The 268,722-nt window shown below is 42.9% G+C and overlaps 5 protein-coding genes and 1 long non-coding RNA gene across 10 annotated transcripts in view; 5 read left to right on the top strand and 1 right to left on the bottom strand.

Moving 5' to 3' along the window:
• Nucleotides 1–10,162: 10,162 nt before the first annotated feature.
• On the bottom strand, nucleotides 10,163–40,397 carry pkib (protein kinase (cAMP-dependent, catalytic) inhibitor beta). Of its 3 annotated transcripts, none has more exons than XM_034161257.1 (3): nucleotides 40,237–40,397; nucleotides 12,738–12,891; nucleotides 10,163–10,808 (listed from the first exon to the last, which is right to left on the bottom strand). In XM_034161257.1, exons 2-3 carry the CDS (start codon nucleotides 12,877–12,879, stop codon nucleotides 10,726–10,728), a joined length of 225 nt encoding a protein of 74 aa, XP_034017148.1. In that variant the 5' UTR covers nucleotides 12,880–12,891; nucleotides 40,237–40,397; the 3' UTR covers nucleotides 10,163–10,725. The 3 variants fall into 3 exon arrangements, with proteins under 3 accessions (XP_034017148.1, XP_034017149.1, XP_034017150.1); XM_034161258.1 differs by having other exon boundaries at nucleotides 40,290–40,397; XM_034161259.1 differs by lacking the exon at nucleotides 40,237–40,397 and adding an exon at nucleotides 12,950–12,970.
• A 22,343-nt stretch (nucleotides 40,398–62,740) lies between these two features.
• serinc2 (serine incorporator 2) lies at nucleotides 62,741–77,732 on the top strand. 2 transcript variants are annotated; one of them, XM_034160934.1, is made up of 10 exons: nucleotides 62,741–62,894; nucleotides 68,386–68,547; nucleotides 68,930–69,117; nucleotides 69,264–69,343; nucleotides 71,664–71,796; nucleotides 73,805–73,979; nucleotides 74,392–74,482; nucleotides 74,611–74,770; nucleotides 75,793–76,008; nucleotides 76,101–77,732. In XM_034160934.1, the coding sequence occupies exons 1-10, from the start codon at nucleotides 62,856–62,858 to the stop codon at nucleotides 76,237–76,239; spliced, it is 1,383 nt and encodes a 460-aa protein (XP_034016825.1). In that variant the 5' UTR covers nucleotides 62,741–62,855; the 3' UTR covers nucleotides 76,240–77,732. The 2 variants fall into 2 exon arrangements, with proteins under 2 accessions (XP_034016825.1, XP_034016824.1); XM_034160933.1 differs by having other exon boundaries at nucleotides 71,664–71,801; nucleotides 73,810–73,979.
• Nucleotides 77,733–84,005: 6,273 nt separating this feature from the next.
• Nucleotides 84,006–192,767, top strand: hivep3a (HIVEP zinc finger 3a). Its single transcript, XM_034160425.1, has 9 exons — nucleotides 84,006–84,072; nucleotides 153,763–153,974; nucleotides 154,006–157,974; nucleotides 163,951–164,150; nucleotides 165,232–165,316; nucleotides 179,194–179,421; nucleotides 187,407–187,677; nucleotides 190,146–190,720; nucleotides 192,257–192,767. Exons 3-9 carry the CDS (start codon nucleotides 154,135–154,137, stop codon nucleotides 192,725–192,727), a joined length of 5,670 nt encoding a protein of 1,889 aa, XP_034016316.1. The 5' UTR covers nucleotides 84,006–84,072; nucleotides 153,763–153,974; nucleotides 154,006–154,134; the 3' UTR covers nucleotides 192,728–192,767.
• An 8,894-nt stretch (nucleotides 192,768–201,661) lies between these two features.
• edn2 (endothelin 2) lies at nucleotides 201,662–206,912 on the top strand. Its single transcript, XM_034160332.1, has 5 exons — nucleotides 201,662–201,808; nucleotides 202,853–203,006; nucleotides 203,084–203,197; nucleotides 203,653–203,745; nucleotides 204,992–206,912. The coding sequence occupies exons 1-5, from the start codon at nucleotides 201,727–201,729 to the stop codon at nucleotides 205,143–205,145; spliced, it is 597 nt and encodes a 198-aa protein (XP_034016223.1). The 5' UTR covers nucleotides 201,662–201,726; the 3' UTR covers nucleotides 205,146–206,912.
• Nucleotides 206,913–242,459: 35,547 nt separating this feature from the next.
• Nucleotides 242,460–263,833, top strand: LOC117502479. 2 transcript variants are annotated; one of them, XR_004558309.1, is made up of 4 exons: nucleotides 242,460–242,757; nucleotides 243,079–243,285; nucleotides 253,623–253,733; nucleotides 263,658–263,833. It is a non-coding gene; the product is annotated as an uncharacterized LOC117502479 (long non-coding RNA). The 2 variants fall into 2 exon arrangements; XR_004558310.1 differs by lacking the exon at nucleotides 263,658–263,833 and adding an exon at nucleotides 254,531–254,762.
• A 4,468-nt stretch (nucleotides 263,834–268,301) lies between these two features.
• The window catches only part of phactr4a (phosphatase and actin regulator 4a), a 22,851-nt gene continuing 22,430 nt past the window's right edge, over nucleotides 268,302–268,722 (top strand). Inside the window, 1 exon segment of the mRNA XM_034160424.1 lies at nucleotides 268,302–268,343. Coding sequence (XP_034016315.1) covers nucleotides 268,302–268,343 — 42 coding nt within the window.

The raw sequence follows: 268,722 nt of genomic DNA, 5'->3' as shown, positions 1-268,722 counted from the left end.
TCTGTTGGTGTCTGTGTTGTACCTATTCACTGCTCTGTTGGTGTTTCTTTGCAGTTGTACCTATTCACCGCCTGTTGGTGTTTCTTTGCAGTTGTACCTATCACCGCCCTGCTGGTGTTTCTTTGCCAGTTGTACCTATTCACCGCCCTGTTGGTGTTTCTTTGTGTTTGTTACCTATTCACCGCTCTGTTGGTGTTTCTTTGCAGTTGTACCTATTCACCGCTCTGTTTGGTGTTTCTTTGCAGTTGTACCTATTCACAGCTCTGTTGATGTTTTCTTTGCAGTTTGTACCTATTCACCGCCCTGTTGGTGTTTCTTTGCAGTTGTACCTATTCACCGCTCTGTTTGTGTTTGTGTTTGTACCTATTCACTGCTCTGCTGGTGTTTCTTTGCAGTTGTACCTATTCACCGCCCTGTTGGTGTTTCTTTGTGTTTGTACCTATTCACCGCTCTGTTGGTGTTTCTTTGCAGTTGTACCTATTCACCGCTCTGTTGGTGTTTCTTTGCAGTTGTACCTATTCACAGCTCTGTTGGTGTTTCTTTGCAGTTGTACCTATTCACCGCCCTGTTGGTGTTTCTTTGCAGTTGTACCTATTCACCGCTCTGTTTGTGTTTGTGTTTGTACCTATTCACTGCTCTGTTGGTGTTTCTTTGCAATTGTACCTATTCACTGCTCTGTTGGTGTTTCTTTGCAGTTGTACCTATTCACCGCCCTGTTGGTGTTTCTTTGCAGTTGTACCTATTCACCGCTCTGTTGGTGTTTCTTTGCAGTTGTACCTATTCACCGCTCTGTTGATGTTTCTTTGCAGTTGTACCTATTCACCGCCCTGTTGGTGTTTCTTTGCAGTTGTACATATTCACCGCTCTTTTGGTGTTTGTGTTTGTACCTATTCACTGCTCTGTTGGTGTTTCTTTGCAGTTGTACCTATTCACCGCTCTGTTGGTGTTTCTTTGCAGTTGTACCTATTCACCATCCTGTTGGTGTTTCTTTGCAGTTGTACCTATTCACCGCTCTGTTGGTGTTTGTGTTTGTACCTATTCACTGCTCTGTTGGTGTTTCTTTGCAGTTGTACCTATTCACCGCCCTGTTGGTGTTTGTGTTTGTACCTATTCACTGCTCTGTTGGTGTTTCTTTGCAGTTGTACCTATTCACTGCTCTGTTGGTGTTTCTTTGCAGTTGTACCTATTCACCGCCCTGTTGGTGTTTCTTTGCAGTTGTACCTATTCACCGCCCTGTTGGTGTTTCTTTGCCATTGTACCTATTCACAGCTCTGTTGGTGTTTCTTTGCAGTTGTACCTATTCACCGCCCTGTTGGTGTTTTATTGCAGTTGTACCTATTCTCCGCCCTGTTGGTGTTTCTTTGCAGTTGTACCTATTCACCGCCCTGTTGGTGTTTCTTTGTGTTTGTACCTATTCACCGCTCTGTTGGTGTTTCTTTGCAGTTGCACCTTTTCACAGCTCTGTTGGTGTTTCTTTGCAGTTGTACCTATTCACCGCTCTGTTGGTGTTTGTGTTTGTACCTATTCACTGCTCTGTTGGTGTTTCTTTGCAGTTGTACCTATTCACCGCCCTGTTGGTGTTTCTTTGCAGTTGTACCTATTCACCGCCCTGCTGGTGTTTCTTTGCAGTTGTACCTATTCACCGCCCTGTTGGTGTTTCTTTGTGTTTGTACCTATTCACCGCTCTGTTGGTGTTTCTTTGCAGTTGTACCTATTCACGGGCCTGTTGGTGTTTCTTTGCAGTTGTACCTATTCACCGCTCTGTTGGTGTTTCTTTGCAGTTGTACCTATTCACCGCCCTGTTGGTGTTTCTTTGTGTTTGTACCTATTCACCGCTCTGTTGGTGTTTCTTTGCAGTTGTACCTATTCACAGCTCTGTTGGTGTTTCTTTGCAGTTGTACCTATTCACCGCTCTGTTGGTGTCTGTGTTTGTACGTATTCACTGCTCTGTTGGTGTTTCTTTGCAGTTGTACCTATTCACCGCCCTGTTGGTGTTTCTTTGCAGTTGTACCTATTCACCGCCCTGCTGGTGTTTCTTTGCAGTTGTACCTATTCACCGCCCTGTTGGTGTTTCTTTGTGTTTGTACCTATTCACCGCTCTGTTGGTGTTTCTTTGCAGTTGTACCTATTCACCGCTCTGTTGGTGTTTCTTTGCAGTTGTACCTATTCACAGCTCTGTTGATGTTTCTTTGCAGTTGTACCTATTCACCGCCCTGTTGGTGTTTCTTTGCAGTTGTACCTATTCACCGCTCTGTTTGTGTTTGTGTTTGTACCTATTCACTGCTCTGCTGGTGTTTCTTTGCAGTTGTACCTATTCACCGCCCTGTTGGTGTTTCTTTGTGTTTGTACCTATTCACCGCTCTGTTGGTGTTTCTTTGCAGTTGTACCTATTCACCGCTCTGTTGGTGTTTCTTTGCAGTTGTACCTATTCACAGCTCTGTTGATGTTTCTTTGCAGTTGTACCTATTCACCGCCCTGTTGGTGTTTCTTTGCAGTTGTACCTATTCACCGCTCTGTTTGTGTTTGTGTTTGTACCTATTCACTGCTCTGTTGGTGTTTCTTTGCAATTGTACCTATTCACTGCTCTGTTGGTGTTTCTTTGCAGTTGTACCTATTCACCGCCCTGTTGGTGTTTCTTTGCAGTTGTACCTATTCACCGCTCTGTTGGTGTTTCTTTGCAGTTGTACCTATTCACCGCTCTGTTGATGTTTCTTTGCAGTTGTACCTATTCACCGCCCTGTTGGTGTTTCTTTGCAGTTGTACATATTCACCGCTCTTTTGGTGTTTGTGTTTGTACCTATTCACTGCTCTGTTGGTGTTTCTTTGCAGTTGTACCTATTCACCGCTCTGTTGGTGTTTCTTTGCAGTTGTACCTATTCACCATCCTGTTGGTGTTTCTTTGCAGTTGTACCTATTCACCGCTCTGTTGGTGTTTGTGTTTGTACCTATTCACCGCTCTGTTGGTGTTTCTTTGCAGTTGTACCTATTCACCGCTCTGTTGGTGTTTCTTTGCAGTTGTACCTATTCACCACTCTGTTGATGTTTCTTTGCAGTTGTACCTATTCACCGCCCTGTTGGTGTTTCTTTGCAGTTGTACCTATTCACCGCTCTGTTGGTGTTTGTGTTTGTATCTATTCACTGCTCTGTTGGTGTTTCTTTGCAATTGTACCTATTCACTGCTCTGTTGGTGTTTCTTTGCAGTTGTACCTATTCACCGCCCTGTTGGTGTTTCTTTGCAGTTGTACCTATTCACCGCTCTGTTGGTGTTTGTGTTTGTACCTATTCACCGCTCTGTTGGTGTTTCTTTGCAGTTGTACCTATTCACCGCTCTGTTGGTGTTTCTTTGCAGTTGTACCTATTCACCGCTCTGTTGATGTTTCTTTGCAGTTGTACCTATTCACCGCCCTGTTGGTGTTTCTTTGCAGTTGTACATATTCACCGCTCTTTTGGTGTTTGTGTTTGTACCTATTCACCGCTCTGTTGGTGTTTCTTTGCAGTTGTACCTATTCACCGCCCTGTTGGTGTTTCTTTGCAGTTGTACCTATTCACAGCTCTGTTGGTGTTTGTGTTTGTACCTATTCACTGCTCTGTTGGTGTTTCTTTGCAGTTGTACCTATTCACCGCCCTGTTGGTGTTTCTTTGCAGTTGTACCTATTCACTGCTCTGTTGGTGTTTGTGTTTGTACCTATTCACTGCTTTGTTGGTGTTTCTTTGCAGTTGTACCTATTCACCGCCCTGTTGGTGTTTCTTTGCAGTTGTACCTATTCACCGCCCTGTTGGTGTTTCTTTGTGTTTGTACCTATTCACCGCTCTGTTGGTGTTTCTTTGCAGTTGTACCTATTCACCGCCCTGTTGGTGTTTCTTTGCAGTTGTACCTATTCACAGCTCTGTTGGTGTTTGTGTTTGTACCTATTCACTGCTCTGTTGGTGTTTCTTTGCAGTTGTACCTATTCACCGCCCTGTTGGTGTTTCTTTGCAGTTGTACCTATTCACGGCCCTGTTGGTGTTTCTTTGCAGTTGTACCTATTCACCGCCCTGTTGGTGTTTCTTTGTGTTTGTACCTATTCACCGCTCTGTTGGTGTTTCTTTGCAGTTGTACCTATTCACCGCCCTGTTGGTGTTTCTTTGCAGTTGTACCTATTCACAGCTCTGTTGGTGTTTGTGTTTGTACCTATTCACTGCTCTGTTGGTGTTTCTTTGCAGTTGTACCTATTCACCGCCCTGTTGGTGTTTCTTTGCAGTTGTACCTATTCATTGCTCTGTTGGTGTTTGTGTTTGTACCTATTCACTGCTTTGTTGGTGTTTCTTTGCAGTTGTACCTATTCACTGCCCTGTTGGTGTTTCTTTGCAGTTGTACCTATTCACCGCCCTGTTGGTGTTTCTTTGTGTTTGTACCTATTCACCGCTCTGTTGGTGTTTCTTTGCAGTTGTACCTATTCACCGCCCTGTTGGTGTTTCTTTGCAGTTGTACCTATTCACAGCTCTGTTGGTGTTTGTGTTTGTACCTATTCACTGCTCTGTTGGTGTTTCTTTGCAGTTGTACCTATTCACCGCCCTGTTGGTGTTTCTTTGCAGTTGTACCTATTCACCGCCCTGTTGGTGTTTCTTTGCAGTTGTACCTATTCACCGCCCTGTTGGTGTTTCTTTGTGTTTGTACCTATTCACCGCTCTGTTGGTGTTTCTTTGCAGTTGTACCTATTCACAGCTCTGTTGGTGTTTCTTTGCAGTTGTACCTATTCACTGCTCTGTTGGTGTTTTTTTGCAGTTGTACCTATTCACCGCCCTGTTGGTGTTTCTTTGCAGTTGTACCTATTCACCGCCCTGTTGGTGTTTCTTTGCAGTTGTACCTATTCACCGCCCTCTTGGTGTTTCTTTGCAGTTGTACCTATTCACCGCCCTGTTGGTGTTTCTTTGCAGTTGTACCTATTCACCGCTCTGTTGGTGTTTGTGTTTGTACCTATTCACTGCTCTGTTGGTGTTTCTTTGCAGTTGTACCTATTCACCGCTCTGTTGGTGTTTGTGTTTGTACCTATTCACCGCTCTGTTGGTGTTTCTTTGCAGTTGTACCTATTCACCGCTCTGTTGGTGTTTCTTTGCAGTTGTACCTATTCACCGCTCTGTTGATGTTTCTTTGCAGTTGTACCTATTCACCGCCCTGTTGGTGTTTCTTTGCAGTTGTACATATTCACCGCTCTTTTGGTGTTTGTGTTTGTACCTATTCACTGCTCTGTTGGTGTTTCTTTGCAATTGTACCTATTCACTGCTCTGTTGGTGTTTCTTTGCAGTTGTACCTATTCACCGCCCTGTTGGTGTTTCTTTGCAGTTGTACCTATTCACCGCTCTGTTGGTGTTTGTGTTTGTACCTATTCACCGCTCTGTTGGTGTTTCTTTGCAGTTGTACCTATTCACCGCTCTGTTGATGTTTCTTTGCAGTTGTACCTATTCACCGCCCTGTTGGTGTTTCTTTGCAGTTGTACATATTCACCGCTCTTTTGGTGTTTGTGTTTGTACCTATTCACCGCTCTGTTGGTGTTTCTTTGCAGTTGTACCTATTCACCGCCCTGTTGGTGTTTCTTTGCAGTTGTACCTATTCACAGCTCTGTTGGTGTTTGTGTTTGTACCTATTCACTGCTCTGTTGGTGTTTCTTTGCAGTTGTACATATTCACCGCCCTGTTGGTGTTTCTTTGCAGTTGTACCTATTCATTGCTCTGTTGGTGTTTGTGTTTGTACCTATTCACTGCTTTGTTGGTGTTTCTTGCAGTTGTACCTATTCACCGCCCTGTTGGTGTTTCTTTGCAGTTGTACCTATTCACCGCCCTGTTGGTGTTTCTTTGTGTTTGTACCTATTCACCGCTCTGTTGGTGTTTCTTTGCAGTTGTACCTATTCACCGCCCTGTTGGTGTTTCTTTGCAGTTGTACCTATTCACAGCTCTGTTGGTGTTTGTGTTTGTACCTATTCACTGCTCTGTTGGTGTTTCTTTGCAGTTGTACCTATTCACCGCCCTGTTGGTGTTTCTTTGCAGTTGTACCTATTCATTGCTCTGTTGGTGTTTGTGTTTGTACCTATTCACTGCTTTGTTGGTGTTTCTTTGCAGTTGTACCTATTCACCGCCCTGTTGGTGTTTCTTTGCAGTTGTACCTATTCACCGCCCTGTTGGTGTTTCTTTGTGTTTGTACCTATTCACCGCTCTGTTGGTGTTTCTTTGCAGTTGTACCTATTCACCGCCCTGTTGGTGTTTCTTTGCAGTTGTACCTATTCACAGCTCTGTTGGTGTTTGTGTTTGTACCTATCCACTGCTCTGTTGGTGTTTCTTTGCAGTTGTACCTATTCACCGCCCTGTTGGTGTTTCTTTGCAGTTGTACCTATTCACGGCCCTGTTGGTGTTTCTTTGCAGTTGTACCTATTCACCGCCCTGTTGGTGTTTCTTTGCAGTTGTACCTATTCACCGCTCTGTTGGTGTTTGTGTTTGTACCTATTCACTGCTCTGTTGGTGTTTCTTTGCAATTGTACCTATTCACTGCTCTGTTGGTGTTTCTTTGCAGTTGTACCTATTCACCGCCCTGTTGGTGTTTCTTTGCAGTTGTACCTATTCACCGCTCTGTTGGTGTTTGTGTTTGTACCTATTCACTGCTCTGTTGGTGTTTCTTTGCAGTTGTACCTATTCACCGCTCTGTTGGTGTTTCTTTGCAGTTGTACCTATTCACCGCTCTGTTGGTGTTTCTTTGCAGTTGTACCTATTCACCGCCCTGTTGGTGTTTGTGTTTGTACCTATACACTGCTCTGTTGGTGTTTCTTTGCAGTTGTACCTATTCACCGCCCTGTTGGTGTTTCTTTGCAGTTGTACCTATTCACCGCTCTGTTGGTGTTTGTGTTTGTACCTATTCACTGCTCTGTTGGTGTTTCTTTGCAGTTGTACCTATTCATCGCTCTGTTGGTGTTTCTTTGCAGTTGTACCTATTCACCGCCCTGTTGGTGTTTCTGTTTGTACCTATTCACCGCCCTGTTGGTGTTTGTGTTTGTACCTATTCACTGCTCTGTTGGTGTTTCTTTGCAGTTGTACCTATTCACCGCTCTCTTGGTGTTTCTTTGCAGTTGTACCTATTCACCGCCCTGTTGGTGTTTCTTTGCAGTTGTACCTATTCACAGCTCTGTTGGTGTTTGTGTTTGTACCTATTCACTGCTCTGTTGGTGTTTCTTTGAAGTTGTACCTATTCACCGCCCTGTTGGTGTTTCTTTGCAGTTGTACCTATTCACCGCCCTGTTGGTGTTTCTTTGCAGTTGTACCTATTCACTGCTCTGTTGGTGTTTCTTTGCAGTTGTACCTATTCACCGCTCTGTTGGTGTTTCTTTGCAGTTGTACCTATTCACCGCTCTGTTGGTGTTTCTTTGTAGTTGTACCTATTCACCGCCCTGTTGGTGCTTCTTTGCAGTTGTACCTATTCACAGCTCTGTTGGTGTTTCTTTGTAGTTGTACCTATTCACCGCCCTGTTGGTGTTTCTTTGCAGTTGTACCTATTCACCGCTCTGTTGGTGTTTGTGTTTGTACCTATTCACTGCTCTGTTGGTGTTTCTTTGCAGTTGTACCTATTCACCGCCCTGTTGGTGTTTCTTTGCAGTTGTACCTATTCACTGCTCTGTTGGTGTTTCTTTGCAGTTGTACCTATTCACTGCTCTGTTGGTGTTTCTTTGCAGTTGTACCTATTCACTGCTCTGTTAGTGTTTCTTTGCAGTTGTACCTATTCACCGCCCTGTTGGTGTTTCTTTGCAGTTGTACCTATTCACCGCCCTGTTAGTGTTTCTTTGCCGTTGTACCTATTCACCGCCCTGTTGGTGTTTCTTTGCAGTTGTACCTATTCACCGCCCTGTTGGTGTTTCTTTGTGTTTGTACCTATTCACCGCTCTGTTGGTGTTTCTTTGCAGTTGTACCTATTCACAGCTCTGTTGGTGTTTCTTTGCAGTTGTACCTATTCACCGCTCTGTTGGTGTTTGTGTTTGTACCTATTCACTGCTCTGTTGGTGTTTCTTTGCAGTTGTACCTATTCACCGCTCTGTTGGTGTTTCTTTGCAGTTGTACCTATTCACCGCTCTGTTGGTGTTTCTTTGCAGTTGTACCTATTCACCGCTCTGTTGTTTCTTTGCAGTTGTACCTATTCACCGCTCTGTTGGTGTTTGTGTTTGTACCTATTCACTGCTCTGTTGGTGTTTCTTTGCAGTTGTACCTATTCACCGCCCTGTTGTTGTTTCTTTGCAGTTGTACCTATTCACCGCCCTGTTGGTGTTTCTTTGCAGTTGTACCTATTCACCGCCCTGTTGGTGTTTCTTTGTGTTTGTACCTATTCACCGCCCTGTTGGTGTTTGTGTTTGTACCTATTCACTGCTCTGTTGGTGTTTGTGTTTGTACCTATTCACCGCTCTGTTGGTGTTTCTTTGCAGTTGTACCTATTCACCGCTCTGTTGGTGTTTCTTTGCAGTTGTACCTATTCACAGCTCTGTTGGTGTTTCTTTGCAGTTGTACCTATTCACCGCTCTGTCGGTGTTTCTTTGCAGTTGTACCTATTCACCGCCCTGTCAGTGTTTCTTTGCAGTTGTACCTATTCACCGCCTTGTCGGTGTTTCTTTGCAGTTGTACCTATTCACCGCCCTGTTGGTGTTTCTTTGCAGTTGTACCTATTCACCGCTCTGTTGGTGTTTCTTTGCAGTTGTACCTATACACCGCTCTGTTGGTGTTTCTTTGCAGTTGTACCTATTCACCGCTCTGTCGGTGTTTCTTTGCAGTTGTACCTATTCACCGCTCTGTCGGTGTTTCTTTGCAGTTGTACCTATTCACCGCCCTGTTGGTGTTTCTTTGCATTTGTACCTATTCTGGTTTCCGTGTGTATAACTACACCTGGGTTTAATTCTTCACTCTCCTGTGTGTTGGTACTTCTGCCATTGATTATTGGGGGACTTTTATAGGCACACATGTCGTTGGTTTCAGTGTCCCCAATGAGGATTACTATTCATATGCTACATCAGCCAGGTGGACTGATAATGTTCAAAGGTCAAGTGGTCACTATAAATTTCAACAAATTTCTGACCATAACGTGAGCGATATTAGCTTTTTGAGTACACTGAAGTAATCTTAGATCCTTTATGTCAATGCATGAATAATGGCAAGAAAAATAAAAGTACATCAGTTCAGCAGGGATTTTAAAACTTGACCATAATTTTGCAGCATTTTTTACTTTAGAAATCAAAGTGGCTGGTGCTTTAAATGGATCAAACTGTACAGAAGAGAGAAAGAAATGAATCCATTTTAAGTTATAAAGCTTGTGGATTTAATATGGCAAATTTCACCAGCAGATAGAATCAACAGGTGGGATTCAGTCCAGCTCGGTAAAATACAGACATCACAAAACATACGTCTGGAAAGTGTCAAACGCACAGCTTCAGAGAGACGCTCAGCAACAGCGCTAAAGTACGGCATCAAAAAAAAATAAATAAAACAGAGGCTGGGCAGCGACACAAACACGTCCACATGAAGACACCGAGAGACAGAACGTTACTGCGTTATGGGCAAGGTACGTGGCCGCGTGTACGATGCACACGGGTAATACTACAGTATATACACAGCAGTGGAGGCTGACAGGACGCAGGCTCCCACCGCGGCCCTCGCCTGGCATCACGTGTCCTATTCACAGCTCCGCCGACATGTCGATGAGCGTGAACAGACTTTTCTTCCAAGAGCCAGAAGGCGAGCTGCCATTTGTTCTTCAAACACATTGTGATGGCGTCGTTTCGATCCTTAACCCCCCTGCATACAGGCCGCATCCATATGCTGCTTGTTGGTTAATAAAAAAGCAACATGGAGGCAGGATCCTGATGCCGCAAAAGTCCTGGTGAGAGATTCAAGTGTTGCATGAGAGCAAGCACTTTTTGGAATTGTAGAAACTGCAAGTTGCAAATTGGCGATAGTGATGCAACACGTGCTGTTCAACGGGATGAAGCAGCCCCCCCCCCCCCCCCCCCGTAAACTACCACCAGGCACATTTTCAAAGGTTTTAAACCAAACAGCAGCTTTATGATGAAGCCGTCTGTGTGTTGCTGGCAGTGCGACACTGTTTTAACCCGGAATGTTTCAACATATGGATGGATATATTTTGCAACACATGGAAACTTAATTTTTTTTAAGTATCGATTCCTTCGACATGGCTACAAACTGGACATTTACAAAGTGGATTTTTCTGTAAAATAACTTTTCTCCAACCTCAGTTCTAATTTTCCTGATGGTTACCGTGATCATTTTGCATTCAGCTGAATGAAAACTCTCCGACTGTTTCCAGATTAAACTCAAACACAAAAGCAGCCGCAATTGTTTGCATTCTGAGATTCTCTTGCACTTTAAATTTTTATATAATTTATACAAAAATAGAAGTTTATACTGTATAATCTGCCAGTGTCCTTGTGAGTCTCAGTGTAGAGTCTCTCCAAGTGACTAAGACACTTATATACACACACACACGGTGCCACTTGAGACTCTTTTCACATCCTGCTGTGAGCTATATAGTCTGAAGCCTCCAGACCTTCGAAGTGGCTCCATCGTGGTCCGTCTGTAATTCAGCTGCTCCATAAACAGGCCGACTCTTCAGAGACAAGCGCACGTTCTCCTGAAGGTTGCCGTTCATCTACATCGCTTGTCTCAGGTTATCTCTGCAGGACTCCTGGGAGGTAAATGAACAAGTCCCTAGGATCCGTCTTTGCCCTCTGAGGTCTCCTCTGGCGCTGGAGGCTCCTCCGCCATAGGTGACTGAGCACCTCCTGGCCCATCTGTGCACAGACACAAAAATACTCAGTTATAATCGTAACGTGCATGAATATATATATATATATAAGTATTAGGGTATAAAAGGGCCACTACTCCTCCACACCAGTGTGTGGTGCTGTACGCATGTCACTGGCTGTCCAGGTGTGCTACAATTAAACCAGTTGCACCATACCTCTGCTCCTCCGTCTGGCTCCTTCAACCGTTTGCATAATTGATGTCATGTATGTGAGTAATTCTTCTGTTGCAAGACTAATGAGTCACAAAGTATTCACAGCGCTGCCACATTTTATGAAATGAAGTAAATTTATTTTTTCCCCTCAAAATTCTACACACAACACCCCATAATGACAGCACAAGAAAGTTTTTTTTTGTATTTTTGCAGATTTATTTATAATAAAAATAAAAACTAAGAAATCACTTGTACATAAGTGTTCACAGCCTTTGCTCAATACCTTTGGCAGCAATTACAGCCTCAAGTCTTCTTGAATATGATGCCACAAATGCAAATCCCTTCCAAGCACTGTTTTTAAACATTTGAATAATTTTCTCACGCATTTCTTGACAAGACTGATGGGACAGGCTCCAGGACCCCCGTGACCCTTAATTGAAGAAAGCTGGAGATCCCCTGTCCACCTTTGCTCCTCAAAGACTCAGTCTTTTGTGGATGCTGCTTTTGTACCAAATCGTGATGAAAATCACCTGTTTGAAATAACTGCCCTGTTCCAATGTGTTTTTTTTTATCTGTTGCAGGACTTAAATGCAGAATTGATGCACATTAACAAATGAAATAAAGCTGACCACACAAAATATGAAATATCTTGGGTTCATTCTAGGAATGGGGCCGATCTGATCCAATATTTGTATCAGCTTCCGGTACAAACGTAATTCACGGATCAGAAATTTCTGATCCAGGAAAAGTCTGTGAAACATCTCCACAAGTTCTGCTTTGCTGCTCTGTTTGCTACTTTGCTCGCTGCAAAGTGCGGGGAGGGGAGGGGGGTTTTTGAACTGAGGCGTGTCTCTCACTGAGGACTACTATAATGTGAGACACCTGCATTTGAGAGGTCTCTTAAGCAGTTAGCAGCCAGCTAACAGGCAAGCATTGAGGAGTACTGTCCCTGACATGTCCACTGTCCGCTGAACACCACAAAGCAATGATTGTAAAGCCATTGCACTGAGAGGCGGACGCTCTGTCACGACAGGAATCAAACATTTGAAAAAGTGCCACATTAAATAGCACAAGAATTTTTTTAACCGGTATTAGAAAGACAAAATGAGCCAGGGTGGGACAATTTACACAGACTGACTCCAAATATGAGTAAATTAAGTACTTTTATTTATTTTTTGTGGTTTCTTGTTGCATTTTGGAAATGAGGAAATGTGCGCCGTCCTGAAAAACGGTTCATGTACTCGGAGCAAGTCTGCCATCTGGTGTTCAAGAGATGAAACTTCAGCCACTGACTCCCACAACGAATCAGACAGTAAATAAAAGTACTTCTATTCTTTCACCATAACATCAAATCTAGGGTTTGGGTTAGGATACAAAATATCCTCACAGAAAATCAACAATAATGATAGTAATAATAATATTAAAGCAAACAGAGCTCTGGTATCGGAATGATATGATATCAGCAGTTATCCAAATTCAGGAATTGGTATCAGATTGGAAGTGAAAAAATGTGGATTGGTACATCCCTATTTGATTCTGTCTGCAATGAAATGGAAGTCCAAATAAATGTAAGAATCGCTTCATTGTTATTTCCATTTTCCATACTGTCCCAAGTCTTTCAGATTTTGAGTTTTACATTAAAGAATATTATAATAAATCTGTCCTTGTGCTCACATCTTACATTTCTGCTCTCTAAAAGGTTTTACTATCAGTCCCAGGCTGATTGTAATCAGACTGTAAGTGAATGAGGAGCACGCTGTACCTTTGAGGGACAGCTCGGCCAGTTTTAGAGGCAGGTCGCCGGGGTTCACGCCTGCCGGAGAGCCCAGGATGTCTGGCAAGGCGTTTCTTCTCCCCGAACGGCCCGAGGAGGCAAAGTCCAGCACTGGCTCCACTTCCGTCATCTCAGGAACCCTCTGCAGTAAAACAGACAGACAGTCAGGGATGGATAACACACTAAAAAAAACTACAGGCCTGTGATCAGAGCTCACAAAATTTCCTTGTTCATTGACTCACTTTATTATTTATAATAAAGTTCTTGTTTAAGCTGTAAAACATCAAGCCCAAGTGTCATTTCATTACCATTTGTTATGTGTCTATAGATCATCAGATATATATAACTTCCAGAAGAGACGACAAATGAGGTCTCAGCATGTCGACTTCAGAAGTCATAAGAAAGAAAGGTTCTGTTTCTGTGAAACAATATGAGATATTACAGACTGAAGGTCACAGACTCTGTAAATCATTTACCATTATTAAAGGGGAACTCCTTCACACACCTCCCCCCCATTTGAGTCTCCATTGAGTCATTAAAAGTCGACTGTCCATGAGGAGGCTCAGTGTTCCTCGTACAACAGTAAGATGAGTCCCTCAACTAATAACTCAGTAGGGATGGGTTCCGCTGAACGGGCAGCAGCGTAAGTTAAATGGCTCACTGTGCACAGTGTAATGGTTCAGCTTAAAAACTGGCATTTTGTTTAATGAGGTAAACACGTGCAGGCTCACCTCCACAGGGCCCATCCATCTCTGTGCTACCAGATACAGCTAAAGACATTTTCACCTGTTCAGTGAAACTTTGTGGTTAATCGCAGGGTTGTGGTGGCCACTGGAGGTCACTGTCGCTTATTCTTAAAGTGTTCTGTAGCCTCACAACATGAAGGTCCTGGTGGTTGCGTTCCAGCTGGCGTGTACATGTTTGCCCCATGTCTGAGTGCTCTAGTTTCCTCCCACAGTCCAAAACATAGAGATTTCTTTCACTCTCACTCCCTCGACACGCGGCCACACACAGGTGGCTTTCTCACTACCGCTTATTTGCTGAGTCGTCACTAAACATTCGTTGATAAAATAATAAAACATACCATGTTAACATAAATACAGACAAAACAAAACACCTCATTGGCTGCATGCTTTGAAAGAAAAAACAAACAAACAGGCGTAAGCATCATGGAGTCCATCGTTTCATTCACGTCCACTGTGACGTGTGTTCACCTGGAGCACGTGCGCTAATTCAGCACCAAACCAACATGAAAGCAGATGAACGAGACATCCAGTAATGTAGACTTCAAAATAAAAGCACTGCAAGATTTTCAACATAAAATCAATGTCATTTTTAAAGCAAAGTCTACATAAACTAAAATGAAATGAACTCTTAATTAAGACCACCTTTGGTGAACAACGTGTTAACAATTACACAAACAGTGACTGTAAATTGACTGAAAGCGTGAATGAGCCTATGAGCCCAGTTACGGAGTGGAAATCTGTCCAGCGTGTCGCCCAGTGTACCCTGAAGTCAGCTTGTGAACCCCAAACGAGACAGTGGAGATGGACTTTTTACAAGATGTTTCATTTTATCTTCAACAGATGTTTCCGCTCTTATTGGATAAAACTCAAAACTTTTGAAATGATTGTTGAATTACATTTGAACTAATGTGGAGCCCTGCAGTGGTCCATCTTTTTGAGACATCACAGACAGAAACATGGACCTAATCTGTTTAGAGATTTGAGTATCAAGAGAAACAGTTTCTCACTGAAGCGGAAGATATGTCTCTCTGGTCTCATGGCAACCAGCAGCTGGGGACTCAGCTCTCGGCTACACTGGTGACAGGCAGAATTACATCCTCTGTCACACACACACACACACACACACACACACACACACACACACACACACACACACACACACACACACACACACACACACACACACACATACCCGGCACCACTGTTGCTATGGTAACAACACAGAAAAAGCACCACCCCCGGGTAAACATATGACTACGGCCCATTGTGTCACTATCTCACGTTCTCCTTCTTTTGTTAGGATGTGTCGTGTGTTTAATACCCAGACCGTGCCGGAGCGAGATCCCATTTCCCATCTCTGCAGCACAACAAAAGAATAACAGGTGAATTAATGCACACACACAATCTAGATCATCTGCAAAATCCACAGGTTGACCGTTTGTCAGACTGCAGTTCACAGTGTCACAGTGGTGCACCGCATCTTGATTTTCTTTTTTTATTGATAACTAGGGCAGGGCAATAAAATAATCACACTAAGAGACAGATTATAGAATTAATGTTAATATCAGTGATGATCTTTGGACATTTTTTACTCTAGATGGATTAATCTAACAGCCAATTACACAGCAGCACTGTAGGAACAACCAGCCAGGCTTCAGGTTTTTGGCTTACATGTACTTTGTCACTGTGTAGTGTATTCATGTATTCATGTGTTGCATACAACAACTACAACACAGGAAAGATGGATACTGGTCACCACCACTACAAGGTAACAGAACTGTCTCTCAGCCCACCTGCCCCTCTTGACCGCTTATTTGAAATGATGAAGAGTTTATATGTGAATTATTTCTCTTAATAGATATTTAACATCCATTTTTGTGCACATGTGTGTGAGTGATAAGCTCCTGGTACTGGAACCACCCAGGCAGGCAACTGGTCCATCCCCACCTCTCACAAGTAGACATTTGTCTGTCAAAGCCGGGTGACATGTGGGCGTCATTTTGGCTTTTTCCAGTTGCTGGGGTTCTCAGCAATGAGGCCGCTGCTTGCTGGATCGTGTCCATAAAAACACACCACATGACCAAAATGTCCCAGCTACTGTTTCTTCACTATGCAAGTGATGTTCCTCATCTGAGGCTTGCTAAGTAACCACTTATGGCACAAAGTCATTCCAGAGTTACCCAAGGATCCTCAGAAAAGACTTCATGCTAAAGTCATCCAGAAACCTTAGGGGAGGTGATGGTCTAGCGGCTAAGCATTGGGCTTGAGACCAGAAGATCCTCAGTTCAAATCCCAGCCTGACCGGAAAATCACTAAGGCCCCTTGGGCAAGGTGCTTAATCCCCTAGTTGCTCCCAGTGTGTAGTGAGCACCTTGTATGACAGCAGCCTCACATCGAATATGAGGCATTAGTATGTAAAGCGCTTTGAGCTTCTGATACAGATGGAAAAGCGCTATACAAATGCAGTCCATTTACCATTTAAACCTGCAAACAGTTGGATGACCAAAATATGTCTTAAAGATGTCAGATTTTCATCTGAAAGACATCAGGTTGGACTTTGAAAATACATCTTAAATATGTAATTGTGTATGGCCCCAAAGTGATAAAAAAAGACAAGTTTCTGACCAATTTTGGACCAAAATGTGAGCTTTCAATATATTCATTTTTCAAACATGTCGATCAGGGCATGCTGTGGCTACACTAGTAGCTTACCACCACCAATGTGTGTGAATGTGCGATTAAATGAATAATGCAACTTGTAAAGCACTTTGGGTGTCTTGAAAAGTGCTCTATAAAGCCAAGTCATTAATATTTTTATTATTATTATTAGTGTTACCAGTGGCCAAATGATGCCTTCAAATGCCTTGTTTTATCTACAGCCCAAAGATGTTAAGTTTGCTGCCAGATACAAGCAGCTAGTAAAATAAACCAGAACATATTCACATTTAAGAAGCTAAAATCAAAGAATTTGGATAGGTTTTTTTCAGTGACTCAACATAAAAAATAACTATCAATAAATATCTTAATCTTAATCATTGGTTAATCACTGCAGCTCTGCTATAAATATCTGCATGACTTTAGTGTGAAATAAGCAATGTAAACAACAGCTCTGGAAGATGGCCATCATTTCAGACTACACTGGAACACATGTGCTTGGTAACTTTCTTTAAACAATATAATTAAAGTGGCCTTTAGATTAAAGAGGGCTGCAGGGACCCATCAGATGAACAAGTTTATTTTAGCAGTTAATCCAACAACCATTTAGATGGGATTACCTTGTCAGGAAAGTGACCTAGATCCTAGATCCTATGACAGCTGTTTTAATTCACACACTAGAAGAAGTGGCAGGTATGTTATGCAATGCAATGTGAGAGTGTTAAAAGCCTTTGGATCAAAGTGTCAGAGGTCAAGGGTTGTGTTCAGAGAGGATGAAAATACACTGAATAAACAGAAGATAATCTTTGGTTTGTATAACAACAAGCCTGTGGCTGCTCTGCTGAAATAAAAAACGCATCTTTCTTAATACACAATAATTTCTAATGTATAATCATACCACAGTACTTATATACATGTGATTTCTTTTTTATTTATAATAAATTTGCAAAACTCCCTAAAAAACATTTTCACATTGTCATTATGGGGTATTGTGTGTAGAATTTTGAGGAAAAAATTATTTTGTAATGAGGCTGTAGCATAACAAAATGTGGAAAAAGTGAATTGCTGTGAATACTGTCCGGGTGCATTGCATATAATGCATATTTTAAATACCAGTCTGGAACAACGGTTTTAAATCATGCTGCAAAACTTGTTCCCATGTATCCTGTTAGTTGTGCACATGTTTATTTCAGCAGTCAGTTCCCTCACTGAACCCTCACACACAGCATTCAAGAGCATCAGGTATGTGTGTTTGACAGCTCTGGAAATTAGCCCTCACATGGCTCACACCACCAGTCACAGCAGCTCCACAAAGAAGAGGCTTTGCTGGTTTTCTGGAGTGGCTGCTTTTTGAAATGGAAAACAAACAAAACGACCCTGGTTAAGCCAACAAGCAGCAGCACATTTCAGAGGCGAAGGCAGGCTTTCAGCACCATGGACAGAGGAGCACATGAATAACAGAGCCAGACTATTAGGTGCATCCAGGCAACCAGCCCCACTTATTCTCTGTTCTCCTGTTTGTACAATTAGAACATCAAGGCTGTTTTCAAGAGCATGGAATGTTACCATTAGCCCTTTAACAAAATGTCACACATCTCAAAGAACTTGAGATGACATGAATGTTATAACGGGAGGGAATTGCAAATATCAAAAACTGTCCAATTACATATGGCCTTGACTGTCTTCTATAAAGTAGGATAAATTACACTGTTTAATTACTTGGGTGATTTCATGTGAATATCAGATTATGATTCTCATTTGAGATCAGATCATTAGTAATTAAACTATCAAATTCCAATTTACATGCAATCACAAATCAAGGATGTGTGTTATATGAACAAAATATTAATTATTAGCTGACAACGTTAGTTTGGCTACTTAGAGCAGCTGAATAAAGCTGATCCTCCAACTGGAATGTTTGACATTTCAGGTACCAATAGCTGATTCCCCAGTCGACTGTGAACTCAAATCTTGGTAAGACTGCAAAGGCTGTGAAACCAGTGAGGGCATGGAAAGCTCCAGGGATCAGTGGCACTGGAGCTGAGCTCCTCCAGGCGGGTGGAGATGCTGGCATTGCAAACAGTCTCTGTTTCAGTTTGGGAGACAGGTGTCAGTCCTACAAGTTGGAAGAAAGAACTTGTTGTCCCAATCTAGAAAGGAAAGGGTGATCTTATGGACTAGGACAACTATAGGGGTATTACACAGCTCTCTGTGCTGGGGAAGGTACTTGCAATGTTTATTCTTAAAGAGATTCATTTCCTGCTCCTTGCTGCTCAGTGACCAGAACAGTCTTCCTTTTGATTTGAATTAACTGCATTCTAGCCCTGCAAGTACTCATAGCATGCTAGCGTGAGTATTGGCAGTGCTTCTTCAAAGCCTATGATGATATCTCTAAAATTAGAAAGGTCTTGTCTCAGAGTGATGCTGAAAAGCTAATTCATGCATTTATTAAAACTTTCCTTTTCACTAAGGCTTATAGTTAGGGCTGGATCGGGTGACCCTGGACCATCCCTTGGTTATGTTGCTTTAGACGTAGACTGTGGGGGGGTTCCCATGATGCACTGTTTCTTTCTTTTTTTTGCTCCGTATGCATCACTCTGCATTTAATCATTAGTGATCGATCTCTGCCCCCCTTCTCGGCATGTCTTTTTCCTGGTTCTTTCCCTCAGCCCCAACCAGTCTCAGCAGAAGACTGCCCCTCCCTGAGCCTGGTTCTGCTGGAGGTTTCTTCCTGTTAAAAGGGAGTTTTTCCTTCCCACTGTGGCCAAGTGCTTGCTCATAGGGGGTCGTTTTGACCGTTGGGGTTTTTCATGGTTATTGTATGGCCTTGCCTTGCAATATGGAGCGCCTTGGGGCAACTGTTTGTTGTGATCTGGCGCTATATAAGAAAAAAGTTGATTGATTGATTGATTGATTTCTTCTAGGCTGGACTAGTGTAATTCATTATTATCAGGTTGTCCTAAAAGTTCCCTGAAAAGCCTTCAGTTAATTCAAAATGCTGCAGCTAGAGTACTGACGGGGACTAGAAGGAGAGAGCATATTTCAACCATATTGGCCTCTCTTCATTGGCTTCCTGTTAATTCCAGAATATAATTTAAAATTCTTCTTCTTCTTACTTATAAGGTTTTGAATAATCAGGTCCCATCTTATCTTAGGGACCACTTAGTACCATATCACCCCAATAGAGCGCTTCGCTCTCAGACTGCAGGCTTACCTGTAGTTCCTAGGGTTTGTAAGAGTAGAATGGGAGGCAGAGCCTTCAGCTTTCAGGCTCCTCTCCTGTGGAACCAGCTCCCAATTCAGATCAGGGAGACAGACACCCTCTCTACTTTTAAGATTAGGCTTAAAACTTTCCTTTTTGCTAAAGCTTATAGTTAGGGCTGGATCGGGTGACCCTGGACCATCCCTTGGTTATGTTGCTTTAGACGTAGACTGTGGGGGGTTCCCATGATGCACTGTTTCTTTCTCTTTTTGCTCTGTATGCACCACTCTGCATTTAATCATTAGTGATCGATCTCTGCTCCCCTCCACAGCATGTCTTTTTCCTGGTTCTCTCCCTCAGCCCCAACCAGTCCCAGCAGAAGACTGCCCCTCCCTGAGCCTGGTTCTGCTGGAGGTTTCTTCCTGTTAAAAGGGAGTTTTTCCTTCCCACTGTCGCCAAGTGCTTGCTCATAGGGGGTCGTTTTGACCGTTGGGGTTTTTCCATAATTATTGTATGGCCTTGGGGCAACTGTTTGTTGTGATTTGGCGCTATATAAATAAAATTGATTTGATTTGATTTTCACAAAGCATTTTACTCAGTTGATTGGGCTGGTCTTTGGAGCACCCTGAGAATTTGTGGGATCCCAAGATGTTACTGTGAGCGCAGCACTGAGTGGAGGCAGAGACTATACGAGTCTTTCCTAGTGAAACCTGGTGTTCATCAGGGATGTGTTCTGGCTCTGACTCTGTTCAGTGCTTGCATGGACTGGGTGTTGGGAAGCGTTGTTGAAACCAATGATTTTGGTGCTTTAATTGGCAAGGAAAGCTTGTGACTGTACTGAATGAAGACTAAAATCCAAGCTTAAATGACTTCCTGGACTCAGCCATCAGAACTGGATCTGTATGACTGTATGTGGTGAAAATATTGAACTTGTAGAAACATTCACTGACCTCATCAGTGACATTGATGTCTCTGGGTCATTGGCCTGTGAGATCAAGGGATGCCTAGGAGAAGATTATGGAGTAATGATGACCTAAGGCCAGGACTGGATGTGTTTGGTACCAGGTCTGTTTGGAGGATCCTTGGGTACCACTGCAATGAGGTTGTGTCAAACAAGCAGTTACTAAGGGAGACTACGAAGAGGAGTATCACTGGCATTGTGACGGAGCGTCAACTAGAAGATTTTGTCCATGTGGAGTGTTTCACTGTGCACAATCCAGTGCCCAGCTGAGTGTTGAGGACCCCAGTTGGCGGAGGAGGCCAAGAGGTCACCTACGCCTCACTTGGTTGCGTCAGAGTGATGGTTATTTTAGAGATGTGGGAATGGACTGGTTGTCTGCCTGAGTGGTTCACATCCCAAGTCAGTTCCATGGTGTTGTGAATGCAGTGAAAAGCAGCACCAGCACTTGCACTCCTAAAGGTGTGTTGGTCTAAACATGAGGTGCGGTGGGGTGCAGTGCTGGTGCTTTGATATCGTTTGTTAACAAAAAGTGTTTGCATCTTAGACCCCGTAAAAGCAGGTCTGAAGTGCAGTGTTTCTAGTGCTGCCCAAAAATTGCAAAAACCTTATGGAGCCATGTCACAGCACGTGTACATTCTGCTTGCCTGCACATATCGTCAACATTCACCTCTTAGACACAGGCAATAATATGAGTAAAATACACAAGGGAAGTGAATTGAGAACAATTATTCTATGATGTAAGTACAAACACTTATTGCAAACAAAAAACCTTCATCTTGTACTGCTTCACCACAGGAAGCCTTGGAATTCACTGTCTTCTGTCTGTGCTGACAGATTGCACACTCCACTTTAAAGTGGAGGTTGCCTCCAACTGTTGCCATCCTGATTGGTTGATACCATGCTCTGACTACAAAATGCCCGTGAATAATGAGCACAGTAAATTCAGTCCTTTTTGTGAATGACCTTACACTTGACATTTTCTAGTCAATTCCTTTATTACTTTTGCTATTTCTTTTACTTTTGTTTTTGTGCAACAAATTAGTGGCCACCTCATGTTGGTTAAGAGTTGTTGATCAAATTTTTAAACAACTCTGATGGCAACTGAATACAACTTAAAACCACGTCAGTCATTTTGTAAACTGTTTATATTTTGCAGATTTGCACATCTGATTTAAATCTGTTCCAAATTCTGTTATTGTTTTTTCTTTGAATTTTTATTACTTTATCGGGCTCTATTTTAAACTGAGAAAATAATTTGGTTTTAATTATTGCTCAGTAATTTGCAAAATAGTCTTAAAAATCCAACATAAAAAAGAATCATATGAAGACTGTGGATCATAATCCTGTCTGAAAAGAAAGAAATCACAATATGATATTTTGCTTCTTGAGAGAAGTAAATTTGAAACCAGCTTCCAATTGACAGGATTCCAGCAATAAATATCACTTCCTTTAAACTGTGGCAACTGAAGATCCATGCATTTGAAAAACAGCAATGATCCCAAAGCGTGTAGTTTTAGTCGTACTGACACTTTTATCCCTCCTTCTAGTTGTATATTTGTCACTGTGCAGGTTTACGTCATGAAACCACACAAGAAATGTCGACACAGTCGGTGCACTCTTCAGACATTTTCGATGAATAAATAATGCCTGGGATTAGACCCTTGCTATTTTTAGTCCCTCATACACAGTGATTATTCCCCGTCATTCTTCCTACTTTTTTCGGTTATCCTAAAGCTTAGCATGTTCCAGCTGCCATGGAAACTGCACCTTTGTTATACAGCAGCTATAATGTGGAGGAAGGGAGCCAGAAAACAAGCCTTGCTGACTTTATACTCCATCGGTATCAGTTCACCTCAGGAAGATCTTATTCTTACATTCCCATCAGACAAAAGAGTTTTTTGAAAACTGAAGATGGACAACTGCAGAAAGGCCAATGGAAAGTGTAACCTGCATGATGCCATGATGAGAAAATGAATATGTACAGCCTAAAATATTAAACTACACATATAAAAGGGTTTTAAACACCTAAAGTGTCCTGTCTCAGTGCTCTAAAATACATGGTCAATAAAGCATGATGGAAATGCGTTTGGGGTGTATCAAAGTCCTGTCTGTTTTTAAAGCAGCAAGAAATCTCACTGTGGTACCCTGTGACAGACTGGTGTCCTGTCCGGGGTGAACTCGCCTCACGCAATGTGACAGACTGGCGTCCTGTCCGGGGTGAACTCGCCTCACGCAATGTGACAGACTGGCGTCCTGTCCGGGGTGAACTCGCCTCACGCAATGTGACAGACTGGCGTCCTGTCCGGGGCGAACTCGCCTCACGCAATGTGACAGACTGGCGTCCTGTCCGGGGTGAACCCACCTCACGCCCAGTGACAGACTGGCGTCCTGTCCAGGGTGAACCCGCTTCTACCCTGTGACAGACTGGCATCCTGTCCAGGGTGAACCCACCTCATGCCCTGTGACAGACTGGCGTCCTGTCCGGGGTGAACTCGCCTCACGCAATGTGACAGACTGGCGTCCTGTCCGGGGTGAACTCGCCTCACGCAATGTGACAGACTGGCGTCCTGTCCGGGGTGAACCCACCTCACGCCCAGTGACAGACTGGCGTCCTGTCCAGGGTGAACCCGCTTCTACCCTGTGACAGACTGGCATCCTGTCCAGGGTGAACCCACCTCACGCCCAGTGACAGACTGGCGTCCTGTCCAGGGTGAACCCGCTTCTACCCTGTGACAGACTGGCATCCTGTCCAGGGTGAACCCACCTCACGCAATGTGACAGACTGGCGTCCTGTCCGGGGTGAACTCGCCTCACGCAATGTGACAGACTGGCGTCCTGTCCGGGGCGAACTCGCCTCACGCAATGTGACAGACTGGCGTCCTGTCCGGGGTGAACTCGCCTCACGCAATGTGACAGACTGGCGTCCTGTCCGGGGCGAACTCGCCTCACGCAATGTGACAGACTGGCGTCCTGTCCGGGGTGAACTCGCCTCACGCAATGTGACAGACTGGCGTCCTGTCCGGGGTGAACTCGCCTCATGCAATGTGACAGACTGGCGTCCTGTCCGGGGTGAACCCACCTCACGCCCAGTGACAGACTGGTGTCCTGTCCGGGGTGAACTTGCCTCACGCAATGTGACAGACTGGCGTCCTGTCCGGGGTGAACTCGCCTCACGCAATGTGACAGACTGGCGTCCTGTCCGGGGTGAACCCACCTCACGCCCAGTGACAGACTGGCGTCCTGTCCGGGGTGAACTCGCCTCATGCAATGTGACAGACTGGCGTCCTGTCCGGGGTGAACTCGCCTCATGCAATGTGACAGACTGGCGTCCTGTCCGGGGTGAACCCACCTCACGCCCAGTGACAGACTGGCGTCCTGTCCAGGGTGAACCCGCTTCTACCCTGTGACAGACTGGCATCCTGTCCAGGGTGAACCCACCTCATGCCCTGTGACAGACTGGCGTCCTGTCCGGGGTGAACTCGCCTCACGCAATGTGACAGACTGGCGTCCTGTCCGGGGTGAACTCGCCTCATGCAATGTGACAGACTGGCGTCCTGTCCGGGGTGAACCCACCTCACGCCCAGTGACAGACTGGCGTCCTGTCCAGGGTGAACCCGCTTCTACCCTGTGACAGACTGGCATCCTGTCCAGGGTGAACCCACCTCACGCCCAGTGACAGACTGGCGTCCTGTCCAGGGTGAACCCGCTTCTACCCTGTGACAGACTGGCATCCTGTCCAGGGTGAACCCACCTCACGCAATGTGACAGACTGGCGTCCTGTCCGGGGTGAACTCGCCTCACGCAATGTGACAGACTGGCGTCCTGTCCGGGGCGAACTCGCCTCACGCAATGTGACAGACTGGCGTCCTGTCCGGGGTGAACTCGCCTCACGCAATGTGACAGACTGGCGTCCTGTCCGGGGCGAACTCGCCTCACGCAATGTGACAGACTGGCGTCCTGTCCGGGGTGAACTCGCCTCACGCAATGTGACAGACTGGCGTCCTGTCCGGGGTGAACTCGCCTCATGCAATGTGACAGACTGGCGTCCTGTCCGGGGTGAACCCACCTCACGCCCAGTGACAGACTGGTGTCCTGTCCGGGGTGAACTTGCCTCACGCAATGTGACAGACTGGCGTCCTGTCCGGGGTGAACTCGCCTCACGCAATGTGACAGACTGGCGTCCTGTCCGGGGTGAACTCGCCTCACGCAATGTGACAGACTGGCGTCCTGTCCGGGGTGAACTCGCCTCATGCAATGTGACAGACTGGCGTCCTGTCCGGGGTGAACCCACCTCACGCCCAGTGACAGACTGGTGTCCTGTCCGGGGTGAACTTGCCTCACGCAATGTGACAGACTGGCGTCTTGTCCGGGGTGAACCCACCTCACGCCCAGTGACAGACTGGTGTCCTGTCCAGGGTGAACTTGCTTCACGCAATGTGACAGACTGGCGTCCTGTCCAGGGTGAACCCACCTCATGCCCTGTGACAGACTGGCGTCCTGTCCAGGGTGAACCCACCTCACGCCCTGTGACAGACTGGTGCCCTGTCTGGGGTGAACCCACTTCTACCCTGTGACAGACTGGCGTCCAGTCCGGGGTGAACCCGCCTCACGCACTGTGACTGTTGAGATAGACTCCAACCCCCTGTGACTCTTAAATGGAGTAAGCAGGTACAGAAAATTAATGAATGAATGAATGAATGAGTGTGAAACTATGTGCTCCCACAGTGTCCAGGTCTTAGCAGCTGGTACAATCCGCACCAAAACAAAGCTGATGGCTGCTACTTTTAGTGGTGCCACTAAAAGTAGCAGCATTCACTGATGCATTCACTGTCACTCATAAATAACCTCTCTCTCCCTCACACATACACACACACACACACACACACACACACACACATAAAGAAAAGTGGTGGGCTTCCACCTAATAAAAAATAAGGTCTCTATTGCAACACGGAACAAGAAGGCTTTAAAAAAAACTTCAAGTTAAAACTGAATATTTATCCCGTTTCAAATAAAGTATTGATAAATACACTACATGTATCCTAAAAATACTGGGATATATGTTTTGGTCTATATTGTGCTCAGCTTGATCTCCAGGGAAACTCCAGGCAAGAACAAATAAATATCTATTTACTTTATAGCAGGGAGAATATAATTAATGTGTGTGTATCAGGTTTGGGGTGTGTGTCATCACGACGGCGGCTCCATTTCATGATGTCAGTCAGTCATCACCGGTAGACGATGGAATCATCCAACTGTGCAAACACCTTCAGCCATTCACCTCTGAGGCCGTCGGCTCAGAGACATGAATGTCACTGAGGAGGCACCTAAATGAATCTCTGAACAAGTATGATACTTTCACCACGTACAGACACGATGATGATGACAACTGACGCCACTGACAGATTTAGTCCATGAGCCAGTCACAAATTTTGACCTAATCGGTACAACTTAAGGGGAAAAAAACGACACTTAGAATCCAGCCTCAGTGTATCATGGCCAACACAAAAATGTATGATAGTCTGGAGTTATGGGGTAAAAACAGCAAAAATGGTGTCAAAAGCCAATTTCAGTTTGTACAGGGGTCAAAAGTTAAAGTTGCTCCAGTTTCAGCAAAAAAATGATGCAAATTATTGGTTGAAATAAACGGATCAATAAATGGAATAGTTTTGACTGTGTCGAATGCTTTGCTTTGTCTCCAAAGTAAAAGGTCAAACAAGGTCAACATCCATTGGATTCTATGACATGTGACATATGTTGCCCTGTAACATGATAACTAAGCATGACAGATGGTGCAAACTATTCCTTATTAGAACCCCATTAACCCAAACAATAATCTGCATCATTTTTACTGGAATTCTTTGTCACCATTTTTGCTGTTTTGACCCCATAACTCCAGAACATTCCATCATAGATAAGCCAAACTATCAGACAAGTAATGTGATATAGTTTTCAACATGATTGGAGCATTTTTAAAGTTTGACCTCTGTGTAATTCTTCATTGACCCCTACCTGGCTGCAGCTACCACCCTGGGATGGCTATCATATACTTTTGTGTAGGCCATGATACACTGAGGCTGGATTCCAAGTGTCGTTTTTATTCACCCTGGCCCCTGGACTAATTGGAGCTTCCTTTTGATGGTGGACAATCACAAAAACCCGGACACCCCGACTCCTCCCACAAACACAATCAACTCAGCTCCGTCCACTACAGCACATCTGAGAGAGAACTACAGTTACAGTCACTCACATATTTGCACAGAAGCGTGTCAGGTGAGGCACGACTCCTGACTGAGCTCAGCACGAGGCTTTTCACCTTTTTTTCCTTCCTTCAGGTGTTTTTTCTTCTGTGTTCTGAGCAGCAGCGGGAGAGAGACTGAAGCGGCGAGATGACACAGATCTAATGAGATGTGTGATCACAGCCTTTCTTCACATCTCTCAGACATCCCAGAAGATTCCTCTGCTGCCCGTTCCCTGAACATGTTTGAAAGGTTGTCATGTTTCAGCAGCGAGGACTCAGACGTGTGCTCCAGCACAGGCTTTTACTTTAGAAATTATTTGCTTCTAGGAGGGGAAACCATCAGTGCTGGACAACTACAAATGTCAATATCCCCGAGCGCCCGCTCCACTGCATGCAGTCTGAAACAGGTCATTTTACTTTCATTAATAAATCTGATTGGGCAGAAATATGTTTCCATCATTACTTTCATTAGTGTTAATCAGACGTTATCAGACTGTCCCTGTTTGTCTGCAGACACGAGACGTCTGAACGTGGTGGACAGATTGTGCTGGAAACGATCTGGTGTTTCCTGCTTCATGAAAGACTGGAACAAACTTAATAAGGTTGAGCCATTAAAAAAGAAGATGATGATAATTTAAACTCCACACGGATGAATCAGTCTGTTACACTGCAAAATACATGTGACCACAGCGTTTGCTGTTTTTAGTACCAGTACTGATGAAAACACTGGAAACTGGCAACAAAAAAGAAAAGAGAGGAAGAGTGGAGCCGGCGAGGGTGTGAAGTGCAACTGTGAAAGTGAACTTGTGTTGTCCTCAAAAGCTGAGGAAAGCGTTGCTCCAAAAGGGAATTTAGCCAGCGCTTATAGCTGCACTGATGCTAACAGAATGATAAATAAAAAAGAGCAACACAGACGTGTCATGTGTTTAGTGTCATAGTAGGTGGTGATGAAGTCTGGAAATTATATCTATTGCAAAAGAGTGGTGCTCTAAAGATGGTATATGGTGCACTAGCCGTGTAAGTGGAAGCCAGCTCACTTTGAAAATCAATAACTGAAGATGTCAACCAATACCTGATGCTGATGTTGAAGACCAGAGAATATTCACAATTGGATCTGAACAGTTAAAGAGAGGCCATATTGGAACTCTGTGCTTCTCTGCCTAACCCAAACATGGCAGCCTTATCAGCTACCGAAGGTTAAAATGCCCCGTTTGTTTTCCTTCAGAAGGATTTCAACGGCCTTGGTGAAGCATCTGGCTCCTTTTCATTTGCCCTCCCCTAGAGTCTGCGGTCATCAAGGCCACTCCAGACTCGACACCAGGGGTGGCCAAGTTTGGTCCTCGAGAGCCACATTCCTGACACTCTTAGTTGTCTCCCTGCTCCAACACACCTGAATCCAATGAAAGGCTCCTTTCATTGGATTCAGGTGTGTTGGAGCAGGGAGACAACTAAGAGTGTCAGGAATGTGGCTCTCGAGGACCAAACTTGGCCACCCCTGCTCTACAAATACACGGACAGAGACTGACACGAACTCATCTGCACACATGACACACGCCCCCCCACCCCTACCCCTTCCCTTGTGTTTCTGTCCCAACACTACCCCCACCCCCACCCCAGCCTCCGCTCTGCCACTCCCCCTGAGATTGGCCGTGCAGCAGAAATGCTGCTGCAGCCCCAACACACTCATTGCCTCAATTCAGATGACAGACTGTTTCAGAGTTTAGCGTACATAAACAAATCAAATGTATATGTGCGGTTGTTTTAATTCTGATGTGTGCCATTATTACATTCGACTAGTAATAATTGTGGATTAATTGCTGTATTTTTGTTTGAGGTAATTGGTTGTGAAGATGAATTGCCCTTTTAGGGATCAATAAAGTTGTTTGAATTTTGAATCTTGAACCTATATTGATCAAAAGGCAATCACATCATCTCTTACATACCAGCATGTAGCATGGTAAACAATAAGACGCTGGCATTCCTAGTTTTAGAGTTATCATGTCTTAAAGAATGCAGATACAGACAAAGATACATGTCCCACTGACTGACCTGCTGCATATATGGAAAAAATAAATAAATAAATACAGGCTAAGAAGGTGAGTTGTGGTCTTCAACAGCTTGCCTCCAGAAAAGATCACACACTCCTGCTCCACCTAGAAGTACTGCAGTTACTGTGAGGGCTGTAGAGCAGGTAGCTGAGTGGATCAGGAGCTAGTCTGCCAACATGTAGATGTGGGTTTGAATCCTGCTCATGCTACTTGTTTCCTTGGACTACTTGGTCTCAGTCCACCAGCTGGAAGTGGGCACCAACCTGGTTTGGACTGGCGTCCCATCCATGAGGAATCATAGACTTTCATCCACTTGACACCAGAGGATCTGCAAATCAGGTCTGGCACAAACAGGCCTCAGGGTTTATATAAGATTAGACAAGCATTAGGCGGAGTCAGGCCAAGATGGAGACATGTGGCGCCGCCCTGCTGGAGCTTCAGTGCAGCACTTCAGAAACCCTACAGGTGACGTGACAGAGGGTTTATCTGGTGAGTTACAGTCTGTGGAAAACACCCACAGCAGGGCACACGAAGCGTCCGTCCTCTCGTCCCGTCAATTATCACATAAAAACCCTCTCTGTTTGTTTCAATTAACTGTGTTTCAATATGCAACAAAAACCAGCTCGTTACCCCGAACGAGGCCGACAAAGAGCTGTCTGCATCGCCAAACACCAGACGCGCTGAGTGGACGTTCACCAGGGTCACTTACAACAACACGGCACTCAGCAATTAGCGCACTCCTCAGAGAGCTGTGAAGGACGAGTGGCAGAGGCCTCTTGGAAAAAAATATTTAAATTACAAACACACACACAAAACAGAGTCAAACCGCTCAAGAGTCAGACTTTACCTTCAAAACAGATGAGGAGTGATAAGTGGTTCTCAAAAAGCCATTTGCTAACATGACATCAAGCACTTCAAAGCAAAGGAGACCTCAACCTCACTTCATGTTGTCCTGACGGCCATGTGGGCTAAAGGAATCGAACCACATCTGGGCCTGTCACAGCAACGCATTCTGCCGAATGATATACTGTCGAAGAAAATATTGTGACAACCAACAATACTGTAATATTGTGACACAATGAAGGTTTTTCATGGACATACATACAGCTGCCTTTGTATATATGATTATTATTATCAGTGTAATCATCATTAGTGTAGCACATTTTAACCTTATACAGAAAGTATTTTCCAAAATAAAATACATTAAAAGACAATAGTTTAATGAACCCTCTCATTTCTTCGGGCATCATGATGGTTTTGAATCTGGCACAATTACGAAATTACATATTGTCATCAATGTCGCCATCACTTTTTGTTCTTCTTTCAGCTGCCCCCATAGAAGTACAGGGTCACCATAATGGACCCAATCCGGATCCACATTGGGATTTACACCAGATACCGTTCCTGATGCAACTCCAGTTCTTCCCTGAGAAACACACACAACTCCTGGTCTTCCTCAGTGGTCTCCCAGCCAAGTACTACTCCATACTGACCCTGCTTAACTTCTGAGATCTGATGGGATCAGACCTACACTGAGCGCAATGGATGTTAAATATTGATCTATATTAATATAAAAAAAATACTGTGATAATATTTTTACTAATTATTTTTAGTACGTGTAAATGTGTCGAAAAGTGACGCACTGCCATAATCACAGTCAGCAGGTCCGTCTCATGCCCCGTACGCTGCAGGAGCCCAGCCTCCTTTGGACAAATCAAATATTTTTATGCCATTTAAGGCCACATGTCAACACATAAAAATGTAATGCCTTGTACTTGTAAAGTGTTTTCCAAAGAAGCGTTAAACATCCAAATGTTCTCACATCATTGGATGGGTGGACTTGGTGTTGATGGTTAAATGTGATAACTGGTACAATGGAGTGGAAATGTCTTGAACGAGGACAGAGACGGGTCATCAAATCAATCAAACTCAATGGGAGCCCAAACTCTATCCCAGTGGGCTACCTGCTCTCCACATTATGACATCACGGACTGTGAAAAAGAAATCAGAACAAGACTAAAACTAACCCTGGTGATAATCCTTATGGTAACACCCCCCCCCCCCTCCCCCCAACCCCCATGGCCTATCAAAAGCTGCTGCCGGGTTATTTTTGGGTCTGACCCCATGCAGAGCTCAGACAGGGTACAACACCTACTCTGGCGGGTATTCTGTCTCTGAACATGTGGCTGTACTCGGACCTTAGTGTCAGTAGTAACTGACTCCTCCGATTGATTAAATGACCCCGAACACATGTTGATGCACTGAACGATATCAAAGGACCGTCTCTGCTGATGTGTCCAAACCACGTCGTCCACCTAAAGCCAACACACAACTTGGAAATGTGCTCTCCACCTGCATCACAACACGGGTCAGGAAGTGCAACCGATCCGACCTGAAAGACCAAATGCCGTGAGGACCGCTCAGGATGCTCTCGCCTCATGACTGCCAGACATCAGCTCTGTACGACGTCACGCTTGCAGCAGTGTCACCGTCTGCAGCGACTGCTGTTTGGTTGCTAAAAATGGTGCACAGAAGGCATCCTCAAGCTGCCAGTCACCCACGTTTTCCTTTACGCCAAGAAAAAAGAAACACTTCATCTTACGCAATATTCCATCAGACGACTGATGTTACTGCAGTATTCAACATTTACAACATTACAACAGCAACTCCTGCCACATAACAGGCAGCATTTGGAAAAAAAAAAAAAACAATACCGCTAACTTTATTTTACTGACCTTTAACTTTATTATGCCTGATCTGGAGAACCGGTGTGTTTGTAAAGAACAGGCGCAGAAAAAGTTCCTGTTTGAGCGAGTGAACTGGGTGAGTGTGTGTGTGTGTGTGTGTATTTTTGTACTAGGTTGCCTGGCAAATCTTTTTAAAAAGCTTGTAGAGATGACAAGAGACTCCCACAAAGTCAGATGTATGTATGTGGTTTGTGTACTTGTTTCTCGAGCAGAAGGTTCTCGGTTCAAAACCCACCTCCCTGTTCACCACGTCATTCGGAGTTGCGTCGGGAAGAGCATCATGGAGACGGATCTGCTGTGACCCCGAGTGGAAAAAAGGAGAATCCAAAGGAACTTTACAGATCAATGTACCACATTAAGTTTCAGGGTCTTTTTTACTACTTTGGGAGGTTTTGTGTCTTATATACTCAAAAATCACAAGTTTGTTATTAGAAATAAAAAATTACAATGAATATTTATATAGTGTTTTCCAAGGAATCAAATCACTCAACAAAATAAACAGCAATAATAAATGAATAAAACAACAGTAATTAAAAAGAATATACTGCAATAGTGCACAAAAATCCCAAAGTAAAGAGCTGAAAATACAGAAGAAAATGGTGAATTATTCCTCTTCAAGAGCCAAAAAAAAAAAAAAACACAACTACAGGTGTGACTTATACAGTATACTCCAAAAAATACAATATGTATGTGTGTGGTATGCCTGGCAACCCCCCACATATACACACACACACACACACACACACACACACACACACACACACACACACACACACACACACACACACACACAGCCCACCTCTACACTAATTCCTGTAATTTGTTGTGTTTTGAGGAGGTTTTCCAAAAAGCTTCGGCAGTGACGGTGGGATGGAACCGATGCACTCGTTCAAACGTAACAATGAACAATATTTTAGTGTTTTGACAGAATTCTGGTCGTTGTGACAACGTAAGCTTTCGAAGGTTTTCCACCTGATGACCAACAGGAGAGTCCACCTCCATGTAGACGCTTCTGCAAAGACATTTACCACCCTGAAGACTCTGAAGGTCAAGAACACGGTGCGCAGGAAGAATGTTTTAAATGTTTATGTTCGTCCATGTGTCATGAAGAAAGCTCAGAGAGAGACTTTTATCTTTTTTGAAAATTACTGTTGAATTGATAAACATTGTTTTAACTTATACAAGTCAAAGTGATTATTGTGGAAAACGTTCTTCACCTTTCTGCGGCTCGGCTCAGGCAGCTGTCAGGAAGATGTTGCAAACTTTGTTTTCAATGTTTTAATGTGCATCTTAAAAAAAAAAGCAGAAGCTCCAGTTGATGTGCAGACTGTGACTCCTTCAGAATTCACTCTTCACTGGAAAAATGAGTAAATATACTGTAGTTTTTTTCTGGATTTCCCATAAATATGCAGCAGCAGGAGAACTGTGTGTCAGCTGTGAACACACATCTCTGTTTTAGAGCACAAACTGTCCTTCAGACGAGTCTAACTGACGCCGTCTTCCTCCTCGGAGCCCTTTAAGAACTATGTGACCACGTGGACAGTGATGCACGCTGACTGGAACCTGCGGGGTTCTGGCACTGTCTAATAACAGCCCCGCCATAACGGGACAACGAGAAGCAGACAACAACGCACTGCTGCCTCCATCTGCAGGCTTGAGCACTTTTGTTCGTGGTTAAAGCTGCACTCAGCAGTGAGAATAAGAGTGGAACTGCATTAGAGAACTTCATCAAGACCAGAAGAGTTCCACCCGTGCCTCCATCAATCCCATCATTCTGTGACACTCATCCAGAGTAATCCACACCTCTTTTCCTGACGACACGTCGTCCAGCTCCTCTCAGACAGCAGACGTCACCTCCCTACACCTGACATAATCTGAGGTACAGACACCCGTGTGCTTTAAGCACAACTCAATATTCTAAGCGACAGGTGGTCACATCGGAAGGCTGATTCTTAGACATGTTTAAGGACAAATAAATGTCCCTGGACACTCTGCAGGACAAGTGAGGCCCTGCAGAGTGTCCAATACATGGGCGTGACACATGAAGTCCTTCTTGTCTGAATGAGTCTAAAAAATTGATCCTACAGAGACGCCCTGGTGCCCGAGCTCATCCCTGAACTCCGTCTATGCCTGAAAAGGCAAGAATGACACAAACAGCAAAAACAAGACTTAGTAAACCGTTCGTACGCACACCTGCAATAAAATCCTAATTAGAATTTACACACTACTTTGAACTGTGTACAGATGGTTCTGCCTCAGGTTCCACCCTCTACATGCCCACATTCAACCACAAACGGTCAATGCAAAAAACACCTCATTAATATTCAGCATGACGATTGAAACATGTATGTCTCATGGCATCCAAGAGGAAGAACAGGAAAAGAAAAGTACCTGAAACTGAAATCAAGGTGCCTGAGTGAGATTACAGCAGAGGAATTCCAAAAAAACAACAAAAAATGAATAAAGTGAGCGATAAACACTATAAAACATTTTACCACAAGAACCAGCATGAAACATTACAAATAACAGAATAACTGGACAATTATGTAGTGTTACAGTTGTCTCAGAATCCTCTTCTGTAATGTCACTCTTAAGATGAAATCTCTCCTAATAAAATTTGAGGAGTGAAACGAACTTGGGCCTATTTTTAATATAAAATTGCGGGAGGAAAACGATTTGTTTCACACCTGTACATAGTCGTGCCCAACAATATATTTATATTATTAAATGTGAGGTTTAGATCTGTTGAACATTCACTCTAAAACAATTATGGCTAATGTTCACACCCAACAGTATTTCTTAAAATGTCTGATAACACAGGTGAATAAGACACGATTACACTGAAAACTTCCTCTTTAGAAATGCAAATGTACAAAGTTGCAGCTACAAAGACTTAAATTTTTAAAAGCATTCGATGGAACGCGAACATCAACTGCAGTTCTCGTCATCGTCTCTCTGTCAGCCCATTGACTCAGCGACCCCTTCAGGCGTGAATGTGCGTTGAATCACACAGAATCCCACAGCGGTGATTACGAGGGAAAACTGTCCCACTGTGTGGACGGTTCCCGTAAGAAGGTGAGCGGTCTGTGGACAGAATGGACGTTTTTGTCTCTGCATGGACCCACGCCGTCTCACCTTCCTCAATCAATCAATCAATCAATTTTTTTATATAGCGCCAAATCACAACAAACAGTTGCCCCAAGGCGCTTTATATTGTAAGGCAAGGCCATACAATAATTATGTAAAACCCCAACGGTCAAAACGACCCCCTGTGAGCAAGCACTTGGCTACAGTGGGAAGGAAAAACTCCCTTTTAACAGGAAGAAACCTCCAGCAGAACCAGGCTCAGGGAGGGGCAGTCTTCTGCTGGGACTGGTTGGGGCTGAGGTAGAGAACCAGGAAAAAGACATGCTGTGGAGGGGAGCAGAGATCGATCACTAATGATTAAATGCAGAGTGGTGCATACAGAGCAAAAAGAGAAAGAAACACTCAGTGCATCATGGGAACCCCCCAGCAGTCTAAGTCTATAGCAGCATAACTAAGGGATGGTTCAGGGTCACCTGATCCAGCCCTAACTATAAGCTTTAGCAAAAAGGAAAGTTTTAAGCCTAATCTTAAAAGTAGAGAGGGTGTCTGTCTCCCTGATCTGAATTGGGAGCTGGTTCCACAGGAGAGGAGCCTGAAAGCTGAAGGCTCTGCCTCCCATTCTACTCTTACAAACCCTAGGAACTACAAGTAAGCCTGCAGTCTGAGAGTGAAGCGCTCTATTGGGGTGATATGGTACTACGAGGTCCCTAAGATAAGATGGGACCTGATTATTCAAAACCTTATAAGTAAGAAGAAGAATTTTAAATTCTATTCTAGAATTAACAGGAAGCCAATGAAGAGAGGCCAATATGGTTGAAATATGCTCTCTCCTTCTAGTCCCTGTCATTACTCTAGCTGCAGCATTTTGAATTAACTGAAGGCTTTTTAGGGAACTTTTAGGACAACCTGATAATAATGAATTACAATAGTCCAGCCTAGAGGAAATAAATGCATGAATTAGTTTTTCAGCATCACTCTGAGACAAGACCTTTCTAATTTTAGAGATATTGCGTAAATGCAAAAAAGCAGTCCTACATATTTGTTTAATATGTGCTTTGAATGACATATCCTGATCAAAAATGACTCCGAGATTTCTCACAGTATTACTAGAGGTCAGGGTAATGCCATCCAGAGTAAGGATCTGGTTAGACACCATGTTTCTAAGATTTGTGGGGCCAAGTACAATAACTTCAGTTTTATCTGAGTTTAAAAGCAGGAAATTAGAGGTCATCCATGTCTTTATGTCTGTAAGACAATCCTGCAGTTTAGCTAATTGGTGTGTGTCCTCTGGCTTCATGGATAGATAAAGCTGGGTATCATCTGCGTAACAATGAAAATTTAAGCAATACCGTCTAATAATACTGCCTAAGGGAAGCATGTATAAAGTGAATAAAATTGGTCCTAGCACAGAACCTTGTGGAACTCCATAATTAACTTTAGTCTGTCCGCCTTGATCCTGATCAAGGCGGCAGCATGTGCTTGAAATTCCATGTTTGGGGGAGGGGGGGGGGGTGCAGCCTACCTTCTATTGAGTTAGGCCGCCCCCCACTCCCCACCCCCCCGGCTCGGCTGGGTTGCTGGGAAAGCGTCCACAAGGAGGCTGAGGTCACAACAGCCTAACGCAGCCGTCTCCATCTTAAAGGAACTGACACTGCTCTCGTCCCCTTACGAGTGTCTGTCCTCTACATGTCCTGAAGACAGTCACAGGACGTCCTCCAGGACCCGGCGGGTTGACGCACTTCAGCAGCAGCAGAAAGATAAAAGCAGCACATGGCAGCCAGCCATAGGTCACCAGAAAGGTCAACAGGCTGCACAGACGCAGCAGGTCAATACTCAGGAATAATGAATGACGAGCGTTTAGCCTGAAAAACGACTGCTACTGCCTTCAGCGTGGTGACGCCGCCAGTCAACAATCACATCAAGGAAAGTGAGGGACTTCATCAACAAATACAGTTCACGTCAGAATTATCAGCAGTCGTGAATCTTCGAGGCTGATTTTAGAATATTCAGGACTATGGTGACAATCTGTGTGGAACAACCTGAACACCTGATGTGCAGGGAAGGGATGAGTGAGGGAAGCCACCAAGACACATGTGACTGCTCATAGGCTTCTGTGCATGAGACTGTAGTCAGTGATACAGAGGAGGATTTTAGGCCTTATACTCTTATCGCCGGGTTTATATTTGTTTTTCATTTTATACTGGTGTGAAATATTACCAAATAAGTTCAACCAACCTACCAACTGATGATGCAACACAGAGAAGTCGCAGCATGCTGGTTTCTCCTGTCACAGAAACCTGTTGTGTCTTGGTGGCTTCCCTCACTCAATTTTTTTGAGAACTGCCTTCTTCAGGCAGATTTGCAACCGCATGCCAGACTGTTTGTATTCTGTAATAAATTTCCAAATTACAAAGGTATATAAAAAAAAGGATAATATGATTAAACTTTCAACTTTGATGCATGAGATTAAAAAAACTGGATTTATTCTGCTTATTTAATAGCAGCCATTCTGCAGCAAAGACCTGAACAACTCAAAGGACAAACAGTTTAATTTATCTGTCTCTCGACCGGGCTCCATGTAAAGAATCATCTTATCATCACATGCGTCGTGGAAACTAGGAGCAGGTGTGGTTGAAGGCACATGTAGTTTGAAATAAGCTTATTTGTCTGTTTGCCTCTTTTCCACAGCGTACGTCTGCCGGACGTCAAGACCGCGAATAACAAAACTGTGAAACTGATCATTTACTTTAAAGTCATCAAAGGGTACCACTAATTGTTTTATTTCACTTCATGCAATCATTTATTGTTGTTGTTCATTAATATTGGACATTTTATTAATTTTTTAACATAACTAAAATATTTTTTATATATATGACTATTAAACAAAATGTTCTGGACACTGTATTGGACCGTTGAGACTCTCAGGTTACCAGCTGATTTATGCTTCTGTCCTCACTGATGGTCATGAACTTTGGGTTGTGACTGAAACAATAAGATCACGGGTATACAGGCAGCCACTGCTTCTTCACGTCAAAACCAGCCAGCTGAGGTGGTTCAGGCATCTAGTGAGGATGCCCCCTGGTGGTCTCCCTGGGAAGGTCTTCCAGGCACATCTGACTGGGAGGAGGCCCCCAAGAAGACCCAGGACACACTGGAGGGATTTTATCTCACAGCTGGCTTGGGAACACCACAGGATCCCCCAGGATTTGGGCCAGAATAAGGAAGTGTGGGACTGCTGGTCTACTGGCATCGTGACCTGGACCCAGATGTGATCGTGATTCTTTAATGGAGAAAAACCTTTGATGCAGGATGAAGATAAGCGGCTCAGACGATAAAGCATTTACCTTACAGCATGCAACCTGTGTTCCTCTGTATGACATCATCACACAGCCTGATTTACAACGCAGCTCAGGACGGGTGAGACCCAAAGGACCTTTACTTCAGATGATGAAGTATTAGGTGATACATACACGTCATCTTCCCACCATGCAGCGACACGGACATACGGCAGATATTTTATGTCTCCACACTGCAAACCTGAGAGCAATTTAAGTTACTGTTTAACTCTAAACACTTTGTTTATTGCTCTTCATGATGTCATAATCCAAAGTCCAATTAAAGCTTCTCTTTGTTCAAAAAAAGAGAACTTGCCACAGTCTGGTGGAACATTGGCGTCCCCTTGGCTTTGTCCATTCACTGGGGGTCCTCAACACTCAGGCACCAGTGTGCTGGCTCACACCCAGAAAAACGCACCTCATGGCCAAAATATCACAGCTTGTGTTTCCTCACAATACAAGTGAAATTTCTCAACTTCATCCCCTGAAGCAACCATTTGTTTGAGAGAAAGTCATTCCGGCAGTACCCAAGGATCCACTGAAGAAACTTAGTACCAGATCACTGGTTAGTCTCCAAGTCTCACAACCAGACAGGAAACAGGGGACCATTCAGACTTGGACCTTTGTTCTTCTGCAAAGACACTGGCATCAATAAGCACCTCTGTCCAGTGAGCACACAACTCCATAAACTGTTCCCAGGTGTCACCAAGTCACAAAGGCCGAGGACCCCAAGACATGAAGGTCACTTTCACCACATACAGATCTGATGGCCAAGTCCAGGAAGTCACTGAAGGCCTCGCCTGAAATCAAGTCTTGATCCAGGACGACTGCAAAACCACATGCCAAGATGATGGCATCGTATAAACATACTGTAGATCAAAGTCAAGCCAAACTTTAAAAACACTCTGAAGTTATTCTGAAGCCCAAAATATTTCACCAAGTCCAGTGAAAATCAGTTCAGCAGAATTTTTAATAACAAACAAAGGATATTCCAAAGAGGCCACGTACCAATAAGTGTGTACTGTGTGTGTATACACACACACAGTACACACTTTCCTGCCCTGCCTACCTCCACCAAAAAAAAACTAGAGCACCGCACTCTTAGAGCGCAAACCTCCACCAGCACCAGTTTCCAATTCCACAAAAATTTACCTTGGAAATCATTTTCAAGGTCAAAGTCCTAGATGTGATCAAATGTCAGCAGGATGCATTTAGTTCATGCACTTGAATCAAAGCTTTTTTTTCTTTGTGGTTTTGTCAGGGTTTCTCTTTTTTTTCAGTTTTCAGATTTTTCAGTTTCTGAATTCTTTTTCATATAATTTTCACAGAACATTAGTTTTGTGCACAGTGTGTCGTTGCTTTTTGTCACTTGGTTTCTGACTGATAACTGGAAGACAAACAGGCTTAAAATTGGAACCTCCATCCAGTTTTAGTGGTGAAGGTAAATCCAGAAGAGAAAAATGAGAGTGACTGAGGCACTTCTGACTGAGATATAATGCAAAATGTACATCAAATGGGCTTTTCAATATTATATTCAAATGTCCACAAAATGCACAATCTAGATCAGATCCAGATCAAACTTTGTCAGTTGATAAAGGATACCATCCTACATAACACTCTCAAATATGAAAGAAATCTGATGTTCTTTGACAAAGTTATACATTTTTGAATATGCGATCAATGTTAAAGGATAGGGATTTTCAAGTATTCCAAGATTTTTCCTGAGTTTGACCTTTGACCTATGACCTTGAAAATTTAATCAGATCTTGCCTATCGGGATATGAATCCTCTGTTAAAAAATATAATAATAATAATTATATATGAAAATTTGTGGGTTACAGTCTGTTCACAAACAAACAGGGGTGATCTATGACCTCTGCCAAATAAATCTATCAACCAAAAAGCAAACACAACTGTCCAGCCTGCAAGAGAAAAGGATGTAGTTCAGCTTCCCACCTTATGCAAATTCCATGTGATTACGTCATCAGGTGACATTTCAAAGCCAAAAGCAACTTTAGCTCAGATTTTCTTGGCAGCACTGAACCCCTGAGAGTCTCATGCGACCTATGAATGTTTTTATGACTGTTTCCTTCACTCCACCGATTCTTAACATTAACGTCAGACCATGGACCGGGTCACAGTGAGATCGGTCCAGGGTTTCTCGATTCACTGTCATGGAATCTTTGACTTTAAAACCGATTTCCGCTTCATATCGGTGAATAAAACCCTGTTGCTCATTTTTTTATTTAACTTCGTGGATTCTGACTGTTTCTGGTTGGTTTTCCGATCAACAGATGGTCAGAGTTTTGCGCACATCACCTTTAATCTGAAGCCCTTAATCCAGATCATGACCAGGATTTCCATTTGCTGTCCACCTCAACATAAAACTGTGCCATTCCAACATCCTCCACTTATTCTGAGCACATCACGGTGGGACTGTCTGCTCCACAGTGAGGTCCTCCTACCTGTGGAGCAGCAGAACAGGTGGCAGCGCGTGCGCCCAAACTCGGACACTCACCGCCACGATCAGCGCGCTCGACGCGGAAAAACCGAGGTGTCCGAAGTTGGAACTAACCGCCGACCACCATCTTCTGCGCCGACCAAGGAGAGAGAGAGAGAGAGAAGGTGCAGAACGTCAGGGAGCCTGTCTATGCAGCTCCTCACACGGCCGCAGGTTCCGCCGCACGCTGGACTAAACAGGACTCGGATCAGCGGCGCCCCGCGGCGCGCTCGCAGCGGCGGCGGAGAGGAGCGTCAAGCTGCACGCACTTACACAAGCGACGCAGGAGAGGCAGGGGATGTTGACTTCAAAATAAAAGTACACCAGTTGTGAACATAGGTTCTTGGTCAACGTCGCCAGGTCTTGCCTTGGCTCGGACTTGATATCGGGGGTCTTGTCCTCACCCCTACCGCTTTCATTTTGTTCTCCAAGAACATATTTACTGATTATTGTTTCTGATGTTCTTCTCCCTCAACTCTTTATGGAATCTGCTGCTAAAATCTGTACTCGAGTGTTGTGGGAGGTGTGTGCTGTCATTGTGGTGGACAAGTGGTTAGTTTCAGTGCAGAAAGTTCGTAGTTCAAACCCCTCACCACCTAACCCATTTCTCCATTCGCCCTATTGAGGTTTCAAATCCGGCAAAATTTCAGAAAGTTCACTGCTCTGCGAGATGTCATTAATAGTCCTTAATAATAATTAATTAATTAATAGGCCAAGCAGGTTTTCTGTATCACTTAAGGTGACGAAACTGTACCACTTAGTTTCCCTCTGGCAGATCCCAAGCAGCCGGGAAAGCAGGCCGACTGGGTGACTGTGAGGAGGAAGCGTAGCCCTAAACAGAAGCCCCGTGTACACCGCCAACCCGTTCACATTTCTAACCGTTTTTCCCCACTCGGCGACACACCCGCCAAGGAACAAACTCTGGTTATTGGCAACTCTGTTTTGAGAAATGTGAAGTTAGCGACACCAGCAACCATAGTCAATTGTCTTCCGGGGGCCAGAGCAGGCAACATTGAAGAAATTTGAAACTGCTGGCTAAGGCTAAGCGTAAATTTGGTAAGATTGTAATTCACGTCGGCAGTAATGACACCCGGTTACGCCAATCGGAGGTCACTAAAATTAACATTGAATCGGTGTGTAACTTTGCAAAAACAATGTCGGACTCTGTAGTTTTCTCTGGGCCCCTCCCCAGGCGGACAGGGAGTGACATGTTTAGCCGCATGTTCTCCTTGAATTGCTGGCTGTCTGAGTGGTGTCCAAAAAATGAGGTGGGCTTCATAGATAATTGGCAAAGCTTCTGGGGAAAACCTGGTCTTGTTAGGAGAGACGGCATCCGTCCCACTTTGGATGGAGCAGCTCTCATTTCTAGAAATCTGGCCAATTTTCTTAAATCCTCCAAACCGTGACTATCCAGGGTTGGGACCAGGAAGCAGAGTTGTAGTCTTACACACCTCTCTGCAGCTTCTCTCCCCCTGCCATCCCCCCAATACCCCATCCCCGTAGAGACGGTGCCTGCTCCCAGACCACCAATAACCAGCAAAAATCTATTTAAGCATAAAAATTCAAAAAGAAAAAATAATATAGCACCTTCAACTGCACCACAGACTAAAACAGTTAAATGTGGTCTATTAAACATTAGGTCTCTCTCTTCTAAGTCCCTGTTAGCAAATGATATAATAATTGATCAACATATTGATTTATTCTGCCTTACAGAAACCTGGTTACAGCAGGATGAATATGTTAGTTTAAATGAGTCAACACCCCCGAGTCACACTAACTGTCAGAACGCTCATAGCACGGGCCGAGGGGGATTTTAACATCCACACAGATGCTGAGAATGACAGCCTCAACACTGCATTTAATCTATTATTAGACTCTATTGGCTTTGCTCAAAATGTAAATGAGTCCACCCACCACTTTAATCATATCTTAGATCTTGTTCTGACTTATGGTATGGAAATTGAAGACTTAACAGTATTCCCTGAAAACTCCCTTCTGTCTGATCATTTCTTAATAACATTTACATTTACTCTGATGGACTACCCAGCAGTGGGGAATAAGTTTCATTACACTAGAAGTCTTTCAGAAAGCGCTGTAACTAGGTTTAAGGGTATGTTTCCTTCTTTATGTTCTCTAATGCCATATACCAACACAGTGCAGAGTAGCTACCTAAACTCTGTAAGTGAGATAGAGTATCTTGTCAATAGTTTTACATCCTCATTGAAGACAACTTTGGATGCTGTAGCTCCTCTGAAAAAGAGAGCTTTAAATCAGAAGTGCCTGACTCTGTGGTATAACTCACAAACTCGCAGCTTAAAGCAGATAACCCGTAAGTTGGAGAGGAAATGGCGTCTCACTAATTTAGAAGATCTACACTTAGCCTGGAAAAAGAGTCTGTTGCTCTATAAAAAAGCCCTCCGTAAAGCTAGGACATCTTACTACTCATCACTAATTGAAGAAAATAAGAACCACTCCAGGTTTCTTTTCAGCACTGTAGCCAGGCTGACAAAGAGTCAGAGCTCTATTGAGCCGAGTATTCCTTTAACTTTAACTAGTAATGACTTCATGACTTTCTTTGCTAATAAAATTTTAACTATTAGAGAAAAAATTACTCATAACCATCCCAAAGACGTATCGTTATCTTTGGCTGCTTTCAGTGATGCCGGTACTTGGTTAGACTCTTTCTCTCAGATTGTTCTGTCTGAGTTATTTTCATTAGTTACTTCATCCAAACCATTAACATGTCTATTAGACCCCATTCCTACCAGGCTGCTCAAGGAAGCCCTACTGTTGTGAAAGTGTAGTGACACGGACCCACAACAGGGGGCGCAAATGAACGGTCAATAGATGAGCCAAAATATAACAATTTAATGTTGTGAAGGTGCACAACGAATACACAGACAATCTCAGAATATGATTACAGTCAATCCACAAAGGTGACGTGTGGGCAGGCTCGAGGATAGAAGACATCTGTCCTGAGAAGAGCCGGAACCACACGATTTCCGCCGCCACCGAACCTGGTGAATACTGGAGCCGCCAAGTCCCGAATTCCCAGGTGATCACCGTCCCCGACTGTCGGATCTGGTACTGCTGGCGAAGAACAAAGACAGTCAAGTGTGGGTGTGTGTACACCCAGTAACAATAACGGTGGGAATGCCACCTCCACCTCTCAGTCAATATGCTGATGAATTTACAGTGATCCCTCAGAGGAAAAGAGTGCCGTCCTGCACTCACTCAGCCTCCACAGGAAGAGGGACCGGTACTCCTGAAAACACTCACAATATACAGCTTATAAGTAAACACAAATGGCTGAGGAAATTACCTCCATTGAAGTACGATATCTCGGCGATGAGGTGGAGATGACATCTGGGTTTTATGGAGTGGGTTGATGAAGAATGAGTGACAGCTGTCAGGACATAATGAGTAACAGCTGTCACTCCCGGCTGTGTCCGTGGCGGCAGCGCCCTCTCGTGCCTGAAGCCCGCACTTCAGGCAGGGCGCCCCTCTGGTGGTGGGCCAGCAGTACCTCCTCTTCTGGCGGCCCACACAACACCTACCATTATTTAATTCTTCGATCTTAAATATGATCAATCTGTCTTTATTAGTTGGCTATGTACCACAGGCTTTTAAGGTGGCAGTAATTAAACCATTACTTAAAAAGCCATCACTTGACCCAGCTATCTTAGCTAATTATAGGCCAATCTCCAACCTTCCTTTTCTCTCAAAAATTCTTGAAAGGGTAGTTGTAAAACAGCTAACTGATCATCTGCAGAGGAATGGTCTATTTGAAGAGTTTCAGTCAGGTTTTAGAATTCATCATAGTACAGAAACAGCATTAGTGAAGGTTACAAATGATCTTCTTATGGCCTCGGACAGTGGACTCATCTCTGTGCTTGTTCTGTTAGACCTCAGTGCTGCTTTTGATACTGTTGACCATAAAATTTTATTACAGAGATTAGAGCATGCCATAGGTATTAAAGGCACTGCGCTGCGGTGGTTTGAATCATATTTATCTAATAGATTACAATTTGTTCATATAAATGGGGAATCTTCTTCACAGACTAAAGTTAATTATGGAGTTCCACAAGGTTCTGTGCTAGGACCAATTTTATTCACTTTATACATGCTTCCCTTAGGCAGTATTATTAGATGGCATTGCTTAAATTTTCATTGTTACGCAGATGATACCCAGCTTTATCTATCCATGAAGCCAGAGGACACACACCAATTAGCTAAACTGCAGGATTGTCTTACAGAAATAAAGACATGGATGACCTCTAATTTCCTGCTTTTAAACTCAGATAAAACTGAAGTTATTGTACTTGGCCCCACAAATCTTAGAAACATGGTGTCTAACCAGATCCTTACTCTGGATGGCATTACCCTGACCTCTAGTAATACTGTGAGAAATCTTGGAGTCATTTTTGATCAGGATATGTCATTCAAAGCGCATATTAAACAAATATGTAAGACTGCTTTTTTGCATTTACGCAATATCTCTAAAATTAGAAAGGTCTTGTCTCAGAGTGATGCTGAAAAACTAATTCATGCATTTATTTCCTCTAGGCTGGACTATTGTAATTCATTATTATCAGGTTCTCCTAAAAGTTCCCTGAAAAGCCTTCAGTTAATTCAAAATGCTGCAGCTAGAGTACTGACAGGGACTAGAAGGAGAGAGCATATCTCACCCATATTGGCCTCTCTTCATTGGCTTCCTGTTAATTCTAGAATAGAATTTAAAATTCTTCTTCTTACTTATAAGGTTTTGAATAATCAGGTCCCTTCTTATCTTAGGGACCTCATAGTACCATATCACCCCAATAGAGCGCTTCGCTCTCAGACTGCAGGCTTCGCTCTCAGACTGCAGGCTTACTTGTAGGGTTTGTAAGAGTAGAATGGGAGGCAGAGCCTTCAGCTTTCAGGCTCCTCTCCTGTGGAACCAGCTCCCAATTCGGATCAGGGAGACAGACAAGATTAGGCTTAAAACTTTCCTTTTTGCTAAAGCTTATAGTTAGGGCTGGATCAGGTGACCCTGAACTATCCCTTAGTTATGCTGCTATAGACTTAGACTGCTGGGGGGTTCCCATGATGCACTGAGTGTTTCTTTCTCTTTTTGCTCTGTATGCACCACTCTGCATTTAATCATTAGTGATTGATCTCTGCTCCCCTCCACAGCATGTCTTTTTCCTGGTTCTCTCCCTCAGCCCCAACCAGTCCCAGCAGAAGACTGCCCCTCCCTGAGCCTGGTTCTGCTGGAGGTTTCTTCCTGTTAAAAGGGAGTTTTTCCTTCCCACTGTCGCCAAGTGCTTGCTCACAGGGGGTCGTTTTGACCATTGGGGTTTTTACGTAATTATTGTATGGCCTTGCCTCACAATATAAAGCGCCTTGGGGCAACTGTTGTGATTTGGCGCTATATAAATAAAATTGAATTGAATTGAATTGAATTGAAACAACATGCATGCAAATTATTGTTTGGGTTAATAGGGTTCTAAAAAGGAACAGTTTGCACCATGTGTCGTGTATTTCAACCAATAACTTGCATAATTTATTTTTACTGAAATGGGAGCAACTTTAACTTTTGATCCCTACACAAACTGAAACTGACCTTTGTCACCATTTTTGCTGTTTTTAGCCCATAACTCTATAACATTCAGTCATAGATAGTCCAAACTATACCTTTTTGGAATCGTTATGATCAGACAAATCATGTAGTGTAGTTTTCAACATGATTGAAGCATTTTTACATTTTGACCTCTGTGTAATTCTTCATTGGTTACAGCTGCCACCCTGGGATGGTTATCATACATTTTTGTGTAGGCCGTGGTGCACTGAGGCTGGATTCTAAGCGCCGTTTTGTCCCCTTAAGTGGTCAAAATTCATGACTGGCACTTTAACTGCTGTGTTGTGAAAGTGTAGGAACACGGACCCACAACAGGGGGCGCAAATGAACAGACAATGGAGGAAGTCAAATAGCACTTTTACTGTTGTGAAATAAGCACAACAAACACGACAGATTACAATAGTTGACAATGAAGTCAAATCACAAAAGGTGTCAAGTGGGCAGGCTCGAAGATAGAAGACGTCTGTCCAAAGCAGAACCGGAACCACACGATTTCCTCCGCCACCGAACCCCGGGAATACTGGAGCCGCCAAGTCCCGAACTCCCAGGTGGCCACTGCCTCTGCTTGTCGGATCTGGTACTGCTGGCGAGGAACAAAAACAGTTAGATGTGGGTGCGTTATCACCCACCAACACGTATGGTGGAAAAACCACCTCCACCTCTCGTCAGGGAAATGCTGGTAAGTGCAGGAGTGTGAGTACTTATCCAAAAAAGTCCAATACAGTCTCCAGCTGTCCTACACACAAGCAACAAAGTATTATTGTCAAGACGACAACACAATTGGCTGAGTACGTTACCTCCTCGGTAGAGCGATATCTCGGCAAAGAGGTGGAGATGATGTCTTGCTAATATACCGATGCAGATCAGATGATTGGTGACAGCTGTCGTAGGTGATAAGTGACAGCTGTCACCCCGGCTGCTCCTGTGAGGCGGCAGCGCCCTCTGGTGCCTGGAGCCCGCACTCCAGGCAGGGTGCCCTCTGGTGGTGGTGGGCCAGCAGTACCTCCTCTTCAGCGGCCCACACAACAGGACCCCCCCCCTCAACGGGCGCCTCCTGGCGCCCGACCAGGCTTGTCCGGGTGGCGGCGGTACAAATCGGCCAGGAGGGCCGGGTCCAGGATGTAGCTCCTCTTCACCCAGGAGCGTTCTTCGGGTCCGTACCCCTCCCAGTCCACCAAATACTGGAAGCCCCGGCCCATCCTACGGACATCCAAGAGCCGGCGCACAGTCCAAGCCGGCTCGCCATCGATGATCCAGGCAGGAGGTGGTGCCGGACCCGGAGTACAGAGGGGTGAGGTGTGATGCGGCTTTATCTGGGACACATGGAAAACGGGATGGATCCGCAGTGAGGCCGGAAGCTGAAGCCTCCCTGCGGCTGGACTGATGACCTTGAGGATCTTGAATGGACCGATGTTCCGATCCTGCAGTTTAGGTGAGTCCACTTTGAGGGGAATGTCCTTGGTTGACAACTACACTTCCTGCCCTGGCCGATACACAGGGGCCGGGGTCCGCCGACGGTCTGCATGGGCTTTCGTCCTCATCCGGGCCCTTAGCAAAGCAGAACGGGCGGCACGCCACACCCGACGGCACTTCCGCAGGTGGGCCTGGACCGAGGGCACACCGACCTCTCCCTCAACCACCGGAAACAAAGGGGGCTGGTACCCCAGACACACCTCAAAAGGGGAGACGCCGGTGGCTGACGACACCTGGCTGTTATGGGCATACTCGATCCAGGCCAAATGGGTGCTCCAGGCCGCCGGGTGCGCGGCCGTCACGCAACGCAGGGCCTGTTCCACCTCCTGATTGGCCCGTTCTGCTTGCCCGTTGGTCTGGGGATGATACCCGGATGAGACACTCACCGTGGCCCCCAGTTCCCGGCAGAAGCTCCTCCAGACTTGCGAGGAGAACTGGGGACCGCGATCGGAGACGATGTCTGTTGGAATCCCATGCAGCCGGACGACGTGGTGGACCAGGAGGTCCGCTGTCTCCTGGGCAGACGGGAGCTTCGGTAGGGCCACGAAGTGGGCCGCCTTGGAGAATCGGTCCACTATCGTGAGGATGGTGGTGTTACCCTGGGACGGCGGGAGGCCCGTGACAAAATCTAGGCCGATGTGAGACCAGGGGCGATGAGGCACGGGCAGCGGCTGGAGCAGTCCCGATGCCCTGCGGTGGTCAGCCTTGCCCCTGGCGCAGGTGGTGCAGGCCTGGATATAATCCCGGACGTCGGCCTCTAGGGACGCCCACCAGAAGCGCTGCCGGACAACTGCCATGGTTCTTCGCACCCCTGGATGTCTCCACTCTTCAAGAGCCTCTTTCACCGCAAGGAGTTCTCGATTGCCGACGTCATAGTTCCGTTCGGCCGGGGTCAACCTGCGGTAAAAATAGGCACACGGGTGAAGGACCTTATCGGTCTCTCCGCTCTGGGAAAGCACAGCTCCTATCCCTGAGTCCAAGGCGTCCACTTCAACCACAAACTGGCGACTAGGATCGGGCTGCACCAGAACGGGTGCAGACGAGAAGCGCCGTTTCAACTCCTTGAACGCGGCATCGCAACGATCCGACCAGGTGAAGGGGACTTTTGGAGAGGTCAGGGCTGTCAGGGGGTTAACAACCTGACTGTAGCCCTTAATGAACCTCCTGTAGAAATTTGCAAAGCCGAGGAACTGTTGCAGTTTCCTACGGCTGGTAGGTTGGGGCCAGTCTCTCACCGCCGCGACCTTGGCCGGATCAGGAGCGACGGAGTTAGGGGAGATGATAAACCCCAGGAAGGACAAAGAAGTGCGGTGGAACTCACACTTCTCACCCTTCACAAACAGCCGGTTCTCTAACAACCGCTGCAGGACCTGACATACATGCCGGACATGGGTCTCAGGATCCGGAGAAAAGATGAGTATATCGTCCAGATATACGAAGACGAATCGGTGCAGGAAATCCCGCAAGACATCATTAACCAATGCTTGGAACGTCGCGGGGGCGTTTGTAAGACCGAACGGCATGACCAGGTACTCAAAGTGACCTAAGGGGGTGTTAAATGCCGTCTTCCACTCGTCTCCCTTCCGGATCCGAACCAGGTGATACGCATTTCTAAGATCTAGCTTAGTGAACATTCGGGCTCCATGCAGGGGCGTGAACACTGAATCCAACAAGGGCAATGGGTATCGGTTACGAACCGTGATTTCATTCAGCCCCCTGTAATCAATGCATGGACGTAGTCCGCCATCCTTTTTCCCTACAAAAAAGAAACCTGCACCCATCGGGGAGGTGGAATTCTGGATCAACCCGGCAGCTAAAGAGTCCCGGATGTAGGTCTCCATTGATTCGCGCTCAGGTCATGAGAGGTTGTACAGCCTGCTGGACGGGAACTCAACGCCTGGGACCAAATCAATGGCACAATCGTACGGACGGTGCGGGGGAAGGGTGAGCGCCAGATCCTTACTGAACACGTCCACAAGGTCATGGTACTCCACCGGCACCGTCCCGAGATTGGGCAGGACTCTGACCTCCTCCCTAGCCTGGGAACCGGGATGAACCGAGGAACCTAAACATACCCGATGGCAGGTCTCGCTCCACTGAACCACTACCCCGGACGGCCAATCGATCTGGGGATTGTGTTTTAACATCCAGGGGAACCCGAGAATCACACGGGAGGTGGCAGGAGTCACAAAAAACTCGATCTCCTCCCGGTGGTTCCCTGACACCACCAGAGTTACTGGTTGTGTCTTATGTGTGATTAAAGGGAGTAGGGAGCCATCTAGTGCCCGTACTTGCACAGGTGAAGTAAGTGCCACCAGAGGGAGCCCTGCCTCCGTGGCCCATTTGCTGTCCAGCAAATTCCCTTCAGAGCCCGTGTCCACCAGTGCTGGGGCCTGAAGGGTTAAATCCTCATAAAGGATTGTAACTGGGAGTCGTGTGGCAATATGGGTGTGTCCCACGTGAATGTCTTGGCCCACCCCTAACCCAGTTTCTAGGGGCGGGCGTTGGTGTTTAACCGCTCGGGGCAGTCCCTCACTTGATGCTCTATCGAGCCACAAACAAAGCACGCTCCGCGGACCAGCCTCCTCTGTCTAACCGGTGGTCTAAATGTGGCCCTGCTCGTGTCCATAGCTTCATCAGCAGGGGGAGCTGTAACCACACGGAGCGTGGAGGCCGTGGAGCGTGGGGAGGGCGGAGCTCGGTCGGAGCTGGAAGGGAGAGGGACGGCGCGTGCCCGGCCACGCCCTTCGTCTCGTTCCCGACGGTGTTCTTCTAACCGATTGTCTAATCGTATAACGAGATCAATAAGCCCGTCTAAATCCCGCGGTTCGTCCTTAGCCACCAGGTGCTCCTTCAGGACCAACGACAGTCCGTTTACGAAGGCGGCACGGAGGGCAGTGCTATTCCAGCCGGACCTCGCAGCCGCGATGCGGAAGTCGACTGCATAAGCAGCTGCGCTCCGGCGCCCCGTCTCATTGACAGCAGCACGGCTGAAGCGGTCTCTCTGTTATGTGTCGGACGCAGCTCGGAGAACCGACCAGCGTTTGAAGGACCCAGTATGAAATAAGCAGAGCACGGTACAAAGGCTAACTGAATTTAATACATAACAGTGATACAAAATAACAGAAAGTGCGGTCTGGCGTGGTGCGCTCCCAGCAGCGCTAACGGTCCGGAGCCAGAAGCTGTTCGGACTCAAGGACCCCGCCGACACCCCCCAGGTGGCCGTAACAAACCGAGTCTGTGAAAGAAGGAACCATTATGTGAATCCACACTCTACACACAGAGAGAACACTTAAAGGTGTACAAACAGCAAACACTTCCTGGCTTGATTACTAATCAGCTTCCCAACCTGCAGGCATGGAACATCCAGTTCACAAAACTCCACTGCAGTGGAAGCCGATACATGACTAACATACAGCTCAATATAAAAAGGTGTGAGGGACACCACATTTACTGACTGTATAAATGTTAGTCACAAAATCTAACGTACCTCAAGAAGTGTGCTGACGAGCGTGAGACCTCACCCCCTCCTCTTTCACAGGCCGTGCATCAAACCCTGGACGTTCTCTGCATCCACTGATGATGAGATGGCTCCCGAGACGACGATCTCACCCGTCTGGTCACAAGGTCGAGTCTCTGGCAAATACACACTGTATACTCCAGTCTTAAATGCCACCATGTTCCAATCCATATAGATGCACCACAGCTGTGAGTCCTGATGAGCCGCAGGTGATCAGGGTGAGGTCCTGATAACCTCAGCAACACAGCCACTCAGTCCCAAATGCAAACCACCTGGAAGGAGAAACAAAGGACAGAAACAAAAAGGCAGCCAGGCCCCCCCAGCCATATAACACTCTCCTCTATTTGGGTGATCGAACACTGTTCTGAACTCCCTCACAAACCCATCATATGTCAGAAGGAGCCGTGAATTTTGCTCCCAGAACGCTGTAGCCCAAGCGCGTGCCTCACCGCGAAGCAGATTTATCACATAAGCTATTTTGCTAGCATCAGTCGTGTACTTGACGGGACGTTGTGCGAAGACGAGCGAACACTGCATAAGAAAGTCCGCGCACGTCTCCACACAACCCCCGTACGGCTCTGGAGGGCTTATGTATGCTTCCGGGGAAGGTGGGGGGGGGGTTGTTGAACGACCTGTGGAACGTCACTGTTACGCACAGGGTCGACAGGAGGGAGAGCCGCAGCAGCGCCCTGAGGGCGCGCTTCCACCTGAGCGGCGAGAGCCTCCACCCTGCGGTTAAGGAGGACGTTCTGCTCGGTCATTAGATCCAACCGAGCCATGAAGGCGGTGAGGATTCGCTGCAACTCACCGATCGTTCCTCCTGCGGACGCCTGTGCGCCCTGTTCTTCCATTGGCCGTTCAACAGCCGGTTGACGCCCCTCGGGGTCCATGACGTTGACCGAGATATCCTGTTGTGAAAGTGTCGGAACACGGACCCACAACAGGGGGCGCAAATGAACGGACAATGGAGGAAGTCAAATAGCACTTTTACTGTTGTGAAATCAATCAATCAATCAATTTTTTTATATAGCGCCAAATCACAACAAACAGTTGCCCCAAGGCGCTTTATATTGTAAGGCAAGGCCATACAATAATTATGTAAAACCCCAACGGTCAAAACGACCCCCTGTGGAGTCCGCACTCCAGGCAGGGTGCCCTCTGGTGGTGGTGGGCCAGCAGTACCTCCTCTTCAGCGGCCCACACAACATGCTGCACACTGACAACAGCATTAACATCGCAACATACAACTCTTTGTATACTGTGCCTCAGACTCTTGTGAATATATGATCTGGGTTTTTAGATGTTGTTATTGTGTTTGTTTTGTGTAAACATGCGAGAAGCTCAGGTTGTTATTTTCAGCAGGAATCGCTGTGAGCGGCGTTTGCTTCCTGTTCATGTCGTTCTGGGGGAAAGTGAAGTTTGCTCTTTAGCGTCCTGCTTATTGTCCTTTACAGCACTGTTTGTCCTGTTTGTTAATAGATAGATTAATAGATATATAAAATGTTTGAAATACATTTTGCATTTATTATATTCCATGCAGGTTAAATTCAGCAGACACAGATTATTTGGAATATGTGTTTTAGCAAGTGTTCAGTGTCTCACACAGCAGTCTCTTATTAACATGATGGAAAGCATAAAAAATTACATTTTGGTAGCATAATGTTCATTTGTAATTGTTGTCCTGTGGTTTTTCTATGTTGTTTAGACTGTAACGTCTCTCTGGCGTGCAAGGGATTATGGGATATTAGGAATAAGAGGAAAAGCTAAATAATTTTGAGTGAGAATCCTTTCATTTGATCATAAGGCAGGAAACTTAAAAACCACAGACACTGAATGTCTGAAGGGACAGACAGAATGTGTGGCTGGGGATGATGCAGTTATCAGTAAAAGTGTTATTAAGTCAGGTAACCTGGTTATATATATAAGTGAGTGACTTGGAGTAACTATGGGACTTATGAATGAATATTTTTATAATCTCTCCCATTTATTTCCCTGTTATTTGTAATTTGACAAAATAACTGCACTTCAATGCAATTAAATACAAATAAATAGATTGCTAAACTTTTACAGAGCTCAATCAATCAATCAATCAATTTTTTTTATATAGCGCCAAATCACAACAAACAGTTGCCCCAAGGCGCTTTATATTGTAAGGCAAGGCCATACAATAATTATGTAAAACCCCAACGGTCAAAACGACCCCCTGTGAGCAAGCACTTGGCTACAGTGGGAAGGAAAGAAACCTGGAAGAAACCTCCAGCAGAACCAGGCTCAGGGAGGGGCAGTCTTCTGCTGGGACTGGTTGGGGCTGAGGGAGAGAATCAGGAAAAAGACATGCTGTGGAGGGGAGCAGAGATCGATCACTAATGATTAAATGCAGAGTGGTGCATACAGAGCAAAAAGAGAAAGAAACAGTGCATCATGGGAACCCCCCAGCAGTCTACGTCTATAGCAGCATAACTAAGGGATGGTTCAGGGTCACCTGATCCAGCCCTAACTATAAGCTTTAGCAAAAAGGAAAGTTTTAAGCCTAATCTTAAAAGTAGAGAGGGTGTCTGTCTCCCTGATCTGAATTGGGAGCTGGTTCCACAGGAGAGGAGCCTGAAAGCTGAAGGCTCTGCCTCCCATTCTACTCTTACAAACCCTAGGAACTACAAGTAAGCCTGCAGTCTGAGAGCGAAGCGCTCTATTGGGGTGATATGGTACTACGAGGTCCCTAAGATAAGATGGGACCTGATTATTCAAAACCTTATAAGTAAGAAGAAGAATTTTAAATTCTATTCTAGAATTAACAGGAAGCCAATGAAGAGAGGCCAATATGGGTGAGATATGCTCTCTCCTTCTAGTCCCCGTCAGTACTCTAGCTGCAGCATTTTGAATTAACTGAAGGCTTTTTAGGGAACTTTTAGGACAACCTGATAATAATGAATTACAATAGTCCAGCCTAGAGGAAATAAATGCATGAATTAGTTTTTCAGCATCACTCTGAGACAAGACCTTTCTAATTTTAGAGATATTGCGTAAATGCAAAAAAAATGTTTCATTATTATTATTATCATCCTCATTATACTCGTATTATTATTATTATTATTATTATTATTATGCCATTTTAGTCTGTGTATTATTTGTAATGTTTGAATTTTACAAACAGAACAGAGGTTTCATTGTCATTGTACATATACATACAACTGAATGTCATCTGCATTTATCCTAATTGTAGTTAGACACAATCCAACCACTAGTGGGCAGTGGGCAGCCACAGTCCAGCATCCAGGGACCAACTCCAGATGTACACGCTGCCTTGCTCAGAGGCAGACCCTAAATAAGCATGTTTTTGATTGTGGGAGGAAACAGGAGGAAATCCACACAGACATGTGAAGAACATGTAAACGCCACACAGAAAGGACGGGAATCAATCCCACAACCTTCTTGCTGTGAGGCACCAGTGCCAACCACTAACCCACCGTGCCGCCATGTTTTAAAGCTTTTATTGATATGATTTTTACATATGTGAATGTCTTCTTTTGAAGACAAAATGAAGTAAATTATCATCATCATCATCATTATTATTATTATTATTGCTACTATTATGATCATCATCATTATTAGTAGTAGTAGTATTATTATCATCAGCATTATTATTATTAATATTATTATTATTATTGTTATTATTATTACTTTTATTATGATCATCATCAGTAGTAGTAGTAGTATTATTATTATCATCTGCATTATTATTATTATTATTATTATTATTACTTTTATTATGATCATCATCATTATTAGTAGTAGTAGTATTATTATTATTATCATCAGCATTATTATTATTAGTATTATTATTATTATTATTATCATCATCATCATTAGTAGTAGTATTATTATTATCATCAGCATTATTATTATTATTAGTATTGTTATTATTATTATTATTACTATTATTCTGATCATCATCATTAGCAGTAGTAGTAGTATTATTATCATCAGCATTATTGTTATTAGTATTGTTATTATTATTATTATTATTATTATTATGATCATCATCCTTAGTAGTAGTAGTAGTATTATTATTATCATCAGCATGATCATTATTATTATTATTATTATTATTATTACTATTATTATGATCATCATCATTAGTAGTAGTAGTAGTATTATCATCAGAATTATCATTATTAGTATTGTTGTTGTTATTATTATTATTATTATTATTATTATTATCATCATCATCATTAGTAGTAGTATTATTATCATCAGCATTATTATTATTACTATTATTATTATGGTCATCATCAGCATTATTAGTAGTAGTATTGTTGTTATTATTATTATTATGATCATCATCATTAGCAGTAGTAGTATTATTATTATCATCAGCATTATTGTTATTAGTATTGTTATTATTATTAGTAGTAGTATTATTATTATTATTATGATCATCATCATTAGTAGTAGTAGTAGTATTATTATTATCATCAGCATGATCATTATTATTATTATTATTATTATTATTATTACTATTATTATGATCATCATCATTAGTAGTAGTAGTAGTATTATCATCAGAATTATCATTATTAGTATTGTTGTTGTTATTATTATTATTATTATTATTATCATCATCATCATTAGTAGTAGTATTATCATCAGCATTATTATTATTACTATTATTATTATGGTCATCATCAGCATTATTAGTAGTAGTATTGTTGTTATTATTATTATTATGATCATCATCATTAGCAGTAGTAGTATTATTATTATCATCAGCATTATTGTTATTAGTATTGTTATTATTATTATTATTATGATCATCATCATTAGTAGTAGTAGTATTATTATTATCAGCATTATTATTATTATTATTATTATTATTATTATTATTATTATTATTGTTATTATTATTACTATTATTATGATCATCATCATCATTGGTAGTAGTAGTAGTATCATCAGCATTATTATTAGTAGTATTGTTATTATCATCATCATCATTAGTAGTCGTAGTATTATTACTATTATTATTATGGTCATCATCATGATTATTATTATCATCATTTCCGTAGTTGAATGGTAGCGATGGCGTCTGCACCGTTTCTGCTTATAATTATTTTACTTTGACAGTTATACCACATGAATTTCCGGTGTGATGTTGGCTAACTTACGTTAACTCTCGTTCTGGTGCTGCTGTGAGGTTTGTACCATTGTCCGTTTATAGGGGTGCACCTTCACACTCAAATGACATGAAACTGGATCTAAATGCTGTCTGTCATTCAGCGTCGCTCTTTTTTAAGTAAATAATTTTTAAATGTATTTTTGTACTTTTACTCCTTATACAGCAATGGGAATTTGTGTCTCCTTGTGTCAATCTTATGGAATTGTTTATTGTCCATAACCTTAAAACAGTAAAGGGTTGTGTTGGTTCAGAGGGTAAAGTCAATGGCAAAGATGGATCGCTTAAAATTCTGTCGTATTTATTAATTTATGTGCATGTCTTTTGGCTTATTATTACTTGGTCTGGAAAATGACACATATGGCTCATTTATTTTGTGGAGACACACAATACTATAATAATAATAATAATAATAATAATAATAATAAGTAATTTGTCTTACTTGGGGTTCGATTATGGATCTGCATGTTGATTTGGCAGATTTTGCATGTAACTTCACAAGTATAAGAAGAATGCTGCAAATGTGGCTTTAAACCAGCAACCTTTTTGTTGGGAAGTAAACATACTAACCCTTACAAAAAAAAAAAAAAAAAAAACAGCACAGTGAAAGCTCTCACTCATCACTCATTTTCAACTGCTTATCCAGGATCAGGTTGCGACTCTAACAGCTCTAACCCCAGACTTCCCTTTCCTGTGCTGTTTCCAGTGAAAGCTTATTTTATGAAATAAACTTAAATAAACATCACGTTTACTTCCTAAGTACACTTTATAGTATACTTGTGAGTGAATTACTTCAAAACTTCAGAGGACCTAATGTGGAAAAAAAGGTTAGTTTATAAAACTATACCTGTAAGTGTCCTAAAGTTTGAGTAGACAACTAGTTATATTTTACAGTGCACGTGAGCTTGTCTGTAGTAGTTATAGTTATCGTGGTTTTCAGTGTGTGAAAATACACTTCCAGGAAAGCATAAGGAGAAAGAGGTTGGCGAAAAAGTTTTGGGATAGTCGGAGAGATGAAGAAAGTAGACAGGAGTACAAGGAGATGCGGCGTAAGGTGAGAAGAGAAGTGGCAAAAGCAAAGGAAAAGGTATATTGCGAGCTGTACAAGAAGTTGAATAATAAAGAAGGAGAAAAGGACTTGTACCGATTGGCCAGACAAAGGGACAGAGCTGGAAAGGATGTGCAGCAGGTTAGGGTGGTAAAAGATGCACATGGTAATGTGCTGACAAGTGAGGAGTGTGTGCTGAGAAGGTGGAGGGAATATTTTGAAGAGCTGATGAATAAAGAAAATGAGCGAGAGAAAAGGCTGGATGATGTGGTGAGAGTAAATCAGGAAGTACAAGAGATTAGCAAGGAAGAAGTGAGGGCTTCTATGAAGAGGATGAAGAGTGGAAAGGCAGTTGGTCCAGATGACATCCCAGTGGAGGCATGGAAATGTCTAGGAGAGATGGCAGTAGAGTTTCTAACCAGATTGTTTAATAAAATCTTGGAAAGAGAGAGGATGCCTGAGGAGTGGAGACGAAGTGTGCTGGTTCCTATTTTCAAGAACAAGGGTGATGTGCAGAGCTGCAGTAACTACAGAGGCAAAGCTGATCAGCCACAGCATGAAGTTATGGGAAAGAGTAGTAGAAGCTAGGCTTAGAAAACAGGTGAAGATCTGTGAGCAGCAATATGGTTTCATGCAGAGAAAGAGCACTACAGATGCAATGTTTGCTCTGAGAATACTGTTGGAAAAGTACAGAGAAGGACAGAAAGAGCTACACTGTGTGTTTGTGGGCTTAGAAAAAGCTTATGATAGGGTGCCAAGAGAAGAGTTGTGGTATTGTACGAGGAAGTCTGGAGTGGCAGAGAAGCATGTTAGGGTAATGCAGGACATGTACAAGAATAGTGTGACAGCGGTGAGATGCGCAGTTGGAACGACAGACTAATTGAAGGTGGAGTTGGGATTACACCAAGGATCAGCTCTGAGTCCTTTCTTGTTTGCAGTGGTGATGGACAGGTTGACAGATGAGATCAGACAGGAGTCCCCATGGACTATGATGTTTGCAGATGACATTGTGATCTGTAGTGAGAGTAGAGAGCAAGTTGAGTCTAGTCTGGAGAAGTGGAGATATGCTTTGGAGAGAAGGGGAATGAAAGTCAGTAGAAGCAAGACTGAGTACATGTGTGTGAATGAGAGGGAGCCCAGTGGAATAGTGCAGTTACAAGGAGTAGAAGTGGTGAAAGTAGATGAGTTTAAATATTTGGGGTCAACTGTTCAAAGTAATGGAGAGTGTGGTAGAGAGGTGAAGAAGAGAGTGCAGGCAGGGTGGAGTGGGTGGAGAAAGGTGGCAGGAGTGATTTGTGACCAAAGAATATCAATCAATCAATCAATCAACTTTATTTTTATATAGCGCCAAATCACAACAAACAGTTGCCCCAAGGCGCTTTATATTGTAAGGCAAGGCCATACAATAATTATGAAAAACCCCAACGGTCAAAACGACCCCCTGTGAGCAAGCACTTGGCTACAGTGGGAAGGAAAAACTCCCTTTTAACAGGAAGAAACCTCCAGCAGAACCAGGCTCAGGGAGGGGCAGTCTTCTGCTGAGACTGGTTGGGGCTGAGGGAAAGAACCAGGAAAAAGACATGCTGTGGAGGGGGGCAGAGATCGATCACTAATGATTAAATGCGGAGTGATGCATACAGAGCAAAAACAGAAAGAAACAGTGCATCATGGGAACCCCCCCCACAGTCTACGTCTAAAGCAGCATAACCAAGGGATAGTCCAGGGTCACCTGATCCAGCCCTAACTATAAGCCTTAGCGAAAAGGAAAGTTTTAAGCCTAATCTTAAAGGTAGAGAGGGTATCTGTCTCCCTGATCTGAATTGGGAGCTGGTTCCACAGGAGAGGAGCCTGAAAGCTGAAGGCTCTGCCTCCCATTCTACTCTTACAAACCCTAGGAACTACAAGTAAGCCTGCAGTCTGAGAGCGAAGCGCTCTATTGGGGTGATATGGTACTACGAGGTCCCTAAGATAAGATGGGACCTGATTATTCAAAACCTTATAAGTAAGAAGAAGAATTTTAAATTCTATTCTAGAATTAACAGGAAGCCAATGAAGAGAGGCCAACACGGGTGAGATATGCTCTCTCCTGCTAGTCCCCGTCAGTACTCTAGCTGCAGCATTTTGAATTAACTGAAGGCTTTTTAGGGAACTTTTAGGACAACCTGATAATAATGAATTACAATAGTCCAGCCTAGAGGAAATAAATGCATGAATTAGTTTTTCAGCATCACTCTGAGACAAGACCTTTCTGATTTTAGAGATATTGCGTAAATGCAAAAAGGCAGTCCTACATATTTGTTTAATATGCGCTTTGAATGACATATCCTGATCAAAAATGACTCCAAGATTTCTCACAGTATTACTAGAGGTCAGGGAAATGCCATCCAGAGTAAAGATCTGGTTAGACACCATGCTTCTAAGATTTGTGGGGCCAAGTACAATAACTTCAGTTTTATCTGAGTTTAAAAGCAGGAAATTAGAGGTCATCCATGTCTTTATGTCTGTAAGACAATCCTGCAGTTTAGCTAATTGGTGTGTGTCCTCTGGCTTCATGGATAGATAAAGCTGGGTATCATCTGCGTAACAATGAAAATTTAAGCAATACCGTCTAATAATACTGCCTAAGGGAAGCATGTATAAAGTGAATAAAATTGGTCCTAGCACAGAACCTTGTGGAACCCCATAATTAACTTTAGTCTGTGAAGAAGATTCCCCATTTACATGAACAAACTGCAAGAGTGAAGGGGAAAGTTTACAAGACAGTAGTGAGACCAGCTATGTTGTATGGTTTAGAGACAGTGGCACTAACAAAAAGACAGGAGGTGGAGCTGAAGATGTTGAGATTCTCTTTGGGAGTGACAAGAATGGACAAGATTAGGAATGAACATATCAGAGGGACAGCTCAGGTGGGACGGTTTGGAGACTAAGTCAGAGAGGCGAGATTGAGATGGTTTGGACATGTGCAGAGGAGGGACCCAGGGTATATAGGGAGAAGGATGCTGAGGATGGAGCCACCAGGCAGGAGGAGAAGAGGGAGACCAAAGAGGAGGTTCATGGATGTGCTGAGAGAGGACATGCAGGTGGTTGGTGTGACAGAGGAAGATACAGAGGACAGGGTGAGATGGAAACGATTGATCTGCTGTGGCGACCCCTAACGGGAACAGCCGAAAGACAAAGAAGAAGACTACATTCTGTTGACCAAGATTAGGATATTAAAGGATTAAACATGAAGGGAAACAGTCAAGACGCTGACTACATGCGGTTTGCATCTTCACCACTAGATGTCACTAAATCCTGCACAATGTAGCTTTAAAAGAAAACATAAAATAATTTGTATAGCCATTAAGAAAGAAAGAAAGAAAGAAAGAAAGAAAGAAAGAAAGAAAGAAAGAAAGAAAGAAAGAAAGAAAGAAAGACTGCACTAATGGGCTTCTTTTTAAAAGTTTCAACAACATCCACAGATCTCAAATCCAATGAGAACACATTCCAGTTTGGGAGCCACAACCTGGACAACATCAACTCCTTTGGTTTTCAGCCTAGACCAAGGAACCACTACCAGGCTGTGGTCTTCGGACCTGAGAGACCTGCTCCTGACACATGGATGCAGAAGTTTACAGATGCAGGGCGATATCTGTCCATGCAGACCGTGACAGTGATCGCCAGATTCTTACACTGAAGTCTCAACTTGATGGAGAGCCAGTGTGAAGATGACAAAACTGCAAACTCTTGGAAGACCCAGTAAGGAGCTTCACAGCAGCATCTTGAACCACGGAACAGAAGCAGAAGAACAGTGAATTCTAATGATCTCATCATGATGATACAAAGATAGGAATTATCTGTGGACAGGCCTTTTTTCTTTGTGATCGGACTGTTTGTCTGGCTATAGAAGCACATGATGGCACTGCTGCGCTCTGCACGACTTAATTTGGTCATAAGAGCTTTTAAATTTATACATCCTTGAAGACCTCAAGTGCAACCTTTTCATATCCAAATACACACCAGCACTGGTTCAGGTGTAACCTCTCTGCCCTAGTAACTGTTGGGATTGGACAGCAAAAACGTTGATGAGTGGATGAGTGAGTAAGATCATTTATGAGACTGCCACCTGCTGGCTGGTTCGTGGATGCTGAAAGCATTTTGGAAGTTTACAAATAGATGTTTTTCAATTTGTAAGTAGTTTGGCTGCAACCTGCAGAGAACTGGGAACACCATCTGCTCACTGGTGCACGCCACCCGTCGGTGCTCACCGTCAGTTAGCATTTTAAGCTAACAGCTGTGCAGAGAAACATGATGGCCGCCATAGAAGCACATACGGAACATGTCGTACAACAGAAAGCAAAATGAATCGGTGTGTGGCTGGAGAAGGTGTCAAGCTTTGTTTCTGCACTGCAAATTTGTGATGGCAAACCCGGAACACCATTAAGGGATGTGTGGAAACCAGTTATGGAACATTGCTTTGAAGTCCACAGTAAAGGGAAGACATGCTGAACACTGCCACCTACTGGGCAGTTCATGAATGTGCAGCTATATTAAGGTCTGCACTGCAGTGTTGCCACAGTTACTTTGAAGTTACTTTTCTACTTACTTTTTTCTTTCCTTTATACAGTTACTTCATTAGCAGCTTTATGCAGTTACTTTATTAGGAGCTGGAGGTAACGTGTAACTAATAAATAATAAGGTAACTAATAATCTAACTTGGTTACTCTTAAGATTGAGTAATAGTAACTAATCAGCAAAGTAACTAATATTTACTTTTCCGAGTACTCATTGTTTAAAAAATAACGTAGTTAGATTACTAGTTATTAGTTACATTCAGCAGCTGCTAACAAGTTGTCTGCAGCTGATAATGCTGCTATAAATTAACTGTAAAATGTAACGGTATAAAGTAACTAATAAAGTAACTTTTCAAAGTTACTGTGGCAGCACTGCTGCACTGTGCACATTTTATTCATATTTTATAGTTTTTAAAAAGTAACATACAATCCCAACTTACGACAGCGTTTTAGGGCCACATAGTTTTTTTGTTTTTTTTAGACTTAGAGAATAAAGTCGTGATATTATGAAAATAAAGTCGTAATTGTAATATTACGAGAATAATGTCGTAATATTATGAGAATAAAGTTGTAATTTTACGAGAATAAAGTCGTAATATTACGAGAATAAATTCGTAATTTTACGAGAATAAAGTCATAATATAATATTTCGACTTTTTTTCTTGTAATATGATTACTTTTTTCTCGTAAAATTACGACTTTATTCTCGTAATATTATTACTTTTTTCCTCGTAATATTACTTTATTCTCGAAGTCCAAAAAAAAGAAAAAGAAAGAAATTTAATGTGTACCAAATTCGGTCGTAACTTATGAACACTTTTAGCAGAATTATTTTTGCAAAAATCGGATTGAATAAAAGTCCCCCCCCCCACACACACACACACACACACGCACGCACGCACACACATAGGCTTCAATATCTTTTTTTCTATTTTTCTCTTTCATAGCTTAGTTTAATTTGTGTTTTGTGTGTTTTTACAACTTGACATAATAAAGCCGCAGAATGGGTGTAAATGCGCGCAGTGCTGCGTTTCCGGTATTTCATTTTGAAGGAGCAAGCGCGAATATCTTGTCTGTGCTTTTTTTCGTCTAATTGATGGTGGTGTGTTTCTTCCCGAAGTTTTGAGGCGTTTTTTTTTGTGTGTGTGTGTGTGTGTGTTTGGTTTTTCACCGTTTCTTGCTGTCGGGAATTGAACCGACATGGGAGCTTGTTTGGCTATAAGTTCTCTTGCCAGCTGTGTGAGTAAATGTTTACCAGTAATGTTCAACGCTCACATTTGTGACTTTAGAGCCTTTTTATTTCGGCTTTAGTGTCGCTGTTTTTGTGTTTTCAGCCCGTCACATGATCATATCTGTAAAATGCTAAACTTTTTTAACATCCGTTGATAAAAGTAGGTAGAACTTTGACAGGTTGTGAAATTTGTTTTCCTCAGCATTATTGAACACTAACACTTAATTCGGCGCCCACTCTGTCACGTAATTATTTCAGTAATTTTGTTAAATGTGAACTTTGTCCGCCGCTCTTTAGAGTGTTAGCAGAAGCTTTCTGTCTGATCCACAGACACTGAATTGTTAGATTTCTGAGTTCGTTTTGGCGTGACGTTTTGACCTTTTAAATTCGGTTTAGCGATAATCGGGGCGGATAAAATCATCTTATAATTTCATCAAAAGTCTTGTCTGTTAGCCTCTTTTAGCTTTGTATCACATATAAATCAGGGTATTTGTAAACTGTTTGGGGAAAGGTGTGGCTTCCTGGTTTTGTCCGTGAAGGTGTTTTTACGTGTTCAAGTTCATTACTTTGTTCTCACGTGACCCCTTTTTAACGTTTCGACGGCTTTTACACATTTATTGACACAAAGAAGCTCCTGGCTGTGTTCTGCTTTCCAACCAGGAAATACCAAAATTACACAACTCATAGCGCCTCTTATTCATGTTTTGTAGCATTCTTCAGTAAATATGAAGGTATTTTGTGTTTTTTCACACTTACAAAGTAGAATTAAGTTCATTTGTGGTCAAACATCCTCCACAGACTTTGAAAAGCACCTGCAAGGATCTCGACCCCCAACACTCCACACACATATGATATAGTCTGATAAACACCAACATTAAACTGCTGCTTCGCCTCCAATATACAGTATAAAACTGCATCGTATTATTAACTGGGTAAGGCACTGATTGTTTGGGAGGTGTTATTACTGTAATGTTTTTTAGAATGTATAATATACACTCACTGGCCACTTTATTAGGTACACCTTGTTGGTACCAGGTTGGACCCACTCTTGCCTTCAGAACCGCCTTAATTCTTCATTGAACAAGGTGTTGGAAACATTCCTCTGAGATGTTGGTCCACAATGACATGATGATATGACACAATCTGTCCATTCAATCAGTCTGTCCATCCTCCTCTGACATCAACAAGGCATTTTCACCCACACAACTGCTGCTCACTGGATATCTTCTCTGTTTTGGACCATTCTCTGTAAACCCTAGAGATGGTTGTGGATGAAAATCCCAGTAGATCAGCAGTTTCTGAAGTACTCAGACCAGCCCGCCTGGCACCAACAACCATGCCATGTTCAAAGTCACTTAAATCACCATTCTGATGCTCTGTTTGAAATTTAGCAAGTGGTCTTCACTACATCTAGATGTTTAAATGCATTGAATTGCTGCCTTGTGATTGGCTGATTAGCTATATGTTTTAATAAGCAATTGGACAGGCGTACGAGGTCTGTCCAAAAAGTATCGGACCTTTTTATTTTTTGCAAAAACCATATGGATTTGAATCACGTGTGATTGCATCAGCCAAGCTTGAACCTTCATGCGCATGCATGAGTTTTTTCACGCCTGTCGGTTGCATCATTCGCCTGTGAGCAGGCTTTGTGTGAGCAGTGGTCCACCCCTCTCGTCGGATTTTTATTGCGAATAAATGTCTGAATGATTTGGAGCTTTGCTGCATCAAATTTTTCCAGAAATTGTGAGACCTCCAGCTGGACACCATTCGGAAAATTTAGATGGCTTTCAGCAACAATTTTATGGGGATTACACAGATTAAGGAGTGTTCCAGCCGGTTTAAAGACCGCCCACAACGCGCTCAGAGCGCCGATCGACAGGCTCAAACCCCGCTGAAACTACCAGATCATTTCTAACGTGAAGGCTTTGTTGATCCGGGACGTCGTCTGACTTTCACAAAAAAGGCAGAAGGCATGGACATCAGCACTTTTTCTGCACATTCTACTGTTACAGGAGTTTTTTTCATGGAAAGAGAAGCGGAGGATTGCGCCACCGTGCCGCTCATGGCGCGGGACAAAACCACCTCTGTGTTGGTCTCACAGGACGGCTTTCAGGTGGCTTTCAGACGGCTGTCGGTTGCTTTTCAGTCGTGTGAGTATCCGAGAAATTGTGCATGAGCTGGACATGCCCCAACATGTCTTGTGAGGCTTCATCACGGCGTTGCTTTGTGCCATGTGGCTCCGCCGCGATGCGCGGAATTCCTCCGCACGTCTGTCTCAATGTCCCGAAAAAGTGCTGATGTCCACGTCTTCCGCAATTCCTGTGCTAGTCAGACGACATACCGGATCAAGACAGCGTCCAGTTTAGAAATGAACGGCACATTCCACTGTTAGAGGAGTTTTTGTCATGGAAAGAGGAGCAGAGGAATTCCGCGCGTTGCGGCAGAGCCGCATGGTGCAAAGCAACACCGTGATGAAGCCTCACAGGACGTGTTGGGGCATGTCCAGCTCATGCACAATTTATCGGATACGCACACGACTGAAAAGCAACCGGAAGCTGTCTGAAATCCACCTGAAAGCCGTCCTGAGAGACCAACATGGAGGTGGTTTTGTCCCGCGCCATGAGCGGCACGGTGGCACATCCCTCCATGAAAAAAAACTCCTGTAACAGTAGAATGTGCCAAAAAAGTGCTGATGTCCATGCCTTCTGCCTGTTTTGTGAAAGTCAGACGTCCCGGATCAACAAAGCCTTTACGTTGGAAATGATCTGGTTGTTTCAGAGGGGTTTGAGCCTGTCGATCGGCGCTTGGAGCGCGGTGCGCTCTCAGACGCTGTGGGCGGTCTTTAAACCGGCTGGAGCACTCCTTAATCTGTGTAATCCCCATAAAATCGTCCCTGAAAGCCATCTAAATTTTCTGAATGGTGTCCAGCTGGAGGTATCTCACAGTTTCTGGAAAAATTGATGCAGCAAAGCTCCAAATCGTTCAGACATTTATTCGCAATAAAACTCCAACGAGAGGGGTGGACCACTGCTCACACAAAGTCTGCTCACAGGCGAATGACGCAACCGACAGGCGTGAAAAAACTCACGCATGTGCACGAAGGTTCAAGCTTGGCTGATGCAATCACACATGATTCAAATCCATATGGTTTTTGCAAAAAAATAAAAAGGTCTGATACTTTTTGGACAGACCTCGTACTTAATAAAGTGGCCAGTGAGTGTAGACCATAGGGTGGAGTGGGTAAGGTTAGACCTCACTCGTGTTTATCATCTTTTTGGATGACTTGCGTTGTGATTTGGGGCTGTATAAATGAATTGAATAGTATATACACTACTCGTCTATCATCAACTAAAATTTCACAAATTTGCCCAATTTTGAGTGACTTTACATTAAACATATTGTCGTTTTTGTGATACCTGAACATTTGTTGTTGAGTGATCCACTTGCCATAAGTGTACTCACGTTAATTATCTGAAATATCCTTTGAATGTTCATGGTATTTTCCTGTAAGTCCTTCATACTGTACATTGTGAGCTCTTCTGTCTTTTACTGTGCAGTGTGAATTGATAGCTCAGTGGTAGTGAGTTTGTCTCATTGCACATGAATCACTCCCTGCTGGGAGTTCTCTGTACCACTATAGAGGAAAAATCGATTTCTCACTGTGTTGACAGTGTTGTGTCATCAATACCATGAAACACTATGAGAGCAGTGATGATGATGATGATTCCAGTGTATCGCCCACCTCCAGATAGCAATTTGTTAATTTCATGCCTTGGGTTTTCACACAGCACACAGTAAACTCCTGTTCTCACTGTTATGGTCACTGTTTACAACCTTATCAGTACCTTGGACTAATTTAGAGGGTATTTGTGATGAACCTGGTTATTCTGTTACTGCGCCATGGCTGGATTTTTCAAGATGTTGGAAAGTGTTCTTTTTCCGGTGTGACTTCTTGACATATTGTTTTAAGGTCATGGCCTTGTGGTTTGCTTCTGCCTTTGATTATTTGTGTCCATGCACCGCGAGGACAGATCTGAGTGGAGGTGCCTGATCCTGTTGCTTCTGCAGAAAAGGATCAGTTATGCCTGAATCAAGCTGGACTACAAACTACAGTGCTGTAGTTGGTTTGACTTTATATTTTAGTTACTTATGAATATTTTTAAATGCTCCATCATGTTTTTTTATTTTCTCATTTGCTGTCAAGCCAGACTAAACAAAGAACAAATGGTCTGTTAGTATGATTCCCACTTGGGGTGTGGGGGATACTGGGTACGGCTCCCGGACAAGCCCCATATTTGTTTACGTCTAGATTAACATGTAACACATGAATGGGGGACATGGGGGATATATGATTAAGCGTTTCAAAACATTTCTTAGGAACTACAATATGGAATGAAACCAGATGTGAATGATGGAGCGTCCCAGCTTGAATCAGACCCAGGACTTCCTTTTATGCAGAAGCAATGGGCCCAGGTGCCTCCACTCAGCCAATCAGCAGATCTCTCCTGGCAGCACCTGGATAGGCAGACGCAAACTATGGAGCAATGACAGTAATCCTTTAATTTTTTCCTGTCTGTACATGTCATGACATCACAGGTAGTTTTTTCTGGAAGTATCAAGGTGGAGGCACAGTTAGACTACAGTTAGGCTTTAGGTGTGTTTATGCATCACATTGTACAAGTCTCGCCTGTTGTGTCATCAACTCTAGAGTGTTTCCTCCTGGGATTTGTGTTGATGGATGCGAGTGTGGTTTATGCCTGGCAGGCGAGTGCAGCAGCCGCTAATTGTCACAATACTTATTCCCTGTTAAAAGTGGGTGACGACACACAAAATGTGCTTCCTGGTCTATTCAGCGGCTTTAGTTGTGACGTGGTCTGCAGGAGAAGCTCACCTTCAGTCCTTTCACCTCTGATAGCTATAATAAGAAAACTGTCTGTGCTGTGATATGTGGTCCTCACTGTTTGTGTACTTCATCACGTTTCGCAGCTACTATCACTGGCTGCAGTTTTTTAGCACTGAGATTTGTGTGTTCACTTTTCCTCCACAGTCCAGTGGATTAGTTATTTATTACTCTTTTCTTGTTGCCAAGGCAGATGGCATAAGGTTTTTCAGGGGATAAATATGGCCCAACGATCCTCCTAACCATGGAAACGGTGATCCTCTCATCACTAACGCAGTCTTTTAAATCCGAGTGGCGTGCGCTGTGAAGGTTGTCTGATCTGGCTCAGTGCAGCAGCGGTTTGCTCACCTCTCTGTGGAATCCTTTATGATCCTGTTCACAGCAGATTTGTCACGATGGCGAGTCTGATTGCTGCTTTTTCGAAATGATCATTTGTCTCTGCTGAAGGATTATGACAGCCGTCCTCCTGACAGCAGGCATCGTGTTAATTTCACTTGTTGCCAGATGTGTGCAGCAACCGTGATCATTCCACACCCCAGAGCCCAGAAATGTCGCTCCCTGTTATTTCCTTGCTAATTTTCCCCTCGTGTCCTCTTCAGGCATCGTGTTTGTGTGGCTCGGCCCCTTGTCTCCTGTCATCATGCTGCCCGTCGACGTACAACTCCACCATGACCCGCCTGGCCTTCTCCTTCCTCCTGCTGCTCGGAACCATGGTGTCTGTCATCATGATTCTTCCAGGCATGGAGGAACACCTTAAAAAGGTGAGTTAGATGCGAGTTAATCGTCTACTCGAGGACGATGGTGTGCCACGTCAGCCGGCGTTACTCTGTGAGATCATGCAGTGGTGTTTCTGTGGTTCACATGTGGTTAAATTTTTCCGGCCTACACGTCCTTTACAGCTGGATGGAAGAAAAAATAAAAGCTTGGAATAATTAAAATTTGTTCACAAAGCTGTAACCCAGCAACTGAGGTTTTTTCGGCCCACTAGAGGAGACACTTGGTGTTTCATTGTTCTTTAACCTTTTCCTTTTAAAAAAATACACCCCCCCCCCCCCTCCAAAAAAAAAAAATAATGAAAGGCTTTAGAGTTGACCCAGTTTAATGCCCCCATGTTTCCCACCAAGTCTGTGCTTTTTACACCAGATTCCAGGTTTTTGTGTGGGCGGGACCACCATTCCCTTCTCAGAGAACAAAGTGAACTGTGACATCATTGTTGGCTACAAGTCGGTGTACCGTATGTGCTTCGCCATGGCCTGCTTCTTCTTCCTCTTCGCCGTCATCATGATCCGAGTGCGCAGCAGCAAGGACCCTCGAGCCGCCATCCAAAACGGGTCGGTACTGTACTGCAGCTTCCAGCGCCACCGGTGTGTGATGAGTCAATGTCGCACTCTGGTGGGCGTTATTGGAACTACACCCTTAAGTCAGGGTGTGTTTGTTCTGTACATAATTTGAATGTTTTCGCCTTTTGTGTTTTCAGTTTCTGGTTTTTCAAGTTCCTGGTGCTGGTTGGCATCACTGTCGGTGCGTTCTTCATTCCAGATGGGACCTTTAATTCAGGTATGAATTAAAGAGGAAAATGAGGTCAGACTCAGTTTTATGATGTTTAGTTCTGTTCAAATCTGCATTTGTGAAGAAATGCACACGAGGTGCATGAAGGGCCTGTTTGTGAAAGCAGGTTTACATAAAACTGACTTTCTTGTCTTGGTTGGGCTATTATTATGGATCGATTACTGTGACCACTCTGAGTCGTGTGGTTCTGTCAGATACATGTGTAAATGTTGTACTAGAAATTTTCAGGTGTGCACCATCTTTTTTTTTTTTTTTTTTTTGTAACAGCTTGTAACAGCTACAGTTTATGTGCACTTGCACACACTCGTAGGGTTGCAGCTTGACCGATAGAAAATTATTTTAGATGAAGTTCATATATTCAAGCTGTATGAAGGGAGGATTAAAGGGGACACATTATCTTTTTTTTGTAAGCTAATATACATCATCAGGTGTTCAAACAGAGATCTCAACATATGTAGCCAAAAATGACCCATAGACACAGATGTGATGCACCTCCAAACTTATCCCACTGTGAGGTGTCTAAGGTTACATCTGTGTACTCATACTAGTATATAGTACATCCAGAAAGTATTCACAGCGCTTCCCTTCGTCCACATTTTGTTATGTTAGTCTTATTCCAAAATGGATTAATTCATTTTTTTTTTCTCCTCAAAATTCTTAACACAAGTTTGAGATTTTTGCAATTTTATATATATATAAAACCAACTATGAAATCACATGTACATAAGTATTTACAGTCTTTGCCATGAAGCTCAAAATTGAGCTCAGGTGCCTCCTGTTTCCACTGATCATCCTTGAGATGTTTCTACAGCTTAATTGGAGCCAACCTGGGGTAAATTCAGTTGATTGGACATGATTTGGAAAGACACACACCTGTCTACATATAAGGTCCCACAGTTGACAGTCAGAGCACAAACCAAGCATGAAGTCAAAGGAATTGTCTGTAGACCTCCGAGACAGGATTGTCATTTCAAATTTGTGTCCGAGACACAAATTTGGGGAAGGGAACAGAAACATTTCTGCTGCTTTGAAGGTCCCAATGAGCACAGTGACCTCCATCATCTGTAAATGGAAGAAGTTCAGATCCACCAGGACTCTTCCTAGAGCTGGACACCTGTCTAAACTGAGCGATCGGGGGAGAAGGACCTTAGTCAGGAAGCTGACCAAGAACCCGATGGTCACTTTGTCAGAGCTCCAGCATTCCTCTGTGGAGAGAGGAGAACCTTCCAGAAGGACAACCATCTCTGCAGCAAACCACCAATCAGGCCTGTATGGTAGAGTGGCCAGACAGAAGCCACTCCTTAGTAAAAGGCACATGGCAGCCCACCTGGAGTTTGACAAAAGGCACCTGAAGGACTCTCAGACCAGGAGAAACAAAATTCTCTGACTGAGGCGATGGTTCATATTTCAGCAGCACACAGCCAAAATATCATAGCAGTGACTTCAGGACAACTCTGTGAATGTCCTTGAGTGGCCCAGATCTGAATCCAACTGAACATCTCTGGAGTGATCTAAAATGGCTGTGCACTAATGCTCCCTATCCAACCTGATGGAGCTTGAGAGGTGCTGCAAAGAGGAATGGACCATACTGCCCAAAGATAACTGCACCAACCTTGTGGCATCATATTCAAGAAGACTTGAGGCTGCAATTGCTGCCAAAAGGTGCATTAACAACGTATTGAGTGATGGGTGTGAATACTTACGTGTACATGAGTTGTTTTTTTTTTTTTAAATAAATTTGCAAAAAATTTAAAAACACTTTGTTCATGTTGTCATGGTGTGGTGTATAGAATTTTGAGGTGAAAAATTATTTCCTCCGTTTTGGAATAAGGTTGTAACATAAAACGTGGAAAATGTGTAGTGCTGTGAATACTTTCTGGATGCTCTCTATGTCATAATTGGTCGGGTATCTGAACACTCTGTAGGCATTTAGTAGATGTCAAACTTTGCTACTACCTTCATAGTGAACAGACTGTGCTATCCCATGTTGCAGCTGGAGCCTGGTAACAGAAGAAGGAAAATTTGTGATTGGATACTGGCCCCACTGTTCGGTTTTCACAGTCCATAACGTGTCATTCCATTCCCATAGTTCGTACCAGTTTTTGCTGTGATTACTGCAGGTGCTGTTGAACCTTCTTTCTGTCTGTGCTGGTGGTTGTTGTGTTCGTACAAGTTCCTCACATCTAACATCCAGAACTGAGAGACTGTGGTTCCTGTCCATAAAGGCACACTATACTAAGACTTCACTGCGTTAAGGTTCATGTCAAACCCGTGTAACCTTCTGACCCCTTTTCCTGTCTTGTCCCAGTGTGGTATTACTTTGGTATGGTGGGTTCTTTCATCTTCATTGTCATCCAGCTCATCCTGCTGGTGGACTTTGCCCATTCCTGGAACCAGTCCTGGCTGGAGAAGGCAGAGGATGGAAACCCAAAGTGCTGGTATGCAGGTAAGTGGGCTGTGAACTAACAGTCGTTTGGAGATGACAATAACAGCTCACTCATCTCCGTCCTGATGTGAAGTTATCAGCATACCTGCATTCAGCAGCTATAATTGTTGTGAGTTCAGCAAAACTGGTTTTGTTTTCATAAAAATGCTTATAAATATTTACTTGTATTTTCATTTTATTACATAATTTTTATTTGTGATGTAATGACAAACACACTGTTAAAAGACTAAGGAACAGAAGAAACTATTAAAAGGTGCATAAGAAAAATAACATAATATGTAAGTCACATGTATAGTTCATCAGTTCTGCCAGGTCTTCAAACACAAATAAGGTGATGACTTTGGTCACTTTTAAGTCATTTAGAACAAAACCAAGACAAAATGATGAATGCTGATGGAGGATTATCCTCAGTTTCCCTGGTGGAAATCACTGATGTAGTCAAACAACTGCACAGTGGCAAGGCCCCGGGGGTTGATGAGAGCCGTCCAGAAATGCTGAAGGCTCCGAGGGTGGAGGAACCGTCTTGGATGAGATGTGTCTTCAACAAGGTCTGGGACAATACCTAAGGAGTGGCAAACTGGGGTGGTGGTCCCCATATTTAAAAAGGGGAACCAGAGAGTGTGTGCCAACTACAGGGGCATCACACTACTCAGCCTCCCCGCTGATAGTCCAACCTCTGATTGAAGAGGAACAATGTGGGTTTCATCCTGGTCATGGAACAACCGACCAGCTCTTCACTCTCACAAGGATCCTGGAGGGGGCCTGGGAGTATACCCATCCAGTCTACATGTGTTTTGTGGTCTTGGAGAAGACATATGATCGGGTACCCCGGGAGATACTGTGGGAGGTGCTGTGGGAGTATGGAGTGAGGGGGTCCCTTCTTAGGACCGTCCAATCTCTGTACTCACAAAGCGAGAGCTGTGTTCGGGTGCTCAGCAGTATGTCAGACTCATTTCCGGTGGAGGTTGGCCTCCGCCAGGGCTGTGCCTTGTCACCAATCCTGTTTGTGATATTCATGGACAGGATATTGAGGCGTAGTCAGGGGGAGGAGGGTTTCCAGTTTGGTGGGCTCAGGGTCTCATCACTGCTTTCTGCAGATTATGTGGTCCTGTTGGTTTCATTGGCCTGTGGCCTCCAACACTCACTGGATCAGTTCACAGACAAGTATGAAGCGGTTGGGATGAGGATCAGCGCCTCTAAATCTGAGGCCATGGTTCTCAGCAGGAAACTGATGGATTGCCTCCTCCGGGTGAGATTGGCCGGAGAATCAGTGCAGCAGAGGCGGTGTTACATTCGCTCTACCGTACTGTTGTGGCGAAAAGGGAGCTGACCCAAAAGGCGAAGCTCTCCATCTACTGGTCAGTCTTCATTAATACTCTCACCTACGGTCATCAGTGTTGGGTCATGACCGAAAGAACTAGATCGCTTGTACAACCGGCTGAAATGAGCTTCCTTAGGAGGGTGGCTGATGTTTCCCTTAGAGACGGGGTGAGAAGTTCAGTCATCTGTGGGGAGCTCGGAGTAGAGCTGCTGATCTTTCGCGTTGAAACGAGCCAGCTGAGGTGGTTCGGGCATCTGGTAAGGATGCCCCCTGGGCGCCTCCCTAGGGAGGTGTTCCAGGCACGTCCATCTGGGAGGAGACCCCGGGGAAGACCCAGGACTAGTTGGAGAGATTATATCTCTACACTGGCCTCGGGATCCCCCAGTCAGAGGTGGTCAATGTGGCCCGGGAAAGGGAAGTCTGGGGTCCCCTGCTAGAGCTGTTTCCCTTGGGACCCAATCCTGGATAAGTAGTTGAAGATGAGATGAGATGAAAATTATAAATTCCATCAAGTTTTATTACTATTATTATTTAAGTTTCAGCTGCAGTAACAATTGTGTAACTTTTGCCTCAATTCCATTTGAAATTCTTTTTATATGAGACCTCGGTTCTTGTTCCAGTGTGGTCCTGTTACAACCGTTTCCTGACCTGAGTCGTTGTAATCAGTTGCTCTTCTTTATCTCACAGCTCTACTCTTCTTCACCATTATCCACTACGCTTTGGCCATTGCCGGTGTCGTGCTTTTGTATGTATTTTACACTCTGCCTGATGACTGCACAGAGCACAAGGTCTTCATCAGCCTCAACCTCATATTCTGTATCATTGTGTCCATTGTGTCCATCCTGCCTAAAGTCCAGGTAATACAGATCTTGGCTTTTCTCACTGTTATAATACACTCACTGGCCACTTTATTGGGTACATCTTGCTACTACCAGGTTGCACCCCTTTTGCCTTCAAAACTGCCATTGAATGTCATTGAATATGTCCTGAACTTTATTTACATCATAAAGAAATACAAACACTATGCTAAGTTTTCTGGAGTCGGCAGAGCTTAAATAACTGAGTGATGCTGCAAGAAAGAGACTTGTGAGGGAAGCCACCAAGACACTCAGACAATGCTGAAAAACATATGGGCTTCTGTGACTGTGTTTAGAGAAACTGTCTATCCCATAATGCCCTGCAACATCCCATAATGCTCTGCAGATGCAGTAGTTCTGGTCCAGCAGATGACATTTTTTTTTAATCAATATCCATTTCATTTGTCCACAGGAGGCTCAGCCAACCTCAGGTCTGCTCCAAGCTTCCCTCATCTCCCTCTACACTATGTACGTCACCTGGTCAGCCATAACCAACAACGCCAGTAAGTCACATGACCCTGGAGTCGCAGCAGAAGTCTGTTTAATTCCAGTGCTTTTCTAGGAGACGTAGGGACGTTTTTGTGGACCTGACTGCGATACATGTGTATTTTTTTGTTCTGTGATATTTCAGATCGTAAGTGTAACCCCAGCCTGTTGAGTCTGGTGAGTGGTACCACTCCAGTTCCACCTTTAGGACCAGTTCCCAGTCAACCTACAACAACCACCCAATGGTGGGATGCACAGGGCATCGTGGGACTGCTCATATTCCTCTTCTGCACTCTTTATGCCAGGTACGTCTGGAAATCCTGGTTGGTTTGTTTTTCCATTATGCAGGAAACTTATTTGTTTACATTTCTGTTCTTGGTTTCCTGATTCCAAGGCAGCTCTAATTTCAAACTCTGTGTTTGTGAGAGCGCATCATAATTCATTTTTAATCTCAGCCAGTTTGAAGCTTCACACATTTATATCAGTTTTTAAGCGGATAGTGAGACTGTTGCCTTCAGTGTGTTTTCTCAGGTCTGGTTGAGGTCATGGTGGTGTTGGTGCATCGTGAGCTCCAGTTTGTGTCAGTTTGGCTTATAGTTCATGACAATTCCTGAAAGTGGAAACTTAACTTTCAGAGTTGTGAAATATCCATAGAATCGTCATGTTATGGATTAGTTGATCCACGCTGCCTTGCTCAGAGACAGAGAATAGAACAGACCCTAAATAAGCATGTTTTTGATTGTGGGAGGAAACCTGCAGACATGGGGACAACATGCAAACTCCACACAGAAAGGGCGGGAAGTGATCCCACAACCTTCTTGCTGTGAGGCATCAGTGCTAACTAATCCACCGTGTCTGTAAGCCACATCTTTATAAAAATTATATCTTATCTGAACTGTGGTCTCTGAGATCCATCAGATCCGTTGAGATCAGAAATTCACAAATATCAGGGGGTTTAGTCACCAAACTCTGCTGATATGTGACTACTTCTGAAGCCCAAATGCTCCATTCCAGATGGTAAGATGGTCATTGTTGGACTGAATATTGAAGAAGCTTAAGTACAGCTCAGATATTTTTACTGCTGGGGGCAGATTCATGATTTGTGTGTTAGAGAAGACCGTCTGCACCTTCTGCTTGGTAGTCGGTGTGGCTTCAGCTGCTCCTGGAGCCCAAAACAGTTAGTGTCCAGATATTTCTGGACTGAGCATATGTGACTCGTAAACATTCGCAGGTCTCCAGATGTGGCCAACAAACGCGTATACGTGCAGTTTGAATCCTTCATTTTGAAAAGTGGTGACTGAGTTGTCTGGTTTCTGACACACCGCAGCATCCGCTCCTCCAACAACACGCAGGTCAACAGGCTGATGCAGACGGAGGAGGGGCGGGGTCTGACCATCGCAGAGGAGGCTGAACCCGGAGAGGATGGTGTCCGACGTGCTGTGGACAACGAGGAGGACGGAGTGACTTACAGCTACTGCTTCTTCCACCTCTGCCTCTGCCTGGCCTCCGTCTACATCATGATGACTCTCACCAACTGGTACCAGTAAGTGCCTGTGCTCCCTGGCAGTGCCCGCCCTCTGCAAGCTGCCCTGCTTTACTTGCTGTTCCAACACTTGAACTTCCTTCTCCTCACAGACCTGACAGCAACTATGAGGCCATGCAGACCTCCATGCCGGCCGTCTGGGTGAAGATCTGCTCCAGCTGGCTCGGCTTGCTCATCTACCTTTGGACCCTGGTCGCCCCGCTGATCTTCCCCGACAGAGACTTCAGCTGAGCAGTGTCTCTGTCGGTGACCGCTCACCTTTTCCTGTTTCTGCATCGCTTCAACAAGATCGCAACATTTGATTCAGATTTAAAATCAGATATTGAGAGAGTTCAAATGCTTCATTTAGTATCGCCTGGTGTTACTGACTTTATAATGTATTTATATGTTTGCCTGGTTTGGATTTTGCAGTAGTGGGGGATTGTGGTTGGAATGTACTTTAATCCTGTGTTCCCGGTTTAAAGCTACCGTATGTAAGATTTAGTGTCATCTAGAATTGAGTTTGCAGAATGCATTATGCCATTACTTATATTGTTCCTCCTCACGTTTTCACTCCTTTGCCGATTGTGATTCGAGCTCTTGTGATAAACAGGATGTGAGATCCTCCGTTTCACAAAGGTGAGGGTTCTCGGACTCGTTAGCTAACAGCCAGTCGACTGTGTGCAGGGGAACAATCACTGGTTTCTCCTTTGTTCTTCACTCTTCCAGCTGCAGTTTCAAATGCAAATGATGGAGTAAGTTTGTCTGTTTTGGGCTGCTGTAGCATTATAGGTCTGCAGTACACCAGTCTCCAGGAGGGGGCGCACTGCCATGCAGATACATCGGGGCTCAAGCTGAACTCATGAAAATGCAGGGGTGCGTTGTTGTAGGTAGTTATCCACTAATGAGCAGATGGTTATGAATGTGGTACTCTGATGGTTCTCGAGGACCAGGTTGAGCGCCACTGTGATAATAAAGGCCTGTAAATCCTCCAGCCTGTAACTTTAACTGATGTCTTCTGTTTAATTTGAGGACTTACACTAGAACAGGAAAAGACACTTTGGTGAAATTGATGTTTGCTTTTCTGTCACTACGTTCACATTCTGTGTGGAGAATCAGTAAAATGTTTTCTGTATCTCAGATGACATACATTCCTTTTTTTTAAATTGTGCGTGTTTGTAGTCAAAGTGCCTTATTATAGTCTGCCTGAGTTATTGCTGAGGACAGTTTGTATTTTTGATTTCATTAATATCTTACTGATTTTTAGAGCTGCAATGACATTTTGATAATCAGTGAATTGTTTTGCGTTATTAAAAAATATGCAACTGCTCTGATTTTAGCTTTTTCAATGTGAATATTTTCAGGTTTCAGTTTTGTTTTGTTTTTTAATCTGTCTGACAGTAAATTGAATATATTTGGGCTGCAGACAAAAAAAAACTACACACACCAAACATTTGAAGACCTTATCTGCAGTTCTTGATAACGTCTTTTAATGTTTTATGGACTTAACAGCTCATCATTTAGTTGACAATCTAATCGATCATTTATGAAAGTAAATACTTGCAGTTCTGACTTGAGTGCAGCCAGTAAAACTGGCAGTGCAGAGAAGAGCTCTGCCTGTAGGTGGCACTGTTGGGTTTCAGCTTGGGTTTACACACACACACACACACACAGTGTATTATGGGACACAGTTTATTTCTGCAGTTATTTTATGTATATTGTACAAAATAAATAAAAATGTCATCCACAAATGTTTTTCTTTCCGTTTTGTGTCACAGAAGTCCAACTTTGACAAAGAGCTTGTTTATCAAAACTAACAGGCACTTTTAATGTTGAGACAAATTCAGGAGCTTCTAACAAAAGTTTTTGAGGAATGTTGCGAAATGCTTTGTTCAAAAGTGTAGATAGGTTCTGAAAACAAGGTGAAGGCTCATCAGGCAGAACATGAAGCGTTTTTAGTTTTAATCCTCCGCTGACTGAAGGCCCAAAGCGGGGTTAGGTCACATGCCTGTCTATCCGTCCCAAAAAAGGTTATAAACATACTGAAATCAACTCTTCTGACATTTTAACGAACAATTTCATGTAACTTAGTACAAATCCTTCTTATAAGTTGGTAATACACATTATCATATAGTTCCATTTGGGCCCATTTGACCGGAGTTACGACTCTCGATTAACAAACCTTAGAGTCCGTGTTCTGGAATCAGCTCACATTTTTAGGGTTTATGATTAATAATGTATGTGTAATTGTTCAGTATATAAGTCACACCAGAGTATAAGTCACAGGACCTCCCAAACTAGTAAAAAAAAAAAGGCTTAAAAGTCAGGAAGATACAGTATTTTAAAAAGTTTAAATATCATGCTAAGCTCTTTATCTTTAAAATCAGTGTAATTGTATTGGAATGGACTCTGCATGTAAGAAAACAGAAAATGATATACGTATATATTTTTTTAACCAAGCTTTCTGTCCCAAAAAAAAAAGCCCTGATTTTTTTTTTTTTACCAAAAGCTTTATTTAAAAAATGCATGAAATTCTTCTATTAATATATATATATATGTGTGTGTGTGTGTGTATGTGTGTCAATGTTTTGTGCAAAATTTGGTGATTTTTGTCATAAAATGCACAATCATATCTTCCTTGCTGATGTACATTTTGAATTTGAAGTCTAACAGAATTTTCTGACTAAAGACTGTTGGAACCAGTTATGTCAATTTCCACCTTAATTAGCATGTTTACATATATAATGTTTTTGCCATCATAATAACTATATAAACTCTACCACAACACATGTATCTGTAATAGCTGTTAGATCATTCTTCTGTTGACAAGAAAAGACAAAAATTGGTTTCTCTTCATTTCTACTCAAATAAATGCACCAAATGACTCCAAAATGTATTCAGCTGATGTGCTTCCTCCAAGGTATCTATGATACTGGTATCAAGTGCCTGTCATGTAGTTGTTGAGTTACTGTGTTCAGAACAATGTGTCCAAACATGGGTCGTGCGTCCTCCAGTATGCAGTTTAAAGGGGACAACTTCAGAAAATATACACACTGATGTCTTTGGTCCAGTTTTCCACTTTCCTCAAACTGTGTGTGTGTGCGCGGACGCACGTGAGTGTGTGGTTCTCCGTGCTCGGCTGTGAGCAGCAGGCCGACCTAATGCTGTTATATAACAGAAAATGAGCCACTGCTCTGGGACCTGATTGGTTGCATAAGCCAGTTAAAGGATCACACTCTCACTGGAGGATCACTGCTGCTTCAGTTTGGTCAGAAAGGCCCTGTCTTCATCATCTTCATCATCATCATCATCATCATCTAGGCCCACCACAGGAACCCACACTCTGCCTCCTTGGAGGTTTAAAGCATCTGGCAACCCAGGTGGAAAACAAGCTAAATGGAGATGCAGCTGAAATCCCCAGTAGTCTTCATTAGACTGCTCAAGTTTGAGGACAAACTCATGCCCGGGCGCCCAACACCTTCATGGAGTTTAGCGGTATTATGGTTGCAGCCCGATAATACATTTCTGTCTTAAATAAAATTAATTAAAATATGTTTTACTATAAAAATCAATAATAAAATCTGGATTTATTTTAAATGTGAATATATATATATATATATATATATATATATATATATATATATATATATATATATATATATAAACTGTTGACTTTTGTTCTGTGCTCATTTTTTTAAAAAGATGACAAAGTACCAGAACGTCAAACTCAGGTTACCCATTTTGATCCAGAGTATTTTAGTGCACCATCAGGAAGTCCAGAGCACTCAGTTTATTTCTAATCATCATTTAAATAACAACAGAACTCATCTCAAAGTGTGACACATGAGTGAGGTCTGGACTTTAACCCAGCCCATGAGCAAACACATTCACAGCAGAGGTGAGGGTGAAACTCCATCTCTGTTTTTAGGAAGAAACCTCCAGCAGGCCAGATTCACTGAGGCGACCATCTTCTTTGGCTGTGGTGACAAATTAAAACAAAAAGCACAAACACAGGCTTGTCAGAAGACGCAGGCTTTGAAATGTTGCAATTGAACAGCCAAAAACAGTCCAGGGTTCAAAAATGACGACTGGTTGAAAAGACAAACAGGAGGTGAGGCTTATAGTCAGACTGTAGCCTGAAGTCCGTGACGGTACTGATACCACATCAGTCATTCATCCCTATAAAATTACACAGTTACACATCGGTGGCTTTTTGGTGTAAAAGATAGAAATTAAAACCAGTAGGTAACTGATGTGGATGACACGATTTTGTAGGCTTCATCAGACGGTGACATCCTACGTGCACTGGACAAGTTTCAGACTGAGTGTGTAGCAACTGGGATGATGTTCAGCGCCTCCAAATCTGACACCAGGGTCCTCTGTGGGAAAAGTGTGGATTGTCCTCTCTGGGACACGGAAGAGTTTTACTGCCCCAAGTGGAGGAGTTCAAGTATCTCAGGCTGTTGTTGGTAAGTGGGGGTAAGATGGAGAGGGAGATGGACAAATAGATTGGGGCTACATCTCAGGTCCTACAGACACTGATCCAGACTGTTGTCATGATGAAAGAGCTGTTTCCAGTCAGTTTACCTTCCTGTCTTCACCTGTGCTCATGCACTTTGGGTAATGACCGAAAGAACAGGTTTGCGGATCCATGTGACTTTGTTTGAGTATCTGGGAGGGACTCAGAGTAGAGCCGCTGCTTCTTCACATCAGAAGGAGCCAGTTGAGATGGTTCGGGCACCCGTTGAGGATGTCCCCTGGTTGTCTCCCGAGGAAAGTCCTCCAGGTACGTCCAAATGTGTGGAGACCCAGGACATGCCGAAAGGATTATATTTCCCAGATGACTTGGGAATGTCTTGCATCCCGCGTGAAGAGTTTGAGGAAGTGTGGGATGAGCTGCCTGGTTTGCTGCCACCACAACTCTGATAAGCAGCAGAAAATGAATGAATGAGTCAATTACTGTGTAGTACCCAGGTCATTTCTGAAATCCACCTAAGTGAGGAGCCCAAAGTGACTGTGGCTCCAATGACTGACCTTTGGCCTATGTGACCTTGTTGAGCAGTTCCAGACTGAATAGAATGGAATTTCTATTTTTAACCTCAATAACCTCAACCGCTGCCAAACCAAGCTCTTTAAGAGCAGTTCTGGGGTCAACTGTCACCCACGTCTCAGGGCCGATGGAAACGACCTTGGAGGACTCGAGGAACAAATACACACATTGATCAGGTTACATGTCTAATGATTTTTGGGTTTTCTCAAATCAGCATTACATCAAGAAACATCAGAGGTTTCACTCAGTGAAACAGCGGCACCTTAAAGCTGTGGCGCCGTGTGACCTTTGGCATTTTACCAGCTTGGTCTAAAACTGAACCACTGTTTTCATATCAACTCCACACTGTTTGAGTTTATTACGTCGAATTTGACCTTTCAAGGTCACCTGAGGTCAAAAGGGCAGTTTGATACTAATTGTAGGTGTATCTGTATTCTTGTCCATGGCTGATTCTCAACAACCACTCCACAAGGTTTGGTACAGAGCACATCAAAACCTTGACCCAATTCTTGTGGAAGTTATCACCAAGCTTCTGGCACAGTTGTGGTGGGACATATGACCACTCTTCTGAGCAGAACTGCTAGAGTTCAAATAAATGTGTTTATTTCCTGCCACAGACCCAACTTTCACAGGTCAGATACTTTGAAGAGGGCTGAGGTCACAACTTTGGGAAGATCCCTCCAAAAGCTTAATGTTGGTCTTCTTTAACCACAGCCAGCTTTGATGTGTGTTTGGGAACATGGCCATTTTGGAACACTGAGTTCTGTCCAAGTTTCAGCAGTCTATCTGACTAATCCATGAGTCCAAAGCCAACTATAATCAAACTGGTACCATTTCAGGGGAATAAACAACACTTAAAGTCCAGGCTGAGGGAAACATGGCCAACACAAAAGTGTATGATCGTCATCCCAGAGTGGTAGCTGTAGCCAGTTAGGAGTCAATGAAGAGTTACACAGGGGTCAATTAAAAATGCTTGAATCATATTGAAACATATACTATATTATTTGTCTGATCATGTGAATTCCAAAAAGGTATAGTTTAGACTATCTATGACTGAATGAACAGGGAGTTAAACGGGGTAAAACAGCAAAAATTGTGACAAACCTTTGTACAGGGGTCAAAAGTTAAAGTTGCTCCAATTTTGTTAAGAAGTGATGCAAATTACTGGTTGAGTTAATGAGGTTTTATAAAGGAAGAGTTTTCACTGGCTGTTATGCATCATTATCGAAATCCAACTTCGACCTTTACTTTGGAGTCCAAACATTCCACAAGGTCAGACTACTGACATTATTAATCCTGTTAGCCCAAACAATAATTTGCATAACATTTTTTAAATCTGAAATGGAGCAACTTTAACTTTTAAGATGGTAGATGGTAAATAAACAGACACTTTGGAACTTTCAGCTCCACAGATGATTAAACCCTGTCTTTGGACTGACTCTGTGACTGCATGGAAAGGCCAAACTAGGATCCTGTCTGGGCCACGGAACATCACCAAGATAAATATGAGCTTGGCCAGTGACTGGGGTGGAGTCTCTCCTGCTTACCTAGCTTTGTTTCCCAGTAGCTATGTCCCTTGTCCACTGAGTTGGAGGCACTGTGTGTGTCTACACCCTTGAAATACATGTGGGCCCCTAGGAGCAGTGCAGGGCTGCTGAGGTTGGTGGACTTGGTGAATACTCTGGGTCCCACTGCACTGCAAAGTGAATTTGAAGATTATAAACAAGAGCAATCCGAAATTTCTAACAAACTGCCAACAAGGGTTGATGAGGGCTCAAAATAAAAGATATGTGATTCACATCATGACCTGGACTTCACCTTGATCCCGATTCCACAACGTGATGCAGTAACTGCATGCTGATCCAGAATGGTCCAACTGATCAAGATGTTACAATCTAATATTTAATTCACAAAATGGTAAACCATGAGTTTTGCATGGACTAATATCTATCTGTGGTGCAAATTTGATGAGAATCCGTGAAGCAGCTTTGACATAATCCTTAAAAACATATAAAGTGAAATCCTGAGCCAGAATCTGGATCCGGGTCACCTCCAAAATTGAATGGATTTTTCAATGGACTAATATCTATCTGTGGTAAAAATTTAATCAAAATCCGTGTGGTAGTTTTGATGTAATCCTGCTAACAGACAGACAAATAAATAAGTTAAATGCAGATGATTTTACTACGTCCTTGGCGGACATAATAATCTGTAGCTGGATGTGTAATTTTGACCCTTTGTTGACCCCTCCCTTCCTCCAATAAATTCAAACCTGTGCAGCAAACTCTTGGGGTTTGTTTCATTCCACCTCAGAAAAAGAACAATTAAATAATCAGACTACCAACATCAAGACCTGGGTTTGATTCCAGGTCACATGAACTTCTGTGTCCTTGAACAAGACACTTTATCTGCATTGTCCCATTCCACCCAGCTGTTTATGGGTATCGGATGCAGTTGGCTCCTGGACAGGCAGTTCATCCAGGGCCAGGTTACTTCCCCTTCGGAATCCGTGGATAAGGTCTGGTACCGATGGGCCTTGGGGTCTACATACAATGACCTTTTCCAATTTTGCCGTTGTATTAATGTTTGTCATGAGTGTGAACTCCTGACCTCAACTATACAGATTTCTAACCTTGCTGGGAGCCTTGGGACTCATACCTATAACCAGCTGTCTCAAACTGCTGTACAAATTACTTTTGGAGATCCCAGTGTCAAGATAGCCAAAATCAATTGAAGAACATCCTGTCTTAAATTATATTTTCTGCATATTTTCACTTCATTAACCTTCTACAAAACCGTATTTGGAATTGGTTTATTTAGAAATTTGACTGTAAAGTGCAAACAGTAATTGCTTCAGCCTGATGAGATTTCTACTGAACTTCTGCAGAGCAGACGTCATCATCCTCGGGTCGCTGTTTTATTTTGAAAACAAATCCCGTCCGTTTTCCGGTCGTGTCTTGCCTCGGGTCGTCAGACTTGACGCGCTGGTGAAGCCGTGGCCGCGCCGCAGAGAAGTGAAGTTGAGCATCCTGCAGGTAATGTACGCTCCTTTATGACGTCAACGACGCCTGCTTTTAAATACGATTTGACCTGCAGTTGCTTTGTTCTTCAACATTTCTCACAGCGTTTGTTTGAACATCCGCCACATTTGTCACGTCGCTGTTTGAGCAGAATGACACGAGAAAAGGTTTCTGACGCAGAACCGAGCCGACGCTGTTTTTGTTTGCGCAAGGTTTTTTTGGGCTGGAATGCCAGGCGGGTGTTCGTCTCCCTGAACCGGTTCTGGGTTTGTGCCCCCCCAAAAAAACCTGGCTTCATTCATTGTCTGTGTGAGGTAGGAGGAGGAGGCGAGCTGCGGCAAGTTAGCGCCGCTTAAACCAACCGAGACAGGAAGTGTTGATGTCAATCAAATTAAAACTTTTTGATTTCTCTCACGTGCGGAAAATATGGGCATGCGCTCAGTATAAAATCCGATTCTAATATAGTTGTGGAGAAGCGGGATGGCGAGTAGCTCAGGGCTGGCAGAATTGCTTTTGAGCAACGTGGAGCATTTTGAGCTTTTACTTTGAAAGCACCGTTTGCGAGGCGGTTGTGGTTGCTGCTAACTTGTCGACTGTGTGACTGGGGTCTGTTTTAGTTCGTGCAGCGCTGCAGGTGACTTCCGGAATAACGGCGCCGTTAACCGCAGTTAGACAGTTAAAAAAAAAATCATAAAGTAAAAACAAAAAATGTGGCCGATAACGGCTGTTATTTGGGTTGAGCTCGTCGTCACTGTGATTGGGGCGGTTTTGTTGCAAAACAACCTTCATTCAATCAATCAATCAATAAATAAATAAATAAATACACAAATAAATTACTAAAATAAATGAAAATCCAAAAGTGTCAAACACAAAAAGCATATTTTATATATTTTTCTGTTCTCCCCTCCCATCCAACTATTTATTTTTGAAATCAATATTCCACTAATTTATGAGAACATCTGGATTTCAGGAATAAAGAAACATGATTATTTTGTAAAAAAAAAAAATAAAAATAAAAATAACGTGCTTTGTGCAGTAAGATATCTGCTCTCTTGATTGCAAATCTGCACTGTGCATGAGAACAATGAGTTGTATTTGCACATCCGCAGGATCAAATCACACTGATAATATTACATCATCATCATCTCATCATCGCTGGGCTTCATGTGGATGAGCTTCCAGTGGATTTCCAGCTCGCCGTTGGTTTGGTGTTTGTTTCTGTGCGGTGCAGGACGCGCCTGCAAAGTGCAAGAAAATGAGCTCATGCACAAATCAATTGTTCAGCTTTTCATTACGGTGACTCCCGCCTGAGCAAAGGCCACGCCGGGACAGCAACATGTGGACTGCAAATACACACGCGTGGACATGTACGTAAGGAAGGGGGGGAACCCCCCCCCCACACACACACACAGAAAAAACAGATAAACAGGGTGACATTGTGTTGCATCAGTTTTACTGCTGTGACACTTTTTTTTTAAAGGAGTTCAAACTGTTCTACAAAACAGATGTAGAAAATAATATTTTTAAACACTGACCACACAGGCCAACAAACCCCTGAATTTGTCAGCCAGAGTACATTTGTGGTGGCCCAAATGTAAACCTATTTAAAAACAATTCAGAAAAAGACAATTTTATACAAGTTCTTACTTTTGCCAACTGTGATGGTTCACTCATCACTCACTTACTCATCTTCAACCGCTTATCCAGGATCAGGGTTGTGGGGGCAACAGCTCCAACAGGGGACCCCAGACTTCCCTTTCTCAGGACACATTGACCGCCTCCGACTGGGGGATCTGGAGGCGTTCCCAGGCCAGTGTGGAGATATAATCTCTCCACCTAGTCCTGGGTCTCCTCCCGGATGGACGTGCCTGTGTGGATGGGGCCTCGGTATCTGTGTTTGCAGTCATCCTGGATCAAGACTAATGTCCAGTCTTTCAAGGACTGCCTGGACTCAACTGTGTACCTGTATATGCTGAAAGTGTTGGAGACATCCTCTGATCTCAGGAGTGACCTTGATGAATCCACAGTTTGGTAAGACCTCATGGAGTCATGAAGTCACTGAGCAGGAGGTGTTTGCTGATGCTGATACCTTTGCATCCGAACAAAGGTCCAAGTCTTTGGGCTCCTAAGGCGATGACTGGGTGTCTTTGGTACATGGTCTCTTCAGAGCATCCTTAAGTACTGTTGGAATGACTTTGTACTAAAATAAACACCATGACTTCAGGAGAGTCAGATGAGGACTATCACTTACATTAAGAAGGACCATCAGCTACAACATCTGGACCATGTGCCACATTTCTATGGGTGTGATCCAGCACAGAGGTGCCGCAGTGTTGAAGACCCCAGCAGCCGAAGAAGACCAAGTGCCTATAATGTCTCACTTGGCTGTGACAGACAGCTGGTTACTTTTGAGAGGCGGAGTCGACCAGTTGTCATCCAGGGCTCAGAATGGTTTGGTAGACTCAGCAAAGCGTGGCACCAGCACATGCTCCTAGACCCAACCTGATATTATGGGCTAGTACAAATCCAATGATCCATGTGTGTGTAGGTCTCAGGCCGTGTGTTTTAATAAGTATTACGTGTCGTTTCCATCCAAAAATATGAGTTATGTAACAGTGAAATAACTTACAACAAACATCTAATGAGTACGATCAGTTAAGTGGCCCTTTGGGGCCGCTGAGCAAGTATTTCTGGTAATAAGATTTACAATGAGCTGATTCCCTGCAGACATTTTTGTGCACAAGTGATGATGGCTGGACTTCCAGGCTTTATTGATCAGGATAATAAATTGTTTTTTCATCACTTTGGAGGGAGAACAGGTTCTGAGCATTCTGATGAAACACCCATAGATTAGTCGTGCATCATATGTACGGACGCTGAAGATGACTCAAACGATTTCTCTCTGATCCTTGAAGGATCACTGATCACAAAACACTCTGTGGCATTTAAGCATTAATGTAACCCTGAAATAACAATGTTTAAATCACGTTCCTATCTTGTCTCTAAGTTACCTGTACTGCGGTGGTATTTATAAAATACAATGATCATTCGAGTGCTTATCTGCCAACAAGGTTGGGTAGGATTACTTTGAAAGAATACATGTGGTTTAAATGTATGTATGTACATACATTTGGATTACTTGTAATCTGATTACTTTTGGATTGCATTTCACAGTAATCCTACCCAACCTTGTCTGCCAATGACCGACAGCTATTGGTAGGTGCTACAGGGTAGAGCCCGACCAATGTATCAATCAGCCAATGTATCGATCCACCAATGTATCGGCTAATATGAGCCTTTAATGAACATGTCTGTATTGGTGTTAATGTTGCCAGCATGAAACCTTTTATGGAATAAATAACACATAAAAACACTTTGTTGAAAATGGTGTTAATACCTCCTTACAATGCTGTCAAGCATGGTGGGACCCCCATCACCCCTTGGTCACATTAGCTACAGAGGCAAAGCAACCAGCTAGTGTTCATTTTCAATCAGAGTGGACGTTTAACAACCACAAGAGACACAAGCGGTCACTATGTTGGCAGCTAGGTAGAGCCAAAACAGACAATAAATCTTTTTTATGTAAATGCTGAGTGGTGCGACATGGCGACTGCCAATCCAAGCAAAGACGGGTGGCATGATGACAGCGTGATGTATGTTGGTTGTTTGCTCTCACAAAATAAAGATGGTGAGACACACTCTCAAACAGTTGTGTTTCTGTGTAAGTCTGTTTGACATGTTTCATATTTTGTAAAAGTTAGCAAGAAATAATTTATTGGGAACATAATTTTTTTCCCTAATGTCTGTATCGTATATCACCCCCCCCCCACGAAAAAAATCCATAAATACCAGATCAAAGAACGTGATGAGAAAGAAAGAAACAGTCTGCATCCTGCTCGGGTTCATGAAATTCACTTCCTTTTATGTTTGTCAAGTTTTTTTTAGAATTTTTCTTTATTGAGGAGCAAACTGAAGCCTGAGTTGACTAATCACCCCCAGAACACCCCCCTCCCACACACACACACAGAACCTAGACTGTTTATCAACATGAAAACAAACAAACAAACAATAATCATGCTGTATTAAAAAATTCTCATCCATTTGGGGGCAGTCTGGAGCTCTATAAACAGGGATTTAAATGACTTGGTAATAGCACCCCTGGGCATGAAGACACTATGGGCTACAACAATCTGACATTTGACCCCAGTGTCCTTGACCTTCACTCAAACTGTTGATCTCTGGCTGAACATGTCAGGACAGATCTGGACTCTGCGTGTGTACAGTTTGACCCACACGGGATTGAAAATCAAATTCCTTGACCTTGACTTTGCCAAAAGGAATTATTTAAGAACTTTGGGGTCAACTTTAATTCACATAACAAATTTGGCAGAAATCAGCAAAGGACCTGGGAGGAGTCAGCCAATAAACAGGCAGGAAGACATGACCTTAGCCCCAATGATTGACCTTTGGGAAATTTGACGTTGCTGAGCAATTCCAGAACTCACCACCATGTGTGTGCCAACTCTGGTCCAGATTGAAGTTTTATACTTCAATTTGGACCTTTGATGCCAACAAGTGACTTCAGTGGTTGATCGTTGACAAAATTGACCTCACCTGGGCAATTCCAGAACCCACCTTTGACATTGACAAAGGAAGTCCATAAGTGTACCAAGTTTGTGTGCAAATCAGACTAAAAAACTTACATTTTTGGCCTTTGACACTAATGAACCTGACCCCCCCAAGTGACTGACCTTTGGTAAATTTGATCTCACTGGGTAATTCCACAACCCTCCTACATATGTGTGCCAAATTTGGTGGATATTGGAGTGAAAAATACAAATCTTCACCTTTGACCCCTTTGGCATTGATCTTTCTTCAACACGCCAAGATGGGCAGAAATTGGGAATAAGACTTGGTGGGGGGGGCATGGCTGAAATTGTACTATGAAGTCTCATTTAAAAGTGAGAAAACCTTCAAAAAATTTGTCAAAATGAGAGAACAACATAAAGTTGATCCAAACACAGTAGATGTGGTGAAATCTGAAATCTCCACTGATTATCAAATTGATGACATTTAATATTCTTTTTTTCTTTTTGGAGTTTAAAAAAAAGAAACTCTGTCCGTGGTGCTGATGTTTACAAAATTACCAAAGACAAAATAATGACCATGAAAGTGCTTTTTAATTTAGACTAAAATTTTTTTTTTTTTACACTCCGTAGTTGCTGTAATTAATTAATAATCTAAATGAATGTGTTATTTCGACAGCCATATATATATATGTATGTATATATATATATTTGGGGGGGGGGGGGGGTTAAGTGGTCCTTGGTGTGGAGGCGTTTCGATGTTGATCTAATGTCACCTTTGTGTCCCTCAGTCAGTCTTTTGTTTGTCACACTGCAGTGCTGCCGGACAGCCTGAGTTCACTGATGACTCGGTGTTCCCTGCAGGTGGCGCTCTCAGGATCATTAATGGGCACATGTCACTTATTGCTTTACATCTCAAGCACTTGTCAAAATATTTTGGCTGCCTGTAGCAACACGAGCGTCTCTCTGTTCGACTCTATAGATTCCTGGACAGATGGGTTCTGTGGCTCAGCGCCGCGTCCCCGTGACTGACTGGAGGTGAAACCAGAGAACATACGGCTGCTCTCTCTCTCTCTCTCTCTCTCTCTCTCTCTCTCTCTCTCTCTCTCTCTCTCTCTCTCTCTCTCTCGCTCGCTCTCTCTCTCTCGCTGCATGACATCACCTTCCTGCTCAAAGAAAAAAAGCTTGTTTCATGTGGTCCAGGCTCTGTTTTTGACCCTTGGCATTAACGGGGTCTTAATGCAGATGATGCTGACTTGTTGTGTCTGTGGGAATAATGCATGCTGGGACGTTCTCTTTTGTGCTCGTCAGCCTGTTTAAACCAGCACGCGGCCCGGCCAGATGCATCAGGCTCAACCATGTTAGTATCGATCTGAGGTATATGGCACGGTGCAGCGGTGCTGCCCGCTGCATACGCGCTGGCTTCAGTGGAGACTTTACATGCGGTTGTTATCAGCTCTTTGATGGTTTCCATTAGCCTTTCTCTTTGGTCCTTCTCATGCACTGACACTCATGTGTCATCCTGCAGTATTCTGTTGTGATGTTACGTGTGAGGAGGAGACGTTCTGCACATATAAAAGGCTTCTTCTGGATGGATTCTGTGCGGTGTGACGTTGTCATGGAGTTGCTGTGTAGAACGTGTCGCTGTTGTAATGTCAGTGTAAGTCAGGTCTGTGAGCATGTGCCACACGGGGCCATAACCATCTTTGTCTGGCTATTTAACGTTTGGCCGTCTGTCTTCTTTTTACGCTGACAATTGTTAAATAGATTATTTCCACTTTATGTCTTTGGACTGACTCTGAGGAACGTTCCAGTGGCTGCAGGTAAAGATCACAAGTTGGGATTTCTTTAGGAGCACATGCAGCCAAAAGGCCAGTCATGAGCTGGGCCCGTGTCTAGGTGCCATCTGTCAAGCTCACCTGAGTTTGTTTCTCAGTGCCCTGTGTGTCTGCACCAGTGTAAACATATCAGGGCCCCCAAGGGTGGTGCAGGGGTGCTGAGGTTGGTGGTGAGCTGAGATGGTACTCCTCTGGTACTCCTCTGGGTCCCACTGCACTGCAAGGTGCATTTAAAGAAACATTTAATGTCAACAGACACCGTGTGCTCTCACCAGACTGATACGGGTCAGGAGCCTGTATTCAGTTGACTTTATTTATACAACACCAAATCACAACACAGCTGCCTCAAGGGGCTTCACTAGGGTAAGATCTAACCTTCCCAACCCTCCTGAGTAAGCACATGGTGACCATGGTTACAAAAAACTCCCTCTAACATTTTTGAGGAAGAAACCTCAAGTAGACCAGACTCAGAGGGGTGACCCACTGCTTAGATCAAACAAACAGTTTCAAAGTTACAAAAATCTACATAGTGGTATAAGGTCCAAAGCTGAGCCCACTCACTCATGTTAAGTCCTGGTCCCACTGAATAATGAAGGATGACTAATGAGCCATGTAGCATTTTTTTTTTTTTTTTTTTTTGGTACTAGTCCAGTTATTCACCAATCATGGGAGAATAGAGGCTCTGAGAGAATCTTAGATGCAGAATATTCAGCTAATGAGGCTCATCTCTGAGCATGGCATTAATTTCAACAAGTTCAAAATTTAGCAACAACAGCATGGGGGAGATTGTGTACGAGGTGCTACGACGACTAATGAGGATTACAGAGGCATGTTGTGGGTGAGGGCGAGGCTGTTAAAAGCCCATTATCCGAGCACCTGGCAGCTACAAGGACAGGACAGGCTATTTTGGACATGCTCCGCCCTCTTGTGCACTACAATCCCATGTGCTTTGTGTGACGGATGCTGTATATAAAATAATTACTTTGTAGCGGATTAATCATTTTCTGTCAGAGCTTGGATATTGAAAACACCTCTAATCACTTTTAGAATCACAGAGGACATTTGGAGTTTTCTCCCTCTCTCTGTCTCGTGTGCTGAGGTGGAGAATGTATTTGAAACAGCTTAAAAGGTAATTATTTGTAATGTTTTAATACAGTAGCTTGGTAAAACAGTTGCATGTTCATTCCTAGCTGTAAAAGTATGTTGATGATAAATTTAACATTTTGTTAATGGATCAGATGAGCTCTGCTGTGTGTGTACACAAACGCAATGACTCGCACTCAAGATGAGCATTTACGCAAAACGCCAGCTCGCAAAAGAATGATTTTGCAGACGTTTTTTTTTTATTTTTATTTAATATTTATTTCATTCATTTAAAAGAAAAAACAGAATAGCAGAAATAACAAAACTTTACAAAACCTTGAATGAAAAGGAGCAGATTGGAAGAACAAGTCTTACATTTTCTGCCCCTTTTTTACAATACAATCTTACAATATCAAGCATCATTAATCAACATAATTTAACAGATTACATTTATATGACTTTGTCATATGCCACCGACTTATTTCATAATTTTAACCATTATTTATAAGATTACATCCCTAACAGATTACATTTTAAACTTCAAACATTCTAAACATTATTAACAGATTACATTTTTGGCTTTGTCACAGCCCACTGACTTATTTCATAGTTTCATACTTACGAAATACATCTAGTTTAATACGTTTTTTAAATAATTTAAAGCGACCCTGATTCTTTGATTTCTTTGTTAAGGTTGTTCCATAATTTTACACCATTCACTGCAATACTCCGTTCCTTTATCTTGGTTCTGAATCTTGTTTTTTTTTAAAGATTTCTATGCCTTTCAAATTATAACTACTTACTCTTTTTTCAAACATATTTTGAATGTTTATTGGTAAGGTATTGTTATTCGCTTGGTACATTGTTTGTAATAATTTCAAATCAACTAAATCATGAAATTTAAGTACCCTATACTTAATGAACAATGGACTAGATGGGTCTCTAAAACGACTGTTGCTAATCACTTTTAAAGCTCTTTTCTGCAAAATAAATAAAAGTTGCGTATAAGTTGTACATGTTGATCCCCAGATTTCTACACAATAAGTCAAATATGGAACAATCAATGAATTGTACAATGTTAATAATCCATAACTGTTTGAGTATTTAACTTTATGCAAAACAGCAATAGCTTTCGCTATTTTTCCTTTTATGTAATTTATGTGTGACTTCCATGTAAAATCTTCATCAATCATAACTCCTAAAAATTTCGTTTCTTTTACCCTTTGAATGTCCATTCCATCTATTTTTAATGACAACATTTTTTTTTTACTCTGTCATTAAACAATATGAAATTTGTTTTATTAAGATTAAGTGACAATCTGTTTATATCAAACCAATATTTAACTTTTTCCAACTCTGTATTTATCACTTGTGCTACTTCCTGTATATCTGATCCAGAGTAAAATAATGTATTGTCAGCAAATAAAATGCTACCAAGTACATTAGATACATTCACAAAATCATTGATATACAAAATAAACAGTTTGGGTCCAAGTACCAACCCTTGTGGTACTCCACACATAATGTTACACAATTCTGATTTAGTATTATTTATCTGAACAAGCTGTTTTCTGTTTTCTAAGTAGCTTTTTACCCACTGATGTGCAGTCCCTCTTATTCCATATTGGTGTAACTTGTGAAGCAATCTTGAATGATCGATAACATCAAAAGCTTTTTTCAGGTCAATAAAAACACTGTTACTTTCGTTAACAGATGAACACAAAGTTAAAAGTTGGATCACCGGTGAGCTGCAGAAGAAATAAAGTCAGTGAGAAGAAGCACATTTAAAGACTCTGGAACATAGGTGAACAGCAGCCTGACGCACAGCGCACACCCACTGTACTGGAGCATCTATTTTTGGACTGTGCTTAAAAAATGTGACAACATCTTAAATGCTGCTGTGAATTGAAACCCACACTTAAAAGGGACCAAGTGTGGGAGGGCTGGAGGTTTGGACTAAACCCATGCCTAAACCTACACCAACGTCGCGTTATCATGGCACTACATGGATCATATGTGGCTTGACGTGGATCACATGCGGCAACACAAACCACTTGAAGCTGGACGGGGCTCACTAGAGGCTGATACGTGGCACATGTGAGGTACAGAGGTACATAGAGGCACCTAAAACGTGATCACTTAAAATGTGGATCATTCTTCAAATCGCTGACACACCCATGTGTGGCTCATTATTGATGGCTTATTATTCAGTGGGAGCGCAGCTTCAGGCTCAAGAGTGTAACACAATTTACAGTCTTGATTACAGTATTATTCTGATACAGTTGATGCTTTCTGTCTTTTTTTCAGGAGATGATTTGAGGTATGAAGGAAACTTATCAAAGAAAAAAACAGCAATTTTATTCTGATGCAATATCAGGAGTCTGACGCCCTCAACCCTGTAAGTGTTACACTCCTGACAATTTTGGCCATTTATTTTGTAAAAACTTTTTTAAAGCCTTGAGATAGATACAGTTATTTACCATAATTCTGGACCTCCTTTTTGCACATAATTTGAAAGTAGTTCTCTCCTCATTATGTAAGTGAACACTAAAATATGAAGAGAAAAAAATTAGTCATTTAACAAAATAACCCTTATACTAAACAAAAAGTACCTTTTAAAAGGGGAATAACTGAAAGTGTGAAAAAATAAAAAATAAAATACCCCCCGGACCCAGAGGGTTAAATCCAGCCAAACACAGTCACGTAATTAAAAAAAAAAAAGAAAGAAAAAAAAAGGTAAAACTGAAATTAAATAAATAAAAAATAATGTCTTGATTCATGAAATTTTCCTTCCTGATCTGAACTGTGAAGGAACAGATTTGGAAATGGAAATAGTCAATATTAAACCTTTGCTCAAACAGGATAATTCTGAAATGGGTCATATTGTGCAAAACCAATAATACTGTCACATCAAAAATGTGAAAAATATTGTGACATTAATTTTAGGTCATATCACCCACCCTTAATTTGAAGGAATCATCTTGGGCTCTGAAGAACACTGATTGACATTTTATGAGCCTAATAACTCATCGATTAATCAATTGAAAATTGGAACAATTGGAAAAATTGAGCAGATACTTTAAAAAACAAAAAAGCTTTGCATATTACAGTTTTGTCTCAAGCACTGGGTTGTTTAATATTTTTAAATAGATTTTTTTTTTTTTACCAACGAGTTATATATTTTGCCCGTTTTAAAATTTCATTTTGACATTTTTTAACAGAAATTGAAATCAAGTTCTGTCTCCCCATTGATTTCAAGAAAACGTTCAAATGATTAATTGATAATGAAAATAATCATTTCTTGCAGTCTGTTTCTTAAATGTCATAATTTTCTGCTTTTTGTGGAAGATTTTGTTCATAGTGACAGGATTCACACTGAACAAGATATCCTGATCCCAAAGACCATATAACTGATATTATTGATTAGATTTATTTTAACTTTTTTTTTTGTAATTGATGAAAGTGTTTGTAACTGCAGCCATCTATGACTTGCAGCTTCAGTATGTGAATGAAAACTTAAATATCCTGTGAATGGTGTAGACGTTTGGTGGATGGTCGCGTGTGTTTGGATTTGACAGAATTACAAAGAAACATGTAAGAAATTATTGTAACGTACAGGAAATTGATTTTACAAACAGATGATGGGGTTTTTTTTTTTGTATTCTCTGCAGTATTCCTTCAGTGTCTTCAGCACATGTTGAAATTCTATATTCATGATGTCATGACAAGGAACACACACACACACACACACACACACACACACACACACACACACACACACACACACACACACACACACACACACACACAAACGTTAAGTGGGAATTGATCCACTGACAGTGGTCACTCCCTCTTACCAACACGTATCTGACACCAAAAACAAAAAACCAAGCAGCAGGTCAGTTGGTTCAGACACAACAACCACATGAAGTAAGAAGAAGTAAGAAGAAAACAGCAAAAATGTTTTTCAGTGCAGTTTTCTGGACAAATGGAACAAACGAGCTCCGTGCACATGCATGTGTTATTTATTCACAGACAGACAGACTGACAGGACAAAGAGCCCCCCCCGGCTTAGGGTTAGGCGACTGGGTTTTTGAGCTCTGAGCCTCCTCCAGACAGATTTTCCACAGAGAGCCGCGCAGTTTGTCTTCATTTCCAAAAGGTTAAAGTGATATATTCATTAAAACCCTTTGAATTAAAGCTTCATTTGGTACATCTAAAAGCGTTTCAGTCCCATGTAGTCTGTGAACGCCACCAGCTGGACATGTCTGGACTTGTTGCAGGGAACAAGCCCATTCTCACATGATAGAAATTAGGAGCAAGTGTGGCTGCAGTTAGATGTAATAGTTTTTTTTATATATACATTGGACGGTGTCCATGTGTGTGCAGACGGTGACACGGTTTAAAGCCCCACACACACCCTGAGACCACAAACACTAAGAAACACTCAAACACATGCACAAATATAGCCAGCATCTATATTTAGTCGTTCCTCTGAACATTTTCACCATGTTTTTTTTCTTTGCACAATGTCTCCATTGTATGTCCTTTCTGCCTGTTTCCTTTTTCCATATTTAGCTAGCTGCTTTTCTAAATTTACACGTTTACCAGTTTTCTGTAAATGAAGTGGCTTTTAGTGTGTGTGTGTGTGTGTGTGTGTGCGTGCGTGCATATGCGTCCACGTCTCTAAATATCTATTTGTGGAGTGGTCCAGCGACAGGCTTTACATTGAAGAGCAGAAGTGGGATCTCTGCTGTAAAAACAGAATCCGCGGTGGCAGATTGCTGCTCATCTGATCTGGCCCACCTGGAGTTTGACAAAAGGTACTTGAAGGACTCTCAAGTGAACTCTTTGGTGTAATGTTTGGTGTGTGTCAGTATGTGGAGTTAAATTATGGAATCATTTGGATAACCACATTAAATTGTGTGGAAACATTTATAAGTTCAAAAAGAAATATAAAGAAATTATGTTAGCACAGTACACAAACAAGTAAAAATGTTAATAGAGTTAGTAAGAAGTGTAGACGATTGCATAGACATTGAACAGTACTTGGTGTATGACATTATGTCAGTAATGATCAGGGTGCAAGACTATTTGTAATTGCTTAGAAGGTAAAAATGTGTTAAACTTTAAATGAATTGAAAATAATGGAATGCCATTGATGCAATTGTTAGTACCTAACTATATTCTAATGTAGATATAAAATGTAAATGTAAAATGTAAATATGAAATTGTTCTATTCTGTTTAGTTATGTTATTTTCTGATTTCTATCTTATTTGAGTGTATTTAACTGTGGATGGTAACGGGTGTACGGTGTACGGTGTGGGCGTTTACAAGCTTTTGCTTCAGCCCATGCCCTTTCAGCTGCACCTAATTTGAGAAACTGAGTTATTGTTGTATTTTTCTTTTGTTTGTTTTTTATGTATGTTAGTAAGAGTTTATGTTGGTATTTTGTTTTGTTTATGTGCGTGCTGAATAAATTCATTCATTCATTCATTCATTCATTCATTAGAAACCAGGCACCATCCCTACAGTGAAGCATGGTGGTGGCAGCATCATGCTGTGGGGATGTTTTTCAGAAGCAGGAACTGGGAGACTAGTCAGGATTGAGGGAAAGATGAATGCAGCAATGTACAGAGACATCCTGGATGAAAACCTGCTCCAGAGCGCTCTGGACCTCTGACTGTTCATCTTTCAGCAGGACAATGACCCTAAACACACAGCCAAGATATCAAAGGAGTGGCTTCAGGACAACTCTGTGGATGTCCTTGAGTGGCCCAGCCAGAGTCCAGACCTGAATCTGACTGAACATCTCTGGAGAGATCTGAAAATGTCTGTGCACCGACTCTCCCCATCCAACCTGATGGAGCTTGAGAGGTGCTGCAAAGAGGAATGAACCAATTGTAGTTATAGTAAAAGTTATAGTTGCCAAATATTTTAATAGTTGATTCATAATAATTGAATAATCAACTGATTGTTGTAGCTCTGTGCGTGATTTAAAAACATATATTTCTCTCATGACGGGGTTCTCTTTTGCCTGATCTCTCACGATGTGACGGTGCAGTGACAGTCCATACTGTGGTGCACCGTCACACCGACAGTGATTATGACAGCAGCGTGCCACCGTCCTGTACGCTGACTTGACTGCCAGTTGATGGAATGAATTTGAATGTGATCTGATATGATCCAATAAGCAATTTCTGAGAAGATCTGAAATCTCTAATTCTGGAGAAAATTCTAAAAATGTTTGGGACTGAGCTTGACCTTAACAATGTGTAAGTGAGAGTCTGTGTTTTGAAAATCTTATTCACATCAGCGACTAGTTAGTCACCAAATAAAATCAAAAATTCCAACGGTGCAGGGACCAACACTAGAGCCGACCGATATATTGGTTGGCTGATATCACCGTCAGATATCAGCTTTTGACAAACATATCAGTATCTGTGTCGTTTTTGCAAATATGGAAACTATTAGTATATCAAATAAACAATGCAGACGAACACTGTGTCTGTTCGAAATCTGCCATTACATACATAGTTTGTCCAGGAGAGGGTGCTCTGACAGAATGCATGACTGAGACCCCCATCGCCCCTTTTGTCACATTAGCAAAGCGACCAGCTGTCTTTAATTTTCAATCAGAGTGTGCGCTTTACAGTGACTGACACGTAGTTGTAGTGCCGCCAGCTAGGCGGAGCTAAAATCAACATGAAATCTATTTTATGTTAATGCTGAGTGATGTGACAGCAAAGTCAAGTGTGCCGTACATTAGTTGGTTGTTGGTTATATTTAGTTATTGATAATAAAGTTTATGTTTAAAGTGTAAATCAAACATTTCTTTGTCATAAGGGTTTGATGATGAAATGTTTGGAGCCTGTCAGAGATGGGTCCTGATTGGTGCATAACAGTCAGTGTAAAATCCTTAATTATTGCCCCTGGAGCACACAGGCAGGCCTCTGTGGAATAGAAGGGCACATTTGTACACACATGGGATTGGTATGTTATTGGAACATTTGGAAGCAGCATTCAGAAACGCCACAGCTGAGTTCTTTCAGCATCTGTCAACATGCTCCGCTCTTTGGAAGTCTGGTCTTGTCGCACGCTGAACCTTTTTTAGGGCGCACGTGGCTTTTCCGCTGCGTGCACTCTTTAAGCCGTGGCTCGGTAGCCGAGCGTGTGCCGCTCACACGGCTGTTTTCTGTGGCTGTAGGTTCAGGTTGAGGTTGAGAGGGGCGTCTGTTCCATTCTGGATGGCAGTGAGTCCAGAGAGTCTCTGGTCTGTGGACGTCTGGAGGGAATGCAAAGGGACCTGTGGTTCATACGTTGGCTTTAATTGGCTGCCTGTTAGACACATGCATGTGCAAAGAGCTCCACATCACCAGCTCCACCTTATTGATCCAGACAAGCACTTATTTTTACAGCAAGGTCCAGTAAGCTGTTTGCAAGGAACTAAGGAGCTCCTGTTCACATTCTGCTCTTTTGGTGGAGTTTTTGGGGACACGTGTAAAACTGGACTGACGGCAGGCTGAAGAGGACACGGCCTGTGTCTGCTCTCCTCTGACAAGTGGCACCATGCCCAGAAACTCCTGTGGTGCTGCAGGATGGAGCCAATGCCGTCCTTTCACTTGGAATCTGCTGCTGACACTCACCTCAGACCAGGAGCGGACTGATCTGGATTAACAAAACCAGCCTGAGCCACGGCAGGACAGTGAGCAGTTCATTTTTTAGAGGATCATGAATTTAGTCAGTGCAGTGGTCCTTGTATGTCTTCTAGAATGTAGTCAGGGTGGACTGTAAGGGTTGGATATACAACCCCAATTCCAATGAAGTTGGGACGTTGTGTAAAATGTAAATAAAAACAGAATACGATTTTCAAATCCTCTTCAACCTATATTCAATTGAATACACCACAAAGACAAGATATTTAATGTTCAAACTGATAAACTTTTTGTGCAAATATTTGCTCATTTTTAAATGGATGCAACACATTTCCAAAAAGCTGGGACAGTGGTATGTTTACCACTGTGTTACATCACCTTTCCTTCTAACCCCCAGAAGATAGAAATTATGTTTTCAGATGGTGGTGTGTGATGGTTAACAAGCCCGTTTGATATTATATTGTTGGGTGGAGAAAAAAAAACAATACTCACAATATCATGCTATTTATTTATAATCATTATATTTGGAAAAGGTCAAGATATTTGATTTTCAGCCTAGTTTGGACCAAATGTGGCATACATGTAGGTGGTTTCTAGAATTGACCTGGCAAGGTCAGCCAGAGGTCAATCATTTGGGTGAAGGTTGAGGTCATTGAGGTCACGCCCGCTGTTATTGGCAGCTAGTATCACATTCAGACGTTCTCTGTTCAGTTCAGCTCATTTATACGGTGTCCAATCACAACATAAGTCACCCTGATGTCCTTCACAGGGGTACGGTACGGTCTAAGCAGACCCGCCCACCCTGCCAGGCTCAGGACCGCCCCCCTCAGTTTGCTATGAGCAAATAATGTCCATTCAGAGGCAAAAAATAACTTAATTTTAATCAGTAGCCATTCCTGCCGTCATCAATCTGCTGAATGTCTTGATAATCGTTGATCTCTCACCACATTTCAGACCCCCCCCCCATGGTATGTCGTTGTAACTCTGTGGTAGAATCTGCTTCTGGGTTGAAGTCTTTCGCAGACGCGTCCTTGCCAGAATAAAGTGAAACACTTCAGACTCACATTTCCCGTCACAGAGTTTTCACCATCACAGATTTATATTTTACTTTCCTTTTTTCTCCACTTCACATTTCCCATCTTTAATTCTTTCTTTTCAGTGTCACTCACTTTCCAAGGCCTCGCTTTCATCTGTTTTTTGGTCAACAACTCTTCCTGTTGTCTGATTGGCCGTCTCCTGTCTCCCTGTGACACAGTTCAGTCTTTTCTTGAATGTGAGACTGCAGACGTGGGCTGCATCGTACTGCTTGGTATTGTCTTTGTAAGCACAGCTGGGAAAGTGTGTCCAAACCTTTGACTGGTTGTATATTTACCTCAGATTTTCCAAACTGGACAGATCCTGTTGTCTCAAATAGTATGTGTGTTATGTCAATTATAATGTACACTTTATTTCCATATAAAGTGAGCTTATTTAAAACTTTAGTCAGATTTTCTGTCAGTTTATAGCCATACAGAAGACTCCATAGACTGTGTCTATCCTGGACAAACCCTGCATGACGTTACTTGTAGGTTTTCCATCAAGACCCGGAACAGCCAATATGAAGCCAATATGAAGCCTGTATCTGAGAGTCACTATGTTGGCAGCAGCGGGCGGCAGTGCTAACTCTGGCTACATCACCATGAACCCATAATTGCACAAAGAGGTGGCGTGTGGGCAACTCAATCATTTCATGAAAGAAGCCTGAATGTGCCCTTTGCTTTGTTTCCAAGCCAGCTAAGCTACCAGGTTAGCCTGCATTTTGGTGTTTTATTAAATCACATTGTTGGAACTGTGTGTTGGTTCTCATAATAGTTTGCTTTGAGCGTTAAATATTATGAGCCACTTATTTTCTCAGTAATTATGTGTTGAAGGAACCTAAAAGATCGGGCTACTAAAAGTGCTAACGCCGTTAACATACACCATTAAATGAGACAAGAATTTAAAGTTAAGCAGCATGGAGCATTACAGAAATGAATCAAATTGCTTGTAAAAGCTTCTGAATGACAAATTGGCATAATTTGGGTTAGACTGAAGAACTTATGCATTTTTGGGTTTAAAGGTAAAGTGCCACTACGTTTTTTTTTTAATCTCCTGCTGGCCAAATGGCTGAAAGGGGATGACGTGGTGATTTCTGTCCGTTTGTCCGTCCGTCCATCCATCTGTCCATCTGTCCATCCATACATCCCAGAATGGGTATAAGTGTTCTGAAATCAACTCCTCTCACATTTTTAGTAGGAATTTCATGCAACATGTTTCAAACCCTTGTTATAGGTTAGTAATATGCATATTTTCATATCGTCCCAGTTACCTCTTGATTTACCAGAGTCGATTATCAAAGTCAAATTCCATCAGTTTCATGAGTTGGTGTCTGCATTCTGAAATCAACTCTTTTAAGAGGAATTTTGGGAAACTTGGTACAAGACCTTGATGTTATCAGAATGTATTAAGCACATGTATCAAAGCAACATTTGCCAGCAGAGATATTGTGCTGTCAGAGCACTCTTGTTAAGATTTAAGTCATGAAAATAATTTTTTTTTTGGCACCACTACGATTTTATTCCTTAGCATTTAGAAAAGGGATTTGTAATATGATAGATATTGCCATTATGATCAAAATTCATGCTGTCTGGAAACTATTTAGAATTTCAACCCCTGAGGGGAAAAATTCAAGGGATCAGATGCTCTGACCAACATTTGGTAAATTTGGAAGTGATTTACAAGAAATCTTATGGATGTTAATGTAAGATGGGTCAGAGGTGATCTCAAAACCTCACACATACACACACGCGCTTCCTCCTGTAGTTCTTCTGCATGCCGGCGATGAAGGAAAAGACAATATTCACTATGGAATTTCCCCTCAGATAAATATGTCCTCTTCATTAAAATGAGCTATGATTTTGCAGCATGTTAAAAAAATAAACCTACATTATAATGCTTGGATTTTGGTAGAAACTAAATTTTCTCAGTTTTGTGAAATTTGAAAGGCCCTAGAGCTTTATGAGCAGGAAAGGAAAAAAAAAACATCTAGAGAATGAAGTCATGGCATCTGCTGAAAAACGTTGCATATCTATGAGTTAGGTTCCTCTTCTGGGGCCGTCTGTAAAATATTCATGGTACCACAAGCCATGTTATCATCTATTGTTCAAAAATATATTACGTTTTAGACTTACAGATTTTATGTAACAAATTAACAGGCAAGAATTAGTGAACTTTTTTCTAAGGGTTCAACACTACAACAGGCACAAAACTCAGGAACTGATGGAGTTGGAGGCATCAGACAGAAATGTGACATTATCCACTTTTAAGAGACCTCTTCGTCTCCTACATGACCTCAAAGACTGGTGACCGCAGAGGATCATTAATCCAAAACTCACAGAAAGTTAAAATTTGCAACTGTCTGTGCACATCTGTCACCATGGTGCCAACAACCTGCAGCAGCGAAGTAGTAAAGACCAATTCAACACAATGGCAGAGATGAGAAGAAATTAAATTTATATCAAGTTTTATCTGGAATGGGTTTCTCCAATTGATAGTAACACTAAACAATTTCCAATATTCATCCAATGAGGAAGAAGTGGATTATTTTATCCGAGGTGGGTGGATATTAATCATAACAATAATTTTATCAGGAGCGGTTGTGGGCCTTCACATATAGTCTGTTGGGTGTTGGGGGGTGTGGCTGGATGTTTTGGTGTTCTTTTCTTTTCTTTGCTCTTCAGGTGGCATGAGAACCGATTTGTCTGTGGAGAAGGTGCTGGCTGAAGAGTCCTCACCCTCATCAACATCATGTGAAGCACCTGTGACTGGTGCTCACATGCAAATTTAAAGACTTTCAGCTGAAGCAGATAATTGGATGGCGTTCTGCATTTAAGGCATGTGTGATTCAAGCAGAACTGCCGGGAACTCGACCTTGTGATGTTCGTTTGTGAGACGCTGAGGACCGCGCCTGGGTTTGACACATCGAGCCCGTGAAGCAAGGAAGGGTGAGGACACATGCTGTCAGCACACATTAAAGGTGATTAAGTGTTTGACTAATTGTTGATAGTAACTTGGTGTTTTGTTACACAGTATACTGGAATTGTGATGAGAATTGTGCAGCTTGCTTCTCACTGTTGTGGCGTGCAGGATAATTGATCCTCCACTTGTTGTGAGAAGCTGCTCATTTGCATAAAGTTAAAAAATACAGACCTGAATGTGTTGCTGATAGCATGTGTCTTTTGAAAGATATTGTTGTAACTGCTGACTTACCTCACCTCTTCTTTGCTTCACAGAGAGTCAGTTTGTCGTGGGGGGTGTTTGTCTGGTGGTAGTGGGTCCAGGAACGCCGGGCTTCTATCCTTTTGGGCGCTAAAGAGCGTGCCAACAGTCACTCCACCAGAAGGACGTTCTTTTAGTTTTGTACACATTATTATGCACAGGTGAAAAATAAATTGTTTCTGTTGATGGAACCGCTTTCTGGTTATTTTTAGCGCTGGGTTCTGTCTGACGCAGGTCCGCTCCTCAACTCGCGTAGACACATAACAGTAGTTCCCGGCCATTCCATAATGGACCCAGCGGCAGAAGCGGTTCCTTTTGCCGAAAAAGTTCAAGAACACTTGGAGAAAATATGGGAGCAATTACAGCATCTCGCAAACCAAATTAAACAAACAGATGCCCGTGTTACGGAGCTTGCAGCGCAAGCCGTTCCGCTTCCTGCTGCTCCAGCTGCGGCATCATCGATACTAGTGCAGATAACTCCGTCACCCAGAGATTCGGCGTCCGAACCGATTGTTTGTCGTCCAGAGCCTTGTGCAGTGATGCAATGTTCTCTGGTTTCTGCTCAGTCAGGTTGGAGCGCCGCAGCTTTACGAGGAATGTTTGTAGATGGGTTAAATGAGTCATTAAAAGACGAGCCGGCAGTCCGTGACGAGCCAAACGATTTAGATGAGCTAATATCGTTGGTGATTCGTCTAGATGATCGGATGAAGGAGCGTGGACGCGAGAGAGGACGCCCATCAGAGCGGGTTTTTTCGTCTCAGGGCTTTCCCCGACACAGATCTGGGCCGCCTCTTCTTCGCCCCACTGAAGCTCCTCCGATGGGACCTCTGGCTCCTCCTGTTGACGAGCCCATGCAGCTTGGACCAGCAGAGATTACTGTATTGCCCGACATGTAAGCGTCAAGAGAAATAATGGTGACGTATCTCCAAGTGTTCTGGGACAGGCAAAATAACACACATAAAAAAAAAAAATCTAGCACGAGTAAATGTTTTGTTTTCTTTAAATAGGGGTTATAATTGTATGGGGAGTCAGAGGCGTATCTGGTGGAGTGATTGTTAGGCGGTTAGAAGTCCGCCTGGGCTCACTTAATTGTTAATTTTTTATGTGTTTTTAGGTATTTTCTGTTTGGGTTGTTGGGTCATTTTATTTTGTTGTTTTTTTTATTTCTCTACATCCCTAACCCCAACCTCACTTGCCCCAAGACCATTTGTCTTGTGGGTTGTGGGGTGGTGCAGGTTGGTCACGCTGAGCATTCTCAGAAGACCTCTGCACCTAGGGGTGGGGGGGGGGGTGTTAGAGGCGTTTTTCTTGGTTTGGTTAGGGCCCGGTTCCACTCCAGCCTCGGTGAGCCTTTGTACCATTCGTCATTGGTGTTGCCGGGGTGTGGTGCAGCGGAGACTTACCTCAGTCGGAGGGGTGGGCCGATCTGTTGCCGTTCGCCATTTCGGTAGTTCCACCCCTCCCGAGAGGCTGGGGTATGGTCGAGTTGGGGCACCGGACGTATTTCCGGTTCTCTGCTGCGCCTTGGGGTTGGAGCTGGGTTAGTTTTTTCCTGTTCCCTTCTCCGGCTTAATGTTTTGAGCCGTTCGCCAAAGTTGAGCCGCCGAGGGGCTCTGGGAGGGACCCGGGGTCTTTCGGGGTGCCGGGGAGGGTAACAGGGTTTACGGTCGTTTTATATCCCCCCAGGGTTGTTTTTGGTAGTCCTCCGGGGGTTGATTTTTGATTTTGTTCTGTTTCCTTCCGGGTTTCACCTCCAGGGTTGATGGGACGGTCCTCTGGGGGGGAATTGGCTTGGGGCCAACTAGCCAAGTGTGACCGGGTCTGGGGTTCCGGGGTTGTGGGGAGGGTACCTCCTGGGGTTGATGGTACGGTCCCCTGGGGGGCGCCGTTTTGCTCCATGTACACCTGGGGACCTTTGTGGGATTATGGTTCTGGCTGTTCCTCCTGGAACTGGCGATGAAGGCCTTCTGGGGGGGGGGGGGGGGGGGGTTGGGCTCTGCAGGTCATTCTGGGGGGGTTGTTTGTTGTTTTTCTTTTATGCATTTACGTTTGTATTGTGTTTGTGGGGCTGTGTTGGGTTTTTGCGTTTGGGAGTTTTTCTTTTCTTCCCGGGGTTTGATGGGACGGTCCCCTGGGGAGGTTTTGGGTGGGTTTTATGTTTTTTTCTGTGTGTTGAATTGTACTGGGGAATGTTTTGGGGCTTTTGTTGATTCCAGCCGGCCTTACAGCTGCGGTGCCTGTCCTGCTGTCTGTGGTGGACCTTAGGAGCGTGGTGCTGTCTGCTTCCTGACGTGGACCCCGGAGGGAGGTGCTGTTCTCGGGCCTGGTCTGTTCGGTCGCCGGGAGGCTTCCCGTTGATGGGGGGGTACTGTTGTGTGTTGGGGGGTGTGGCTGGATGTTCTGGTGTTCTTTTCTTTTCTTTGCTCTTCAGGTGGCATGAGAACTGATTTGTCTGTGGAGAAGGTGCTGGCTGAAGAGTCCTCACCCTCATCAACATCATGTGTAGCACCTGTGACTGGTGCTCACATGCAACCTTAAAGACTTTCAGCTGAAGCAGATAATTGGATGGCGTTCTGCATTTAAGGCATGTGTGATTCAAGCAGAACTGCCGGGAACTCGACCTTGTGATGTCTGTTTGTGAGACGCTGAGGACCGCGCCTGGGTTTGACACATCGAGCCCGTGAAGCAAGGAAGGGTGAGGACACTTGCTGTCAGCACACATTAAAGGTGATTAAGTGTTCGACTAATTGTTGATAGTAACTTGGTGTTTTGTTACGCAGTATACTGGAATTGTGATGAGAATTGTGCAGTTTGCTTCTCACTGCTGTGGCGTGCGGATAAGTGATCCTCCACCTGTTGTGAGAAGCTGCTCATTTGCATAAAGTTAAAAAGATACAGACCTGAATGTGTTGCTGATAGGGTGTGTCTTTTGAAAGATATTGTTGTAACTGCTGACTTACCTCACCTCTTCTTTGCTTCACAGAGAGTCAGTTTGTCGTGTCCACCTGGGGGGTGTTTGTCTGGTGGTAGTGGGTCCAGGAACGCTGGGCTTCTATCCTTTTGGGCGCTTAAGAGCGTGCCAACAGTCACTCCACCAGAAGGACGTTCTTTTAGTTTTGTACACATTATTATGCACAGGTGAAAAATAAATTGTTTCTGTTGTTGGAACCGCTTTCTGGTTATTTTTAGCGCTGGGTTCTGTCTGACGCAGGTCCGCTCCTCAACTCGCGTCGACACATAACATAGTCTCTCATTACATCATAAAAAGATTATAGCTAGTGACTAGAGGATCCTCTGTTCGATTCCCTGGCAGACTGGAAAGTCACTAAGGACCCTTGGACAAGGTCCTTAATCCCAGCGTTGCTCAGCTGTGCATCTGAGCGCCTTGCATGGCAGCGGCATTCAGTTGGTGTGTGTGTATGTGAGTGAGTGAATGTGACGCATCACTTAAATGTGCATTGAACATGAAAACACAATATAAATTCAGTCCATTTATATAACAAGAAATATTGAAGCCAAAATTACTTTTATAGTATAAAAATACATTTCCCTTTTTCCTGCACATATTTATGTCAGCTTTATTGGCTATAATGCAGTGAAACTAAATGTATTCATGCTTGCAACCTAAAAAATAATTAGCCCATGTTTTCTGTGCTCGTAAATGTTAATGTATTGTTCGGCTCGAGGTACTAAGTGAAAGCACCATGTTTGGTTTAGTGAAAAGAAGAGCGCATTGTTTGACCTTATCTTTTTTTGTTGCTATCCATTTCTTGCCCTACATTCAGAGTAAGAAGAAATATTCATCTTCATGAAATGTGTTTGGCAGCATGTTGTCCACAGTGAGACAAGGCCACAGAGCCGAGCCCCAGCTGCACAGACAAAAACTCACCCGTGAACCAGCTCCAGACTGGCAGCTGTGGCACAAAGCGCTCACAAGGCGAGTCGGGCTGAATTTACTGCACCAAATATTCGCAGTCATGACGTTCTGAAATATGACCACAAACCAAAATATGTTGAACAGCATCCATCAGTTGGATTAGTCAAAAGATAAATAAAGAAAAAAAAAGCCTTTTGTTTAACACTTGGTGTTACTTAATTACTCATTAACCACAGAATGAGCCAGTAATAACTCTTGTTATACCATGCTGCAGGTAATTATCTCAATCATGAAATTCTAATTATTCTCCAAAAATAATAACATCCAGTACCACCATGAACACTCGACTCTCATTTATACTCCATTTAACGGTGTAACCGTCACTGCACACATCATGCCGTATGTCCTTTAAGCCTGCACAGGTGTTTACCAAACATCCACTAGATCAATCAATCAATCAATTTTATTTATATAGCGCCAAATAACAACAAACAGTTGCCCCAAGGCGCTTTATATTGTAAGGCAAGGCCATACAATAATTACGGAAAAACCCCAATGGTCAAAACGACCCCCTGTGAGCAAGCACTTGGCGACAGTGGGAAGGAAAAACTCCCTTTTAACAGGAAGAAACCTCCAGCAGAACCAGGCTCAGGGAGGGGCAGTCTTCTGCTGGCACTGGTTGGGGCTGAGGGAGAGAACCAGGAAAAAGACATGCTGTGGAAGGGAGCAGAGATCAATCACTAATGATTAAATGCAGAGTGGTGCATACAGAGCAAAAAGAGAAAGAAACAGTGCATCATGGGAACCCCCCAGTAGTCTAAGTCTATAGCAGCATAACTAAGGGATGGTTCAGGGTCACCTGATCCAGCCCTAACTATAAGCTTTAGCAAAAAGGAAAGTTTTAAGCCTAATCTTAAAAGTAGAGAGGGTGTCTGTCTCCCTGATCTGAATTGGGAGCTGGTTCCACAGGAGAGGAGCCTGAAAGCTGAAGGCTCTGCCTCCCATTCTACTCTTACAAACCCTAGGAACTACAAGTAAGCCTGCAGTCTGAGAGCGAAGCGCTCTATTGGGGTGATATGGTACTATGAGGTCCCTAAGATAAGATGGGACCTGATTATTCAAAACCTTATAAGTAAGAAGAAGAATTTTAAATTCTATTCTAGAATTAACAGGAAGCCAATGAAGAGAGGCCAATATGGGTGAGATATGCTCTCTCCTTCTAGTCCCCGTCAGTACTCTAGCTGCAGCATTTTTAATTAACTGAAGGCTTTTCAGGGAACTTTTAGGACAACCTGATAATAATGAATTACAATAGTCCAGCCTAGAGGAAATAAATGCATGAATTAGTTTTTCAGCATCACTCTGAGACAAGACCTTTCTAATTTTAGAGATATTGCGTAAATGCAAAAAAGCAGTCCTACATATTTGTTTAATATGCGCTTTGAATGACATATCCTGATCAAAAATGACTCCAAGATTTCTCACAGTATTACTAGAGGTCAGGGTAATGCCATCCAAAGTAAGGATCTGGTTAGACACCATGTTTCTAAGATTTGTGGGGCCAAGTACAATAACTTCAGTTTTATCTGAGTTTAAAAGCAGGAAATTAGAGGTCATCCATGTCTTTATGTCTGTAAGACAATCCTGCAGTTTAGCTAATTGGTGTGTGTCCTCTGGCTTCATGGCTAGATAAAGCTGGGTATCATCTGTGTAACAATGAAAATTTAAGCAATGCCGTCTAATAATACTGCCTAAGGGAAGCATGTATAAAGTGAATAAAATTGGTCCTAGCACAGAACCTTGTGGAACTCCATAATTAACCTTAGTCTGTGAAGAAGATTCCCCATTTACATGAACAAATTGTAATCTATTAGATAAATATGATTCAAACCACCGCAGCGCAGTGCCTTTAATACCTATGGCATGCTCTAATCTCTGTAATAAAATTTTATGGTCAACAGTATCAAAAGCAGCACTGAGGTCTAACAGAACAAGCACAGAGATGAGTCCACTGTCTGAGGCCATAAGAAGATCATTTGTAACCTTCACTAATGCTGTTTCTGTACTATGATGAATTCTAAAACCTGACTGAAACTCTTCAAATAGACCATTCCTCTGCAGATGATCAGTTAGCTGTTTTACAACTACCCTTTCAAGAATTTTTGAGAGAAAAGGAAGGTTGGAGATTGGCCTATAATTAGCTAAGATAGCTGGGTCAAGTGATGGCTTTTTAAGTAATGGTTTAATTACTGCCACCTTAAAAGCCTGTGGTACATAGCCAACTAATAACGATAGATTGATCATATTTAAGATCGAAGCATTAAATAATGGTAGGGCTTCCTTGAGCAGCCTGGTAGGAATGGGGTCTAATAGACATGTTGATGGTTTGGATGAAGTAACTAATGAAAATAACTCAGACAGAACAATCTGAGAGAAAGAGTCTAACCAAATACTGGCATCGCTGAAAGCAGCCAAAGATAACGATACGTCTTTGGGATGGTTATGAGTAATTTTTTCTCTAATAGTTAAAATTTTATTAGCAAAGAAAGTCATGAAGTCATTACTAGTTAAAGTTAAAGGAATACTCGGCTCAATAGAGCTCTGACTCTTTGTCAGCCTGGCTACAGTGCTGAAAAGAAACCTGGGGTTGTTCTTATTTTCTTCAATTAGTGATGAGTAGTAAGATGTCCTAGCTTTACGGAGGGCTTTTTTAATGGAGCAACACTCTTTTTCCAGGCTAAGTGAAGATCTTCTAAATTAGTGAGACACCATTTCCTCTCCAACTTACGGGTTAGAAACGTTCTGAAAATTCACAGAGAAACTCACAGTAACGACAAGGAGGACGATAGATAACAACAGATAAAACTGGTTTTTGGGACTTCCAATTTGGATGGACAAGACTAAGAGTCAAGCTTTCAAATGAATTAAAGCTCTGTCTGGGTTTTTGATTAATTAATAAGCTGGAATGGAAGATTGCTGCTAATCCTCCACCTCGGCCCGTGCTACGAGCATTCTGGCAGTTAGTGTGACTCGGGGGTGTTGACTCATTTAAACTAACATATTCATCCTGCTGTAACCAGGTTTCTGTAAGGCAGAATAAATTAATATGTTGATCAATTATTATATCATTTACTAACAGGGACTTAGAAGAGAGAGACCTAATGTTTAATAGACCACATTTAACTGTTTTAGTCTGTGGTGCAATTGAAGGTGCTATATTATTTTTTCTTTTTGAATTTTTATGCTTAAATAGATTTTTGCTGGTTATTGGTGGTCTGGGAGCAGGCACCATCTCTACGGGGATGGGGTAATGAGGGGATGGCAGGGGGAGAGAAGCTGCAGAGAGGTGTGTAAGACTACAACTCTGCTTCCTGGTCCCAACCCTGGATAGTCACGGTTTGGAGGATTTAAGAAAATTGGCCAGATTTCTAGAAATGAGAGCTGCTACATCCAAAGTGGGATGGATGCCGTCTCTCCTAACAAGACCAGGTTTTCCCCAGAAGCTTTGCCAATTATCTATGAAGCCCACCTCATTTTTTGGACACCACTCAGACAGCCAGCAATTCAAGGAGAACATGCGGCTAAACATGTCACTCCCGGTCCGATTGGGGAGGGGCCCAGAGAAAACTACAGAGTCCAACATTGTTTTTGCAAAGTTACACACCGATTCAGTGTTAATTTTAGTGACCTCCGATTGGCGTAACCGGGTGTCATTACTGCCGACGTGAATTACAATCTTACCAAATTTACGCTTAGCCTTAGCCAGCAGTTTGAAATTTCCTTCAGTGTCGCCTGCTCTGGCCCCCGGAAGACAATTGACTATGGTTGCTGATGTCGCTAACTTCACATTTCTCAAAACAGAGTCGCCAATAACCAGAGTTTGATCCTCGGCGGGTGTGTCGCCGAGTGGGGAAAAACGGTTAGAAATGTGAACGGGTTGGCGGTGTACACGGGGCTTCTGTTTAGGGCTACGCTTCCTCCTCACAGTCACCCAGTCGGCCTGCTTTCCCGGCTGCTCGGGATCTGTCAGAGGGAAACTAACAGCGGCTAAGCTACCTTGGTCCGCACCAACTGCAGGGGCCTGGCTAGCTGTAGAATTTTCCACGGTGCGGAGCCGAGTCTCCAATTCGCCCAGCCTGGCCTCCAAAGCTACGAATAAGCTACACTTATTACAAGTACCATTACTGCTAAAGGAGGCCGAGGAATAACTAAACATTTCACACCCAGAGCAGAAAAGTGCGGGAGAGACAGGAGAAGCCGCCATGCTAAACCGGCTAAGAGCTAGTAGCTGCGCTAAGCTAGCGGATTCCTAAAAACACACAAAGTGAATAATGTGTAAATAATTTAGAGGTGATTCAGCAGAGGGAGTGCTTTAGTTAAGGCACGTGAAGATTACACTGTGAAACAAATCGTTATCTAGGTAACTAGATCAATCTAACTGCGCAGATTAAACAGCTAACAGATACAGCAAAACACCGCTGTGCTCCGGAACAGGAAGTGATACAATACCGCAGTGAGAGCCAACCTGGATGGCACTGCAAGCCCTCCTGAAATTTTCTGACATCAAACATGTCGAGCAAGTCTCAACAACATTTTTACTTCAAAAGAAACAAGAAAGTCGGCAGCACTTTAGACGGAGGTGATCTGCACGCCCGTTAACTATCTAAAATCAAGATTATATATATACGTGGTCTATTAGATAATAAACCGACCCTTTTATTTTTTTTAACTATATGGATTTGAATGACGTGCGATTACACCAATCATGCTTGAACCCTCGTGCGCATGCGTGAGTTTTTTCACGCATGTCGGTGACGTCATTTCCCTGTGGGCAGGCCTTGAGTGAGATGTGGTCCCGCCCTCTCGGCTGAATTCCTTTGTTTCACACGCTGCTCGAGACGGCGCGCGTTGCTTTATCAAAATTTTTTCTGGACCTGTGAGGAATATCCGAGTGGACACTATTCGAGAAATTAAGCTGGTTTTCGGTGAAAAGTTTAACGGCTGATGAGATATTATGGGGTGTTTCTGTCAGTGTAAGGACTTCCCACGGAGCGGGACATCCTGCAGCGCTTCCAGGCGCCGTCGTCGGCCTGTTTCGACCTGAAAACATCCTAATTTAAGGCTTAATTCACCCAGGATGTCGTGAGAGAACAGAGAAGATTCAGAAGAGGCCGGCATGATGACTTTATGCGGACATTCCACTGTTTAAGGACATTTTTTAATGAAAGACGTGCGCGCAAATTCACCGAGTCGTTTCCGTGATGACTCGGCAAATCTGTGTGCGCCGCGATAGGAAAAACACCTCCGTGTTGAAAACCATTTGTAAAATTCAGGTGGCTTTTGATGGCTTTCAACAAGTGAGTAACTGAGAAATTGTTTAACAGCTTGGGCATGTTCCAACTTGCCCGTTAAGGTTTCCAACGGAGGTGTTTTTCCTGTCGCGACCCCCCGCGGTCGGGTCAGGCCCGACATGCGACTCTGCCCACACGTTCTTTCAGTACAAAATGTCCGTTAACAATGGAATGTCCGAATAAACTCCTCATGCCGAGTTCTCTGTTCTCTGACGACTTACTGGATCAACAGAGCCTGAAATGTAGAAGTTTTCAACTTGAAACGGTGAGACGCTGCCGCCTCGAAGCGCAGATCGCTGTCAGGCGCCATGGGCCGTCCTTACGGCGACTCTACCAGACCAAAGTCTCTCATCAGCCGTTAAAATTTTTACCGAAAACCAGCTGAATTTATCGAATCGTGTCCACTCAGTTGTGCCTTACAGTTTTGAAAAAATTTTGATCAAACAAAGCAGCAGTCTCTGAGCCATTCCTAATCAATGAAAAAATCGACGAGAGGGTGGGTCACTCCTCACTCAAAGACTGCCCACAGGAGAATGACGTAACCGACAGGCGTGAAAAAACTCTCGCATGCCCACGAGGGTTCAAGCATGTCTGATGTAATCACACATGATTCAAATCCATATGGTTTTTGAAAAAAATAATAAGGTCCGATACTTTTCTAATAGACCTCGTATGTCAATAAAGTAACGGTCCTTTTTATTTTTTCAAAAACTATATGGATTTCATTCATATGTTTTCACGTCAGACAAGCTTGAACCCTCGTGCACACGCGAGAGTTTTTCCACGCCTTTCGGTGACGTCATTCGCCTGTGAGCACGCCTTGGGAAGGAGTGGTCCCGCCCCCTCGTCGGATTTTCATTGTCTGGAAATGGCGGCATGAAAAGGACTTTTTTTCCTTAAGAATTTTTTCAGAAGCTGTTAGAGACTGGCACCTGGAAACCATTCGAAAAATTTATCTGGCTTCCGGTGAAAATTTTACGGGCTTCACAGAGAATAAGGTCTGTAGTACAGCTTTAAGGACCTCATTAAGGACGCTCGGCGCGCCGCGCTCCGAGCTGCGACGACGCGGCACAAGCCACCGGACCATTTCAAAACGGATGGCTCTGTGGATACGAGACCGTCATGTGCACTTTCTCTGGTTATCACAAGAGCTGGACATCAGCCATTTTCTGCCAGATTTCACTTTTAACAAGAGATTTTGTCATGGAAAGCCACGCGGAGGCTTTGCGCGTCACGACCGATTCGCTTTGGAAGTGAGACAAAGGAACACCTCCGTTTCGGCATGTCAGGGGACAAGTTTGGACATGTCCAGCTCTCCACAATTTCACTGATACTTACTGGACTGGTAAGCATTGAAAGCCGGGATAGACATGTCCAAACTTGTCCTCTAACACGCCGAAATGGAGGTGTTCCTTTGTCTCGCTTCCAAAGCGAATCGGTCTTTACGCGCAAAGCCTCCATCCTTAAAGGGGTCCTTAAAGCTGTAGTAACAGACCTTATTCTCTGTGAAGCCTGTAAAATTTTCACCGAAAGCCAGATACATTTTTCGAATGGTTTCCAGGTGCCAGTCTCTAACAGCTTCTGAAAAAAATCTGATGGAAAAAAAGTCCTTTTCATTCCGCCATTTCCAGACAATGAAAATCCGACGAGGGGGCGGGACCACTCCTTCCCAAGGCGTGCTCACAGGCGAATGACGTTACCGACAGGTGTGGAAAAACTCACGCATGTGCACGAGGGTTCAAGCTTGTCTGACGTAAAAACATATGAATGAAATCCATATAGTGTTGTGAAAGTGTAGTGACACGGACCCACAACAGGGGGCGTAAATGAACGGACAATGAAAGAGTCAAATATGAACACTTTACTGTTGTGAAAAGCACAACCAAACACAGCAGATTACAGAATGTGTACAATAGTCAATTAACAAAGGTGACGTGTGGGCAGGCTCGAGGATAGAGGACGTCTGTCCTGAGAAGAACCGGAACCACACGATTTCCTCCGCCACCGAACCTGGAGAATACTGGAGACCCCAAGTCCCGAAAACCCCAGGTGGCCACCGTCTCTGCGTGTCGGATCTGGTACTGCTTGCGAGGAGCAGAGACAATCAGATGTGGGCGTGTGAACACCCAGTAACAACAATGATGGAACTCCACCTCCACCTCCCATTCAGAAAGCTGGCACGTGCAGTAGTATGTGTACTTATCAAAGGTTTGGAGTGAAGACGTCAGTCCAAACCCAGCCTCCAGCTGCAAGCACTCACAAAACCTACTGCAAAAATAGCACAAACAAACACTGTCTGTGGTAGACAAAACAATGGCTGAGAACAAATTACCTCCTAAGGTAGACGATATCTCGGCAGCGAGGTGGAGATGAAGTCCGGTCTTTATGGAGTGGCAAGATGAAGTGCAGATGAGTGACAGCTGTTGTGAGATAAGGAGTGACAGCTGTCACTCCCGGCTGTGTCCATGGTGACTGCGCCCTCTAGTGCCTGAAGCCCGCACTCCAGGCAGGGCGCCATCTGGTGGTGGTGGGCCAGCAGTACCTCCTCTTCTGGCGGCCCACACAACATATAGTTTTTGAAAAAAATAAAAAGGGCCGTTACTTTATTGACAGACCTCGTATGTCCTTTCTTTTTTGGGTTGTGTCTTGCTTGAATTTTGGCTCCCTTGACACCACGACTTCCAGTGGGATTCACACTGGAGTGTAAGTTGCACCTTTTTTCTGTATTATCAGCTCTTTAATTTGGGATTTTTGTGTGTTATTGTGGTGTGTTGTTTTATTATTGGTATTTTTTCTTTTATCTTTAGAGTTTACTTTGTCCTGTGCTTTGATTCCTGGTAAAACCTTATGAAAATAGTTATTATTAATAACGAACATGTGATTTTTCAGTATATAAGTCACACCAGAGTATAAATTGCCATCTTATGCCCATCATGCTGGGACAGGGGTCCCCAACCACTGGGCCGCAGACCAGTACCAGCCCGTGGATTATTTGGCATTGGGCCACGCAGAAAGAATAAAAAATGTTAATTATTTTTTTATATTGACATTCCTGTGCAGGGTATTTTATTTTGGAAAAATGATCACTTCCATTTGTGTCCCTGTCTTATATTTGGCGCAATCATAGTTTTTTTCTCATGCACAGGCAAAACCACAAGATAACCCTCCCAGAAATGAGTTAACACTGGAGAGCTTCTTTGAAAAGGGGAAGGACTCGGTAATGAGACCCGATGTCTTGGTGGATGTGTTATCTGTTGGGAGTGGCCAGTGTTCAGATACCAGCATTGTTGCCGACTTTTGTAGATACTCATATCAACACTACCCTCCATAATTTTATTTAAAAAATAATGATGTAAAATGTAAAACATGAAACAGGCGTTTTTGTTCAGAATAAAGTGGCCCTCTGCCTCGTCTTGGTGTGGATGTGTCTGATGAAGGAGCAGTCCGGCCCTTAATTCATGTCACAACAAAAAGTTACATTTAGTGAACATAAGTAAGACCCTTCGGCTGCTCCCTTGTTTGCACTCATGGTCGCCACAGCAAATCCAAGGTAGATCTGCATGTTGAATTGGCACAGGTTTTACGCCGGATGCCCTTCGTGACGCAAATCCACATTACATGGAGAAATGTGACAGGAGTGGGGTTTGAACCGGGAACCTTCTAAATTTAGAGCGAGCTTTGTTAACAGATTGATGCTGTGACTGAAAATAAAGTGTTTTATACACATTAGGGTTCTGATGAATTTGGCTGCAATTATTTTCATGAATGAAACTGTTATTGGGGACTGTTAGCTGGAGTCATGGACTTGGAGTTTTTGCTTGGGTTCATCACATTAGCGTTGAAGGATCTGACGGGCCGTATGGCGCCTGTGCTGGGAGTTTTTCTGATAAACCTGTGAACTGCTCAAAATGTGCTCAACTTTTGTGGCGCACCTCTTGAATCGAAGTGAAATCACTGCAAGTTAATAGCTGAGAGCATGTGGATTAAAAAAACATCCACACTTCCAAGGTCAACAGCTTTTGAAATATTTGCATTTTAACTGCCAATATAAAAAGAGCGCCCTCTGTTGACTGGGATTGGAAAACTATGTACATTTTCAATGTTAAAGATGATGTAGTGTTGGTGTCTGTACAGCCTTCTAATGTCCCAACCAAATATTGATAATCTCAAATGTCTCAGCTCACTGAAATTCGAGTGTACCCATCCTCACCCTCACTGCAAGAGTTACCAGTTACTTTCTGAATCTTTTTTTTTAAATTTATTGTAATTGTGGAACCAAACATGGCGTTCCTTATTTTAACAAGAAATTTAAATTATAATGTAAAATACACTAAGTATGTCTGAGTTATAATCAAATAAAATCCTAAAATGGCTCAAACACAAATATGAATAAAGAGTCTATGACCAAAGAGTTTCTGACTTCAGTCTTTCATACGTTTATTCATACAAATGTTAATGTTGTTTCTACAACCCCTGGCAAAAATGATGGAATCACCGGCCTCGGAGGATGTTCATTCAGTTGCTTAATTTTGTAGAAAAAAAGCAGATCACAGACATAACACAAAACTAAAGTCATTTCAAATGGCAACTTTCTGGCTTTAAGAAACACTATAAGAAATCAAGAACGGTTACTTTTTTAGACCAAGCAGAGGGAAAAAAATATGGAATCACTCAATTCCCGTAGAAAAAAACTATGGAATCATGAAAAACAAAAGAACGCTCCAACACATCACTAGTATTTTGTTGCACCACCTCTGACTTTTCTAACAGCTTGCAGTCTCTGAGGCATGGACTTAATGAGTGACAAACAGTACTCTTCATCAATCTGGCTCCAACTTTCTCTGATTGCTGTTGCCAGATCAGCTTTGCAGGTTGGAGCCTTGTCATGGACCATTTTCTTCAACTTTCACCAAAGATTTTCAATTGGATTAAGATCCGGACTATTTGCAGGCCATGACATTGACCCTATGTGTCTTTTTGCAAGGAATGTTTTCACAGTTTTTGCTCTATGGCAAGATGCATTATCATCTTGAAAAATGATTTCATCATCCCCAAACATCCTTTCAATTGATGGGATAAGAAAAGTGTCCAAAATATCAACCTAAACTTGTGCATTTATTGATGATGTAATGACAGCCATCTCCCCAGTGCCTTTACCTGACATGCAGCCCCATATCATCAATGACTGTAGAAATTTACATGTTCTCTTCAGGCAGTCATCTTTATAAATCTCATTGGAACGGCACCAAACAAAAGTTCCAGCATCATCACCTTGCCCAATTCAGATTCGAGATTCATCACTGAATATGACTTTCATCCAGTCATCCACAGTCCATGATTGCTTTTCCTTAGCCCATTGTAACCTTGTTTTTTTCTGTTTAGGTGTTAATGATGGCTTTCGTTTAGCTTTTCTGTATGTAAATCCCATTTCCTTTAGGCGGTTTCTTACAGTTCAGTCACAGACGTTGACTCCAGTTTCCTCCCATTCGTTCCTCATTTGTTTTGTTGTACATTTTCGATTTTTGAGACATATTGCTTTAAGTTTTCTGTCTTGACGCTTTGATGTCTTCCTTGGTCAACCAGTATGTTTGCCTTTAACAACCTTCCCATGTTGTTTGTATTTGGTCCAGAGTTTAGACACAGCTGACTGTGAACAACCAACATCTTTTGCAACATTGCGTGATGATTTACCCTCTTTTAAGAGTTTGATAATCCTCTCCTTTGTTTCAATTGACATCTCTCGTGTTGGAGCCATGATTCATGTCAGTCCACTTGGTGCAACAGCTCTCCAAGGTGTGATCCCTCTTTTTTAGATGCAGACTAACGAGCAGATCTGATTTGATGCAGGTGTTAGTTTTGGGGATGAAAATTTACAGGGTGATTCCATAATTTATTCCTCAGAATTGAGTGAGTCCATATTTTTTTCCTCTGCTTGGTCTAAAAAAGTAACCGTTACTGACTGCCACAATTTTTTTTCCTGATTTCTTATAGTGTTTCTTAAAGCCAGAAAGTTGCCATTTGAAATGACTTTAGTTTTGTGTCATGTCTGTGATCTGCTTTTTTTCTACAAAATTAAACAACTGAATGAACATCCTCTGAGGCCGGTGATTCCATAATTATTGCCAGGGGTTGTACCACTGAACTAAACTATTCCTGGTGATCTACTGACACCCGGGTAAGTGGTAGAAAACTAATGAATGAATGACTAAACATTAGGAATAATGGCCATAACTTTGACAAAGTGGTTTTGATTGTGTAATTGGTGGAGCCAAAATCATTGATGAATTAGATCAAATAAACTCTTAAGTGTGTTTTTAATTCTTGTTAACTGGCTTCAATTTTATTAATATTTTTCAATACAGAACAGAAAAACCTTTGAAAGCAATTCCCTTACAAACGATCAGACATCCACGGTTATCTGCACTGAACTGTTGTTTCTTTATTTCTTTGTTTTGGATTCCAAGAACACAAACATTTTGTAAATGATTGTAGTCAGTTTGGAAAAGACTGCTGTAAATTTTACAAGAACATTGGAAAGTAACCGTGTTCAATACTGCCAGTGTTGTCCAGCGTTCCTCACTGTCCAAAGGCATTAGCTTAGAGAACGGGTCTTATGTGGAGGACAATTATACATGTAGTCAGCCTGACCAGATCACCTTCACAAACTAAATCACAACAAAACAGAAATAAATTAATCCTTGAGGGCGTCTTAATGGTCACCCTGGGATAGGCAGCAGGACTAGCGCAGGGCTGGCTTATAGACAGGCAAACACAATCATGCTCTCACTCACACCTGTAGTAAATTTGGAGTCACAAGTTCACCCAACCTGCGTGTCTTTGGAATTGTGAAGACGTTGGAGCACCTGGAACCCACGCAAACACAGGCAGAACAAACGCCACACAGAAAGAACCAGGTCAGAAGCAAACCTGGCACCTTCTTGCTGTGAGGCAACTAGGGATGGGACCAATCCAATCCTGGATCCCAATACCGACGTAATTCACGTATCAGAAAATACCTATCCAACCTGCAACATTTTCCAATACCGGAGAACAGCCACAACTGCTGTTTGTTCCCTGCTTGTTTACTGCCAAGCGTGAGGAGGAGAGGGGGAGGTTTTCTGAAGCCGGGCTGTTTGAGAGAGCTCTTTTCCAAAGTGTTCTAGCTGCGGTTAGCGGTAAATTCCTGCCCGGCTCTCAGATTCAAATTGTCTGTTCGTTGAGCACAGATTTTCCAAAAAATTAACTGAATTGTTGCTGAAAATGTGTGCTAAAAAGTTAGCTGCTTCATTGTCCTGAGGCTGTAAATGCTATGAAAAGTTGCTCAGCGTGCAGCCGAGGAGGAGGAGCCAAACAGAGATTCTGTCCGCTGAAAGGGAGAAAGTTTCCATTAAAATCCTGCGCGTGAACGTCTATGATGATACAATTATTTTACAGTTGAAAGGCTTTGTGTTTTCATAAAGTTCGTAGTTTATGCAGCACAGAAACGAAAAAGAAAGAGAGAGAGAGAGAGAGAGAGAGAGAGACAGAGGAGAGAGAAAGCAAGTGAAAGACAGACAGAGAGAGAGGGAGAGAGACAGGCAGATAGAGAGTGCTGTCTTTTCTCTTTAAGTCTATAAAAATAAGGCTATAAAAGTCTATAAAAAATAAACGTAATTAATTCTTTCACCAAAACATCAAATCTAGGCTTTCATCTTAGATACACCTTCTGGCAAATTGTAGCTGAACTTTCAGTTCTCCTTTTTAAGAAAATCCTCATATAAAATCAACAATAATGATCATAATAATATTAAAGCAAACAGAGCTCTGGTATCAGATCGGAAAAGTATCGGTATCGGCAGATATCCAAATTCAGGTATCAGGATCGGATCGGAAGTGAAAAATTGTGGATTGGTGGATCCCTAGAGGCAACAGTGCTAACCGCTAATCCACCATGACACCCTTGCTGTGAACAGAGAATGTGAATTCATTTACTAAATTGAGATGTGTTGAAATGCAGGGAGGTAAATGACATAATGTTGGGAGTTTCTTCCCATTTCATAAGAAAGTCATTGTTGTCATGGCATCCAATCAGTGGTGAGGAAGATCGTCTCTTGATTGATTCCTGGATGGGATGGTGGACCCAGAAAAAATCTACAGCCATTGTCGATGTAGAGACTCCTGTGCGTGGGTTCATTTAACATGGGAATGTTGTTGCACACTGACAAACACGTGATCCTTGACAGGTCCTCATCCTGGTCTGATGTCTTGGAAATCCCAAACGATGAGGATCTGAGGATCTGCTGCAGCCTTCATCCACGTCACAGCCGTTCCTTTAGAGGTCATCAACTCCTCCGCCTGATCTGCCATTGAGACCTTCTTGTTTCACCAGAGCCCTGTTGGCTGTCTCATGTTCAGGGTTCCTGTTGAGCCTTCATGGTTACCGTAGGGACCACAGGACACACAAGATCTCCTACTTGATCCATTACCTGGGTGTCATGACACGGTGGAGGGGTTGGATTTTGACACCCACATAAACAACTATTGATGGAAGCAAGATGCATTTATTTTTCATTTCTGACCAATCAGAAACCAGTTGTATAATACTGGGTTTTGACATCCACTCCCACCTATAAGTTGGACAGTTTTACATTTGATGAAGCAGTGGTCAGGTTCTACTGCTTCAGTATCTTCAGTTTAGTTTTTGAACAAAGTGAAATGAATGAACATTTAGTTTTGGATCAAACTAATGACTTGAGGGTTTTTTTTTTTTTTTTTTGGTTGCTTTGGTGGTTTACTTTGGGTCATTGTCAGTCTGCACAGTGAAGCACCTTTTAAGGGGTTTTGAAGCTTTTAGCTGGATGGGAGCTGATAATTCAGCCTTATTTTCTTCAGAAATCATCTTGTTGCTTTTGTCTGAAGTTACATCATCAGTAAATACGGACAAACTAATTCCATGAGCAACCATGCATGTCCGGACAATAACACAACCTCCATCATGTTTCTCAAATGAGGGCCGTGATTTGTTCGTGAATGCTTTCTGTTCTCTGTGCTTTACTCTTCCCGTCATCTTGGTAAAAGTTCATCTTTATCTTTTCTGCTCGAGGGATGTTTTTTCAGACCTGTGCAGGTTTTTGTTTTTTTTTTTTCTTTGATGGTTTTGAAAGACTGTGTATGAGGTGTACATCTCATAATACCTTCCCTTAGTTTCAACTTTTCTCTGTTAAGCACAGATACATCTGCACCTTCAGGGTTCTTCAACTTGTTCCACCAAGGGCCGAGAGGGCGCAGGTTTTCTTCCAGCAGGTGGGGTCACTGATTAACATCACTTTGAGCAGATGGAATCAGTTCATCAGTGAAATTACCTGGTGGAAGAAAACTGGCCCCCACTCGGCTCTTTCTGGAACGACCTGAATACCCCTGTTTGACAGGGTGTTCTTGATCTGATCAATGCTGCGAAGGTTTTCTTTCCCCACCAAGGAAACAACCATGTTCATCCTGTTTGCTTGTTATCCAACATGTTGTTATCCAACAACATGTTGGATAACATGTTGTTCCCTTCCAAGATGGGAAGGGAACATGCGCGTGCTTGGCGCACGTGCTTGGCCACCACGGATTGGGATATGTTTGAGGCTTCAACAGACAGTCTAGATGACTACATGGACACTGTGACGTCATATATTCATTTCTGTGAAGACAGCATCATCCCACAGCGTACCAGGGTGAGATATAACAATGACAAGCCCTGGTTCACACCTAAACTCCAGCAGCTCCGTCAGCAGAAAGAGATGGCTTTCAGAGAAGGAGACAGAGACAGCTATAGAGGTGCAAAGTACAGATTTAGCAAGGAGGTGGCAAAGGCTAAATCCATGTACAGTTCACGTCTGCAGCAAAGGTTCTCTGCCAATGACTCAGCCTCTGTGTGGAGGGGGTTGAAAGAGATCACCAACTACAAGCCCAAAGCACCTCGTTCTATTGACGACCTCAAGCTGGCCAATGACCTGAACGTCTTCTATTCACGGTTTGAAGACAAGGACTCACACCTCCCCACACCCCACACAACTGGATATTCAAACACTCTGGACCTCCCCCCTCTCACTGCTGCCCTCCCCACTCCCCCTGTTGCCCTCTCGGTCCAAGAGGAGGACGTGAGAAGACATTTCAAAAGGCTGAATCCACGTAAGGCCCCGGGCCCAGACTGTGTCTCTCCTGCCACCCTGAGACACTGCACTGATGAGCTGGCCCCAGTCTTCACGGGGATCTTCAACACCTCCCTGGAGTCATGCCATGTTCCAGTCTGTTTCAAGTCCTCAATCATAGTTCCAGTCCCCAAGAAACCACGCATCACTGGACTTAATGACTACAGGCCTGTGGCTCTCATGTCTGTAGTCATGAAGACCTTCGAACGCCTGGTTTTATCCCACCTGAAGTCCATCACCGACCCCCTCCTGGACCCCCTGCAGTTTGCCTACAGAGCCAACAGGTCTGTAGATGACGCCATAAACCTAGCCCTGCACTCCATCCTGCAGCACCTGGACTCCCCAGGAACCTATGCTAGGATCCTGTTTGTGGACTTCAGCTCTGCATTCAACACCATCCTTCCAGCTTTGCTCCAGGACAAGCTTTCTCTGCTCCACGTACCCAACTCCACCTGCAGGTGGATCACAGACTTCCTGACGGACCGGAGTAAGCATGTGAGGCTGGGAAAAAATGTCTCGAACACTCAGGCTCTCAGCACAGGATCTCCACAGGGCTGTGTCCTTTCCCCTCTACTCTTCCCCCTGTACACTAACTGCTGCACCTCCAGCCACGACTCTGTAAAGCTCATCAAGTTTGCGGACGACACCACCCTCATCGGACTCATTTCGGATGGGGATGAGTCTGCCTATAGGAGGGAGGTGGACCAGCTGGTGACCTGGTGCAGCAGCAACAACTTGGAGCTCAACGCCCAGAAAACAGTGGAGATGATCGTGGACTTCAGGAAAGCCACAGCCTCCCGCCCTCCCTCGCCCTCACCAACAGTCCCATCACCACTGTGGTCTGTCACCGCTTCCTCGGCACCATGGTTGGGAGTCAACCATCAGCTCCCTCATCAAGAAGGCCCAGCAGAGGATGTACTTCCTGCAGCAGCTGAAGAAGGCCAAGCTGCCTGTCCAGCTGATGGTGCAGTTCTACACGGCCATCATCGAGAGAATAAACTTCTTCTGATTCTGATTCTGATTCTGACATCTTTTAGGTCTTCTGTTATTCCGAGCCTTCCTGCAGGTTGTTGACTTTTCATATTGTACCAAACAGTGGATTTGGCCACACATTAAGTTTTTGTATTTCTCTGGCTTGTTTATTGACAGCGCCATCTCCTGGTATCTCATATTGAGAGTTGACAGCAGCAAATTCCATATGTGAATCTAACACTTTAAATCAACTCCACACTTTTTATCTGCACTGAGGGGCTGGATTTTTTCTTTTTTCCATTTTTTTCTCTTTTTTTCTTTTTTGTATTAGTTGCAGTTTTCTGTATTTTTCTTTAGTATCCTTTGTTTTTTGTTTTTCTAGCCTGTCTTTTTTATCATTATTTGTCAATATTATTTGTTTATTGTCCTTATTTATTATTATATTTACTATTGGTATTATTATTATTATAGATATTGACATCATTACTTTGGGATTATTATTTCTCTATTATTCTTTATTTGTTCATTTTTTAAATTGTTAGTATTACAAACACTATACCTGCAGCCATGGTTGTCTGTTGACTTCGAAGGAACACATTGGAAATAAGCGTTTATGCTTTCATGTGTTGTCCTGGTTTATTATGTCATATTTACATGTTGCATGTTTGTATGCATCATCTGCTGAATAAACAAATCAAAATCAAATCACTGCACTGAGGGGGCTGACCACGCCTCCTGTACTGAGGGGTCTGACCACGCCTCCTGTACTGAGGGGGCTGACCACGCCTCCTGTACTGAGGGGTCTGACCACGCCTCCTGTACTGAGGGGGCTGACCACGACTCCTGCACTGAGGGAACTAACCACACCTCCTGCACTGAGGGAACTGACCACAGCTCCTGCACTGAGGGGACTGACCACGACTCCTGCACTGAGGGGTCTGACCACACCTCCTGCACTGAGGGAACTGACCACGCCTCCTGCATTGAGGGACCTGACCACGCCTCCTGCACTGAGGGACCTGACCACGTCTCCTGCACTTAGGGGACTGACCACGCCTTCTGCACTGAGGGAACTAACCACGCCTCCTGCACTGAGGGAAGTGACCACGCCTCCTGCACTGAGGGGACTGACCACGCCTCCTGCACTGAGGGGTCTGACCACGCCTCCTGTACTGAGGGGTCTGACCACGCCTCCTGTACTGAGGGACCTGACCACGCCTCCCGTACTGAGGGGTCTGACCACGCCTCCTGCACTTAGGGAAATGACCACACCTCCTGCACTGAGAGAACTGACCACGCCTCCTGCACTGAGGGGACTCACCACGCCTCCTGCACTGAGAGAACTAACCACGCCTCCTGCACTGAGGGGACTGACCACGCCTCCTGCACTGAGGGAACTGACCACACCTCCTGCACTGAGGGAACTGACCATGCCTCCTGCACTGAGGGGTCTGACCACGCCTCCTGCACTGAGGGAACTGACCACGCCTCCTGCATTGAGGGACCTGACCACGCCTCCTGCACTGAGGGACCTGACCACGCCTCCTGCACTTAGGGGACTGACCACACCTCCTGCACTGAGGGAACTAACCACACCTCCTGCACTGAGGGAACTGACCACGCCTCCTGCACTGAGGGGACTGACCACGCCTCTTGCACTGAGGGGTCTGACCACGCCTCCTGCACTGAGGGGTCTGACCACGTCTCCTGCACTTAGGGAACTGACCACGCCTCCTGCACTGAGGGAACTGACCACGCCTCCTGCACTGACGGAACTAACCATGCCTCCTGCACTGAGGGAACTGACCACACCTCCTGTACTGAGGGAACTGACCATGCCTCCTGCACTGAGGGGTCTGACCACGCCTCCTGCACTGAGGGGTGTGACCACGTCTCCTGCACTGAGGGAACTGATCATGCGTCCTGCACTGAGGGAACTGACCACGCCTCCTGCACTGAGGGGTCTGACCACGCCTCCTGCACTGAGGGGACTGACCACGCCTCCTGCACTGAGGGGTCTGACCACACCTCCTGCACTGAGGGGTCTGACCACGCCTCCTGCACTGAGGGGTCTGACCACGTCTCCTGCACTGAGGGAACTGATCATGCCTCCTGCACTGAGGGAACTGACCACGCCTCCTGCACTGAGGGGTCTGACCACGCCTCCTGTACTGAGGGACCTGACCACGCCTCCCGTACTGAGGGGTCTGACCACTCCTCCTGCACTTAGGGAAATGACCACACCTCCTGCACTGAGAGAACTGACCACGCCTCCTGCACTGAGGGGGCTGACCATGCTTCCTGCACTGAGGGGACTCACCACGCCTCCTGCACTGAGGGAACTAACCACGCCTCCTGCACTTAGGGGACTGACCACGCCTCCTGCACTGAGGGGACTGACCACGCCTCCTGCACTGAGGGAACTAACTACACCTCCTGCACTGAGGGAACTGACCACGCCTCCTGCACTGAGGGGACTGACCACGCTTCCTGCAGAGGGGACTGACCACGCCTCCTGCACTGAGGGGTCTGACCACGCCTCCTGCACTGAGGGAACTGACCACGCCTCCTGCACTGAGGGAACTAACCACGCCTCCTGCACCGAGGGAACTGACCACGCCTCCTGCACTGAGGGAACTGACCACGCCTCCTGCACCGAGGGAACTGATCATGCCTCCTGCACTGAGGGAACTGATCACGCCTCCTGCACTGAGGGAACTGACCACGCCTCCTGCACTGAGGGAACTGACCACGCCTCCTGCACCGAGGGAACTCATCATGCCTCCTGCACTGAGGGAACTGATCATGCCTCCTGCACTGAGGGAACGGACCACGCCTCCTGCACTGAGGGAACTGACCACGCCTCCTGCACTGAGGGAACTGATCACGCCTCCTGCACTGAGGGAACTGACCACGCCTCCTGCACTGAGGGAACTGACCACGCCTCCTGCACTGAGGGAACTGATCACGCCTCCTGCACTCAGGGATGAGATTTTTCTGCGGATTTGACAGTCCCGGGGGTCGATTTTGTGAAACGTCCAAATCCGTTGAGAAAATTTTAGGGGGGGGTAAGAATGCAAAAAAAATTAATGCCAGGAGTACCTTTGTTTAATAAAATTGTTGTCTATTCAGAACACTGAGTGGTCTTTGTTTGTTATCGCCGATGCAGCAAGTTCGATCAGTCCGTCAGTCAGCCGAACGCGGAAGTAACGCTGTGCTGATCAGTGACCAGTATGAAGTAGCATGTACTGTAAGGGAGGTAACTGTGTAGTCTTTCAACTTCCAATATTCGGTAGTTTTCCCTCCAACAAATCATAAAAACCGAGACCGTATCGAAGCGCAGTCGAAGCTATTACTTACACACGTTTTTATTGGTTATTACAAAGCTTATGACCAATCAGCGCAAAGGTTATATATGCGTTTCTCCCGCCCTTTCCTTTCTCCCGCCCTTACATGTATGTTTGATGACAAGTGTGCCATGCTGAAAGTGGAGAATGCTGAAAATCAAGTAAGTCTAGTTATGAAAAAATATTTTGGTCACAAAAATACACATGTACAGTAGATGGTCTTAGTAAGGGTTTACAGTTTGAATTATAGATATGAACACCTGGCATTTATAATAGTTTTTAATATCATTTTAGTGCAATTTACATGTTTTAAAACAGCAAAAATGCTTTGGCTCCGCCCTGGACCCGCCGGGGCCTGCGGCCCCTGGACCCTGGCTTATTTTCCTCTGAAAATCGAATTTGCCAATCTCATCCCTGTGCACTGGAAATGGAAACAAATACACGTGTGTATAATCATACTGTGCAGAGTCGTACCGTGTATTCTGCATACAGTTCAGAACTATTAAACCAATCCAGAAACTATTTACATTTAAATTTGGATATTTTGAAAAATGACTGAAAACAATTATTTGGTTATCAAAATAGTTGTTAATTCATTTAGTAGCTTATTAATAAATAAGGATGGCACGGTGGATTAGTCGTTAGCACTGTTGCCTCACAGCAAGAAGGTTGTGGTTTCGCTTCCCACCTGGTCCTGGCAGAGTTTGCATGTTCTCCCCGTGTTCCCGTGGGCTCCCTCTGGGTGCTCCAACTTCCTCCCACATCCAAAGACATGCAGATTTGGTAAAGTAGAAACTTTAAATTGACTGTGGGTGTGAGTGTGTTTGTCTAAATGTGACCCTGCAACAGAGTGGTGTCCTGTCCAGTGTGAACCTCTCGGCCAGTGGCCACTGGATTGATTGATTAATTGTTGGTGCTCCAGTGCTGTAGAGGGTATTTTTTTTTATTTTGGAACTTTAAATACACTGTTCAACATCAAGGTTACTGGTTTGAGTCTGATGCGTTTGATTGCATGAATGGGCGCAAACATCAAAATGTTGATGAAGAAGATGTGATGATTTCCCATCAACCTTTTGAAAGGTGTCAGTGAAATTTGGAGGGGAGCCTCTAAATGAGAAAAGAATGAATTAGTCATTGTTACTAAAGTAAAGTTCCTGGCACCCGGGAGCCAACAGGCACATTTCTTTAATGTCGACCCCTTTATGAGTATTTGTCATCTATGATTTTCAGAGGTTCAGTAGTTCTTCCTATGTTCTTGCTCACCAAAAGCTACATAAGCTACCTTTACAGTGGCTGTAGGTGAAGTAAGGTTGCCTATACAGTGTGTTTCATTACTGAGCCACATTCCCCAGCAATTCCAGGGAGATCCCTTGGAATTTACAGGGCTCAGTGGGATGTTGGAACCCTGCAGTGTGTTGGTGCCAATATTGACACTGTTTGGCACGTTGGATATCAGTCTGTATTTAGTTGCATGGTTATGGAATTTCCAGCATGTGGGTGTAAATTTGCGTTATAGAAATGGTCAAAGATTTCAATAAGGAATGTTGAGTCGCCTGTTGCAGTCCAGAAATCTCAGTGCTGGCCTTCAAATGGCAGCTTGAAATGTGGAGCTCTAGTGACAAGGACCTTCCTTTCATGATGTGGGAGGGACGCCCCGGGCTTGCTTCCAACCTGCTCCCAGCTTCCCCTTTTAACACCCCACCAGATGCGTGTGTGAGTGCATGCCTTCATCCCACAGGCTGGTATTCCCTCTGTGCTCCACGTCTGCAAGCTTTCAGCCGGCGGAGAAAGTCAGGGGGGGAACACAGCTTGAAAAGAGTTGGGAGTGACGTCAGAATGTGCCTGGACGTGTTTCAGGTCTCCTGGCAGGAGCCTGAACACTGCACTGTGGTATATGGACATGCTCCAGAGGTGCTCTTAAAAACCGGATCCTTATACCTGTTTTTTTTCCCGCACGGGTCCATATATGTGTTCACATTTTCCAGGGATTGCTCAGAATTCCACAACCTGAGCTCACCTCCTGTGCTGGAAAAGAAGTCCTGAATGGAGAAACTGTATTTTTTTTCTTTTTTTAATGAAATAACCCTCTCCACCCCTTTGCAGTGGGTGCTCACGGTGCCCCTCTGCCAGCTGTGCAGCCCGAGACAGCTGCCAAAAGAAACACCAGCTTACATCAACTTCCAAATAAGGAGCTGCTATACTTCATTTTGACCTGAAAGACGGGCGAAGGGGAGACTGTTAAAAAAGGTAGAACGAGACAGAGAGAGAGAGAGAGAGAGAGAGACAGTGTCCCTCGTCCTCATTCATACACATACTCAGCTACCTGTTTGTCAGCCGAGTCCATGTACAGCCAACGCTTGGTTGCTCCTCTCCCTCCACCGTCACTCCCATTCATCCTTTGGCTCTCTCTCTCTCTCTCTCTCTCTCTCTCTCTCTCTCTCTCTCTCTCTCTCTCTCTCTCTCTCTCTCTCTCTCTCTCTCATTCCGTTCACCCTTCTGGCTCTGTCTCCTCTCCACTCATTCACAATCGGAGGACGGCACCACCTGCTACCAGGTAAAATCCATTCATAGCCTTGGTGACCGGGATGTTGATGCCTGTGAATGACGTGATGTGAGGCCCGGAAGCTTTTCTTTGTTATAGGATGCGCGACACTGCAGAGAAAAACGGGAACGTTTTGTGGAATCATAATCCCAAGACAGGCATGTGCAGGGAAGGGAGGAGAGTACTTTTCCCATTTTAAGCACAGTCTAGCTTCTGCAGTGGAGGTGCATGTGGGAGTGTAATGTGTGTGTGTGTGTGTGAATGGAGAGAGAGTTGAGTGCACGTCGTGGTTCGTGGGCTGTGCACGTATGCACGCTCACAGCTCAGGCTCCCCATGCCGTGCATTCACCCTCCTCTGCTTCTGGTTGTCCTCCGGCGGAACAGGGAGCGTTCCTCGCAGCGGTGCCCGCGTGTGCTCCGAGTCCCACAGGAGCCTCCTCTGTCCCCGGAGAGCGCCTCCATCAGGTTGCTTTCAGAATCGGTTGTATGAGGCAGAGAGCAGTCAGAGGCAGCGCTGTTGAGGTCACACGATGCTGCAGAATGCTGGAGCAGATGACAGCAGCACAAATTAAAATCAGCCTTTTTCTTGCAGTGGATTTCATCATAACATTACAATTAAAACAGCTTCATTATTCCAAATTAACAGCTCTTCATCTGAGTTCATGCACGGCAATGATCTTTAAAAATAAAATAAAACAGGTATTGCTGCAGTGGAGGAGCAATATAAATAAATAAAAGAAATAAATGATTGTGATATTTTGATACTTTGGTGCACATTCATGCTTTGCTGCATATATACAGTGCATCCAGAAAGTATTCACAGAGCTTCACTTCTCCCACATTTTGTTATGTTACATCACAGACTTTGCTCAATACTTTGTTGATGCTCCTTTGGCAGCAATTCCAGCCTCAAGTCTTCTTGAATATGATGCCACAAGCTTGGTGCACCTATCTTTGGACAGTTTGGTCCATTCCTCTTTGCAGCACCTCTCAAGCTCCATCAGGTTGGATGGGGAGCATCAGTGCACAGACATTTTCAGATCTCTCCAGAGATGTTCAGTCAGATTCAGGTCTGGGCTCTGGCTGGACCACTCAAGGACATTCACAGAGTTGTCCTGAAGACACTCCTTTGATATCTGGCTGTGTGTTTAGGGTCATTGTCCTGCTGAAAGATCAACCGTCACCCCAGTCTGAGGTCAAGAGCACTCTGGAGCATCCAGGATGTCTCTGTAAATTGCTGCATTCATCTTTCCCTCAATCCTGACTAGTCTCCCAGTTCCTGCTGCTGAAAAACATCCCCACAGCATGATGCTGCCACCACCATGCTTCACTGTAGAGATGGTGCCTGGTTTCCTCCAAACATGATGCCAAAGAGTTCAATCTTTGTCTCATCAGACCAGAGAATTTTGTTTCTCCTGGTCTGAGAGTCCTTCAGGTGCCTTTTGTCAAACTCCAGGTGGGCTGCCATGTGCCTTTTACTAAGGAGTGGCTTCCGTCTGGACACTCTACTATACAGGCCTGATTGGTGGATTGCTGCAGAGATGACTGTCCTTCTGGAAGGTTCTCCTCTCTCCACAGAGGAATGCTGGAGCTCTGACAGAGTGACCATCGGGTTCTTGGTCACCTCCCTGACTAAGGCCCTTCTCCCCCGATCGCTCAGTTTAGAGATTGCTCTTCCTAGAGCTAGACCCCCAGCTCTAGGAAGAGTCCTGGTGGATCTGAACTTCTTCTCTTTCCAGATGATGGAGGCCACTGTGCTCATTAGGACATTCACAGCAGCAGAAATGTTTCTGTGCCCTTCCCCAGATTTGTGCCTCGTGACAATCCTGTCTCTGAGGTCTACAGACAATTCCTTTGACTTCATGCTTGGTTTGTGCTCTGACTGTCAACTGTGGGACCTTATATGTAGACAGGTGGGTGTCTTTCCAAATCAAGTCCAATCAACAGAATTTACCCCAGGTGAACTCCAATAAAGTTGTAGAAACATCTCAAGGATGATCAGTGGAAACACACACACACACACACACACACACACACACACACACACACACACACACACACACACACACACACACACACACACACACACACATATATATATATATATATATATCAATCAATCAATCAATCAATTTTTTTATATAGCGCCAAATCACAACAAACAGTTGCCCCAAGGCGCTTTATATTGTAAGGCAAGGCCATACAATAATTATGTAAAACACCAACGGTCAAAACGACCCCCTGTGAGCAAGCACTTGGCTACAGTGGGAAGGAAAAACTCCCTTTTAACAGGAAGAAACCTCCAGCAGAACCAGGCTCAGGGAGGGGCAGTCTTCTGCTGGGACTGGTTGGGGCTGAGGGAGAGAACCAGGAAAAAGACATGCTGTGGAGGGGAGCAGAGATCGATCACTAATGATTAAATGCAGAGTGGTGCATACAGAGCAAAAAGAGAAAGAAACAGTGCATCATGGGAACCCCCCAGCAGTCTACGTCTATAGCAGCATAACTAAGGGATGGTTCAGGGTCACCTGATCCAGCCCTAACTATAAGCTTTAGCAAAAAGGAAAGTTTTAAGCTTAATCTTAAAAGTAGAGAGGGTGTCTGTCTCCCTGATCTGAATTGGGAGCTGGTTCCACAGGAGAGGAGCCTGAAAGCTGAAGGCTCTGCCTCCCATTCTACTCTTACAAACCCTAGGAACTACAAGTAAGCCTGCAGTCTGAGAGCGAAGCGCTCTATTGGGGTGATATGGTACTATGAGGTCCCTAAGATAAGATGGGACCTGATTATTCAAAACCTTATAAGTAAGAACAAGAATTTTAAATTCTATTCTAAAATTAACAGGAAGCCAATGAAGAAAGGCCAATATGGGTGAAATATGCTCTCTCCTTCTAGTCCCCGTCAGTACTCTAGCTGCAGCATTTTGAATTAACTGAAGGCTTTTTAGGGAACTTTTAGGACAACCTGATAATAATGAATTACAATAGTCCAGCCTAGAGGAAATAAATGCATGAATTAGTTTTTCAGCATCACTCTGAGACAAGACCTTTCTGATTTTAGAGATATTGCGTAAATGCAAAAAAGCAGTCCTACATATTTGTTTAATATGCGCTTTGAATGACATATCCTGATCAAAAATGACTCCAAGATTTCTCACAGTATTACTAGAGGTCAGGGTAATGCCATCCAGAGTAAGGATCTGGTTAGACACCATGTTTCTAAGATTTGTGGGGCCAAGTACAATAACTTCAGTTTTATCTGAGTTTAAAAGCAGGAAATTAGAGGTCATCCATGTCTTTATGTCTGTAAGACAATCCTGCAGTTTAGCTAATTGGTGTGTGTCCTCTGGCTTCATGGATAGATAAAGCTGGGTATCATCTGCGTAACAATGAAAATTTAAGCAATACCGTCTAATAATACTGCCTAAGGGAAGCATGTATAAAGTGAATAAAATTGCTCCTAGCACAGCACCTTGTGGAACTCCATAATTAACTTTAGTCTGTGAAGAAGATTCCCCATTTACATGAACAAAATGTAATCTATTAGACAAATATGATTCTCCCTTACAGAGTTTAGGTAGCTACTCTGCACTGTGTTGGTATATGGCATTAGAGAACATAAAGAAGGAATCATATCCTTAAACCTAGTTACAGCGCTTTCTGAAAGACTTCTAGTGTAATGAAACTTATTCCCCACTGCTGGGTAGTCCATCAGAGTAAATGTAAATGTTATTAAGAAATGATCAGACAGAAGGGAGTTTTCAGGGAATACTGTTAAGTCTTCTATTTCCATACCATAAGTCAGAACAAGATCTAAGATATGATTAAAGTGGTGGGTGGACTCATTTACTTTTTGAGCAAAGCCAATTGAGTCTAATAATAGATTAAATGCAGTGTTGAGGCTGTCATTCTCAGCATCTGTGTGGATGTTAAAATCGCCCACTATAATTATCTGACCTAAGCACTAAGTCAGACAAAAGGTCTGAAAATTCACAGAGAAACTCACAGTAACGACCAGGTGGACGATAGATGATAACAAATAAAACTGGTTTTTGGGACTTCCAATTTGGATGGACAAGACTAAGAGACAAGCTTTCAAATGAATTAAAGCTCTGTCTAGGTTTTTGATTAATTAATAAGCTGGAATGGAAGATTGCTGCTAATCCTCCGCCCCGGCCCGTGCTACGAGCCATACAATAATTATGTAAAACCCCAACGGTCAAAACGACCCCCTGTGAGCAAGCACTTGGCTACAGTGGGAAGGAAAAACTCCCTTTTAACAGGAAGAAACCTCCAGCAGAACCAGGCTCAGGGAGGGGCAGTCTTCTGCTGGGACTGGTTGGGGCTGAGGGGCTGAGAAACATTTAAACTAACATATTCATCCTGCTGTAACCAGGTTTCTGTTAGGCAGAATAAATCAATATGTTGATCAATTATTATATCATTTACCAACAGGGACTTAGAAGAGAGAGACCTAATGTTTAATAGACCACATTTAACTGTTTTAGTCTGTGGTGCAGTTGAAGGTGCTATATTATTTTTTATATATGGAGTCCTTTGTCATTTTACTGGACTCACACTGTAAGAACAGAGGAGTATTTTTGCAGTGTGGTTTTTAAGACTCCATGTCTATTGATTTCTTCTTTCTGGATGTGCCTCCTTCCAAAAAACCTTAGCTCCTAGGAGGGAGGCACCTTCACAGCCTTGCTCTCTTCCTTTCTCTGTAGTCAGTGAGGATGCTGAAAGATAAATTTAGCCCTCCAGCTCTCCTTCCATCTGCTACCACATGGTTTAGGGCTGTTACCATAGCAACCACCACTGGGTCCCCATTAGTTGGAGATGCAGAAATGAAAAAAAAAAAAAAAAACGGTGGAAATTTTTGTTTTTCACAACATTGTTCTTTTTGTCTGCATAAGTGGATGGTTTATTTCACAAATTTGTTGACATGCTGTTTATAATGTGTGTTGTTGACGTGCTTCTGTTTGCATTACGTGCAGATTGTGAAACCTCTCTGTAAGTGTTCTTCAGCCCGCATGAGGGGAAAGTGGAAGTTATCCGAACAGTCAGATAGTTTGTGTGCGACGGACGTGGTCGACTGCACAGCAGTCAGTCTGAAATGCAGAATGACAACAGCATGTAAAACCTGATCTGTTTGTGCAGAGCAGGAAGCAGTAATGTCAGAATGAGAGGATTTTACATGTAAAAGTGAGACGTTGCGCTAAAAAACATCTAGAGGCAAAGTTCTGTTAGCGTAGTCTTCCATTTCCATATGTAATCACAGTCCTGCTCTCTTCTGTCTGATTCCATCATAATTGTCACCAATTCCGATGACACGAATGATTCCCATTATAGGATATTTTTGAGTGTACACCAGTCTGTGTGAAAAATGCTATTTCCTCTTCCTGCATTTTCCCACACTTTTCTAGAAAGATAAAAAATCTGGAATAACCTTGTAACTGTTAGTTTGGTCTAAGCAGTGGGTCACCCCTCTGACTCTGGTCTGCTTGAGGTTTCTTCCTCGTTGTCAGCACAGGGAGTTTTCCATCCCACTGTCCACTGTGTTCTTGCTCACGGGCTGGGTGACGTTAGAAATTACTTGTGTGAAGAACCTTGAGGCAGCGCTGGTGGAATTTGGTGCAATATAAATGAAATAGACTGAAATGAATTAAAAGCATATTCTTGTGTTGTTCAGATGTTTTGAGCAGTAGGCCTGTTTGATGTTTAATCTTTCACACTTCATCACCAATGGGCTTTTTTTTTGCTGTTCTTTTTCTTCTTCATTCTCCTCCTCCTCCCTATTCTTGTTCCCCCTCTTCATTCTTCTTCCTTTTCCTACATTCTTCCTCTTTCTCCTCCTCTTCTTCTTCCTCATCCTCATCTTCCTCTTCTTCTTCTTCTTCTTCCTCTTTCGCCTCCTCTTCTTCTTCTTCTTCCTTCTTCTGTGACACCTAAATAACAGCCTTACAAAAGTTCCAAAACTTTTACAAGTTGTTTGAATCCAGTCAGAACATTGTGGGTGGTTTCAGTCTCTGTGTGGTTCCATCATAAACTTGGCCGTGATGCTCATCAGAACTTCACTCACTTCTTTTTTTGATGTGCATAAACTGTGTTATCTCTGGTGTGGTTATCTCTGTGTTATCTCTGGTGTGGTGATCTCTGTGTCATCTCTGGCATGGTGATCTCTGTGTCATCTCTGGTGTGGTGATCTCTGTGTTTTCTCTGGTGTGGTTATCTCTGTGTTTTCTCTGGTGTGGTTATCTCTGTGTTATCTCTGGTGTGGTTATCTCTGTGTCATCTCTGGCGTGGTTATCTCTGTGTCATCTCTGGCGTGGTTATCTCTGTGTTATCTCTGGTGTGGTGATCTCTGTGTCATCTCTGGCGTGGTGATGTGTCATCTGTGGTGTGGTGATCTCTGTGTTATCTCTGTTGTGGTGATCTCTGTGTTATCTCTGTTGTGGTTATCTCTGTGTTCTCTCTGGTGTGGTGATCTCTGTGTCATCTCTGGCGTGGTGATGTGTCATCTGTGGTGTGGTGATCTCTGTGTTATCTCTGTTGTGGTGATCTCTGTGTTATCTCTGTTGTGGTTATCTCTGTGTTCTCTCTGGTGTGGTTATCTCTGTGTCATCTCTGGCGTGGTTATCTCTGTGTCATCTCTGATGTGGTTATCTCTGTGTCATCTCTGGCGTGGTGATCTCTGTATCATCTCTGGCGTGGTGATGTGTCATCTGTGGTGTGGTGATCTCTGTGTTATCTCTGTTGTGGTGATCTCTGTGTTATCTCTGGTGTGGTGATCTCTGTGTTATCTCTGGCATGGTGATCTCTGTGTCATCTCTGGCGTGGTTATCTCTGTGTCATCTCTGGTGTGGTTATCTCTGTGTTATCTCTGGTGTGGTGATGTGTCATCTATCTCTGGCGTGGTTATCTCTGTGTCATCTCTGGTGTGGTTATCTCTGTGTCGTCTCTGGCATGGTGATCTCTGTGTCATCTCTGGCGTGGTTATCTCTGTGTCATCTCTGGTGTGGTTATCTCTGTGTTATCTCTGGTGTGGTGATCTCTGTGTCATCTCTGGCATGGTGATCTCTGTGTCATCTCTGGTGTGGTGATCTCTGTGTCTTCTCTGGTGTGGTGATCTCTGTGTCATCTCTGGTGTGGGGATCTCTGTGTCATCTCTGGCGTGGTGATCTCTGTTATCTCTGGCGTGGTGATCTCTGTGTTATCTCTGTTGTGGTGATCTCTGTGTTATCTCTGGTGTGGTGATCTCTGTGTTATCTCTGGCATGGTGATCTCTGTGTCATCTCTGGCGTGGTTATCTCTGTGTCATCTCTGGTGTGGTTATCTCTGTGTTATCTCTGGTGTGGTGATGTGTCATCTATCTCTGGCGTGGTTATCTCTGTGTCATCTCTGGTGTGGTTATCTCTGTGTTATCTCTGGTGTGGTGATGTGTCATCTATCTCTGGTGTGGTTATCTCTGTGTCATCTCTGGCATGGTGATCTCTGTGTCATCTCTGGCGTGGTTATCTCTGTGTCATCTCTGGTGTGGTTATCTCTGTGTTATCTCTGGTGTGGTGATCTCTGTGTCATCTCTGGCATGGTGATCTCTGTGTCATCTCTGGTGTGGTGATCTCTGTGTCTTCTCTGGTGTGGTGATCTCTGTGTCATCTCTGGCGTGGTGATGTGTCATCTGTGGTGTGGTGATCTCTGTGTTATCTCTGTTGTGGTGATCTCTGTGTTATCTCTGTTGTGGTTATCTCTGTGCTCTCTCTGGTGTGGTTATCTCTGTGTCATCTCTGGCGTGGTTATCTCTGTGTCATCTCTGGTGTGGTGATCTCTGTGTTATCTCTGGCATGGTGATCTCTGTGTCATCTCTGGCGTGGTTATCTCTGTGTCATCTCTGGTGTGGTTATCTCTGTGTTATCTCTGGTGTGGTGATGTGTCATCTATCTCTGGCGTGGTTATCTCTGTGTCATCTCTGGTGTGGTTATCTCTGTGTCATCTCTGGCATGGTGATCTCTGTGTCATCTCTGGCGTGGTTATCTCTGTGTCATCTCTGGTGTGGTTATCTCTGTGTTATCTCTGGTGTGGTGATGTGTCATCTATCTCTGGCGTGGTTATCTCTGTGTCATCTCTGGTGTGGTTATCTCTGTGTCATCTCTGGCATGGTGATCTCTGTGTCATCTCTGGCGTGGTTATCTCTGTGTCATCTCTGGTGTGGTTATCTCTGTGTTATCTCTGGCATGGTGATCTCTGTGTCATCTCTGGTGTGGTGATCTCTGTGTCTTCTCTGGTGTGGTGATCTCTGTGTCATCTCTGGCGTGGTGATCTCTGTTATCTCTGGCGTGGTGATCTCTGTGTTATCTCTGTTGTGGTGATCTCTGTGTTATCTCTGGTGTGGTGATCTCTGTGTTATCTCTGGCATGGTGATCTCTGTGTCATCTCTGGCGTGGTTATCTCTGTGTCATCTCTGGTGTGGTGATGTGTCATCTATCTCTGGTGTGGTTATCTCTGTGTCATCTGTGTCATCTCTGTGGCTCTCTGTCTGAAGCACTGACGAAAACTTTGACAGATTTTTTTTGGTTGGGACTGTTTACACAGAGACTGCTACCTGCTGCTTTGGACTTGAACTAACAGTCTTTTTCAAGACTTTTTTACTTTTTTACCTTTTTATTATTTTTTTTTTTTACTTTTTTACTGTGCTCCAACGCCTAAGGAAGACCTCTAATGGTCGAAACATCGCGACGGAGCACTTTTATCAGCTAACTTTCATTAGCGTTGGCAAGCTAACTAGCTTGCTAACGCTTTCGTTTTTATTTTTTTATTTTTTTATTTTTTTTTATTTTTATTTTATTTTAGCACCGTTGTCGTGTGTTCCCTGTGCTGCTTCATGGCCTGTTTGGTGCCTTGATTGGGGCACTCCTTCTGCTGAATCACCTCTGGATTATTTGCACATTATTCACTTTGTGTGTTTTTAGGAATCCGTTAGCTTAGTGCAGCTACTAGCTCTTAGCCGGTTTAGCATGGCGGCTTCTCCTGTCTCTCCCGTACTTTTTTGCTCTGGGTGTGAAATGTTTAGTTATTCCTCGGCCTCCTTTAGCAGTAACGGTACTTGTAATAAGTGCAGCTTATTCGTAGCTTTGGAGGCCAGGCTGGGCGAATTGGAGGCTCGGCTCCGCACCGTGGAAAATTCTACAGCTAGCCAGGCCCCTGTAGTCGGTGCGGACCAAGGTAGCTTAGCCGCCGTTAGTTCCCCCCTGGCAGATCCCGGGCAGTCGGGAAAGCAGGCTGACTGGGTGACTGTGAGGAGGAAGCGTAGCCCTAAACAGAAGCCCCGTGTACACCGTCAACCCGTTCACATCTCTAACCGTTTTTCCCCACTCGACGATACACTCGCCGAGGATCAAACTCTGGTTATTGGCGACTCTGTTTTGAGAAATGTGAAGTTACCGACACCAGCAACCATTGTCAATTGTCTTCCGGGGGCCAGAGCAGGCGACATCGAAGGACATTTGAAACTGCTGGCTAAGGCTAAGCGTAAATTTGGTAAGATTGTAATTCACATCGGCAGTAATGACACTCGGTTACGCCAATCGGAGGTCACTAAAATTAACATTAAATCGGTGTGTAACTTTGCAAAAACAATGTCGGACTCTGTTGTTTTCTCTGGGCCCCTCCCCAATCAGACCGGGAGTGACATGTTTAGCCGCATGTTCTCCTTGAATTGCTGGCTGTCTGAGTGGTGTCCAAAAAATGAGGTGGGCTTCATTGATAATTGGCAAAGCTTCTGGGGAAAACCTGGTCTTGTTAGGAGAGACGGCATCCATCCCACTTTAGAGGAAGCAGCTCTCATTTCTAGAAATCTGGCCAATTTTTTTGGATCCTCCAAACTGTGACTGTCTAGCGTTGGGACCAGGAGGCAGAGCTGTGGTCTTATGTTGTGTGGGCCGCTGAAGAGGAGGTACTGCTGGCCCACCATCACCAGAGGGCGCCCTGCCTGGAGTGCGGGCTCCAGGCACCAGAGGGCGCCGCCGCCTCACGGGAGCCGCCTCGGTGACAGCTGTCACCCATCACCTGAGACAGCTGACGGCAATCATCAGTGGGGTATATCAGCAGGACGGCATCTCCACCTCATTGCCGAGATATCGTTTCTACCAGAGAGGTAACATATCAAAGCCTACTGAGTACACAGTTTTGACTGAGCTAGTTATTGGTTTACTGTTCCAACGAGAGGTGGAGGTACCTTTCCTGCCGTTCGGAGTTCTGGGTGCAAACGCGCCCCCATCTAACTGTTCTTTTTCCCTCGCCAGCAGTACCAGGTCCGACACGCGGAGGCAGTGGCCACCTGGGAGTTCGGGACTTGGCGGCTCCAGTATTCCCGGGGTCCTGTGGCGGAGGAAGCCGTGTGGTTCCGGTCTTACCTTGGAGAGGCGTCTCCTATCTTCGAGCCTGCCCACACGACACCTTTGTGTATTGACTTTTGTCCATTTCTGTAATTGGTTGTATTCGTTGTGCACATTCACAACAGTAAAGCGTTGTTATTTTGACTTACTCCATTGTCCGTTCATTTGCGCCCCCTGTTGTGGGTCCGTGTTCCTACACTTTCCCAACATCTTATACACCTCTCTGCAGCTTCTCTCCCCCTGCCATCCCCTCATTACCCCATCCCCGTAGAGACGGTGCCTGCTCCCAGACCACCAATAACCAGCAAAAATCTATTTAAGCATAAAAATTCAAAAAGAAAAAATAATATAGCACCTTCAATTGCACCACAGACTAAAACAGTTAAATGTGGTTTATTAAACATTAGGTCTCTCTCTTCTAAGTCCCTGTTGGTAAATGATATAATAATTGATCAACGTATTGATTTATTCTGCCTAACAGAAACCTGGTTACAGCAGGATGAATATGTTAGTTTAAATGAGTCAACACCCCCGAGTCACACTAACTGTCAGAATGCTCGTAGTACGGGCCGGGGCGGAGGATTAGCAGCAATCTTCCATTCCAGCTTATTAATTAATCAAAAACCTAGACAGAGCTTTAATTCATTTGAAAGCTTGTCTCTTAGTCTTGTCCATCCAAATTGGAAGTCCCAAAAACCAGTTTTATTTGTTATTATCTATCGTCCACCTGGTCGTTACTGTGAGTTTCTCTGTGAATTTTCAGACCTTTTGTCTGACTTAGTGCTTAGCTCAGATAAGATAATTATAGTGGGCGATTTTAACATCCACACAGATGCTGAGAATGACAGCCTCAACACTGCATTTAATCTATTGTTGGACTCTATCGGCTTTGCTCAAAAAGTAAATGAGTCCACCCACCACTTTAATCATATCTTAGATCTTGTTCTGACTTATGGTATGGAAATAGAAGACTTAACAGTATTCCCTGAAAACTCCCTTCTGTCTGATCATTTTTTAATAACATTTACATTTACCCTGTTGGACTACCCTGCAGTGGGGAATAAGTTTCATTACACTAGAAGTCTTTCAGAAAGCGCTGTAACTAGGTTTAAGGATATGATTCCTTCTTTATGTTCTCTAATGTCATATACCAACACAGAGCAGAGTAGCTACCTAAACTCTGTAAGGGAGTTAGAGTATCTCGTCAATAGTTTTACATCCTCATTGAAGACAACTTTGGATGCTGTAGCTCCTCTGAAAAAGAGAGCTTTAAATCAGAAGTGTCTGACTCCATGGTATAACTCACAAACTCGTAGCTTAAAGCAGATAACCCGTAAGTTGGAGAGGAAATGGCGTCTCACTAATTTAGAAGATCTTCACTTAGCCTGGAAAAAGAGTTTGTTGCTCTATAAAAAAGCCCTCCGTAAAGCTAGGACATCTTTCTACTCATCACTAATTGAAGAAAATAAGAACAACCCCAGGTTTCTTTTCAGTACTGTAGCCAGGCTGACAAAGAGTCAGAGCTCTATTGAGCTGAGTATTCCATTAACTTTAACTAGTAATGACTTCATGACTTTCTTTGCTAACAAAATTTTGACTATTAGAGAAAAAATTACTCATAACCATCCCAAAGATGTATCGTTATCTTTGGCTGCTTTCAGTGATGCCGGTATTTGGTTAGACTCTTTCTCTCCGATTGTTCTGTCTGAGTTATTTTCATTAGTTACTTCATCCAAACCATCAACATGTCTATTAGACCCCATTCCTGCCAGGCTGCTCAAGGAAGTCCTACCATTATTTAATGCTTCAATCTTAAATATGATCAATCTATCTTTGTTAGTTGGTTATGTACCACAGGCCTTTAAGGTGGCAGTAATTAAACCATTACTTAAAAAGCCATCACTTGACCCAGCTATCTTAGCTAATTATAGGCCAATCTCCAACCTTCCTTTTCTCTCAAAGATTCTTGAGAGGGTAGTTGTAAAACAGCTAACTGATCACCTGCAGAGGAATGGTCTATTTGAAGAGTTTCAGTCAGGTTTTAGAATTCATCATAGTACAGAAACAGCATTAGTGAAGGTTACAAATGATCTTCTTATGGCTTCGGACAGTGGACTTATCTCTGTGCTTGTTCTGTTGGACCTCAGTGCTGCTTTTGATACTGTTGACCATAAAATTTTATTACAGAGATTAGAGCATGTCATAGGTATTAAGGGCACTGCGCTGCGGTGGTTTGAATCATATTTGTCTAATAGATTACAGTTTGTTCATGTAAATGGGGAATCTTCTTCACAGACTGAAGTTAATTATGGAGTTCCACAAGGTTCTGTGCTAGGACCAATTTTGTTCACTTTGTACATGCTTCCCTTGGGCAGTATTATTAGACGGTATTGCTTAAATTTTCATTGTTACGCAGATGATACCCAGCTTTATCTATCCATGAAGCCAGAGGATACACACCAATTAGCTAAACTGCAGGATTGTCTTACAGACATAAAGACATGGATGACCTCTAATTTCCTGCTTTTAAACTCAGATAAAACTGAAGTTATTGTACTTGGCCCCACAAATCTTAGAAGCATGGTGTCTAACCAGATCGTTACTCTGGATGGCATTTCCCTGATCTCTAGTAATACTGTGAGAAATCTTGGAGTCATTTTTGATCAGGATATGTCATTCAAAGCGCATATTAAACAAATATGTAGGACTGCCTTTTGCATTTACGCAATATCTCTAAAATCAGAAAGGTCTTGTCTCAGAGTGATGCTGAAAAACTAATTCATGCATTTATTTCCTCTAGGCTGGACTATTGTAATTCATTATTATCAGGTTGTCCTAAAAGTTCCCTAAAAAGCCTTCAGTTGGTTCAGAATGCTGCAGCTAGAGTACTGACGGGGACTAGCAGGAGAGAGCATATCTCACCCGTGTTGGCCTCTCTTCATTGGCTTCCTGTTAATTCTAGAATAGAATTTAAAATTCTTCTTCTTACTTATAAGGTTTTGAATAATCAGGTCCCATCTTATCTTAGGGACCTCGTAGTACCATATTACCCCATTAGAGCGCTTCGCTCTCAGACTGCAGGCTTACTTGTAGTTCCTAGGGTTTGTAAGAGTAGAATGGGAGGCAGAGCCTTCAGCTTTCAGGCTCCTCTCCTGTGGAACCAGCTCCCAATTCAGATCAGGGAGACAGACACCCTCTCTACTTTTAAGATTAGGCTTAAAACTTTCCTTTTTGCTAAAGCTTATAGTTAGGGCTGGATCAGGTGACCCTGAACCAACCCTTAGTTATGCTGCTATAGACGTAGACTGCTGGGGGGTTCCCATGATGCACTGTTTCTTTCTCTTTTTGCTCTGTATGCACCACTCTGCATTTAATCATTAGTGATCGATCTCTGCTCCCCTCCACAGCATGTCTTTTTCCTGGTTCTCTCCCTCAGCCCCAACCAGTCCCAGCAGAAGACTGCCCCTCCCTGAGCCTGGTTCTGCTGGAGGTTTCTTCCTGTTAAAAGGGAGTTTTTCCTTCCCACTGTAGCCAAGTGCTTGCTCACAGGGGGTCGTTTTGACCGTTGGGGTTTTACATAATTATTGTATGGCCTTGCCTTACAATATAAAGTGCCTTGGGGCAACTGTTTGTTGTGATTTGGCGCTATATAAAAAAATTGATTGATTGATTGATTATCTCTGTTGTGGTGATCTCTGTGTTATCTCTGGCATGGTGATCTCTGTTTTATCTCTTGCATGATGATCTCTGTGTCATCTCTGGTGTGGTGATCTCTGTGTCATCTCTGGTGTGGTGATCTGTGTCATCTCTGGCATGGTGATCTCTGTGTCATCTCTGGTGTGGTGATCTCTGTGTCTTCTCTGGTGTGGTGATCTCTGTGTCATCTCTGGTGTGGTTAACTCTGTGTCATCTCTTGCATGATGATCTCTGTGTCATCTCTGGTGTGGTGATCTCTGTGTCTTCTCTGGTATGGTGATCTCTGTGTCATCTCTGGTGTGGTGATCTCTGTGTTATCTCTGGCGTGGCAATTTCTGTGTCATCTCTGGCGTGGTGATCTCTGTTATCTCTGGTGTGGTGATCTCTGTGTTATCTCTGTTGTGGTGATCTCTGTGTTATCTCTGGTGTGGTAATCTCTGTGTTATCTCTGGTGTGGTGATCTCTGTGTCATCTCTGGTGTGGGGATCTCTGTGTCATCTCTGGTGTGGTTATCTCTGTGTTATCTCTGGCATGGTGATCTCTGTTTTATCTCTTGCATGATGATCTCTGTGTCATCTCTGGTGTGGTGATCTCTGTGTCATCTCTGGTGTGGTGATCTGTGTCATCTCTGGCATGGTGATCTCTGTGTCATCTCTGGTGTGGTGATCTCTGTGTCTTCTCAGGTGTGGTGATCTCTGTGTCATCTCTGGTGTGGTTAACTCTGTGTCATCTCTTGCATGATGATCTATGTGTCATCTCTGGTGTGGTGATCTCTGTGTCTTCTCTGGTGTGGTGATCTCTGTGTCTTCTCTGGTGTGGTGATCTCTGTGTCATCTCTGGTGTGGTTAACTCTGTGTCATCTCTTGCATGATGATCTCTGTGTCATCTCTGGTGTGGTGATCTCTGTGTCTTCTCTGGTGTGGTGATCTCTGTGTCATCTCTGGTGTGGTTAACTCTGTGTCATCTCTTGCATGATGATCTCTGTGTCTTCTCTGGTGTGGTGATCTCTGTGTCTTCTCTGGTGTGGTGATCTCTGTGTCATCTCTGGTGTGGTTAACTCTGTGTCATCTCTTGCATGATGATCTATGTGTCATCTCTGGTGTGGTGATCTCTGTGTCTTCTCTGGTGTGGTGATCTCTGTGTCTTCTCTGGTGTGGTGATCTCTGTGTCATCTCTGGTGTGGTGATCTCTGTGTCTTCTCTGGTGTGGTGATCTCTGTGTCATCTCTGGTGTGGTTAACTCTGTGTCATCTCTTGCATGATGATCTATGTGTCATCTCTGGTGTGGTGATCTCTGTGTCTTCTCTGGTGTGGTGATCTCTGTGTCTTCTCTGGTGTGGTGATCTCTGTGTCATCTCTGGTGTGGTGATCTCTGTGTCTTCTCTGGTGTGGTGATCTCTGTGTCTTCTCTGGTGTGGTGATCTCTGTGTCATCTCTGGTGTGGTTAACTCTGTGTCATCTCTTGCATGATGATCTATGTGTCATCTCTGGTGTGGTGATCTCTGTGTCTTCTCTGGTGTGGTGATCTCTGTGTCTTCTCTGGTGTGGTGATCTCTGTGTCATCTCTGGTGTGGTTAACTCTGTGTCATCTCTTGCATGATGATCTCTGTGTCATCTCTGGTGTGGTGATCTCTGTGTCATCTCTGGTGTGGTTAACTCTGTGTCATCTTGCATGATGATCTCTGTGTCTTCTCTGGTGTGGTGATCTCTGTGTCATCTCTGGTGTGGTGATCTGTGTCTTCTCTGGTGTGGTGATCTCTGTGTCATCTCTGGTGTGGTGATCTCTGTGTCTTCTGTGGTGTGGGTTAACTCTGTGTCATCTCTTGCATGATGATCTCTGTGTCATCTCTGGTATGGTGATCTCTGTGTCTTCTCTGGTATGGTGATCTCTGTGTCATCTCTGGTATGGTGATCTCTGTGTCTTCTCTGGTATGGTGATCTCTGTGTCTTCTGTGGTGTGGGTTAACTCTGTGTCATCTCTTGCATGATGATCTCTGTGTCATCTCTGGTATGGTGATCTCTGTGTCTTCTGTGGTGTGGGTTAACTCTGTGTCATCTCTTGCATGATGATCTCTGTGTCATCTCTGGTGTGGTGATCTCTGTGTCTTCTCTGGTATGGTGAGCTCTGTGTCTTCTCTGGTATGGTGAGCTCTGTGATAACGCCTTTAATGTTGAAAATACTTTAAGGTTCACTGCCCGCTCGCTGCCTGTACTCGTACACCAATTTCACTGCTGGTTTGAATGGGACCCCAAGATGTGTTGTGCAAGTAGCTTATAAATGAACATATGCTTTTGTTTTTGAAAAATGAAAACCTTGTTTAAATATAATGTCAGTGCTTACAAATTTTGTAGTTAATGTTTTATGGTGTTTGTGTAGACTACTTGTACTGTATATTTTTTATCTTTATAAAAAAGAAAAATCTCAGTGACTCAGCGTACCACCAGAGGGAGCTCGCGTACCACCAGTGTTATGCATACCACAGTTTGTCAACTACGGACGGAGAGATTACACGGAGATAATTAACAGTATAATTGTTGAATTCCACTTCCCGTGTATTTTTCTGATTCTGTTTTTGTCATGTTTTTTCGGGTGAGCCTCACTAGAACCTTTAACAAAAAGCTCCCACTCGTTGCAAATTAAAATGCAGAAAGGCAATGTTGATATTCACTTCTTGCAAATGTTTGAATTTGTTCCTGTGACAGCAAACAGCTTGCAGCAGTTTTTAGTTGCTATCTTCCATCTGGTGCACAATGCAGCGCCCAGTGCAGATGTCCTTTAAATCACAAGTGGAATAGCACTCATCTATGCACCCATGGGTTTAAAAATGAGGTGTCATTAGGTGCAATGCAAGTGCGCTGGTATCACGTGAAAGTAAAAAAAAGTTTATAGACCCCCAAGACCGCCCATTCGCTCTCCTTAGGACGTGAACTCATGATCTCCGGCATGGAAGTCGGACTCTCTAACCAGAAGACTAAAACCCAGGGCTCTGGCCTTGTGACCAGAGAATTCTTTAGAGCTGTTGGGAGTGAGGTTTACTCGCTACATCTGCACAGCGACACCTGCTGGCCTCCGTTACATAAACTCAATTAAAATGAGTGAATGGAATCCACTCGCAATACATCACCAACACTCAAATGCCACAAAACCTTAAATGCACTTCAAGGAACTGAGTTGTTATGACAACAATTCATTTTTGAGTTAGTTTAATTAATGGAAATGAGTGACTATAACTTTTTTCAAAGTTTGAGTTACATTAACTTAATTATTGTATTAAAATGGAGTTTTCGGTTTAACAGTGTGGACAGACTGTTTTGGTGCAAGAAATGGGTTCATCAATGTTTTTGACTTACAAAAGTGGTGCAGATTTGAATAAAATTGTATATCACTGAAAAAGAAATGTAAAATACAATCATCCACCATTTCCAGCTAGATGTTTTCTATCTTCACTCTATCCAGAAATATTCATAAATATCCTTCATTGGATGAAAAGTGAAATTCCCTCACAAAAATGGGCATTTGCTTCATTCAGGGCAATTTTTTTGCATTCATGAGGGTTTAGTGGTAGTGTGAGTGTTGAACAGAGTGGTGGTGTGCTGTTCTCTGCCTGCCCAAACAGGGTTTGAAACTAGAGCTGACACTCTGTACTTTCAGGAAGTTGTCAAATGAAGTTTCTTTGACATTCCATCACAGACCTATTAATAGAAATGCGATGAAAAACAGAGTTGAACACGCAGGTGCGTCCATTGACTCCAGAGGATTAAAGTTTGCAACAATTAGACAAACCTTACATAAGTCAGTTTATGATGCATATTGACCCAGCTTTATACACAAGAAAACAGAACTGAAAACCATTAAATGAAAAAGTAAATTCTCCTATAAAAATAAAAAACGTCACCTTTCTGCCTCACTCCAGGGAGCTTTGGTGGCCGCTGTCTGCTGGTGCATTTTAGCAGGTTTGTCAAAAATCTGATATCCAAGTTAAAGCTCTGAGAGTCTTCAGCCCCATTGAACCCCCCAGAAGGTCATGGTCTCTTTACAGTAACAGACCTCTGTGTGAAGGTCGTGGTCTCTGTACAATAACAAAGCTATGTGTGAAGGTCATGGTCTCTGTACAATAACAAACCTGTGTGTGAAGGTCATGGTCCCTATACAATAACAAACCTGTGTGTGAAGGTCATGGTCTCTGTACAATAACAAACCTGTGTGTGAAGGTCATGGTCCCTATACAATAACAAACCTGTGTGTGAAGGTCATGGTCTCTGTACAATAACAAACCTGTGTGTGAAGGTCATGGTCTCTATACAATAACAAACCTGTGTGTGAAGGTCATGGTCCCTATACAATAACAAACCTGTGTGTGAAGGTCATGGTCTCTGTACAGTAACAAACCTGTGTGTGAAGGTCGTGGTCTCTGTACAATAACAAAGCTATGTGTGAAGGTCATGGTCTCTGTACAATAACAAACCTGTGTGTGAAGGTCATGGTCCCTATACAATAACAAACCTGTGTGTGAAGGTCATGGTCCCTATACAATAACAAACCTGTGTGTGAAGGTCATGGTCTCTGTACAATAACAAACCTGTGTGTGAAGGTCATGGTCCCTATACAATAACAAACCTGTGTGTGAAGGTCATGGTCTCTGTACAATAACAAACCTGTGTGTGAAGGTCATGGTCTCTATACAATAACAAACCTGTGTGTGAAGGTCATGGTCTCTGTACAGTAACAAACCTGTGTGTGAAGGTCATGGTCTCTATACAATAACAAACCTGTGTGTGAAGGTCATGGTCTCTATACAATAACAAACCTGTGTGTGAAGGTCATGGTCCCTATACAATAACAAACCTGTGTGTGAAGGTCATGTTCTCTATACAATAACAAACCTGTGTGTGAAGGTCATGGTCTCTGTACAATAACAAACCTGTGTGTGAAGGTCATGGTCTCTATACAAGAACAAACCTGTGTGTGAAGGTCATGGTCCCTATACAATAACAAACCTGTGTGTGAAGGTCATGTTCTCTATACAATAACAAACCTGTGTGTGAAGGTCATGGTCTCTGTACAATAACAAACCTGTGTGTGAAGGTCATGGTCTCTATACAATAACAAACCTGTGTGTGAAGGTCATGGTCTCTGTACAATAACAAACCTGTGTGTGAAGGTCATGGTCTCTATACAAGAACAAACCTGTGTGTGAAGGTCATGTTCTCTATACAATAACAAACCTGTGTGTGAAGGTCATGGTCCCTATACAATAACAAACCTGTGTGTGAAGGTCATGGTCCCTATACAATAACAAACCTGTGTGTGAAGGTCATGTTCTCTATACAATAACAAACCTCTGTGTGAAGGTCATGGTCTCTGTACAGTAACAAACCTGTGTGTGAAGGTCATGGTCTCTATACAAGAACAAACCTGTGTGTGAAGGTCATGGTCTCTGTACAATAACAAACCTGTGTGTGAAGGTCATGGTCTCTATACAAGAACAAACCTGTGTGTGAAGGTCATGGTCCCTATACAATAACAAACCTGTGTGTGAAGGTCATGTTCTCTATACAATAACAAACCTGTGTGTGAAGGTCATGGTCTCTGTACAATAACAAACCTGTGTGTGAAGGTCATGTTCTCTATACAATAACAAACCTGTGTGTGAAGGTCATGGTCTCTGTACAATAACAAACCTGTGTGTGAAGGTCATGGTCTCTATACAAGAACAAACCTGTGTGTGAAGGTCATGGTCTCTGTACAATAACAAACCTGTGTGTGAAGGTCATGGTCTCTGTACAGTAACAAACCTGTGTGTGAAGGTCATGGTCTCTATACAATAACAAACCTGTGTGTGAAGGTCATGGTCTCTGTACAGTAACAAACCTGTGTGTGAAGGTCATGGTCTCTGTACAATAACAAACCTGTGTGTGAAGGTCATGGTCTCTATACAATAACAAACCTGTGTGTGAAGGTCATGGTCTCTGTACAATAACAAACCTGTGTGTGAAGGTCATGGTCTCTGTACAATAACAAACCTGTGTGTGAAGGTCATGGTCTCTGTACAATAACAAACCTGTGTGTGAAGGTCATGGTCTCTGTACAATAACAAACCTGTGTGTGAAGGTCATGGTCTCTATACAATAACAAACCTGTGTGTGAAGGTCATGGTCTCTGTACAATAACAAACCTGTGTGTGAAGGTCATGGTCTCTGTACAATAACAAACCTGTGTGTGAAGGTCATGGTCTCTATACAATAACAAACCTGTGTGTGAAGGTCATGGTCTCTGTACAATAACAAACCTGTGTGTGAAGGTCATGGTCTCTATACAATAACAAACCTGTGTGTGAAGGTCATGGTCTCTATACAATAACAAACCTGTGTGTGAAGGTCATGGCCGCCCACAAATGTAATGTGTTGCATCATTTCATGGTATAACACGCCGGACGTGTAACGTGTATTGTGCAAAATCAACTGTAGCACACCCATAGTATACTGTAATTGCACTTGTCGAAAATCTCCCAGTGATGTCATGGCATGTGCCACAACATTACAGGACCCATGGAAATGCCATGGATTAGTATGGAAAGTATGCCACAGAATTTTTTTTCAAACATCTTGAAAGTCCAATGAATGATGAATCATGTAATGATTTCATCATTTTGTCTCTCATAGTTGAAGTGTACTTATGTTGAAAATTACAGACCTCTCTCATCTTTCTAAGTAGAAGAACTTGCACAATCAGGGACTGACTAAATACTTTTTGGCCCCACTGTATGTATGTGTGTCTTGGTATTTGAGGTGCTAATTCATCTCCACCCGCAAACCGCAGACACCGACACATTCTGAACATCTCCATTGGAATCTTCTCATGGATTTTACACCAGTTACACAACTTGTATGAGCTACATTTATCAATTTTACATCAAAGCATTTAGGGCTATGACACCTGAACCGTACTCTGTAAGTGAATATATATATATATATATATATATATATATATATGTCTTGAGCTATTTTGTGTAGAAAAGATGCTGGTTTTAATATACATCAAATATTGAAATGTATATATGTTTCCCACAATGCTCTGCTTTCAGAGATGCTTGTCCACCTGTTACTGGTAATTTAGATATTTCCAAGCGGCTTCGTGGCTTTTCTTTCAGATTGTGGGTGTAGAAACCAGCTGGTCAGTGCGTGGGACGCCTTGTTCACTGTTTCAATAAGCTGGCACCAGAACCATCAGCGTCTCCACTAAGTCACCTCGTGTGTGCGGTAACAGTTACCAGCCTTTACATTCATGCTGCCCGACCACCTCAACAAATCTGGTTAAATTGTCTGTACGCGGCCATAAAAAGAGGTTGCTAGAAGTCTGATGTGCATCAGTTTTCATAAAATATGTCTTTTTAGAATGGATGAAGCAGCATTAATTCAAAAATGTCAAAGCACTGAAGAGGCAAATTAACATGCACGAGTCCTTTAGTTAATGCCAGTATGATTAAGTTCCACTGAGGTTGTAAATGTGTTTTATTATTAACACCAGACACATGATACAAAGAGATTATGTGCCAAACATCTTTAGATCATCTATATTGATTCAGTTAAGGGTTGCTTGGGGCTGGAATCATATCCCCACATTCACTGGGCGCATCGTGATCAGATAACAATTCAAACATCCATTTTCTTCTTCCTATCTCAGTATCAACGGGATCATGAAGGGATGCTGGGGACTATCCCACCATGCACTGTGTGGTGGCTCCAGACCAGGGTTGGGCCAACTTAATTGGGCACCACAGTCTCGTTTGAGGATGTGTACTAAAGGGTTAAAATATGACACATATGACATAATTTCTGTGCTTCCAGGGATAGAAACACAGCATTTTTTTCTGAGATTTTGGGCAAATTACACACAAAGTGAAAATACAAAAATTGCCAATGCGGTAGAAAGTGGACATGTGTTGCGGTTTGTTTCTGACCCAGAGCTCAAACATGTCGAGGTGGTTTTGCAGGCGAGAGAACGTAGCTACTCCGGTTAGCTGTGTAGGCTAACACTTAGCGACACGACGTCTCCCATTCGCCTTGTCTTCCCTTCCCCACTGGGAACTGAAAAAAAAAAAAAAAAACACTTTTTGGGACTGTTTCAGTGATTGCAGCCAAAAATAAAATGGTACACCAGAGCGGCTGTCTCCATAAGTGGTCAAATCCCACGATATCACGCAGGGTTCAAACAGGACAGGGTTCAAACGGCTCTACTGAACCCTCACTACAGTGTCATGGTGGATGATGAAATCAGTGGGGGTGGCGGTGGGGGGGGGGGGGGGTCTTGGTATATACTTTTTTACACTCTTTCAGATGTCTACTCATAAATTAAAGGTGTACCGCCTCTGGGTTTTTTGAAAGATTTAATTAATAAAAATAATTTTCTTTTGCACCACTATAATTTTATTCCTCAGCATCTAAATAAGGGATTTATAATACTATTTTCTAAATATGATCAAAATTCACACTGTCTGTAAAAAGTTAATTTGTTCATTTCTGCCCCTGAAGGGAAGAATTTCATGTGATCAGACACCGTGAATTACAATTGTGTAGTGATGTCATAGATCACATGGGGGCTTCCCCCAACTTGCTCATGGGATGCTGGGAAGCACACGGCAAAAGACAGTGTGATATCAGGTTGCTCGCTCTAACAAAATAAACCAAAATGGCGGAAAACACTCAGAAACAGCTTATTTCTGTATAAATCTAAGATGTTTCTCATATATATTGTAAAACTTAGCAAGAAATAAACACTTCTAAATCTAAAAACACTGTTTTTGAAACCAGATAACACCTCTGAAGTGATTTAGAAGACATGTTACAGATGTTAGCGCACACAGTCCAGGAACATCATCTGAAGTCCTCATGCTTATTCACACATGCTTCCTCCTGTAGATGCCATTAGAAGGAAAATAAAATGCCTCTTATGAATCCCCCCCCCCCCCCCCCACCCCCCAGGTAAAAACGTTCTCTTCATTATAATTAGCTGTAACTTTGCAACATGTTATAAAAATAAACTGACATCATAATGTTTGGATTTTTGTAAATTTGAAAAACCATACTGGTTTAAATAATAAAGTAATGTGTATTTACTCATTTACTATTACTAATGTAGTAATTTACATTAATGGGCTGAACAACTCTGCACTTCACCTGATTTTCCCAAGCAGCCGTCACGTGACTGTGTTTGCAACCTCCTCACCATTCAGCAAGTCGGGAAAAGCTGTTTCACTCCAGTCAGGCAAACTCTTCTTGATATCTCAGATAATATATTCATGTGCTCAGCATCACAGCTGTAAGCTAAGTTCTGGTCCGTTCCGGTCAGCATAATATGGCAAATACAGCCAGAGTGTGGCTTCGTTTCACTCCCCACATGGCTCACACAGCCGCATCTCTGTATAACTGCAGCCAGGCAAACTCGTCTCGATGCCTCAGATTAAATTTTTCCTGTCTCTATGAAAAATGGGTCAAAATGCTGAATGTTGAAGCCTGCAAAATACTCTAGTTTGCAGAATAATATCATCAGAATTTCCACCTGCTGAATTCTTACATATTTATATGTGGAAATATTAAAATTCAGAAGTGTTTAAGCCTCAGGGGACTGAAATCTCATTGACATACAGTACTTTGCAAACTTTTTCAGTACATTTACTGTGCCAAAGACATTTCCACAGTACTGTATCGAATAATTATGCAACACAGAAAACTAATGTAGCTGGGATAGGGTCCAGCACTCCGTGACCTGTGATTGGAGTAAGCGGCTATAGAAAATGGATGGATGGATAAAACTAATGTGCATATTTAACAACCACAGCATTATCTCATGAGTTTTGTACACTATTCTGTTTTAAATGAGTTTGTCTGTCTCCACAGGTCCGCTTACTGGAGACAGAAGACTCATCAGTTTAACTGGGTTGAATTGACATCATTGTGTGAAGCCGCTGGACACCCCAAGAGCTGCGTGATGGGATATATTAGGTCAACGTGGCAAAGGATTTCCTTCAACAGTTTATCACAGTTTGATTCTTTGATGGCTTCATTCTTCATCTGATGGCACCCTTCTGCTCAGAAGCAAGAAAGTTCACGTTAAATGAGTAAAAGTATGAAGCCAGAGAGACAAATGCACATATTTTAATAAAACCTACCCAGATTAAACCCATTTCCCAGTTAATGATTTGGTTCAAATTCCTGTAGCCTGACACAGGCAGACGCATCCTACGTGTTTACCCGAGGCTGTTCCATTTTATGGAGGCCTTGAATAGTCGTCTGGCGACTGGGGAGCAGTCTGGAGGTCAAGAACATTGTCAACCAGAGTCTCCTCGCCAAGGACAACAGCCTAGGTCTCCCTCCCAGCAACATCAGCAACAACAGTCTAGCTCCCAGAAGCCTCATGACTCACTTCAGCAACCCAAACAGTCCAGAAGACAACACGCGGAACGTAAACATCTCAGGCACCAGCGGCATAGCATTGACTCAGATACGACTTCGGAACACAAGAATGAGGCGACAACAGCAACAACTAAAGCAACCTGTGTTTCTGATTTGTCAGCAGGAGCGGCAACTTCCTCAGCGGCCGGTACAGCCCACTCAAAACCAGAAACCCAGGAGGGCATCCCAAAAGAGAAACGAGAGCGTAAACCTCAGAGACCTGGCAAATATGTCTGCACTTACTGTGGCCGTGCATGTGCAAAGCCAAGTGTCCTTCAGAAGCATATTCGCTCACACACGGGAGAACGACCCTATCCCTGTGCCCCATGTGGCTTCTCGTTTAAGACCAAGAGCAACCTGTATAAACACCGTAAATCACATACCCATCGGGTCAAGGCTGGTCTGGCACTTGGAGAGCCAAGATATTTAGAGGACCAAATCACAGAGTCAGAAGATGAAACCAGACAGCTATCATCAACATCTCACAATACAGAAGGAGAAGGCAGTGTATCGTCTATCAAAAGCCATGAAACCCACAAGGCCAAAGACTGCAGTGGAGTACCTGATGACTCCTATGCAGTTAAAAAGAGACTAGCCATGCGTCTAAGTAGAGGGAAACATGGCCCTGCAGGCTCCTCGGCTGAAAAGGCCGTACCTCTGATTTTGGGTAGTAAAGGCAGTACAGAATCTGGCTACTTTTCTCATTCTGAAAGTATTGAACAGTCACAGGACAGCCCCCCAAGTACAAGTGCCAAAAGCTATGCGGAGATCATTCTCGGCAAATATGGGCGTCTTGGACAACTACAGAGGATGTCCCGTCATCAGAACCAGCAGCCCTCTGTTCAAGATGACAAAAGTATCCCATTCACACTGCCCAAAAAGCAGGTCATTGATCATATCACAAACCTGATCACTATTAACGAAGCTGTGGTAGATACCAGTAAAATTGACAGTGTGAAGCCAAGGAGATTCTCACTGTCTAGAAAGAATAGTTCAGAGTCTCAGAAGAGTCCATTGGTTAAAGAACCTGTTATTCATACCCCCAAACCTCCAGAGTTGTGTTATAAAAGTAGTGGCTCCATTACGATGGGAGTACCATGTGAAAAATTCCAACATCAAGCTCTAAATGTGGAACAACCAAGTGGCCAAACATCCACAAGTGTTCTCCTTAGAAGCCACTCTATGCCATTGACAGCTACGTCTTTTGATGCCCCCAGTGGTACACCAAGTAGGTTTTGCCAAAGTCATTCTTACGATGAACGACAGCCTTCTGAAATGCAGGCTTCCCGTCATTATGGGATGCTAAGACGACAGCCAGCGATTGAAATTCCACTTAGTGCAGAACTTACAAATGAGGAATATGATAGTTCTCAGTCATTTTACTCTGACAGCTTAGCCACTGTGCCTGACCACAAGCAAAGTCAATCACAGCCATACGAGTGTGAGGTCTGTGGCACTGGATGTAAAAACTGGGAAGGTTATAAGGAACACAAGCAGAGCCTTTGTTTAGCCCATCATCCGGCAACTACACGTGAAAAGGTGGTTAGTCAAAAGGAGTGCTCACAATTACTGAGCCAAGCAGTCAGACCGGGAATGTCACTGATGCGCAAGAGAAGGAAAGAAGAGAGTTTTGAATTTGATGACCCCTCCTCTCTTTTACCATCTCAGGATCTCTCAACAAAACAGAGCAAAGATGGAAACACTGTAGCTTATGAGGCTCACAGGAGAGCAACAATGCAAACCTGCTCAGTCATTCAACATACTAGTTCATTTGAAAAGCAAGACTCTTTGTGCATTGAAACGCAAGTCTCTGGGGTAGCAAAAACCTCTCCACCTCACAAAGAACATCCACAGGTGCCTCAGAAACAACAGCAGTCAACAAAACTAACAACGCGAAAGCTGGTTCGCCAGCACAATGTACAGGTTCCTGAAATACTGGTGACAGAGGACTCAAGCATGAGCATAGTGACGTCAATGGAGCCGACATCAACCGCAAAACAAGCCGAGAAACTTGACGAATTTCATTGGCCACAGAGAAGCACCTCTCTAGCTCAGCTCCCTATCGAAAAGCTTCCCCCTAAGAAAAAACGCTTGCGCTTAGCTGAGGCTACGCAGTCCTCAGGAGAATCCAGTTTTGACTCCGTGTGCTTGTCTCGCAGCCCAAGTCAGGACAGCAGTGCCTCTTATGCTTCGAGTCGCTCCACGTCGTTTGAAGAAACAAACCGGCCAGACATGGAGACAGTAACATCTACACCACTAAGGAGATCAAGAGCTTCTCACATGTTGACCGTACCTGGGGTGCCTCAACACCGCGAGATGAGGCGCTCAGCCTCTGAGCAGGCGCCTCATGAGCCACAAGCAGGTCTCCTTATGGCCGAGACCCGCAGCAAATCATTTGATTACAGCAGCATGTCCCCAGAGCGCTCTGCAGCTGGATGGAGAGAAAGAAGGAAATGTTTGCTTATAAGGCACTCTGCTGTTCGAGATCCAGATGAAGAAGAGAAGTCTGCTGTACCGAGCCATAGTCCTGAACCCGTCACCTCCTGCGTATCTTCTCAGGCAAGCCAAACGTCTGTATATGGCAGCAGATTACCAAGTTCTCCTGTATCAGGTGACACAGTCATACGTAACACAGTTCAGTCATCTGAGTGGAAAGTCAGTCAGACTATTCAGTTAACAGATGTTTCAGAGGGTTCCCTCACTCACGGACCACCTGTTGATACATTAAAGGAAAGTGTCTCACACATGCCTACAGGGCAGCGACCTCACAGAGTCACGGAGCCGAATGTCACACGTGCCCTGTCAGGCGCCGCCAGAGCTCATTACCTTCCTGTGTCAACAGGGTTGAAGCTAGAGATTCCCTCACAGCATAGTGACTACCCCGGGGTTCGAGAACATCCTGTTCACGTCCAACACTCCCTCACTCATGTTACATCCTGTCTGGAGTTACTGAGGCCACCCACATCAGCGGCAGTAGCAGTACGTGTCCAGATGGATACTCTGACCCCAGCCTCTGCCATATACACCACGCTGTCTCAGTCAGCCTCGGCGTGGCCCAGGGAGGCTTTGGATGCTGTTTCACATCACATCGGTGTCCCAGCAGCTGAATGCAGACACCATAAAGACACTAGTGTGTTTTTTCAGGTAGGGTCCGAGGAAGGCTTAAGGCCATCAGGGTCAGGAGGCAATAAGCGAATGCTTTCTCCTTCAAACAGCATAGAGCTGTCCCCTGAGTCAGAACAGCAACAAAAACGAGTTAAAGAAGAAGAGGAGAGAGAAGTGAAGTTACCTGACAAGGCAACGGTGGCTGACGTCAGTCAGGAACTCAGTCAGTCATGTACGCAGAGCGTGACTTCTCTGATGACACACACTGACTCTTTCCCCACTCTGCTTTCCAGCACCTGCAATAGCTGGTGCTATTTGAACTACATTAAACCTAATCCTTCTGCTCTGGATGAACAGAAGCCGTCTGTGTATTCGTCTTGGTCCACGAGCGGCTATGACCCCAACCCGCCTGGCCTCTCCAGCAAGACAGCTCTCGCTCTGCTACATTGCAAGCAGAGGCTCAGCCCGTCCATCTACACCATATCTCCCATGTCAGCCGGGACGACCGAGTCAATGGAGCAAGAGGACAACAAAACTCCCTCTTCCACTCAGGTAATGACACCTGATTATTTACATCAGTCTGAAAACTCTTTACCATCGGTATTTGAAGGCTGGCTGTATGTTTCTATGTATTTATGATGTAAACTTCCACATTATCTGTCACAGGCTAATTCATTTTATCATTCGTATTATCTGCATTACTTCACACAGTCACCACCAGGGGGCATTTCAAAGATGTAGGATGTACGCAGCTCAGTCTCACGTTTTTTTGTTTTTTTTTTGTCCAGAAGACGTGCAATACCATCATGTACATTAATTCATGCAATCACCACCAGGGGGCATTCATGTCATGCAGACGTACAAACCATCATCTAAGTAAGTTCATAAATTCAGAGTTTTTTTCAATTATTCTCAAACCGGTACACTGTGGAATCTAGGGACCGATCGTCTACAAAGCCACCACAGATGTCTGTGAAATCGTGTTTCATTAACAATATTAATTTTCATAACTTCATTTTATGTTTCTGTGTGTGTGGAGGTGATTTCTTCACAGGGAAAAGTCATCGTAGCACAAATTAATTTCAGCAGCTCATGAATTTTTAATTAGAAGTGACTCCGTGGCCTTTCTTTCCACTTTGTAATTAATATTATATAAATAACAGTGATATGTAAAAAAATATGCAGTGTAATACAAATAAATCCTGCATATATTCACGTGGAATTCTGTTCAACATAATTTTTTTTAAAGTGCCACTCCGCCAAAATTAAGTCACATGGAATCATGTGTTTCCTGTGTTTTATTGGCGTGTTTATTATACAGTAGCTACTGACATTGTCATGTCCAAGAAAATACTTAATAACGTCTACTTAATGTGGGCCATCCAACGAAAGCAACAAATACTTTAACAGGCCACAGTTTCAACAAGTTGAGACTGTGACCTGCTTCCATAGTTGTGTCCATAAAAATCATAGAGGGATATGCTTTCCAAACTTAATACCCATTACTATATTGGATGATGTTGAAATTGAGGATGGCCCAGTGGTTGTTCCAGCAATAGCAAAGATTTTGTGTCTGCTACCTACAAGCGCGTGGAATGTCTTAAACCCAAACCTACTCCTAGGCATCTTATATATGCTACTCTGGAACCACCCCTAAACCCAAACAGTTCAACTGTCAACCCCACTGAGGTCCTTAGACTGGGTCTCATTAACATAAGATCACTGTCCTCAAAATCATTGTTGATCAATGATCTAATTATTGATCATCACTTAGATATGATTGGGCTATGTGAAACCTGGCTTAAACCTACAGCTGTCCTCCCCTTAAATGAGGCCTGCCTACCAGCATATATATTTAGTCACATCCCTCGTGATGTGAAGCAAGGCGGGGGTGTTGCTCTTATTTATAAATCTAGATTTAGCTTATTAGCTGTTGGGGGTTACAAATATCACTCATTTGAGCATCTGATTCTCCACTCTGCTCAGAATATTGCACATTGCCCAGGTCAGAAGAATAAAATTCAGTCGTATTACTTTGTCACTGTATATAGGCCTCCTGGCCCATATTCTGAATTCTTAGATGAATTTGGTGCATTCATCTCTAACTTTTTAACTAGTGTAGATAACATTCTGATCATTGGTGACTTTAACATTCATATACTCAACAAAAATATAAACGCAACACTTTTGGTTTTGCTCCCATTTTGTATGAGATGAACTCAAAGATCTAAAACTTTTTCCACATATACAATATCACCATTTCTCTCAAATATTGTTCACAAACCAGTCTAAATCTGTGATAGTGAGCACTTCTCCTTTGCTGAGATAATCCATCCCACCTCACAGGTGTGCCATATCAAGATGCTGATTAGACACCATGATTAGTGCACAGGTGTGCCTTAGACTGCCCACAATAAAAGGCCACTCTGAAAGGTGCAGTTTTAATCACACAGCACAATGCCACAGATGGCGCAAGATTTGAAGGAGCGTGCAATTGGCATGCTGACAGCAGGAATGTCAACCAGAACTGTTGCTCGTGTATTGAATGTTCATTTCTCTACCATAAGCCGTCTCCAAAGGCGTTTCAGAGAATTTGGCAGTACATCCAACCAGCCTCACAACCGCAGACCACGTGTAACCACACCAGCCCAGGACCTCCACATCCAGCATGTTCACCTCCAAGATCGTCTGAGACCAGCCACTCGGACAGCTGCTGGAACAATCGGTTTGCATAACCAAAGAATTTCTGCACAAACTGTCAGAAACTGTCTCAGGGAAGCTCATCTGCATGCTCGTCATCCTCATCGGGGTCTTGACCTGACTCCAGTTCGTCGTCGTAACCAATTTGAGTGGGCAAATGCTCACATTCGCTGCCGTTTGGCACATTGGAGAGGTGTTCTCTTCACGGATGATGCGAAGGAGATGTGTTGCACTGCATGAGGCAAATGGTGGTCACACCAGATACTGACTGGTATCCCCCCCCAATAAAACAAAACTGCACCTTTCAGAGTGGCCTTTTATTGTTGGCAGTCTAAGGCACACCTGTGCACTAATCATGGTGTCTAATCAGCATCTTGGTATGGCACACCTGTGAGGTGGGATGGATTATCTCAGCAAAGGAGAAGTGCTCATTATCACAGATTTAGACTGGTTTGTGCACAGTATTTGAGGGAAATGGTGATATTGTGTATGTGGAAAAGGTTTTAGATCGTTGAGTTAATCTCATACAAAATGGGAGCAAAACCAAAAGTGTTGCGTTTATATTTTTGTTGAGTATATAAATAAGCCTTCTGATCCCCTCTGCAAATCATTTATGGAAATTGTGGATGCATTAGGATTTCGGCAATGCATTCGGGATTCGACTCACATTAGTGGAAATACCCTGGATCTGGTTCTCACACATGGTATTGCTGTCACGAATATTGACATCATGCCTCTTACATCAGTGGTGTCTGATCACTCACTTATTAAGTTTACAGTTTTGCTGCCATGTTTAGTGGAACCTTATATATCATTACGGCGATGCATCAACTCCTCAACTAAGACTGAACTCAAAGCTAGACTGCCTGATGTCTTAGCCTCACATTTGACAAATACCCAGTCAGTAGACAGACTTGTGGATAGTTTAAACTCAGTGCTCAAAACTACACTCGACATGATTGCACCAGCTGTGTTAAAACTGCGCTCCCCCAAATCACAGTCACCTTGGTTCAATGATTATCTGCGTGACCTCAAGCATAAAGCTAGAGGTCTAGAACGGAAATGGTGTCGTTCAAAATTAGAAGTATTTCACCTTGCATGGCGTGATGCTATCTTAGACTATAAGCATGCATTATTGGCTACAAAGCGGACTTACTACTCTGATTTGATCAACAAAAACAAGCATAACTCAAAGTTCTTGTTCGACACGGTGGCAACACTTTTGAATGGACCTGTAGTTCGCTCTCCTTTTACAGCACAAGATTTCCTGGATTACTTTGGGAAGAAAATAGAAGACATCAGGTTAAACATATCCCAGCATGCCTTAATCCAACCACTACACCCTGCTATTGAGGTGGGCACCACTACTGAGGTATTACCTAGATTTACAGAATTTTACAGTATCTCACTAGGGATGCTGACAAAACTCATAACGTCAACAAAAAGCACAACCTGTTTATTTGATCTTATACCATCAAAACTGTTTAAGGACCTGTGGTCCACTCTTGGGCTGACTGTGCTGGCAATTATTAATCTTTCTTTAACTTCTGGATCTGTTCCTAAATGTTTCAGTGATTAAACCATTACTTAAGAAACTAATCTTGACCCTAGTGTATTGACAAACTATCGGCCGATATCAAATCTATAATTTTTCTCGAAAATTCTGGAAAAGTGGTGTCACGGCAGCTCGTAGACTGTCTTACTGAGAATAATCTCTTTGAGCCACTGCAGTCTGCTTTTAGAAAATATCATTCCACAGAGACGGCTCTCACTAAAGTGGTGAATGATCTTCTGCTTACAATGGATTCGGACACCACTACGGTTCTGTTGCTGTTACATCTCAGTGCTGCATTTGATACAGTGGATCATCATATTCTACTTGATAGGCTGGAAAATCATTTTGGGATTACTGGGAGTGCCCTTGCATGGCTGATGTCATACTTGACCAGTCGTTCTCACTGTGTTTTGTACAGTAACACTACCTCTAACCTTAGTGACATGAAATTTGGGGTTCCACTCTGTCTTAGGCCCCCTGCTTTTCTCCCTTTATATAGCACCCCTTGGGCACATATTGCGGCATTTTGGGATTACCTTTCACTGCTATGCAGATGATACTCAGTAATACATGCCAATAACTGCTGGTAATCTCGTTCCCATAAAATCCTTAGAAGATTGCCATGCAGCAGTGAGAAGTTGGATGTCTAGAAACTTCCTACTTTTAAACTCTGATAAGACTGAAATTATGGTTTTTGGTCCAGTGAGACATCGGCATCAATTTGGCCAGTTAACCCTCAGCCTCGGCTCTTGTGTCATACATCACACTGACAAAGTGAGGAACCTTGGGGTAATTTTTGATCCTTCGTTGTCCTTTGGCCTCCACATTAGAAATATTACTAGGACTGCTTTCTTCCACCTGCGAAATATAGCAAAGATTCATCCCATCCTGTCTATGGCTGATGCTGAGACCCTGATCCATGCATTTATCTCTTCTAGATTGCACTACTGCAATGTTCTATTTTCTGGTTTACCGCAGTCCAGCATTAGGGCTCTCCAATTGGTTCAAAATGCTGCAGCCAGACTTTTGACACGAAGCAGAAAGTTCGACCACATTACACCCATTTTGGCATCTCTTCACTGGCTTCCTGTCCCAGTGAGATCAGATTTTAAGGTTCTGCTACTAACCTATAAATTATTCATGGACTGGCACCTCCCTACCTAGCTGACCTAATTAAACCTTACGTACCGGCCCGGGCTTTACGTTCTCAGGGTGCAGGACTACTTTGTGTCCCTAAGGTGAATAAGGAGTCTGCGGGTCACAGAGCTTTCTCTTATCATGCCCCTGTTCTGTGGAATGATCTCCCTGCATCAATAAAACAGTCAGATTCTGTGGAGACTTTCAAGTCCAGACTTAAGACGCACTTATTTTCCCTTTCATAAGGGTAGAATACTGGTACAGTTTTGTTTTACGCTTTTTACTCTTTTAATTCATTTATTAGTAATTGGAGCGTGCCTTTTAGTGAAGTTTAGGGCGTGTGGCCGGCGATCACTTTAGTATTTCTTCTGTTTTTCTTGTTGTTTAATGCTGACAAATTATACAGTATTTCTTGTCTTTCTGATGCCTGATTCTGTTTTTTCTCTCTGTTTAAGGTGCAGCTCCATCCAGAGATGGGTGTTGTGTTCGTGTTGGCGACCCTCCTGTCCTGTGCGCCAATAGCATTTCTTGTATATTTGTTCTGTAATTTATGTTTGTAGCATGGCCCAAGCAGAGGGTCACCCCTTTGACTCTGGTTTGCTTGAGGTTTCTTCCTCAGAGGGAGTTTTTCCTTACCACTGTTGCTCTGGGGGTTGGTAAGGTTAGACCTTACCTGTGTGAAGCGCTTTGAGGCAACTCTGTTGTGATTTGGTCCTATATAAATGAAAATAAATTGAAATTGAAATTGAAATACTATAAAACAGGATGTTCTGTTGAGTGGGTTCACTGCACATAGCTCTGCTGGCAGGCGCTCCTGAGAGAAGATATGCGATCAACGGGAATTCCATGGAGCCGATTTCCAAATGAAAGTCATCTCTGTATTTATGGAAAAGTTATGAAAACTGTCAAAATAATTAGCAGGGATTTCACCTGTAAGTTATTTCCATTTTTCGTACATAACAAACACAAGGAGCACTGTGGATCGCCCACCGTGTCATTTCCGATATTGAGATATTGTTTCCTTTGGCACTCAGTGCGCTGTGAGCGATCTGACCAGCTGATAATCACAGTTCTTATTTTTGTGTCTGCATGTTGGATCAGAGCTGATGATATTTCCGTGTCTTTGTGGGGTGTAGGTGTGCAGCAGCTGGGCCGAGTGCACCGACCGCGAGGAAACGAGGAAGAAGCATCAGTCAGCGGAGGACAGCAGGTCAAATGTTGGCCGGGAGGAGAGCGAGGAAAAGAAAAGTGCTGAGGAGGAGGAGGAGGAGAGTGTAGCGGTACAGTCAAGCTCCAGAAATAAAGAACCTCCTCGTGTTTGGACCCCTGAGGGACGGTGAGTAGGACAGACGACTCGTCTCTACATCATCTGTCATCTGAATAAATCAGAGTTTTATATCTGCTGTCATCAAAACTCCAACAGACACGCCCACATGCACAACGCCTCAGATGTCTCGCCAATGGAGAACATTTACTGAGTCAGCTGTTACTTTGGAAACATTCTACCATTTGTTAAAATGGTTAATTATGGATAAAAGAAAAGGAAAAAATACATGCTGTGTTTTTTTTTTTTTAATATAACTTAATGGAGTCATGAAATTAAGGACTTTTTTCTGATCCTGAAATAATTCAAGGTGTCCAGTGTTTTTCAGAATATTTTAAATTAAAATGCTTATATTATATTGTTATATTAAATTGTAATAAGGGCAGTATCAGTGAAAAGTGAAAGTACCACAAAAAAGCGCAAAACTGAGTTTATAACTTCAACGTTTTTTCCACAAGAGATGAGGGTGTCTGACTGTCTGATGAGAAGGTCACAATAATCATTTTATTTATAGCCATTTCTGCTCACATTTAGTCAAGGAGCAGCTGCATATTTTAGGTTATCTTATCAAACTGTAAGTGAACAGACAGACATTATGTGTATACTTCAAAATATGTGTAGAGGAGCACTTCCTGGACTCAAAAAATAGTTTGTTTGAGATGGAATACTTCATACAAACAATCAAAAATAACTCCAAGGCAGTCTCATAAAAATCAGGAGCCTCTTTTGATTGGTGGACTACTTCATAAGACCCTCCCCTCACCTCTTACAGTTGTTTGCATTGACCTTGACTGGTGTCATTGAAACATAAAACAGCCAACTATAATTAACAGTGTATGTCAGTGCAAAATGAAACATGATATTGCAATCAGTGTGTTTTTGGTTAAATTTTGTGGAGGGGCGGGGCTTGTGTGACACAATGGAGTGTCCATTCGTGGGTCATGGCTGCATGAAGGGGGAACCAGCTATAGAAGGGCGAAAAAAACTAAAAAAAAAAAAAAAACAAAAACAAAAAACTGCAACCATGTTTATTTCTTCTCTAAAGTTGGCCATTTTAACATGGGCCTCTATGGGATGTTACTCCCTTTTGTAGCCAGCCTCAAGTGGCCAGTCAAGGATCTGCAAGATTTGCCATTCCCGCCTTGCTTCATTTAACAGGACCAGAGGTTTGGGGCTTGGTAAGTCCAAATGGCTACTTGGCTCATAATGACAGTTTTTTGTCTTCAGACATATTGTTTATGTCTGCAGTTCTAAATGTAAATATACCTCATTAATGTTGGCATTAATAGCCTGAGTCACACACTGTGGAATGCAGTGGAAACTGTCCACCACATTGGACCGGCCAGGGAATCGGTAGTCTGCTCCAGCAGAGACCGTCTGTTGAGGGGCTGCAGCCAGGAAACTACCTCGCTTCCTGTGCCCCTGTACACCAGCAATCACGACCATCCCCGTGGAGGAACAGCAGGTTTTATTATACCAACTCCAGTGGAATTAACTTTCTCACACAGAGGATTTGTCATTGGAGGATTTCACCAGCGGTGGGTAGAAAAACCCAGAAATACAAAAAATATTAAGCCTGAATAGCAGATTAAAATAAACTAAAAGGAGCTTCGGCAAGACAGTTTTTTATCAGCCTATCAGGAGTTGGCATCCTGCCCAGAGATCACACAGAGTTTCTTTGGGCTTTGGGACAGACCAGACAGATCAGTGTTGTCCAGCTGAAGTACAACCCCAATTCCAATGAAGTTGGGCTGTTGTGTAAAATGTAAATAAAAACAGAATACAATGATTTGCAAATCCTCTTCAACCTATATTCAATTGATATTTAATGTTCAAACTGATAAACTTTATTGTTTTTGTGCAAATATTTGTTCATTTTGAAATGGATGCCTGCAACATGTTTCTAAAAAGCTGGGACAGTGGTATGTTTCCCACTGTGTTACATCACCTTTCCTTCTAACAACACTCAATAAGCGTTTGGGAACTGAGGACACTAATTGTTGAAGCTTTGTAGGTGGAATTCTTTCCCATTTTTGCTTGATGTACGACTTCAGTTGTTCAACAGTCCGGGGTCTCCGTTGTCATATTTTGCGCTTCATAATGCGCCACACTTTTTCAATGGGCGACAGGTCTGGACTGCAGGCAGGCCAGTCTAGTACCCGGACTCTTTTACTACGAAGCCACGCTGTTGTAACACGTGCAGAATGTGGCTTGGCATTGTCTTGCTGAAATAAGCAGGGACGTCCCTGACAGTGCACGGCACACACCTTTGCTCCCAGATCTGGTGTGGCTGTGCCTGCTCAACAGACATCGTTGGTCACAGCAGGTAGCAGGGTTCTGGCAGCAGACCTATGAACTCTCTCAACTCAGTAGCACACACTAGCTGCTGCTCAAAGTGGCCACACCATTAATTATGCGTACCTTTATGGTTTAGCACCTCTTAGCTAATGAGTTATATAAAAAAAAATAATAATAATCCTAGTTTCAGTTGTCATGGAAGGGGAACTATTTTTATACCAGTCTGACATTGTAACTGGTTCTTCTACAGGACACTCCTCTCTTTTGGAGTCAGCATCAAGCGGCCATTCAAGGAACTGCAAATTTTTCCCTCTTCTGAGAGGATTCATTTTTGACAGCCAGAGTTTGGGGCTTTGTCTAGTAGGCCTTTCATTCACCTGGCACAAAGCAGTGCAATCCCCAGTGCACGTGTCTTTGCTCTTTTCATCCAGTGCGGTTGACATTTGTACACACAGCACCTGAATAAATAACACTCACTGTGCTCCTTCTGGCGTGTTTGTCTAAAAGTAAGATGTGGTCAGGCGCAGAGCTGGTATGTGAATATTTTATGTCAGCAGAAAGTGTTTGCAACTTAAGCCAGATATACACTACACAATGATACAAAACACAGCCGCGTGCTACAGCGGGATTCTACAAAACTGTTTGCCATATTACAACGTGTGGTGCAGCTGTGGGAGGAATGCATCTTGCTGAGGTGTGATGGAGCAGTTATGTTATGATTCCTCTCTGTGTCTGTTCTTGTCCTCTGGCTCCTTCCTGTGGCTGTCTAGCTGAGGGGGTTGGTACTTTGTGTTGTCACTGTTCTTTTTCCTGCACTTCCTGTTTTATTTTGATGGTCACAGTTCCCTTATATATATTTTGTTAGGTCTCTTCCTGTGTCTCTCCTCACCTGCCTCCCATTTGTGTATTGATCCCTCAGTGTATTTAAACCCCTGTGTTCCTCTCAGGTCTCACATGAATGTTGTGCTTTTATTTTTGTCCTTGTCTGGCCCAGTTTTTGAGTGTTTCCTTCTGATTGGCTTCTTGTTGTTGAACCAGATTTTATTCCTTCATGAATCTTACTCCATCAGTGTTATAGGTCACCCAGACTTCTGTATATTAATGAGGTGGAGATGTTTCTGTTGTTGAAACCACAAGTAAGAGCAGCAAAAAGAAAGAAAACACTTTCTGCCTTTTATGGACCAGTATTGTGTGCATGTCCTCTGCCTGTTCACTTTATGTCGAAAACACTCACATGGACCCGGCATTTAGGCGGCAAAAGAAACATATAAGAAATGCTGCTTTGTGTCCACAACATGCAAATCATCCCCATAGTTCAGCTTATGTGCACAACAAATACTTTTGGCAGTGCATGAGTCTAGTCATTGGAAAAGGCGAGATGTTGACTCACAGGCACATTTTGGGTCTGACAGAACAATTCTGTGGTCATCAGATGTCTTTCTGTGTTTTCTATCTGTGTAAACACCCACTAATAAGGTACTTCGGGCAGTGTTATTTTCTGTTTTCTCAGTGTGTATTTGCCAATCATATTGGAACGTATATCACATCATTTTATCGTAAAGACCCCAAAAAGGTGTAGTTTGGACGATCTATGACTGCATTGTGTGGAGTTAAAAACAGTAAAAATATTGACAAAGGTCGAGTTCAAGTACAGGGGCCAAAAGTTAAAGTTGCTCTAAATTTGGTAAAAAGTGATTCAAATCTTTGGTTGAGCTAATATGATTAATGAATGGAATAGCAATAATGGGGACAAAATGTGAACTGTAAATATATTTTCTGTTAAATTGGACTATGCTCTGATTGGTTAATATCCTGTTCAGGCTGCAATGGTCATCCAACCTTTGATGCTCAATGCTCAGCATTGTGCTGGTTTTCCTTACTGCTTCCAGAGCGGACAGCGCTGGGACAAGCTCCGACGGGCTTACAGTCTCTGTGCAAGTGTGGTTTGCATCCACCATTAAAATAAGGGCCAAAGCAGCATTTTAAAACCTGCCCTTAGCTGTACAGTCAGCCAGTGAAGAGAAGCCAGTATAATCATATTTCTAAATTTATATATATATATATATATCAAGAGGCATTATCCTGAATCACATGTAGACACCTAGTACTCTGATATGGGAAACCACAAAATAAAATACTCAGATCTCAAGGACACAAAAGTGTAAATCAGTTTTGGTGTCCACCATAAACAGGGTAAGTCTGACCCTTGTTATGTTGTGTGAAGGAAAATGTGCTGTCTTGCCCACCTCTTTAATATGCAAGGAACAACTGAATGTTGATCAAAAACTATAGCAAGATCTTTAATTCTTTTGCTGTGCTGAATCACAGTCAGCCAGTGTCCGTATTTAGTAAGTTTGTTCTGCTTTTGCCCTTTTCCTCGGGGTTGTCACAGTGGATCGATCATATGGATCGCCATGTTGATTTGGCACAAGTTTAACACTCGATCCTCTTCCTGAAACAATTCTACATTACATAGGGAATGGGCACTATTGGTCTTGAATCTGGAACCTTCTGTACCCAGTGATAATGTCTCTGTCTGGCAGGACAATCAAATAATCACCTCTGTCTTCTCTGCATTAAAAGTAAAGTATTTGAAGACATTCAGCTTTTCCCCGCAGTGAGACAAACCTCCAACTTCTTAATCTGATAGGCAAACCTGATATAGACAGGAATGTACATCTGCAAGTCATCAGCATAACAGTGAAAGTCAGTTACATGTAATCTGACCAAGAGGTGCTACAGAAATGGAGACAACAGTAAACCCAGAACAGAGCCTTGAGGTACCCCATGATTCACTATAGGAAATGCAGAAGTAATGTTATTAAAAAAAAATCCCACTGTGACCGACTTGAAGATCTCATTCACGAAGCACAAAACTGTCATTGAGGAAGTGTGCACAAAATACTCGTATGTTTTAGTAAGGATATGAATTTTGTTGTGCTCAGGATGCTGCAGCTCATCATCAATCAATCAACTTTTTTCTTGTATAGCGCCAAATCACAACAAACAGTTGCCCCAAGGCGCTCCACATTGCAAGGCAAGGCCATACAATAATTATGAAACACAGTCTACGTCTAAAGCAACATAACCAAGGGATGGTCCAGGGTCACCCGATCCAGCCCTAACTATAAGCCTTAGCGAAAAGGAAAGTTTTAAGCCTAATCTTAAAAGTAGAGAGGGTATCTGTCTCCCTGATCTGAATTGGGAGCTGGTTCCACAGGAGAGGAGCCTGAAAGCTGAAGGCTCTGCCTCCCATTCTACTCTTACAAACCCTAGGAACTACAAGTAAGCCCGCAGTCTGAGAGCGAAGCGCTCTAATGGGGTAATATGGTACTATGAGGTCCCTAAGATAAGATGGGACCTGATTATTCAAAACCTTATAAGTAAGAAGAAGAATTTTAAATTCTATTCTAGCATTAACAGGAAGCCAATGAAGGGAGGCCAACACGGGTGAGATATGCTCTCTCCTGCTAGTCCCCGTCAGTACTCTAGCTGCAGCATTCTGAACCAACTGAAGGCTTTTTAGGGAACTTTTAGGACAACCTGATAATAATGAATTACAATAGTCCAGCCTAGAGGAAACAAATGCATGAATTAGTTTTTCAGCATCACTCTGAGACAAGACCTTTCTGATTTTAGAGATATTGCGTAAATGCAAAAAGGCAGTCCTACATATTTGTTTAATATGCGCTTTGAATGACATATCCTGATCAAAAATAACTCCAAGATTTCTCACAGTATTACTAGAGATCAGGGAAATGCCATCCAGAGTAACGATCTGGTTAGACACCATGCTTCTAAGATTTGTGGGGCCAAGTACAATAACTTCAGTTTTATCTGAGTTTAAAAGCAGGAAATTAGAGGTCATCCATGTCTTTATGTCTGTAAGACAATCCTGCAGTTTAGCTAATTGGTGCGTATCCTCTGGCTTCATGGATAGATAAAGCTGGGTATCATCTGCGTAACAATGAAAATTTAAGCAATACCGTCTAATAATACTGCCCAAGGGAAGCATGTATAAAGTGAATAAAATTGGTCCTAGCACAGAACCTTGTGGAACTCCATAATTAACTTTAGTCTGTGAAGAAGATTCCCCATTTACATGAACAAACTGTAATCTATTAGACAAATATGATTCAAACCACCGCAGCGCAATGCCTTTAATACCTATGACATGCTCTAATCTCTGTAATAAAATTTTATGGTCAACAGTATCAAAAGCAGCACTGAGGTCCAACAGAACAAGCACAGAGATAAGTCCACTGTCCGAAGCCATAAGAAGATCATTTGTAACCTTCACTAATGATGTTTCTGTACTATGATGAATTCTAAAACCTGACTGAAACTCTTCAAATAGACCATTCCTCTGCAGGTGATCAGTTAGCTGTTTTACAACTACCCTCTCAAGAATCTTTGAGAGAAAAGGAAGGTTGGAGATTGGCCTATAATTAGCTAAGATAGCTGGGTCAAGTGATGGCTTTTTAAGTAATGGTTTAATTACTGCCACCTTAAAGGCCTGTGGTACATAACCAACTAACAAAGATAGATTGATCATATTTAAGATTGAAGCATTAAATAATGGTAGGACTTCCTTGAGCAGCCTGGCAGGAATGGGGTCTAATAAGCATGTTGATGGTTTGGATGAAGTAACTAATGAAAATAACTCAGACAGAACAATCGGAGAGAAAGAGTCTAACCAAATACCGGCATCACTGAAAGCAGCCAAAGATAACAATACATCTTTGGGATGGTTATGAGTAATTTTTTCTCTAATAGTCAAAATTTTGTTAGCAAAGAAAGTCATGAAGTCATTACTAGTTAAAGTTAATGGAATACTCAGCTCAATAGAGCTCTGACTCTTTGTCAGCCTGGCTACAGTGCTGAAAAGAAACCTGGGGTTGTTCTTATTTTCTTCAATTAGTGATGAGTAGAAAGATGTCCTAGCTTCACGAAGGGCTTTCTTATAGAGCAACAAACTCTTTTTCCAGGCTAAGTGAAGATCTTCTAAATTAGTGAGACGCCATTTCCTCTCCAACTTACGGGTTATCTGCTTTAAGCTACGAGTTTGTGAGTTATACCACGGAGTCAGACACTTCTGATTTAAAGCTCTCTTTTTCAGAGGAGCTACAGCATCCAAAGTTGTCTTCAATGAGGATGTAAAACTATTGACAAGATACTCTAACTCCCTTACAGAGTTTAGGTAGCTACTCTGCTCTGTGTTGGTATATGACATTAGAGAACATAAAGAAGGAATCATATCCTTAAACCTAGTTACAGCGCTTTCTGAAAGACTTCTAGTGTAATGAAACTTATTCCCCACTGCAGGGTAGTCCATCAGGGTAAATGTAAATGTTATTAAAAAATGATCAGACAAAAGGGAGTTTTCAGGGAATACTGTTAAGTCTTCTATTTCCATACCATAAGTCAGAACAAGATCTAAAATATGATTAAAGTGGTGGGTGGACTCATTTACTTTTTGAGCAAAGCCGATAGAGTCTAATAATAGATTAAATGCAGTGTTGAGGCTGTCATTCTCAGCATCTGTGTGGATGTTAAAATCGCACACTATCAATGAATCAACTTCAATCAACTTTTTTCTTGTATAGCGCCAAATCACAACAAACAGTTGCCCCAAGGCGCTCCACATTGCAAGGCAAGGCCATACAATAATTATGAAACACAGTCTACGTCTAAAGCAACATAACCAAGGGATGGTCCAGGGTCACCCGATCCAGCCCTAACTATAAGCCTTAGCGAAAAGGAAAGTTTTAAGCCTAATCTTAAAAGTAGAGAGGGTATCTGTCTCCCTGATCTGAATTGGGAGCTGGTTCCACAGGAGAGGAGCCTGAAAGCTGAAGGCTCTGCCTCCCATTCTACTCTTACAAACCCTAGGAACTACAAGTAAGCCCGCAGTCTGAGAGCGAAGCGCTCTAATGGGGTAATATGGTACTACGAGGTCCCTAAGATAAGATGGGACCTGATTATTCAAAACCTTATAAGTAAGAAGAAGAATTTTAAATTCTATTCTAGCATTAACAGGAAGCCAATGAAGGGAGGCCAACACGGGTGAGATATGCTCTCTCCTGCTAGTCCCCGTCAGTACTCTAGCTGCAGCATTCTGAACCAACTGAAGGCTTTTTAGGGAACTTTTAGGACAACCTGATAATAATGAATTACAATAGTCCAGCCTAGAGGAAATAAATGCATGAATTAGTTTTTCAGCATCACTCTGAGACAAGACCTTTCTGATTTTAGAGATATTGCGTAAATGCAAAAAGGCAGTCCTACATATTTGTTTAATATGCGCTTTGAATGACATATCCTGATCAAAAATAACTCCAAGATTTCTCACAGTATTACTAGAGATCAGGGAAATGCCATCCAGAGTAACGATCTGGTTAGACACCATGCTTCTAAGATTTGTGGGGCCAAGTACAATAACTTCAGTTTTATCTGAGTTTAAAAGCAGGAAATTAGAGGTCATCCATGTCTTTATGTCTGTAAGACAATCCTGCAGTTTAGCTAATTGGTGCGTATCCTCTGGCTTCATGGATAGATAAAGCTGGGTATCATCTGCGTAACAATGAAAATTTAAGCAATACCGTCTAATAATACTGCCCAAGGGAAGCATGTATAAAGTGAATAAAATTGGTCCTAGCACAGAACCTTGTGGAACTCCATAATTAACTTTAGTCTGTGAAGAAGATTCCCCATTTACATGAACAAACTGTAATCTATTAGACAAATATGATTCAAACCACCGCAGCGCAATGCCTTTAATACCTATGACTATAATTATCTTATCTGAGCTAAGCACTAAGTCAGACAAAAGGTCTGAAAATTCACAGAGAAACTCACAGTAACGACCAGGTGGACGATAGATAATAACAAATAAAACTGGTTTTTGGGACTTCCAATTTGGATGGACAAGACTAAGAGACAAGCTTTCAAATGAATTAAAGCTCTGTCTAGGTTTTTGATTAATTAATAAGCTGGAATGGAAGATTGCTGCTAATCCTCCGCCCCGGCCCGTGCTACGAGCATTCTGACAGTTAGTGTGACTCGGGGGTGTTGACTCATTTAAACTAACATATTCATCCTGCTGTAACCAAGTTTCTGTTAGGCAGAATAAATCAATACGTTGATCAATTATTATATCATTTACCAACAGGGACTTAGAAGAAAGAGACCTAATGTTTAATAGACCACATTTAACTGTTTTAGTCTGTGGTGCAATTGAAGGTGCTATATTATTTTTTCTTTTTGAATTTTTATGCTTAAATAGATTTTTGCTAGTTATTGGTGGTCTGGGAGCAGGCACCGTCTCTACGGGGATGGGGTAATAGGGGGATGGCAGGGGGAGAGAAGCTGCAGAGAGGTGTATAAGACCACAGCTCTGCCTCCTGGTCCCAACGCTAGACAGTCACAGTTTGGAGGATCCCAAAAAATTGGCCAGATTTCTAGAAATGAGAGCTGCTCCCTCTAAAGTGGGATGGATGCCGTCTCTCCTAACAAGACCAGGTTTTCCCCAGAAGCTTTGCCAATTATCAATGAAGCCCACCTCATTTTTTGGACACCACTCAGACAGCCAGCAATTCAAGGAGAACATGCGGCTAAACATGTCACTCCCGGTCTGATTGGGGAGGGGCCCAGAGAAAACAACAGAGTCCGACATTGTTTTTGCAAAGTTACACACCAATTCAATGTTAATTTTAGTGACCTCCGATTGGCGTAACCGAGTGTCATTACTGCCGACGTGAATTACAATCTTACCAAATTTACGCTTAGCCTTAGCCAGCAATTTCAAATGTCCTTCGATGTCGCCTGCTCTGGCCCCCGGAAGACAATTGACAATGGTTGCTGGTGTCGCTAACTTCACATTTCTCAAAACAGAGTCGCCAATAACCAGAGTTTGATCCTCGGCGAGTGTATCGTCGAGTGGGGAAAAACGGTTAGAGATGTGAACGGGTTGACGGTGTACACGGGGCTTCTGTTTAGGGCTACGCTTCCTCCTCACAGTCACCCAGTCAGCCTGCCTTCCCGACTGCACGGGGTCTGCCAGGGGGGAACTAACGGCGGCTAAGCTACCTTGGTCCGCACCGACTACAGGGGCCTGGCTAGCTGTAGAATTTTCCACGGTGCGGAGCCGAGCCTCCAATTCGCCCAGCCTGGCCTCCAAAGCTACGAATAAGCTGCACTTATTACATGTACCGTTACTGCTAAAAGAGGCCGAGGAATAACTAAACATTTCACACCCAGAGCAGAAAAGTACGGGAGAGACAGGAGAAGCCGCCATGCTAAAACGGCTAAGAGCTAGTAGCTACGCTAAGCTAGCGGATTCCCAAACAGGGAATCCGACACTAGACAGGCTGTGGAGCAGCACAGGTAACGCACGACAACAGTGCTAAAATAAAATAAAAATCCACTAGACAGGCTGTGGAGCAGCACAGGTAACGCACAACAACAGTGCTAAAAAATAAAATAAAATAAAAATAAAAATCCACTGGACAGGCTGTGGAGCAGCACAGGTAACGCACGACAACAGTGCTAAAATAAAATAAAAATCCACTAGACAGGCTGTGGAGCAGCACAGGTAACGCACGACAACAGTGCTAAAAAATAAAATAAAATAAAAATAAAAATCCACTGGACAGGCTGTGGAGCAGCACAGGTAACGCACAACAACAGTGCTAAAACAAAATAAAAATCCACTAGACAGGCTGTGGAGCAGCACAGGTAACGCACGACAACAGTGCTAAAACAAAATAAAAATCCACTAGACAGGCTGTGGAGCAGCACAGGTAACGCACGACAACAGTGGTAAAAAATAAAATAAAAATCCACTGGACAGGCTGTGGGGCAGCACAGGTAACGCACGACAACAGTGCTAAAACAAAATAAAAATCCACTAGACAGGCTGTGGAGCAGCACAGGTAACGCACGACAACAGTGGTAAAAAATAAAATAAAAATCCACTGGACAGGCTGTGGAGCAGCACAGGTAACGCACGACAACAGTGCTAAAACAAAATAAAAATCCACTAGACAGGCTGTGGAGCAGCACAGGTAACGCACGACAACAGTGCTAAAATAAAATAAAAATCCACTAGACAGGCTGTGGAGCAGCACAGGTAACGCACGACAACAGTGGTAAAAAATAAAATAAAAATCCACTGGACAGGCTGTGGAGCAGCACAGGTAACGCACGACAACAGTGCTAAAACAAAATAAAAATCCACTGGACAGGCTGTGGGGCAGCACAGGTAACGCACGACAACAGCGCCCAAAAAAATAAAATAAAAATCAAAATCCACTGGACAGGCTGTGGAGCAGCACAGGTAACGCACGACAACAGTGGTAAAAAATAAAATAAAAATCCACTAGACAGGCTGTGGAGCAGCACAGGTAACACACGACAACAGTGCTAAAAAAAAATAAATAAATAAATAAATAAAATAAAATAATAAAATAAAAATCCACTGGACAGGCTGCGGAGCAGCACAGGTAACGCACGACAACAGTGCTAAAAAATAAATAAATAAATAAATAAATAAAATAAAATAATAAAATAAAAATCCACTGGACAGGCTGCGGAGCAGCACAGGTAACACACGACAACAGTGGTAAAAAATAAAATAAAAATCCACTAGACAGGCTGTGGAGCAGCACAGGTAACACACGACAACAGTGCCAAAAAAAATAAAATAAAAATCCACTAGACAGGCTGTGGAGCAGCACAGGTAACGCACAACAACAGTGCTAAAAAATAAAATAAAATAAAAATAAAAATCCACTGGACAGGCTGTGGAGCAGCACAGGCAACGCACGACAACAGTGCTAAAAAATAAAATAAAAATCCACTGGACAGGCTGTGGAGCAGCACAGGTAACACACGACAACAGTGATAAAAAAAATAAAAATAAATAAATAAATAAAATAAAATAATAAAATAAAAATCCACTGGACAGGCTGCGGAGCAGCACAGGTAACACACGACAACAGTGGTAAAAAATAAAATAAAAATCCACTAGACAGGCTGTGGAGCAGCACAGGTAACACACGACAACAGTGCCAAAAAAAATAAAATCAAAATCAAAATCCACTGGACAGGCTGTGGAGCAGCACAGGCAACGCACGACAACAGTGCTAAAACAAAATAAAAATCCACTAGACAGGCTGTGGAGCAGCACAGGTAACGCACAACAACAGTGCTAAAAAATAAAATAAAATAAAAATAAAAATCCACTGGACAGGCTGTGGAGCAGCACAGGTAACGCACAACAACAGTGCTAAAAAATAAAATAAAAATAAAAATCCACTGGACAGGCTGTGGAGCAGCACAGGTAACGCACAACAACAGTGCTAAAAAATAAAATAAAAATAAAAATCCACTGGACAGGCTGTGGAGCAGCACAGGTAACGCACAACAACAGTGCTAAAAAATAAAATAAAAATAAAAATCCACTGGACAGGCTGTGGAGCAGCACAGGTAACGCACAAAAACAGTGCTAAAAAATAAAATAAAAATAAAAATCCACTGGACAGGCTGTGGAGCAGCACAGGCAACGCACGACAACAGTGCTAAAAAATAAAATAAAAATAAAAATCCACTGGACAGGCTGTGGAGCAGCACAGGCAACGCACGACAACAGTGCTAAAAAATAAAATAAAAATCCACTGGACAGGCTGTGGAGCAGCACAGGTAACGCACGACAACAGTGATAAAAAAAAAAATAAAATAAAAATAAAAATCCACTGGACAGGCTGTGGAGCAGCACAGGCAACGCACGACAACAGTGCTAAAAAATAAAATAAAAATAAAAATCCACTGGACAGGCTGTGGAGCAGCACAGGTAACACACGACAACAGTGCCAAAAAAAATAAAATCAAAATCAAAATCCACTGGACAGGCTGTGGAGCAGCACAGGTAACGCACGACAACAGTGCTAAAAAATAAAATAAAAATCCACTGGACAGGCTGTGGAGCAGCACAGGTAACACACGACAACAGTGATAAAAAAAAATAAATAAATAAATAAATAAAATAAAATAATAAAATAAAAATCCACTGGACAGGCTGCGGAGCAGCACAGGTAACACACGACAACAGTGGTAAAAAATAAAATAAAAATCCACTAGACAGGCTGTGGAGCAGCACAGGTAACACACGACAACAGTGCCAAAAAAAATAAAATCAAAATAAAAATCCACTGGACAGGCTGTGGAGCAGCACAGGTAACGCACGACAACAGTGCTAAAATAAAATAAAAATCCACTAGACAGGCTGTGGAGCAGCACAGGTAACGCACAACAACAGTGCTAAAAAAAAATAAAATAAAAATAAAAATCCACTGGACAGGCTGTGGAGCAGCACAGGTAACGCACAACAACAGTGCTAAAAAATAAAATAAAAATAAAAATCCACTGGACAGGCTGTGGAGCAGCACAGGTAACGCACAACAACAGTGCTAAAAAATAAAATAAAAATAAAAATCCACTGGACAGGCTGTGGAGCAGCACAGGTAACGCACGACAACAGTGATAAAAAAAAAAAAAAAATAAAATAAAAATCCACTGGACAGGCTGTGGAGCAGCACAGGCAACGCACGACAACAGTGCTAAAAAATAAAATAAAATAAAAATCCACTGGACAGGCTGTGGAGCAGCACAGGCAACGCACGACAACAGTGCTAAAAAATAAAATAAAAATAAAAATCCACTGGACAGGCTGTGGAGCAGCACAGGCAACGCACAACAACAGTGCTAAAAAATAAAATAAAATAAAAATAAAAATCCACTGGACAGGCTGTGGAGCAGCACAGGCAACGCACAACAACAGTGCTAAAAAATAAAATAAAAATAAAAATCCACTAGACAGGCTGTGGAGCAGCACAGGTCATGAAATCTTCACTCAAAGTCACACTCACCACACCTGAAAACTAATCCTTAAGAGTTCATGGCATCATCTTTATAAACCTGCCAGATCCTGTATTTTTAAAATCATAGAAATAAAAACCAGAGCTGCACAGTAAAATTCAATCTGCAAACATCGACGGTGTGAATTTTTTGGGACACGGCTGTTATTTGTGTTTTTTGCAACGCATGCACCAGGTCGCGCAGATAAATGTGCACAGACATTAAACCACACATGCTCGTGCTTTTGGTCCCCATCAGGAATCGAACGCACTGCAGAGATGTGAGCGCTGAGGAGGAGAGCCATCTGTGGGTCCGTTTTCAGACTGAGAGCATCTAAGAACAAATCTCTGCTGTGACTCACGTTGACGTTCCTGAAAGCGTGAGTCATCCTGCCTGCTTTCTCCAGCTCCGTCTGTTCAGTCTGTCTGAGAGACCAGAAGACAAAGCTGAGACAGCCAGGTGCTTCAGGACGGACAGTTTGCTGTTAGCGTGAGGACATCAGCGGACGCCTGAGGTCACAGGTCACTCTGTCCGTACATTGAGTACAGTTTCTTCACTTGCTCTCTGTGATCCACCACAGTGGATTTGAACATAATCGATCTGGTTTAAGGGGAGGTGGCAGCTTTAATTTGGTTTTATTTAGAAGTTGTTTTTATATAAACACCCACAATGGTAATGACTGTAAAGAAGCACTTTTTGGAGCTTTGGCTGTGCCGGTCTGTGTCAGTGTGTTCAGTATGAGTGACCTCTGTGGACATCCTAAATACGTGCGGCATCCTCATGTTGCTGGATATCGTGCTGTGCAGAGCAAGGACTGTCTTCTGCCTCCTGCTCTGCTCAGTCCACAGACTGGGTGTTTGGTAGGATCATGGAAAGGCTCAGGTGTTTTGTCAGTGAGGAACAGTTGACAGACTTTGACTATGTGGACGATGGTCTTGTGGAATCAGTGGATGTCCTGATTGCAGCACTTAAGAAGCTGACTGAGAAAGTGAAATGTCTGGGTTTAGGATTGTCCCAGATTAAGATTAAGATCCAGATTTCAGTGACTTACTGGACTTGGCCAATGAAAGTATGCATGTATGTAGTGAAAGTGTCGTCCTGTAGAGGCCTTCACATATCTCAGCTGTGAAAGTCATCGTTTTAGGTCCTCAGGCTTTGAGAGTGGCCTGAGAAGAGGACGGAGGTGGCTGGTGATGCCAATACATTTGCAGGTGAACAAATGTCTATGTCTTTAGTGTCCAGATGCGTCCTCTCTTAGTTACTTCATGGCTGAGACTTGGACGCTAACCAGCAACCTCAGGTGATGACTGGATGTCTTTCTTACTCTGTCCCTTTGGAGAATCTCTGAGTACCACTGGAACGACTTGTGTGGTCTGCTTGAGGGTTTTTTTGTTGTTGTTGTTGATCCAAAAAACACCGACAGGCATTTTTTCCCCCGTTGTACTAGCTCATGAACTGGATTAGGTCTAGGCTTTGCTTTTGTTGCGCACTTTGAGATGACTTATGTTATGACGCATCCAGAAAATATTCACAGCACTTCACTGTTGTTACAACTTTATTCCAGAATAGATTAAATTAATTTTTTCCTCAGCATTCTTCACACAATACCCCGTACCCCAATGTGAAAAAAGTTTTTTGTTTGTTTGTTTTAGGATTTTTGCTAATTTACTAAAAATAAAAACTAAGAAATCACGTACGTAAGTATTCACAGTCTTTGCCATGAAGCTCCTAACTGAGCTCAGGTGCCTCTTGTTTCCACTGATCATCCTTGAGATGTTTCTACAGCTTAATTGGAGTCAACCTAAGGACAGTTGATTGGACATGATTTGGAAAGACACCCACCTGTCTACATATAAGGTCCCACAGTTGACAGTCAGACAACAAACCACGCATGAAGTCAAAGGAATTGTCTGTAGACCTCTGAGACAGGATTGTCTGGGGGGCATAAATCTGGGGAAGGGAACAGAAACATTTCTGCTGCGTTGAAGGTCCCAATGAGCACAGTGGCCTCCATCATCTGTAAATGGAACAAGTTCAGATCCACCAGGACTCCTCCTAGAGGTGGCCGCCCATCTAAACTGAGCGATTGCGGAGAAGGGCCTTAGTCAGTGAGGTGACCAAGAACCCGATGGTCACTCTGTCAGAGCTCCAGCATTCCTCTGTGGAGAGAGGAGAACCTTTCAGAAGGACAACCATCTCTGCAGCAATCCACCAATCAGGCCTGTGTGGTAGAGTGAACAGACGGAAGCCCCTCCTTAGTAAAAGGCACATGGCAGCCCACCTGGAGTTTGACAAAAGGCACCTGAAGGATTCTCAGACCAGGAGAAACAAATTTCTCTGCTGTGATGAGATGACAATTGAACTCTTTGGCATCATGTTTGGAGGAAATCAGGCACCATTCCTACAGTGAAGCATGGTGGTGGCAGCATCATGCTGTGGGGATGTTTTTCAGCAGCAGGAACTGGGAGACTACAACCGCTGGCAAAAATTATGGAATCACCAGCCTCGGAGGATGTTCATTCAGTTGTTTAATTTTGTAGAAAAAAAGCAGATCACAGACATGACACAAAACTAAAGTCATTTCAAATGGCATTAAGAAACACTATAAGAAATCAAGAAAAAAAATTGTGGCAGTCAGTAACAGTTACTTTTTTAGACCAAGCAGAGGAAAAAAATATGGACTCACTCAATTCTGAAGAAAAAATTATGGAATCATGAAAAACAAAAGAACACTCCAACACATCACTAGTATTTTGTTGCACCACCTCTGGCTTTTATAACAGCTTGCAGTCTCTGAGGCATGGACTTAATGAGTGACAAACAGTACTCTTCATCAATCTGGCTCCAACTTTCTCTGATTGCTGTTGCCAGATCAGCTTTGCAGGTTGGAGCCTTGTCATGGACCATTTTCTTCCACTTCCATCAAAGATTTTCAATTGGATTAAGATCCGGACTATTTGCAGGCCATGACATTGACCCTATGTGTCTTTTTGCAAGGAATGTTTTCACAGTTTTTGCTCTATGGCAAGATGCATTATCATCTTGAAAAATGATTTCATCATCCCCAAACATCCTTTCAATTGATAGGATAAGAAAAGTGTCCAAAATATCAACGTAAACTTGTGCATTTATTGATGATGTAATGACAGCCATCTCCCCAGTGCCTTTACCTGACATGCAGCCCCATATCATCAATGACTGTGGAAATTTACATGTTCTCTTCAGGCAGTCATATTTATAAATCTCATTGGAACGGCACCAAACAAAAGTTCCAGCATCATCACCTTGCCCAATGTAGATTCGAGATTCATCACTGAATATGACTTTCATCCAGTCATCCACAGTCCACGATTGCTTTTCCTTAGCCCATTGTAACCTTGTTTTTTTCTGTTTAGGTGTTAATGATGGCTTTCGTTTAGATTTTCTGTATGTAAATCCCATTTCCTTCAGGCGGTTTCTTACAGTTCAGTCAAAGACATAAACTCCAGTTTCCTCCCATTCGTTCCTCATTTGTTTTGTTGTGCATTTTCAATTTTTGAGACATATTGCTTTAAGTTTTCTGTCTTGACACTTTGATGTCTTCCTTGGTCTACCAGTATGTTTGCCTTTAACAACCTTCCCATGTTGTTTGTATTTGGTCCAGAGTTTAGACACAGCTGACTGTGAACAACCAACATCTTTTGCAACATTGCGTGATGATTTACCCTCTTTTAAGACTTTGATAATCCCCTCTTTGTTTCAATTGACATCTCTCGTGTTGGAGCCATGATTCATGTCAGTCCACTTGGTGCAACAGCTCTCCAAGGTGTGATCACTCCTTTTTAGATGCAGACTAACGAGCAGATCTGATGTGATGCAGGTGTTAGTTTTGGAGATGAAAATTTACAGGGTGATTCCATAATTTTTTCCTCAGAATTGAGTGAGTCCATATTTTTTTCCTCTGCTTGGTCTAAAAAAAGTAACCATTACTGACTGCCACAATATTTTTTTCTTGATTTCTTATAGTGTTTCTTAATGCCATTTGAAATGACTTTAGTTTTGTGTCATGTCTGTGATCTGCTTTTTTTCTACAAAATTAAACAACTGAATGAACATCCTCCGAGGCCGGCGATTCCATAATTTTTGCCAGGAGTTGTAGTCCGGATTGAGGGAAAGATGAATGCAGCAATGTACAGAGACATCCTGGTTGAAAACCTGCTCCAGAGCACTCTTGACCTCAGACTGGGGCGACAGTTCATCTTTCAGCAGGACAGTGACCCTAAGGACACAGCCAAGATGTCAAAGGAGTAGCTTCAGGACAAGTCTGTGAATGTCCTTGAGTGGCCCAGCCAGAGCCCAGACCTGAATCTGACTGAACATCTCTGGAGAGATCTGAAAATGTCTGTGCACCGACGCTCCCCATCCAACCTGATGGAGCTTGAGAGGTGCTGCAAAGAGGAATGGACCAAACTTCCCAAAGATAGGTGCACCAAGCTTGTGGCATCATATTCAAGAAGACTTGAGGCTGGAATTGCTGCCAAGGTGCATCAAGAAAGTATTGAACAAAGGCTGTGAATACTTATATACATACACTCAACAAAAATGTAAACGCAACACTTTTGGTTTTGCTCCCATTTTGTATGAGATGAACTAAAAGATGTAAAACGTTTTCCACATACACAATATCACCATTTCCCTCAAATATTGTTCACAAACCAGTCTAAATCTGTGATAGTGAGCACTTCTCCTTTGCTGAGATAATCCATCCCACCTCACAGGTGTGCCATACCAAGATGCTGATTAGACACCATGATTAGTGCACAGGTGTGCCTTAGACTGCCCACAATAAAAGGCCACTCTGAAAGGTGCAGTTTTGTTTTATTGGGGGGGATACCAGTCAGTATCTGGTGTGACCACCATTTGCCTCATGCAGTACAACACATCTCCTTCACATAGAGTTGATCAGGTTGTCAATTGTGGCCTGTGGAATGTTGGTCCACTCCTCTTCAATGGCTGTGCGAAGTTGCTGGATATTGGCAGGAACTGGTACACGCTGTCGTATATGCCGGTCCAGAGCATCCCAAACATGCTCAATGGGTGACATGTCTGGTGAGTATGCCGGCCATGCAAGAACTGGGACATTTTCAGCTTCCAAGAATTGTGTACAGATCCTTGCAACATGGGGCCGTGCATTATGCTGCTGCAACATGAGGTGATGTTCTTGGATGTGGCACAACAATGGGCCTCAGGATCTCGTCACGGTATCTCTGTGCATTCAAAATGCCATCAATAAAATGCACCTGTGTTCGTAGTCCATAACAGACGCCTGCCCATACCATAACCCCACCGCCACCATGGGCCACTCGATCCACAACATTGACATCAGAAAACCGCTCACCCACACGACGCCACACACGCTGTCTGCCATCTGCCCTGAACAGTGTGAACCAGGATTCATCCATGAAGAGAACACCTCTCCAACGTGCCAAACGCCAGCGAATGCGAGCATTTGCCCACTCAAGTCGGTTACGACGACGAACTGGAGTCAGGTAGAGACCCCGATGAGGATGACGAGCATGGAGATGAGCTTCCCTGAGATGGTTTCTGACAGTTTGTGCAGAAATTCTTTGGTTATGCAAACTGATTGTTTCAGCAGCTGTCCGAGTGGCTGGTCTCAGACGATCTTGGAGGTGAACATGCTGGATGTGGAGGTCCTTCGCTGGTGTGGTTACACGTGGTCCGCGGTTGTGAGGCTGGTTGGATGTACTGCCAAATTCTCTGAAACGCCTTTGTAGACGGCTTATGGTAGGGAAATGAACATTCAATACACGAGCAACAGCTCTGGTTGACATTCCTGCTGTCAGCATGCCAATTGCACGCTCCCTCAAATCTTGCGACATCTGTGGCATTGTGCTGTGTGATAAAACTGCACCTTTCAGAGTGGCCTTTTATTGTGGGCAGTCTAAGGCACACCTGTGCACTAATCATGGTGTCTAATCAGCATCTTGATATGGCACACCTGTGAGGTGGGATGGATTATCTCAGCAAAGGAGAAGTGCTCACTATCACAGATTTAGACTGGTTTGTGAACAATATTTGAGGGAAATGGTGATATTGTGTATGTGGAAAAAGTTTTAGATCTTTGAGTTCATCTCATACAAAATGGGAGCAAAACCAAAAGTGTTGCGTTTATATTTTTGTTGAGTATATGTGATTTCTTAGTTTTTGTTTTAGTTTTTTATTTTTATAAATTTGCAAAAATCTAAAAAAAAATAAAAATAAAAAAAAAAACTTCTTTTTTTCACATTGTCATTATGGGCTATTGTGTGTAGAATTTTGAGGAAAAAAAAATCATCCAAAATGTGGAAAAAGTGAAGTGCTGTGACAACTCTCCGGATGCGCTGTATGTTTTGGCACTGTACAAAAATATTAAATTGCATCAATTTGATTTTGCATCTAACAAAGAGTTACTTCGAGAGATAGATGAGGGAATGCAGCCTACGAGGTTCTGACCATGTGGTGCATTGCTTTGGGCACATTCAGGTACTCAGGTGCACCCCAACAACTGGAAAAGCCCAAAGTGGACACCCACCCATCACCTGGCTGACTGACAAATGGCTGCTTTTGGCAGGTGTGGATGGACTGGTCATCTGGTCAGCTTTTTGGGAACACGCGTAGCATTAACACCTGCTCCTAGACCTGGTCTGACCCACACTAATTGTTTCCAGTCCGTCACATCAAGTCCAGAATCCAGCAGATGCTATCTCCAAGTCTTGCTTGTTCTTAAGTCACCGGGACTTTGGTTTTATCTTTAAAGGGAAGTAAATGTTCCTTTAACTTCACATAAGGTAATTAATGTTAAAATGTCTGGGGTTTATTTTGCAGTCTTCTTTCAGTTATTGTCCATCTGCACACTGAAGCACCGTTCATCAGATGATGTGCCATTATCGTCCTTCTGCTTTTGACAGGTGTTACATCATCATCATTAAAAAACAAGTGAAGATGTTCCATTTTTAGTCAAACATGCCACTGCCGCGGTAACATCTCCTCCTCTGTGTCTCACACACGAGGTGCCAAACTTCAGGTTCTTCTTTTCTCCACGCTTTTCTCTTCCCGTCAGTTTATCTTCATCTCTTCTCTCTGTAGGAAGTTTTTTCCAGAATAGTGCTGGATTTTGACTTTTTTTTTTTTTTTTTACAAAGTACACTTTGTTTTTTTATGTTTTTGACTCTTATCAGTGTTCACATCTTGTAGTAAACCTGCTGTTTTTTTTTAGTGTGTTCATTGTTGATTTTGATTTATTTATGTCCTGCAGGATGTTCTTCATCTTTCTATCTGAGAAACAACAGGCGAGATTCCATTACCCTCCAATTTGTGAAATCTGAAGAAGCAAATTCATGGATAAGTGTCAGTATGCCTCAGGGTCTATCCATGAACGGGGGGGTATGAAAGAAAATGCAAGTAAATAGTCGAGAGCAGCACCTGATCTTGTCAGACCTCAGGAGTTAAACGGAGTGAGTCCTGATGAATCCTTAGCTAGGACGTCCGAGGATTCCTGTTGTGTGGGCCGCCAGAAGAGGATGTACTGCTGGCCCACCACCAAAGGGCGCCCTGCCTGAAGTGCGGGCTTCAGGCACGAGAGGGCGCTGCCGCCACGGACACAGCCGGGAGTGACAGCTGTCACTCATTAATTCCTGACAGCTGTCACACATTCTTCATCATCGCACTCCATAAAGACCAGACGTCATCTCCACCTCATCGCCGAGATATCATACTTCATTGGAGGTAATATCCTCAGCCGTTTGTGTCTTTTGCAATATATCTGTATATTGTGAGTGTTTGCAGGAGTACCGGTTCCTTTTTCTGTGGAGGCTGAGTGAGTGCAGGACGGCACTCTTTTCCCCTGAGGAATCACTGCGGTACTCTGCAACATATTGAGTGAGAGGTGGAGGTGGCATTCCCACCGTTGTTGTTACTGGGTGTACACACACCCACACTTGACTGTCTTTGTTCTTCGCCAGCAGTACCAGATCCGACAGTCGGGGACGGTGATCACCTGGGAATTCGGGACTTGGCAGCTCCAGTATTCACCAGGTTCTGTGGGGGCGGAAATCGTGTGGTTCCGGCTCTTCTCAGGACAGACGTCTTCTATCCTCGAGTCTGCCCACACGTCACCTTTGTAATTTGACTGTAATTATATTCTGAGATTGTCTGTATGTTCGTTGTGCACGTTTCACAACATTAAATTGTTACCTTTTGGCTCATCTATTGACCATTCATTTGCGCCCCCTGTTGTGGGTCCGTGTCACTACACTTTCACAACAATTCCTCCATGTAAAAATGGAGCTGCATCAGGAACAGCATCTGGCATAAAACATGGACCAGATCTTGATGCAGATCTGCTCTGGATCCGCTGTGGCGACCCTGAACAGCTGAGGGGGAAGGTAACCAAAAAACAAACAGCAAGTCCACAGTCAGGAGAAACACAAACCTTGACTGAACCGTTTCAGGTCCGTTATCTCACCAAAATACACCCGTGACTAATTAAGACGAATCTGCCCTGCGCCCTAGTTTGAGCTCAGATTACACACCTTACACATCCCCAAATAAATCAAGACATGGTCCTGAAGGTCGGTGTTATCGGACGTGTGAATTTGTTCTTGCATAAAGAGCACAGTGTGCACGCTGCACCGAGGCCTTTCTCTTCAACGTTTTTATGATAAATGCAGTTTGTCAGCGTGCAGCCATAGAAGAAGAAACAAATTATACTCAGAATTACTGTTTACTCTTGGGTGTATTTTTTTTTTCATGCTTATTTTGAGCAGCAGTTGCTCTGGGGCAGGTTTCCCTTCCTTTATTGGCTTTGGCAAACCCCAGACCCGGTCATCATCGCCGGCTCCCCCCGTGTTTGGACTCCTGTCGGTACAAGCTGTGACGGCCTTACAAGTCTGTTAATGGGGGGTTTGGTTTTGGTTTATGAAAGCCACTCTGTTAAACACTGAGATACTGTCAGTGTGCGTGGAGCGATGGACCCCAAGTCCACGTGCACCAGCGTGAGCTCGCTGCTCCGTGAAGGCCCAGCGTGCTCACGCCGGTCTGTCAGCTCCAGTTGCACTTGTATCGATCGTGATACCACGAGCGCTAACAGACAGTTTACAGGGAGCCGCCGTGAGCGTGAAAACTGATCCTCCTCAGTGTCTTCACACCTACAGATCACATGAGGAGTGCAGCGTCGTGGAGGGAGGTGGAGGGACGTGCGGGTGTGAAGATGGTGCACGCCGCTGTCAGAGTCCCAGCGAGCTGCCAAAGTGCCCGCAGCCCTCAGCAGAGCCACCGGGGTGCCAGGGTAAGAACAGCACCAGACCAACTTCAAACGAAGCCTCACTCTCATCTCCAGCAGGAAGTCACTTACTCTTTATTTGTAATTTTGTCTTACAGAACACTGCACCAAAACCACGAAATATAAAGCACAAGGGAGAGAAGGTAGAGTTTATTATCGAAGGTCTGCGGCCTTCACGGTTAATTTTTTTTTTTGGAGATTTAAATGTTACATGCATATTCTACTGAGTGTGTCTGCATCATCTGTTAGAGACATACTGTATATGCCTAAAAGTTTTACACGGTACAGAACATCTCACATTGTTTGACTGCAAACAGAAAAAAATTACAAACTAAGTCATTAAAAACTTTACTGACTGTCGATTACAACTAACAGACTCATATACAGGGCGTCCCAACAAAAGTGCCACAAAATCATTTGATTCTAATTCAGCAACGGCTAATCTGAATTCTGTTGTTTTTTTCAGACATCGAGATATATGTGAGGAATTTCTTCTGATGTAGTTAGAGACTGACCCAGTGAGCACGCCGCTTACAATCGAACAAAAAGGGAAACTGGTGGGATTCTACTTTGAGACAAAGCCAATGGTACAAAACCCAACGACAATATCAAAGTCAGAAAAGCTGCAGACAGAAAGACAGCATGGAGGATTGTAAAGAAGCTTCAGACTGATAGGATATTATAGAACTCTGTTCAAAGAGTTAACAAACGGAGATCAGGCTGAGCCAGAGGAGCCGTGCACATACTGAGCGCTGTCATGCCCGGCAGGTGCCAGGCACCTGAAGTGTTTGGACCCAAAATGCAAACTCTCGGACTACTGGATGTAGAAGTACTCATGGTCTTTATTTCAGGCTCTGGTTTGGTACACAGGTGATCAGTTGGCGAGGCAGAAGCACAAACAGGGTCAGGCAAAAACGCAGTCATGGGCAAGCAGGGTTCAAAGGCACGAGCAGACACAGACATCATGGGCGAGGCAAAAGGCACAGTCAAAAAACACAAAGCAGGATCTGGATACACGGCAAAAACAGGACTAGACAAAGCGCTGGTGAGTGTACAAAGACAACAAACGAGCAAGGGTGTGGTGGCTGGGTGGAGACTAAATAGGACAGGAGTTAACTAGGTGCACGTGAGGAACAATCAAGAAGGAGGCGTGGCTAGTGAACGAAGATACTTCATTGTGCAAGACAGTGAGGGAGGACAACTTAAGGTGGAGTGAAGAAAAGACAAAGATATGTGAACAGGTACACAGAGCGTGAGTGAAAGAAGACAAAGCAGACAGAGTTAAAGTGAGCGAAAAACATGACAGGTGCAGGATGTGAAGTGAACATAAATAACTGGGCGTGAGACAAGGACATGAAAGCAGGTGCAGGATGTGAAGTAGGAACAAGAGGCAAAAACAAAACTGAGCTACAACTGAATAAGAGTCAAACAGGAACATGGACTAGACTAAACAAGAACTGGTAACATGGACTAGAATACAAGACGGAGCAAAATACTAAAATGACATTAAACAAAAACTGAGTAAAGAAAACTAGGAGTAATACCAACCATAAGAAGAAGCAGTGAACAAACAATAACCAAAACAAATCCTGACATAACAGTACAACAAATATTATAACCAAGAAGAACGAGAGATAACTAAACAATGACTGAAAACTAGAACAGAGTGAAAGGCCAAAGTAAAAAGTAACAAAGAAAACAAAGTGACAAAACAGAAAATAACCATATGATGAAAATGAAATACCTAGTGAATCATAAGAATAAAGTGGCAAGAAAAACATGACAGAAAATCACATGATGAAAATAATAACTAATAAATCAAAGGCACAGCAGATGGGAAACCATGAAAAGGGGAAAAAATAAGGGTTCAACGCCCTGACCTGGCCCAATCCCTGACAAGCACATCCTGAGAACGCCTAAACTCTGACAAACTGAGGTGAAATTAGAAATGAACACCGGAGATAAAGTTCCCTGAGATATGCTTCAACATGTCATGTGACAGATATCAGGATCCAAAAGCCTGTAGATTTTCTGTGGCGTCAGTTTTTTGGGACACCCTGTACAACATGTAAAATTAGAATGATTAGGAATCAGACGTCACGCAGTATTTTATTTAACTGAGGCTGCCTTTGGTCTGTTTATTTTTCCGATCATGCGTAAGTGTTACGTTGCTTCTTCATGTGACCTCCAACTGCATCCAGCTTCTAATGTGGGACCTTCAGACCTTCATTCTCAGTTAACTGTAACCCCACCCAAAAATAGAGAAGATGACATGGAGCATAATTGGTTTAAGGAGCAAATCAATGTAGCAGCAGAAATGAGAACTTTCCAAAGCAGCACACTGAGTAAAACAAAGTCTTTTAAGAGAAAGAGGGTTCGCTGGTTGTTCTTATCGACATCATGGGTATTGATTTGTGGAGTACTGAAGTACATCTTGTAAAAAGCATATTAAAAGAATCATTTTCCTTTCCTAGGAAACGGACACAAAGAGCGCAGTGATCAGTCCTCTGATGTGGGGAAACGTCAGGGTGACGAGGACGATGATGTTAAGCATGTCAGCCGTGATGAAAACGAGGAGGCCAAAGTGGTTGAAAGCCCTCCTGCATCCTGTGATGACGGCAGTGAAGGACACGCCCACTTAAAGCCTGACCCCAGCAGAACCCCCAGAGTGACCCCCAAAGAGTCTACCCAAAAGACTACAGTCATCCCCGCCAGTGTCAGGAGGGCGCTCTTTGCCCGGCGACGCCTCGAGCCTTCAGCATCTACACGCTCCAGAGGTTCCTATTCCCCAAGAAGTCTCCCCCTGACCCCACAGAGTGAGGGGTCTCCACCTCGCAGCCCGTCACCCAGACCTCTCCAGCCCCCTGCTTCCAGCCAACACTCTCTCCTGTCCTCCGTGTCCACAACCAGCTCCCTGCTGAGACTGGACTCCCCTTCAAGAGTCCAGTCCCGGCGACCAGGGTCCAGTGGGCCATCAGGCTTCTTGGAAGCTGACCCTGCCCAGTGCCGAGGTTATCCCCACCCAAAGGAGCAACCGACAGCGAGTCTGGTAACTTACATCACCTTCAAATACTGTTTTTCTTTGAAATCTCCTTAATGTTTGATGTTTTCAAAGTTACAAAGTTTGATTTTATATGTTGAATCTTCCACGGTCTATAAAAACGTGGTTTTCAACTGAAACCGTGGTTTCTTCTCACCTGTGACTTGATTCGCCATTGCGTTCAGTTGAGATCACAGTTAAAAATATATCATCTTTTCGGTCACAAAGCTGATCCTGTGTGGCCGCGTTTGTCAACACGGAGAGCAGATATAGAGGCGCTGCTGCGCCTGAGCTTATTTTAACACTCACTGGAAAAGGAAGGAAAGGCAACGCAAGCCTGCAGAGATCAACCTTAAAATACAGCCGGAGAGCTTCCAAATAGACACAACATGTTTTCTCTGGGCAGCCGCTGATAAAAGCAGAACCGAGCCCATCATCAACACCAACGATCAGAACCACATGTCAGGGACAAAAACAACAGTGCCCTCAGTAACATTTTTTTTAAGTCTCCACATAACCTGTTCTTATGTCCTGATGCACCTTCACCACATCGTCCTCGCACGAGTGCAGACGTCTCGGGATCAGAGACGGTTCTGGTTTTTCACATATAAATGTATCTGTAAACTGGCTGTATTAGGAAGTCATTATGTTATATGGCTCCATATTTTTATTGATTTTTATTTTATTTCTTTACTTTTCTTTAGAGCACCCAACTATTTCCTCCTCATTTTCATTTTATTTTAATGGGGGGGTGTACATTCTAATAGAGTCTTCTGTTTCTTTATCCTAAAAATGTGGACTGAGTTGTGCAGAAGTTTGTCACTGCCGTGTGAGGAAGAACATTTTAAATCATTTTCCTTTTATAATGTGTGTACTTGTGTGTGTGTGTGTGTTACACTTCTAGTCATTCATGGATTTTCTTCCTCTTTGACATTTTTCGTGTCCTGATCATCTCCAGCCTTGTTGTAAGACTCTGACTCATCCTTCTGAGCCTGTAGTCATTGTTCCATCAGTCTTTGTCTCCTCTCTTATGTCTTGCCGTGACACCGTGCGTTGTGCCGTTGTTGGCCCACGGTGACGCTAACAGTCAGCTGCCCAGCAGCCTGTGACACCAGACCGGCTGACGTCACCTTCTTATCAGCAGTCGTTCATCATGTTGCTCATTTGGCTGCTGAATGAACTGTTCCACATCTCCAATGAGGCCTGACTCATAGGTCCACTAGGGGGCAGTAAAGGTCCACATCAAAATTTGCAGAATGCACATAACGCCAACAGCTAACGTTAGCGTGACGATTTCAAGTATCCATAATAATTTGTCTAAGATGTCTGTGCTCCAGTTTTTCAGTAGAGTGAGATGGTAGAAACCTGGCTTCACCACACACACACACACACACACACACACACACACACACACACACACACACACACACACACACACACACACACACACTTATGGTATAGATTTGTGTGTGTGTTTTTTTCATGTTTTGCTCATTGTTGGTGACACAGCGCCATCGTTCCTCATTTCATCTTATCTCCTTGTAGTCTGTGGACCAGTTTTGTCTGACCCATGTCAACCCAAACCTGACTCGTCCTCGAGGATCCAACATCCTGAGTCACCTTCCCCTGCACTCCCAGCAGCCCAGCAGAGCTCCGAGCCTCTTGATCCCAATCGGGGGGATCCACATGATCCAGCCCCGGTCCACGCTGCCCCACTACAGCCTGGTGAGCAGTCCTGCAGCCAGTCCAGCAGGGACACAGCCGCTCTGGAGAAGGAGACTGAGTGATGGCCGGCTTTCGGTGCAGTGCCGGGCCGCTATCAAAGAGACCGAGGTTGGCAGCCGAGCCGGCTCACCGCACCCAGAGACAGCGTGGCAAACGGCCGGCGCCCTCCCTGACTGCCAGGCGGGACTGTCGCCTTCGGACTCCGGAGAGGACCGAGTCACAGAGAGGTGTGTTTACCCCGAGACTACCCGAGGCCAAAAAAAGGCTCCTTCCTCCCGAGTGCCGCCATGAGTGGAGGAGGAGCCTGAAGGGAAATTGCAAAACGTCTCCAGCAGCAGGAAGTCTGGTTTGGAGGCTGTGAAACGCCACGAGCACTTCAGCACCACTTCTGAATGATGCCGCTATGTAATTATATGAATAATATATAAACACTATGTTAGATATGCAGTATGTTTTGTACATTTTTTATCCTCTCGTTTGATGTCATTTGTGTTTATTTATGTGCTATTATGCAATTCTGTACAATATGCAAAAGCAGCTGGAATGAAAATAGTTTTAATCATCTTTACCCTGTTTATCCTGTTTACAGCTATAATATTCTATTGCTGTGTTTATGTACTGTATTACCAAAATCAATATAGAAAAATACTACAAATATTTATTCACCCGACCAGTATTTTGAAGTGCAATTTATGTCGAGATTGTGGTTTGAAATGTCATTCTTAAAGGCTGTGATTTTTTTTTCTTTTTCAGTTTTATTATTAATATTATTATTTTTAATTTTTGGTCAGATATTGTTTCTTGTTGATGTTGTCTTTTTTGTGTTTGAAGAAGCAGGGTTACAATCGCATCCTTTTCTAAGTATCTTTAGAAGAATATGTGTCAGATCAACATTTGACGGTGCACTGACTAACGACTTCACGTACATGGTAGCTACGGTGCAATTTTTGTATTTTTCATGTATTTTTGTGTTGTCGCTTTTATAAATGATACAATCACTGTCATTTTCATGTTTGCCATTAAACTTCTCATTTTTACAGATTTATATGAAAACTGGCTTCAGTGTGATTTTCTTTTTAACCAGATCTTATTTTTAATTCCTGATTAGTACTTTGTCATAATTTTGAATTTTTTTCCTGATAAATGCAACAGAAATGTCAATTTACTATCTAATGATTACAAAATAGTCTAAATGTTTAACTTGGTAGCTCATAATTATGGTTCAGAAACTCACAATTTATCTTTTTAATCTCACAGTTTGACATTCAAAATTTATTTCATGTTTCCAACTGAGAAAGTTGAAAAGTCCTGATGATCAAAATTCCATTGTATTACCGTTGTTCTGATTTTCAAAGTAAAAATGTTAATTTTATATCTAATAATTATGATACTGTTAAACTTTCGACTTTGTAATCAAAAGCATGGCTGAGACACATTTTCACTTTTTTATCTACAGTATTTCTTATAGAAGCTGACAACTGACAACTCAAAATATTTACCTGTTTGTCAATTATTTGGAAGAAATGACAGTTAAACTTGGATTGACTTGGTATCTCAACTATGATGGAGTCAAAACTTCAATTTAGTATTTCATAATTACAGTTTACAAAGATGAAATTTTGACTTTTAATCTCCATAATTTTAGTATAACAAAAAAATCTAATTTTATTTTAGCATGTTATGCTAAAATTATGTACACATCCTGTCTTCCTGCGAGACGGGGACGTGTGACCTGAAGTGACGACTGAATGTCTTTGTTCTAGGTTTCTTCAGAGGATTCTTGGGTCCCGCTCATATGACTTTGTGTCAAAGGTACTGGGACTGAGGGAGACCCACTGACACTGTGAGAGAACATCAGCTGTGATGTTTTGCCTCAGTGTGGATGACCCCAGTCCCCAAGGCCAAAGGGACGCCCACGTTCTACCTGGATCAGGCACGTGTGTGGCGATGATGAGAGGGTTTGGACCAGTTGTCTTCCTGGATGGTTAGAGCTCAGGACCTTTGCTGAACTTGCTGAACATGTTTATAACATGACTCCTTTAAATGAAGGAGAAAAGCTCACAGCTAAATTCAGAATGCATATTTGACAGACAAATGTGCAGCCACCTTGTGGTTGTAGTGATTACCGCTGGCTGCATAACTGCAGTTTATCACCCTGAAAATATTCCTTTTTAGTTTTCTTTGACACTCCGCGTCCTTCAGTCTGCGCTGATATGCTGTGGAACAACCACTGGGTGGCGGTAGAAAGCAACAAAAACTCACTGAGGCGCTTCAGCCGACAGGATGACGTCACACCCTGAAGGTCGACGTCCACTCACGGGAGGGAGCGCGCACACGCACGCACTGGCCAAGGCAACATTTTTAACGTGCACAATCACTGAAACCACAAATAACAGACTGAAGAGTCATCGATGAGGAATTCCAGCTGAGTTTTATAAAAACAACACAAAGAAATCTGCATGAAAATACAAGTCGATGTGCTGGATTCATGAATAATGATAATGACAATGAATTAACTTTCAGCTTCTCAAAGATGTTAACCAAAACAACACAGCTCATCACTTTGCAGTCTGTTTTCTTTTGATGTTCGGGGGTTGGATACATGTACATTTTCAAGTCACTGAGTATGTCGTGGACGTCATCTTTCAGGAATACAAACTGTGTGGTACTCTATGATAAATCTGTCTCATACAGCCAATTGTCAAAAACCAAGTCACCGTGCAGGAGACTGGTGAGGGAAGCCACCAAGACATCGAAAAAGCTCTGAAGGGGTTCTAGGCTTGTGTGGCTGTGACTGAAGAACTCTTGTGGCCTGAGTTCTGATGTGTGTCCATCACGCTGACACTGACAGCCTTATATCAGGGTCTGAGTCATGGCCGTGTCCTTGTCTCTGTCTTCCACAATGACGTGATGACATTTTTTCTCTCACGGGGTCACATTCCTGCCGTGGTAATGATACAGGTTTATTTTCTCCACTGAAACTAACGACACATGTTTCACTTCTGTGTCACACTCAGCCAAATCGCCCAACACACTTTTAACTCTCGTACTGGCACCCATCACAGGGACACAGACAGACACATTCACACCTGCAGACAAGTTAAAGTGTCCAGTCCACCTAACCTGCATGTCTGTGGATGTGGGAGGAAGAACTTTTAAAATATTAATAATTGTGGACTACAGCAACTTGTATCTCAAAATATTAGAATATTTTATTTCAAATGACTATTTACGCAGTAGAAATACCATGAATCTGGTCGGATTCAGTTCACATAACAACAAGCAGCAGGAAGACTGACGAGACAGCTGATGTCCTCCACAAGGAGGCTCACTGCTGAAAGAAGTCAAAGTGAAGTCAACTGGAAGAGGAAAAAAATGAAATGTGGTTAGAAAAGATCGACTTTATTTATCCCAAAGAAATTATTTTGCCAGACTACATTAACAGTAAACAATGGTTAATTAAATACACAATTACAGAAAGTGTTGGTATTAAATAGAATTCAATCAGTCAAGTTTTGTTTTTTTTTTGCAATAAGTACAACAAATTTATGCAAAATGACTGAAAATATATTGCACATGTTTGACAATATTGCACATAACTCTGATTAACTGAATAACACTGAATAACTGTTCATTAAGTATTCATCCTGCAGAAGGGGGAGGAGTTATACAGTCTGATTCTGTGCTGCACCTTGGTGGTCTCAGTCTGTGGCTGAAGGTGCTCTGACAGGACATCAGTGCAGCATGCAGGAGGTGGGAGGTGTTGTCCAGGATGCTGAGCAGTTTCCTCAGCATCCTCCTCTCTGACATCTCCACCACAGACTCCAGCTCCGCCCCCAGGACAGAGCCAGCTCTCCTGATGAGCTTGTTGATTCTCTTCATGTCAGCTGCCTTCAGCCTGCTGCACCAGGATGCTGGAGACCACTGATATTTCTGCAGACATTGAAAGATCTGAGCCTCCTGAGGAGATCTTTCTTATACACAGCTTCTGTGTTTACAGTTCAGTCCAGTTTGTTGTCTATGTGGGCACCCAGGTACTTGTAGTAGTCCACAATGTCCACAAGCAACATGGCAGCCTTGAGACAATTGTCAAACAAAATGGACTCAAGAACTTGGGGACCTTGATGAGGACTGAGGCTGGAGTCAGAATATCAGCAGTCACTGTGATGGATGATAGCGGGGACATGGACAGTGAGGAGTCCCACTATGTATTAACGGTCTCTCTTGATACATAACCAGATGCCACATGTTGTCATCTGGTCTGTCCTGCACATCTGCCCCCCTCAGCCACACCCAGCAGGACTCCACATGACTTCACATGCATACACATTAAAAATTCTATTTTAGATCACAATCTACATATTTTTCCTCAGTATTCCTGGAACAAAGTCATCTTAAAAAAAAGTGCTGTTAAAACAGGCAGGAGACCATTTTTGCACCCTGCAGTCTGTGGTTGATCTCATAATTTGGTGCGAGCAGCACATCAACAGTGACGTCAACATGGACGGCGTCATGGTCAGATCGATTTTATCGTTTCTCCGAGAAGACTCAAATCCTCACAGGACCTCTTCCTTTACAAAATTAAATAAATAAAAACATTAACAATAAGGTCCACACGTACTCGACGGTCAGTCTGTCGGTTTGTCGTTCCATCGCTGTTTCTCTTCACATGTCCACCTTCACAAACGCCATTTTGCCGCCTGGCTTTTGCAGTGTTTTTCTATTTGCTGGTGTTTTCTTGAGTTGCAGTGCATTTGGCCTCTTAGGGCCACCGTACATCTGAGTGTCTTGGTGGTTTTCCTCACTCCTTGTCTTCCAGCACAGTCACTCAGATTTTGAGAAGTGCCTACGTGACACAGATTTACTGCACTGAACCACACGGTACGACTGATGACAGTGATGTCCAGGAAATGTTCAGCAACGCCAGACTGCTCATGTATCCATCCCCCAAGTTGCCTCATTAAAACTGGCTGTAAAAGTGATGATTGAATCCTTATATTTTGAATAATTTGCTCCTCCCCCTTTATAAGAAAAATGTGTTTCAGTCCTTAACTGCAGGAATGATGAATGTATATTAACAACACAAAATATGACCGATCTTGTCTTCATAGTATCTGCAAAGAACCAGAAGTAAAAATGAAAGATCACTTTTTTTTTTTTGCATTTTCCATATTGGTCCAACTTTTACCCGGTTTCCCAAGCAGGGTCACATCCCGTTGCCCCCTCCGTGTTGTGTTCTCACCCTGTGTGTCTGTGTGAGGTTGTGTGTTTGTGTCATCACTGAGGAATGTCACAGGATTGTGCGCTGATCTTGGTGTTTGCCACATTCCTGCAGCCGGACGTGTGACACAGATTAGATTTTTATTTTTTTTAACTGTTGTCCAGACAGCAGTGAGGGAAGAGAAAAGGTGGCAAGGGGTCGAGTTAGATTGGACTCCAGTCTGCACCACTCAACAAATATTTGCACTCGATGCTCTGTTTCATGTCAGTGGTTAAATGACGGTTTTTCTGCATTGTTCCATCTCGTTGGCGTTTTCCTCATGCACAACACTGACACGTTTTTCCTCCAAAGGGAGGCTCCTTTTCCAGAGTCATGATGTCTTTGATGGCTTCCCTCATCACTGGCGTGCTGATGTCAAATTCCTCAACCGCTCTGTGATTTTCCATGTTCGAGCTGAAGCGTGTCAGTGACACAGACACCACGGCGACGCCTTCCTTCCTGAAGTTTGTGGAAAACATCTTCTGCATAGCAGTGTTTTTTTCTGACTCCAGGATCACGACTCAGACTCAGAAGAAGCTGACGTTAAACTTGTGCAGTCCTCAGCCCTTTGACTGTCAGTAGGCAGTTTTCAAATACTGAGTCAACATGCTGGAAGGAGACTAGTGTAGGAAGCCACCAAAACATCTACGAGAGCTCTGAAAGAATTATAGGTTATTGTGAATGTGAGCGGAGAAACTGGGGAAGGAACCACATTTTCTTGTTGCATCTTCATTCACAGCTTCATGTTGCAGCAGAGCAGAGAAAAACTAAAACAGGAAAAAAGATCAAATCTAGGCTCTGGTCCCCATAGCTGAAAAAATAGCTGACCTTGTTTTTGTGAATATAAATTAATAATAATAATAATAATAATAATAATAATAATAATAATAATAATAATAATAATAATAATAAAATCATTAAAAAACAGATTTTTGGAATCACCTGACTGATAAGATATTTTTGCTGGCAGACCAGTTTTGGCCCGCGGCCGGCAGTTGCCGACCACTGTCTTAGTCTGTAAAATGAGTGAAACAGTTCATTTGGGTGGAACAAAGTCACTGAAAGACTCTGGTAATGAACACATGACCTGACCTGGGAGGTGGTGCTGTCATGGTTTGTACACGGTTGTAACAAGAGCAGTGTTCGATTCCCGATCTCAGCTCCCGGCTCACACCTTCAGAGCTGAGTGGCGTCCAGTCTCCAGCGGTGATAACTCCGCAGTGCGGTGCTGGGGAGGTGAGGAGACGCATGCTGTGAGACCTTCTAGAAATGATCTCACCAACCAAACCAGGTTGGGGGGTTTTGTTGCCTCCCCAAATGAACTATAAAGACCCATCACCTCCCCACGTCAGGACTTCAGGTGGTGACTGTGTGACCTGCACAGACTCTCGTGGTCTCCTCATTATTTGTCTCTAACGTTCCAGAGGAGTTCTTGTGCACCTTGTTGGGACCTCGTATGTTCCCTTTAATAAAACGCTTGTGAAACAGGATCATCCTGAAATAAACCCTCACGTTCTGACGTCCTGACGTCCTTTTATCAGATGCATTTTATTCCTCTGAATGTACATTTAGTTACACATTTATACGTCATCGTAACCATGAGCATGAAGACACCTGACATTTAACCCCAGTGACCTTTACTGCCACTAAAGCAACTGACCTCTGGCTGACCTTATCTGGAATCCACCAGTGTGTGTGTGTGTGTGTGTGTGTGTGTGTGTGTGCGCGCGCGCAGCACATTTGGTCCAACTCGGGTTGAAAATCAAATTCCTTGGCCTTGATTTTTCCTAAAAGATTTTTTTATGGCAATTTTGAGTTTTCACAGACTAACAAGTCATTCGAGATGACCAAGTCAGATTTCTACCAACGACCTGAGAGGTGAAGGTCAACAAACAAACAGGCAGACATGACCTTAACCCCAATGACTGACTTTTGGCCAGTTTGATCTCACCTGAGCAAATTTCAGAGCCCATCTATGTATGTATGTGTGCTAAATTTGGTGCAAATCAGAGTGAAAAGCTTTAATTTTGCCTTTGACCCAATGACCTTAACTCCAATGATTGACCTTTAGTAAATGTGTTCTCACCCGGGCAGTTCCACAACCCACCATATGCGTGCCAAGTTTGGTGGACATCTGAATGAAAAGCAAATGTTTGACCTTTCACCCCAATGACCTTGACATTTGCCAAAACAATCCATTTAGGATAAATTCTGGGGTTGACTGTCACCCACATGTCATGTTTGCTAGAAATTAGCCAAATGGCCCGAGAGAAGCAGGGGAACAAAAAGTTGACCTTTACCTCACAATGACCTTGATCTGTGCCCAAACAAACCCCTTAAGGGGTCAACCTCCATGTACAGAGCAAGTTTGGTGGAAATTGGCTCAATCACCTGGGAGGAGCAGTGGAACAAACATGCAAACAAACAAACAAACAAACATGTTTGTGTGTGTGTGTGTGTGTGTGTGTGTGTGTGTGTGTGTGTGTGTGTGTGTGTGTGTGTGTGTGTGTGTGTGTGTGTGCGTGTGTCCATATATGAAGTGTTGCTCCACCTGAGGTCGTACTCCACATGGAAGGTGACGTGTGTGTCGCTGACGTGTGCATCGCCTCTGTGGGCAGCAGATGTGTCAAATGGTTGCTGTGTTTCTCGTTCAGATAATGTTTTCGTGGGACGAGGGTGCCGTGACCTCACCTTCCTGTGGGCGGAGCCATGAGCTCCTGACAGCTCTGCTGGTCTTCATCCTGGTCCTATCAGCCGTGTGGCTCGTGCAGACCCGCTCATCGCTTCCTGTGCCACCTCCAACTTCATCCGCAGCTCCAACGCCTGTGGAAAAAAAAAACAAACAAACAAAAAACACACGGAAAAAAAGGAAGCAACATATCTGAGTCAAAATAACAGTCAGTCATAATTAGTGAAATTTCATACAACTTGTGTTAAGTCAGTATCATCATCAAAAATTCAGTACAAACAATTAGTTAGTCAACAGATATAAGGTCACTTATATCAATTACAGGATAATGACATGAAAACACCATGAAACAGTGAGCAACCAGGAGGTGAGGGAAACCACCAAGACACCTGTGACAAAACTTCGAAGCTTAGCTCAGACTGCGTACAATGCAAGCTGACTTGAGACTTGACTTGAGACTTGCAGATTGATGACTTGAGACTGACTTGACAGTGACTTTGACCCACCCATGCAAGCTGAGTGCCTTCACTTTGACAAACAGGATTTACAACGAGGTTCAATAAAAACATGCTTAGAGTTCCAGTTTTGCTTCAGAGGTTCTTACTGCACAGCTTCTGATCATTTTGCATATTGCACATAAAAGTGACAATCTAACTACCTGTTTTATTTTAGTTTTTCATCAGACAAACTAACTAACTAACTAGACACACAGATTTTGGTCTTGTATAGATACTAAATGACATGTTTACTTGATAATAAAGTGTAAAATATGACCTCTTTAAAATTATAAGTAGACTCAGCAGTTGTGTAGTAAAAAGGATATTTGATCCTGAAATGTAGTAAAGTAAAAGTCTAAACCAACATAAAACAGAATCATTGCGTCTCAGGATTGTTCTTTAGAAGCAACACTTTTGTAAATGCACACCAGTTTTTTTTATGTTGTCACATGAAGCGAGCTGAGTCCTCGAACCACCACAATCTCATCAAACTCATGTCCCTCCTGTCCTCTTTAACCACTGGGGGGCGCCAGAGAACAAGTATGAACTCTGCTGGAATGTGCAGTGGGCAGGTGAAGTGTGTGTGTGTGTGTGTGTGTGTGTGTGTGTGTGTGTGTGTGTGTGTGTGTGTGTGTGTGTGTGTGTGTGTGTGTGTGTGTGTGTGTGTGTGTGTGTGTGTGTCTTGTGCAATACTTTTGAGCACAAAGCTGTGTAGAGAGAAGGGAGGGCCAGCATCATAATCTCACCCTCAGAGGGGCTATAAGTACAACCTGTCAGGGACTCAAACACACACAGACACACACACCTGTCATACAGCTTCAGCACTCAGGACTGTGAAGACGTGATGATGATGATGGTGATGGTGATGACCTCCATGTGCAGGATGCTGACTTTACTCTTCATCCTCTGTGTGCTTCTGCAGGATGGTGAGTTAAGTTTTTACTAAATCTTTGTTAAAGTGTGTTTCTGTGCTTTATTAACTGTATGACTGCAGAATACGTCTGGTCAGGTACAATTAAAAGATTTGTTTGGTTCTTCATCCTCAGCTTTAAAAGGACCAAACCAACTATTTTGATAATACAAAATAAGTTTTTTCCATCACATACAAGCAGAACAATGACATTGCATCCCACCTATGAAATCAACATCCTAACACTCAAATTGTCCTGAAACAGAAAATTCATCCTCGCAAATAGTTTGAGTTTGTTTTTCTGCCACAGTACTAAAATGTACCACCGACAAATCCTACTGCACAACTTGATTTACACTTTTATTGCACAAAAACTATAATTAACAGGACACTAAAACCAATTTGACGTAGGACAGGTAGAAAATAAAGGTTTATCTAATTAATTGTTCCAGTTCAACCATTAAGATAATAGTTTCCAATAATGTAGCGTGTACACTTATCATATGTTTTAGCCTCAAACATCAAAACGCTCCTTTACATTTGCATGAAACACATTAAATCACTACAAAACTAAGAGAAACGTTAGAGTTCAGACACTGAATTTGTGCTATATTTCATAACTATAAGTGACAGATCAACATGTTGTGGACACACAGTGTTCAGATTTCACAACTGAGAGTCCAAAGCTGATAATAATTCAAACAGAAACTGAATCTGCAGCAGCAACATAATAAAATAAAAGTCACCGGCGTTGGGAAGTGGTTGGAGTTGTTGTTGTCATCATGTAGCTACAACACAAAGGTCACGTTTGACCTCGATAGTGACTGTTTGGTTTCTCTGAGATCTAATCAAACGATTACCGTGTCATTTTAAAGCTAATTGTTTTCAGACAGCTTGCGTGTCCGTATTGACTCAGCTGAACTGGCTTCATGATATATTTGTTCTGTCTGAGATTAAACTCTGTGAGTCACAGCAGTGGGTGGCAACGGAGTGCCCGTGCTCGTATTTACAGGTGTATGAGTGGGAAATTTTTAATCTGGGGGTACTTTGTGTTGTCTAGGCTATGGGCTGCCGTTATCAGGCCAAGCCGAGGTGGCGGCGCAGGCTCCACAGCCACACCGCGTCAGGACCAAACGCTGCTCCTGTAACAGCTGGGAGGACAAGGAATGCATCTACTTCTGCCACCTGGACATTATCTGGGTCAACACGCCATGGTGAGTCTGCTGCTCGCTTCACACAAACAGGAGACACCCGGCACCGTTTCTCTAAGACGTTTGCTTTTCCCTTCCAGTAAAGTTCTTCCTTACGGCCTGGGAAGTGCTGCGTCACGCCGCCGCCGATCAACCAGCCGATGTGAATGTGCCAACCCAGCTGACAAAACCTGTTCCAGCTTCTGCCATAAAAGGTCAGCCCACAATCTTTTGGGTGTTATCAACCAGAATGTCAGTCAGGTGTGAAGGTCAGGTATGCTGGGGCAGAATGCAGAAAGTGTAAAACGCGTTCCTATGATAAGGTGGCGTGAAGCTCCGTGACAGTGCAAATAAAAGCTGGTCTTCCCTGGAAGGCCTTCCAAGAAGGAACAATGTTTTATTAACAGCACGGCTATTTTTAGAGAGTTCAGTTCTCGTTTTTCATTGTAATAAGAGAGTCTCTTGTTTCGTGAGTGTTTGAGCTACAATGATCTGGAGATGTTATCTTCGGAGGCGTTGTGCTCCTGCCCTTCAGGCACCACGGCTTAAGATTCCTCAGAAAGGTCAACTCAGGGCTGTTTTTGCTTCAGGAAACTAAAATCCTGTAGGCTGTAAAGGTTTAGACATTTGAAGAGGTTTGGTTTGATGTTGGTGTCATGTCCATCCACAGCTCTGAGAATCCCAGGATTGCTGTTGTGGCTCCATCAGACACTTCCAGCAGCCAGTCAAATGCAAGCGGCAACAAACTGCTGGCATCCCTCAGGTAACCAAAAAGTGTTAAAAGAACTCCAGAATTTTTCAGCCTGGGATTGATGGTGTGTTCCAGTTGCACTCAGGGGTTGGAATTTCTCTTAAACTCAGAATTCCATCTCATCAACTCATTTGAACTCATTGTACTGCTGTCTGTGAACAGCAGTTTTATGTGTGAAATACTGCACAGTGTGCTGTTTATCAACTGGTGCCACTCAAACGGGTTAATCCGATAGATGTCGTCAACAACAATGGCTGACTACACCGAGCAGTAAATTAAAACACAAATGTGACTGTTGTGACATTCTGTCCTCTTCCATGAGGTCTCTTTGGTGGACTACATATTTTTGTTGCTCTCTATATCCAAAAACCCGTGCTGTTATGTGGAACGCATTAACCTTGGGTGTGATGTTATTCCCAACAGCGATTTACAACTTCTGAGGTAACTGGAACGCACCATTATTTGTAGATGTTTTGGGTCCATATTTTCACCTGGGACAAAAATGATAATCGGTCCACTAGAACACCATCATGGGCTAAAAGCTCCACAATATGATTGGCTGTATCAAACAGTGACAGTGTACTTCATCGTGTCACTTTTTAGCAGGAAAAAATGTAATGAGAAGTGATATAAAGCGCGGAGAGGATCCCTGTAAATACGTTTATCTCACCGAATGTAAAGGACGTTGTTTAAAAGCTTCATCCTCTTCCTGTTTTGGTGTGCCGATCTCCACTAATTCAGTACAAACTGACGGTCATCGAGGGGTTTGTTATCCTGTTTACAACATCAACAGCCCGCTCGCTGACAACCAGCTTTTCATGACTTAGTGAAGAGCGGTTTGCCCCTGCCCCCCAACCCAAAAAAGGCTAAGGTAAGTGGCTAATTGTATTATCAACCATTTAAAAAAGGTTTTATTTTTTACATTTATTGAGGTAAACGTGGACACATGCAGGCCTCTAGGGGTTCTCTCACTGATACCAGACACTTCTAATGAGATTTGTGTCCCTTTCAGAAGTGTTTACTCCAAGTGTTTTTTAGGTTTCTATGCCACTGCATAGCTAGTTAGCTTGTGATGATGTTAGCATTCTACATCAATACTGAACTGATTATCAGCGTTTTTTTTTCTCCCAAATGAAAAGATGAACTCTAAAACATCTACAAACATCTAAAAAAAGAAAAAAAAACACACAAATCCCTAATCACGCCTTTGAACGTCATTTGTAAAGTATCTGTACACAATGTTTGGTTTTTCCATCAGATCTGTCCTCAAATCCAACACTGCGGCAGCAGAACAGATTCTGATCTCCAGAAGCAACTTGCCATCAGACCTAAGAGCTGGAAAAGGAGGTAGAACGTTTGACCTCGGGTTTTTTCAGACCGGACGCCGTCAGCAACAACGGCTGCTGCCGTGAACGGATCGAAGGCTGAAGAGGCTGCTGATCCAACGTTTGATTGACAGAACCTCATCAGAAGGCCGGAAGCTGCAGGACGCCGGATGCCGGACCGGAGCACAGCAACAGACAGAGATGTTCAGCCTTTTTGTAAACACCCTTTGAACCTTTACAAAGGTACCACGCTTTGGAGCGCTCCTTCAGAACCTCTTAAACGTGGAAACCAACGTCTGGACTCTTGGACAACAAGATGGAGAACTCTCATTAACATGTCTTCACCAGGTGTATTTGGACTGAGGACACGTGTTCATACGTGTTTACTTGGGTTCATGCGTGTGCACGTGTCTTTTAACAGCACTAAAGCTGTTCTTAATGTGACTCAAACGTTCCAGGTTCTAGGAGCTGATCCCTGTTTATTCATGTTCCTCTGTATCAGAGCTGGAATCTGCCTTCACGCCTAATCATTAGGACAAATTGCTCTCTAATTAACTGGAACACGGCAGCTCAACGTTATTGCCTCAGTGAAGTGAAGGTCGTCTCCTTAGGATTCATTTATATGGCAAACGAGTAGCTTCACGTCTTCTCAGCTGCACCGTGTTTACTGGAATCTTCAGTGCACGTCTTCCACCGAGTGTTTCCCCTGAAGATAAGACACATTTTTCCAGTGACAGGCTGCTTATCAATAATTGCCTTTTCTCCCCTGATGAATGTTGACTTAATTCCTCTGTAATTACCCACCGAGATGTTACGACTCTCAGCTGGTTCTCTGCACTGCAGGAGTCATTTATCTGCTGCCGGCAGGTTTTAATGTGCCGTGAATCTGTTCACCGTGTCCACGAGTCTGACTCTGTAAATGAGTCATCTCAGTCATCTCAGCACTGGATATGATGAGTCTTTGTGTAATGATTTGTACGAGTGTGTTATGGTAAAACACAGTGCAGCAAGCGCACGTGGACCCACTTCAGATAGAGTTAAATCAACTCTGTCACAGTGTAGCAGCATATCATGGCAGAGCCAACACTGTCTCACTACCAACTCATCACGTGTGACCAGTTGGGTAGCCCCTTTGTGCCACCATGTGACGCACTGGGAAGTGCTCACCATAACTTTAACCACGACCATAACCATAACCCAAACGTAGATGAATGTAGCTTAGTTGTAGTTTAGTAGATAGTTTTTTTTGTGTGTGTGATTATCAGAGTGATGTGACGCTGACATGAAGAAAAAAACATTTCCCCGTGTGTCACATAGTGACACAAATGGGCACTGACCAAACATAAACCTGTGATGAGTTGGGAGTCAGACTGTGTAGGCAGAGTGCACAGTAAAATCTCCAGTGTTAAATTAACACTGGTAGACTGGTGTCCCGTCCAGGGGGAGTCTGGGGATAAGCACTTGCACCGGTGGAACTCAGGGCCTATTATATGCTGCACTTCTTCTGTCATATATCACAAATGATCTCTATTAGATTTGATCAACAACACAGTAAAATCGCCAGTGTTAAACTAACACTGCCAGTGTTAAATTAACATTGCCAGTGTACATATGGCTCTGCTCTGATCAGAATGGTACCATATGTTCACTGGCAGTGTTAATTTAACACTGATTTTACTGTGAATATGCACTCAACGTTTTTACTCTGCAAACTTTTCTGTTTCGGGAGTCGACTGTAAAAAGCTGAATGATTGCAATGAGGCGCAGCAATTTATTTATTCTCTAAATTATTCAGAGATATATTTATACATGTGTGAATGATGTACCTGTGAGAGGAAATAAAAATGAAAGACACATCCTCAAAATGTTCATGTTCATTCTTTGGCTGTTTGAGGTGTTTACCACACAACATGCTTGTGAACAGTTTTTGTTTTCTTGGGTTCGAGGCATTTGTGCTGACAGAAAGACAGGGGGCGGAGCTTAAGATGTTCTGATTTTTCTTGGAGTGATGTGAATAGACACGATTGGGAATAATTATATCAACAGAGGGACAGTCCAGGTTGTACAGACATGAAGGATGGACCATGAAGGAGAAAAAGCCCAAAGAGAAGGTTTATTGAAGATGCAGATGTGGATGATGTTGCTGTGGTGACACTCAACAGGAGCAGCCAACAGAAGAAAATGTTTACCTCCTACCAAGATCTAAAGCAGAACATCACAAAATGGCAGCAATGGATTTCAGATTGTATGTCTGTAGATCCACAGTCATTTATCTGGGCCTAAATTTGCCGCAGTCAGAACTGATTCAACTCAACCCAAAGTGTGAACCTCCACCAAATGTCACTGAGGCCTTTCTGAGGAATCCTGCTGGCAAAGGCACAAACACTGATCACCTGACCTTAGTCATTTACAACCCAAAATCATAAAAAACTGCAATAGTGGTGAAAATACAATAAATAAATAAATAAATAATAACCAAAACCTGCTATGATCCTTACACTGACTTTTATTTAATTGTAGACACCATGAACCCAACTTAATTTAATTAGTTAACATACAGTAGTGTTCAGAATAATAGTAGTGCTATGTGACTAAAGATTAATCCAGGTTTTGAGTATATTTCTTATTGTTACATGGGAAACAAGGTACCAGTAGATTCAGTAGATTCTCACAAATCCAACAAGACCAAGCATTCATGATATGCACACTCTTAAGGCTATGAAAATGGGCTATTAGTAAAAAAAAGTAGTCACATAGCACTACTATTATTCTGAACACTACTGTACATACATTCCTTAATTTCAGGCCTGAAACACTTTACAAAAAGAAAAAAAAGTTAGGATGCGAACACATTTATGACTCTGGAATGTTTCTATTCCATTTCAGACTTAAGACATTTTGGTATTGAGGAGGCAACAAAGTGTTTCAGGTGTTATTTTGTCACGTTCTTCCTGCAAACAGATTTTAAAGTGTCCAACAGTCGGGTTGTTGATGGTGTTGCTGCAGTTTTCACATAAAAGTTCTCCACACAGTCTCTCCTGGGGACAGGTCAGGACTGCAGCAGGCCAGTCCAGTACCCGCTGCTGCTTCTTCTGCAGCCATGCCTCTGTAATATGTGCAGGATGTGGTTTTACTTTGTCCTGCTGAAAAATGCTGGATGTTTGTGAAAAACATGTTGTCTTGGAGACAACAAATGTCTCTCTGAAATATCTCAGTAATGTTCTTTTCTGTATTAATGCTGCATCACAACATGTAAATGATCTTTGCCGAGGGCACTGGCACCACCCCAGACCATGACGGGGTTTGAGCAACACATCCAAAAGCCAGAGTTGTTTTTTTTTGTTTTATTTTATTTTGAATTTTCCTTGCTGATTTGGGGTTAATGATGACAAGAAGAAATCAGAAAGTGTTTTCCTTCATGAAAATAAATATATTATCCAGATAAGTAACTACTTCTGGTTGTGTCAGCTCCCATCAGGATCACGACAGTGAACAGAAGATGTTATTTGTCTTTTGTCTGTTCAGGGCAGCCTCAGTGGGCCCAGTACAGGTCTGGATCCAGAGTTGCACAAGTTTTTCACTGAATGTCCTTCCTGACACAACTTCAGCTGTATCCAGAGATACAGACACAGCTCATGGTCTTCCTAAGTGGTCTGCCATCTAAGTCTTAACCAGGACCCCCCGTGCTTAGCGTCTGAGATGTGACGGGTTCAGGCTCACACAGAGCCGACTGACTGCTGTTGTTTTTTTGTTGTTGTTGTTGTTGCACCTTTTTTAACCTGATGCCCCGCTGTAATACCCACACAGCTCTACAGTCATAATCAAATATTTACCATAACCACATCTGATTTGAACACATGATTTCTACATTTTTATTTAATTGTATTATTCAAATTTTTATAATAAAAGAAATAGAAAGAAATGCAGTATATTGTTGACTAGTCATTCATTCATTTTCTAAACCTGTTTGTTAACAGTCATGAGGGGCTGATTTTCTCTGCAAGACTAAACAGAAACTCCTCTTCCAAGGTTAATTTGTCCTTGAACCCATAACATAATCTGCCACTTATTTATTTTTTTAACTGTCACTGTGCCGCACCCCCGCATCGGCTCCTGCAGCTCGCTGCCTCACCTGATCCAGGTTTGGACTCAGACTAACACTTTGCTCTGAGTGGTTGTGTCTCTTCGTGTCCTGTCTGTCTCATTTCTACAACGGCCGCGTGTCACTCGGACACCTTGTAAGAGCCAAAATTAACAAATAGAGTCAGGCTGTTACATTAAAGGGACAAGAAATCATCAGAATTTAAACACAGCTGCCACTTTGCCATCTGAAGTTCAAAGACATGTCTGGAGTCCTTTAACATTCAGACGTTGAAGAACTGTTGTCATAGGAGACATCACAAGACAACTGTGAAATTTGAATTCAGATTTTTAGAAGCCATTCAAGGGCAACTGCACAAACACGAGCCATCCATTAATTTTTTACACCCACAGAACGCCACTCTGTCGCAGGGACACATACAGACACACAAACACATTCACACCTACAGACAGTTTAAAGTTTCCAGTCCATCTAACCTGTATATCTGTGGATGTGGGAGGAAGCCACAGCACCAACACACGGGGAGAACATGCAAACTCCACACAGAAAGGCCACGGTGGGAATCGAACCCATGACCCTCTTGCTGTGAGACAACAGTGCCAACTGCTAAGTCACCATGCCACCCTGTGCAAACACAAAACGCTTAAAATTCATTGTGTATGTATATGTGTGTTATTATCATGTGCCAACAGTAATGTTGGGAGTAAAGATGCTCAGGCCTGTGGCACATAGGTACAGTAGCAAGGGGAGCATGGCATCCCAAAGGGCATCGTTACCTCACTCAGGAGACAAGTTTCTGATCAACAACACAACCATCTTGGGTCTTGGATGGCAGCCACTCAGGCAAACAACTAGTCCATCCCCACCTCCCAAAAGTGAGGTGGTCAGAAAATTCATAATGTTGATCAATATAGATATCTGGGTATAATACTTGATTCAAATTTGAATTTTAAAAAACATGTTAAAAAGATAAACACTTTAAAATTTAATTTGTCAAATTATAGATACATTCGAAACTCTCTTGCCATCGAAGCTTCTAATGTATATCTTAATGCAATGATTATACCACATTTTCGTTGCTGTATGACAAGTTGGTCACTGGCGTGCAAAACTGCCCTTAGGCCTCTTCAGTCACTTTATAAAAGCTCTCTCAAGATTCATGATAAGAAAAAATGTTTATTTCATCATTGTCACATACTCTCAAAGTATAATATTCTGAGCTTTGAAAATTTAATCATGTACTCAAATTTATGTTTGTTGTTTAAAATCATTCATGGCACTGCTGCTCCGCCATTAAAAAATTTCATATCCTTGAACTCGGAAATAACATCTCGAGCCACTTGGTCGATGGGTTGAGGTGAGTGCAGGATTCCCAGACGTAGAACAACTTTTGGGAACTCAGCGTTCTCTTGTGTGGCCATGCGCCAGTGGAATATGTTACCAACTGTGTTGTGGCTGGGGTGAGGTCTCACGCTCGTCAGCACACTTCCTGAGGTACTTTAGGTTTTGTGACTAACATGAGTACAGTCAGTAGATGTGGTGTCCCTCACACCTTATTATATTGAGCTGTTATGTTAGTCGTTTAATCAGCTTCCACTGCAGTGGAGAATTGAACTGGGTGTTCCATGCCTGCAGGGTGGGAAGCTGATTGGTAATTAAGCCAGGAAGTGTTTGCTGTTTATGTACACCTTTGAGTGGTCTCTCTGTGTGTGGAGTGGTGGACTCACATGATGGTTTCTTCTTTCACAGACTCGGTTGGTCGTGGCCACCTGGGGGGTGTCGGCGGGGTCCTTGGGTCCGAACTGTTCTGGCTCCGGACCGTTTGTGCTGCTGGGAGCGCACCGTTATTCCACCTCGCCAGACCGCGCACTCATTTGTTATTATTTAGCACTCACTGTTATGTTATTAAATTCTGTTATCCTTTGTACCGTGCTCTGCTTATTTTATACTGGGTCCTACTTCAAACGCTGGTCGGTTCTCCGCCCGCGTCCGACACATAACAAACTGAACTTATTTCTTGTAAAACTTTTATAGTTTTTCACGACTGGTTAAAAATTGGTTGCTCTCGGGTCAGACATGTAACCATAGTGTAATCTAATGTCATGTGCTTTGGACACAGTGTCTGCAATTTTAAAAATTTAATGTAATATATTGTAAATTTCCTCTTTTTAATTGTTTTTCATCAGCCTGTCTAGGGACTACAGGTGGAAATTAGCAGGTGTGCTACAACCTGGCATAATGCATCTCTCCTATTTAAGGATAATGTATATTGTGCACTGTCCCTGTCTCAAATAAATAAATAAATGAAATGAAATGAAAAAGTAACCATCTATCTAACCATCAACACACAAGAAGACAAACAGTAAAACCAGGACCCCAGAGACTTGGACCTTCATTCCCCTGCAAAGATTTCAGCATTACCGAACACCTCTGTCACTCGACCTCATGCCATCATTCAGTCTTAAAGGTGCAGGACCCAGAGGCATGAAGATCACTTTACAAGTTCAACACTTTCACCACATACAGACACACTCCTGATGGCCGAGTCCAGGAAGTCATTAAAAACCTGGATCTTAGTGTTGATTCAGGATGACTGCAAACAGACTCTCCAGTTCCTCACTCAGCCTTGTCTGTGAAGTCAAGTTCAATAAACCTTTTCTCACCAACGATGGCACCTAAGCTCCAGGTTCCCAGAACCTGATCCAACACCCAGCCCGTGCAAGCATTGAACAGTGTAGGAACCAGAAGACATCCCTGAGGAATGCCACTTTACTACTGATGGAATGATGTGAAGAGTTACAGCACTTCCAGTACTGCTGACTATGATATGACTAGTGTAATGAAGAATTCCACTCAGCACGCTGTGCTCCTCTCTGCTGAGTGAGAAGTCAAAAATTAATCCGAGTATCATGCTGCACGTGAGCTCAGCATCAAATATCATCCTGCATTATGAGTAATACTTTGGTGTTTATGGATTGCAAAGGAAAAACGAGTTCATGCAGTGACTTCCTCCTTATTTAAATGGCATGACATCATTAGAACCTGCACAGCCACTGACGATGTTCTGCTGACTCAGTCTGCAAAATAAAAACAGGATGCTTTTTCGGCATTCCTCCCAAATTCCTTCGACACAGGAGAGGAAAAGAAACAAAGGAGAAACAGGAGCTGATATTGGCTGGATGGTGATCGAGATTGTAACCTCCATCACACCGTTGTCATAACAGTACTTGTGTTGCTTAGCTTTGTATTTTTTGTTGTAATCTGAGTTGTTGCCCTTTTTGTGTGTATGTGTTTTTTCCCCGACATGCTGGCTGATGGAAAACTTTGATTGTGGTGATGTGATTGGGCTTGTTTGCATAAGCCTGAGTGTACCCCTGCATGATGTTTGTGCAAATGGATATGTTGAAATGAAGTACTGCACACTTTGATGATCTTTTCATTATATACTACTTTTTCTGTTGTCTAATGTCTAAGGGAACACACAGTACATCCAGAAAGTATTCACAACACTTCACGTTTTTCACATTTTGTTACTTTACAGCCTCATTCCAAAATGGATGAAATTAATTTTTTTCCCCTCAAACCTCATTGTCCACCAGACAATGGTGGACAACTTTGTGGAGTGGTCTGAAAGAAATCACCTGAGGCTGAACGTGAGTAAGACCAGAGAGATGGTGATTGACTTCAGGAGGAAGAAGACGACTTTACAGCCACTTAGGATTAGGGGGGAGGTGGTGGAGGAGGTGGAGGACTACAAATACTTGGGAGTGGTGATCGGCAACAGACTAGACTGGGCATCTAATACTGATGCTGTGTGCAAGAAGTGGATGAGTAGACTCTATTTCCTGAGGAAGCTGAGATCCTTCAATGTGTGCCGCAAGATGTTGGAGATGTTCTACAATAGTGTTGTTGCCGGTGCCATTTTCTTTGCTGCTGTGTGTTGGGGCAGCAGCATCAGAGCCAGGGATTCAGATAGACTGAACAAGATCATTAAGAGAGCTGACTCTGCACTTGGTCAAGGGCTGGAGTCGCTGGAGATGGTGGTGGAGAGGAGGACACTGAGGAAGTTGTGTCCATTATGGATAATGAACAGCACCCTCTCCACCGTACAGTGGTCGGACAGATACAGGAAATCTTTCCTGCCACATGCCATCACACTGTATAATAAAAGCTGATCCATCCTTTATCAGTATATTGAGACACCCCATGACATCTGGTGTATACTGCTAATCCATATATTGGCTCTAATATACTGTTACTGTACATTATTACTGCACACTTTGTTGTACATATTATATTTTTTCTTTATTTCAAATTTTAATTTTATATATTTTATTTCTATTTTATTCCTTATTTTATTCTACTATTAATAGTGGGAACAAGGGTGCACTGTCTAAGTGTAAATGCTGCTACTGCAAAGAAATTTCCCAGCTTGGGATGAATAAAGTATTTCTATTCTATTCTATTCTATTCTATTCTATTCTATTCTGCACACAATACCCCATAATGACAATGTGAAAAAAAAATTTTTTCAATTTTTTTCCCCAATTTGTTAAAAACAATCAAACAAACAAACAAAAAACCCTAAGAAATCACATGTACATAACAATATGTGGAAAAAGTGAAGCACTGTGAATACTTTCTGGATGCACAGTACTTCAATGATTTAATGATAATGGATTGTTTAATTTGCAGTTAAACTACAGGTGGCACACTTTAACCTGACATATTTTAATATAGAAATTGTCAGTTATGAGTTTCTTTATGTACAGACTGGTGTCCTGTCCAGATCTTGATTGTTTTGTTTGGAGGCTGTTGTGACGGTGCACAGACGCAAAGTTACAACAGTTGTGTCTTTGTTCAACTACCTTATGCTTCAGTCCCCACATTGTCAACTGTTGTGTGTCCACAGAGACATCGTCCTAAAGCTCACCACTCACATTTTGCACAATCAATAATTTTACTGTAAACACATTTATTTTCCCTCAAATATTTTTGAGTATGTTTAACCTTTATTGTAAAACTGAAATTTTTAATGATATCTGAAGGCCCCACTGAGGTATTTTCACAGCCCACCAGGGGGCCCACGACCCACACTATGGGAATCACTGCCGTGGGGTATAGTTCCTCAGCTGCCCAGGAACTCAGCTCAGATTTTCAGCTCCACCAAACAGCACAGAATTTGTTTATCACATTGGTGTTTTTTTCCGTAAAGTTGCACCGTATGAACTGTGTGTTTGTTTTGGAGCCTCCGTCCACGCCGGCTCTGATTACAGTCAGACTCAGAGCTAGTACATTCCTGCTCTTCCTGGTTTTGTTTGGGCCTGGAGCTGCTCGGAGACAGACTGGGGACAGACTGCACTATCAGCACCGGCCCAAACATGCCCACTGATACCAAAACAGGGCCGAACAGCCAGTACTGAACAGCAGGAAGGAAAGAGGCCTAAACATGTCTCCACTTGGCTGCAGCCCTCTACGAGTGTCTCACGAGTCAAACATGCACTCGGACAGTCCTGTGAATAAACACTTACTCCATTGTTTTGAATAGCGAACATTCCGGGATGCTTCCCCGCTGAGTTCAGAGGTGAATCTCATCAAGCAGCAGCTGAGGGTTCCTTGAAATAATCTGTTTTCTGCATATTTAACAGTAAAGATGGCAAAAAAACAAAAACAAAAAAACACGGTGAACCATCTTTTGTCTTCCTGGGCCGGCCGAGAGCACCAGACGTTCCTTCAGCTGTAACAGACATCTTTATGTCTTATAACCAAATGATGGCATGTCTGTACTGGATGGAATTCTTCAGATAAATATTTGAGATTGTCCTCAGAGTTCATGCTCCTGTGTGTGGGCACACGTACGCTGATACAGTGATAAACAATCCGTCCTCCTCTGTAAACAGTCTCTATCGTTTTCTGGTGGTTGGAGATTCAAATCTTGACGTTTCTTTCAGACACATGAAGATGCCCATCTGCTATCACACCACAACGCCGTGAAGACTAAAGAAACTGTGACAGCGGTGGCAAAGAGACGGTGTCGTGTGCACGTCCGCCAGTTGAGGAACCGCTCAGAGGTGGTTTTAGTGATTTGGAAGCCACAAGCAAAGACAAGTGTGAGACTTGCCATGATGCCATGGAGGGCCAGACAAAGGAGCTGTACTGGCATACCTTAGAGCTCGGTCACACCTGGAGAAAACAGCGGTTGGAGACCACGGCATGACACAAATTAGCGCGCCCGTTATCATGTTGCAACCAGGAATTCTTGAAATAGGCGTGCTGCAGACAGCTACTGGTTCTGAGGTCACATACAGTTATGTGTACAGTCACATGGTGATAAAATCCAACAGTGAGTTTCCTGCTGTGTGTGCATGAGTGGATGGGGCCAAGTGGAAACCTGAATGTAATCTGTATTTAATAATACAGAGAATGACTGTGACAAACAGAGGGACAGTACAAACCTGTTTGTTCTGTGACACAGAACTGAGTCTGCATGACTGCATGACAAAAAATATAGAGCACCATCCAAATGAAATTAATTTAATATTATCATTACTACTTGGATGATACAATCCTCATTTCACTTAGCAACATTTGTGTTAAAATGGGTCTAGTTTCTCACATTATTGATGAATGTGAATTATGGTCTGTACACAAAGAAAAAAAAACACTTTTGCCTCCATTAAAATATTTTTGTGTATACAGCATGGTTGATTAATAAATCCCTTGTTGCATAAATTATGCATGCAGAACAGGCTTTATATAGGGAGGTGGAGTGATGTAATTATTTTGGTGAAGAAGGATTGAAACTGGACAACAGACATTGATCACATAAAAACTTTTAATAAGAAATATTTGAAATTTCCAGCTCTTCTTTGTATGAGGGAAACGTCAGTATAGAATGTTCTACTGACCGAGTGCTGCTCGTGGTTAGATGGTACTTTTCACTTTATGGACTTTATTATTTTCAATCCCTGATACCAGATGCTCCATGTCCAACGTTTTGTCTTTCTGCTCTGCTGATATAATGGTGAGACATGACAGCTGCTGCCGGTCACAGCCTCTGTGGCTGTGGCTGGATAAACTGACACCTGAGCCTCTGTGGATGTGGCTGGAGAAACTGACACCTGAGCCTCTGTGGATGTGACTGGAGAAACTGACACCCGAGCCTCTGTGGATGTGACCGGAGAAACTGACACCTGAGCCTCTGTGGATGTGACTGGAGAAACTGACACCTGAGCCTCTGTGGCTGTGGCTGGAGAAACTGACACCTGAGCCTCTGTGGATGTGGCTGGAGAAACTGACACCTGAGCCTCTGTGGATGTGACTGGAGAAACTGACACCTGAGCCTCTGTGGATGTGGCTGGAGAAACTGACACCTGAGCCTCTGTGGATGTGGCTGGAGAAACTGACACCTGAGCCTCTGTGGCTGTGGCTGGAGAAACTGACACCTGAGCCTCTGTGGATGTGACTGGAGAAACTGACACCTGATTCTCTGTGGATGTGACTGGAGAAACTGACACCTGAGCCTCTGTGGATGTGGCTGGAGAAACTGACACCTGAGCCTCTGTGGATGTGGCTGGAGAAACTGACACCTGATTCTCTGTGGATGTGACTGGAGAAACTGACACCTGAGCCTCTGTGGATGTGACTGGAGAAACTGACACCTGAATCTCTGTGGATGTGACTGGAGAAACTGACACCCGAGCCTCTGTGGATGTGACTGGAGAAACTGACACCTGAGCCTCTGTGGATGTGGCTGGAGAAACTGACACCTGATTCTCTGTGGATGTGACTGGAGAAACTGACACCTGAGCCTCTGTGGATGTGACTGGAGAAACTGACACCTGAATCTCTGTGGATGTGACTGGAGAAACTGACACCCGAGCCTCTGTGGATGTGACTGGAGAAACTGACACCTGAGCCTCTGTGGATGTGACTGGAGAAACTGACACCCGAGCCTCTGTGGATGTGACTGGAGAAACTGACACCTGAGCCTCTGTGGATGTGACTGGAGAAACTGACACCCGAGCCTCTGTGGATGTGACTGGAGAAACTGACACCTGAGCCTCTGTGGATGTGACTGGAGAAACTGACACCTGAGCCTCTGTGGCTGTGGCTGGAGAAACTGACACCTGAGCCTCTGTGGATGTGGCTGGAGAAACTGACACCTGAGCCTCTGTGGATGTGACTGGAGAAACTGACACCTGATTCTCTGTGGATGTGACTGGAGAAACTGACACCTGAGCCTCTGTGGCTGTGGCTGGATAAACTGACACCTGAGCCTCTGTGGATGTGGCTGGAGAAACTGACACCTGAGCCTCTGTGGATGTGACTGGAGAAACTGACACCTGAGCCGCTGTGGCTGGAGAAACTGACACCTGAGCCTCTGTGGATGTGGCTGGAGAAACTGACACCTGAGCCTCTGTGGATGTGGCTGGAGAAACTGACACCTGATTCTCTGTGGATGTGACTGGAGAAACTGACACCTGAGCCTCTGTGGATGTGACTGGAGAAACTGACACCTGAATCTCTGTGGATGTGACTGGAGAAACTGACACCCGAGCCTCTGTGGATGTGACTGGAGAAACTGACACCTGAGCCTCTGTGGATGTGGCTGGAGAAACTGACACCTGATTCTCTGTGGATGTGACTGGAGAAACTGACACCTGAGCCTCTGTGGATGTGACTGGAGAAACTGACACCTGAATCTCTGTGGATGTGACTGGAGAAACTGACACCCGAGCCTCTGTGGATGTGACTGGAGAAACTGACACCTGAGCCTCTGTGGATGTGACTGGAGAAACTGACACCCGAGCCTCTGTGGATGTGACTGGAGAAACTGACACCTGAGCCTCTGTGGATGTGACTGGAGAAACTGACACCCGAGCCTCTGTGGATGTGACCGGAGAAACTGACACCTGAGCCTCTGTGGATGTGACTGGAGAAACTGACACCTGAGCCTCTGTGGCTGTGGCTGGAGAAACTGACACCTGAGCCTCTGTGGATGTGGCTGGAGAAACTGACACCTGAGCCTCTGTGGATGTGACTGGAGAAACTGACACCTGATTCTCTGTGGATGTGACTGGAGAAACTGACACCTGAGCCTCTGTGGCTGTGGCTGGATAAACTGACACCTGAGCCTCTGTGGATGTGGCTGGAGAAACTGACACCTGAGCCTCTGTGGATGTGACTGGAGAAACTGACACCTGAGCCGCTGTGGCTGGAGAAACTGACACCTGAGCCTCTGTGGATGTGGCTGGAGAAACTGACACCTGAGCCTCTGTGGATGTGGCTGGAGAAACTGACACCTGAGCCTCTGTGGATGTGGCTGGAGAAACTGACACCTGAGCCTCTGTGGATGTGGCTGGAGAAACTGACACCTGAGCCTCTGTGGATGTGACTGGAGAAACTGACACCTGATTCTCTGTGGATGTGACTGGAGAAACTGACACCTGATTCTCTGTGGATGTGACTGGAGAAACTGACACCTGAGCCTCTGTGGATGTGGCTGGAGAAACTGACACCTGATTCTCTGTGGATGTGACTGGAGAAACTGACACCTGAGCCTCTGTGGATGTGACTGGAGAAACTGACACCCGAGCCTCCGTGGATGTGACTGGAGAAACTGACACCTGAGCCTCTATGGATGTGACTGGAGAAACTGACACTCGAGCCTCCGTGGATGTGACTGGAGAAACTGACACCTGAGCCTCTATGGATGTGACTGGAGAAACTGACACTCGAGCCTCTGTGGATGTGACTGGAGAAACTGACACCTGAGCCTCTATGGATGTGACTGGAGAAACTGACACCTGAGCCTCTGTGGATGTGACCGGAGAAACTGTGCAGAGTGAAAATTGATTTGAGATGCATTTTGTCTACACCCACGAGAGACTCAAGCCCAGATTTGATCAGTTTTCTTCTATTAAAATCTTGGGGTTTATGGGATTAAATACTTTGGGGAAATAAGTCTGTGATTTAACGAACAGTTCTGCAAACATTAAGATGCTTTTTGGGAAATGAGGCCTGGATGTGATTTAGTTCATATCTCCTCTCGGAGCCTCACACACGCTGTATATTCCAGTGTTTTCTGTTTTGTGTGAAACATCATCTGACTCATGTTTTAATATCACTGTTTATTTTTCTTCTGCTCAGACATTCATTTCAGGAAATATCTGTTTACATTTCAACCAACGTGTCCCGACAGACACATGGACAAATATGAACAGAGTACGTCCAATCACAGACAATGCGTTTACTGCCGTCTGTCCATCATACTGCTCATCAGTATTCTGTTATGTTTCACCCTTCCACACTTCGAGTGTAAAAATTCCCAGAATTGTTTCTCAGACTTTGTTAAACCAAGTCACATTTGTGAGATTTCAGTCAGGCCCAGAAGTATTTGGAAGGCGACCCAGTTTGAACTATATGCTGCCACAATGGAGTCAAAATGAAACCATCAAAGTGTTCTTATACTTCACATCATTTGAACCATTTCTGAATTACTGCCATTTTTAGACGTTGTCATTACTAGAACGTTTCTGGGTCACTGAATATGTGCTGGACTTCAATGACATCAGTCATTCAGAAATACAAACTTTATAGTCAATATGTGTAATAATGTAAACATGTATGATAAATCTGTGTAGAGACGGCAGTTCTCAAAAACTGAATGAAGTGAGGGAAGCCACCAAGACACCTAAACAACTCTGTAGGAGTTATAGGCTTGTGTGGCTGTGATTGGAGAAACTGTGCATGGTGCAGCATTCATCCGTTGCATCACCAGCTACAGCTTCATGGTGGCATGGAAAAACAATGGTTTCCGTACAATAATCACATCAAATCTCAGCTTGGCGCTCCCATGTGCCTTCTGCTAAATTGAAGCTGAAATTAAAATACCCTCTTTGTCAGAAAATTCTAAAACCAACAATCAAAATACATATTCACTGTCTCAGAAATGTTCCTGTATCCATCCACTGACCTGTGCAAAGAAAACTGGATGTAAAATAATCATTTGTATTAAAAATAATACTTATATTTACAACCACAAATCAGAAAAAGTTGGAACAACAGAGGAAATGCAAATAATAATAATAATAATAATAAAAATATAAAGCTGTGATTTTGACATTTATTTTATCCTACGAGGTCTATTAGAAAAGTATCTGACCTTATTATTTTTTTCAAAAACCATATGGATTTGAATCACGTGTAATTACATCAGACATGCTTGAACCCTCGTGGGCATGCGAGAGTTTTTTCACACCTGTCGGTTTCGCCTGTGGGCAGTCTTTGAGTGAGGAGTCGCCCACCCTCTCGTTGATTTTTTCATTGTTTAGGAATGGCTCAGAGACTGCTGCTTTGTTTTTTAAAAACTGTAAGGCACAACTGAGTGGACACCATTCGATAAATTCAGCTGGTTTTCGGTAAAAATTTTAACGGCTGATGAGAGATTTTGGTCTGGTAGTGTCGCTTTAAGGACGGCCCACGGTGCCTGACGGCGATCTGTGCTTCGAGGCGGCAGCGTCTCACCGTTTCAAGTTGAAAACTTCCACATTTCAGGCTCTGTTGACGCAGTTAGTCGTCAGAGAACAGAGAACTTTCAGAAGAAGTCGGCATGAGGAGTTTATTCGGACATTCCATTGTTAACGGACATTTTGTAATGAAAGAACGTGTGGGCAGAGTCGCATGTCGGGCCGGACCCGACCGCGGGGGGTCGCGACAGGAAAAACACCTCCGTTGGAAACCTTAACGGGCAAGTTGGAATATGCCCAAGCTGTTAAACAATTTCTCAGTTACTCACTTGTTGAAAACCATCAAAAGCCGTCTGAATTTTACAAATGGTTTTCAACACGGAGGTGTTTTTCCTGTTGCAGCGCGCACGTCTTTCATTACAAAATGTCCTTAAACAGTGGAATGTCCGCATAAAGTCCTCATGCCGGCCTCTTCTGAATCGTCTCTGTTCTCTCACGACGTCCTGGGTGAATTAAGCCTTAAATTAGGATATTTTCAGGTCGAAACAGGCCGACGACGGCGCCTGGAAGCGCTGCACGATGTCCCGCTCTGTGGGAAGTCCTTACACCGACAGAAACACCCCATAATCTCTCATCAGCTTAATTTCTCAAATAGTGTCCACTCGGATATTTCTCACAGGTCCAGAAAAAATTTTGATAAAGCAACGCGCGCCGTCTGGAGCAGCGTGTGAAACAAAGGAATTCAGCCGAGAGGGCGGGACCACATCTCACTCAAGGCTTGCCCACAGGGAAATGACGTCACCGACACGCGTGAAAAAACTCACGCATGCGCACGAGGGTTCAAGCATGATTGGTGTAATCGCAAATCATTCAAATCCATATAGTTTTTTTAAAACATAAAACGGTAGGATACTTTTCTGATAGACCTCGTATATTTCATTTCAGACAGCCTGAACCCAAGATATTAACTTTGTTTGGACAGGCTGTCCAAACCTTTGACTGGTAGTGTTCATCCTTTCCTGCACTGAAGGCCTAAAACACATTCCAAAAAGTTAAAATGTTTAACTTTGTAACATTGTTAATCCTTCTTATCACTCTTAAAAGACATCTTGCTGTTGACGACACCAAGCCATGAAGTATTTCAGGTGGTACTTTGTCCCATTCTCCGTGCAAACACGTCTTGAGGTGTGCGACAATACAGGGCTGTCTTTATTGCATTTTTAGTTTCAAAATTCTCACACATCACATTCTCTATTGGGGACAGGTTGAGACCACAGGCCAGTCCAGTACCCACATTCTCTTATTCTACCAACTTGTCTTTGTAATGTGTGCAGAATGATAAAACAATGGAAAAACACATTGTACTAAGGAAGAAGTGTAAATTACTCTTGCCACCGGCACTGACACGACCCCAGGCCATGATGGATCCTGGCTTTTAGGCTTGTTGCTGACAATAGACTAGATGGGTCTTTTCATCTTTGGCCCAGGGGACACAATGCCCATGTCTTCTGAAAAAAGATCTGGAACACTATTGTGTCTGACCTCAATATATGTTTCTACTATGTGATGGACCAACCCAGATGCCTCTGATCCTAGGGATGTGGAGGTCAGGTGGTTATATCAAATCAAATCAAATCAATTTTATTTATATAGCGCCAAATCACAACAAACAGTTGCCCCAAGGCGATTTATATTGTAAGGCAAAGCCATACAATAATTACGTAAAAACCCCAACGGTCAAAACGACCCCCTGTGAGCAAGCACTTGGCGACAGTGGGAAGGAAAAACTCCCTTTTAACAGGAAGAAACCTCCAGCAGAACCAGGCTCAGGGAGGGGCAGTCTTCTGCTGGGACTGGTTGGGGCTGAGGGAGAGAACCAGGAAAAAGACATGCTGTGGAGGGGAGCAGAGATCGATCACTAATGATTAAATGCAGAGTGGTGCATACAGAGCAAAAGGAGAAAGAAACACTCAGTGCATCATGGGAACCCCCCAGCAGTCTACGTCTATAGCAGCATAACTAAGGGATGGTTCAGGGTCACCTGATCCAGCCCTAACTATAAGCTTTAGCAAAAAGGAAAGTTTTAAGCCTAATCTTAAAAGTAGAGAGGGTGTCTGTCTCCCTGATCTGAATTGGGAGCTGGTTCCACAGGAGAGGAGCCTGAAAGCTGAAGACTCTGCCTCCCATTCTACTCTTACAAACCCTAGGAACTACAAGTAAGCCTGCAGTCTGAGAGCGAAGCGCTCTATTGGGGTGATATGGTACTATGAGGTCCCTAAGATAAGATGGGACCTGATTATTCAAAACCTTATAAGTAAGAAGAAGAATTTTAAATTCTATTCAGCTATTGATGAATGGCAGTTACTGAGGCAGTGCCATATGAAGGATCGGGGATCATAGGTGTACAGGTTAGGCTTGCAGATTTATCCTTTATGCTCTGAAATTCCTTGAATCGTTTCATAAAATTTTCTGTTCAAATTCCTTCACATCTTTCTTTGTGAGGGAGTGATTTGAAACATTTAAATTTTAATACGTTTTTTAATGCATTTAATGTCAAACTGGAGATCCTCCGCCCATCTTTGTTCCTTGCCAGCTCAGCCTTTCATGGATACTGTTTTTTACACTAAATCATGATCGCAATCACCTGCTGACATGTTTGAAAACATCATTATTGATTTAGGAGCCCTAAATGTCCCTCATCTCAGCATTTTTTGAAATGTGTTTCAGGCCTTAAAAAAATGAAAAGAAGTTGACTCAGTAAAACATGAAATATCTTTGTTTCATACTGTCTGCAATGAAATATAAGCCAAAACAAATGTCAGAATCACTGTGTCATTTGTTTGTTTGTCTGTTTTTCCATTGAGATAGGCTTCGTCATTTGTCCAGTTACTTATGACCTTTGAAAATACAGGCACTATGTACAAAAATGGCAATAATTTGTAAATGGTTCTTGTTATTTTTGCAAAACATTTTAAATTAAAACACAAAGTCTTGATTATTTATTTTCACCTCTGTTCCGGCTCACAGAGCTGAAAGTACGAACCCTGTCACTGTCCAAATACTTATGGACCCAATTGTATGTTTTGCATCATCACTTAGATCACAGAGTCTTTGTCATAAGACCAAAGCAGAGGGCACTGCACCACCGTCTCACAGGTTCGCTCAAACATTGCTTAAGAGGAATTCTGTGAATTTTAATCCGTATCATTCCGGTGGAGACGCTGGAGAAAAAACGTGATGTGGGAAGTGAAACTAAAAGAAGGACGGGGTTTTCCATGTTTCTATACCTGCTGTTAAATGAGGAGAAACAAATGAATGTGTCTGTCTGTGAAGAATGTGCTTAAAAGGTGGTGAACCTGGACGCCGTGGTGACGTCAATCCTGACAGAAGATCCGTCTGTCTGGTGTTTTATAAACATGTCACATGACGGAGAAGCAGCCAATGAGATGCTGGAAGACACAAAAGATCTGCTGGCTGTGGTCAAAGGTGCACCGGCACAGATTATTAATTTATTCATGCTCATTCATACATTCATGGCATCTGTCAAGAAGGTCAGAGTTTCACTTTGGTTGGTTGTTCATAATCGTCGTGATAAACTCACAAACAAACAAACAAACAAACTTGTATGGACATATTTTCATGACACTTGGTTCAGGGTTGACGAATCATTAAACTTGGGTTTAATGTGGATCTATGAAATGTATTTTTTCTCTCAGTAACCTGGTCAGGACACGTCAGTGAGCAAACGCCAGCGCTGCTTGTTGCCACATCCACCACACAACAGAAATGCCTTGGGTCCTGGATGACAATCACCCAGATGGACAACTGGCCCACCCCCTCCTTTCAAAAGTAACCATCTATCTTCTGCAGACAGGTGAGATGTGGGTGCCCTCATGGCCTCCTCCAGTTGATGGTATCACCAACAGTCCTGTACGGTGAATCATGTCCAGAGAGACGCACCACATGGCCTGAATGTGGTAACTCTGGTTTCGTCCCTGTGTCACAGTGAGACAGGAAGCACCTGAACGTGATCATTTTGTGAGTTGCTCAATGAACTTGTTGAAGAATGTTCTAAGAATTTGGAGGAAAAAAGTGTTGCAGCACCGTGAGTCCAGTGAATGTGTGAATCATCATTTCAACACTTTTTCTCTGTACCATGAAACCTGTTTCATTTCTTAATGATATTGGAATAATTACTTCTAAATAATTATTTTTAAAAGATCAAACTTCTCATCTCAGCTTGACGTCTTCCTAGAGAGGTCTTCCAGGTACGTCCACCTGGGACAAGGTCCCGGGGAAGGCCCAGAACATGCTGGAAGGATTATATTTTCCAGCTGTCTTGAAAACACACTGGGATCCACTGAGAAGTCTTACAGGACTTGACTGAGGATAGGGAAGTGTGGGATGAGCCGCTCGATCTACTGCCAACGTGACCTGGACCCAGTCCCAGACAAGTGCCAGAAAATGAATGAACGAATGAATGGATGCATCAGATTAATGGAGTGAGTGATGTAAGGACATTGGTTTAAGGAACGGTTACTTCAGAAATTTGACTTGTGTCATGTCAGCTACAACATTTTGTGCATGAAGTGGTGACGGCTCCAAGTGGAAAAACTGACGGTAAGCCCACATTTCACTGATGGTTATTTTGTTGAGGTGGAGATGGACCAGAGTCTAACAGTGTTGTTGCCATCCAGGACCGTGTGGTGGACCGGCACAAGCTCCCAACCTGCCCAGTCAACACCAAACCCCATCATGAGGACATCCAGCAGCACAGATCACTGAGTGTCAACCTTTTACTCTGAGGTCTGTTTTGCAGAAAAGTTCTACTGCGGATGTTCTTCTTTGACCCGAATCTCAACTCTTCATCTCAGCCTCAGGCCCTCGTCTGATCTTGGAGCTAACTTGTCATGTGGGATCAGCGGGTGATCTTCAGTGATAGTGCAACAGATAACTGAAACAATCGTGCAAATGGTGATACAAGCACCAAGGTTGGCACAAATACTCCTTAGAAATTACTCTTTTGAACAAACCGACTGGCCACTTGAATTTTCAGTAGGTGGCCAGGTAGGGGTCAATTAAAGAATTACACAGAGGTCAAAATTAAAAATGCTGAAATCATTTTGAAAACTACACCACGTTATTTGTGTAATCGTAAAGATTCCAAAAAGGTATGGATTGGGCTATCTATGACTGAATGATCAGGAGTTATGGGGTAAAAACAGCAAAAATGGTGACAAAGGTCAGTTTCAGTTTGTACAGGGGTCAAAGTTAAAGTTGCTCCAATTTTGGTAAAAAAAAATGATGCAAATTATTAGTTGAGGTAACAGGGTTTTAAAAAGGAATAGTTTGCACCATGTATCATGCTTAGTTATCATGTTACAGGGTAACACGTCACATGTCATATAATCTAATGGACGTTGACCTTGTTTGACCTTTACTTTGGAGACCAAACATTCAACACAATCAAAACTATTCCATTTATTAATCCTATTAGCTCAACCAATAATTTGTATCACTTTTTACCAAAATAAGAGCAACTTTAACTTTTGACCCCTGTACAAACTGACACTGACCTTTGTCACCATTTTTGCTGTTTTTACTCCATAACTTCTGATCATTCAGGCATAGATAGTCAAAACTATACCTTTTTGGAATCTTTACGATCAGACAAATAATGTGGTGTAGTTTTCAAAATGATTTCAGCATTTTTAATTTCGACCCCTGTGTAATTCTTCAATTGACCTCTACCTGGCCCCCTATTGAAAATTCAAGTGGCCAGTCAGTTTGTTCAAAAGAGTAATGTCTAAGGAGTATTTGTGCCAACTTTGGTGCTTGTATCACCATTTGCACGATTTTGCTCTAAATACTCTCTTAGCCGCTGCACTATGACAGCCGTCATTTGTACCACAGACTCAACCTGCAAACATCATCTGAACATTTTACTCTGCCTACAGGCACTCTGTGTCCTGGAACACAAGCCCGAATAATGTCTCAATCACAATCTCTCGCTCTCTCTCCCCCCCCCCCCACCTTCTCAGTTCTTCAGTTTGGATTTTTCCAGTTCTAACATGTTTACAATGACCATGTTTCAGTAGGAATGTGAGTCTTTGGCACTAAACTATCATCTAAGTTTAATAAATCGATCCATCCTGCTCAGAATGTTTATGCTCCATCAAATGCCGCAGACCCAAATTCCATAACTGTAGACGTTGCTGTTTCCAGGGGTGTCTGACATTCTGCAGATCTCTCTACAGCTAATTATAGGTTGCAGAATCTCCCGTCAAAACAAAGATCACTGCCTCAAAGAACCTGTTTTTAAATGGAGTTTCCATGATGCTCCTGTGGACCTGCTCCCATCCTCGGCTTTATCTTGGAAAAACAGGATCACAGACTTCATTCATGATGACAGCAGAAGGGAGCGTAGTAGGAAGAGTGGCTAGATCTCCTGTGCAGCCTGGAGTAATATCTACAACATATTTAACCCTCATTTTCCAGAATTCCACTGAATATAACTGAGCACTTAAAAATGTGGAGTGACCTTTAACCAGCGGTGGGCGCTAACCCCTTCATCAGCTTCAATAACCGCTAATCCACCAACTACAACAATAACAATGATAACGCTAAACCACTAAAACATTCAGCTGTATTTATTATTTTTCCTTGCTGACAAACTGCATACTGACCCCTTTAAGATGACTTTTCCACCTTTCTTTCTTTTTTCTTAAGCGATGGCAGAAACCTTCAATGATTATGAGAGAGTTTTACTCAAACAGACCTGTTGTACGTGACCACTACCCACACTGGGTGACCTCTACCCACACTGGGCGACCTCTACCCACACTGGGCAACCTCTACCCACACTGGGCGACCTCTACCCACACTGGGGGACCTTCATGGCTCTGACTGTCTCAGAAGAGCCAACACCATCCTGAAGGACTTTGTCCCACCCTGGACACTCTCTGTTTGAGGTACAGGACCATTAAAACAAGAACAAATAGACTGAAAAACACTTTCTACTCAACTGCTGTTAGTGCTGTTAGAATGGAACCAAACAGCAAGGTCACATGACACAATGGAAATGAGGGAAATATTTGTTTATGTGCAAATATCCACTGTTTCTGTACTTACATTTCTCCTTTTTTTTGTATATAATTTTGCTACTACGTCCTTATAACTTTTTTCTTAACCTGCACTCTGAACACACCTTTTTCTTTCTGTTACATTTTATGTTTATTTTCTTTTAAGTCTTTTAAGACCTTTTAGGTCTGCCTGTGGTTTACTCAGGTTTATATTTGCACTGAAAGGCTGCATCTTACTTTTCATTGTACCTGTTACAATGACAATAAATAATCTGAACCTGAAAGCGCCCTTTGACCTCCAAATGTCACAAATATGAAAGCTGTTGAAGATCTGACCTGGGGAATCTTTGTCATCAGTTCCAACATATAAAAACTAAAAACAAAAACAAAAAAAAAAAGAACATTTTGTAAACGATGATGTTTGGTGAAAAAAGTTTGAATTTATCCATTTAGAATTTATTTGTAATGAATTATTCCTTAATACGTGGTATTATGAGGGTTAAAAAAAGATCACATTGAGTGCGTCGCGCTCGCTGCACACTGATGAATCGTATCTATGTTCACTCTGCTGTCACTGACGCGGCCGTCGTGTCAGAAGTTGACATTTCATTAGGCCTTTTTGTCCCGTCAGTCATGTGATCACCACATACCACCTCTCTGTTTGCAGACTTCTTACTCTGCAGGAAACATCCAAACTGCTGTTTAATTTAACTGATTTTTTAAAATGTAACAAGACACAGTAGTGATTCTACATCATCTTTTTGAGTCTTGTGTTTTTAATATGAGGTGATTTATTAAGGCTGTGATTTACTAGGCTCAGTGGTTAGCACTCATATGCCTCACAGGAAGAAGATCTGGGGTTTGATTCCACCTTTGTCCAGTTCCTTCCTGTGTGGTGTTTACATGTTCTGTCTGTGTTCCTCATACCATGAAAAACCTTCTCATTTAGACTTTGCTCCTTTTTCTGGCCCTGACCAAGGCAGCGTCTCTACATCTGGAGTTGGACCCGGGTGCCAGACTGTGGCTACACACTGCCCCTAGTGGTTGGATTGTGTCTAACTGCAGTTTGATGGTTAAATGTAGTTATACAGTATGTTCAATAAAGGCCCTTCTTCTTCTTCCTAATAAGATCCCATATAACAGACATTAATTGGTGGGGGTGTTCTGACTTTTGTGTGTATTCTTGATGAACATTTTGCAGGTGACAGCTGATAGTAACATGATGTAAACAACAGTATGTATAAATGAGGATTTTGCAAAATGAAATTTAGTCAGGTATGTGCAAAATCACAAATACACACATTTTAACTGAAAATGTGTGAATACTGAACATTTACCAACTCAAAAATAAATGTGTTTAAAATGTTTGCCTGATGTTTTACAGAAGGTGTGAAGTGTCTGCGGCACAGAGCCGGATCCAGCACCGCTGCTGTGAAGACAACCTGCCTGCAAAAATAAATTTAGATTTTTACATATTAATTTAAGATGCCCAATGTCTCTATCATGTGGTGTTGAAATCTCAACCTGTGAAATTGTTTTCAGGCTTGATAAGTCTCAGTGTGTTTGCAAACCTCACCTGTTTGCATGATGAACACCCAAAATTTTGTGCACTTGGGTGGACACACCCCAAACTGCATATTGTAAAGAATAAATGAAAATATATGCTATTTTACTCATAATTAGCTTTGCATGCTAACAATGCTAAAAGCTACCAAAATTTGTTGGGAAAAAAACCTACAAAAATAACCTTTACTCAAAACATAGAAAATCTCAGGTTTCCCCTTGTGAGTCCGTGGGCAGTGCAAATAGAATACACAGACAACAATAATTTGAATTCAAGATAATCCTACCAGGTTTATTAAAACAGCAGAGCAGATCAGTCGTCAAAAATCATTCATCTTTGCGCAAAAATGGGTTCAGAATGCATACACATCTTTAATAATGTCACAAAACTGATACCCACAGCATGTGCAGCAAAAAGGACACTCTGCTTTTCAAAAACAGGGTTTTTTAAGCTTGCAGTTCAGAAATCTGTCCGGGTGGGGCGCCCAGTCCAACACGTCCTGAGTCTAAGCACAAAACATGTAACTCCATGGAATAAAGCAGGCATTGTTGTTAATCCTTAATCATCCAACGTTGTGATGGGAACTGATTTGATAATTGCCCTGGGTGCCAAGGTTTGCCAGCACATACACCCCCACTTTCGCGGCAAAGTGTAACTAATTAATGTAGAATAGTGTTAAAGAATCACTGTTTTCAGCTCCGTATGAGAACAGGTCCATGTGTTCAGTGGCATCATTGCGTCTCTACAGACACTTTCAAAGTTGCCTCCCTGATAACAAATAACCCAGTCATTGTTCTTCCCTGTAGAAGCAAAGTTCTTTCACAGTCAAAATATGAGATCACTCACATTTTACAGAATGCAGAAACAGCAATTAATTTTGAACAATACAGTCATTCAACTGTTCATTATTGATCAGTGTAGTTCAAACATCAAATCAAATCAAATCAATTTTATTTATATAGCACCAAATCACAACAAACAGTTGCCCCAAGGCGCTTTATATTGTAAGGCAAAGCCATACAATAATTACGGAAAAACCCCAACGGTCAAAACGACCCCCTGTGAGCAAGCACATGGCGACAGTGGGAAGGAAACATTACATAACATAAACGTACAAACCATCTGATTCTAAACAGGGGCAACAACATTATTTGCAGTACACTTCTTGACCTCATGACCTTTGAACATATCATGAAACATCATGTCAGGCATAAAAATGACTTTATTAAAAATGGTCAATGTCTGACATGTTTTAAAACCAACATGTTACACCCGACTTAAGCACATGTTAGTTATGAAAACCTTAAACCAGAGTCAACACACCTGTCAGCAGTTCAACATGTTCAATACAATTCATCATAAGCACATATTTCAGTCATTAATCAAACCGTATAATGTTGTATCATTTCAAAACCATCATAAATCAGTTGAACACCTATCAAAGCATAGATATACACATTTTCATTCATTTGACATCATGATAAAACCCTTAAACACATTATGGCACAAGTATACACTCTATTCAACTTCATTCATTCAATACAATATCTAGTTCATTTAAACCTGTATGGTGTACATACTTCTAAACATTTGTTCCTTTTTGTAAATAATGAACACAAAACCTTTTATTCAGTTTGGTAACTTTTAGCATTGTTAGCATGCAAAGCTAATTATGAGTAAAATAGCATATATTTTCATTTATCCTTTACAATATACATGAAGGCAAATGTGTTATGTGGACAATATGCACTATTTTGTGTATTAGAAAGACGCAGTCCTCAGTGCACACTGTTCGGAAATCAGGATTCATGTTTTGTTTTGTTTTTTGCAGGAGACATGGTGTTTGTGTATGTTTTTACACTTGCAAACCTTTAGTCAGTCAGGCCTGAAATGTCTGAGAATTAGACATTATATTAGTTTTAAAATTAAATCGCTTCGAGAATACACAGAATAAATATAAACTTGCTTGTTCATTCTTAGGTTTGTTCTACTCATCTTAGGTCCTTTAGCAGGTTTCCTCCAAACTTTGTGTGCAGAAGAAGGTTGACCCTGGAATTTCTGTGAAAGGTCAAAGTCAAGAAATTTGTTTTCACCACTTCATATTTGTAGGGGTTCTGGAATTGCTCAGACAACGTCAAACATACCAAAGGTCAAGCATTGGGGTCAAAGTCATTGGGGTCAAATGTCAAAATTTTGATTTTCACTCCAACTTGGGTCAAGGTCAACATCATATATTTCTATCTGTTGGTTTACTCGCCTCTTTGGTTGATTTCTACAAAAGGTGGTGGATGAAGGTCAACACAGGAATTATTTTAAAAAGCTTTCTAACTCTAAAACTAACTTTGTTTTGCTGATCTGCAGTTGAACCACCTGACTGTGACTCAAACTCATAAATGTTAACTGATCTTCCTCCACATTTATGCATTTTTTCTCAAACCCGAAGAGATGTTACGTAACATTAACCTGCTGACTTCTCACCTAAGCAGACTTTACAATGTGCTGCTGATTGCTGAGCAAACACTTGTTCACAATCATGTGCCGACACGTTGGTGCTGTCATGTGCAAATGTTCTGTCCATCCGTCTAGTCGCCATAAAGGTGTTTGTTCTGTACAGTTACATTCCCGTCTTTTCTGTGAGTCTCCGAGCAGACGATGTGTCATAACTGACACACAGAAGAGTCTGTCTGCTGTACAGAATGTGACCTTAAATCAGCTCCAATAACACAGAGGTTGGATTCTTCCAAAAACCTGTTAAGACATTTTTCAAATCTTCCCCTCACTTGGTAACTTTCCACCCAGTTTGAGCCGTCGGCTACAACTTAAAGCAAAGTCATCCTTAAAAATGCATTTTTAACCGCAGACATTTTTCCCAGAATTCAGCTTCAGCTGTTTATATTGAGGGCTCCAGTGGCTGGAGAAAACCCAGGGGACACCCACAGTTCATCTCTCCGCAGCAGACAGATGGGGTTGAAAGGGTTGTCTGCCTGGGTGGCTGCCATCCAGGACCCAAGGCGGTTCCATGGTTTTGGTGGATACAGCGATGTATGGCACCAACACATCCTCCCAAATGAGACCTGCTTCTATCTGAGTGCCCAGTGAGCTGTCGCCAGATGATCTAATCACTCGCCAGATTAGAGCTGCAAAGAAGCATCTGAACTGAGGCTTCAGCTTTTCAAAAAAGTTGTGAGGATGTGATCGATTCAGAGTATAGTAAGAACTTAATAAGGACGTAGTAACAACGGCATTGGTGCAGTGATGGTGCAACTAAAACCTAGAAGGGACTTCATTAATGCAGTACAGACTTAGTGCAGGTGCGAAACATTGCATGCCATTCTCACTGTATTGTCACTGGATCATCACTGTGTTCTTGCTATGTCCATGGCGTTCTCACTAAGACCTCTCCATGCTTGTGCTGTGACCATGGTATGTCCATGCGACATTGCAGAAGACCACATTATATTATACTTTTTTCAGGGTCTACAACTTCTGCGGGTCCCATCACACTCACACGAAGACCATGAAGACTGCAACCTGAAACTTTTACTGAACACAGCACAGATGTAGTCAAAATGGAAAATATGATCTTTTCAAGTCTACATTTTATGTTGATTCCGTCCGTACCATGTCCTCACAGCATCTTACATGTCCCCACTTATTTTTTACCATGTGCATGATAACGTGTCCCATGTGCAATTCCTTCTTACAATGTTCTTCCTGTGAACAGTCACATTGCAGACACATGTACCATTTTCTCACTGTGTCCTCCCTGTCCTTATCACTATTACTGGATCACACACTGTGCCTTTTCCTTCTGTAGGTTTTCTCGTGTCCACACATAAAAAGAGAAAGAGCTCTTCTATTAATGCCCCCGTCTCTTTTTGAAACAAACCGCAATTTATACAAGAAGGTGGAGGAGATTTATTTATTCATTTATTTATTTTTGGCTGTTTCAGCACCATGGACAGTGACCGGCACATTTCATTCACAAAGCAATACTCAGACTGCTGCTTTGTAAGTCTGGACACACCACACTGGTCCTACATCAATGAAGTTCTTACTACATTTAATGACATCCGTAATACATCAGTGTATCACTACATCCTTATTTAGTTCTTACAGCATCCTGATTCAACCACGTCCAAAGTTTGACCAAGTCTTCCACTTCAATAGAGGATACACCACATTTCTACTGCATTTCTAATAAACTGTGTAGGTTCTTACTGCATCCTCCCAGTTTTTTTTTTTTTTTTTACACACTTTGTGGAAACATGGCTGATTGTGATGAAGTATAAGGCATGTTTGCAGCATGTTCTCATCATGTCTCTGTCATGTTCAGAGAATTCAGTATAAATGCTGGATCGAATAGCTCACCATTACTTTTGTCTCTACTATGGATATGAACACAGAATCAAGAATTTCCTCTGCAGCTTACATTTTGCACAGCAGCTTCTCTTGGACTATTCTGATGTCTTTTAGTTGCAGACTGTTGCTGATAGCTGTGGACACAAGACAACTTGTAGAATGAATGAAAAAGTGCAATACACGGCACAGCATTTATAAGAACTGAACTGATGCAGTGAGGGCGTGATAAGCGGTTGGTGTGGTCTGGTTGATTATATTAATAACTCAGAGGACATGCTGCGGTCTTCATCATCTTCATCTAAACCTCAAATAATGCAGTCATATGTCCACACAACTGAGCAGAAAAGACTCTGTATGGATTTATTGGCAAAAGCGAAAGAGGGACAATGCTGAATAAGATGTATGGCTTGAATGGGGTCTGAGAGAGAGAGACAGAGAGAGAGAGAGAAACAGAGACAGAGACAGAGAGAGAGCATTTGGGCGCAAAAATTTATAGAATTGGAGAAATAAAACTTTATTTTCTGATTTATTTACAAAATGAAATTCTAAAAATAACAAATAAATTCAGTAAATGAAGCCTGCAACCTTCCACACTGAAACCAAGCACACTATCCGCTTGGCCTCGACTCCTGAACGTGTTTCATTCTATGATGATGTCCAATAAACATTACTTTTTTCACACCAGATGATATGAGGCTCTTCAACGCAGCTACATTTTTATAATGAGCCCCTGAAAAATATGATCCACAACTGCTGGTGTTTCTGAGCAACTTTACTGAAAAAAGTTTGTTATATTTAGCTACATGCTGTGACATAGCAGCAAGGTAGCTAATGCTACATGCTAGGCCTGTACCGCAGTCATTACATAACTCTAAAATTAATTCAAGCAAATACTGTAACTTCATGTGAGATAACTACATGGTTGGACAGTGCTGTGAGTATTGTGTGTGCACAAGCAATGTACAGTACAATGTACTGTGCAAATGTTTTAGGCACATTTAATGCATCCTAAATGCATAAAAATTATGAAAACTTGGTAAATATTCAAAAATAAATGATATGTGTATGAATTTAAACTTTAGTGATAATTAATATCAAAACTGGGTTCTATTTACATGTGATTTTTTTTAGGTATATAACTTGCAGGACCTATAACACTATTTTGTTTTTATAAAACGCAACTTAAAGTATGAGTAATTGTGTTTTATAATTGTTTTAATATTGCAACGGCATTTGTGTGGTATTCTACTGGCCAGTACACTTACAAAAAAATTACTATTGAATAAAAAATATTGCTCACATACTCACTTTTGTTGGAACAGATTTTGTGTTGACTTGCCAAGAAAAAAAGGGGGGAGGGGCTTCAAATGCTACTTTTATCATAACTCTGGGATGCCTTAAAGCTTTGCACAGTAATAGATTTTCTGGCAATGTATTCTACTGTATCTGCACATGGGAATGTCCATATGGCGTCCATCCACACACTCTGAAAGCCTGTCCTGACCAGCTGTCCTCAGTCTTTGTCTTCAGCAAAAATCCCAGTAATGTGGAAGACATCAAGCATTGTTCCTACTCTCAAACGAACTAGTGTGAGCAGCTCTCTTACTCACCTCAGACCCACAGCACTGACTGCTCATATAATGAAATGTTTTGAAAGGTTGGTTCTGGGTTCTGAGGTCTCAAGTTTTCAGGATCCTCTCCAGTTTGCTCACAGACGGGGTGTAGGACAGCAGTGGACAATGGATTATTGTACATGATGTATAACATCTACAGCCTAGCAATGGATAGCTCTATTCGGATTATGTTTTATAATTTCCTATACAGCCACATTAGCGATAAAATGAATTTGTTTTAAATTGCACAATACAGCTACATATTGGATTTCACACCTCAAGGCGGATACAGGACATACTACAATCCACTGAGCCGAACTGTCCAGACCGTGAGTGAAGAAGCACAGGCACCAAGATGTGTATAAACCAAGCGCCCAGCGTGATGAGTAGAGGTCCCAACAGTTCCAACATTGTTTGGACAAAATAGTAACGTTACAAATGTGGCTACAGTTTTATTAGACTGGAGAGATGTGAGAGGGGATGGTCATTACGATTGTTTTATGTGTTGACCTTCAACGTGTTGTTCTAACATACCACATTTACATGGGCAGCCTCTGTTTCCATCTGACCCGTCTTGATTTTTTGTCATATTGGTGATTTTCTGATATTACCACCAAACAATCAGGGACAATCAATCTTACTAGTTTCCACTTCAGTAGAAACACAAAATACTTTTATGGAAATATGGGCATTTGACCTGACATTGACACTGACGTAAGCAATACTTTGTTCCTTCAAATGGACAGTTGGTAATGAATCTGTGTCCATCCGCTGTGGTGATTGATAGGAAAGTGCTGTTCACTGTAATCAGTCACAGCCTGCAGGACCAGCAGCTTTTCATCATTTTACTGAACACTTCATTGAAAAACTGATATGGATAATCAGTGGAGTTGCTCACAGTGAAGTGTTGGGTGTCTGTCGGTCTCTTTTCTGCAGTGTGACACAAAGGAGGAGGAAGTGGACAAACAATCAGAACAGCATTTTCACCTCTACTATGAAATTTAACATTTACTTTTAATTATGCCACTTTTTCCACCTATAGTTTAGGCTTTTGTGTTGTTATCGGGGAAGTTAAGTTGTTTATTTGATGTATTACCAGTTCTGCTGTCTCTACTGACCTCAGGGTGACCTACAGGGGACAAGGAAGAAGTCTGGTCCTGTGACATGCAGCATGCATTCCCAACAGTGTCTGGACGTGACCTGGAGCTCCTGAACCAACTCTCCAGCTATGGGTAAATAGACTCACTGTCTTGCGGAGCAATCTTGGGAGATAACGTATATAGATTAGGGAAGTAAACCCTGATAGAAAATCACAAGTGGAGTCCCTAAGGTGGCTGTAAAATGTACTATGTGGCCTTCAGGCAACTCCTACAGTTGTTTTGGTACCTAAGTAATTGGATTTTCCTTTCCTCTTGAAAATAACAGCAATGTCACTTTTTCTGGCAGCCCAGTACCTTCAGAAAGCTCACCTAGGCTCCTTGCACCTTGGAGATGACACGTCAGCGTTATTCCTGCAACATCAAACAGAACACAGAAGGGCATAAATACCCCATGGGCTCACAAAACAGATGGATGCCCACTATTAATGCTACCACCACTACTGCTACTGCTATCTATTCCACTAGGAGAAAATATGCAATTTATTGTAAATAAACTGTCATGGTTTGTCCTGGGTTAACTATTGTAGTGTGCATTTTAGTTATTTAGGGGAATAAACAACACTTGCAATCCTCAGTGCAAGCCTCAGTGTACTGTGACCTACACAAAAATCTATGCTGGCCATGTCAGGGTGGCAGCTATAGTCAGGTAGAGGTCAAACAACACAGAGGTCAGACTAAACGTGACACTGAACTATATCTCTCTGTAGGGGCAGTGTTGTATTTTGTAAAAATGCTCTTGGTCTGTTGTGCTGCATTCACATGTTGACTGTAGAAAAACCATCATGTGAGTTGTCACAACAGGCGTCCTGTCCTCTGCAGGTGAAGAGAAGAGGCATGGTCATTTTTCAGTGGACAATAATTTGTTTCATTGAAGATATGGCAGAGTTTCAACATTTTATACAGGGTTATATTAAAACTTCTTGTTTGTGGCAGAGGACCGTGAATATATATAATTACAGGTGAAGGTTCTTAAAGCCTCAATGATCTTGGATTGGGGTCAAAAATGGTGGGGAAATAAGCAAAAAGGTTAAATCCAAAGGTTTCTACCAGCTTGGTTAACCTTACAGAGCATCTGTCTCATGAGTGAGAAGTCTGGTGTTCTGTTCCAAACCCACTGGAGCCACAATGATATGTTGCTGCTTTACAGTTGGCTGACAGGATTTGGTCCACTTTGGAATATTGCTGTGCAACATTTTGGTCCCATGTCTGGACCAAACAAACATACTACAAGGTGCAAAGGTGCATTTAGTCCAAAAACAGCTCTGTGGAGAGGTGTGGTTTGAATCTGTCTGTGGAGAGATGGCAGGTGATGAACAGCTGGAGCATGCACGGACGCTCAATCAGTTATACAACTTCTGTTGAGGAATGTGGCAGGTGGAGAATTGGAACACATGCAAGGACTTGGACCTGGAAGAAGGCTTATTTATGCAAATATCAGCTGGTTGAGCAGAAGAGAAAACAGCCTGTGATGGACAGCTGAGCCAGGACAAACCTGTGAAAAGTCCAGAGACAAAGGCTAGAAACCCTCACGGCAATAACTGTACTCACAAGAATCTGCTCGGTAAAACACTCCCCTGACTGACAAACATCCAAACCATCCAAATAATACAAATGCAAATATGTAATCAAACCTAAATGGACCTGCAGAGCTCAAAAACCTGGACGTATGTCACAGACTCTACAAATCTAGGATCCAGGACAAAAGGTGGTCCCGTGGTGTGGTGGACACAGTGACGTGCGGCACCGGACGGTGCATGGTCTCAGACATGACCAACTGTGGGTCACAACAAAAACAGAATGAACAGATGTATAGTGCACTGCAGTGTCAGTTCCTTGAGTTTAACTCATCAACTTCAGCAAATTATGTAGACAAAGAACAAATGATGACATAGGAAAAAGATGCTCATTAATCAAAGGTTTTGTAAAGTGAAGAGCAGATACTTCTCACCTCTATGGGCACATGAACATGGACATGGTGGAGTCCTCTTTACCAAGATGAAATAATAATTATGTTCCTTTCAATCATTACATACATTTACTCATCCTGGAAAAAAACCCAAAAATAAGTTGGGAACAGTCTACTGTGACGGAGACGTTTGCCAGACGTACTGTTTACTGACGATTCCCCTGACTCTCCATCTTTGTTAACCTCTCTGAATCTGAGAAGAAATATGTGGAACAAAATGTCCTTCTTTTGTCCTTGATGTACCCTGGACATGAAACAAACATGTGACATTCAGTCCAGAAGGTTCAAAAGGAGAGAATATTGAAGGACGGGATGAATGATTTCCTCATCACGCTGTGCCGGCCAAAAACATGAGGGATAAACAAACCTCTCTGCACAATGTTTATTTCATGTCTAAAAACTCTAATGTCCAGCAGTGGACCGGCGGTCCGTCCAGGTGGACCTCATCTCTCACTCACTGACTGCTGGGACAGGATCCAGCTCCCTGTCATCCTGAAGGTTTTAGGGTTTTTTTTTTTCTGACTCAGTATAACAGTAAGGTGCTGAATAAGATGAGCTGATTGAAAGCAGATCTTTTCATCAATGAAAATGATACAGTAATAACAAAAATTGTATCTTGGATCAAATCGTGCCTGTTCAGATGAATCCAGCACATTTATAGTTGACCTCTTCAGGGAGACGCAGGTTTCCTCTGTTTGTTCACTGTTTCTAAGTTTATTAAGTGGGTGTTCCACACAAGAAGCTGAGTGACGGCTCCCCAGAGTGGGATGGTGCACAGGATCAGATTTAATGTGCCTCGTGGAAAAACACTGCAAAGAGAAACAGCATCAGGTTTCCGGGATTCATGAATCTGGAACAAACCATCAGGGCAGCAAAAATGAACTGAAATGTACTAAAAGAGCAGTTTCTTCTTTCTTTTCCCATTTTCCCATCTGTGTTCACCACACCTCAGCTCTGTAGATTAAGAAAACTGAAAACAAGCTCATTTTACTCATTTCAGATCCCCACATATACTGAGTGCAGAGCTGCCCAGATTTTTTTCCCTTTCAGTAAATTTATCTAATTTAAGAGTTCCAACCAAACATAAATGTTGATTTTTGGCAAATTACATAAATGCATTCATATTACAATTAAACATATTTAATTTCATAAAAAATGCTAAATATAAAATTTCAGTATAATAAATGCACAACTGTATAATCTTATTATATGTAATATATTAATTTTAAGAGAATATTTCAGTAGCCACGGCAGGCAGTGTGGACCAAAGGTGGCCAGCGGGCCCCACGTTTGGCAGCTCTGGTTATTTGGACTGTGTTATCTAAGTTTTACAACGTAACACATAAGGAGCAACTGTCATAAAACAATGGTTGGTTTCTCTGATTTAGCAGAAATACGATACAATAGGATACGATACGATAAGATACGATCCACTTTATTGTCCCCTCCAGGAAATTTGTCGTGGACTCCAAGAACTACACAGATAAAACTGCCATGGTATAATTACATAACTCGTGCATATTGCACATAACTTAATGCACACACCAATATTGCACATACCCCTTTTGCACAGCCGTCTCACACATATGGTTAAAAGGAAAATGCTGACAATATAGTGAATGACAATGAATAAATAACACTGAATAGCAATGCCACCATGACATTAATGCACAATCCTACTACCTATCCCAGGAACCATTATTTAAAACTCTAACTGACGTGGGCACAAATGACTTTTTAAAGCGATTCAGTCTACATTGAGGGAGAAACAGTCTGTCTCTGAATGATGAACACGGCTGCAACTAATGCAACTTCCCCAAACCATCCAGCAGGTGGTAGACATGTCCATGAGATATTACACAGGCAAAACAAAGCATCAATGTCCAGGTTTTTCCAGAGCCTAGAAAGTGACATCAACAATCCAGGTAATAAGAAAACAACAATAACAACAACAACAACAACAACAACAACAACAACAACAACTTTTTCCGTCTACTTATTTATTTTACAAAGGTTTAATTCCATGCATGTTAACTTTCTTTTTATTTTTACACACACACACACACACACACACACACACACACGCACACACACACACACACACACACACACACACACACACACACACACACACACACACACACACACACACACACACACACACACACACACACACACACACACACACACACACACACACACAGTGTGGACAATATGTGAATCCAGAATTCTAAAAATAACATTTCAGTCAATAACAATAACAGCACTCAACAATTAAACAATTAACAAAAGCTCACAGGGTCACTAAAAGGACATAGCGGGCTGGAAATCTGTCTGGACCAGAACAACACTCAGCTGGGTCAAACTAAAGGTCAGTGGAAGACTGAGCTTTTGTCTGACACGTCTTTTGTAGCCAACATGGAAATCTGCTATGCACAGTATCTGACAATAAATAAATATAATAAGAAGGACGACCTCATCGGTGAACCAGGTAGAGGCATGTTTAGACATATGTTTACATACACCTTAACTAAAAAAGGGGGTGGGGGAATGCTCGAAATGTACCGAGTTTCTTGTGGGTTGACTTCAAACGTCGGCTCAGAGGAGTGTTTGGAAAAATAAAATAGGATTGCATGTATGCATTTTCTTTTCCCATTTACTCCAAATAAGGGTCACAGGGGGCTGGAGCCTATCCCAGCGGTCATAGGGCAGGAGGCGGGGTCGACCCTAGACTGGACGCCAGTCTGTCACAGGGTCACAGACAGACAAACAAACACATTCATACATATGGACAATATAGGGTCACCAGTTCATCTAACCTGCATGTTTTTGGATGTGGGAGGAAGCCAGAGCACCCAGAGGGAACCCACGCAAACACAGGGAGAACATGCAAACTCCACACAGAAAGGACAATGCGGAAGGTGGTTTCTTGCTACCAGGTGACAGTGCTAACCACTGAGCCACTGTGCTGCCTCAAATATGCTTAGTTATAGTTAAAAAAAGTCAAAAAAAAAAGAAAAGTTAGTCTTGTTCCACAAGCTAAATTCTGTAAAAATTAGAATCCATAACTGTAGTAGTTCTGACATTAGAAGTTTCAAGTGCAAATACATAAAAAAAACAAACTTGCTAATAATTTGTGGTGGCTGGTCTGCACTCACACCATGTAGTTCCACAAACGACCAGAGGAGGTCACAGTATTCCAGCTCTTAAATAACGTGGTGGTGGTGGGGGGGGGGGGGCTGGGGCATTTACAGAGCTTCTTCGTGTGTGTGTGTGTGTGTGTGTGTGTGTGTGTGTGTGTGTGTGTGTGTGTGTGTGTGTGTGTGTGTGTGTGTGTGTAGAGAAAGTGAAATTAGCCCGCTTTAGTTAAAAAATACATTATAATGTCACTAAAGTGATATCAGCATTTAAATTCTTTTTCAAAATTATGGTAATTATGATACATGTTAATGTATTCTTTTTCTTCTTCTTCTAATTATTATTATTATTATTTATTACTGCAACTATTGTTATCATTACCAGCTTCAATATCTATCTATCTATCTATCTATCTATCTATCTATCTATCTATCTATCTATCTATCTATCTATCTATCTATCTATCTATCTATCTATCTATCTATCTATCTATCTATCTATCTATCTATCTATCTATCTATCTATCTATCTATCTATCTATCTATCTATCTATCTATCTATCTATCTATCTATCTATCTATCTATCTATCTATTCATGCTGCTGCGGAGATCTAAATTCTAAAACACTGACTTTGATCTTATCTGTTTTCTCAGTTTGTTGAGCTAATCAGGTATTACGATCAAAATTAATATTGGTTGTATATTACTATCACGAATGAATATTTTCAGGCATTAAAATAAAACACACTTTGTTAAAGAAACAAAAAAGCAAACTTCATAACTTGATTAAAAAACAGGAGCATCTGACCGCTCCAATATGGCGGCACTGTTGACGCGTTGAGGTTCAAGCAGCTTCTGGTGTATATATGCAGTCTATGTTCTGCAGCTCTAGAGTCTGTAGTGTTTAAGTCTATGGTCTCCGTGTTTCTGACAGGGCGGGGGGCAGTTGCTGCGATGTGCGCATGTGCGCCGCTATTTAATCTCCGTATCGAGTTATCGTGTTGACAAAGAACTTTAAAGTGTGGGAATTGACTTCTCACTTGGAATTTGGAGATTTTTTTTATTTTTATTTTATTGTATTTTTTGGATGGTTTTCGCACAGTTTAATCGTTCCTCTTGTTTGACAACGTGAGTTTCTGGCGTAAAAGGTGACAAGTGACGTTAGTTCCGGCGACAAGTGTCCGAAGAAATAATTAGCGACACAGAGTAAAAATAAAAACAAGAGAATTTTACCAGAAAAGGTAAGAACCGTTTGTTAGAATAAATATGAGTTTTGTCAGTTAGAGCGGAGAGGCGCTTTTCTTGAGTTAACACAGATAAAAGCCGTCAGGCAGCACCCACCTGTTGCTATGTGCTAACCGGTGCTAGCTGACAGGAGCTGCCGGAAAAACAAAGTTCTCTGTTCGGGCTGTAACCATAATAGTATTTATCTGTGGTGGTTCTGAGTAACTTCGCCGGTTCGGGTTGTTGGTATTATAGCTGTACTTGTATTACACTGTAATACCTGGTGTGTGTGTGTGTGTGTGTTTTTTTTTTTTTTTTTTTTTTTTTTTTTTTTTTAGTTGAGTTTTGGCGTGAGCAGCATTCCATCTGTAGGCAAGTCTTGTCCTGTCTCGTCCCGACTTGTCCCGTGTGTCCTGACAGCAGGCAGCACGCCCTGTGGGACAGACAAAAGCAGCTGCAGTTTGTTGTTTGTTGTCGGTGGGTCTGTAATCAGGTCAGTTGTTTGCAGGGCCTGACTTCACACCAGGGCTCCGAGGAACACAGAGGTGAGTGTTGTTTTGGAATGAGGTTGTTTCAAGAGACTGGCATTGATTTTCACTGTGCTTAAAAGCTGTGTACACCACTGACGTGTAAATTAAGCTTTAGTACACTCCTATTTGCACCAACCTCATCTACACACATTTAATGTATAATATTAAATGCAGGCTTCCTCTGCTCTTTCCGGGTCAAATTCGAAAAGCGTTCTGATAGTCATATTTCACAGCTAAATATTTGATCCAAACTAGCAATATTTTGAAGTTTCTTAGTGCATAAACTGCCCACACCATCCCAAAATGCAATATGGCTGCCTCTGGTGGTGCATATTGCGTGATATGGATGAGTAATATACACCAGGTGGTGCAAATTACACATCCGTTTGCGCAGTATGCACAACATTGTGCATATTGTGCATATTGTGCATCCATATCTCGCAATATGCACAACCCGTGGTGTATATAGCCAGTCTGTTGCTTTTAAGAAGCGGAAATGCATTTATTGCTGGTAACTAAAGCTTATTTGATGCGTATTTTAAATAGTAGCTGCATAACTGAATTGAAATAGGTTTATTGTTGTAATTTTGTTACCTGTCTTATTTACATGTTGTGAGTTCATCTCGTTTTGTTGTTAAAGGGCAGACAAGACTATTAAAAAAAAAAAAAAATCTATATCAGATTATAAATCATTTCTTCCAAGTCTTTTACTTGTGTGGGCCTTGATATAGTTGATAAAAGGGTTTATGGTCTACTCATATCACCTACCAACTCGTTGCACCTTGGTCAAGTCATAGCATGTGATGCTAAGACTTGACTGAAAGCTCTGGTAAAAGTAAATAAACTGCTGTACATGTCTGACGCCCATCGTAGGCAGTCCTTGTTTGCGCAGACGTGGACTGCATCATGTTGTGTTGAAAAAGAGTTTGTGATTTGTGCGATTTACTGCTTGTTACTCAGTCAGCAAGTGTAACCTAAACACTGTTCAACACGCGGGATAACACCACTCTAAACAAACATTAGCCTGCTGTTACGCTAACAGACTTTAAAATAAAGTATGGGCACAAATTTACATTGATCAAACAAATAAATCTTTGCAACTATAATACACTGAATTTGCTTGCCGATTTGAAAAATTTCTATGACTTGACCAAGGTGCTACATGTTGGTAGGTGATACGAGCTGACTTGATACAGATAAAAGTAAAATAAGCTAGAGTGTATTAGAAAAATGTGTGGCAGATCCACAGCCATTTCATCTAGAATCATGATCTCACCTTTGGGACCTACCTTTAGCTGCCTGAAGTCAAAATATTTGATTGGCTGAAAGCAGCGGTCCTCATATATACAGTGTTTGAAATATTAAAACCTTTCACACATGGAGTAAATACAAAGTCTTTATCCGACCTGTTTGTTTCAGTTGGATTCATCATCACAGCCTGACAAAAAGTTATCTGTCAGATTTTGGAAAAAGATGTCTGAAAATACTTTAATTCCTTGTCGTGGCTGAAGAAATGTGGCATTTTTAAAGAAGTCCCTCTGTGTTTTGTGTGTTTCTCACCACAGCCTAAACCAGAGAATGCCATCTCCTTGCGCCACAACAAGACAGTCACCTTATTTTAAAAGTGGAAATAGTCATAGTGCCTTATTCATTCACATCAGCGTCTATGGCAGACATCAGTCATTCTTCAGCATTCTGCACATGATGAAAATAATTCCCCTGATCCACCAAGACAAAAATAAAATGTTAAATTACTCTGTTTGGCCTTCGTGTGGAGAAGAGACACCGTGCGACAGCGTACGCTTGCTCAGTGATGTGCTCGTCAATATTTATGTGTTGGCTGGGAGTGGAAATGCAAACCAAGCCAGATTTAACTGTTCTGACCTGTACGGTGGAAATGGGACTGTCAGCATACGCTGGCTAAATTGTCCTGGTGTGGCAGGTTCCTAAGATTCTTTTTTTCCAGTCTCATTTTCATCGCTGTATCTTGAAATGTTTCATTACTTTTGCAGTGCCATGTTTCACCAGCCATAACTAAGATTTTTGCACAGTACTATAAATGTTGTTTGTAGTGAGTCCTGGGCTTGGAAGCGGCACTTTACACTTGCAGCTGAATTGAGTGGTCAGTTGAAGTTGTTGAGGATTTTCATGGACCTCACAGAACAGACAGGGATGTTCTATTTGTTCAGTTATCATCTAGCTGTTGACAGTGGCTCATTCCTGCTTGCTCCCAAACAGACTCCAGTTCTTTGTTTGTCATTGGCCACGCTGTGGAATAAACTCGGCACAAAGGCTAATCGTGCTCCTGCATTGTGAAGTGCACTCTTTGTCTCTGAGCTGTGTCAATCCAGTGGCTTGAAGTACCGTTGCAGTTCAGATAACAGCTGATTGTAAACCCTGAGTCTGCATAAAATATGTTTGATATTCTCTAAAGTGTAAAGTGCTTCATGTAGCGGTCTTAGTGGATTTACTCTTCTCAGGCTGTGCAGACTGTTATCACAAAAACCCTTGTATTCCATTAGAACTGTGTATGAAGTGTGCTGAGTGCCGTCTGAGCCTTCTAAATGCAACTGCCTCCAAACCATTTAGTGACTTGAGTAATCAGATAAAATGAAACACCACAGGAAGATGACGGATGATGTGCTTGAGGGAAAATCATTCCAGTTTGATGTCCTAAAGGAGAGATAATTGGAATTTTGTGTGTGTTTATTGTTACACTGTATGATATTGACTTGTAAAGTGCAACGTCTTCTAAACCAGTTTTATGGAAATTCACAGCAGTGGCACACAATGTGAAGATACAGGAAAAACATACTAATTATGGTCCCACATTTTCAAGGGGAGATAATTGGGAATTCTTTATTGATTTATTTATTTTACATACCAGATTTGTCAGTTACTACAGGTGTCTTTAGGAGGTTTAGTCACCCAGGTCATTACTGGACTTTTTTAGGTCCTTGAAGATGTTCCATACTTTTGGCAAATCACTTTTTCAAAGAGTGAAATGTCTTCAAGCAACTAAACAATTCCAGTGGACCTGACTCAACTTATGTGGATACATGCGAAGAGTTTGGCAAACAAAATATTTTCTACTGCTGATATACACGCAGTCAACAGTTAGTACATTTTTTGAGCTTGTTAGTTTTCATCATTTCACAATAACTCATTATACACTGTGTCTATTTTTGTTAGTTTTAATGATGAACATTTGTATGAGCTGATTGAGCATTAAATATCATGTTGATCAGGAGGAAAATATCGAATATATAGAGTTCTTTTTGTCATTTCTTCTTGGATGTTTTTAGCCAATATTCTCTGAGTACGTACCATGCAGTCTTTGCTGTTACCCCAGTCTGCATTTTGGATCCTCAGGGGTTTCTGTGGAAGTCATTACATCAGTATCTTGGCTTCTAAGAAATTTTGATGTGTCCAGTTCTCACATACACAATAATTCAAGATAGAAAGCAGAGTTCACCTGTCTGTACTCACAAGGAGATGCAGCAGTTTTCTAGCTTGGCAGATAGTTCTGGAGGAAATCACTGAAGAAATTAACACATTGAAAATATGGTTTGACCAAAACAAATTGTCATTTAAACTTACATAAAACAGGGATGAAGTGGAGGTGTAGGAGTCACTAGGTGTTCACGGGAAACACTTATTTATGTTCATTGTTAGTTGGTTTTATATTTTCTGTTGTTTTTAATCAAGTTCTTTTTGTCTCTTTCCCTAAAATTGTATTGTAGCATTAGTAGTTATTATTACTATTATTGGTGGTATTGTTGTTATTAATATATAAACAAAAATAAATGTAAAAAATATTTCAATTTGTAATACATTTGACTCTTTTATGTCAAACACTGAGCCATTAATTATTATACAGAAACAAATGCACACAAACGTGCTGAGATGCGAACAGCTTAATGCTAACTTTAACATTGAAAATGCCATAGACATGCTAACGCGTTAGCATCAGTCCCGTTTTTAAGTTAGAAAATACATCTGTCAGCTGTTTCAGAAGACCATAACAGGTCAGTTTAACATAAAAAAAGGTAAATATTACTCACAGACTCGTTGGGGTTTTAGTGGGGAATCATTAAGACAAAGTGAAATAAAATAAAGAACTAATGAAGCAGTGAGTCGGATCAATGCTTCATTGCTTCAAAGAAGAGCCATTGCAGAAACGGTTGATTACAGGACCCTGCAGGGGTTCTGTAATCAATGTAGAGACATGATCATTTTCCCAACAAACACCCCCCAAAACAACGGCCGCTCTGAAAGGCTGTGGATGTCGGTGGATCGAATAATTTCTTAACAATACCCGAAAAGAACTGGTTATCGATACCCAACTTGCTGATTGAAAGGATGCCGGTGGGGGCACCTGCCATCCTTTCAGTCAGCAAGGATGACCATCTTTCTCTTGCTGTCATAGGCGCTTGGAAAACTCTGCATTATGCTGGCTGCACTGTCTGAGGTTCGCACACCTGGAACCAGCCAGATGTCAGTAATCCTAGCGTGACTATATCAAAACTAGCTGCAACTGTCTCTGTACTCTGTGCTCCTCCTCCCGAGTGACCGAGCTCGGTCACTCGGGAGGAGCTCGGAGTCGAGCCGCTGCTCCTCCACGTCGAAAGGAGTCAGTTGAGGTGGCTCGGGCATCTTTTCCGGATGCCCCCTGGACGCCTCACTGGAGAGGTGTTCCGGGCACGTCCCACTGGGAGGAGGCCCCGGGGAAGACCCAGGACATGCTGGAGGGACTACATCTTTCGGCTGGCTTGGGAACGCCTTGGGGTTCCCCCAGAGGAGCTGGGGGAGGTGTGTGTGGATCGGGAGGTCTGGGCGGCTTTGCTTGAGCTGCTGCCCCCGCGACCCAACTCCGGATAAAGCGGAAGAAAATGGATGGATGGATGGATGGATGCATGGATGGATGATCAGAAACAAATCAGAGGTCTTCACAGGTTTCATGAATCAGATGTCCTACTTTCTTTTTGTAACTTTTTGAAGAGTGTTTTGCTCCCCATTCAGGGTGTAGGTTTCTGTCAAGGAAATATAAGAGGTGTGCACATGTGCTCAAAACAAAGTACTTATGTTGGATTCTTACCAAACCTGAAAGTCAAGCTGCACTCTCGCCTGCAGGTCTTCAGGTTTACTTTTTTTTTTAAAATGTCGACTTGGACAACAATCATAGAAATTATCATATAGACCTTGGTCAGTAAAAAAGTGTTTTCACTTTTGTGTTTTCCATGTATTTTTTTTTATGTATGTGCATGAATACATTCAGTCAAACAAAATCCAGCCTTGAATCATAACATTAGAAAACTGAGGCCAGGATGTCATTTTGCCAACTTTTGGAAGCTCTGACATAATGACAGGACTGTGATGATCCAGTACCTGGTCACATGGTGTCCTAAGGTCTCTGGTGTCACACGGCAGAGACGGTCAGCTGTTGTTGTTTGTACGCAGTGCGTCTGTCTGCACATAACTCACTGTAGCCTTTGCGCTGCTGTTTGTGTGCAGCAGTAAGTTGTTGTTCTTGAGTAGAGACGCTCAGCGAGCCCCTGTGCACTGATGATATCTGAGAACTGAATTGGGTTGCTGTAGTGCTGAACGTTGTCTAGTGAATTATTTGTGAGTTTGTGTGTGTATTAACCTGTTTGGAAATGAGTAATAAAGGGATTCCACTGTCTAAAAATAAAATTAAAATTAGGAAAAGGCTTACTATATCTATTTAAGTTTGATATTGTGACTTTGTTTGCCACTCCAAACCACAACTCATGTTTTGGCACCCTGTCATAAGCATTGTCCAATTTCACACATGGTTTACTTCTACCTAACTGTTGCACTTCATCAAAACACTGTCAAAGCAAACAGTGCATTTACATATACAGCTGTTTCTTGATACAAGGCCATATTGCTGCTCATAGATCTTCTGCACTTCTCTCCATGTGGCTTCCACTTCTCTTCTCCACAGCTTGATTAACCTTTTGCTCGTGTAGTTACTCTGTACCTCACACTGGGAGAGGGGAGTCTGGATTTTAAATATTTACATCAGTTGCACATGATCAGAATGTGTCCAGATAACATAAAAAAAAAAAGTTATTTGGATTTTGACACGTCATCTGGACAGAGCTGTGTTATGCCGCGTTCACACCGGGCGCGACACGAGCAACAGCAGCAACAGGTTGCCATGTAATCCCTATGGAAGGACGCGTTTTGGCGCCAAGCTGCGCAGCGCGACGCAATGGATGCGAATGAAGTGACGCGAGTGAAGCGATTGGTGCGTTTGTGGCGCGATATTGCGTGGCGTCACGTCGCGTTGCCCTCCTCCCCAAGTTGAAAAATCGGAACTTTTTCGTCTTGTCGTGCAGCGATGATGTCTGGAGTTTGACTGAGTTGGATGTGAACATGTCCTGTCTCTGGTAGCAGCCTGTGAGCAGGACTTATGTCCCTTTTGTCCTTTATTTCACAATTATGACAGAGTTTTTGGAGCGAGCAGCAGCCCCACAGCAGGGGGAGCGGAGATTTTTATTTTCTTTATTTTGTTTGTTTTTTTTTTTTTTACGTGCGAGTGAATTGTCCGTGAAGATTATTTTATTAATTAACTACACAGATGTATAATAAAACAAATGGTGACTGGTTTCTAAACACAATTATGACAGAGTTTTTTGGGGAAGAGCGAGGAGCAGCCCCACAGCAAGCAGCAGAGGTTTTTTTTTTTTCTTTATCATGCGCACGCGAGCGAATCGTCCCTGAAGATTAATTTATTAACTACACAGGTGTATAATAAAACAAATGGTTTCTAAACACAATTATGACAGAGTTTTTGGAGCGAGCAGCAGCCCCACAGCAGGGGGAGCTGAGGTTTTTTTTTTTTTTTTTTTTTTTTATTGTTTACATGTACGCGCGTGAACAGGACAGGAGGTCCTCAAACTGGGTCCCGCAGAGGCGGAAGGACCGCTGAAAGCAGCCATCATCCAAACGCAGCTCCTGCAGCAAATAATGATGCTCCCCGAATTGGGAACGTCTCATGACGTTTGTCAGCTTTCCACAACAACTCGCTCTGTGTGATCAAGGTCCGTCATGTTAACTTGACTGACAGCCGGAGCTGGCGCGTGAATGGAAGCTCCTCCTACTTGATGACGCACTGGGGCGAATTTTTGCAACGAAAGCAGAGCGACACACGGGTGATGGTGGCGCGTCCGTCACCACGTGACCAAAGCGAATTTGTGGCCTCTGGTTGCGCCTGGTGTGAATGCGGCATTAGACTTCATAGCTGTCCCGAGTACCTCTTTACTAATTAAAGGCCTTTTTATGTTTCTGTTTCTCCGTGGCCACACAATTGCTTCAGTGCAGTTGTGAACCTTTCACAGTTCTCCGTCTGGGTTGACACGTTGGTGGTAGAGTGCCTTGATTGGAGAGAGTGGAGACATGGCGAGTCAAAAAAAATCGGTCGCATGACTTATGGTGCCATCTTGGGTTCAAAATAGCATTGGCTGTTAATGTGTCTGCATGTAAATCCAGCTATTTTATTTATTTATTCACTGAAAATGACGGGTTGCTGTGCATTTGGATGCACAAATAGACACAACAAGGGCTTGAAGGTGTACAGATTCCCTACAGAAGAAAAATTTGGGAAAATAAAGTCAGCCGTGTGGGATGGAAACGACTTAATCATCAAAGCTTTGAGAGGTAAATTGATTGTTCAGTCCCATGTACAGTAAAACTCACTGAAACCGTCTTTGTATAAACCAGATTTTCACAGTCACCAGACAAAAAAAAGTCCCAAAGTTTTTGTATTGTTTTACGTGTAATAAACATTGTATATAACTGATTTTGTACAGCAGATTTTTTTGCTCGCATCCCATAAAATGTCCCATCTGATAATCAGACTGACTCCAAATATGAGTAAATTAAGTAAAAATTTTTTTTTTTGTGCATTTTGGAAATGTGGAAATACACTCCTTCTTTAAAATGGTACATGTACTCGGGGTGGGTGTGCCATGTGGTGTAGCAAGAGGTGAAACCTCAGCCACTGACCCAACAATGGTCCCGCATGTATATAAACATATATACCATTAATCAGATTTATTTCATCCTTTTACACTTGCGTGTGTTTCAGCATTCTAAAGAACTAATTTCTTAGAGAGTGAGCGCTGTCTTTTCTCTATAAAGTCTGTTTTTTTTTCCCCCAAGACCTGCCATTTCTCTTTTCTCCACTTAGAAAGAAATCCAACGTATGAACTGAAATCATGTAAACCAGGTTTTTCTGATTATCAGATTCCTGAAGTGCATGTAAACAAGACCAGGTTATTACAGTTATCTGATTACTAACCGTTATCTGATTATAATGGTCATGTAAACATGCTCCACTACAGGGAGCTCAACTCGACGGGGGAGCTCATCTCCTGTGATCTGGCTGTGTGGGGGGGGGGAAGCGCACCCTGCCACAGGTTGGGAGGGGGATCAATCGGTCCAGTATTAAAATGGGGAAAATCAGCTACACATTGTAAGCCTATGAGGCAAACTTACAGTCTCATAGTAAACTTCTTATCACCTCTTAAGAGGCAAAAATGTCTGTAGTGTCAGGTAGCATGGAAAGGATTCCTTTAGCAGTAACTGTAATGAAATATCTTAGAAAGAGCCTCATTTGAAGTAAATGTAATAAAGTTGAGCATGAAATTTTGTTTGCGTTTCGGAACGACACATACACCTGGAGTCTAATCTTTGAAATTCAAGGTGTGTTCAAGGCTGTTCACAGAATGGAAGATACTTCTTATATTCTGAGGGAGGTGATGGCCTAGTGGTTAAGCATTGGCCTTGAGACCAGAAGATCCTCGGTTTTATTCCCAGCCTGACTGGAAAATCACTAAGGGCCCTTGGGCAAGGTGTTTAATCTCCTAGTTGCTCCCAGTGTGTAGTGAGCGCCTTGTATGGCAGCACCCTGACATCGGGGTGAATGTGAGGCATTATTGTAAAGCACTTTGAGCGTCTGACGCAGATAGAAAAGCGCTATATAAATGCAGCCCATTTACCATTTATTTATTTTACTTGTAAGTAACATAAAAAGAACTGGAAGACAAACATTTTTCAGGTAATATTTATGAGTAAGCAATCCCCACCTTTGCTTTATTAGTGATGATGCATCTATCCATTTTCTATACCCACTTACTCCATTTAAGGCTCACGGGAGGTCTGGAGCCTATCCCAGCAGTCGTAGGGGTGAGGCAGGGTTCACCCTGGACAGGATGCCAGTCTGTCGACGTTGATGCGTATCAATTTCAATTTGATAGTCCAATTGGTGATTGACTCATGACAGCATCTTAGTCTGAAAGTCACATCATCAGACAAAAAAGTAATTATGCAATTTATTAAACCTTATAATAATGTGTCTGTACCTGTGTATAAACCCTCATACTCTGATGTTCCTCAATGCTGTACAGTGTGCCACCCCAGTCTTATCTGGTTGCCCTAAATATTACGAGTGAAGCACCGTGAAGCTTGCTGTATGGTACAGGAAGTCCCAAACAAGAAGTGGCAAATTTTTTTCCCATTTCATAGCAAAACTCATTTTAGACATTATTTCAGTCATATTTTGCTGTTGTTTCCACATGAAAATGATTTTATATTAATTTATCTTTTGAGGAAAAATTTAACTCAGAGCAGGTAAAAAACTTGCTGGAGCTGCGAGCCTTCCTTGTACATGTTGTTTTTATTATTTTTTATTTATTTATTTATTTTTTTACGTCACTAAACATGTATAAAAGTCTGCAACATCCAATAGTTGAGGAGTAAAGCATCGACAATTTAATGGTGGCGCAGATGTGGATAAATTCAACTGATGAATGGTTGTTAAGTCTTCAGCCTGCAAAATAAAATTCAAAACCCACTCTGACAATGTTGTTCTGCTGCAATGAGTAGTTTAAATACTTATACCTTCAGATTGCACATCGTTAAAACAACCGTCATGATATTACTGTAGACTATAAAGAGTATGTTGCACACGTTAGGCTCCATATGGACAGATGAACTGCTTTAAATAGCTGTTCTTTTGTAGCTGTTGTACACACATTGAAGGCCAGGACTCGTCAAAGCAGTTGGACTGTGACATAGCTGACTGGGCAGAAACAAAGCGTTCACTCATGTTAAATTCAAAATAATGAATTCTTGAGTTTGTAATGAAGAGAGCGGGCATATGTGTGGTATTTTTGTCAATGCTTGTAACAGTGTTTTGCCTAAAGAAAGGATCATAATGACTTTGAACTTGATTTCACTGGATAAAGGGTTAATAATGAAGCTTTGAACAGTCTCATTGGCTATGTGTCTTACTGCTGTATTCTTTTGTTTGTATTTTACAGGTGTGCCACAATTAGATCACTGCAAAGTCGTTCAGTTGGAAGTTGCATTAGTCACACAGCAGGGATAGTGTGACTCGAGAGTTTATTGAAGATCAGTGATCTTCAGGAACGGTAAGTGTTGTTTTGCTGTTGTACATTTTGTAAATCAGAGTTTGTAGTACTTTATCAGATGTGCACAACCCAAGAAGGTGAAGGCCTCATACGTACAGCTAATAAAGTCAAATACTTACCTGCGAGGCTACAGTGTACCTTTTTGTTCTGCAGTGTACATATTGCACAACCTTTTTCATTCACACAGTCAGGGCTTTATCCTTTGACAGTCCAAAGTGAAGCCTGAAACCGTTCCTCCCATTTAGTCATCACGATCTGCCCACACCTTCTGATTCTGACCAATTATGAACGTGAAGTTTGAATTTGAATCTATTGCCTTTTGTGTTTGTTTGTTTAGCTGCAGTATCAGTGCAGGACATTATTTGTCTTTTATAGACACTGCAGTCACTTACATTGAGCTTTTGCTGTTGCAGTTTGAGCTGAGAAAGGTCAGTGTCTGCTATCGCTTTAAGATAACAACTGCTGGAAACGGTACTCACATGGACAAATACTGGACACTTTTTACAACATTTGTACTTGCTCATTCTGAGTAGGGGCAGACATTATGAACTGACATTAGTATCACTGTATTTGTCACTTTGTGAACTGTCATACTATATTTAGGGAATAACCCTGTTGTGTCTGACTTGCAGACATTCATGCTGGTTATACGGTCGCAAATTGGTCCATGTTAGCGGCGCTGTAAAATGACTATTTGTGACCGTATAGCAGCATGAACATCCGCAAATCATCAGACACAAGGGGGTTATTCCCCTTCTAATTCAGTTCCATCGTTTGCATGGTTTATTTTTCTGTAGGTAATTTGGTTGGCGAGGCTTACCATCGAGCCGAGGCAGCATCGCTCCAACAGCCGTCAGGGCATAGAGTAAGCCATCAAATGTGAAAATTCAGCAAATGTGAAATGGTAATTCTGTATCAGAGTCCACATCGATACTTTGTATGGTAGCTTAAATTCACCCATTTTGGCGTCAGTTTCGGTACGTGACTTTCTCTTGCTCTCAGCTAACACCTAGCAGCATGCGGCCAGTGCACGGAGGACAGGGATGATATTCAACAGGAATGACATCTTGTCAGAACATTGGTCAGGGCGCGGAGTAATACATCCAAATGTGAAATCGTTGAATGTTTTGCCACTGTTACCCCGATATTATACAGTCTGAAATCTCACACGATTAACCAGTAAGATTCGCAGAAAAAAATGTAATTGGATTAGAATAGAGTGTTACTGTTTGGAAAATAAAACTACAATTAAAGAACTTGTAGATGGAGATGGTGCCAGAACCTTTTGGGTTTTTTGCACTGCATATTAGTGATGCCAAACTCAAAATTAAGCTGCACAATGTTGATCTCGAACACTTTGGTTTATTGGTGAGTGGTCGGTACACCAGTGTCAGTCATCACCAGTGTGATCGGGCACCATGATACAGATTGCAAAATACTGTCAAGAACATGATAAATCATAAGGGATTATTAACTGAGTGTAAGGTCTGTACAGGAAAATATCAGACTGAGATGTAAGTATGGACCAAGCGTTGGCATTAGCGAGGTCTGTGCAAAAATATAGAGGTCTGATATTCCCATACATAGCGAGTTGGCGAGGTTAATAATTCGTAAATTATATGGCCACTATATATTGTGCCACTGATGTGGAGGAAAATAAAATAAAAACCAGCTGTATAATTAGTGAATATCACTGGGTTGACATATACTCAACAAAAATATAAACGCAACACTTTTGGTTTTGCTCCCATTTTGTATGAGATGAACTCAAAGATCTAAAACTTTTTCCACATACACAATATCACCATTTCCCTCAAATATTGTTCACAAACCAGTCTAAATCTGTGATAGTGAGCACTTCTCCTTTGCTGAGATAATCCATCCCACCTCACAGGTGTGCCATATCAAGATGCTGATTAGACACCATGATTAGTGCACAGATGTGCCTTAGACTGCCCACAATAAAAGGCCACTCTGAAAGGTGCAGTTTTATCACAGCACAATGCCACAGATGTCGCAAGATTTGAGGGAGCGTGCAATTGGCATGCTGACAGCAGAGTGTAAATAATACATGAAAGGGGACGCAATAGAGAAGCCCGCGGTAAAAAAAAAAATGCCATTCACAGGATTTGAACCTGCGTGCTCTGATTACCAGACGGAAACTTTACCACTGTGCTACAATCACTGTCTTGTAACAGAAGCGTGCAATGGCTAAAATCAACAAGCAGATAAACGTATTTTCTAAAAAAAAAGAAAAAAAGCGTTGTGATAACTGACCAAACTGTGTTTGGTTTGGCGTATTTCTGCTGATACGTGACTGAAGGTGGCGTATTTGTCGCACTGTTGGGTTGTCCTGGTAATTCAGCTTGCCGCTCACAGCCCTCAAGGCCTGCCATGCATGTCCTGTCAGATGTGACATTCACATCACCTGCTGCATGTCCACATGACCTGATGGTCCATTTTTATGTATTTCCACACAAGCGCACACACACACACACACACACACACACACGTGCGTGTCCATCAAAACATGGGATGTGTGCTGCAGCTGTGATGTCCAGAACTGGAGATGTCTCAACATCTGTGGGCAGCCAACCACACCCCCTGTCCGTTCAGCAGACAGACCAAGATGTCAGCCTGTGATCAGATGAGAGATGCCTCCCTGCGGTGGGGGTGGGGGGTGGTGGTGCACGAACCACACGTACACATGGGTTGGGGAGCACGCGAAACACACGCACGCGTGTTGTGGGGGGAGCTGACACTCCGGCATGCCACGTGCACTCGGCATCTTCAGTCGTGATGCACTTAGACAGATTTCCCTTCCAGCTCCACAGTGACTGTCTGCCGAATGGCCACACATTTTCTAAGTGCCAAACGAGCGGTGTTAGATGTTTGTGTGTGTCACCTGGAATTTGGTTTATACCAGCCGCGAGAGGGATCGATGGGCTCACAGAGCGCACACTCTGTCTTTCAGCTGCTGTTGTGCGCATATAGTTGTAGCAACAGGTGGACGGGGCAGCTACGATTTTACACGTTTTGCACACCATTCCTGCTTCATGCGCACTTTATGCGCAAATGTGCGCAATTATTCATAACCATCCCAAAGACATATCTTTATGTTCGGCTGCCTTCAGTAATGCTGGTATTTGGTTAGACTCTTTCTCTCCGATCTCTCCGAGTTATTTTCATTAGTTACTTCCTCCAAACCATCAACATGTCTATTAGACCCCATTCCTACCAGGCTGCTCAAGGAAGCCCTACCTGTTATGTGTCGACGCAGATTGAGGAGCAAACCTGCGTCAGACAGGACCCAGCACTAAAAATAACCAGAAAGCGGTTCCTTCAACAAAAAACAATTTATTTTTCACCTGTGCCTAAATAAATTATACAAAAAAAACCCCAACCCAATGTCCTTCAAGAGGAGTGACTGCTGGCACGCTCTCCAGTGTTCATGGGGAGAGAAGTCCGGTGCTCCTGGACTCACTACCATCAAACAGACACCCCCCAGGTGGACACGACAAACTGACTCTCTGTTGAAGCACAGAAGATGTGAGGTACGTTAGCAGTTATAGCAATTTCTTTCACAAAACACATGCTATCAGCAACACATCAAGGTCTGTACTTTTTATCTTTATGCACATGAGCAGCTTCTCACAATAAGTGGAGGATCACTTATCCTGCACGCCACAGCAGTGAGAAGCAAGCCACACCATTCTCATCACAATTTCACGTATACTATGCAGCAAAACATCAAGTTACTATCTACAATTAGTCCAACAGTTAATTACCTTTACTGTGTGCTGACAGCATGTGTCCTCACCCTTCCTTGCTTCACAGGCTTAATGTGTCAAACCCAGGTGCGGTCCTCAGCGTCTCACAAACGAACATCACAAGGTCGAGTTCCCGGCAGTTCTGCTTGATTCACACATGCCTTAAAAGCAGAACGCCATCCAATTATCCGCTACAGCTGAAAGTCTTTAGGGCTGCACGTGAGCACCAGTCCCAGGTGCCTCACATGATATTGACGAGGGTGAGGATTCTTCAGCCAGCACCTTTTTTCCACAGACAAATCAGCTTCCATGCCACCTGAGGAGCAAAGAAAAGAAGACAACACCAAAAGCTCCAGCCACACCCCCCAACACACAGCAGTACACCCCCATCAACGGGAAGCCCCCCGGCGACCGACCAGACCAGGACCGAGAACAGCACCTCTCTCCGGGGTTCATACCAGGAAGCAGACAGCACCACGCTCCCGAGGTCCACCACAGACAACAGGACAGGCACCGCAGCTGGAAGGCCGGCTGGAGTCAACAAAAGCCCCAAAACAAACCCCAACAATCCAACACACAAAAAAAACACAAAACCCACCCAACAACCTCCCCAGGGGACCGTCCCATCAAACCCCGGGAAGAAAAAAAAATCATCCCAAACACCAAAACCCAACATAGTCCCACAAACACAATATAAACAGAAATACACGAAAGAAAAATAACAAACAACCCTCCCAGAATGAGCTGCAAAGACCAACCCCCCCCCAGAAGGCCTTCATCGCCTGTTCCAGGAGGAACAGCCAGAACCAAGTTCCCACACAGGTCCCCAGGTGTACATAGAGTAAAACGGCGCCCCCAGGGGACCGTACCATCAACCCCAGGAGGCGCCCCCCCCCCACAACCCCGGAACCCCAGACCCAGGCACACTCGGCCAGTTAGCCCCAAGCCAATTCCCCCCCAGAGGACCGTCTCATCAACCCTGGAGGCGGAACCCGGAAGGAAACAAAACAAAAATCAACCCCCAGAGGACTACCAAAAACAACCCCGGGGGATGGTAAAACGACTCTAAACCCCGTTACCCTCCCCGGCACCCCGAAAGACCCTAGGTCCCACCCAGAGCCCTTCGGCGGCTCAATAGCAGCGAACCGCTCGCAATACTAAGCCGGAGAAGGGAACAGGAAAAAACTAGCCCGGCTCCAACCCCAAGGCGCAGCGGAGAACCGGAAAAACGTCTGGTGCCTCAACTCGACCATACCCCAGCCCCTCGGGAGGGGTGGAACCACCGAAATGGCAAACGGCAACAGATCGGGCCACCCCTCCGACTGAGGTAAGTCCCCGCAGCGCCATACCCCGGCAACACCAATGACAAACGGTACAAAGGCACGCCGAGGTTGGAGTGGAACCGGGCCCTAACCAAAACAAAAAAAAACGCCTCTAACACCCCCCCCCCTAGGTGCAGAGGTCTTCTGAGAATACTCAGTGACCAACCTGCACCACCCCACCACCCACAAGACAAACGGTCTTGGGGCAAGTGAGGCCGGGGTTAGGAATGTAGAGAAATAAAAAACAACAAAAGAAAACGACCCAACAAGCCCAAACAAAAAATACCTAAAAACACATAAAAAAGCAATAAGGACAAGAGTCCAGGCGGACATCCAACCGCCGAACAGCCACTCCTCCCTCTCCAGACAAACCTACAAATCACCAACCAAAAATAGAAAAAAAAAAAAGAGAGAAGAAGAAAAAAAAAAACCAATTACCCGTGCTGGGTTTTTTTTTTTTTTTTCTTTTTCTTTTTTGTATATATGTGTATTATATTGCCGGTCCCAGAACACTTGGAGTCACGTCACCATTATTCTTTTTGACGTCTAATAGTCGGGGCAATACAGAAATCTCTGCTCGACCGAGCTGCATGGGCTCGTCGACAGGAGGAGCCAGAGGTCCCGTCGGGGGAGCCTCAGTGGGGCGAAGAAGAGGCGGCCCAGACCTGTGTCGGGGAAAGCCCCGAGACGAAAAACCCCGCTCTGATGGGCGTCCTCTCTCGCGTCCACGCTCCCTCATCCGATCATCTTGACGAATTACCAACGATATTAGCTCATCTAAATCATTTGGTTCGTCACGGACCGCCAGCTCGTCCTTTAATGACTCATTTAACCCGTCCACAAACACGCCCCGCAAAGCTGCGGCATTCCAACCTGACCGGGCAGAAAAAATCCGAAAGTCCACGGAATACTCCGCCGCACTCCGCCTCCCCTGCCCTAAGATTCAGTAACCGTTGAGCAACGGTATTCGTTTTCACCGGATGATCAAAAACCAGTCGGAACTCCGGGGAGAAACCCTTAAAGGACCCTAACAATGGCGAGTCGTTACTCCACAACGCTGTGACCCAAGCTAAGGCGTCACCTCGGAGCAAATTTGTCACATATGAAACACGGCTCCCATCAGAAGAGAAGGAAGCCGGTCGCTGAGCAAAAACCAGAGAACATTGCATCAAAAACGAAGCACAAGCCTCGACATCTCCCGCATAAGGCTCCGGATGACAGATAATCGGTTCGAACACCGAATCCCTGGGTGACGGAGTTATCTGCCCCGGTATCGCTGATGCCACAGCTGACGCAGCAGGAAGCGGAACGACTTGCGCTGCAAGCTCCGTAACACGGGCGTCTGTTTGTTTAATTTGATTTGCGAGATGCTGTAATTGCTCCCATATTTTCTCCAAGTGTTCTTGGACTTTCTCGGCAAAAGGAACCGCCTCTGCCGCTGGGTCCATTATGGAATGGCCGGGAACTACTGTTATGTGTCGACGCAGATTGAGGAGCGAACCTGCGTCAGACAGGACCCAGCACTAAAAATAACCAGAAAGCGGTTCCTTCAACAAAAAACAATTTATTTTTCACCTGTGCCTAAATAAATTATACAAAAAAACCCCAACCCAATGTCCTTCAAGAGGAGTGACTGCTGGCACGCTCTCCAGTGTTCATGGGGAGAGAAGTCCGGTGCTCCTGGACTCACTACCATCAAACAGACACCCCCCAGGTGGACACGACAAACTGACTCTCTGTTGAAGCACAGAAGATGTGAGGTACGTTAGCAGTTATAGCAATTTCTTTCACAGAACACATGCTATCAGCAACACATCAAGGTTTATACTTTTTATCTTTATGCACATGAGCAGCTTCTCACAATAAGTGGAGGATCACTTATCCTGCACGCAACAGCAGTGAGAAGCAAGCCACACCATTCTCATCACAATTTCACGTATACTATGCAGCAAAACATCAAGTTACTATCTACAATTAGTCCAACAGTTAATTACCTTTACTGTGTGCTGACAGCATGTGTCCTCACCCTTCCTTGCTTCACAGGCTTAATGTGTCAAACCCAGGTGCGGTCCTCAGCGTCTCACAAACGAACATCACAAGGTCGAGTTCCCGGCAGTTCTGCTTGATTCACACATGCCTTAAAAGCAGAACGCCATCCAATTATCCGCTACAGCTGAAAGTCTTTAGGGCTGCACGTGAGCACCAGTCCCAGGTGCCTCACATGATATTGACGAGGGTGAGGATTCTTCAGCCAGCACCTTTTTTCCACAGACAAATCAGCTTCCATGCCACCTGAGGAGCAAAGAAAAGAAGACAACACCAAAACCTCCCGCCACACCCCCCAACACACAACACTACCATTAGTTAATGCTTTGATCTTAAATATGATCAATCTATCTTTATTAGTTGGCTATGTACCACAGGCTTTTAAGGTGGCAGTAATTAAACCATTACTTAAAAAACCATCACTTGACCAAGCTATCTTAGCTAATTATAGGCCAATCTCCAACCTTCCTTTTCTCTCAAAAAATCTTGAAGGGGTAGTTGTAAAACAGCTAACTGATCATCTGCAGAGGAATGGTCTATTTGAAGAGTTTCAGTCAGGTTTCAGAATTCATCATAGTACAGGAACAGCATTAGTGAAGGTTACAAATGATCTTCTTATGGCCTCAGACAGTGGACTCATCTCTGTGCTTGTTCTGTTAGACTTCAGTGCAGCTTTTGATACTGTTGACCATAAAATTTTATTACAGAGATTAGAGCATGCCATAGGTATTAAAGGCACTGCGCTGCGGTGGTTTGAATCATATTTATCTAATAGATTACAATTTGTTCATGTAAATGGGGAATCTTCTTCACAGACTAAAGTTAATTATGGAGTTCCACAAGGTTCTGTGCTAGGACCAATTTTATTCACTTTATACATGCTTCCCTTAGGCAATGTTATTAGAAAGCATTACTTAAATTTTCATTGTTACGCAGATGATACCCAGCTTTATCTGTCCATGAAGCCAGAGGACACACACCAATTAATTAAACTGCAGGATTGTCTTACAGACATAAAGACATGGATGACCTCTAATTTCCTGCTTTTAAATTCAGATAAAACTGAAGTTATTGTACTTGGCCCCACAAATCTTAGAAACATGGTGTCTAACCAGATCCTTACTCTGGATGGCATTACCCTGACCTCCAGCAATACTGTGAGAAATCTTGGAGTCATTTTTGATCAGGCTATGTCCTTCAATGCGCATATTAAGCAAATATATAGGACTGCTTTTTTGCATTTTCGCAATATCTCTAAAATTAGAAAGGTCTTGTCTCAGAGTGATGCTGAAAAACTAATTCATGCATTTATTTCTTCTCGGCTGGACTACTGTAATTCATTATTATCAGGTTGTCCTAAAAGTTCCCTGAAAAGCCTTCAGTTAATTCAAAATGCTGCAGCTAGAGTACTGACAGGGACTAGAAGGAGAGAGCATATTTCACCCATATTGGCCTCTCTTCATTGGCTCCCTGTTAATTCCAGAATAGAATTTAAAATTCTTCTTCTTACTTATAAGGTTTTGAATAATCAGGTCCCATCTTAGGGACCTATTAGTACCATATCATCCCAATAGAGCGCTTTGTTCTCAGACTGCAGGCTTACTTGTAGTTCCTAGGGTTTGTCAGAGTAGAATGGGAGGCAGAGCCTTCAGCTTCAGGCTCCTCTCCTGTGGAACCAGCTCCCAATTCGGATTAGGGAGACAGACACCCTCTCTACTTTTAAGATTAAGTTTAAAACTTTCCTTTTTGAAAAAGCTTATAGTTAGGGCTGGATCAGGTGACCCTGAACCATCCCTTAGTTATGCTGCTATAGACGTAGACTGCTGGGGGGTTCCCATTATGCACTGAGTGTTTCTTTCTCTTTTTGCTCTGTATGCACCACTCTGCATTTAATCATTAGTGATTGATCTCTGCTCTCTTCCACAGCATCTCTTTTTCCTGATTCTCTCCCCTCAGCCCCAACCAGTCCCAGCAGAAGACTGCCCCTCCCTGAGCCTGGTTCTGCTGGAGGTTTCTTCCTGTTAAAAGGGAGTTTTTCCTTCCCACTGTAGCCAAGTGCTTGCTCATAGGGGGTCATTTTGACCGTTGGGGTTTTTCTGTAATTATTGTATGGCTTTTGCCTTACAATATAAAGCACCTTGGGGCAACTGTTTGTTGTGATTTGGCGCTATATAAATAAAATTGATTTGATTTGAAATTGACCAAATTCGCACTATGTATGAATGGCCCTTAACTAAGATAATTATCAAAGGGGTTATAGTGCAAAAACAGTAATACTGTGACATAATACCATCACTGTCCAGAAAGTGACAAATAGTGTGATTATTCATTTTCTGTCATTTCGCCCACCCCTACTCATAGTAAAAGCACTTCCTGTTGCCACACAACATTTGAAAATGGTCTTAAATATCCAGTAATATGGAGAGTGTTCCTGCAGCTACACACATGCACATTTTGACCTCACTGTAGGTATAAAGAACCTTTTAAAATGACTGATTACACAGTCTGTCACTTACCTTAGCCTAGCTGTCCTCAACCCAGTGCTGCTCTCCCGCGACTGAGACATTACAGACTGTCGATGAGGGGTGCATTCTGAAAGACAAGGCCCCTGTAACATAGTATTTGTTCACCAATGTTTTGTTTTCTCAACATTTTTGTGTACACAGACATGTTGTCCACTGAGTTGTTTGTAGCATTAGAAACATACATGAAGTAATTGCACTGTATTGCTGCATTATTGAAATATTAAGAAATTTACAACTATTCACTTTGTTTATTTGTTATAGAACCTGCTGTCTACTGAAGTTTGGACAGTGTCATGGAAAATACTGGTAAGAAATTTTCCCCCTTTTGCTGCTGCCCACCAAAGAGTTTGTTTTTCCGTGTTTATTCACTCCATCCCACCATCCCCAACCTGAATAATAATTTACGTATGTACTTAGTGGGTTGAGATTGTATACCTGACATTGATATGTGTTAATGTAGTAGTTGGCTCTGCCTTTTATACATGCTGTCATTCTAGATTAAAATATAGAAGTTTACAGGTGTGGCTGTTGATAAATAAAACTTTAACATTATGAAAACTAAAATTCAATCCTTATTGTCTTATTTGGCACTTAGGAAGGCACAATTAACATCAAGTTGTTTGCTAAGGGATGTGTGGGCTTTAATTTAGACTTCAGGCCACAGTGAAACGGTCTTTCTCAAAGTATCACAAAGTGTTGAGTCAACAGTGGGGATGTTCCTGTGACGCATTGTGCTGTTGACACCTCTGCCCTGTGATTGGCCGTCACATAGAGGACACACCTGTGGTTGGCAGAGCTGGTTTTGTCTCACTACTGTTCATGGCTTGATGCCAGTTTCACCGCTGACCCGGATCAGATAAAGACGTGACTTTGAGGCAGAGGATACAAGCTGACATTTTGTAGGAACTTGTTTGGAATGGCCGTGCAGTCGGAGTATATTCGTGAGTAAGCTTTATTTAATACTGCTGATAGACTTTATCTTTTAATTGTCCTTTGCTGACTTGAATTAAGTTGCATGGACTGGCCACGAGAGTCACAGATAGGACGGGATGCCGGTCCGACACACGTTACTTTCTCAGCCAATTGAAGTGTTTTGTCAAAGGATGGACAGGAAGCGGGATTCAAATCCAGGTCCATTATCTATTGTGCTACCTGCTTTGCTGGCTTTTCTTGTAAAATATCCTTCAAATAAGTTTCTGTGTCTCATTTGTACAACTGTGTCAGGGCAGGAACAGATGAGGGAAGCTTGATCTACTCGTCCCTGTCAGACCCTGTAGTTTCACTCAGTAAAAGGGACTGGACATTGTCATTGCAGGGTGTTGTTAAAAATCATGTGCTTCTTTTATGGCCTTGGTTTTTGATGCAAAAGGGGTAAAGTCATGAGTTGTGTTTACTCTTGTTGCGTAATTGTAGGTTTTGTGTCATGGTGATTCAGTCAGCACTGGTGAATCATCAGGTTGATATTTTTGCTGGCTGTTGTTACAAATGCTTGTTTCCATTTATTGTTGTGCATTGGAAAAATGAATTTCACCATTGAGGAGTCAAAATTATCGTCCTTGTCTGTACGGTTGTGCCCCGGACTGTGGCAATAATTATTGTCCTTGTACCAAAAGATGGACATTTGGTGTTTCACTCAACATATTCCAGTGTTGGCCATGAATCAGAGCTGTTGCTATAAATGGACTGTAAAGGGAGCACAGCTGTCTTTCTTTCTTTTTTTTTTTTTCCTCTCTCTCTCGTCCCCCTCAGGTGCTCAGTGTCTTGAAGTACAGTATACGAGGTCTGTCCAAAAAGTAACAGACCTTTTTATTTTTTTCTTCAAAAACTATATGGATTAGAATCACGTGTGATTGCATCAGCCAAGCTTGAACCTTCGTGCGCATGCGTGAGTTTTTTCACGCCTGTCGGTTGCGTCATTCGCCTGTGGGCAGGCTTTGAGTGAGCATTGGTCCAGCCCCCTCGTCGGATTTTCATTGTCAGGGAAATGGCTGAGCAACTGCCGGTTTGCTCCATGAAAATGTTTTCAGAAACTGTGACAGACAGTCAGGTGGAAACCATTCGGAAAATTCAGATGGCTTTCGGTGAAGATTCTATTGGCGTCACACAGATTAAGGAGGATTACAACCGGAGTAAAGACGGCCCACAGCGGCGGAGAGCGCACCGTGCTTCGAGCGGCCATCGACAGGCTGAAACGACCACATTATTTCCAAAGTGAAGGCTGTGTTGATCCGGGACGTCATGTGACTACCAGAGAAATCGCAGAAAATGTGGACATCAGCACTTTTGCGGCACATTCCACTGTTACAGGAGATTTTGTAATGAAAGACGTGCAGAGGAATTTGCGCGTCAGGACGGAGCCGCTCGTGGCGCACAACAAGAAACACCTCCGTGTTGGAAGTCTCACAGGACATGTTGTGGCATGCCCAGCTGTTACACAATTTCTCGGATACTCACTCAACTGAAAAGCCACCGAAAGCCGTCTGAATCTTCCGAACGGTTTCCGAACGGAATGGGGCAAAGCTCTCGATTTACCGATCGATCTACATTGCGATCCTCACCTATGGTCATGAGATTTGGCTCATGACCAAAAGAACGAGATCGCGAGTACAAGCAGCCGAGATGAGTTTCCTCCGCAGGGTGGCTGGGCGCTCCCTTAGAGATAGGGTGAGGAGCTCGGTCACTCGGGAGTAGCTCGGAGTCGAGCCGCTGCTCCTCCACGTCGAAAGGAGTCAGTTGAGGTGGCTCGGCATCTTTTCCGGATGTCCCCTGGACGCCTCGCTGGAGAGGTGTTCCGGGCATGTTCCACTGGGAGGAGGCCCCGGGGAAGACCCAGGACACGCTGGAGGGACTACATCTCTCGGCTGGCTTGGGAACGCCTTGGGGTTACCCCGGAGGAGCTGGGGGAAGTGTGTGTAAATCGGGAGGTCTGGGCGGCTTTGCTTGAGCTGCTGCCCCCGCGACCCGACTCCGGATAAAGCGGAAGAAAATGGATGGATGGATAATTAAACTTGATAGATTAGTTCAGTCACATTTGATTTTTGTGAGGATAAGAACATTTCAGTTTATGTTGTTTTTATTCCACTGAAACAAACATATGTGTGTGTGTGTTTACTGTTTATTGATTTGGATCCCCATTAGCTGCAGCTACTCAGCTACAACAAACACAATATACAATAATCAAAAAACAAAAATGCATTCAAAAATATAAAAAAGGAAAAAATAAAACAAAACCAATCAAATGAATCATCACATGTGGTCAGTCCATATACACATAAAGATTTGTCTGTAAATGATCAAAAAAAATTAAACCCAGATTGCTCACTGTGTCAACAGATGCCACTTTAGACGTTCCTTAAAAGAACATTCATTTGAAGTGAGTTTAATGCATTCCAGTTATAAATTCCATTCCTTCATACCCCTAAATATGACAGCGTTCTTTATGGCATTAGCCCCGGCCAGAGGTAGCGTAGTTTCCCACCACAGCATATCTGGTTATGTATGATTTTCTGAACTGAAAGGGAAATTCCTCAACACAATACAAGGTAACTTGGTGACAATAATCTTTCTGGTAAAAATGATCAGTGAATATAAAAGTCTGTCTTTAACTAACTGCCAGTTTAAATTTTTATGCATTATAATGATGTTAGTCCTATAACTGCACTTAAGTGCTATGCGAGCAGCCCTATTTTGAATAATCTGTAATTTATTCATCATTTCACTGGAAGCATTTGACAAAACCTGCTGGCCAATAATACAGGTATACTAGTAATAATGCATTAATAGCATAATTCAATGTTGTACAACTTAAAAACCTTGCATGTCTTCTCATAATCAATAAAGCCCTGCCCATTTTTACTAAAATATTATTTATGTTTTTTTCCATGATAATTTTGAGTCTACCATTACACCCAGCAGCTTAGTCTCCTGTACTTGATTTATTCTCATATTATTAATTTAATGTTTAATATGGTGTTTTTCATAACATGACTAGAGCAATAATCATGCATTTAGTCTTTACTGTATTTAACTCCCTTGTTGCACTCCACATACTACACTCCTGGTGCCAGAGAAACTGCCATTAAAAAACACTGTTTGTGTCCTGTTAGATAACTATAAAAACCAAGTAGTTTCAACCTCTCTGAGCCAATTATCGGACATTTGAGTCAACACCATGGCAGTGGAGTGACTCTTTCTATATGCATGTTGGAAATCTGTGATTAAATTATTCAATGAAAAATGGTTACTAATTTGCTTATATACAATAGACTCCATAATTTTTCCTAACATATGTATAATACTTATGGGTCGACTGTTTGAAGTCGAGAACGGAATTTCCTTATTTTTCAGTAGTGGAACAATTTTAGCCCGTTTCCATGCTTGCGGACATGGGTTGCAAGTAAAACAGAGGTTTATTATATGAGCTAAAACAGGAGCGATACAATCGGCTGCTAGTCTGAGAAGCCTACTGTCAAGACCGTCAACACCCGGGGACTTGTCTTTACATGATTTCAAATATTCCTTTACCTTATTTATACATACTTATTCAAATTTAAACCTGGTGTTTTTATTATTCATTTCTTATTTCTTATCAGTAGATAGGATTTAACACTACTCAGACTAGGCATATTTTCTCTTAATTTGTCTAGTTTGCTTATAAAAATAATCATTAATATAATTAGCAATATCTACTGGCATTATGAATTTATTATTTACCTCAAGAAAGGACAAATTCTATTTTTCTTACCAGTCAACTGATTTAAAACATTCCATTTTTTTTTTTTGCTGTCAGTTCCTCCTTTTTGAACTTGATCCTCAAAAAACATTTTCTTTTTCTTTCTCTTAAGTTTAGTGATAGAGTTCCTCATTTTACGATAAACATCCCAGTCAGATTTATTTCCTGTTATAATGGGGACACAAAATGCTTTACTACACCGCTCAGGGGAAATGGTAAAAATATGATCAGTACATGTTGATATTCTGTCACCATCTTAACATGTATTCTTGTAGGCTTATTAATGACCTGAGTAAATCTGCACCTTACACACACACACACACACACACACACACACACACACACACACACACACACACACATATATATATATATATATATATATATATATATATATATATATATATATATATATATATATATATATATATATATATATATATATATATATATATATATATATATATATATATATATATATATATATATATATATATACATACACAAGGGCTGTCAGTAAAGTAACGGTCCTTTTTATTTTTTTCAAAAACTATATGGATTTCATTCATATGTTTTCACGTCAGACATGCTTGA

The sequence above is a fragment of the Thalassophryne amazonica genome, chromosome 20 (genome assembly GCF_902500255.1).
Source record: "Thalassophryne amazonica chromosome 20, fThaAma1.1, whole genome shotgun sequence".
NCBI lineage: Eukaryota > Metazoa > Chordata > Actinopteri > Batrachoidiformes > Batrachoididae > Thalassophryne > Thalassophryne amazonica.
Note: the sequence above shows the minus strand (reverse complement) of the source record. Positions and strands in the feature narration are given on the sequence as shown.

Bases quoted from the DNA above. Each gene is read 5' to 3' on its own strand.
- pkib (XM_034161257.1), bottom strand. From the start codon at position 12,879: ATGACGGAAGTGGAGCCAGTGCTGGACTTTGCCTCCTCGGGCCGTTCG. The intron at 10,809-12,737 runs GTACAGCGTGCT...GTCTGTGCACAG, and splicing joins GGCCGAGCTGTCCCTCAAAG to ATGGGCCAGGAGGTGCTCAG.
- serinc2 (XM_034160934.1), top strand. From the start codon at position 62,856: ATGGGAGCTTGTTTGGCTATAAGTTCTCTTGCCAGCTGT. The intron at 62,895-68,385 runs GTGAGTAAATGT...TGTCCTCTTCAG, and splicing joins TAAGTTCTCTTGCCAGCTGT to GCATCGTGTTTGTGTGGCTC. The intron at 68,548-68,929 runs GTGAGTTAGATG...TTTTTACACCAG, and splicing joins TGGAGGAACACCTTAAAAAG to ATTCCAGGTTTTTGTGTGGG.
- hivep3a (XM_034160425.1), top strand. From the start codon at position 154,135: ATGGAGGCCTTGAATAGTCGTCTGGCGACTGGGGAGCAGTCTGGAGGT. The intron at 157,975-163,950 runs GTAATGACACCT...TGTGGGGTGTAG, and splicing joins AAACTCCCTCTTCCACTCAG to GTGTGCAGCAGCTGGGCCGA. The intron at 190,721-192,256 runs GTAACTTACATC...ATCTCCTTGTAG, and splicing joins AGCAACCGACAGCGAGTCTG to TCTGTGGACCAGTTTTGTCT.
- edn2 (XM_034160332.1), top strand. From the start codon at position 201,727: ATGATGATGATGGTGATGGTGATGACCTCCATGTGCAGGATGCTGACT. The intron at 203,198-203,652 runs GTCAGCCCACAA...GTCCATCCACAG, and splicing joins TCCAGCTTCTGCCATAAAAG to CTCTGAGAATCCCAGGATTG. The intron at 203,746-204,991 runs GTAACCAAAAAG...TTTTTCCATCAG, and splicing joins AAACTGCTGGCATCCCTCAG to ATCTGTCCTCAAATCCAACA.